The following is a 288,358-nucleotide window of genomic DNA, read 5'->3' on the forward strand; positions in this document are numbered from 1 at the left end:
GCACGATAGCATTTGCAGTGCTGGATTAACGAGCGACTCTGTGAAAGGATTCAAAAGGCATTTGTACCATTGGGCCACCAATATCCAAGGGAGATTTAGTAATTTTCTAATTCCAGCAGATAACCAATTCTGTGTGGAACTGAACTAATTAAAATGTGTCTAATTAAGTCATTGGGTTCTGCTGGGAAATGGCTAGTGAGCGAAGTCGCAGGCCTTTTTAGAACCCATATTGCACCAGCATTATTCAACCATCCATGTGTGATTAACACACAAATGCAGTTTCATATGTATTAGTGTGTGTGGGGGGAGGGGATATTCATCCTAGCTTGACTCCCACATCAAGAGCAACTGAACTCCAACTTGACCTTTAAAGGCCCCCTTCAAACACCTGCTTATTTAGTTTTTCATAACCTAACTTTGCTACTAAATGCTCTTCCCCTTCCAGGCATTTGTTATGGAATTCAGTGCTTGGGATATCAATCCAGCGGCACAAAGCCCTCTGCTGATCCACAGAACAGGCAAAGCACGGACAGCTGCAGTGCAAACCTCCCCACACAAACACAAGAGAATAATAGAATATCAGGGTTGAAAGGGACCTCAGGAGGTCATCTAGTCCAACCCCATGCTCAAAGCAGGACCAATCCCCAATTTTTGCCCCAGATCCCTAAATGGCCCTCTCAAGGATTGAGCTCACAACCATGGCCATACTGGGTCAGACCAATGGTCCATCTAGCCTAGTATTCTGTCTTCTGACAGTGGCCGGTGCCAGATGCTTCAGAGGGAATAAACAAAACAGGGCAATTATCAAGTGATCCACCAAGTCAAGCGTTGGCCAGTCCCAGCATCTGGCAGTCAGAGGTTGCTGGGACTGCTCACCAGTAGGCCAAATTCAGTGGACTCATATAAAGCCAAGGTTGGGGCTGTATGCAGATGGAGTGTCCTAACTCAGGTCCAGACTGCAGGGCTACCATGCTGCTGCCCCCACAGCCACTGTTGAAGCCTGCATTTGAGAGCTTCTCAAATACACTGTGCCTACACTGGGAGGCTGTGCCAGGATAGCTACACTGGCAAACCTTTTCTAGTGTAGACCTGGCCAAAGAGATTTTCTGGGGGCATTATCATGTACTGTAATTAGATGTGTAGGTGCTACGAATATGGTGCCCACAAATAATTGCACCTGCAAAAAAAATTTGAGGGACTTCTGAAGGTCAGGGACAGTGTGTTTATTTGTCAGACGCACTAGGTCATGTGTTCTCAACCTAGGGTTGTGAGCTCTTCCCATAGGAAGGGGTCCTATTTGGATCTTGGCTACATGGGACGGATCCCACTATGGAAAAGAAGTTGTGATCTGAGAAAGGTCAAGGGACCACTGTACTAGATAATCCCTCACCCTCTCTGAATGGTTAAGACATTGCATTTCTCACTCTGCTTGCAAATTAGTTTGGCACTTATGGATGATGGCACAATAAGGACTGCCAACGATGGACTTTCCGAGCCTGTGAAAGCCTACAGGGGATCCATGGAAAGCTGCACAACAAGTGTCCTGCTCCCAGGGACCCGTCTTAGCAGAAAGCTCTTAGAGACACTTAATGGGAAATGTTACACTTATTAACAATTCATTGATATCATGAACCTTATGGCTCACTCATGATTGCATATTACTCCGATGGTAATTCATGGCCATTTTTACAGAGTAAATGTCAAACCATTAATTTTATTTAAAAAATACCTTTATGTTCTTTCTATTTAAGACACATTCGATTTATTTTATTAAGCACATTACTATTCCAGCGCCCCAAATCCAAAACAAAGACTCTACCGACACCTATAGAATACCTCAATGTGAAGCAGGTCTGACCTAGAACACCTTATCAGTGAACCTCGTAGACAAGAGGCAGCCTGGTCTAGGCTACGGATAGGGACTCAGGAGATCTGGATTCTATTCCTTGCTCCGGCCCTGACCTGCTGCGTGAGTTGGGCAAGTCACTCACCCATTTCTTTGCATTCTTACAGAGTCTCCCTTGTAAATTTGGACTCTAAGAGCGTCAGGGCAGGGGCTGTTTGGGTCACCATTGGGCTAGGCACTGTACAATCTCAGTTGGGGTTTCTAGCAGCTAGTCAAATATAAGTGCTAACAATCAAATGGTATTAGCAGGTGTTACTAAGCCAGAGGACCTTGTACTTTACATTCTTTCTCTCGACTAGGGTTGCCAACTATCTAAGCACACAAACCCAAACACCCTTGCCCCACCCCTGCCCTTTCCCGAGGCCTCCCCTTGCCCCGCCCCTTCTCCAAGGCCGCACCCTGCTCACTCACTCCCCCCATCCTCACACACTTTCACCAGGCTGGGGCAGGGGTTTGGGGTGCAGGAGGGGGTGCGGACTCTGGGAGGGAGTTTTGGTGCAGGAGGGGGCTCGGGGCTGGGGCGGGGGGTTGGGGTGCAGGAAGGGGTGCGGGCACTGGGAGGGAGTTTGGGTGGGGGAGGGGGCTCAGGGCTGGGGCAGGGGGTTAGGGTGTGGGAGGAGGTGAGGGGTGCAGGCTCCAGTCGGGCGGCACTTACCTTGGGCAGCTCCTGGTTGGTGGCGGAGCAGGGCTAATGCAGGCTCCCTACCTGCCCTGGCCCTGTGCCACTCCTGGAAGCGGCCAGCACGTCCCTGCAGCCCCTGCAGGGGGCCGGGGTGCAGGGAGGCGCTGTGCCCTGCCCCGCCTGTAGAACCGCCCCCACAGCTCCCATTGGCACAGTTCCTGGCCAATGGGAACTGCAGAGTTGGCACTCAGGGCGGGGGCAGTGAGCAGAGACCCTCTGTCCCCACCCCATGAACTGCAGGGACATGCCGGCTGCTTCCGGGAGCGGCGCGGGGCCAGGTAGGGAGCCTGCCTTAGCCCCTCTGCGCCGCTGGACATTTAGTGGCCTAAAATCTCCCGGTTTGGCTTCAGTAGCCTCCAGGAGATAGAGCCCGATTCCGGGAGACTCCCAGCGAAACCGGGAGGGTTGGCAACCCTACCCGTGACTGAAGTGTGGGGGAAATGGAAGGAGGTCCTCTCAATACCCAGCCTTCTAACTGATCATGCACATCCGTATCAATACTCTGGGCCTGACCCAGCAGTCCTTTCTCACTTGCGTCATGCCAGTGGAGTGAACTGGACGGCTTGGATGAATAAGGGCTACGCAGGTTAGCTGCTTTAAAATGTGATCAAGGAGTTGGGCCAAACTTGGAACCCTTCTCACCTGTGCAGCTTGTGAGTGGATAGGCCACAAAACAGCCATCAGAAGGTAACAACTGTCGGTCACTAGGAACCAAATATAGGTTGGCAGCTGTTGGCATCTGATGGCTGTTTGGTGGCCTGTGTGAAACGAGCTTGGTGGTCTCACTCCAATTCCAGAGTCTTGGTACTCTTTGAGAGAGGCCAAGGACAGAATGGACTATGGAGACCGATCTACTCTCTCACGCCTAGAGCGGAGAGGGGAGACTCCTTGCAGAACAGGTTGGAGGCACATTGGCTAAGCAGATTGGGAAGTTTGCCTTTCCATTGCCCATGCAAGACCTGTTCTATGGAGTAAGAGAGGACTTGGTCTCGGAGGATCCTGATCTAGTGCAAAAGGCTAAATCCACAATACATTTTTTTTAAAACTGCAAAATAAACAGACCATGGAAATGAATGAGGAAAGAACGGCAGAAAGGGCATGGTATTTCATGATCAAAGTTAACCAGGGTAGTGGTGACAGCATTACACCACTGCTTACTGGGATCTATCAAGCTTCCCTTGATGTGGGCATCTCATCCCAGTGAAGCTGGTGGAAATGTTGTATGCACTTTGTGACGTGGCCGTGAAAAAAGCTAATGCGGTCCTGGGATGCATTAGGCGAGGTATTTCTAGTAGGGATAAGGAGGTGCTGGTTCCGTTGTACAAGGCACTGGTGAGACCTCATTTGGAGTACTGTGTGCAGTTCTGGTCTCCCATGTTTAAAAAGGATGAATACAAACTGGAACGGCTACAGAGAAGGGCCACTAGGATGATCCGAGGAATGGAAAACCTGTCGTATGAAAGGAGACTCGAGGAGCTCGGTTTGTTTACCTTAACCAAAAGAAGGCTGATGGGGGATATGATTGCTCTCTTTAAATATATCAGAGGAATAAATACCAGGGAGAGAGAGGAATTATTTCAGCTCAGTACTAATGTGGACCCGAGAACAAATGGATATAAACTGGCTGTCGGGAAGTTTAGGCTTGAAATTAGACGAAGGTTTCTAACCATCAGAGGGGTGAAGTTCTGGAACAGCCTTCCGAGGGAAACGGTGGGGGCGAAAGACCTCTCTGGCTTTAAGATTAAGCTTGATAAGTTTATGGAGGGGATGGTTTGATGGGATAATGTGATTTTAGTCAATAGGTCAATAACATGCCATCGCTGGTAATTAGTAACAATGGTCAATGATGGGATATTAAAAGTTACTACAGAGAACTTTTTTCTGGAGGGTATGGCTGGAGAATCTTGCCCGCATGCTCGGGGTTCAGCTGATCGCCATATTTGGGGTCAGGAAGGAATTTTCCTCCAGGGTAGCTTGGCAGAGGCCCTGGAGGTTTTTCGCCTCCCTCCGCAGCATGGGGCAGGGGTCGCTTGCTGGAGGATTCTCTGCGACTTGAAGTCTTTAAATCATGATTTGGGGACTTCAACAGCTGAGTCAAGGGAGAGAATTATTCCAGGAGTGGGTGGGTCAGCTTTTGTGGCCTGCATCATGCGGGAGGTCAGACTAGATGATTATAATGGTCCCTTCTGACCTTAAAGTCTATGAGTCTATGACTTTCTCTGGTCCATGGCAGGATGTCAATTTAGCACAAAACAAAGCCCACAAAGTGCCCAGGAATTAAGTACACAGCATATTGTCTTGGTCTCTACTCACTACCACAGGGATGGGGGAGGGGGGCAAATCAAGCCTGCAAACAATGAGGATAACGTATGAAACTGTGCATCTGTTATGGGACATACATCACTGCCCTAATCTCAACTCTAGGCCATTTGTGTAACTATGAGTAATTGCCTCTTCCGAACTGTGAAACAGGAGCAGTTACCAGATTAATGCATTTTTCAGGAACAGATTCCACTCACCCTGTAAAATTAGTCAAATTATTCATGTCATACAGAAGGGTTTGAGTCATAGAGGAAATAATTTATAGGTTACTTGGTAGGATCAGGGGTATTTCTTTGTGAGGTTAAAGGATTTGCCATATTGGAGCTGGCCATTGGTTCATACAGTCCAGTAGGCGACCTCTGCTAGTTGATGCTGCAGAGGAAGATTGAAACCTGCATGATACAAGCTGGTTAATGGACATATGGGGGCCCCATAATGCCACTGGAAAAGATAAATAGAGAAACAGGTAGAGCTGTGTGTGGAGAAAGGTAATTATGGCTTGTGAAGGATTTTGATATTTTGAAATTTAGTTTCATTTCGATTCGGAACAAAAAAATTTAAATAATCCGAATTCTCCACAAAAGGGGAATGGGTCCCCAGCTCCGGGGCCATTCTGCAGATGGGTTGGCCTGGAACTGCAGACCCTGGAAGCCCTGGGGTCCCTGGCTCTGAGGCAATCTGGCAGGTGGGCTGTTGAGCAGGAAACCAGGCACAGTTCTATTGGATCCCTGCCTATGTCTTCTCTCAGAAATAAATAGTCTCTGGGGAGCCTTCCAGTTTTGAAGAATCTGCAAAAGCCAATGAAAAAATGTTGTGTCGGAATAGCCAGCTCTAGTCACAACTCCTGTACACCACTACCTGGCGTGGTCTTTCTTGCCAGCCTGAATTTGTGTGCTCATTGGGACCAATATAGCTCTAAGCAACTGGACCCAGCAGAGTGTGTGTGTTGAGGGGGAGAGGGTGCAGGGGTAGAAGGAGATGTAGGAAATGCATTACCTCCCTGCCTGCAAGAGGCACAGTCAGGGACCTGCCTGCAGGAGAGGGCACCCTCTCTTCAGAACAGGACAGGGAGAAAAAGAATGGAAACTTTGTCCCTCTCAGCTACTGTCAGGGACAGAGAAGGGGACTTAGGTTTGGCTGAGGATTGAGGAAGGGGCATGCCAGAATTAAGATTGGGGCTAGGTCCTCTCTGTTTCATAAGCAATGGAAGAAACCCACATATTGCTAATTAATCTAATCAATCTAGTGATGTCTAACCCCTCATCTCTGTAACAGCTGGATGCAGTATGAAAAAAAGTGTTTTAAAATAGACTCATTTTTGTAAGAATCCCCATAAAGTTTTAAGTACTCAGATCTGATGGTGGTGATCCTGGTGGTACAAAGAACGTGGATGGATGAATAGCTAGAAAATAAATGGCAGATCCCCAAAAAATAAATGGACAATCCCTGCCCCAAAGAACAACTTAAGTATAAGACAAAAGACAACAGAGGTGGAGAGACAGACAGATGGTGGGGAGGAGGGAGTAGAAGGCAACAGAGAGACACTATTGGACCGCACAACAGGCAGCGGTCTCTGCACCAATACATTTCCAGTGGTATGATTATTACAATACGCAACCTATAACAATGCTGTCTCTTTACTCTTTGAACACTAACCCCTTCTCCTCATCTGCTCTGATCCTTTTTCAGTGAAACCAAGGAGAGTTTTGCCAGTGACTTCAACTGATGCAGGAACAAGACTTTAGGCCCTGATCCTGCACTGTCCTGTGCCTCGTGTCTTCATTCACACCTGTCTCGAGTGGGCAGAAAGAAGATGCCATTTGTGTGAGTGAGCAGAGAATTCTGGTAGCAGCTTACGCCGACTTCACACAGGCGTCAGCGACTAGGTTGAAGGAAGTGGAGAATCAAGCTCCAGGCCTTGAGCAGAGCAATGCCTGTTGACTTTCACTGGGGCCATGTGGTGAAAACCCTGCTCACCATTACAGATGGGGAAACTGAGGTACAGAGTGGCAATATTTTCAAGTGTCCACTAATTTTGGATGCCTAAATATTTTGGGTGCCAATCTTGAGCCACATTCAGCCTGGCTCTCTAAGGGGCTGCATGCCCGCAACTCAATCCGAAGCCAAGGGAGCTAGGAGTGCTCAGTGCCCCTGAGTATTGGGCTGTAGGTGTGTCGAGAGGGGAACCCAAACACCGAGGCACCCAAAATTAAGGGAGGCTTTTGGTTAAATGACTTGCCAAAGGTCAGCCAGGGAATCCATGACAGAGGGGGCAATAGGACCTGAGTCTCATGCCCATGAGAGTCTCTCCTTCCTCTCTACGTTTGACATTCACCAGCCCTCTTGGCAAATCTTCTGCCGAGCTCGTTAATCTATTGTACGCGAACTGGGGGACTTGGAGACAACCCTTAAAGTTCTGTCTTTTCTGCACAGTCATCAGCGATCCCCTGGCACTTTCTGCAGGAGTAAGAATTTACACCCAGGGGCTGTGCACTGCCTGTGTGACCAGTTGCTACTCTCCACCAGATAGATGGCTGGGTAACTGAGGGTGGCACTTGCCCACTGCACATAGGGGCAGAATGTGAACTTAATATCCAGGTATGTATGGGGAGGTGCTGTGGGGTTAGGGTGGGATTGTATCATGCTTGGCCATGATCCTTGAGGGGTTTTGGGGAACAACTCTCCTTGTGCCCATTTCCTCCCACCCCACACATGCACCAATCACAATCTGCCCCCCCAGAGAAGATGAATGCTTTGGCAGCTTTCACAGGAGAAGGGCACTTTAGAAAAGGGAGGGGTAATTTTTAATACCTAGGTAGCTAAACCGAACGCAGAATGACAACAGCGAGCAGTACCAGCGAGCCAGGAATAGCGCTGCACTCTGGGTTCTCTGCTGGGGAAGGCTCCCACAGCCATGCCTACGCTATGTCAGTTAGATGGAGCCGCGGAGCTGCAGTAACAGCAAGGGTTCTGAAGATGGGGGAGATGTTACAGCTTCAAGGCAATGCTTGCGGGAGAGAGGAGGCTAGAGATGCTGTAGCCTGGAGCAAACAAGAACAAAGCCTTTCTTTTGAAACCAGGCAGGGCACAAGAACAACCGGCAGCCCTGGGTTATGCTAGAGAGTTGCAGGCTTTGCCCATTGTGGTGGGTGCACTCCCCGCTCCAGGAAATGTGTTAATCTGGCTACCTAAGCAGAGAGAATCTAGAGATACATGAACCAACAAGGAAGCTATAGGCACCTTACATACACCAAGATAAGGGAGCATTTCTCCCTCCCCTTCCCCTGCCCTCCCATTTTGGTTTATATCAAATCTTTGATTCTCTTTCCCCTGGAATCTCAATCTCATTCTCTCGTGTCTGCAGAAAAGAGTGTCCACCTCTCCCCGACCGCCGCCAGACACTTAAAACGATGGGAGTTTACCAAACAGCATGAATTTGCGCCAGTGGCTCTTTACACTTCTGACATTATTAATAATCAGCAACCGCAGGGAGCTAGTTGGTAGCTCAAACATATTCACCAGGGTGAAAGAAATGAATACAAAAAACGAACAAATGAATTAGTAAATGTTTGATAGTGGCCAACAGCAGAACAGGGATTTCTTATCCAGCTGCCTGTTCAAGCAATGCATGTGTAATGTGAAGCCATGGAAAAAGCTCCCCTTTTCTTATCTGTTTCGATCCAAACAGAGCCAGTTGGAATATTATTATGCAAAAATTTGGCCTTCTTTTCAGTTTGTGAAGCATTCAGACCTCAATCCTGATTTGTTATTCATGAGTATTTGCTGAATAAGCTGCATGATCAAATTTCAGCCTAGCCGTTGTTTGCAACCTATTGCAAGATTGCAACCTGAAGGCTGCTCTAAATTATGCCAGCCGCCAACTGCTCCAAGGAGCTGTCCAACAGCCAAAATACAGATGTGCTTTGGCCACACCTCTTCATCCTGGTCCTTCCCCTCCGCTGGAGTCTGCACTGGCATCCTGAACTCTCACATATGGGAAATTCCCTGGTAGCCAGCTACACCAGCTTCCTGCCTGCTCTGAGCCATCAGAAAGGTGCAAAGTGACAGAACTTAACTGAGGATCCAACTTTGGGTTTAATAAATAAATAAATAAAGAAGCCAGTTCATTATTAATTAGCTCTAAAAGTGTCAATTCTTCAGAAAGATGCCTCTGGTGCTACCCAGGTGGCTTCCATCCAATGTAGCGCCTGCACCTTCCACCAGGTGTGGCATTAACTGGGAACAAACATGGGCAGCACTACGCCTTAGCAGAGAGTGAGGCATATGGTACAGAACACTGATAGCGGGCAGATTATTACCCTCCGACACCAGAATAATCAATGAGCAGTGCCATTTTTATACAAAGTTTTCTCTTTACCCTCCCCCACTACAAATAGATGTAGAAAAATCAGTACAAATTTGTCCAGGATGAGCCGTCAAGGATGAGAGTGATTTGTTCATTTGCATCATAATCAGCTTCTCTTCTTTTGCTACTGAATCTTCTTTGCTGACAACTTATTTTCAACACTGACATTCAGCTTAGGATCATTGAGCAATTTCCCTCAATGGATGCCTGCTGCTGCCGAGAGTGGGTTTGTGTTTTGGGAACATGCAATTGGGCAGTTATCTGATTTCCAAACCAGGAAGCAGAGGGGGTGTAATGTCATAAAAAGCGGTGCGTGATAACTGGGAGCTTAATGCTTCGCTCAGCCCATTCCTGCTTTTCAGCGGCAAGAAGAGCCCATCTCAGACGCTTCCCCAGCAGAAGCAAAGCATGAGCCAATGCGATCGTTTGCTTAGTGGAATAGGGTCTTGTGCAGGCGGCTTTATTGACTAACCAACACGGGTGCTGTGTGGCTTAACTAACTTTGGAGACCCACCAGTGAAATGTAAATGTACCATAAGAATGGCTATGAAATAGTGCTGTTCCTTTAAGATACTACATAGGCTGGAGGTCAACCCAAAGGGCGTGCCTCAGTTTTCATCCTAGGATATGAGACAGAAAGTTAAGACCGCTGACGCCACAGGGGTAAACACCTGGCTGAGAGCAGTATCAGAATCCAGGGCTGCTGGTCACACAAATCAGGGTTTGTGGGACTGGGGACATAGCGTCAAATCCTAAACCCACAGTAGGCCTGTCACTGGCTGAGGGCCGGGCAGAGATGTGCAAGCCTGCAGGGGCCTGGGCAGAGGAATTCTCCCCCAGGCCTCGTAGCAGCTGCTTGGCTGCTCCATAAAAGCACAGCAACCTAATTCCCACCCTCCCACACACACACGTGGCAAGGGAGAGGAGGATGGCAAGATCGCTCTGTGCTTCCTTAGTGGTGCATACTCAGCTCGCTGCTGCCCCCTGCAGGCTGCCATGAAGCACACATGGAGGAGAGCTCTTCAGGGAATGCAAAACCCTTTTATGGCCCTTCTCACATCCAGCTCCATTATTTGCAGCAGTTCCACAACCAAGCGATCCTCTGTGGCTTCAGGGCCTGGGACAGGCTATGTCCCTTGGAGAATAAGTTTCCCCTTTGCACAGATGGTGCACCTTGGTGAAGCTCTTGGTGCTATATATCATGGGCCAGAGCCTCCGCTGGTATAAATCACTGCAGCTCCATTGAAGTCAGTGAAAGTATACTGATTCACACCAGCTGGCCCACAAGATTGTATCATACAGATCTATCTACCTCCAGTTGAGCTTTGACAGCTGGAGATGGCTCTGAAGCTTAGACCAGCACGAGCCAGGATGTGCTATTGTGATTTTTGGAGGCCTGAATTCTACTCTGCATACACAGTGAAACATTGTTCACCAACGCACACTTCATAGAGCGCAGTTACTATACCGGCAAGCAATAATATCTGCATGCTGTTTAGTCAATTTGTGCCGGCATGAATAGTGTTAACAGACACTAAGTGCAGATACACTTCCCACAGTGAGAAATAAGCTGTGACATTTGGGCACTTATCTTGCATTACTTTAGGCAGCTTTTCAGGGAAATATTGGTTTTTTTAGCTTATTAAAAACTTTGACATCTTAGAAGAATGCACAGAAGGCGCCTACGGAGGCAAAGCTGATTAAGCAGAGTTTCTTCACTCTGGCCTTTGCACCTTATTCAAAAATATCCAACCACTCATTAATCCTTCCAGCCCATCTCCTTACTCCTTGCATTGGGAGCATTTTCAGTTACTCTCGTCATGACATAATAAGTTCTACTTTTCAGTGTGATTTATTGTTCCAGTTTCATTCACATGTATTGATTAGGCCATGCAAATCTAGCCCCTGGGATTTCTCTGTATGCAATAGGATGTACTTTGAGGCTGATCAAATGCATGAAGCCAGCCACTTGTTAGAGCCGATCTTCCCCTCTTTATCTTCCGCTCTGTAGTGGAAGGTAGTTCTGGTTTCTTGTTAAGTATTTCTCCTGAACTCTTTGTAAACCACCAGGCATATTAAAGGTTTTTTCCTCTGACTCATATCAAATTTACCAAAGGACTTCCTGGCTCATTTGTCATCATGCCAATCTTCCTTACTTCAGTAAGGTCACTGCAAGAGTGTTTGGCTGTTCCAACTCCAGGTCATTTGAACCATCATTAGATTCACAATCAACTCCAATCTAGCCTTAAGGTTTGTAATAGACTATATGTGTGTTGGCTGACACTTCTTTCCCCTCTGCTTCTGACAACTTGTGTCAGACCAGTGGCAGGCGTACACCACAGCAAGGCATTTTGATTTTCTTTAGGGCACCATTTTCTGGCAGGTGTTTTTATTTTTTTTTAAATCCTCCATTAATGAACAACCCAATAATTTTTCTATGGGCCTGATCCAAAGCCCATAGAAATCCACAAGAAAACTCCCATGACCTCAACTGGCTTTGGATCACATCCTGTACAAACTGACCTGTTGCTCTTCAATACTAGTGATTAGCAGTGGACGAAGCACACACAGATCTTGGTTCTTTCATAAACGCAGGGCGAGTCCTCTGTATTGTATACAGTCTCCAAAGATCAAGGGTCCTGATTCTTACACAGTTCACTGTGTGCTACCCTTCCTGTTCCCACCCTCTCCTTGCCACACCTCTCACTGGTATGAAAAAAGGGACCCCGAATGGCAACCATCATAGCAACTGAATACAACGCCACAGATTAAAATTTTGCTAACAGCTATTCCCATGAACCTCCATTGACTTCAGACAGCTAGGCAAGGGTACTCCTGATTGTTCTAGCCCGGTTTCTGACACTGAATCACTGTCATATAAAGGCTCTGTATTTCTATTAATCTGGATTTTCACTAGTGCGATTGAGCAGAATCTGGCCTTAACCATTATGTGCTTTACTTTAGTGGCCTGCATGGGCCAGCCAGGAGGTTTGTCAATCACTCGAGTTCACCTCAGGCCCTTGGCTCTGGGTACAATTTATTGTTTAACATCAACCTCTTCCCTGCAGCTCTCGGCTCCCCTTCCTGCTTGCAGCTTAGGCTCCACCGACCATCTACCAGGGAGTCACCTATGAACTGAGCTGTCTCAGGCCTCAGCACAGTCACTAAGGTGACTTACTTCTCTTACCACATGCTAGTTCAGGGGACTTGGCCTTCCAGCTAAGCCCCAAGAGTCCACCCCTTCTGGGGGAGCAAAGTTCAACAGACAACACCAGTCTTCCATATTGGAGGCACACCAGGCACACAACTATCCCTTCTTCCTCCCCTCAACACCAGGGTTGCTGCTTTACCTTGCCAGGTGGCAGTGTAGGGGGAACCTGCAGTCACTCGTTCCTATGGGTCCACAGCCCTGGGACCCCTAAAGAGTTGGACCATCTTCCCCAATAGCAAAACCAAAAAAGGCCTCACTCTTTCCCCCAGTCTCTTCCTACAGGACCAGCAGACCTGGTTGGCGTCTCATTCTTTGAAGAGCACCTAGGACTCCTCTCCCTGGAGCCAAGCTCTGCGTGGGCCTTTCCTTTCCAGAGACTCTTCCGGCTTTCAGCAGGCCCTCCTGCTGCCCCCACCCCTTTTCCTGCTGTTGTCTCTTCTGCTGGCTAGAGTGCCCCTTCCAGCCACAGCCTTCCTTCCAAAGCAGCATCCACTCAGCAGCACGCCTCCTTTCCTCTCCCAGCAGGCCCAGCTCTGAGGTGACTTGACTCTTTTCCTCCACCTGGGGAGGCAGGCCAAAGCTGGCACAAGTGCAGCTGAGTCACCCTCAACCATGTTAAAGGGCTAGCTCACCCTGTTACAGCCTGTGAAGGGGATGTAAGAATACCTACCTTCCATCGTGGATGTGAGAATAATAGGCCAAACCCTGCCTACCTTACTCATTGCCGGTTAGACAAACACCTGTCAGGGATGGTCTAGATCAGGGATCGGCAACCTTCGGCACGCAGCCCGTCAGGGTAATGCGCTGGCAGGCTGCGAGACATTTTGTTTACGTTGACTGTCCACAGGCACGGTCCCCCGCAGCTCCCAGTGGCTGCAGTTTGCTGTTCCCGGCCACTGGGAGCTGCAGGACGCGGCAGGCTGCAGGGACTTGCTGGCTGCTGCTTCCCGCAGCTCCCATTGGCCGGGAACGGTGAACCGCGCCCACTGGGAGCTGCGGGCGGCTGTGCCTGCGGTCGGTCAACATAAACAAAATGTCTCGCAGCCCGCCAGCGGATTACCCTGACGGGCCGTGTGCCGAAGGTTGCCTACCCCTAGTGTAGATAATACTTAGTCCTGCCATGAGTGCAGGGACTGGATTAGACGACCTCTCGAGGTCCCTTCCAGTCCTACAGTTCTGTGATTCTATGTCACCACCCCCGCTGAAAGAGCCATGCTTGTAAATCACTGAACTCCTCCGATGAAAGGCTCTTTCCTGTAAGTGCAAATGATTATTAATGAATTCCCATCCCGGCTCCCTGAAAGAAAACGTAACTCACAGCATATGCTATCTTTGCAGCCATACGCCCCTTGTACTTATAGAGTTCCTTGGCTGGTGAGCCAGGCGCGGTGCCAAGAGTAGCATTCGGAGCAGCAGTCCCCGCCCAATCCAAGCACCTTCGGAACGGCAGAGTGGCAAAGCTTCAGAAATGTAAATCGGGACATTTGACCCAATGTGAATTTCTCAGATAAATGATATTTCACAGCCTGGCAGTTTCCTACCTGCCGAGACGAGCATTTACGCTGCTCTGACAGAAATGGCTTTTCATGGAGTTTTTGCTCAGCGGAAGATAAATTGAAAAATTTCAGCATCTGCATCTGTCTCTAAAGCCTGATGTTCCACAGTGAGAGAAAAAACGGGATGTGATGGCAGGGCGGCTCTTTTGCGGTTTTATTCCCACCCCGGTCTTTAAATAAAGCTTCTCCTCATGACAGATACCACAGAGACTCTCTGATTCAGCCACAAGTTACTGGGCACAATGCAGGAAGCGCCGGGTCGAATTCTGTGATGCAGGAGGTCAGACTAGCTCATCAGACTAGTGGTCCCTTCTGGCCTTAAAAATCTACGGGCAGCCTTGACTGGCAAAGAGCTGGGTCCCTTAGGAAAGGGACAAAGCTCCCCAGAGACATCACAGCCTCTTTATTCTGGGATACGCTAATGGTCACGTCCTACGCCCCCTACTCATGTGAACAGCCCCTCGAATTTAATGGGACCGTACGGGTGAGTGAGGACTACTCAGAAGTCTAATCCTGCAAAGGGCTGGGTATCCTTAACTATCAGTGACTTTAATGAGAGCTCAGGGAACTCAGCAGCTCCCTTCAGGCTCCTCTGTGAGAAAGGGGTTTGCAGGGTTGGCTAATAAGCTTGAAAGCGTATGGCCTAATCCAAAGCCAATTGAAGTCAATGGATGGACTTCACTGAGCTTTGGATGGGGTCCTTGTTGAGTCTCCCCTCCCCACTGAAGTCCATGGCAAAGCTCCCACTGAGTAGAGTGGGAACAGGATTGGGCCCCTGAATCACATGCATTCACACTGCTATCTGGACTTGAAGTCGAGTGCTAAACTGGTGACGGCTGCTGCGAAGTGCAGTGTCTGGCTCTGGGGGTGAAGCCTCATCCCCAGGGGTTGACTCAGGCTCCACACAGGAGCGAGAAGGTCACAGCAAGACAGGAACGTGGTCCAGGGTTCCCTGATTGTTAGTAGCATTCTGGGCAGTGTCTCTACTGGCTGGGGGATTCGGAAAGGGGCAGCCCTATTGTGACTGTTTCCAACAGCAGCAGGACAGGGGCTTGCCCCATGCCTGCATTACACCAGTCACATGAATTTGACTCACACTCGCCTCACATTTTAACTCTTACGTTACCAGGACTCAGGCGCTGAGGTGCTTCTTCCCGGGAGCCTTCGTGACAGCAGAACTGGGCAGGGACACTGTGCCGATAAACCACAGGCCTGGGTCGATGGTGGCAGCTCCCAGCATTCATAGGGGCTGCCTGCCTTTTACTCACACGACTCCATATAGATTTATCAACAAAGGTCCAGCTCCTCGGCTGGTGTCGATCAACATGACGCCGTTGAGTAATTTCAAGGGAGCTACACTGATTGATGCCAACTGAGGATCAGGCCCCCAAATGCGCTATTGGTGACACTAAACAAACGGGTGAAGTGAATTTTATGCATTTCATTTACTGGCCCCCATTATGCTCCGGAAGCTAAAACAGTGGTTCTTAACCGTTTCCATGCTGTGACTCCCTATTAAAACAGAGGTGCTTTCAGGCCCCTTCCTCCTATGCTTTTAAGAGCCCTGCACAGCTAATCTGAGGAAAGGCCGTGACCCTCGGGTTGAGAGCCCATGAGCTAAGAGCAGCTAAGACAACTGCACGTGGTTGTCATAAAACATTCTGCTGCTGTTAGGATACTATTTTCCCACCCCCGTTTGCTTCAGGGGTGAGGCTGTGTTGCATCTCTTCCCCGTGCTGCTACTTTGTCACTCAGTCAAGCGGTAAATAAAGATGAGGATTAAGAAGACGGAAAAAAATAAAAGCTGGAAACATGTTGTTTATTTCAGCTCCCCTCAGCAGTGCCTCTGCCGCAGCCGGATTAGTGGGACCCGGTGACCTTTCATTGCAAAACTCCAAGCTTTAATTTAAAGCACACGTGTCATTCCCGCAATTGCCTTGTCCTGGTGCTTCTTGTCGTTGTGTGATGTCGTGCTCAGGGAGTGCTGCTTGTTCAGTCCTGAGTGGGAACAGCGGGGAGATCATTATGGCCTTGAAAAGCTAGTGAGGGGTAAACTGGCCGCGTGATGAGTTGTGCAGCCAGTGTCCGTTGTGATCTGCCGTGTAACGTGCCACTTCCCTCTGAATGGCAAATATATACGTTAGTGCAACACACTGGGGTTTTCAAAGGGGCTGTTTGGAGCCAGGTGTCTAATTCTCATTGACTCTCAATGGAATTTGGGAGTCTAACTCCCTTTGGAACGCTCAGCCTATCCGCCTGTCTACGCTGCAATCAGAGAGGTGACTGCAGCCCGTGTAGACATACCCAAGCTAGCTTTGATCTAAATTGTTGTGGGTACCAATAGTAGTGAAGACACAGCATCATAGTCGTCAGTAACGTCTCTACAAGCCCACTTGGGACCCTGGGTACTTACTCAGGTGCCTCGCTTATGCTGAAGTCCAACAAAAATTACTATACGGCCCCACGCGGGCTTTGGCTTCAGCCCCGGATGGTGGGGCTCAGGTTTTGACTTCATTCCCAGGCCCCAGCAAGTTTAATGCCGGCCCTGGTGATCCCATTAAAAAGGGGTCACAACCCACTGAGAACTGCTGCAATCTAGCTACATTAAAGCTTAGCTTGGATATTTCTATGGGCACTTCAATCACACCGCCAACTGCACTGCAGACAGACCCTTAGAGGTGCTGTAAAGAGACACAGTTTTGATTCAGGTATCATGGTGAATCAAAGACTGATAAAGGAAAGTGTGGTACACACATAGCTCACCATCACTGAAAGCCGCTTTCCAAGAGGGCAGTAACTTACATACTAGTCTGGTAGATGCCAGAAATATTGTCATTACTAAGGGAAAGTAAATCTTCCCAGACAGTTGTTAGTTCAAACCAACCAGCCAAATTCCAAATCTGTGGCACACAGAGAAATATGCATATCCTTATTAGGCCAATCCATTACACAAAACAAACTGTGAGATTCCTATTGCTTATAAAAGATCCATGTGTTTCTTAGGAATAAAAAAAAGAAGTGTCTCTGAAGTCAAAGCTAACTTGAGATGCACAGCAGTGCATGAACACATATCTCAATAAAAATCTACACTGTATGTGTTAGATCTGGTTCAGAAATATTGTTTTTCGTGAAATTTTTTTTTTAAATTTCCCTTGAAAAATGTTTCAGTTTTTTGATGAAAACTTGAACATTTTGAGGAATTGGAATTAATTTCTTTACTCTGACTGGAATCATTTTGTTAAGCCAAGCTGTTGCCTGCTAAAAATGGCTGGATTTGGCCCTAAAATAAATTCTGTCCCTGCCATTGTGAGCATATACTCTAAGCTGTATTTCCTCCAGCTGCTTGCTCTTGGTAGCCAAAAGTTTCGTATATGATTATCAATTGATGAAAAGTGCTATAGAAGAACTAGGTGTTATCTTTATTATTTGGAGATACCACCTCCTGCTCGGCTCCTGTCAAATCTTAGATGCCAAACTGCATCAGACTAACTCAGAAGCAACTAAGGCCAGGTCTACACTACCGTGGTAGTTCGACAGCTGGCAATCGAAGTTCCGGGTTCGATTTATCGCGTCTGGTCTGGACTCGATAAATCGATCCCGGAAGCGCTCGCCGTCGACTGCGGTACTCCAGCTCGGCGAGAGGAGTACCGTGGAGTCGACGGGGAGCCTGCCTGCCGCGTGTGGACCGCGTCTGAACCGCGGTAAGTTCGAACTAAGGTATGTCGACTTCAGCTACGTTATTCACGTAGCTGAAGTTGCGTACCTTAGTTCAAATTTGGGGGTTAGTGTAGACCAGGCCTGAGTGCTGCAGGGAGTGGTGCCAGTGACTGAGTAGGTGGCCCTCTTTTCTCAAGCCAGTACTGAACCAATTCCCTAGGAGATAACAGGGTGCATTGTGTTGCTGGAGGTGCCATCTTTCGTATGAGATGTAAATCAGTGTTCCTGCCTAGTTCAGATCATTAACAATCCTTTAGCACTTTTTGCAAATGTCCAAGGCCAAATTTATTTTTGGTAATAACATTCTGCCTACGTCCATTCTGCCAGGATTTCCAATTGGGTATTGTTCTTCCTGTCTTTACCTGTTGTGCTGTATGGTTCTGTGGTGTTTCATCCCAGAGGTGGCTGCATTTTGTGGGTAGGATGCAGTGAGTGCCCATGTATGGTTGATGTATCACTTTGCTTAGCTTGTAACATGCTTTGGGTTCCTTTGGGATAAAACGCGCTTTGTAAATGTCCGTTATGAATCAATGCAACATACCTACATCCAAGCTCGCGTATCAACCACAGAAGCAGCACAATGACTTATGACTGGCTGCAAAAAAGTTGCACACATCAGAAGCCAATTTTCTGGAGCTGGTCATGCTGATGATGAAGATGAGCATGATTAATAATGACACTGCCTCAAAACCTGTCGGCCGGCTGTCCTCTCCTGCCATCCATCATCATCACCATGGAGTGGGTGAGGTGAGGGGAATGGGTTACAACAAACGGATCAGAGGCAGAAGTAAAACGTCTACATTCTTCTATAATCTCTTCAAAAAGAAGTTTATACATTTTCTCAGCAATGAGGCCAGGGGAGGGTGGAGTGGTTTTTTTGTTTGTTTGCTTTTTTTGTTATTTTTTATTTAAAAAAAAAAAAAAAAAAAAGACAGAAACAGCCCCCCCCCAAAAAGAGATTAACTTGTCAAGCCATGTAAAGCATTTTAATTACAATTTATATATATCATGTATAAATAAATATTACATTCTTTCAGTCTACACTGCATACTAGGCATATCTTGTTAAAACCTCCTTCTATGTTATCAAGTGACAGGGTCCATGTCGTCCAAGTAAAGAAAAAAAATAAAAGAGAAACCTACTGAGTTTAGTAATTAAAAAAAAAAAAAAAAAAAGGATGTAGTGGAATCAATGGATAAACACAGGGCTGACAAACAATACATGTGCTCCCTGCTAGCAGTCAAGACGTAACACTGCTTTCCAAAAAAGATTTGACATGAGGACTTCTTTTGAATTATGAATAGGTTTTCCGAGTGTGGTTTTCCCCCATCATTTAGATTCTGAGCCATATCCTCATTTCGTATGAATTGACATTAAAGTCAGTGGAACAGCACCCATTTATCTGTGCCTTTATCTCCTATTTGTTCCTGATGCATTGCCAAATTCATATTTTGTTATTAAAAACAGCTGATTTTCAATGTAACAGATTTTCCAGTTTGTGCTAGTCCAACGGAAACAAATGAAAATAAAGTAGACCCAGATATCTCTTGATCCTTGGTCATTTGAATTTCTCTTTCTCCAAACTAATGTTATCCATCCAAAAACTCAGCTCCCCTAACTTGAGGAAATAAAATGGGCTTGGGACAACCTGCTTCTCTATTTGTGAGTACCACTCCCCACCCTCCCTCCCAATCCCCCATGAGAACTGGTGGCATTGAAAAGATGAACAGAGCAAAATACAGGACAAATTATGAATTCACTGACTTGGCAAAAAAAAAAAAAATTAGGCTGTGCACATATGTGGGCTTTGATGGTCTTGGTCTTATATTCGGTATGTATGCACCATCTGGTCATTCCTATTGTTTATTATTTTTAAATGCAAACATAGAACAGCACCTTCTTTCCTTGGTGAAACATGGGAACTTTGGTTGTGGAAACTTAACCATCCAACCCACACCCAAAAGCAAAATTAAATCTTCCTCCAAACAGAACAAGTTTCTAGCTAGCACAAAACAGCCGAGACTCATGGTTTCAGAAGAGACGCCATGCTGGAATTATTAGTTTTTGCTCGTCCTCTGAGTTCCTCAAATGACAAGGAAGATTCTTATTAGCTAATTAAGAAAAACTATTATTTCCTGGTCCATAAAGAACCTACTGGATTTTTTTTTTTTAGACTCATTTTAAAGAAAGCGACAAGGGGTGGAAAATAGACGGAAAAATAAAAATATATCAGATAATCTCTTTCTGCTCCATATTTAATGCCAGGGACATGTTTTCCCTTCAGATGAGGGAACAGAAAGCAACTGTTTGGGTAACACTCTAAACTGTCTCTTCCTGGGTCATACTTTCATATTATTACAAGCATTAAAAAGTGACTGTTTCGCTGTCTTTTCTATTAACTAACTTTCTCTCACTTTTTTTTTTTTTTTTAAAACAAAATTTTTTGGTACCTTGTCTGTAATATTGTTGTTATTATTTTGACCCATCAGATAAATTTTCACAACCTCACCGTGCCCAGTTCATCGTATTGGTTAATCTGTTTCCTTACTCCCTTCTGCGATTTGCATTCCATTGACTGCCCAAATCCACGAGCAGCTGTTGGAGAAAAACAAACAAACGAACAAACCCAAAGCCATGGTCAGTTTGACAAATTTCTTTCCCTGATTACAGAAACTGCCTTCTTCTTGTTGTTGATTTTTTCCCCCTACTGATCCCCTCCTTCTCCCCTTTTCAGTGCCTCCCAATATATACTGTAGAACTGAAGGCATCAAGGTGTGGTTAAACCCAGAAAACCAGACAGGAGCTACACTTTGTCTTTGAACTTCTCCATGTAGTTTTTTATCTCTTTGGAGTCCCCGAGGTCCATATCCTGGCACACCCATTTAATATCGTCATCATTGCTACTTAGGATAGAGTTGACGGTGGGACAACCATCATCGGGTGGGATGGTGGTGAAGGTTGTGAATTTTACCCGCTTTCGTTTGGATGTGGGGGAATGCAAAGGTTCTGTTTTCTGCTCTTTCCCTGGCTTCCCCCCTGAGTCAGCAGACCTATGGATCTGGCTCTGGATGTTCTTCTGAGTGCCACCGTTGAGGAGGTGGTTGCTTTCCTCATGGCCCATCCCTCGGTCTATAATAGTGGTGTGCTCGTCCTGCTGAGGTGACACGTCGGCTGTGTTCTCCAGCAACTCCGCCTCATTTCCGAGCCAGACCCAGTCGTGGGAGTGGGTCATGGTGGCTTGCCCTTCCACTGGAACCTGCTTGTGCCGGTATTTCAATGCAAACGTTGCACAGTTTATTAGGAAGACAAGAATTGCCAGGCAGAAGACCCCCAGCAGAGCGTACATCCCAATTTCCAAATCACTAAGGCCTCTGGGCGTCTGCACTAGGTCATTCTCCTCCATGCCCCCATTGCTTTTTGGGAGGTCTACTTGAGCAGGGAAGTTGGTGAAATCTATGGGAATGTTCTGCAGCTGGCCATCATCCGAGAGTTTGCCTCCATCCAGCCTATTGTTTTTCATGACTTTGTTTTTGAGCATTGACTTTGCAGTGGTGCTGACTTTTCTGACGGTACTTTCCTCTCGCTCCGCCGAAGAGCTCCCATAGTATCGCCCATCCTGCCCGTACCGCTCTTGATCTGACACCTTTTGCCGCCGGTCGCTCGCGTGGTTTTCAATCTCATCGGCATCATAATCTCCGCCGGTGTTGGAGTTGGCATCATTCTGGCCGAACTTCACTTTGATGTTGCTGTTGCCTGTGGCCAAGATGCTTTTCCTCTTGGACTTCTGGCAGGCTTCAGAGATCATCATGTCTACTTTGATCAATGTGCCCTGCCCTTCACCTTCTGCTGCCACGACCGGCCATTTCCAGGCAGTGCTCTGATGGGTTGAGACAACGGATTTGTCCAGCGACATGGCCAAAAGGGAGAAGTCCATGGGGTCATAAATGTCTAATGGAGTAACTGAGTTGTCACTGAACTGGATCCAGATGCTTACTATGGCTTCCTAAAAGAAGAGGGAAATGGTTAAAGACAGGGCCTTAAATAAAACAGCTCAGCTGATTGCAACTCATCAATCTTCCCAGCTCTGAAATGCAGCTGAACGAAGCAGGAGGCACTGGCTCCGTACTACACTGAAAACAAGCTGAGTCTTGACCGATGGGGCAGAAAATTGGTCACATTTTTCATTAAAGATCCCAGCGGTGTCTTTCATGGAAAGGTTTTGCCAATGGAAATGTGAAATAATTGATATGGGGAGATCGTAATAACAACACACCCATTAAAAAAAAAAACACCCATTCCTGTCGCATGAAAACTGGAAGAGACAAAACAGAAAAAGTACTGGAAGCACTTGACAAAACACTTATTTTCCTGTTGTTCCCGATGCAAATATGTCACACGGAGCAGTCAAATTAAACAGGGCATAAATATTGCGGCAGGGAAGAGGAGAGATGCCACAATGTCTTGAAAATGGGTCACCTGAAAGGAAACAAAAGACTTGCAAAACAGTTGTTACTTTGCATGAGAACTGTTTGTTTTTAGCTAAACACACTTTACCCTTGAAAATAATTGTAAACCCCATTACATTTCCATGTCAGCCAAGGCAGGATGTGGGGGTTCTGCTGTGATCTCCATGATAACGATATACAAATGGTTTGGATTTAATTGGACTGTGTTTGCTCCCTGCAGGTAGTACCATTAGAAGTCACCATTAGAAGCAAACAGAATGCTAGAGGTCAAGAGGCAAAGTTGTTTTCTATTTGAGTCTCATCCAGATGATATAGATATTTACTTCTCCACGTCTCAATAGCTTTCTTTGCAGGAGATTTCTTTATTTTTTCATTTGCTCTATGTCTAGTTTGTTTAGTTAGCATACGTGCAGGCAGACTGCTGAAATGCAGCTACACATGAAAGTGAAATTCTATTCTTCCCAAGACTTACACTGCAAATGTCCTTAATAACTTTACACGCAGGTACATCAAAACAATTGGGCTGAAAATCACCATGGGGAAAAGCATCGCCACCCTTTTAATGTCCAATCATAATACAAATTTACAACCCAATATTGTTTTCAATTGGTTACAATTTGTTACACTATGGTTATAAACAAAGGGAATTGCTACCCTTCTACTTAAATGTAAAGCTTTTCAATGAAAACAGCAAGGGGCATTTAGCTGTGCAGAAGGTTGGAATGCACTGAATATTTAATTTTCCAAGTGCTATCAGAAAGCTCTTTGGGGACCAAACAAGGGAAAAATATATTGTGGCACAACAGGAAAGAGGGCAAAGTACTTGGTGATTCAGACATGCTTTGCACACAGTGATGAAATAGAGCCAGGGTAACTCTGAAGCTGTAGCAATGCTGAAAAGTGCGAGGGCGGAAGGGACATTAAAACAACGGATCTTTCATGAAACAAACCTGAGATGGTTGAATAAATTAGTGCAAAACTGCAGAGCATCACTTTTAGGTACATCTGCACTGCCACTGGGGGGTGGGGAGAGGGATTGCAGCATGTGTAGACACCCAGGCTAATTTTAATGTAGCCATGAGTAACAATAGCAGCGAGTCTGCAGCACCACAGACTTCAGCATGGGCTGTTCCAGCCTGCCTGGGACCCTGGGTACATACTTGGGTGGCTAGCCCGTGCTGTCATGACTTCACTGCTATTGGTACTCGCACTAATTAGATCAAGGCTAGCTTTGGTAGGTCAATACGTGCTGTAATCAAACCCCCATCTGCAGCATGGTCACGGTAGGCTTTTGTCATTGTGGGTAAGTTTAACTTTCTGGAAAGTTCTAGCAGTAGCAAACCCAGCTCTGGGAAAGAAAGAACATTCTTCCCATGGAATCGTGTGTGTGTGTGTGTGGGGGAAACCCATCTCCATTCGTCTTTGGGTGATCTGGCACACTTGATATTTTGCTTCTCCATTACATCTGGAACAAACAGTGGTTTTCCCCCCGCTTTTTTTGCATTGAGTCATATGAAAGGCAAAATGACCATCTTTAGTGAGAAACGTACTAGTGAAAACTGCAGCAGGAACCCAAATGGCACTGAGATCATCTCTCAATGGCTCCTTTTTTGGAACCAGAGAGGACAGTAGAGACAGAATGACAAAAAAGTGGGAGGGGTGTTTTGTGGTTAAGACATTAGAGTGGGACTCAGGAGAGCTGGATTCGGCTCTGAACTTCGTCAATGGGAATCAGTGGGAGTTAGGTGCCTAAACACCTTTAAAAATCTGGCCCTCTGTAGCGGAGGCTGGGATAAAATCCAGTTCTGCCGGGCAGCATTCAACTGCCTTGATCATGAGACCATCCTTTCTCATCCTGCAATCTCCTGCCCCATTCGCTACACACCTTCCAACTTCTGCAACAGGTGAGGCAGGGGTACTACAGACAGTCTCCTTCACTTCACCAGTTCCAGGCTCCTTGCCCCGCCATTCTCTGTTCCCCCCTTTCCCAGCTCCTCACTTGATCTGTCTCTCTCCCCGACTCTAGCCTCTGGTCCCCTCCACATTCCCCATCCCCATTTTCCTCCCTGGGCCAATCCCCCCACCAGCTCCTTTTCCCAATCTCTTTACCCAGCCAGTACCAATACTCCCTCCGCACCTGGCTCCTGGTCAGATCTGTCTCTTTTCTCCCTCACCTCCTGCCCGCCACCCCACTCTCCTTGGCCAGCCAGTCCCAGTCTCCACCTCACTCCTCATCCTATCTCAGTTTCCCCACCACTTACGGGTCAGAGTCCCATCCCTGACCTCTCTCTCTCTAGCTTCCAGTTCCAGTTCCCTTGCCTGGACAGTCCCAGTTTTCCTCTCCCTCTCCCCGGGTCTAGTTGCAGCCCCCCTAGTTCCTGGTCCCAACCTACTTCTCTCCTCAGCCCCCTGGCTTTTGCCCCCTCTGCATTCAAATCAAGCAGCTTCTTTCTCAACATTGCCTGAGCCTGGGGGGGGGGGGGGGGCACTGAGAGCACAGGAGCGATAGGCTCCCCGCTCTCAGTTCAGGGGCCTGGACCCAGCACAACCCAGAGCAGCGCCCTCAGCTGCAATTGCAGAGAACATCCTGCTCAGCCCTGCCCTGCAGCATGCCCAGCCTGGATGGAATCTTCAGGGAAGTTGGCTGCTAAAATCTACAAAGTCTTCACTGAGCATGTGTGAACTGTGATCTTAAAACTTGGCCAAACTGGGACAGATTTTCATGTGGGAGGCAACAGACTTCTGACACAAAGGCCACCCTTCTTACGGAAAGTCCCTGCTCCAAAGCGTGGGGTGGCAGAGCGTTTTAAAGAAAAGGTCACCAGAAGTTTTTAGGATGAGCAAAACAATGTGGATTTCGCTAGCCTCTTTCTCAGAAATGGCTGAGCTGTTTTGGCTGTATATAAAAAAATCAGCCTGAGGCAGGCACCCAGCATGGGAAACTTCAGCTCAAGCTGTTAAAGTTTGGTAAAGTTGTAAGCCACTGACAACAAGGTCTCACAGTGGGAAGCGTCGTGGTAGGAGCTACTGGCTTTCTCTGTCCCCACAAAATCACAAGCCTGGTGTTTGGGAAGAAGAGTAAATGGGCAGCCATTTGAGGTTTAAGACCACAAATATGATTTACTCCAATTAACCAAGACTCCCTGCTATTCTTTTCAATCTGCACCGAATTTTTAAATTTTAAGGGATCCTCTCTATAAAGAGCCAATTAAATAGAAAACTGTCACACGTGGACAGCGGAGAATCTGAATTATAAGAAAGAAAAAAAAAAAAAAAAAAAAGAGAATTCCCCCAATCCTGCCAAAATACATTTCATCTGCTCAAATAAGCAATTTGGCACAAAATCCTCTTCTTGACTCTTTCACTTAAAGGCAAGCTGAATGCAAGGGAAGGAAGCAAATTTCCCAAATGATTAGAAATTCTGAAAGGCTTAAAAAAATAGAAATGATTTAGTGCCATGTCCTTCAAAGAGCTGTTTCTGCAAATCCTATGTACCGCATCAATAAATCCCCTCCAAATCTCTGACAAGGGCCTCCAATTACTATCAACAGATGAAGATGGATTGAAACCTTATTATCAGCAAAGCTGCTGCCCTGTCGGATGCCGAAGGTGACAAATCCCTGTGTTCATTAATTAATAAGCATAAACAAATAGCTTGTGGGGTTACCAGTTTTCATCCCCCTTTCTTTCAGTTGTGCTCTTTATAAACAAACAAACTACAAATTCCCGTTATTGTCAACATCCCTCAGAAGATGGGATTATTTAAACGGTGACTAGAGTGATTGGAGGTGAGTCAGATACCATACATCAGATCACTTTGAACCCGATTCAGAAGCGATGAAGAATTTGCTTCCCACAGCAGCTGTTGATTTCCAAACGACATGCTGGTTCCCTATGTACGTGAAGCACCGCCACACTCACCAAGACACTTTTTGGTCATGTTTTTCTTCATGTACTTCTCTAATCTCCTCTTCCACCCTAGCCAGACTAGCATGCTTTGACCTCTTCAGCACCACCACCTATCTCAGTGTGCAATCACACCTCTGCTTCCTCATAGCTGCTGATCGGTCTGGAGATGCCATCTGATAAATCTGCCTGAATTATAAAGCCAACCAGTATTTTCCCTTTTGTAAATGACTTTATCTCCCCTGTTTTCTTCATGTTATAGTTAGAGCCGGTGGAACAGTAGGGGGAAAATCTGTCCCTTACAGTTCACAAATCTGTCATGGAGCCTAAGGCCTTGATTCCATTCAGCCATACCCAGGGCCGCCGAGAGCGGGTTCGGGCCCCGGTGAAATTTTTTTTTCAGCCCCCCCAGCAAGGGTGGACCGGCTAAACAGGGCTGACGAGGGGGCGGGGAAGCCGGGCCCGGAATTTTTTCGGGCCCCCAGCAAGGGCGGACCGGCTAAACAGGGCCGACGAGAGGGGGGGGAAGCCGGGCCCCCTTCCAGACCGCCGGGCCCCAGTAATTTGTACCGGCTTCCCCCCCAACTCTTGTCGGCCCTGGCCATACCTCCGACCTTTCATAACTGCAGATTTGCAAAGCTTCAAAACTCTTCTGCACAGTCTGATCACAAATATAAGTATTCGGTTCTCAATGTGTATATCCCACCCAGCTGAACTGACCAGCTCTGAACGTTCAAACACCAAAAGGCAACTTGGATTCAGAAGCTAGAGCTGGCTGGTGAGTGGCATGTCATATACATACACCTCTACCCTGATAGAACACGACTCGATATAACACGAATTTGGATATAACGCGGTAAAGCAGCGCTCCGGGGGGGCGGGGCTGCACGCTCCAGTGGATCAAAGCAAGTTTGATATAATGCGGTTTCACCTATAACGCGGTAAGATTTTTTGGCTCCCGAGGACAGCGTTATATCGGGGTAGAGGTGTATAGCATATGACGACACCGGCACTCTGGGACATTGGTTGTCTGTGAACTGTCAGGCAGATTTTATGATGGTGGTTTTGACCTATAAAGCCCTAAATGGCCTATGACCATCCACTGAACACATCTGTAGCATTGTAGGCACTGATGCTGGATTCCCCTCACTACACTACAGAGTTCTCCATAAGGGCCATGGAGCTCTGGAAATGTCCTCTTGTCCCGGGTCCGAAAAGGCCCAGATTGGCTGACTTTCAGGGCATGTTACAGGATCGATTTGTTTCACCTGGCCTATGAAGAGCGGTCGCTGGATGGCAGCACAGACTGATGCGAGGGGGTGTTTGTATCTGATGACATTCTGGTGCCTGGTAGAAGGGGTGGAATGACTGGTCTGAGTATTTGGTTTGCTGGGGGCTCAAAGCCTGTGCCTGGGTCCTTTTTACTGTTCTAACTCAAAAGAAAAAAAAAAAAAGACAAATAAATGAAATGAATCCTTTGCAAATAATGTCCAGAGTGCCACTGGTTTCTTGTGCTGCTCTTTGGCTGTGTTAGGACATCGAACGCATTTGCAAATACTGGGACTGCTGGGCGACTGTGTTACAGAGCCAGAAGCTGAACTCCCACGAACAAAGTAAAAGGAAAAAAATCATAATGTATTCAGCAAATCCTGTCACCTCATACAGGAGACACGCCCAATCCTAGTCCCACTGAGGTCAGTGGGAGTTGTACATTGTCTTCAGTGGGAGCAGGATCAGATCTTAAAAGGCACCACAGAAAACTGATAGAAACTTAATGTTACTCCAAGCAAGGACTGAGTAAGAACAGAGTAAAGATTTGAAGGTGGAGTTTTTATCAGGACAATGAGAACAGATGAATGGATCATAAAGGTGGGGTTTAAGGTCTGGCTTATCGGCCTCAGCAGTGACCCATTAAATGAAGTCACCATAGGCAGGAGCGGTGCCAGGGTTTTTGCCGCCCTAGGTGGCAGCGCTCCTCCTCTGAGCATTCGGCGGCGGGGGTCCTTCCGCTCCGCGTCTTCGGGGCACTTTGGCAGCGGGTCCCGGAGCGAGTGAAGGACCCGCCACCTAATTTCCGCCGAAGACCCGGAGCAGAAGGACCCCCCGCCGCCAAATTTCCGCGGAGGGCAGCAAAATGCCGCCCCCCAAATCCTGCTGCCCTAGGCGACCGCCTAGGGTCGCCTAATGGAAGTGCCGGCCCTGACCATAGGCTGGATGAAACTCTCGATTCTTCTTATGGAGGAGAAAGTTGCTGGATTAGAAGCCTCAAACTAGAGCTGGTTGGGAATTTTTCAATTAAAACATTTTTTTGGTTGGAAAATGTCGATTCATTGAAACTAAAACCTTTTGCAGAAATGTGAGAGTTTTGATGAAAATTTCTCTGGTCCATGGTGGAATTTCAGGTCGAAAGGAAAGAGAACCAGAGCCCCCAGAACAGGCAAGAGCCCAGTGGTTAGGGCACTCAGCTGGGATGTAGACTTAGTTCAAGTCCCTACTCTGCCCGAGTTGGAGGAGGGACCTGGACCTGGACCTTCCACACCCCAGGTGAGGGCTTTCCTGTTAGTCTCACCTTCTGGTCCAATGAATATTTAATTATTCATAAAAAAAGTGGAACAGCTTCAACAGGAGAAATTGATTCTACAGCCAGCGGGTTAAAGCCATTCACATGGGAGACCCAGGTTCTAGTCCTGCTCTGACTCAGGCAGAATAGGGACCTGAACCCAGAGCTCCTACATCCCAGGTGACCACCCTAACCACTGCGCTATTGGTTATTCTGGAGTCTATCATGTTCTTTCATGAAAAATTTTGAAAGGCCTCAGGTTTGTCCTGCTAAGGAACGAAAACAAATGTCAAAAGGTTGAAATTTTTCATGAAACGGAATTCTTGTTTTCCGGCCAGTCCTACGTCAAACCCTTTCCATTGCGGGAGGGGAATAATGGCCAACTGTGCTAGCAATTCAGAAACCTGTACTTCTAGGGCCAGTCTTCTGGCAAGAGAGGGACCATTCAGTGATTCTCATTAAGAGCAAGGGGAAAATTCAATGGAATCAGCTCAGCCCTCTGCAGCAAGGACTCAGTGGCTGCCCTCACACCATGGCTGTGCGGGTACAGAATGCTCTCAGAGCCGCTGCAAAGGGCAGGCTGCGCTGGGCAGCAGAGGAGCTGCTGGTGATCAGGCAGCAGGGGAGAACTCGAGTGCATGAACTACACGGGTTGAGGGCAGCAATCAGCCCAACGGGGGAGCACTGAGGGAGGCACGCGGCTTGGAAGCATATAAAACACTCTGCCTCCTCACCCTTAGCTCGGGAGGTGGGGGTGGGGACGGGAAGAAAAGGCAGAGGCATGCACAGGCCCTCCAGCTTGGAGGGGCTGCATGGACAAAAACAGAAGCAGCAGATGGGGAACTGCATGGAAAAGGCAGCTGGGTTTACAGCAGCAGCAGCAGGTGGAAGCCCAGAGAGCAGGACAGTAGGGAGTGGGAGGGATAGGAAAGGCAGCCACTAACCCAGGTTGTTACTTGCAACCAGGTTACCTGGGGCTTTCCAGGCCCTGGTCTGAGAACTCTCTGGCCTCTCTTTCCTTGCTCCTTCCTGCTAGTAGCAATGAGGGCTGGAAGGGAATTAGCAGCTTCTATTCTTCCAGGCTGGGGAGGTGTGAGGGACTGTGGGAGATGGGGGGTGGAGCAGCCAGTCCTCGTTAAGGGAAGGGTGCGTGGCAGCCTCTTGCTTCTTGATGGGTGCACTCCCACAGCAGAATACAGTGGGGCTACACCGCAGAGCGGGGAAGAGGAGGCGCGTACAGCAGTACAGCAACATGAACACACTGTTCAGCTGAACAATATTCAGGAGGCATTGGTCAGAGCCTTCCCATGCTCATAAACTCACGCTGGTAAATATCTTTGCACACTGCATTGAGATATGCAACCCCTGCTGCCCCACAGGCTGTTTTATTCTCAAGCCAGCATGTGACACTCCCAGCCAAGCTGCAGGAGAAAAATCCCACCCTGCCCTACGCCCTCTAACTAGGTTTGATTTGTTTCTAGCTTTGGCTTCTTCAATTTCCGACTCGGCATCTGTCGAGAAGAGCGGTTTCCAAAAGGAAGCCCCGAAGAAGGGCACAAATGGGTTAATTACATAAGACTCAGATGATTACAGGATGCAGTAAATTAAACAGATGGGCAGCACTTCCTTCTTCGAGCTGGGATGTCATCCTGCCACTAACTACCGAGTTATAAAACAATCAACATTATTCTTGCGTTCCAGAAAATGATCTAGTGATCAGCGTGAAAATGGGCCATAAAACCTGAACCGAGCTCTTCCCTATTTACGAGGAATGAAACAGTGGTTTTGTGAGAGCAGTGGCTGCAGATGGCATTATACAGCCCTGAATAAGCGTATTCTACTCCGCTGAGTGAAATCAGGATTGAACAGGCCCTTGTCACTTCCATTGCTACTGACCCCCTTGTTTTTAATCTATTCTATGCCAACTATTTGCCTCGATTTGGTGCTGTTTTCCGCTCCTCGTATCCGTACAGATTATGTGACCTGAAATTCACCGCTTGAGACCCTTCCCTCGGCTGGTCTGAAAACGTGCCGGCTTTGAATTAAGCAGGATCGACACACCGGAGTCCCCTAATGAGCTGAACAACTAACCCATTTGAGTCAGCCTGAAGAATAAAAGAAGAGAGGGGAGCCAGGCTGCCTGCTGTTGCTCCAACAGGAAAATGAACGAGCTCGTCTTTCTCCCATGGCTGTTTTATGGCGCTCCCAAATATTAAATCACCCTGAAGCACGGGGCTCCCCCGCTCTCTGACACGGAGATCAAGGGCATTGCTCCTGGCAATCAGAGAGCATGGATGGCCTGTGAAACAAGTGTAAGAAAGGCTTAGGAGAGCTGCAAAGGTCACGGTTTTTCACGGGAGCCTTTGAAAAGATAGACAACGTGCAAGTCGGAACGTTTGGGTTTGGAACTTTTCCAAAGGGCTAAGCCCAAATTTGCAGGCGGGAAGAAAAAAGAAGCCACCGTCAGGGTGCCCTCTGCTGGAGAGGTATGGCTATAAAACTGTGTTATACCCGTAACTTAAAGTCTATGCTGTTTTCCCCTAAAAACTTGCTAAGGGGGAGGCAACTTCATCAGAGTTCTGCAGGGATGACCCACGGCCCCACCCAACATGCCAGCAGCGAGGAGAACCGGAGTGCACACTACCTGCTTAGGGGTATGAAGCAGCTCCTGAGCAATGGTGGTAGCCACAATAGCTCGGTTATTTGCCGGGCTTGGCTGAAGGAAGAGCGACAGCCCAGCCACCATCTGCACCCCGAGGTCTGTTATGGTCACTTTGTCATCTAGCACCGTCACCGTCTTCTCTGCCAGAATGGAGTCCGACAGAGGAGAAAAAACCTTTGGAGAAACAGAAAGGGAACAGCGTCAGGAAAGGGTTAAACAACTGCAGTGACCCTTCTCACCACTTCATCTGCTCCTGCCCCAAAAGCCTTGCTTCGGGCCCAGAAACTGGGTGCAGGAGTACCTGGAGGGGACAGACTGGTTTCATGCAGGAAGCAAAGAGAACCCATCCAATGGAGAGATTACAGCTCAAAGCCACTGTATCAAATACCTCTTTGGGAGCTATCTTATTTTACTCCCATTATTTCCACTACTTTCGCATAAGCCTGGAAATAATACAACCTTTCCCTCCTAATTTTGGTCCTGATCCTGCAAGGGGCTGAGCCTCCTCAACTCTCAATGGCTTCAAAGGGTGCTGGAGGCTCTCAGCACCTTCTAGGATTTGTCCTTCATTTTTCCATTTCCATTTCTCTGTCCCTGAAGTTTCTAATGGATCATGCAGCCCATTCTCAAGTGGGAAATTGTTCCCTTTGATGCAAATGGCTACTCCCTATCCACCTCCAAACGTTCTACAAGCTACTCAAACACACACAGTCTCTCCCACCCACAGTCTGTGGCTACATTTGCAGTTTGTGCACTAAACTCTGCTGAGACTCCAAACAGGACATTGAGGGCCAAATCCTCAGCCAGTGGAAATCAGCATAGCACTATGGTCTTCAGTTTACACCAGCTAAAAATCTGGCCCTAAGAGTAACTTTCACAGGCACTGAACACCCTCCACTCCAGTTGACACCCATTAGAGTTATGGGTGCTCAGTATCTCTGAAAATCAGGCCCTCTGTCTCCAAGCAGCAGTTCCGCTAGTTGAACTGTAGGGGGAGCCTCATGCTGTGTGGGAAAGCAGGATGTTTACTAAGATCTTCACAGGTGCAAGTTTTGCTTTATTTGTTCGAACTGAATGGAGATGGAATGTATGTGTGTGAAATTCTAGGAGGCCACAGCCTTGCTACAACAGATTATTACATTCCAAAGCAGTGCTGTTTTAGCAGAACACTCTGCTGGCTCTTCCAGGATCATGTAGGTGTTAATGCAGGAATGGTAGAACCCAGAACAGTTCAGTGTATGTACCTGGATTGTTGTCATTCCCACTTCTTGTCCAATCAAAATCCTTCCTTCTTGTAGCCTGGCAATGTGAGGCTCCTCCAACTTCATAAAATCCATCACCAGGTCTGTAATGTCAAACTGCCAGTCAGAACCCAGCAAGTAGTTCAGCTGACTCCAAGGGCTAGAGTCCTCCGCGACAAACTGAGTAAGGACTCGCACCATGGCATGCTGGTACTGGAGCGCACAGCCTCTTCCCTTCCGCTCATCTTCATCCTCATCATCACTGTCCCTTGTGGGTCTTGAAAAAAAGAAAAAGGAAGCATAAAAAAAAAAGATATGAGGACAAAACTCCTTCATAGTTTTCGCTGCAGGGAAAGAGACTAAGAGCAAAGTGCTAAGCAAGGAAAACACTTCCTGGAATAAAATCAATTAAGAGCAGAAAAACGATCAACTGAGCAGACTTGATCAGAGCAATTGAAAGAGCATACGGAGCCCGACAGTCATTATTGCATGCTATAGCACACAGGTACACGCCCTTAAGTGTCGTTGCTGATTCTTGGCATTACACAGGCAATCGTGATAGGTGTATGATATTGGTGTCTTATCTTTGAAGATCTCCACTGAAATACCAGAATGCAGAGATGGGTCAGAACCAAATCTCACTTCCAGTCTCCCTTGAACTATGGGTTGGATTCAAATCCGAACTCTGCCACAGGACCATCTAGGTGAGTAAATGACTTCGGAGCACATACACCATTGAAAACCACTGACTACCCTGGGGGGAAGCTGGGATCCAGATGCAACCTCTGTACTGTGAGCTGTTCTTCCTGGGCTTAAAATTAGCTCCATTCATTGCAAGAAAATGCCTGATATAAATTAAGCGACTAAACCCACCTCTTATTGGAGACAATGGGGACTCTCCAGCCTTTTATTTGGCTTAGCTCCATGTCCGAAATATCAATCTGAAGAGGCAGGCGTGGAACCCAGACTGTGATTTGCAGAGGGGCGCTCAGATACTGGTATGTGAAATTCACTACCGCATCCACCTGGCCTTTCATTTCTTTGCCATTGACAAACACATAGTCACATCTGTCAGAAACCTAAAGGAGAGGAAGGTAGGGAGGAAAAGAGAGAGAGAAAAGAAGGTAATCGCTGCGACAAAGCAGGCTCAAAGTGGAAACCTGGCATCTGAAAAACAAAAACAAACAAAAAAGGCTCCCTGCTCCTTACGCATGTTAATGATGGCGTTTTACAATGGAACCAGCTGAACACAAAAATCCTCCACCGGCTCAGGAGGCATAATTATGCTAGAGACGCCTAAAGACTGGATACGATTTCTGAAGCCGCTGGCTGGGTTTTCTGTTTGTTATTCAATGAGCCACTAGCTGATCACATCTCTATGGAATTTATAATGAGAGAGACTCCTTCACCGCATGGCCAAAAGAAAGCTAACAACCCCAAACTGGACTCGTTGGATGCAGGCAGCAAATATAAACTCTACCCCGACCAGAGTTTTCACCTTCAGTCTGGTGTGACAATGTTTAGTGTCACACATCAGTCCGAGGATGAAGCTGGCTCTGGAGTGGATTTCATATGGAGAATGGAAACAACAACACATTCATTTCCTCTGCAATAAACATTATCTGTTTATAAATGTTTACATTTTGATTAAAGCCATAAAGTAATTCTAAACACTGCAGTAGATTTATCATTAACATGTAAATACTGTCCTGAAATATAAGCAAGCATTAGCATAGTCATGTAAGAGTTATACCAGTAATCACTTCTTTAATCAATGTTGTAATTTACAGACCATTGAGTTTTCTCATTTATTACCTTACTGAGTACTAGTGGGATGGAATAGAATCCCTCCAGAATATATAAATCATTAAGAGGGATGCAGATAGTATGAAGTGGCTCGGTGTGATAAAGTCATTGTCAAATCTATTCCTAAAGGTGTCATAAACGTCTGGGGAAATCTTGCGGCACATTAATCATACATTAAGTGGCTAGCAATGGGAGCTGTTGCATTACTAAATGAGCTGGCATGTCTGCAGAAATTACAAGTAAACCCAACAGATATCTTCAATTCACATGCTTTCTCCCTCCCCTTCAGAAACCTATTTCATCTTCTGTAATGAATGTCATTAGCACCGGTAATGGCCCTCCCACCTGAACATCTATTTATACCATCATCTGCTCCCTTTGATTTTGTCTTTCCCCCATACCACTTTATTCAAATGATGCTTATCACATGGAATAGCTCAAGTCCCCAAGCTAATCAAATGGATGGGTGCCCTCTATGACCATGGATAAACATAAGGGCTAGATATGCTAAACTGTTCCTAGTTATACAGCACATGTCCAATCTGTATCCTCTGGTATCGTAGGCACTGCTCATTTTCTGGTATAGTAGTCAGGAGAAATATTTCAAGGGAAGACCTCAGAGAACATAATCTGAGCACAGTTTAATGAAATGATACACCACAACCATCTTGAACGATTGTAAGTGAGTTCTACTCACTGGATGCAATACTATCTAGTACAATACAGGACCCATCTGTTTGTTTAGCCTTTTTTCCTCATGTTATCCAAGTTATGTTTAACGGACATAAGGTGGGAAATGTTCCCTTTTTTCACATAGATGGACAGTGTGTCCTGTTTTAATATATGTTACATATGAGTGTGGCCTGTAATTTATAAAAGGGATTACATTTTCATAGTAGTTTGTATATGAGCTATATATTATCTCATATATCTCACATGTGCTGCAATGACATATGTGCTACTTATATATGATTCACATGTAAGCTATACAGATCTTTGTTCCAGATGGTTACTCTTGATTTTCATGGTGCGGTTAACAGTGACACTTTATCCCCTCTGTATAGAGTTATGACATCAGGAATCACAATCCACCATAAAAAGGAGGATTTATTAAAGAAAACAACTACAATTACAGATAGGCTTCTACACAGCTTCAGTTCCAGCTTTGTCATCTTTGTTTGCCCAGCACCCATTCTGCCTGGAGCTCTATATAGCACACAGAGAACATAGCTACTGAATAATATACTGCAAGTAAATAGATCATTGCATATGGTCTATTGTTCTGAACAAAAAACTGGGAGCAAAGAAGTCCTTGTTTCTAATCATGGCTCTCGTCTGGGTTCTAATCTCTGATGCCCTGTGTGGTCTCAGGCAAGTCACATCCTCAGAATGGGGATGGCAATATTTACGAACTTGTTGGGGTGCTGTGAGCCTCAGGGCTTGTCTATGTGTGGAGGCAATGTGCTTTACAGGAGTATAATACTAATGTATTGAGCATTTATTAGTCCATGTAGACCCTGCTGGGGCATTTAAACTTAGTGCTGTTTGAAGCAGTTCTACAGTAAAGCGTACAAGGGGACCTTAAGTGTGCACCAGCAGGGTCTACATGGACCCATTAATGTGCAACTCATTAGTGTGCTTTAGAAATCACCCCCCTAGAGCGCATGACCCCCCCGACTTTACACATTGTTCTGCTGCCACCGCTGTCACAGGCCCAAGGGGGCTCCCGTGGGGAGGCAGACCAGCACTGTATGTTGCTAACGCGGTTGCAAGCATCGCAAGGCATTGGGGGAGGGAAGGGGGAGGTCAAAGGTGTAAGTGTGGAATGGAAGATTCCCTTGCAGGGAGCGAGAGGCCTTCAGCAGTGACTGGCCCCCGTGCTGCGGCGAGGAACCTGAGGGGGATTTAGGCAGCTTGGTGCCGCAATAACTCCCACTCTGATATCTCTGGGCTAGCAGGGGGTGGTGATATCTGATGCCTTCCCCCTCCTTTCCCCCGCCTTCTCTCTCTCTTTCTAGCAGGTGGCTTGCATAGGTATATTCTGCTTCGGGACAGTAGATCCTCTGTGATATACTCACCGTGAGGGACATCTGTATGCGGCTCAAAGGTTTGCGATAAAATGTTCACCTTCAGGCTGACCCAGGTGTACTGGACCTAGAGCTATGATTTAATAGGAGCAGAAGCCAAACACTGTCGGGAACCGAACAAATGTGTCTATCAGGGAAAAACAACAACAATAGCAGCAAATCCTCAATTTGTAAATGCTTCTGGGCTGATGTCCAACCTCCAGCTTCCCTTGCAATGCTGTTGTAGATTTGCATAGGCCTGCTAGGAACAAATGGCTAAACGAATGTATCTAGCCTCGCATCTTAAGGAAGCACCTACCGTACCTACCAAGCTGCTATTAATAATTGATGCAGGTTAATATTTATTACTGGGTATGCGTCAACCAGAGTGGCAGGCCTTTTTGACTTGCATTGAGAAAACAAATAAAAAAGGTCTTTTCACCAAGTCCAAGCATCCTTACCGTCCCTTACACATGCTCCATCTTTGGCTCCTATATTCCCAATACAGTGCTAGCAATGGGAAGGGGGGGCAAGTCCCAAGCTATCAACTGTCAGTGAAAATATTTTTGACTATTTCACTTTCATGCAGCCATCCTTCTCGGGGCTGCCCGGATTGCTTTTGAAGTGCATTCTCACACAGGGAAGCACGGGGTGGTAGTGATGTTTCCCGAGCTAGTGTCTCAGAGCAGATGAAAGGGAGATGGTATCTCGGCACCCAATTCACAAGGCACACGTCGTCTGCACATGCATAAGAATAAGACACTGGCTCTCTGAAAATGCCCCATTAAAATCGTGCATAGTCTGCAGCTTTGATCATCACAAAATCCTGGGTCAGCTTAGTATGGAAGGGTAAGCAAAGTGAGATTGCTTCCTCCTTCCTTCTCTCACCTAACAATGGTTTAAAGAAATAAAAAGGTTTTCCCAGCTTCAGTGAGCAAACCCAGATCTAAACCCAAATGCACTGATTCCTGCCAGGATTTAGCATAGCCTAGAGTCTCCCTGTTTAACCAGCACCTAACCTCAAAACTGCTATTCACACCAACTGTGGGTTCCTTCCTGGAGGAACTAGGGGACCGCTAAGTGTGACTGAGTCACCTAGGAACGGACTACCTTAGATCACATCAGATTAGCTGGAAATCAGATCCCAGTCATCTTATTTTTTGGATGGGTTTAAACTGGTCTTCTGGTCATTGTTCTGCACAGACATTAGGTTAATTCAGTGTCTTCCCCATGAAGATATGCATGGCTATGTCTACACTAGGAGCTAGGGGTGTGATTCCCAGCTCATGTAGACATACTCGGGCTAGCTCTCATCGAGACAGCGGGCTAAAAATAGTAGCGTATCTGCAGCAGCAGGAGCAGCAGCAGCGGCATGTGCTAGCTGCCCTGCGGACAGGTTCAGGCAGGTTTTGTCAGAGACAGGGGCATGGGTGGTTAGGCATAGTGGTTAAAGCAGGAGTCATGCCTAGTGGTTTCAGCAGGAGTAGGAGCCAGGGTCAGAGGCCAGGTGCCAGAGCCAGGGGTTAGAACCGAAGACAGGAATTGGAGCCAAGGGTCAGATCTGGGTCACGGGGAGTGCGGCAGGGCAGGAGCAGGCCTGGGAGGTCTGGCCAATCGGGTGATTTTGCTGCAAGCCAAGTGTGATTCAGCTGTATGTCCTCTCTGGTGCTCACTAGGGAGCTAGCTAGTCGCAGGCTCAGCACTGGCAAACCCTAATTCCCGATAGGTTTGTACTCGGGATGGCTAGCTTTGACCTAGCTTGCTCGAGTTAGCAATAGAATTGAAGCCAGGGCAGCACGGACTTCAGCAGGGACTGGACAAGCCCGCCCCAGACTCTGGGTTTATTCTCAGGTGGCGAGCCCGTGCGGACGTCTGTGCTGCTGCACCTAGACAAGGTCAGGTATGTTTAAGCATGCTGCAGCCACTCTTCTAATCCCCCTATAGGCATAGCGATAGGGAAGTTCTAGTCAATTTCTTGTACTGTGGTATCTGAGCACCTTCCAGAAGTGCTTTAAGCAATGTGACTAGCGCCCGCCATCTGTGATTCTGGTCCACAATAATTCATTGAGCCCATGACAGAAGTTGAGATGCTGGAGACTTTGTCTGTGTGAACAGGTGATATCATTCTCTCTCCCCTCCCCCACCTTCCAGTGTTTACATTTTTCACCATGAAAACATTTTCCCTTTGAAACGTCTTTTTATCTCTTGCATCTAAAAAGGTGAGAGATGATGAAGAGAGCTCCTGCTTAGCCATCACCTTTATGCAAATGATCTGCTCCACTTGGTGTAGCGGATCAGCGAAAAGTTTTGAATTTTAAGGAGCTCTCTGATGCCATGTCAGCACTTTCCTTCCTTATTAAAGTTGGCATTACAGCTACTTTTCCCTAGTTATTTTTCTAACTTTAGACCAAAAAGAGAAAGGGAAAAAAAAAGGAGAGAGATGAAAAGCCAGGGCTAAGCAAAATTTCGCAGACGCTTCCTTTCTCTTTGCTTTATTTTTTGTGCTCCCTTCTAACAAAGGCCACTTAGGCTCCAAGTGGCGTGGATGGTTTCATCCTGTGATAAACCACATTTTAGCGAGCTGGCAGCCTGGAACAGAAACATCAAATCATCCCCCCAGAGCATGACCTGCGGCCGCTTTGAGAACTGTGCCGTAGTACACTGGAACTTTGTGATTTGGGAGGGAATGCGAGCTCCCAGCTAATAAAGCAGAAACAGAACTTGGTTGTAATGAATATAAAGGGGATTCTTTACTGAGGGCCCTGGACATAGACAAGACCCCATACTTCTCCCTTGCCTGCAGACTGAGGCTGTTATCCTGCAGTGAGCTCTGTCACTGGATGATGAAGGCCTTTCATAGCATATACTGCCTAGTGTCCTCAAGCAGAGTCTCACTACCTTCTGACCGAGACTCAGCAATCACGGAAGTGAATGCTGCCTCCACTACAAAGAAGGAGGTGCCAGAGAGGACTGTCTTGGGGCTTTGACCTCTGTTGCAGATTCCTAGAGCTCTGCAAATCTGCAGATATCCGCTTTATATACCTCTACCCCAATATAACGCGACCTGATATAACACAAATTTGGATATAACGCCGTAAAGCAGTGTCTGGGGTGGGGCGGGGCTGCGCACTCCAGCGGATCAAAGCAAGTTCGATATAACATGGTTTCACCTAATAACGCGGTAAGATTTTTTGGCTCCCGAAGACAGCGTTATATCGGAGTAGAGGTGTATCTGCGGATATCCGTGGGCCCTGTTTGCGGATCGCAGGTGGATGTGAATACAAATTTTGTATCCACGCAGGGCTCTACAGATTCCTGAGCAATTTATATTAAGACACAGTCGGGCACAGACATGTTGCAAGGCAAATTTTGTGTCAAATGGAAGCCAAGACTCTTAGGTTTTTGAAAGACGGTTGGAATCAAAAACTGATCTGCTCCATTTCAGATCTGTGTAACCCAGCTGTGGAAAGAATGACTTGTAAAAGGCATGGAAATTAATGAGATGGACAGACTCTTTTAGCCTAATGTAAGCTTCTTCACTCTCCCCAAGCTTCTTTCACCTCTGGAAACAGGCTCTAAATTTGGCCCACACTGGCAGGGCTCTAAAGGACAAGGAGTAAAAAAAGGAGAGAAGCTTTTAATATGGCATTTGTAAAAGTTTCTGAGCACCACCAGTTCGCAAGGTACCAGTCCAGTTCCTGGTGTACATCACAAAGTCTGTCTGGCTTAGCCTTAATTAAGCAGTCTGCAAGCTATAAAGCCCTGGAACTAAAAGTGTAAAGAACAGAAAGGTCTCATTATGATAGCTGTAGGTGTCCTGCCTGCGTCCATTAACCTACTGGACCTGGGAAGGCTTCCTGCTAGTGAAGATATATTAACACCCTCCCACCCCCCACAGGAGATATGTTTCAAACTCTAGTTCTTGTCAGTTGCCTTCCAGACAGTCTGGCTCTCATAACTAGAAAGTAGGATGTGCCAGTACTAGAATTCAGTAAGCACATATTAGAAGCTTAGCTGGTGACAGGCTGCTGCATGCACTAGGTCTTTTGCATCCAGAAAGCTAGGTGTGAACCCTGATTAGATCACAAATGAAAAGAGTTTGACAGATATCCAGAGAATTCATTACCAAGATCAAAGCAATCTGGTAATACATAATAATGCTTTCCATTTACAGCATGGTGTCCTTCAAACGATTTATAGCACCCTTGTGAAGCAGGATACTACTATTATCCCTATTCTATGGGTTGGTAAACTGAGGCAGGGAAACACAAATAACCAAAAGTCGCTTGTAATTTTGGAGGCCAAATTTTAGACATCATTGGCAGGAGTCTGTGTTTTGTGTGCTCAGCACCGCTCATCTGGTCTTAGGTGTCTAAAACTGGGCATCTAAACATGAGGCCCCTCATATTAGAAGCACTTCAGAAAAATGTCACCCAAGTGATTTAGCCAGGGCCACAGCGAATCAGTAGCAGAGCTGGAGATACACGTTGAAAGTCCTGAGTCCCAGTTCACTGCTCTAACAGGTAGACTATACTGCCTCATTATTTTCTATCTTATCTCCTCTCTCTATTGAACTTTAGACAAAGACACGAATTACATGGCCCTAACTTAACTCTGGTTTCAATGCTCCGTGCCTGATGAACTCTTTGATGTTCCGAATATCATTTGATGACAGCACAGGCCACCAGACAATCCGATTCACTTCAGGATAAGTCACAGAATAAAGCCCAGGCTATAACAGCAGCAATGTTGCATGACAGGACAGAGATGCATCAGCAGCCGTGTGAAATAGCCTGCAGAGTCCGAACCTGCATTCTATTCCTGACACCGGCTTCCCCCACTGTCACTCACACTTTTAATAGGAGAGAGAATAAGAAGCTTGTGTTTCTGACAGGAGACCATATGTCACAGAGAGTGGTTTTCTCCTATTCCTGCCTCTCACCCGATCTGTTCTTAGTGATGCAAAAACGCCTGTGACATTTTGGGTGATGGCCTCACAGAGTGAAGAAGCCACAGGTGCAGTGTTGAAGAACTTGAGCCCACAGACAAGTTTTTCTTAACAAGGCACAACTCAGACGGGTTCCTCCTTTCTAACGAGTTCCAAACCAGATTGTGCTGTCTTGTCAGGCTTCTGGCAAGGTGCTTGGGTATTTAAGGGAAGTTCTCCCATGAATGTCTCTCAAAGTTTCCACTATGGCTTCATGAAGCTTATATTTCCTCTGCTGTCTGTATAAACTAATTACCCATAAAACACGGTAAAAGGTTTTGAAATAAATGAATATACACCTTATTTATGATGATGGGTTCTGCAGTACTTGAATAGTACCCAGGGGCAGTTCCAGGCACCAGCGCACCAAGCGCGTGCCTGGTGCGGCAAGCCGTGGGGGGCGGCCTGCCGGTTGCTGTGAGGGCGGCCGTCAGGCTGCCTTCGGCGGCATGCCTGCGGGAGGTCTGCCGGTCCTGCGGCTTCGGCGGTAATTCGGCGGCGGGGATGCTGAAGGCGCGGCACCGGCGGACCTCCCACAGGCATGCCGCCGAAAGCCGCCTGACTGCCGTGCTTGGGGCGGCAAAAACCATAGAGCCGCCCCTGGTAGTACCTCTTCATGCAAGTAGCTGCATTATAGCCAATAAGACTACGCATGTGACTAAGCGCCACTCAAACTAAGGGTTGCAGAACCAGGCCCTAAGATTTTTAAGTGACCGACAGTCTTCCAGGCGCCTCAGAACTTACTACTTTGGAGTCTCTTCCACCCTTAATTCCACATGGAGTCAATTTTTCTCTTGGCCCAGGAAGACAGGTCACAGTTCCCTTCAGATGCCATCAAAACTGCTCCTGAGTCAGTCACTGAGCTCACTTCTGAGGATGCTGTATTCACATTGACCACAGTCTCTACCAGTGTGAAACCCAAACTCAGATCCCACACCTCAACCCTACATGGTAGAATGCTGCAGTGTCCAGTTGTCAGAGATTAAAATGTTCAATGGGATCTCCTATCAGACAGAGCCACTTTATTATTTTTCATGAACCCAATTCAACTATCAGTCAATGGAAAGTCTTTGACTTCAATGGGAGTTGGATCAGTCCTGGTATCACTACATCTAATCAGTCAAGTTTATATTTTTACATTCATCCGTCTGCTCTTGGGAAACTCCCTGTCAGGATGAAAAATGACCGCCTTGGCCCATTGTAAGATGAAAGGAGGCACATGAGCTTCCAAGATCCGTGTAGAAAAGGGGAACAAACTAAATACTTTCTGAGCACATCTGTGGTGCCATGGAGGGCAAGACTCAAGACACGTTTGCCCCATTTTTAGGCTCCATCCTACAAAGTGAAGCACACAGATGCAGGAGTTCTACCATACGCATCATTTTAGAGATCCTGGACCTTATGTTTTGGTGTTTAAAATAGGCATTTGCCTGTTACTGTCAGAACAATTTAAATGTTAAAAAGATTTTGTAAAAATATTGTAATGAAAAGAAATGTTTTTATATTTTTTAAAAATTTAGATATCATTGAAAACACTTGTAGTATAAAAAATAAAGGATAGCAACATTTAGCAATTATATAGCACACTTCATTTATAGATCTGATAGCTTTTACCAAAGTATCATAACCCTTATTTTCAGAAGGAGAAATTCAAGGAGGTTAAGTGATCTGATTGAAGTCACTCCTGGAAATATGGAACTGCAGTATCGAATATGGAAGACTCCAACCCTTATGGAAAAATCCTATACTAGTGGTTTTCAACGTGGGGTCCGCAGACTATGTCTAAGGGATCTGTGAAAGGTTATTACCATAGAATAGTGGTTTTCAACCTGTGGTCTGCAGACCCTGGGGTATCCACAGACTATGTCTAATATTTCCAAAGAGGTCCACACCTCCATCTGAAAAATTTTAGGCATCCACAAATGAAAAAAAGTTGAAAAGAACTTCCCTATAGAATTTAACAGACAATGGTAACCCTTCTATAGACTTTTTGAACTATCATTTAGAATTTAATAAAGTTTTATATCCTGCCACAGAATATTATAGGACTATTATTTTTTAAAATCATCTATCGGAAGGAGAGAATTCTCTACTACATTCTATAGGTTTTGAGAGTAATTTGTATGTGACTCTATAGGCTTCATCCCTATGAAAGTCTTAGGGATTTTCACATAAGGGTGGTTCTGCACCAAATCTACCTTACGTCCTACTAGCTGTCCCACGAAACCCCACCCCTAAGCAGGAATTCCAAGATTGGGCCCATGATTCTGAGGAGTAGATGACTCTTGGATTCTGACTCTTGGAAAGAGGGTGATGTCTGCTGAAGAACAGATCAGTTTATTTCTAGGCCTGTGTTGCATCTGGAACAAAGGAAAGGTTCAATACTGAGAATGGATACTGATCAGTGGAGACTTAAATAAGATTCATTTGAAAAATATGCTTTCATGCTAAAAAGAGTGCATCTGAGAAGAGCTAAAGCTTCAGCTTTGAGCTGTTCCATAATCCCCACAAATACATTCAGAGCCTTTTAATGCTGCATTCAAGGGGTCTTTAAAAATGAATCAACAAACAGAAGAGTTGATAATTGGCAGTGTGGCCCACTGACTTCAGTTGGAGTTGTGGGTGTTCATTGACTGTAAAAATGAGGCCACAAGCTCCTCCCATACAGAAGGCACGAAAGAGGTAAGGGCAATAACCGAGATTTAACATCCACAGGATCCTAGCTGTTGGAAAAGTCCTATTTGATCATTCTACAAACAAGAACGAGACTGAGAATGTTTGCCTTTAACTAGAACCCACCTATAAAACAGACTCAAAATAGTTAGAGACTATTCCTAACATAGAAAGGATAATTAGAGAATTGGGCAATGATTATATTTTAATGACTTATTTAAGCCAACATTCTGCCCTTCTTACAGTTTCCTTCTGTAGTTCTAAATGGGCAAAGGAGTCTATGCTGTAACGTTGCAGTTTGCCTGCACACAACTGCCATGCTCTACATCAGGGGTAGGCAACCTATGGCACGCGTGCCGAAGGCGGCACACGAGCTGATTTTCAGTGGCACTCACTCTGCCTGGGTCCTGGACACTGGTCCGGGGGGCTCTGCATTTTAATTTAATTTTAAATGAAGCTTCTTAAACATTTTAAAAACCTTATTTACTTTACATACAATAGTTTAGTTATATATTAAAGACTTCTAGAAAGAGACCTTCTAAAAACGTTAAAATGTATTACTGGCCCGCGAAACCTTAAATTACAGTGAATAAATGAAGACTCGGCACACCACTTCTGAAAGGTTGCCGACCCCTGCTCTACACGCAAAATGGCTTCCTTCCTTGGGATCGATCCTCGGGAAGCATTCCCAATGACCAGCACGAATGGCTTCAGGATTGGGCCTTTAGAACTGAAGGCACGGAGAATCTTTAGAGATCAGGGTCACTGTTTATGAAGCAATTTAGAACCCTTTAGTTTGGAAGGTTCTGCATATTCCACACTATGGTCAGAATAAACAAAACTACCTATAAACCTCTCAATGGTTTAAACTCGCAGAGAGTGTGTTTCTTATGGAAAGGGCTTGTACGTTCCCTAATCTCATTACAAAGACTGCTGGCAGATCTGCAGTGCAGCAGGGGAACATTTAACTCACCGTATCTCATTCGCTATGACAGACCGAAGAGAGCAGAGAGGTCACTGATGGCCAGCTGAGACTGTGGGGCATGTATTTACTCCCAAATGACCAGCATGTTGAAGCTGAACTGCAGACTCTCTAAGCCACATGAACTCTCCAAAGCCAGCATTAGCAAACAAACCCAAAATCTGTCTTGTGCTGTGCACTCTAGAGTCAAACCATTTCTGAAAAGGGTGCAAATGCAAAGCGATTGGTCCTGCTCGCTAGGGATCTGACAGACTATACGCACAAAGTGAATGCGAGTCTCTTGCATGGCAGCGCGGGGTCACCGAGGTGAGCACAGAGACTGTTCCTTTCTTTAAACTAAAGATTGGTCCAAATCACATCTGCTAACTTGAATGGGAACTGCTGCATTGTTTGCTGCTTTGTAACTTTACAAAAAGTAAGTCTTCAATGATTTACACCTTTCCCTTGGGTCACAAGTCTCATGCAAATGACAGATTCACAACCGTGCTGACAGCTTGTATGGCAGGTTTCCTCATAGTGTAATTTAAAAAGAGCATATGATTTTAACCCCACTGGGCTGGAAAGGGGGGAGAAATGAGGGTAAATATAAGGGATCCTTAACTGCAGCAGCATCAGTTGAGACTCAATGGCACAATACATAAAAGTTTGGAGAAAGTGGTGGAGCGTCCTAACAACGCTGTTATCCTTCCCTTGCTACAAAGGCTGGGGTCTGTGTAGGTCTTGATTTTGCAGCTTTGAAGTTGATTTTGGAGCACTTACTGTAGCTGTTGTTACTGTTACTGTTGTGGTAGGTGTTGTTACTGTCATTTCACTTTGATTGTTCACTTATGATGTACAGGTCTTCTATAATGACACACCATTAGTGAGCAGAACGAATCCACGAGATGACATGGAGAGAACTCCGCACTGATATGGTCCAATGTTTCTTTGGGTGTCCGGAAGGTCTTTGCATATTATGGGTTGCTGGTGTACTTACGCCTTTCACTATGGACTTCCAGGATCTCATATTAAACCAATTGTGAGTTTCAATTTAAACACAGGCTGATGCTTGGAGACTTGTGTTTATACATTAGGCTCCTGCTTTCTCAAATTCTTCTGTTCCCTTTCTCTCTGTGTCTCTAGTAATATAATTTCTTCTCTAAAAGCTCCACAGCCTGTTGGCATTTTTTTTGGGGGGGGGGATCTGCATCAGAAGAAAGTCCGCAGTAAAGCCTAGTTTTCTGACACTCTGCTGTGCTGATGTATATTGATTCAATTAAATTATGAGACACTTAAAAGTACGGGAGGAATTTTTTCTATTTGCAGTTCTGTTCTAAATACGACATGGCACATCACATTTACTTGGAGAAAAGCATGAGAGTAATGGGACTTTAGACCAGCAAATCAGAAGGATTCCCATGCTGCGTTATTCATTATCTGTTTTTAGAGTTTTTCATTTGCATCTGATTCACAAGAACACACCCTATTAGCAGAGGAGGGCAGAAGTATCCGAGAAGAAGGATGGTGTCATGGTCAAGGCACTGATTGGGGACTCAGAGAAATTTGGGTTCTATTCCTGAGACTGCCACAGATTCCCTTTGTGAACTTGGGAAAGTCACTTCACTTCTCTATGCCATAAGTAAAATGGGGATACTACTACTTCCTTTATTTGTCTTCTCTATTTAGACTACAGCAGGGATCATATCTTATTATGTGTCTGTGCAGTGGTCAGCACAATGGGCCCTGAGCACAGCTGATGAATCCAAATGCTACTGTAATGCAAATAATAAATACGAATTAAGAATGTGTACTGCAGTTCAACTGAAACCCTAACTTTTCCCTGTAAAAAGCTACACACACCCACCCACCCACCCAATATTAAAAATCAAGGAACAGACACAATCCACGCTGTACTTTGGGATGAAGCAGTTGGAAATATAGCCATCCCTGGTGAACAGTGGATTAGTAGCAACTAACAAATCATAACTCAGGAGGGCAGAAGAGTTTGAAGAGCTGGTAGTACCAGAAGTTTATCACTGATTTCCCCATAATTTCACTGAGCTTTGCAGCACTCTCGCCAGTTGAAGTGAGATTCACAAGCATTGCATTGAAGCAATTGTTCAAAATCCGGTCTGCCCACCACCACACCAGCTGTGTGGAAACCCCATTCATTGTCAAAGTTTCCCTAGTTTTATAGTCTTGAGTTAGAAAGACTATACATTTCATCCATTCGCTAATCAAAAGTTCATCTACCTGCTGTTCAGCTCTAAAGCAACTACATCCAGCTAACCAACTCCAGACAGAATTTTACTTGACCTAAGTAAAAGATGATTCATAAATCAATCGCATTATATTCACTGTAAGAGGTTTTTATTGGAACTTAGTGTTCTTCCTGGCTGAAAATAGCTGGTCAGAACAACCTGCTTCTTTCCAGCCAGTCACTTGTTTTTATTTTCTCCCATCTCCTGCACTAAAAATATAATGTGCAGCTTTAAATCCTCCCAGGCTTGAAGACTTTGCAGTAGAGTCCTGTACGAAGCCGGTGTCTCTATGCCGAGATGCAATGCCAGTTTGGATTCTTTTCCTTCCCTGAGCAGCAGGAGTTTAAAGGTCTGAGAGGAAAGTACTGTGCGTCCAAGATGTGCCAAGTCTTCTAAAGGGACCGGACTTTTTGAAACTCTTGAGATGACAGAGATGGCATCGTGCTTCATAGCAACCTGCCTCTGGATGCTGCTGACAAGTGGACAAAGAGCTCAAACCCTGAACACAGATTTTTCCTACCCCTGACCAGTACCTGAGGGGGTCCGTCTCTTTTTTTTATTTTTTTTACACTTTGGCATCACTTGCCTAGCTTGTCATGCCAATAAAGTCCCACTGAATTGAGATGAATTGTGTCCCAAGCTGTGTTCAAGGCCAGAAAACTGGCTCTTAGAGGAGTTTGATTCTGCTCTAATTTAAGTTAATAGCAAAACTCCCATTGACTTCGCTGGAAGCAGGAGCAGGCCCTGGCCCTACATTAACCCTGGGGCAGTTGGGGAGGGTGTATGCTAGCTACTGTGGCCTTTTCCTGATGATCTGGCTACCCCGAGCATTTCTATAGCACTGTAATGTGCCCACCGACGAGAGTCATACACTGACACCCATTTCTCTCTTCACACAGCACAATACTGTGTGTTTAACACATCACCACTTTCCTCTAAGGGATAGAATATCAGCCTTGCTCCAGCTTGTGTGACTCCATTGACCCTCTCAGAGGTAGCCCATAATGAGGTAATAAGGTAAGAAATCTTCTCCCTTAGCTCAAGTGATAGAGGTCTGGTTTTGGAACAGAAGGTGCTGGGGAACAAAAAGTGCTGGGGTCTAAACCCCATGCTTCAGGTATATAGTTTAAGTGGTGACTGTGCTGTCTGTAGGTACAGCCACAGATTCAGTACCGCGGAGGTAACTATCCACTTAGCAGCTGGACAATGAGGTGATGGGCCATCTATACATTTATTGCAGCATCACCGCGGTATCTGGTTGCCTGACAAGGCTCATGTGGAGACATTCAGGAACACAATATGGGCCTCATCCTGTAGGAGCTCTGCCATTGACTCCAGGTAAGATCTCAAGGCCCAGTGGTCTCCTACTTCCTGCAGTTTAGCCACTCAGCTGGGGAACTAGAATTTAATAGGTCAGCGAGGAGGAGCACTGTGCAACTCTTTCTGAAAATGCCTATGGATGGGGCTAACAGGAGTTTCCTTTGCAAATCAAAGGGGGAACATATTCCCAAATATATGCGTCTGTCTCTGGGATCCCCTTCTATAAAATTAATGGGACAAAATAAAGGAGGAGATTTAAAATGTATCTGACCTTTGAAAATACTGTGGAGCAGGGTAAAATGCTGGTAGTTAGCCAAAGAATGCAACTAAAGGCTTTCAAACAGTTCATCATTCCAGGGTGGATGTATTAAAGAAATGGCTAACCAAAAATCTTCCACAAAATGCACTACTGTTGATGGTTTTTCCCCCAGTGGCTGAGTCTGGCGATGTCTCAAGCCACAAAATTTTAAAAGTAAGCTTTCTCTAACAAAAACCCCCCCATGGTGCACAATTACTCACTGATCTGCTTAGGAAAACTGCTCCCTGTCTTACTGACAGACTGAGACTCTGCTGGGTTACACGGTATGTAGCATCCAGCCTGCTTTAATCTGAATGGATACACAATTGAGTAGCAGACATCTGAGCAAAGGGATCATGTCTCTTTTATCAGAATGGGTTTGATTTTGTAAAGCTGTGTTTCCATTACAACTAGCAAAAATCTGCAGAAGGTCCTTTCCTACACTTATGCATGCTGAGTCACTTTACTCTTGTGAGTGCTGACTTCAGTGGAACTAATGTTCCCAGAAAATTATACGGGTCTTTAGGCAATGGGCCTTTAGGCAAATACTGTGATCTTGGTGAGTGCCAATAATTCTCATGACTATCAGCTTGAAAACTTTAACACCAACAGTGTTATTAATACTTTTACTATTAGCAAAACAGTTAGCAATAAGGCTGGGCCTGAACCACCAAAATTCTGAGACAGATTTTCAACTCCCAACAGTTCAGAGATGTTTTGATCTTGGGGGTTATTTTAGCCCATTATAACAGAGGGACTGCTGGGAAATTTGGATTTTGAACCCAGATCCAGTTCCAAAAGTTCCTAAAAGTTCTTACATAACTGTGTAATACAATGGCCTTGTCCATGTGATTATGTCTCCCTCTAGTGGTTGGTCCCAGTATGACTAAGAGCCTGCTATTTACTAACAGCCACTAAAGTTACTCCCTTAGTTTAGGATCTTGTGCTTTTGGTGCTGAAGGCTCCGGTTCAACACACAGTGATGGCCATTGGTTCTGTATGTGTGAATCCATATTCATTACATTTGATCCATGGTTTTGGTTTGAAACCTTCTCCAATGTGTAAATGTAATTAAAAAGAAATCAGATTGTAAGCGCTTCAGGGCAGGGATCATGTGTAGTACAATGAAACACTGATCCTGAATGGGGCCTTTGGGCCCTACAGCCATACCAGTTATAAATAACAACAGCAATAGAGTGCACTAGTATGATCTTACCACCTCTTAGCTCATTTAGCAATGCTAAGAAAGCTAGTCAAAGAATGACAAAACCCCAAACCAAATGCTTAGACTAGCTTCTGGAACAAACAGAGCCCTTGCTGTACAACTAGAATACAAGGGCAGATGAACTCAGATTGGAGAAATATCCTCAGCTTGAGCCTCTTTAGTTCGGGACTGATACAAAGGGGTTACAAGCTCCCCAAACTCAGCTCTTCTTGGTGTGGACCTGCCCTTGTTCAGGCTGTGAGCAGACCCCCTCTGAAGCCAAGTCAGATTTGCTCCTAAATGAGCTGTGTGGAAGGATTCACAAGAGCAGCTAAATTCTTCCTGGGTTTCCAGGAGATTAAAAAATGCCTGGGATTGGGAAGCTGGAATCATTATTAATGGTTTCAGATACATAGATCAAAGTAGAACTTGACTGATTTATTTTAGTGCCATAATAAATTTCTTGTCCACCTTTAAAAGACCGGGACCATTGTGTGAAGGTCTGGAGCACTCGAGCACTTTTATAGCTCATGAAATCAACTGTACATTTGGGAGCAAAGGAGCTATAATGTTGGCAGAAGCTGAAACTGAAGGGGTAAAAAAAAGAAAGGCAGCAGATCAAGGCGGGACACTGAGCTGCCCAGAGACAAGTCTTATCGCTGGGGAAAGCATTACCTGCTACTCGCAGACGCATTCTATTTTTAGCTCACCATTGTGCCCTGTTACCTGGAATCATGTCACTGCAGTCGAACCTGGGGCATTGTAAAATGAACGCAAATGGGCTTGTCTCTGATGGCACTTCAAATCACAGGGAAGAAATATCACCTACTTGCTCTTTGCTTGAATCATACGAGGGGCCATTTAATTACCTGGTGACTAATTACCATGGGCCAAATCCTGACAAGTGCTGATCACCTGCAGCTTCCATTGTTAGGCTGTTTGAATGCAAAGCTTAATGCAAATTCCATACGGGCTGAAACCACATGAAAAATGTTTTGTATTAACTCAGAGAAATCTCTGAGTTTCATACAGCTCTTGTCAATCTCCTACTGCACCCGCATATTTTTTTTCTAGTCAAATAGTTCTTAGTTCGCTGTGTAGGCTCCACTATAGACTTACATACCTTTTTTATTGATCGTGTTTATTACAATAGTGCCAATGGGGCCAACTGAACATGTTCACCTTGTGCTAGATATTGTACAAACAGAGCAAGTGATGGGCCCTGCCCTGAAGAGCTTACCATCTAAACAGGCTAGTCAGACAAAGGGTAGAGGAAAGGGAAAGAACATACAAGCAGAGCAAACAACGTGATGGCTGCAAAAGTCATGTTAGTTCTATAGTTGTATTTTATTTTATCTTTGTTATTTAAATTCTTTCCTTGGGGTTATGTTAGGGTGATGAGCTGGAAAGACTAAGGAAGGGAGAGGGTGGGAGGGGTTGGAGCAAACAGAATCAGCATAGGGGGGTGGCCTTTCAATACCCATAGGGTTGATCTTCCCTCAATTCTCCCCCTCCCCCCGAATAGGATAGAATTTAAAACAATACAGAGTTCCTCAGAAAAACCAAGAAATTTCCGTTCAGTACGAACTGTGCACACAAGCACACCACCCTTATTGAAGATACCACTTTCCTTTACCAGTAACCACGGGAGTCTGTTATTTATTAGAGCCAAATTTTTCAATTCAAAGACTGTGCTTGATGAAAAAATCCAAAATGAAATTTTTCACAGGAAAACGACACTGTCAATGATTTATTTGGTAGAGAATGGATGGGAAATTTCAAAATATTTTTGTTCAGTTTTCAACTGCATTTTTCATTTTGGGTTGGCTTTTGAAAACTGAATCAAAGCGAAAAGTTTGATATAAAGTAGAACACAATTCTTCAGAATTTCCAATGAAAGCTGGAGCGTTTTAAAAGAAACATTTTAGATGAAAACTTTTTCTTCAGAATTTTTCACGGCAATTTTTTTAAAACTAGCTGTATTATTAAAGATGGAGATGATGGGGATTAGTACAGGAACTGTAAAATGGAGGAGGAACTGGTTAAAAGGGAGATGAGAATGTGTTAAGCTAAAAGGAGAACTATTAAGCTTAAGGGAGATTACTCTAGTCCGGCAACATCCGTGGTCCGGCATGATTTTATGTTTTTTATGCTTTATCTACTTATTTCCTTGTGCCAATACAATAAAATTGTGTACCAACACTAACACTTTGTTATGAAGAGAGCTGGTAAGCCTTGGCTAGGCGGCGTTGCAAGTGTCATTCAGTTTATTCGCCTCAGCGAGATAAAAATAAAAAGAGACCCACTCGCTATAATATTGACTCCCGGGTTCAGCAAATTCTCTGGTTCGGCACCGGTCAGGTCCCGAGGGTGATGGACTAGAGAGGTTCAACCTGTAGTAGAGTTCCTCAAGGATTGGTCTTGGAACCGACCTACCTTGCACAAAACTTAGACGTGCGCTAATGAAATTTGCTGATGACACAAAGTTGGGAGGTATCCTCCAGACATAGGGAAACAGAAAATTATGCAGGACCTTGAAGACGGGAGTAACAGAAATGGGCTGTATGAAGGGCAAGGTCATGCACTTAGGGACTAATAACACAAATTTCTGCTATAAACTGGGGGCTCATCAGTTGGAAATGACAGAGGAGGAGAATGACCAATTCAGCCAGGTCTATTGGAGAATGACTACGAGCCACCAATGTGGTGCTACCATGAAAAAGGCAAATGTGATCCTAGGATGCATCAGGCGAGATATTTCCAGTAGCGAGAGGGAAGCATTAATGTCATTATTCAAGGCACTGGTGAGATCTCATATGGAATACCCTGTATAATTCTGGTCACTCGTGTTCAAGAAATATGAATTCACACTGGAATAAGGTGCAGAGAAGAGCTCTAGAATGACCAGGGGAATGGAAGGCCTAGCTTACGAGAGTAGGTTAAAAGAGTCTAGCAAAATGAAGGCTGAGAAGGGATATAGTTGCTCTGAATAACCACATCAGAGAGAAGAGTTATTTGAACTAAGAGACAATGTTGGCACAAGAATAAACTGGCCGTGAATAAATTTAGGGTGAAAAGTGGAAGAAGGATTCTAACCATCAGAGGAGTGACGTTCTAGAACAGCCTTTAAGAGTAGTGGGAAAAAACAACCTAACTAGTTGTAAAATGGAGCTTGATAAATTTATGAATGGGATTATATAAGAGGGTTGCCTGTGATAGCAGGGACTGGACTCGATGACCCAGGCGGTCCCTGCCAGTCCTATGGTCCTATTATTTATAGAAGTTAACATTTGCATGTGATAGATACATCCCCTCGGGTGCACTGCATATTTGTCTGAAAGTAACAACAACAGCTTCTCTACTAATCTGAATCATTTCAGAACATTTTATCAGAGGAAGAAATTACATCTCTAAAATTCCTCCATTCAACTCCAACGAACATCTGAGCGCTAGTTTCCAGTTTTTTATTTCACTTTAACCTCAGAGTGGTTAGAAAGATGAGCTTTTAGAACCCACCTAAAAAACTGAACTAATGCAATGGAAAATCCTTGTGGTAGAGACAAAAGTCTTTGGGAAAAGGCCTGAGGGTATGTCTACACTACAAATGCTACTGCTGTGGCATAGACACTTAACTATAGAGACATAAGAGGTTTTTCCGACACCGTAGTAAATCCACACCCTTGAGAAGTGGTAGCTAGGTCCATCAACCTACGTCAGCTAATTTACGTCGCTCAGGGATGTGAATTTTTCACAGCCCTGAGTGACATAGCTAGGGTGACCCAAGTTTTAGATGCTGACCAGGCCTAACAGTAGAGCTCAAAATGCTAATAGGATATAACACTTCAAGACAACATTGTCCTTTTCAGATCATCAAATGCTTTGAGAATTGTAATAGCTCAAGAAACACTGATATTAAATAGTTTGAAGAGGGCTCTCTTTTGGTAGGAGGGTTTGTTTTTTCTTTCAATTTTTGATCAAATATTTTCTTCAACCCATCAAATAATTACTCTGGGTTTTTAATATATTTTTGGCCGTCACTCTACTGTCATTGCAAATGTGGACATCATCTGGTGAGGATGAATAACTTCTGTGTGATTCTGTTTCTTCTACAGGCAACAGCCTTCTTCCCCCAAGCCCATTGGTTCCCCTAGCTATACAGATCCCGGGGATCCATTGGAGACACAAGAACATCTGCATGAAGGCCCTGTGCACTGTCTCTGAGGCCTCCTGCTGCTGTCCTCAGTCCATTATTTCAAAGAGTGACTAAGTTTCTGAGCTCACCTGGTTTCTTTTCTCTCTGTCTCCTTGGTTGGAAGATGGCAAACGGTGTCAATGATTATTCATTAAAGAATTAACTCATTTCATACTCATTCTAATGAAGGTAATCACAATAAATTAATCGGGGGCAGCGTTTACGTGGCTGTAATAAAGACTTCTACACGAATCCCACCATAGTGCATTATTGTGAGCCCTTGAGTGCAGGATACTGCAAGCACACAGGGGTTCTTCTGCTTTAATAAGACACCAATGATCTGAATAAATCTGTTGCAAATCCCGGTGGCTGCACAGGTGCTGCAGGGGGGAGAGATAGCTCAGTGGTTTGAGCATTGGCCTGCTAAACCCAGGGTTGTGAGTTCAATCCTTGAGGAGGCCATTTAGGAAACTGGGGTAAAAATCTGTCTGGGGATTGGTCCTGCTTTGAGCAGGGGGTTGGACTAGATGACCTCCTGAGGTCCCTTCTAACCCTGATATTCTATGCATATCATAGGTCTAATGGGGTCAATGCCATATTATTATACAACATTTATATTGCAGTAGTGCTTAAAGGTTGGGCTTCTGGTGCTCGGTGCTAGACAATCATATAATACATGACAATCCCTGATCCAAGGAGTTTACAATTTATGCGCTAAGGATAAATTCACCCCTGCACAAGGACCATGCACTACTTAAGCCCTATTTTGAGGGCTTACATGGGACTTAAAAATGGTGCACAGTCATTGCGTTTGCTCTCTGCACAAGGGTAAAGGAGCTAACATACCAACCCAGGAATTCACATACCAACAAAGGGGTTCACATACCAACACAATTATGTGAGGCTGTTACTAAGATGTTACTATTGTATCTATTGCTATCCACAGCAGCGCGTCTCAGAGTCTGCGTCAGTTGACTGCCTCGCAGGGTTCACTGTATGGGGCTAACAATAGCATGTTGATGTTTGGGCTCAGGCTGGGGGAGAGGGTTTCAGACCCTGGGCTCCAGCCCAAGCCTGAACATCTACACTGCTATTTTTAGCCCAGTAGAGCGAGACTTGTGAGCTCAGTTGGTTGACCCAGGCTCTGAGACTTGGTGCAGTTGGTCGTTTTTTTGCAGTGTAGATGAACCCAAAAGGGAGAGATTTTCAAAGGCACAAATGGGAATTAGATGCTCAACTTCCACTAAAAGTCAACAATGTCTTCACTGAGGAACCTAGTTCCCTTTTGTGCCTTTACATACCACCTTCTTATCCATTTGAAGCCTGGGAACAACTAACTCACAGGGCCAGGTTTATTGGTCAGTTCAGGGCTCTGCTTCCCCTTCCCCATTTCTGTATAGAAAGGCAGAAGTACTGGGAAGCAAGCACATGAGGGGAACTTACTTTGACAACATCCTCATCAGAGGACTTGCACTCCACCGATTCAGAGATGTCCGTCACAACACTGTTCTCCTCAATGGAAACCACTTTGATGGGCACTGCAACCGTCTTCCCCGTGAGAATCGCGGTGTTCAGAATTTCTGTGTCCTGCACACAAAACCAAGCACAGCCCTGTTAAAGCATTTCTAGGATGAAACCACAGGGAGGTTAGAGAGATTCCTAAGAACCCAGAGCCCGCTCTTCAGCTGGTGTGAAGTCCACGGAGACAAGCCAGTTATCACCAGCTGAGGATCTGAGCTCATTCTCTCCAACTAGAAACAACCTATTCAAATGTAGTAAATCCAAACTTATATTCTCTGCATGAGACAAACTCTTGTATGCACATTGACAGCCCATTGACCTTAACTGTACACTCTAATATATAAAACAAAATCTTTGCAGTTTAATTCACCCCAGAAAGGCTCCGCTTCCAGGGCAGCTTCTGCTTTCTACCCATATTACAGGCAAGCTAATTAAGGGTCCAAATGCTTACTGCTAGACATGAGGCCCACTATTTACTAAAACTGGACGTCAGGGATGTTCATTGAGATGGGGCGGAGCCACAGTTCAGGATGGTGGTATTTGGATACAGGCCCTTTGCAGAGATGGGGTATACTATCTGAAGCTGAACTTTTCAGGACGATTTTGTTTCTTTTGATATGGCCGATGACACTACTAAGCTGTAAAACAATGTAAGGAATCCAGCAGGCCTTAGTGAACCATGGGGAAAATAAGAAGGAAACCTGAAAGCCTGAAATCAGATCTGAAAGGGTAAAAACCTTTTAATCCACCTTCAACACAGCTAACAGCGGTTTCACTTTTCAAGTGATTCCATCCCAAGTCTGACTTCTAGGTAGAATTTCAAGTCTTTATGCAGCCTTTTAACTTCCAGCCCTACAAAGTGAGCAAAAGTCAGCAAAAGCACCAGGGCCATTCTTGCAGCATGCAGGTCAACAGGATTTTTGCCATTGCTATCAAAAGCAGCAAGATTGGGCACTGATGCTCTAGCCAATGTTTTATTTTCAACTCAAGTTTAACTGGTTTAAATTCCATACTGTTTTTTTAAACGGTCTTACAATATTTTACGCTGAGGTTCACCTTTTCCTCTTTTTTTTTTCCCCAAAAGACAATGCATTTGTTTATAATATAAAAGAAGGAGGAATGTTGACACTTCTGGATAAGTAAGAAACCTACACAGATCCTAAGGCATTTATGTGCACACCTTTATCTCACATTATCAGAGGGGTAGCCGTGTTAGTCTGGATCTGTAAAAAGCAACAGAGTCCTGTGGCACCTTTAAGACTAACAGATGTATTGGAGCATAAGCTTTCATGGGTGAATACCCACTTCGTCAGATGCATGACGCATGTCTGACGAAGTGGGTATTCACCCACGAAAACTTATGCTCCAATACATCTGTTAGTCTTAAAGGTGCCACAGGACTCTCTGTTGTTTTATCTCACATTGTAAAGCAAGTCCAAAATTTCCCAAAATAGGGGCTTAAAGTTATGTCTCTCAGTCCCTACTTAGGCACCTAGATTTCTGAAGCCTGATTTCGCAGGGAGAGAGCACCCACCATATCCCACTGATTCTGACAGGTACTTGGCACTTTTGAAAATCAGGCCACTTTTGTTAAACACGCGGCCTTAAGACTCTAACTTTTGAAAATCTTGCGCCATAGTGTGTTCCATATATTGGCACTTTTGGACAGCCAGACATTTAAGCACACTCACAAACAAAAGAAGTGAAGTCCTCAAAAATTTCTCTAATAGTTTAATGAGCAATCATAATTAAAAAAACATCACCTTTCCTCCTGTGGGATTCCAACTCCATGTGCATAGAATAACACAGCCAGCCACTTCAAAACCCAAATGCACTACATCTTTTGCTGTCTCTTTTGATATTGCTAGCATCATATGTCCTTGGAAATGAGTCTTTTGCCTCAGTCTCTTAACGCCTTTACCTGTGCGAACGAAGGACTTGAGGGTGAAGGAGGAGTGAGAGACCTTGTGGAGGTGACAGAGCATCTTTTCAGGCTATCGCCAGTCTGCTTTGAAATGATTCTATTCTGATCAAGTTTGTCTTGAACTACTAGAGTGAATTACTGATGGAGAAATCTAATTTAAAGAGACAGGCTCAGAATAAGAGACCTCTCATAAACAGAAGCACAATTTCAAGCGTTAAACATACTGTGTGGCTTGGGATTTATCAATGTTTTCATCCAATGGTAGCCTACCAAATGCCAGGCCATTAGAACAAACGAACAAAACAAGAAAAGGTGTGAACATATGATGAGATGAAGCACGTGTAACATCATCCTGGTACTGCCTATAACTGAGCATAACTATAGGTGTAACTCACAATGATTTGAATGGGAATCATTAGAGCTTACTCCAGGGCTGAATGCAGTCCTGTTCAAGCATGCAGTAGTAGGCAATCAGTAGAATAAGATAAAATGAACAACAAGAATAGAAAGTTGGAGGTGAGGGTATCAATAGTGTTCAGTGGATAAGACCACAAGCTATTGATCTGACCATGGATGACAAATCTAAGATCCCCGAGCACTGGGACGCTATCCCTGTATCACAAGGAGGAGAAAGCCAGCAGCTCATCTAAATTGGTATCACAACAGGACAATGATGAAAATGCTGAAAGTGTGAGAGAACAGCATCAGCTTTACCAAGATCGGGGGCTTGCTTCACATTGCAGCTAAACTCTGAACCTGGACCAAAACAATGGATTTGCCATAACAGATGATACCATTACATCCCTCAAATCTGGTCTCCAGCCTTGACCAGACCCAAGCACATGGCTTAAATTCAGCTGGAGCAATCTGGAGCAGGGCACCAGTAAATATTTTTAAACCCACACGGCTGATGCCCCGAGCCCCAGGAAATACTCTTTGAGCATTTAAGCCCTGCCCAAGCCTCTTCTGGGTCACCCACCCGCAAATCAGATGCTTCCACTTTACTGGCCAAAAGAAAACGATCTGTGCCTGTAGAAGGCAAAAGCCTAGAGAGCCAATACAAATGATGGTCCTATTTTCTCTGTTATATAGCACAGAGTTGATGTGTCAGTTGTTTAACAATCCATCATTTCTGTTTATCTCTTTCCAGTGGATCATTATAGAGGGATATGATGCATCAGTGGGACTGATGTAGAGATACCATGACAAAGGTTATAAAACCTGCTGAAATTCCCCAAGACCTTTCTGGACAGAAGAGGCGCAAAATTTGACTACCGGCACATTATGAGCAATTATGATACCTCACTCTCCTGCCCTCCGCTAATGGTTTCATTAAGGGAAACTGAACGCATTTGAATGGATTTAGTTTGATTAATTACTTCAGGGGCTGCATCTGCAAGAAAAAATATCAAAAATCAAAGACGCAGTTTGTCATGATAAAGGCTCATTGAAGTTTTAAGATTTTTTTTTCCCACGGGCCAGCATCAGCTTCAGGAACACTCAGTGCATGATGTGCACAAAGGAAATAGAAATGTATTAGACGGATTCACTAATAGCTAATACCATTAGTCTGATTAGAGATCCTTGATATTAGCAGGGAATCAGGAGCTATGGTACCATGGCATCTGGTCCATCAAAACAAGGATGGAAACCCTTTGCACTTCATCTCCAATTAAATCAGTCACGACTCATCACTGCCATACAGTACAGGAACTGTTTAAGTATCATATGTGAATAAATTACCACATACTGTTTAAGGAAATTAAAAGCTGCCGTCACTCCCATCGTTCAGCCGCCAAGCGCAATATGCTATGCAGAGGTTGTTGTACGCACAAGTGTAGGCTTAAATAAAAACGGGGGCACGATTCTCACTTCTTTTGCCCATGTGCTTGGCGCTGGAGTGGAGGAGAAGGTGGCTTGAAGACACCTTTGAACTCCCTGTATTCTGAGGCAGCTAAGGGCTTGCCTCAGTATCAGTCAGATCACAGTTCTCCATGGGCCAGGGTAAGCAGAGAATAGTGGTAGCACTGCGCATTCTGGCCAGGCCTCCTCCCCACCTTTGTCCCACCTCCTGCTCTTCCTCACAACACACCTCCTGTGCTGGGGGCCAGGAGTAGGGCTGGTGCAGAGCTGTTAGCCAACCATATGCCAGGAGAGAAGACCCCTGCACAGGGAGTATTCCCAGGGGGATGTTTCCGTCCCCTTTATGGTCCCTTTATTCAATGAACGGCCTGGTAGTGTAACAGAAATGGGCCCACAATCCACACATCCAGGCACAAGCTGTCAGGCAGAAAAAGACAAAGAAGATGTGGATACAAAGGTCCCTCAATAAGCTGAACAAAACCTCAGAGAGAGAGAAACAAACATGGCTGAAATAAAAAGATTGGCCACTCAGCAGAGAAAAGTGTTTTATAATGGTCTAATTTAACAATGTGTTTAAAGAGCTCTCAGGGTCTGATTCAAAATCCATCAAAGCCTGGAAATTGAGTTTCCAAACTCCACCAGATTGCGTCTTGTTATTGCAGCAGCCTGAATTATTCATCAGTGATCAGTACAAGTTAATGGTGGAGCAGAAGTTGGACCTTTGAGATCACGTTGGGTGACATTAGAAACAACTGTCACTACGTTCGATATCTGCCGTAATAAGGCTACCTACTTACACTTTGAATAGGGATAGAGAACCTTTTATAAAAGCAATATGCTTTTAGTTTGCATGCTATGCTGTGGATACACACAGGTTACTAAGAAACCTTATGAAAGACTGAGAACCAATATAAGATGTAGGTAATTTGAACAATCACAATATCTTGGACCTTTCCCTTTTCTTTAATTTTTAAAATCCCCCAAGAACTAGTCTACTTTCTGTGCAAGCAGCCATTAAAGTTTTCAGTTTTAAATCAAATCTATTTTGAGTTGTGAAAGGACCAAAAACATTTAAGAACTGTGTTTGGACTTGCTTCCCGTTTATTTAAAAAATATGGACAAACTAATGCAAAGTAAAAAATAAGAAAAGAAAAGAAATAGGATGAATCCTGAACAGGCACCAATATTCAACCTGGAATGAGGTTGTTATAAATTTATTATGATCCCCTAAAAAAACAAAACACCACAAGTTGTGATTTCCAAAGTGAAGTAGGGGAGCTAGCTGTTCTGTTCCCACTGAAATTAACGGGAGTTGTTGTGACTAGTTCTTCTAGTTGGCTTTGCAGATCTGAAGCTGGCTTTGTAACTCTGCTAGCACCAGGGGGCATGATTCCAACAATGCAACCACAAAGCCAATCATTTGGTATGAAGAAGGAGAAAACCTACAGGCTTCTGACTGGGAGATGTCTTCCTGCCACACATGAACACAATGGGACTTTTCCAATATATGAGGGGGAACATAATTATCGTTTATACATATTTCAACAGACAGAAATATTAAGGAATGTTTTCATGTTTGTTTCTCTACTGGCTTGATAAGATTAATGCAGTTTTGTAGCTGAGTCAGTCCCAGGATGTTAGAAAGACAAGGTGGGTACCAACTTCTCTTTCACCAACAGAGGTTGGTCCAGTGAAATATATTACCTCACCCACTGCGTCTCTCTGGTAAGGTTAATGTCCTTACTGAGAGAAGCACATAAAACAGCTGATTTACTCTGGCACAGGATACATTATTTTAAAAATTAATTGTTATGTTTCAGCTGCAACCTAGTTTTTTATTACCCACAAAAGATCTGCCCATTCCCAGTCTGAAAAATATATCATACAACATTCTAGGTCAAACTACAGATGTTTTTTGCTCTCTGGATACCCAATACCTTTACAAAAGGACCAAACCATCCGACTCTGCCCCAAGAGGCAGAAAAGGCATAGAATGATATCTTCTTCTATATAATCCTAAAGTCACATCCATGACCTCAGCATACGGCCTGAGGTCATAGTGATGCAAGGAAATAGGGAAAAAAAGCACATCTACTGATAGTTACATACAAGTATGTTATGGAATCTTTAGGACTTGTGCAACATCCATTGTACTGCCCCCCCATAGAGACAGATGAAGCAGATAGGGGACCTAGACAGCTGTCTTAGCTCTTTTAGCCAAGAACTTAATTAGTTGTGACTCAAGTGCAACCAATCACGGTAGGGCAGAGAGAAGACTCAAGATTCGTTGGTCTCCTTTGTTTAGCTGAAAGATGAAGCAATTAAGAAGCCCAAAGACTGGAAATGGTACATTATACCACACACGACCAACTGGAAGGAAGGTTTACTCACCCTCCTGCCTTCTTTGCATAGACACAACTCCCTTGGAAGTCAATGAGCCCCTCCGAAATTCCTTTGTGTGTGCAAATAATGAAGAGGCAGGAATTTACATGCTAGGCACATGCACCCTGATCTCATGCCTAAATACCTCTGAGGATCTGGGCCCCAATTCAAATCTCACTTGCACAGGGGTAAATCAGGAGTTACTTTGTTGGCGTCACAATGGTATTAAAACAATGTGAGATCTGAATCAGGCCCCAACATTTACACTGGAGTATGCAGGAAGCGGAGTGCAGTAGGGCTGAATAAAGAATTGGATGTAAATATTACTGATAGTATGGCAAGTCCAAATTCTCTGCTTCTCAATAATGTGTGAGGTTTTTAGACTCCAAGCCAATGCTACCGAGAGAATACAGACTAGCAGAGACCTTTGGGCAGATCCTGATGAGAGTTACACCAGTGTAACTCTCAACTAACTGCATTTGAGGTAACTTAGATCAGAATTTTTCCTCCCACTCCTGGCCCTAGTGTTCAGTCTCATGGGAAATTCAGCAGAGCTGGTATTCAGGAAAAAGATGTGCTTTCTTAGAAAGGGAAAAAAACAAAACAAAACATGAAGCTGATGTGTTATAGCCAGAGTAGAGAGGTCTGCATGTGCTCACATTTGATTTGCTGCATATTCCTCAAAGGTAGGCACCAGTAAAGTAAACTCTCCAGGAATCTGGCACCTTTGTTCCAATCCTAGAAAGTCCGCTGATGCCTGTGGGACCTCTGTGCAAAGACCAGAGTAGAGAATATGGCCCTTAGTTGCTTGGATTTAGCTGAAGAGCAATCCCTATGTTCATCCAACCTCTCAATTGTAAGAAGGCAAGCATTCAAGCTTGACTAATTTAGGAACTAATTCAACATTAAATCGCGGCAGAATGAGGAAGCAAAGTGACAGCTGTTTAATTAAACTCTAAATCCGATTAGATGGTGTTATCAAGAGAAATCCACTGGAGCCTAAGGTCATGAGAATGGTCCTGTTTACAGTCTGAAAATTCTATAAGTGGAACTACATAGCATGATGTTAATCATAGCTTAGCAATTAAGGTTTCTCCCTGCACACAGACAGTCTTGAATTTGAAAACTGTGTGTTGCATGCTTGGGGAGGGTACACAGATGCACTGGTGGTGTTTTCATTTAGAAGGAAAGTTCCTTGCAAGACTTTGTGGGAGAAGGGCCTTCAAGTATAACGACCTTAGGACTAGGAAAGTATTTGCACTATGGTAAAAGGAAGAAAGAAACAAGCATCTCTGCATTGCTGAGAAGCACTTGAATGGGTGGAGATGCTGGAAATGTAGAGAAAATCTAGGGGCAGTGCTGTGCTTCCACTATTCCTTACACATGATACCCCGATTAGCACCACCACTCTGGCAATATACTGTAGTTACAAGGGAGGAAGATGGAGATAGGGGAGACACACGTGCTAGTTTCAAATACCATAAATATTGTTCTGATGAGTACTAAATTATGCATCACAAATTTCCATGGCATTGTAGTTAAAATGATGCACAGTATCTCACTGCACTGCAGACAATTGTTATGCTGACTTGTGAGCCTGCTTGACACGATGCTTGCAGATTTGCGTTATTAATGCTACTGAGATTACAACTGATTAACAAACTGACGCTGTTAGGTGGCAGATTCTGTTTATCTACATAATCCCGTGATTAAAAATAAATTATACATCTAGCTTTCAGCCAACTGGGTTCTTTGACACTCCACATTCACAGACCTTGTGTATATGAGGGGGTGGAGAGCTGATATTCAGGATTTGAATTCTTAGCTCGCACTTAAAAATGATCGAGGAAAGGTTTCTAAGGAAAGGAGTTTGTATCATCTCTGATGAGCACACTGACACAAGTTCAACCCAGGGGTAAGCGCGTGCAATGCTTGTTGGTTGGATTTTGGCCCATTGTTCTGTCTCACTTGATTACAGCGTTACATATTGAACAGATAACAGGCTCGCTATACTCTGCCTGTCAGTTTATAACCATTTGGGCTTTTCCTTCATATCTCAAAGTGACGACCGTAAAAGGGATGGGGAATTCAAGAAAGGTAGCCCCCTTGTTTAATACCGTCCAACACCAAATGTGGATTTAGAAAGAATAGAATCCAGCTCACTCTCCCATAGCTACACTAGATCTGTAGTGCCGAGAGGAGGAAAGAGTAATTAAAATCTTATTATAGGCAGAGGAGATTCAGAGTGAACCTAGAAAACGGATCTATTTGGAAAACATGCCATATTTACAATCACTTTTCTGACCGGAACAGCAGTACGGAAAAGATATTGCTGCAGCGCCTTTTCAGCAAAGGCTATCAACGTTTCTTATGGACATTAATCCATGTAGACACACAACCACCCAGTGAAGCATGTTCTAAATCTTTGCTAAGTGGTCAGCACTGCACAAGACACAAAAATTAAGGCCAGTACCTGCCCTGAAGAGTTTACCGTCCTTAAGACAAACACAGATAAGACAAATACCCATAGGAAGACCTAGAGGAGAGCATTAACATTGTTCAGTCCTGTAGCAGGGTGGACACCCACTCCTGCCTGGAAGGGCCTGAAATAGCCCTGGGAGAAGGCTGGGGCAGGGAAAGCTGGGCTGGTTGGGGAAACAGCCTCAGCTGTGGCCACACCCCAAACAGACCCAGCTGGCCCTATAAAGGCCAGGGCAGCCAGAAGCTCAGCAGTCTCTCTCTGCACTCAGAGAGAGAAGGGCCTGGCTGCAGGGCGCTGAGATAGAGTACCTGGGTGGAGCAGGGCTGGGGAGCTCCAGCCTGGAAAGCCCTAGTCTGTGGCCTAGTAGAAGGCAAAGGGGTACTGGGGGTTGCAGAGGGCAACCCAGGGGTAGGCCAAGGCAGCAGGTCCAAACCCAACCTTGCCAGTGATGAGTAGGCTGATACTGCAGTCTGCCCCTGGGCGTGGGGCTAGATGAAGACTGGCAGTAGCCTGATACTGAGGCAAGGTGGGGATAGTGGGTGGGGGTTCCCCTGGGAGGGGGAGACCCAGTTAAAGGGGCACCAGGGTCCTGGGAGGGACACGGGGGCCAGTAGCAGTAAGGTGGATCACCGGCCTGCAGGCGGTGCTCTGGGCTGGATTGAGCTAATTCCCAGGATAACCAGCAGGAGGCACCGCAGGGGTGAGTCCAACACTGTTACAAGTCCCCAACTCGCATTATGTTGGCTTGGACAGCTTGATCACTGTGGGTTAGTGTTTGTGGGTTTCAGTGAGTCTTTAGGAAGGATGAGAATGGAAGAAGGGTGTGAAATAAAGACAGTGAATTTTTATAAGATACCTGCAGTAAATAACATAAGCAGGAAACATTCAGCTTGGAAAAGAGGAGACTGGGGGGGAGGGGGGAGATATGATAGAGGTATATAAAATCATGAGTGGTGTGGAGAAAGTGAATAAGGAAAAGTTATTTACTTGTTCCCATAATGTAAGAACTAGGGGCCACCAAATGAAATTAATGGGCAGCAGGTTTAAAACAAATAAAAGGAAGTTCTTCTTCACACAGCGCAGTCAACCTGTGGAACTCCTTGCCGGAGGAGGTTGTGAAGGCTAGGACTATAACAGGGTTTAAAAGAGAACTAGATAAATTCATAGAGGTTAAGTCCATTAATGGCTATTAGCCAGGATGTGTAAGGAATGGTGTCCCTAGCCTCTGTTTGTCAGAGGGTGGAGATGGATGGCAGGAGAGAGATCACTTGATCATTACCTGTTAGGTTCACTTCCTCTGGGGCACCTGGCATTGGCCACTGTCGGTAGAGAGGATACTGGGCTGGATGGACCTTTGGTCTGACCCAGTATGGCCGTTCTTATGTTCAGTGTTGCCAATTCTTGCAATTTTATCAAGAGTCTTATGATTTTTCTTAAAACTCCAACCCCTGGAGTCATATGATTATGCAAGCATCTTTTTTTTGTTTTGTTTTGTTTTGTTAAGGAAAGCTAAGTGTCTAGCCCTCAGGAGGAAGGCTTGAAAATACAAACCCAAAAGCTCAAAAAACAGAAGGCAAATAAAAATATCCACTGGTATTTTACACACGCACACACGCCAGTTTTGTGATTTTTGGGTGGACTTGACGCATGGTTTTTGAACACTTGGGGCTGGCAATACTGTGGAAGGACAGATATTAAGCTAGAGTGTGGGCGGGACTATGCAAATGAGACAACGTAATGTTAGCACTGGAGTTGCTGTGTTAGGGCCTCGACCAACACAGAACATACGTATTTACATAACTTTACGCATGTGAGTAGAACCCTCAAGTTCTCTGCTGGATCTGGTACTTAATCCTCTGAGCATGCCCAGTGTGAACTAGCTATTTCCAGAGTCTTCAGCTAACTGGGGTACTCATGCAATTAATGAAAGCGCTGGGCCTTTTCTTTGCAAATTTAACTCTCAGGCACCTATGACACATTGCAGATAAAGATGTTATAATTATAGACACTTTGTAGGTGAGTGAACTGGGATACAGGCTGCACAAGGCCATATTGCAAGTCAGTGAGTGGCTCTGCTGCAAAGAGAACCCAGGAGTCCTGACACTTAATCTAACCACATTCCCTGCTAAAACCAATGTCCAGTTAGAAGTAGTTTCCCCCGAATCAGCCCACTGATTTCTGCAAAGCTCTCAGTGTATCATCAAACTTACATCTTTTAATTCTCTTTTCAATTGGTTTGAATTCAGTGCATAATTTTCCCTTTAGTTTTTTTGTGAACAATGTAACTCACAACCAAGAGCTGAGAACCTTTTGGGAAAGCAAACTCAGTGTTCTGAATCTACAATTCTCCCAGAATCAACGATCATTTCTCAGTTTACAGTCTTCTAGCAGAGGCAAATCTTAATTAGTGACCCCTCATTAGTGACAGATCATTTGCTTTTCCTCCCTTGTTGTGTATTTTTAAAAACACTTGATCAGTAGGATTCTGCAGCCCTGACAAACTGAACTGTACAGACAGCAGAAGGGAAAAGTGTGCTACACTATGAGATACAGACGCCTGCAGCTATCTTTAAAATCCTTGATGTCTAGCTCATGGCTTCTTTGAAGTGAAGCCACCCTATTAACATCTGAATCTGCAGAAAGGGAACACAACAAATGATTCCTTTGATGTACAATATCAAGACTGTATTGCTAAAATTCAATTATATGATGCATCAAAATTCGAAGTCTCCCTGTCTAACAATGGAATAGAAATAACTAAATAAAACCCTTCATGTACATCTTTAATTGGTTTTGACTTGGTTACAGTTTGCTACATAATTACAATTGCAGAGGTCTCAGCATGTGGCAAAGAATATGTTACAGGTAATATCACTCCTAAGGGCTAGATCCTGCAAGAAGTTCCGTGCGGCGGCCCGCTGACTTCTGTGCAGGAGAGCTCATTGCAGGATCAGGACTTCAATTATTTTTTTCATGTGACTTTAATTATAAAAATTGGTCTGATTGGTATGCACTATGCCACAACTGCACCTGTACTTCCCCTCTGGTCCAGCAAGGGCAGCTACTCTCAGGGTTTTGGCTCCCCAGCCATTGATTCTCTTGGGCAGAGACCCACGTCTCTCTCCCTCCTGACAAGGGTTTTTCCAGGCTGCATAGCTTCCTGCCTACACTGTGATATTCCCAGTAAGCCAGGCTGCCTGACCAGGCCAGCATCTGGGGTTTGTTTTCTTTTCTGCTCTCAGTTACAAGTCACATCACAGCTCTTTCTAACCAATCCATTTAGTCTGCAGGTGAAAGTATTACAGAGAAAACATCTAAAAAAAGAAGCTAAACAAACACTGATCATTTTACCAGAGATCACCCTTCCAACTCCAGCAGGGGCTCTGGTAGGAGTCAGTCCTTCAAACCCTACCAAGGGGTTTTTCTCTAGTTACAAGTTCATAACAGCTTTAGCATAGAACAAGCACCCCCATGAATGGGTTAGTCCTTCCTTTATGTAGCTTGGGCCTTTGATCTTCAGATTCTGGGACCAGGTAATCAGGCGCCCTCCTCACGGTGTAGCCTCAAAAGGCTGGACTTTTGCATAACCAGAGGTGGAAATTGGATTCACCTTCCCCTCTAGAGATTCCTCCAGCAAACCACTTGACGCCATTTGTCCAAAAGTCCATTCTTGTCCGGCCCATTGGTCAATACAGTCCTTTGACGTTCACAATGCTTCCCAGGACTCACAATAATACATAACCTTTGCATTTCGTACAATGGACTCCAAAGAGACAAACTTCATTCAATAAAGCCTTTTTCAGGGCTATTACAGGAAATGGCCAAATCAGTTACATACTGACCCCATGCATAAATTCTGTCAGTAACATACTTGCTGTTGGAGGACTAGGCAATAAACCGCCTGTATTACAACAAAGAACAAAATGCTGCAAAACAGAAACTAGGAAACATATTGCCTCAAACTGTAGTTGATCAAATACTTTCTCCCTAAGGTTTATGGATATAGCAATTATCCTAGCAGATAAGACAGCCTGTAGCAACGGATCAATTACCCGCAGATTCATTACAGGAAGGATATCCAACTCTCGCCCCATTTGTTTCCAATGCGTTTGAAACGTTGTGTGAAGCAACTAAACCTTACTAGTCATTACAGCTGAGTGAATAATTCACAAGGAAAAATTCATCCAATGGCTTTGTCTGTTTTTCTACTCATGGATATTCCATGATCAGGCTATGATTTATTTTAATTTAGCTGTTCTGGGAGTATTTATTTCTGCTTTACTTAACTTATTTTGCTCAATACATTTATTATAAGCAATTCACTGCATCAGTTCAAAACTCAGCATTCGGAATAGGAGCTGGATTATTTAGTCATTCACACGCAGATGAATCAAGAGATATTGTTTCCTTTCCCTTGTTGGACGAGTGTCCTAGTGCTTCCTGCGTGACACTAACTTTCCATGAACATTTGTGCCAGTAAAACTCCAATGCTTGAATACTAATTGTATTAGTATTTATTATTTGTATAATAATAGGGTCACAGTTCACGGCAACTGCACCTGTATTCCCTTCCCCAGGGCAAGGGCACAACTTTTAGGCTTCTGGCTCCCAGATGTCATCCCTCTTGGGCAGAGACCCACGTCTCATTCCCTCCTGACGGGTTTTTTTCCAGGCTGCACAGTTCCTTGCCTACACTGTATTATTCCCAACAAGCCACTAGGCCAATATCTGTCCTTTGCTTATTCTTTGAAGGCTGTGAACAATGTAATTGCCAGCACTTATAAATGACTACACAGCTCTTTCTGAGCAAGCACATTTATTCTTAAGGCAAAAGCATTACGAAAAAATAAAAATAATAAAAACCTCCACACATGGTAAAAGTCTTACTAGAGGTCACCTCAGGTCCAACTTCAGACTCTGGCAGGTGTCAATCCTTCCAATCCTTTCCTAAGACCGGGACCCCCTGAATACAGAAGATGCTGCCCATTTGCTGGATCGGAAAGAAGGCCCCAAGTCAATTTAAACTCAGGCTATTTACCCCAAAATCCTTTCTGTGTCTTTTAGACTCTGGAGAATCCAGTTTGAACCAGCCTCTCTCATTGGAGGGGTTACACCCTGAGTGAATTTGCCTAATTGACCTCCACTGTTCTTAGTTCCTGGAGGTCTGAGGTCACTCTCCGCCATGGAATTATATACAATCCCTGGCCCACAATGAAACATGAACTGAATACAGCAAGGTCTCCCAAAAATATGGCAGGAAATTGCCGTATCTGTCACAAGCAGCATCTATGGGTATGTCTCCACAGCTTCTGGGAGCAAGTCTCACAGTCCGGGTTGACAAACTCACGCTAGCGGGGCTCGGGCCAGTGTGCTAAGAATAGCGGCATAGACGTTGCTTTGACATTCGGGCTCGAGCAGGAGCTCAGGCTCTGAAGCCTGGAGAGAGGGGGTGGGCCCAAATAGCCACGTTGCTATTTTTAGTGCACCAGCGTGAGCCCCGCTAACTTCATTCCGTTGACCCGCTCCCAGCAGTTGGGTAGACATACATTACAGGCCCCATCGGAGTTCTGGATTTCATTGTGGGTAAGCAATGAACATAGTGAGAGACAGCCTCTATCCTAAAGAACTTAGAGTCTAAATAGACAAGCTGGGAATAGCACCCAGGTCACCCGATTCTCAGTCCATGCCATGTCTTGATGCTAAAAGAAAGAGAATGGAAAAAAAAAGTGGGTTGAGCAGCATCGAAGCCACACTCCTGAGCAAGAAAGCCATCACGCTACCGCCCCTTAAGCAGTCATTGCTGACGAGGAACACAAAGCAGCCAGCCCTTCCCCTTTGGAATTTGGTATACCACATCCACAGTTCTCTTCAGCTGAGCGGGCCCAAAGGGCACAGCAGGGAATCGTGCTTGTGTCTACCAGATGGCACTGCAGATAGACACAGACTCAAATCAGCACCATTTATCGAGTACCTCCTCTTATCCTCCAGAACGTTGGCGGCTCAGACAAAAGTGATGGCTGGAGCTGAACCAGCACTAAATTTGTTCTGGGAAAACAAACTCCCCTCCCCTCCAATTTTACTAGCCATCTGTAGCTACAAACCATGATCATTGTGCTAAGCTAGTCAGTCTGTTGTGACCTTAATAGCACAAAAAGTAGCTATGCTCTGTACAGCTGTTTAATTTTGACTTACAAGTAGGTCTCCCAAACTCCTCCCTCACACCTGTGTCTGAGTAATCGTTTGACTCTTTTCTATGAATCAGACATAAAAATCCACACTTATGCATGTGACATTGTATTACACTTGTGTTAAGTGCTTTTTTAAAAAAAATATGAATCACGTCCATAGGAAATAACTTACGACCTCCTTTTCTACCCTAAATTAAACTGACAAGATGATCTCATTAGATAATCTAACCCCTTAGGTGACGGGAAATGCAAATTAATAAGGACATGAAATGGAATCCACAGCACATTTTCATGCATGATTACTTCTTCCTTTGCTGTCTTAAAAGCTGGAAATGTGCACACTTTGTCTTTTATTTAAGTGCCCATCATAATAAATGTGTAGCAACAGTAACTGAACCTCAGATTGGGGGCTCTCTGGTTGGTAGGAGCTGTGACGCTAAATACAATTAAGTATAGTTCACTGGAAAGACAAGTATTATTCTAAAGCTGTCTATTTTCCATTGACTAAAATGGATGTCAGGATTCAGAGACCGTTGGATATTTTCTTCGTACAGAGAAGTTATTTCTTGTTGTGTGGAAGAAGAATCTGCAAATGAAAATAGTTCAAGGTAAACAATTCTGGAACTATTTAAAATAGATAAAATACTGAATATTCTGCCTTAAAAGACACCTTGCTTTGACTTCTTACGGATTATTGTTCTTCACACCGTAGCTTGGGTCACAACTGAGAATGACGTGAGCATGCCCCTAACCCCTCCTGGAGCTTTGTCCACATCACAAAACCACTGCATTACTACAGGTGGCAACCTCTGCTCAGGGAGGGTGTACGATGGATCAGGATTCAGGTGCAAGTGGCAGAGCTAGGTGGAAGTTTTAACAGTGTCCGCCAACAGTATATTTTGGCTTAAGACATTTGGCTACTGTTTCATGATCACTAGGATGTACCAAACTGAACAACGAGACCCCACCTTGGAGCAATATGTTTAACAGAGCTGTTCAGAAAATTACATAGATGGTGGGAATGCTGTGGAATGCTCAAGTGCAAACATGATATCCTGCAGTCTAACCAACTTTATGGAGAGTGTATACAGTGAATAAAATGATTCTCAACACCTGTCTTGGAATACATGATCCAGATACCCTGCCATAACAGATGCAAAACCTGAAGCCATATCTCCACTGCTACAATGATCCATATCCCCCCCAACACACCTTTCAAGATCCATGGGTCCTACACATGCCTATAACACCATGTGGTATACCTCATCCAGTGCATCAAAGGCCCCAACAATAAGTATGTGAGTGTAACTAGATAACTACACTCTTGAATGAACTCACACAGAAAAATGATGGAAGACAAAAAACATTATCACATGTGGGGGAACAGTTTTCACAAAATGGTCACTCCATAGCTGACCTCTCGATCCTCATCCTCAAAGGAAACCTGCACAACACTTCAAATGACGAGCCTGGGAGCTTAAATTCATAACTTTGCTAGACCCCAAATCTCATGGACTCAACAGACAAACCGATTTTATGTCTCATTACAACGGTCTGTAATACACTAACTGTCCTTTGTCCTATGACTGCAGAGGTGTTAATTGCCCTGTACATTTTGAATAGTTTCTTAAAATATGTGTTAACTCCTTGTATTTAGCTGTGACACTCTGATTACCTTTCCCAGATGTGAGGAAGAGCTCTGTATAGCTCAAAAGCTCATTTCTCTCACTAAGAGAAGTTGGTCCAATTAAAGATATTACCTCACCCACCTTGTCTCCTTTTGATCCAGATTAGAGAGATAATAAGTGTTGAAAATGTACATAAGGTAAATGGGTGCAATTCTAAGGTCAATGGGAGTTGCATCCAAGTAATTGAGAAAGGGATTTGGCCAACTATGTCAATTTCCAACTGCAGCAACACAGGGAGAATATTAAAATAAGCATAATGAAAAGAAACTATGGTGATTCAGAGACCATAATCTACTATTTAAGGCTTGATTGAACCAGCTCCTTAGAAGGCAAGAAAAGATGGATATGCTTGAAAACATCAGTATCACAGACTCACAGAAGATAGGGATGGAAAAGACTCTTAGCTCACATGATTCATCTCCCTTTCAAATATGGGACTGTTGATGAAACTGCAATGCCTAGCACAATAATGTCTTGTCCATGACTAGGACTCCTACATGCTATGATAATACAAATAATAAATAATAATAATGTGATGAAAAAGCAGATGAAATAGAGGGAAGAGAGAAACATCAAAAGACAACCAAGCCAATGAAGTGGGATTTATTTAGTGACCTATTCAATCTTTGTTATTTTAGATTTATCCACAGACACTTCCTGACCAAGGTTCAAGGGAACTCTTCCAAAATCTGCGCCCTAGTGCATGATGGACTGTAAACAGCCTGATTATCAATAATGGAAATTACGATTATCATTGGAAGAAATCATGACATATGATAGGGAATTTAAACCTTCAAAGGCACTTCCTGCACAATGGGGACATGGCTTTTTTTTTTTTTTTTTAAGACCTTTTCTGTGCAATGAGATCGTGGCCAAAGGGGGATCCAACACATGACACTTCCCTGGACATGTGTCACATTCAGTGGTGCATCTCCTGTAAAGGTAGCCACAAATATTCATGTGGAAAGCATTCTCTCTAATGGGGAATGGTCTTGGCTGTTCTCTTGCTGAAGATAAGCAATGTTACCCTCTTGGCCAATTAAGAGAGCTAGCTCAGTGGTTTTCACTGTTACTTATATTGACAGCAAGATTTGTATGAAAAAGATATGACTACACAATGTCTCAATCAGCTGAGAAACCCAGACGCTGGGTCATAGACTGATACAATGCACAATGCACAGTAAATTAAGGAAGGAAGAAATAACCATCAACCATTACAGTTAATGACTCAAATTAGAGAAAGAAGCATGCCTGAGATGGAGATCCCTTGCTATTAAGAAATAACAGAAGATGTAGCAAGGGTAATCAGAATCTACAACTGCTGGGTTCGTTGACAGGATGACGGTCTAGAAGGTTTGGTGTGACTCTTGAAGTGCTGAAAGATGTATTTGATCCATCTCATCTTGTTGCCATGGGAGATTTCCTGTGTAAAATCTGAAAGTGACTTTGGATTTGACACCCAGCATGAGAAATCCCAGAGTCTTCCATGTTTCTAATTCATTGGGTCTCTGGCAATGATCAGAAGCAGATGCACTGCAGGAGAGAAAGACACAGAGTGTAGCCAGAGGTGTTGAACATTGGTGTATTTTAGGGGTATGCAAACAACAGCTATTTTAGAGCCTACTCCTGATTCTGCACTTATTGAAGTCAATCCAAGTTTTATCGTCCATATCAATGGGAACACCACCAGCAAAGCGTTTCCTTTTTCCTTGCTTAGAGATAAGTACACGGAAAAGCTGCATTTATTTAGATGCAAATTTATAAAACAGCTGCCTGTTCCCCCCCACCTCATAGGGAGGCTATTACATCAACGCCTAGTTGCCAAACGGATCAAGAAATTAAAGCAGTTAGGTAGGAACTGCATTCTTAATGGAGAAAGGCTCAGGCTGTGGGTTTAAAAAAGAATGTTAAGATATTACATGAGATATTCTGACTCCAGTCTCACTGTTAATATGTTGACTATAGTAAGGAAACCAGAACAACCCAATCCTTTTGGGTCAGGACTTTCCCTATTCTAAGCTCGTAGTAGCTGTTGTTATTTCACACCCTTTTTGTTACTGCCATGCTAGTGGATGTGGACAATTAACTCCTTTAGGCTCCTTTGAAAATCCCAAACTATGTGTCTATTATACACATCTAGAGCAGGCATCGTATTTTTGTTCTGTGCTTGTATAGCGGGGTCCTGCTCCATGACAAGGGCTCCGAGGCGCTGTGGTAAAACACATATTACATATCAATTACTCATGTGATAGATAATGTATGTGTAATATATACACTCCCATCCATAATTAACTGTTTTCAAAAAGATGCTCTTATAAAAGAGGCCACTTGCTAGGAAAAGCAGAGCAGAGAAAGAAACATTAATGAACATGTTAGTTAGCCCAGTGGTGGGGGTTATTTCCAGCATTCTTGGAGAAAGATAAATATTTCTTACTGATACCTAAACACTGTGCCAATATAACGGCCTCAGAACCTGCAATGAATTCTATCCCCTTTAAACATACAGATCGCTTTACGTCTACTCAGATAGCGGAGGAATAATTATCTGAAAAAGCCCACATCCGTGATGTACACCTCTCATGTTTATCTCCATAGCTGAATAGCCCTATTAAGGCTATCACAGATGGGAAGACGAATATCAGTAAATACTGAATAGGGGAGACAGCTAAAGCCACCTGGTGATCCTCTTGTTCATATATGTTTAACTAGCCCTCAATGGGGTTGTAGAATATCTTCTTGATAACGTAATTTCATAGCTTGCAATTGTCTTTCTGTTGCAGAGATTAACATGTACAGTCTTACAATTAACGACAACATCTCAGCTTGTGATCTTTTTGTTTGATGTGCCAGCCATTGTGTCTCACAGCTTGGAGTGCCAGGTGAAGTCATTTGGAAGGGGACCTCAGTTTAAAATTGGGGCGGTTCCTTCATTAGCCAAAGCACCACAGTCTTGGTGATGTCTCCACTCCATATGGCATCACCGGGAACAATCTGATACTAAAAAGACCGTTTTCATTTGCAATTTGAAACTCTGCCCATTTTCATTTGGTTTAAAAGTGCAGTAGCATTACATAGCTGGCTACGTGTCAATGATAATAGTGTTACAATCGCTGTAATCAATAGATACTTGCAGAGAGAAATTACACAATCATACTATTTATGTCCACACACAAATACATAGGTATACCACACACTATGCACACACATATAGACACGTGATAGATACATTAATGATTGTGAGGCATTCAGATAGTACACTAATAGGTGCCATATAAGTACCTATTTTAGATACATGCAGTACTTTACATTTTATGTGTACATTTTTATTTTTATATATAGCATCAATATTTTGTGCTTTCATACTGAAAGCACTTTACAAATAGTAAGGATGAAATCTTGATTTCATGGAAATCAGTGGGAATTTTGCCATTGATTGCAGTAGAGACAGGATTTCACTCTAACAATCTACGTGGATCATATCCTGAGGGGTCCCTCCTTAAGCATTGATCCTGCAGTCAGATCCTTGCACCCCACACAAGGTCTCACTGATGTCAGATTGCAGGATTGGTTTTTTACTCATTTCTTAGGCAAAACTCCCAGTGACTTAGTTGGGCATTTTGCCCCAGTGCCGATCAAGGCTTAGGGACAGGATTTGGCTCCTCTTAGCAATGGTGTGGACTGCAATAACGTTTCTGGTGCTATGAGTTTACCCACTTACCCATTTGGCAGATGTATGTTGTAGCTCCTACGAAAACAATGTCATCACTGGTATGTGTGGAGGTTAGCGTAGGTGGACGTGTGCAGTACAAAGCCACTTTGGGCAAAGGGGTTTGAAAACCATGGGGATTAGACAGTAGTTGTCACGGGCAGTCATGTGGTTTACCTCATATTTATGGATGCAGTATTCATCTGTTTAAATTTCTTTTACTTCAGAGCAGCAAATGACCTGGCAGCATCCAAGATGGACGTCAGCCAGGAGGTAAATATAGTGAAAGTAAAACTGTGCTGTAAGAGAGCAATGAGGTTTCAGACCGGAAGAATGGCCTCGCGCAAAAGGCATGTGACTGAGACGCCGATTGGGGTTCAAGTCCCAGTTCTGCCACAGACGCCTCATGTAGCCTTGGGCAAGTCTCTCAGTCAACTTCTCTGTGCCCCCCATTGGTGAAAGGGGGATATAAAACCTCCTTTGTCCATCCGGGGTGTTTAGACTGTAAGCTCTTTGGAGCAGGGGCTATTACGAGGGGTGTGTACAATACCTAGCATAACTGGGCCCCTATCTCAGTTGGGGCGCCTAGGTTCTACTAGACTACGAATAATAAACACTAAAAATGTACATGATGTAAACACATCCCAAACAGGAACCATCTCAATGAGACTATTCAAAGATGAAGGTAGCACTCAACGTGAGGAAGGGAGGCAGAATCCGGCCCAGTGATAATATTTTCTGGCAGTGGCATAATACTGAGGGTAGACAGTAGCAGATGCGGGGGAGGTGGTAAGGTAACATCTGAATGGCTTGGGGGAAATGAATGATTCCTCCTGCAGTTCTAAAAGGTTTTATAGAAATAAGACTTGACTCTCCAGGGCAAACATGTTCACTAAATAAATATTTTGAAATAATCAGATAGTGTCTGACACATACATTATTTCTATGGTCACTCTGGAGATTTCTGAGCTTGTTTTATTTGGGTAGATTAACATGCTACAGATTATTAATGGGTTACGTTCTCCTTCTAATGGGGGTATCCATCTTCCGTAGGTTTCTTAAACTCTTCAATTTTTTAATAGGTATGGCCACTGAGTTGTGCAGGAGCGCTTGGCTTATGTTTGTGGATTTCAGAATCCCATTTTAAACAAAGTGGAAGTGAAATTGCCAGCCCCTGTCAAAATCTCTCCGTTTAATTTAGTCCATTTTCAAATCAGCAGGGAAAAATTTCTAGCTTCTCTTGCCTCATTTTGGCTGAATGTCATTAATTTTTGATAAGCACAAGCAATAACAAAGACACACAATCAAGTTTCTTAGGGGACTGCTAATAAAAACAAAGGAAAGAAAAAAATCATGCTCCTTGTTATTTCCTAGCTCTGTTCCTGGATTCCCCCTCCCACCCCTTAAATGGTTTATTGATTTAATGGACTTTATAGCAAATTCAAGAACGCAAAGCACATGGAGGGCAGAGGCAGGATGATTTCATTAATGAGAGGAGATACTGTACAGACATCAGAGATATAGGACAGGCAAGGGGCTGAGAGAGAGCGACACTCAGGAAAATTAAATTATTGACCGGACACATGTCTAACAGGCCAGTGGTATTTGAATGTATAATGGCTACCCGTAGCATGTGTGTAAAAGAGAGACATACTAAGTACATTAAATATATGCAGAATCAAGGATCCAATTCTTCACTCCTTACTCAAGCAAAAACGTCCTTTGACTTCATCAGGAGCTTTGCAAGATCAGGCCTGTGATGGTCCTAGCCATTAAACAGTCCTCAAGTGCAGCTAAGTTCCTAAGCCTATCATGCTAGTCAGTGACACTCAGGACTAAAGGATCCAAATCAATTTGTTTACCATTGGCTACGAAAGTGACGTGCCTGAATCACATCAGCCCAATGAGCCACTGACTCGGGAAAAATTTGAAATGGCCCAATAAGCCTCAAAGTATGTCTGGCAAGCATTTGAAAGATGGGTAAACTGAGGCACAGGGTTTGCCCAAGATCACATAGTGAGAATGGCAGAGACAGGAACTAAATCCAAAATCCTGGCTCCCAGTCCTATATTCCAACCACTAGACCACCCTTACTTACATCTGTGAATATGAGAGGGCGTCTCCCAGTACCTTAATGAGTAGTCACCTGTTTGGGTAAGGTGGGAGTGGTGAGGAGGCATTAGTTAGACTCAGATGAATTCCATTTATCATCTCCTGCCCCTGACTCCTGTAACTTCATGCATTCTTAAAACATATGGTGCAGGATACTTCACGCCAGCTGGCATCTCCAGTATTGGTCACTGCTTTTCAATGCCTGCAATTTGTCCAGGGTCCAGTATATAACGAACAGCATTTTCTGCTGGATCAGCCTAAGCTTTAAGCCCACCGAAAATGTCTTGATATTGGCACACACATGCACACTACCCCTATATATAAAGATCCAAAAGTGCATACAGGGCTTAGATGGATTGGTTTGGTTTCTGTTGTTGACATCATATATTCAGCAGGAGGCCCTCTACCTTCTGTTAGTTCCTCAAGTTGAGAATTCAAGATCACTAAGAGGTTATAAGCAAAACTTTTAGATTTGAGTTGCTTTTGCATTGTTTCCAAACACAAAGAGGAACAGAATTCATCTTAAATGATACAAGCTGTTTTCTTCTGCTGACTCCACCCTTTTCCTTTGGTCTGTTCTGGATAAACCAAAACTTAGTAACAAAAAGCCCTGCACCAACACCCCTTTTCTAACCCATTAGTACTCAGCGCCTGCCTTGTCTCAAATCAACTCTATATTTCTCTGGAGCCCGTCTAGAGCAATGGATCCATAACCACTCAGGCCTTTTCACTCATCACTATGCTACACAAGGTGGCTGTCCAGGACTCTGTGATCATAAGCAGGGAGAGAACTCAGGTCTTTCGGCTAAAAATAATCCCTAAAAGCCCAAACAAAAACAAAACATCATCTCCCCGGCCCCAACTAGCTGAGCTAATAGAGGGTATCTTTTAGATGTACCAGTATATCAGGGTTTTTGACCCACACTTGGGGACTGATCCAAAGCCCATAGGCATCTATTCATTGACTTCAGTGGGCCTTTGATCAAGTCTTATATCCCAGGTAATAGAGTCATGTTTCCTCTGAGTTTGATACTGTTTTAGAAAGAGGACCCCAACCCAGAGGCTGACATAAACTCTGACATGTTGACCAGGTAAAGCTCTCTCTCAAGCACTCCTCATTTCAGGGGACACTACTCATTTCAGACCCAAAGTTACCTATGTTGATGTCCCTTCTCTTTTACTGCTGAAAATTATTTACGAGAGAAATCATCATGCAACTGTAATTAGAAGGAGCGTTAATTACACTGAGGAGATGGAGCCCACAGCACACTGTCAGGTCCCTTCATTAATAATTTTTGTGTGTCCCTTGTTGTCATACATTGTGTTCCACATTTGCACCTTGGCAGGTTCATTTCCCATAATGCATCATGGGAACTCCTCTGAGTGAGGGGAAACTGAGCAACATGGAGTCCCTGGTCATGATGCATTATGGGAGATGTTATCCAGCTGGGGACATGAGCAAACTACAACTCCCATAAGGCACCACACCAAAAATTTCAGCCAAAAATGCAAAAATGTCCAGGGAAAATAAAAAAAATATAAAAATTTTTCTTTTTCATCACAATTTTCCACAGATTTTTTTGGGGGGGAGGGCCAGCCGTACCTCTAATTTTGGCCCAATGAGCTCTGCAACCGAGGTTTCCTCTGGTCACATACCAGTCCATGGGTCGTGTACGTATGGGCACAATGTGACTCCTCTACATAGATCTCTTTTGGCAACCTCTGCTCATGTCCTCCAGACTGTACAATGGGGCCTCATCCCATTCTTTAAACCCACCCCCTCCTTTCCAAGGGCTCTCTGTCAGACAGAGGTGGGGTACATGAGGGAAGCTCACTAGCAGTCTACTCCAAAACATGTACAATCCTTGGTTATTTACAAGAGGCTAGGAAGCCAGCAGTGCAGACTGTGACAGTCAAGATTCAATCTGCAGCAATTACTGAAAGTGTACTGTACCCGTTTTTTCACTAACAGAGAATTTCAAAAAGCTTACAAGGGTAATACACTGCATTGTTCTAGAATTTATTATTGTTCCGGGGGGTAATGAATCTTGCAGAAGGACAATCCACTTTGATAGAAAAAAAATACAGAACAGAGTCAGATGGCTCGGAATCGGATTAAAAATAATGTGGCTGTTGCTTCCATTTCATTTGCTGAAGCCCCCTTTCTCCTCAGGCGTGTTATTGCTGCTGCTGACAATGAGGCTGCTCTGAATGTCCTTTAAGCGTTCAGTCTGCTTTTTCTGAAGAGGAGGAAACATCCGTGTGCCCACACGGTGGGTTTCTTTGGCTTGATTCGGATCTCAGTTACACTGGTGTGAATTGAGAAAGTTGGTGGAGTTATACTGGGGTAAGCAAGATCAGAATCAGGCCCTCTCTTCTCCCTCTGAAGCACACTCATACTCACAGACTGATCCTGTCCCTGAAATTCATATTCAGATAAGCATTCCATTAGCGGGGCTACTGACAGGACAAAGGTATGCAGTCTTGGGCCCTTAATTTAAATCTAGCTACAGTACACACAGAATTTCATTGAAATGTTCATCTGTTCACTCACTCAGGAAACCTTTGCCTTTGACTATGAGCATTCTAGGATAGTCTCAGTATTTTTTCTGTATCCGTTGGCCAATATTTTGCTATACTTTCTCCCCAAACCACTCACTATTTCTCAGTTTAAATTAAATTATAACTTTAAAATTACTTAACCAATTTTCTTCAAGCCTTGCTTATCTCTTAGATCTCAATGAGATTTAAAAAACAAGCTAAGTTTGATGTTTCTTCCATCATCCATTGTGGAGTCTGTAAATTCATCAGTTATAAAGGCCAGAAAGGACCATGATGATCATCTAGTCTGGTCATCTACACAACACAGGCCATATAATTTCACCCAGTAGTTCATGTGAGAGGGAATTATTCTTCCTTACTCTACATATGTGAAGTATGTCATGCTATCCTCACAAATAACTTGAGGTTGAACTAGAGTACATCTTTAGTTGTCAGTACACAACTAGACTGTATCAGGAGAAAAGGCCCATTGGTACTTACTATAAGTTAAACTATCTTAACTAGTTCATGAAGATGCTTAGGGCCAATCTCCAAACTCTTACTCACGCGAGTGATCCCACTGACTTAACTGGGAATACTTACATGAGCATGGACTTGCAGGATCAGGCCGTTAGTTTGTATTCCTGATAGGTCCCATCAATATCAACTAGCAATCAATGCTTCATGTAGAGAAGTGTTCCTAGCAGTGCAAATCCTTCCTTATTCATGTATATAATCTTGTTGACTTCAATAGTCTGCTAATGTGACTCAGGTCCTCTCGCATGAGCAAGGGTTTGCAGACTCAGGCTGCTAATATGTGATAACTACAAATATACCGAGGAATGCTGACAGCAGTGATCTCCTGGGAAAAACCAGGGGGCCAGATGCAATACAAATGCTTGCCCCCTTCACAAGTGTTGAAGTGCTCCCCTTGCACTGCATCCCAGGCAGTGCAGAGACTAAAAAGGAATAAAAATCACATTTCAGAGGATTACATCTGCTTATGCAGATTTCAGCCACATGGCATACAGATGGAATTTTTATTGCATCTAGTCCTTTGACGGTATTGCATGGAGTGTTTTTCTCTTATTACTGCTACAAATATATAGTTGGCTGTGGGCAGTCACTGGTTGTTTGGCCTTTGGTTGTTTTTACATCTCCCTTGGACCAGTCAAATCACAGAGCAATGTTCTATAAGCAGGGTGCTAATTATACTCTGTCCATCAATATTAAGGTAACAAAAGAGGTCTTTTTACAACAGAAATCCATGGTTTTTTTCCCCCCTCAGCAGTATCGGGGTCTGGCTGGACCAGGAGATTGTTAAGGGAATGTAAAGCTCTTCCTTTCTGGATTATTCATTTGAATCAAGGCCAAGTTGCCAGTGATCATAAATTGTTATTAGCACCTTCTGACTGTCCAGTGGCCTCTGTGAAATGGATCAGTGGTCTCAGCCCACTTCCTAATGGAGAGGGGCTCACAATGTGAAAATCACTCTTGCATCCTTGGGGCCAGTCTTAGTAGAGGAGTGCGACCCAAGGACTTCTTGATGCCAACTTGTGGAAGGCACAGGGGTGCATAAGAGTTACAGGGATCTTGGGTCTTGTATTTATATTCTAGCTACCATGCAAGGTTCATGGAAGATCTCTACTGAAAGCCTGTGTCACACTGATCATCATATTCATTGCAAAATGTAAGTGCAGGCAATATGTAAAGAGATATGTATCTAGATGGGAAATTATATTCATTAAGGCAGGTCCCCCAGAGGTAGAATGCCTTAAGTCAGGTCCTCCCAGATAGGAGGAGGGAGATACTTGTTTCCCTGCCTGACCATGGTGTATTTCACACTGGAAGTCGAATTGCATATTGAGTTAAATGCTAATTAAGAGATTGCATGGACTTCAGGAGAAGAAATTAACAGGAAGAGGTGAACAGTGCAGGAGGAAACCCTGGTTATAGGCAAATAAAAAAGGACCGGTCCAATATATCGAGGGGTGTAGAAAGACACCCTGGCATCCTTCATCTAGGGGGACAGGGTACCAGTGAGCTTGATCTCATTAAAAAAGGGTCTCAGCCACCCTGGCTGAAAATGTTGCAAGAGAGACTTTGGGTGAGCAAAAACAACGAGGAGTCCAGTGGCACATTAAAGACTATCAGATTTATTTGGGCATGAGCTTTCGTGGGTAAAAAACCCATTTCTTCAGATGTATGGAGCTTAAGAAGAGGGCATCTTGTTACGTGTGTTTAGACTCTAGATTGAGCTGTTATGGCTTTATTTGATATGTAACCCTGTTTCCAGTATTTCTGTTTGCCAGCATTTGAATCTCTGTTCTTTGTTAAATCAACTGATTCTGGTTTGCCCTACAAACATATCTAAGCACCGTGTGTTAAGCAGAGCTATGGCCTAGGGTGTAACTGACAAGCTGTGGTGTATTCTTCCTTTGGGAACAGAGGATCTGGAAATTCTGTGAGTGTCTATTACATCGGGGCGGGATACCGCCAGGGAACACTCAGAGGGTATGTCTACACTGCAATAAAACACCCGCAGCTGGCCGGGTTAGCTGGCTTGAGCTGCAGGGCTATAAAATTGCAGCACAGATGTCCAGGACGTCCATATTGCAGTTTATCTGTGGGCTAGCCTGTGCCTGGCTCCGGCCCACCTGTAGGAGAAGGTGCAAGGTGCAGACTGGGTCAGTAATCACGCTGGGTCCCGGGTGTGTAAAAGAGATCACCCTTTTTCACTCTGTTCCAAAACTACCCCGCAGAACAGAACATACGCTTCTGCAGGGCCCCTCCCCCAGGCTGCCCGTCTGGGAAGCTAACCCATTTATGGGTGCAGTTCCCAATGCCGCACAAGCGGGCTGTCCCCCAGATGGATGCCAGATACAACCGTTATACTGGCTTATAGCAATCAAAGGCTTGATTGGAACACAGCAGGTAACAATGCCAAGATAACGATGCAGCACTACCTATTGGCAGTGGTGCTGTCTGCACAGATCCTTACACAACTGCGGGCACTTCAATCTCCAGAAGCAAGGACCAGCACCAAGCTCCATAGGGGGCAGACAGAGGTTTGGGCCATTGCTCCTCATGCCTTTGTCTTTAGCACCAGCTGCACGGGGGAGCATACTCTGCACCCTTGCCAAGGGCAGTGTTGCGGGAAGAGTCAGAAGCCCAGCACCTCCTGGAGCTCTCCCTCTGGCAATGCAGCTCTGTGCTGACCTATTATTTCCCCCCTCCCGCATCCCCAAGTGGAACTGCTGCATTTAAAGTAAATAGTCCCAGTGACAGGCCTGACAAATATCCTTGGTGATGAGAATGTGTCTGGATAATGAATTGTAAATGGAAAGCGTGGCAAGGCAAACACAAGTCTAACACCAAACTGAAGGTGAGAAGTTGTGATTTTTTTAATCCTTGGGGTAGCTCATTATATCACTAAGGCTTATAAAAGTCCAGGTGAATTTATTTCCCCAGGTTCACTCATTACCTTCCATTACAATAACGTGTCTCCTTGTTATCTAGGGTACGTCTTCACTTACATCCGGGTCCGGATGTAAGCAATCGATTTTCTGAGTTCGATTTATCGCGTCTGGTTAAGACGCGATAAATCGATCCCGGATCGATCCCGGAAGTGCCCCGGATCGATCCCGGAAGTGCTCGTCTTCGACGCTGGTACTCCAGCTCGGCGAGCGGAGTACGCAGCATCGACGGGGGAGCCTTCCTGCCGCGTCTGGACCGCGGTAACGTCGGACTAAGGTACTTCGAATTCAGCTACGTTATTAACGTAGCTGAATTTGCGTACCTTAGTCCGAAGTGGGGGGGTTAGTGTAGACCAGCCCCTAGTTAGTTTTGCTGCCTGTACAGAAGCACCTCAGACCCTCCTTAATTATATCCCAGCATAAACAATGTGCTGCTGTGGTAGGTGGATCTCACCTAACAGTTAATGACCGTGGGAACTGTTTCCCAGAAACATTAACCCTTTCTTTATAGATCAAAACCATCATTAAAAATTGGCCAATTAAAAGAACTTGCTCCTGTTTTTCAGTATGAATCAGAGTTAACCTACTTACTGCTGCCAAACACACCAATCACCTAAGCCAGCTGCATTTCCAAACATACCTTATCATTGTTCAGTGTGTCTATTTAAAGTGACAGCACCGGAATATGGAGGCGAGTCCTAGGGTAAACTGCAAACATTCACCTCCTGCAACAAACATGCTAAGTAACTTGAGTCAGTTGGTAATCAGTTAACTGGAGCTAAAAGAGGATCACAAAGTCTAGTCTGGATCACTATTAGTCCTGTGACTTTTTTTCTTTAGGGAAGAGGTGTAATCTAGTGGTCAGAGCAGCAGACATGTAGTCAGCGTTGCTGAGTTCTGTTTCCAATTCTGCCAGTGTCTGACTGTGAGACCTTGCACAAGTCACTTAAGTGCTCAGTGCCTCAGTTTCCCCAGTTGTAAAATAAGTATAACAGCGCAGGAATGTTATGAGACTCATTTAGTGAGCGCTGTTTACACAGTGCTTTGAGATCCTTGGGTAAAAGGTGCTATAGAGGTGCAATGTATTCAATAAACAGTTGCTACCACCAATGCCAAAACCATGAGTGACCTTTGGAGTCTGCGGTCTGTCATAATGCCAAAAGACCCCTTGGAAAAATCTTGGTTCTGCCTCTGCAACAGTCTCATGGGGAAGCTTACAGGCTGAGCTTTACCTCAGGGATTCTGAATTCCCCAGCAGGTGTGATAGCCTTATAGTTTAGTAATGTCTCTGCCTGTGAATTCCAGTTCTGTGTCAGCTGCAAACTTCAGCCATTGAAATCGGTCCCTCGCTCCTGCTGAGAAATGCTCCTTTGCTCTCCTCCACCCAATCTGGCAGAGGAGGCAGTAACTGTGGGTACATATGGCGAATACGGTACTTGGCAGCTACGGCATCAAAATACATAGCTCTGGAATGTCCTTTTCAAGCATTATCATATGGGTCCAGAGTAGACTTTTGAGCTGGCTTATTATGGGGCCTCTCCACCGTCTCTGCTCATGCACATGTGGCAGCTGCAAAGTTGTCCATGGGGCTGTATTGACTGGTCAGGCTTTTTAATCAGCTGTCTTTTCAGATATAAACCATGGCTTAAAAAATATTTTTTAAGGGGGGAGGGGAGGTTGTTGTGTCCCTAGGCCACTGCTTAGAGGGAGCCCCAAATTCTTGACTCTCATGGGACGTCAGTCAGCTGAAAGTGAGATCAAGATAACCTAATAGTGGCAAGGCAAAAATCAGATCGCCAAATAACAGGAACGTTGAACTTGCTACAACAACACATCATATTTCATCCCAGCCTGACACTGTAGATTTTGACCTCTCTGGGGCAGAGACGGTCTTTTTGGTTATCTGTCTGTACAGTGCCTAGCACAATGGGGCCCTGATCCTTGATTGGCATTCCTAGGCACTATTGTAATACAAACAATAAATAATAAAGTCACTGAAAATCTCAATGGACATTTTAGCTGCTTCATCGTTTGTTATTGGAGCTCCCACTTGTCAAGGCAGAGAAGCATATATCCTAAGTCTCTCATCAATCTCTCTCTAATACAGCAAGAAAAATTGGCAAGGAAAACCAAGAGTTCCTTAAATAGCACACTTTACACATAGAATACTTTACACATCTGGAAGCCTGCTGACCCCATTTCTCCTTGGCTCTTAGAAAATCCCAAAGTAATCCATTCAATAGAGGCTGTCAGGAGATGGGGAGGAAGAAAAAAGGAAAATCATATACTGTTGTGCAGCATGGAAAATGACACGCAACCTGATCCAATGGAAAAATGAAGCCCAACCATCTGGGTTAGCTTTATTGATCCATCCTTATTCCCCTCAAAAGGGGGAACTGAATATGACGGTACCAAAGAGAAAGAAAACACAGGCTAGAGGCAAAAGTTCAATGACTGGCTCTAATGGTCAGGATACATTAACAAAGACATAGTCAAATTGAGCCATTTTGAATTCTTTTCACTTCTGTCTGTGGCTTCTGATCAATTTGGGATCAATGCACACATCTTATCGTTTTGTTGCTTTTGTTTTCTGTAGGGTAGGTAACAAAGGACCCTGCTTTGAACAAATGGACCAAATCAACAGTGACTGACAGTGGACAGCTTCTTTAATTGAAACAGCTTTCAATGCTGTATTTGACATGGACAATTCACAAGCAGATCCTTTGGGTCAGAATCTGATCTCAGTTACTCTGGTATAAAATTAGAGCAATGCTACTGTCTTTAGCGGAAATTGTATCAGCGTAAATCTAGAGAGTAAGCAAGCAAATTCAGGCCACACTGAAACCAATGCAATGCCACTGTTTTCAATGGGGTAGCAGGTCTGTAAGTAGGGTGACCAGACAGCAAATGTGAAAAATCGGGAGGGGGTGGGGGGTTATAGGAACAGGGGCGGCTCCAGGCACCAGCGCACCAAGTGCGTGCCTGGGGCGGCAAGCCGCGGGGGGCGGCCTGCCGGTCGCTGTGAGGGCGGCAGGCAGGCAACTTTTGGCGGCGCGAATGCGGGAGGTCCACCGGTCCCACAGCTTCGGCGGCAATTCGGCGGCGGGGACGCTGATGGCGCGGCACCGGCGGACCTCCCGCAGGCATGCCGCCGAATCTGCGTGACCAGCGGACCGCCCGCAGGCGCGCTGCCGAAAGCCGCCTGCCTGCCGTGCTTGGGGCAGCAAAAAACAGAGCCGCCCCTGAATAGGAACCTATATAAGAAAAAGACCCAAAAATCAGGACTGTCCCTATAAAATCGGGACATCTGGTCACCCTATCTGCAAGTGATGTGGGTCTTAACCTCAATTTAGTCCCTGTCTGTTGGCAGGATCACATGATAGACTCTTAAACCTGTTACTGCTCTCTCCTAAAAGACTCACCTTTGTAGTTTAACTGGTAAAAAGCTCAGGCGTTTTTACTACTGGAGGTCCCAAGTTCAACCCACACTGTCAGAACAAAGGTGGGATGGGTAAGTTACAGAATTTGGCCCTTCATATTTAATTTACCCAGTTCCAGTTGCAACATAATTTTACTTTAAATATATATATCCTGTTACAAAATAGCCAAGATAATTTTTTACATCAACTATATTTCCTTCAAATTGAAATGCATGTTTTGCCTCATTTGTCATTCCACTCAACTGGGAAAATATTTGTTCAGTTGCAGAAAAGTTCAGCATGGCACATATTTGTTGGTTCATTTGTATGCAGCAAATTAGAAAACAAATTTGTTTAGATATCTTCAGATAGCCTGAAGAACTCCTGAACTGTGTGGCTCCGAATATCTTCTTCATTCATTTCTTTGTGGCTAATAGGAAGGAGACATCCTTCTGCATCTGTTACCTTGGCTTGGAGATCGATGAAAGGACCTCACAGTGTGAAGTCATAGGTTTGTAAGGTGACCAGATGTCCCTATTTTATAGGGACAGTCCCGATATTTGAGGCTTTTTCTTATATAGGCGCCTATTACCCCCCACCCCATGTCCCGATTTTTCACACTTGCTGTCTGATCACCCTATGTGTTTGTGTGGCTCCATTGTGATGAGACTGTTATCCACTAGAGACCAACTTGGGGATAAATTTGTTTAATTTGTGGGCTACTGATTCCTGATGACCTGTGCTTTCTGATGAAAAAAGTTAAACATGCATGAAAATGGCAAAGCATGTTTTTAGATTGGGCTAAGGTTCACAGCTCTGCATTCTGAATGTACGGCCACTCGCTCTCACGAGAGAACCTTCAATATAGAATCATAGAAATGTAGGGCTGGAAGAGAGCTCGAGAGCTCATCTAGCCCAGCCCCCTGTGCTGAGGCGGGACTAAGTAACCCCAGATCATCCCTGAAGGGCGTTTGTCCAACCTGTTCTTAAAAACCGCCACTGATGGGGATTCCACAACCTACCATATACTCAATTACAAAGGCAAATGCAGGTATTTCTCAATGAAACAATGTAGGATCATGGAACACTTACCGTCGGTATGGAGCTGTACTGAGTAACGCTAAGCAAAAAAGAACCTCAGCTATGCATTACTGCTGCTCAGAGGTTGGTTTGCCATGCACACATACCATCTACGTGACACAAAAGCATACTCCCCTGAGCTGGACTTAACCAGTGGCTTACAGGATGCTATTAAACAAAGGGAAGGATACACTGGGCATCAATGTCACTCAAATCCTACCCGAAGCAGCAAAAATAAATCAAAATAGAAAAATATAATGATTCTCCGCATGTGCATAGCACATCCCATCCCAGGTTACAAACACACATGGGCCCACTGTGTGTTTGGTGTCATCCCCATTTTACAGATGGAAATATGTAAAGGACAAGGAAGCTACACAACTGCCCAAGGTGACACAAGGAGCCTGGAGCAGAGCCAGCATAGAACCCAGTGCTTCTGACATCCAGCTGGTGCCTTCGCCACTTTGAATAGCTGGATTTTATGCAGGTGAAGTATAGAGAAGGATTTCATCTCCCTGACTCAAAGTCAGGGTGCTCCATTGCCACTATTCTATTTTATGGGCTGCTTTGCTAGCTGCAACCCTTCTGTGCCACTTGCATGGGGTTCAGAAAGTCTTGCACTGGCCTTTCTGTGACTTCAAGGTGAATTTTCTACAGGAACTGGTAAACTACCCTACAAGAAAGAGGTCTACTATAATGCTGATGTTGCTTTATTGGTTGGGTATCAAATGAGCAGTCAACAAGTGCATAGTTCTGCTGATGGACCAGTCCCTCAGTGACTTCTTAGTAGGAGAAATGCTTCTTAAATACAACTGTTTATCAATTGGAGTTGTCCCATGTCTAAAAGTCTCTTTTACAAGCTTCTATCTCTTGGCTTGATGTTGAACTGCACATAAATGTTGAGGCTTCATAATGAAATGGGAGTGTGTGTTTGTGTGTGTGTATGTGTGTGCGTGCACCACACAGGTGAATGAGTTGGAGGTTTTTTGTTTTTTATCTTATTAGGTGGCAAAAACCAATACAGCTGGCTGCATTTGCTCATGATAGGGTAGAAATTTGAGGAGGCTGTGGAAAGTAAGCTGTGCAACTCAGTACACCTTAATTGGCAAGCTCTAAGGTAAGTTGTGATTAATTGAAGAGGTTTTCAAAAGCAGCTTAGCAGACAATTAATCAAGCTCCTATGAAGGCACTTCTCTAATTGATCCAGGAATAAGTAATATCAAATCAGAACTGCTTAAACAGAACACAACTCTTCTCAGACATCAGTTCTATAGTAGAGAGTTAAATCTTTGCAAGATTGCTCTTTTCTGTAAATTGTGGTGCATATTTTTTATTTTGATAGGGGAAATCTTTTTCTCTTCTCTCTCTCTCTCTCACGCACCCTATTGTCTAATGAATTTTATAAGGCTTTCACTACCCTTCCAGCACCATGATGGAAACCTATCCCCACTGCTTCTTATCTTACACTTTGAGTGAGAGGCACATACATCCTCGTCAACATCAGATGTCCCAGAATGAAAAATGAAGGTCTTAGAGCGCACTGATACTGAAGCACAATGACAAGTTATTTTCCAGCTGGCAGATTTAAGCTTTTGGTAGTGCAAAGGCTAATTGGGGATGGCTTTTGATACAATGGCCCCAGTGGTAATCATTTAGTAAACATTCTTGATGAGTGAGGGTAAAAACCATGAAAAAAATACAGCTGGTTGGAAGGTGATAAGTACTTTCTGTGGGGAAAAAATAATTTATTTCTAATTTTTTAATACAGATTTCTGTTTTTCTATATTAAAAAAACAAAAAATTCATTTTTTGAAAATCAAAAGCCAAACTTTTTTGATTTTCAAAACCCAAGATTTTTTTCTGCTTTTGAATTTTTTATTGAAAAACCTAAGAGCTGCAACAGAAATGTAAAAAAAAAGTCCACTTTTCATCAACCTTTTTTTTTTTTTAAAAGAAAAATTCAACCAGATCTTTAAAAAACCATCAATTAGTGACCTATTTTTGTCTCCGTTATACCAGTGTTCATCTGGAGAAATCCCAATGAAATCAATGGTGATACCCATGGAACTGAAAGCAGAATTTCAGCGAGGAAGAGCTGTATCAAAAATGGGGACACTGAGTGGCTCAGAGTCACTTGTCAACATCCACTGGGTGATCTGGGGCAAGTCACTTCACCTCCCTGTGCTTCCATTTCCCCATCTGTACAATGGGGATAGTGGTACTGACTTCCTTTGTAAAGCACTTTGCGATCAATGGATGGCAAGTGCTATAGAAGAGCTGGGTCGTATTGTTTCCTTTTAGCAATGGGTCATTCTGGATTGTCCTCTGCTCTCCCAAGGTATGGAAAGAAATTTGGGGAGCGAGGTCTCCAGAGCTTCTGGCCTGTCTGCAGTTTGTCAGGAATGACTATTACCCTCCCACACCCTGTGCCTCATCCTAAATGGAATAACCATACGGTGGATTATGGTGGTGGCTAGAGGGAATCTCGGACTCACTAATTTTCTCTCTGAATAATTAACGGATAAAATGGCCTTCAAAACTGACCAGAGCTATTAACTCCCCAACTCTGGAGCATACATCATATAAAACTGGACAGCTCATTTCTCTGCTACTTTATAGACAGAACTGGGAACACTGGGACAGGTTTGTTTCACTGATGTCCAGCCTGACAGTTTTGACGTTTCTTTTGTTCATTACCACCACCAACTCCTTAGTGCTCGTATTTATTTGTCCATGCCACCTAGCTAGCTAGCCAGGCCCATGGTAGCGAGATGCTGCTACAAGCTTCCCTCTTGGCTCCTGGATGAAGTTAAATTGATTATTCAGTCACTGTGTCCTACCACCTGCTGCACTGAACCCTGACCTACATGGCTATGTTGATATTGTAGGTTCAGTTCTTTCTGACAATGTCAATTCTTTAATCTCTTCTGTTCCATTATAACAGAGCTGCAATTGCTCTAATCCCTAAAAAACCCAATTCTTCTTTTCCCCACTTCTCTCCTATTTTTAAGATAATTAGAAAGAGGGTAATAAGAATGTGTGATCTTTTCAGCTTTGTAAGTTTTAGTCTAGCATTTGAACAGCTCACATGAGAGACGCTCCACTTTTGTGATCCTGGGGTTATATTTAGCCCAACAAAAGATTTGTCGTTTCCAGCTTCCTGATATTTATTTTTCCTTCCGCCTTTCTTGCATCTGGTGTTTTTTATGTTGTTGTCCGTTATCTTATGCCAACATAATCCGCTTGCTGCTCTAGAGAGCTGGAACACAAGTTTTACCCAGCTAATGGATGGGACTGTCCTCATATTAAGTTTCTCTCTAGACATACATCTACAGATAGATATACGTTTTTTAACACCTCTTGTTAATCCATGTATATATTTTATATTATTTTACTCTACCTGGTAATCACCTTTACAAATAACGGTAACTGTTTGTATTATCTTTATTATTTGTATTATGGTTGTGCCTAGAGGCCTCAAATGAGATTGTGCTAGGCACTGTAGAAACACACATAGTAAGATACAGTCCCAGCCCTTATCATCTAAATAGACATGACAGAAAAAGGGTGGGAGGGGAAAACAGAGGTACCCTCTTTCCTAGCTCACACAGCAGGCCAGTCACAGAGTCAGGACTAGAACCCAGATGTCCTCAGTCCCACACTGCCTCTGTGTTTGTAACTGCAAAGATTCCTTCTTAAAGTTCCTTTCTCCAACGACATAATTCTGAAAGAAGCAGTTTTGCTCTCTGGGCACAATTCATGTTGAAATCAATCTGGTCTGTTTACTTGTAGTATTTTTTCCTACAAATTATTGAAGAAAAATACTTGCCATAAAACACCAGGACCTAGCTTTTATGCGGGAGATGGGCACTTGCTTTACAATTTGTAGCGGAGAGAGACACTGAAGTACAACTTCTCAGCAGACACAGCATCACACACACTCTTTTTGTGTCTCTCTTTACCTCTGAACAAGAGAATTGCCAGGTAATCAGCTCAGCTGGAGATTAACGTTTAAATGAAGAAAGTATCCTGGCTGGAGCTGCAGTGTTAGCTAACAGAAAACTGTGAAAATTCCCTTTATCTACTAATATCCCGCCAGCAAAGCCAATTTTGCATTGGCATCTCATCCAGCTAGATTCTATTAGCACAATGTGTTATGGCTGCTGCCAAGTGTTAGCACAAGGTACACCAGAGAAACGGACACACACAAGGAAGCAAAGTGAAGGGTTTTAAGGTATAATTTTGTCTTTTAAATCCCTTGCAAAAATCGTAATGCTTGACGGTACTGCCATTGGTACATCCAGGGCTTCATCCCATATTCCTTGTGCACCCCAGGTTTCACTAAATTGGGACTCAGGCCGCTAGAGAAACCAACATAAAAGGATGCATTTTAATCTCTCAGAGACATGTGCACGTCCATCTGTATCTTGCCTGCAAATGCAAAGGCATTAGTGACTATTTTAACATGTATAAAAATAGATCAGGCATGAAATACAGAGACGGAGCCAATGAATTCTTTACAAAATAGAAGGGGAAGGGGTGGTAAATTCTGCCAGAAGATAGACACATGTAGCTTCATTGGAAGCATTGAATGAATCTCCCTAAGGCCAGAATCTGACCTGAAGAAGCTGTCTTAAGTACGTGCTTAAATCTTTACAGGACTGAGGACGTAATATTTATTGCCATATTTAGCTCTACAGGTAATCGAAGGCAACATTTCTCTCCCAGCCCAGTTCTGAAGCACACAGCTCTCTACTGACTTCAATGAACTTTGGAGCAGGATCTATGGGAGTAAATCTCCAAAGGATATCGGCAGGAGTTCCACTGACATAGCATATAAGTCGAGGACTGCCGTACTGATCGCAAAAAATAATTCTTCCCCAGTTATCTAGCACATGACAATATTACCAGATAAAAGGAAAAACCATGTAACAATATAATAAATAAAAGAGGGCCAGAATTTCACTAATAAAAACCATCAACAGAAAGTATCTTTCAGTATTAAAATCTGCACTGGTCCTTTAATTCTGGCAAACATCTTGTTTTCACCTAAATATCATTAGGGCTGCTCCAGCTCGAGGAGTTTACACACACACTGACTTCAGTGGGAGCAGAACTTTTTTTTTTAAATTAACAAGAGGAAAAAATTCCCCAGAAAAGGTAGGATATTCAAGCAGAATTTGTTCAGAATAAAGCAACAAAAAGTCCTGTGGCACCTTATAGACTAACAGACGTATTGGAGCATAAGCTTTCGTGGGTGAATAACCACTTCGTCAGACGCATGTCATTCACCCACGAAAGCTTATGCTCCAATACGTCTGTTAGTCTATAAGGTGCCACAGGACTCTTTGTTGCTTTTTACAGATCCAGACTAACATGGCTACCCCTCAGATACTTGTTCAGAATAGACTCTTTCCCAGGGATTTTCCAAACAGACCAAGGGACTTTTCTTTCTTTTAAAGACACTTTCTGTTCTCTCCCTAAAACCAGAGTGCTTTATGGGGTTAGGGAACAGCCCGCTAATTAGTATAGGCTTCATTCTGCTAAATACTGAGCACTTTCAACTCCCATTTGTTAACAGGAGTTGCAGGTGGTAAGTACCCCCAAGGGTTGTCAGTGTCCCTAGCCTCTGTTTGCCAGAAGCTGGGAATGGGCGACAGGGGATGGATCACTTGATTACCTGTTCTATTCATTCCCTCCGGGGCACCTGGCATTGGCCACTGTCGGAAGACAGGATACTGGGTTAGATGGACCTTTGGTCTGACCCAGTACGGCCGTTCTTATGATCAAACCCTATAGCACTTAACGGAAAAATTAAAAAGCGACCAGCAAGTATATTTTGCCCTCTGTTACCAACTGGTAGTCCAGAGGGAACTGTGAAAGAACAGTTTAAAAGAGGGGAACTCAAGGTTTAAAGAGTAAGGGCCATATTTTTTTTAAAGGGACAGCATCTTTTGTGTGTGTGTGTGTGTGTGTGTGTGTGTGTGTGTGTGTGTGTGTGTGTGTGTGTGTGGGCAGTTAGTCTAAATTGCATGATTTGCCCCCACAATGAAATGCGTGTATGATTCTGGCAAGTGCTTACTGCTCCTATAAAAAAAAGGATATCCAACTGACATCAACAGAGATTCCATCACGTAGGGAGAGTATTATTATACCAAGGTGGAGTAGTGCCGTACTGATCTCAGAAAAGAATTCTTCCCTGATTATCTAGTGAGCAGAGACCACCTCTTTGCTGATCAGTCTCAAAGGCTGCTTTGTACCTTCCCAGAATGACAGTCATTTAAAGATGAGACAGAGCACCATGCTTTCCAGGGAATCTCTTACCATTGCTAGTGGAACTATTCCTACCAGGTCCTTCTGGCAGATGAAGATTTCAGAGAGGGCTATGTCCGTTGTCCCCTTCCGAGGGTATTCCACCTGCCACGTGATTGGCTGCGTTCCGGAAAGACTGCTGAAACTGGCTATTTCAAAGTTCATCTGCACGACTTCACTGAATAAACTGTTACTTCTGGAAAGATGAAAAGAGGGAAAGGGAAGAGATATTATAGTGATTTAGGAGGACAAATGAATCATATTAGCTACTGGAAAATGTACGTATTTATACAACAAACCTTTTGCAATACAAACAAGAATTATTCAAAATGTGCTTCTGTCATAACTATAAAGGGAAGGGTAACAGCTCTCCTGTGTACAGTACTATAAAATCCCTCCTGGCCAGAGACTCCAAAATCCTTTTACCTGTAAAGGGTTAAGAAGCTCGGGTAACCTGGCTGACACCTGACCCAAAGGACCAATAAGGGGACAAGATACTTTCAAATCTTGGCGGGGGGGAAAGGCTTTTGTTTGTGCTCTTTGTTTAAGGGGTTGTTCGCTCTTGGGACTGAGAGGGACCAGACATCAATCCAGGTTCTCCCCATCTTTCTAAACAAGTCTCTCATATTTCAAACTTGTAAGTAAAAAGCCAGGCAAGGCGTCTTAGTTTTACTTTGTTTTCTCAACTTGTAAATGTACCTTTTACTAGAGTGTTTATCTTTGTTTGCTGTACTTTGAACCTGAGACTAGAGGGGAGTCCTCTGAGCTCTTTAAGTTTGATTACCCTGTAAGGTTATTTTCCATACTGATTTTACAGAGATGATTTTTACCTTTTTCTTTAATTAAAAGCCTTCTTTTTAAGAACCTGATTGATTTTTCCTTGTTTTTAGATCCAAGGGAGTTGGATCTGTATTCACCAGGAGTTGGTGAAAGGAAGGAGGGGGGAAGGATCAATTTCTCCTTGTTTTAAGATCCAAGGGGTTTGGATCTGTATTCACCAGGGAATTGGTGAAAGGTTTCTCAAAGCTTCCCAGGGAAGGGAATTAGCTTGTGGGAAATGGTGGCAGCGGACCAGATCTAAGCTGATAGTTAAGCTTGGAAGTCTTCATGCAGGCCCCCACACTTGTACCCTAAAGTTCAAAGTGGGGATACAGCCTTGACAGCTTCCCACCAAAGTTAAGAATAGTGAGGTAGAGTTCCTTACTTACCTTGATCCAGGATGAGGTGTATGATATAAGCAAAGATATTTACTCAACTGTGTATTTTTATAATTTTGCAAATGTGATTCGATCCTAACAGTGAGTCTGATTCTCTTATTTTGTACATTAGTATAGCCAGAAGTATCAACAATGAAGTAGATGAAGATATTCCAGTCAAACTAGAGCAGGTGAGAACAGAGCCAAACCCAATGTTATCTATCTCAAAGTGAATCATTATAACTATATGAACTGTTCACATTGAAACTCAATTTAAAGTCCTTAACTGAGACATGGAGTCAACAGAAGACAAGAAAAGACCTAATATGGTTAAATAGGAAGATTCAAGAGGTTATTTAAGCCTTAGAAGTATCCTCCAGAAAATGGAAATAAAGTCTAAATGAAGCCATAGAAAGGAGCATAAACTATGGCAGATGAAATGTAATGCGGAAATCTGGAGGGCTAAGGGGATTTAAAGAGCAAATAGTCAAAGATATAAAAAAATCTCCAGAAATTCTTTATATACACATCAGGAAAAAAAAAAGAATGCAAGAAATGAATCTGCTAGACTACCAAGGAGTTAAGGGATCAGTTGAGGTGGCTAGGACATTGCAGAGAAGTGAAATTATTCATTTCCATCCATAACTATACATTAACTTGTATGGGGCTTGCATATAGTGCTTCCTGTGATGTTTCACAGTATGTTGCTTCAAATTACCCCTATTCCCTCTAACAAAGAACAAGCACCTGTACGCCAAGGGCGACTCAATCCGACTCTCATCAGATTCTTGTATGACTTCACCAAGATGGTAGCTTCAACCTTCCCTGCTTTTTTTTGTGTGTACCACAGGCAAAGGTCCACTTCTGAGGCTCAGCAACAGTCCATGATGGACTGATCAGTTGTCCAGGTTTTAGACTTCCCTAATTACCATCTTTCCTCCTAAACTGTTCAGAAAGCAACCACCATTTTTTATTCTTTAAGTTACACTTTGTGACAGTAGCTTGTATGATTATTTTAAAAGTAAAACCTTTCCCATCCGAATTATTGTTTCAATGGTGGACTTTCCTTTGGAAGGCTTAGTCAGAAAAGTCTTCATACTAGCTAATGTTTTAAATGCCTTTACTTATAAAGTATAAAGGCTTCCTCTCTTGAAAGAGAGAAACTCAGACACTTGTATGGCGTGGGTATACTTTCTTTCATGCATTTAAACAGTGATTTTGTGGGATAATGTGATAGATGTATAGGCGAAGCAATTCATAACTCAAGGTCAGCCCATTCCCATTTGAAGAGTTCCTACTAAATAAATCTTATTGCTTATAAGTATAAAGCAACTGTGATAACTCTGGTTTATGCACTTGTGGAACATCCCAAAAGGAATACACATTGGATTGAACTTGTAATTTATTTGAAGGCATGATTATATGCAAAGACACCTGGATCGTCTGAGCTACTGAGTTCATTTAGCTGTTAAAGATGCTATTATGCCTTAGATTAATGGTACCTGGGAAGATATTATTCTCACCATTTCTAGGTCTGATGCTTAGAAACTGACAAAGCTTGTACATATGATTGACAATCCCAGAGTTTTCAGGTGTGTTACATAGAGAACAAATTCTAGCACAACTTCAGAACTGCACTGAGTCACAATATATGACAGGAGAGCTGCCCTGATCAAGAAGGCTGAAGACCTCTTTAAATAGCCTGTGAGCAGATGTAAAATATGCAGTATTAAATACCACAGCAAAAAGGTCCAGCCAGCCCAATGGTGTAATGAGGGACTTCTGGACGGGGTGATCTAGAATCTAAGGTACTTAAATAGTCTCCATTCTGTAGTATCTGAGCACCTCACAATCTTTCATGTATTCATGCTCACATGGGAAGTGCAATTATCCCAATGTCACGGATGGGAAACTGAGGCATGGCGATGCTGACTGACTTGCCCAAGATCATATAGGAAGTCTGTGGTAGAGCAAGGGACTGAAACTAAACTTTCCCAAGTCCCTTGCTAACCACTGGGCCATCTTGTCCAGTGCAACTGGAAAGGGATGGGTCACGTGTTTCCAATGGAAATTACAGCACTTACTTCTAGTCTTAAATGGCCTCTAGATAATGAGCCTTAAAATCCAATACTAATCTGTTTATTAGAGATATTCTAGGTAACGTGTAGAGATTTCTAAGATACATCACTTACGGCTGAAATTTGCAAACACACCCCTGAGATTTGAACACCACTTCTCATTAAGGAGCTTTGAAAGTCTCAGATTATCATTTCCCTTTCCCTTGGAGTCACGCACAGGTGCCTGGCTTCAGTGGTGATAGGATATAAAAAACTGCATTTTTAGCAGCACTCTAAAACATTGCTAAAATATTTTTGTCTGTAAAATGTGTGGCATACTGTATCCTGGAATACATGTGGTACAGTAGAAAGGTTTTATTGGCACTTGCTCGGGTTGATCTGCATAATTCACGTATAGCTCCTCCACAGGTGAGCAACGGACCCATCTCAAACTCACGCCGATAAAACCTTCATACCGCATCATCATCATCGGTTTCCTTTTTCTCTTTCATATAGGAGAGACAGAGATGATCAACAGCTGGGAAAGTGGCCACTTGGAAAAGAAAAAAAAAAAGCCTTCCGAGATGTGTAATGGCTGGAAAAAAGAAAGAAAACCTTCTCGTGAAACACGTTTAATGGTCAGAGCTTGCTCACGGACTGAAACAGCAATTCCTTAATGTCTGGCATTTAGAACTGCTCCGCAGCCAGAAGAACAAGTAATTATAAACCTGTTCTAATGTACAGCATGATTGCAAATGCAGCTTGTTGCAGGGGGAGCTTCTAAAGAAGTGCTCAGGGGTTGGAGTAGGAGTCTGATTTGGTTGGAGTGAGAGCTCCCCTGGACCAGTTCACTCCATGCATTCATTCGGAGCTGTAAATACATCAATCATTCAGGGCTTGATTGTAACTTGGACAAGACAGTAAGAAATCCCTTTGCAGCACTGTGCAGCCTAGCTGGACCTTGGGTCTGGGTGCACAGAGTAAGCACCGAGTTATATTCTCTCTCTAGAGCGGATGGGTAATGTTTAGGCAGAGCGGGAGGAGAAGGGAATGGGTGGAGACGCAGTGCCACATCCAGTGCTTACTGGCCAGAGCAGCTGATCCACCTTGATGGTGGTGGGGTTAATAATTTACTACTGATCTAGTCTTAGTGCTAAGTTCCTATCCCCTGACAGCCAGGAGGAACTGTACCTCAGAGGCGGTATGTGCCACTGAGAAACAAGATTTTAGGAGCTGGAGAACTGATTTGTTTATATAAGAATAACTAAAAACATATAGATGGTGAAGAGAAGGAAAAGACTCAGGAGAAACTCTGCCATACAATTCAGCACATCATATTCATTATGGACCAAAAGCTGATTTTTGAGTCTCTGGGGATGTGAATTCAATTAGCAAGTGATGTAGGATAACTAGGATTCTTGGGTTTGAAATATTCTTTAGGCATCTCATTGACCATTCATTAGGAACCATATATTAATCAACCAAACCCCTGCTGCTTTGAGAAACATTCCCCCTTAGCTGGAGTCTATCTAGTGTAGATAAACAATACTGCTCAAATCAGTAGCTGTTTAGTTCTGATGGGCAGAAGAAATCCCTCTGCAGACCAGGGAGTTGAAAGCAACATGCTGTGTAAACCTGACCCAGAGACAACGCTGTTGCTGGCGGGGGTGGATCCATGTTCTGAATGACACCATTGGAGCGAGGAGTCCATAGCAGATTCAGCTTCGCTGGAAAGGTCAAGCAATAGATAAAACATCAAGTGTGGCCTGGTTTAACAGCCTGCTCCGGCCAAGCATCGCCAGGGTTCAACTGAAGACAGCAGCACTCGAGGCCAGCACACTGCTGGAGAGGCTGTTACAGAGCAGTGGGCCGGATAAGTCAGATAATAAGTAAGTAGGGCAAGAGAGGCAACACATTTGTCTGCCAGGGTAGAGAACTCAGCTGATGTAAGATCCATAAACAAACTGAAATCTTTGTTGAACGCCTGTCTACAAGCATGAACCGGCAGTCCCTGATGAGTGATTTTCAAAGTGTTGAGTTATTGCTTTGAGTAACGCAGGAATTTTGACTCTTAAATGAGTGATTCTAAGAACTGCTACCTGCTAAATCAATAGTCCCGATTTACTGCAGTGACCCTCAAAGATAAATGTAAAGAACCCTGGACTAAAAAAAAAAATATCCATCTTTAGCTCAAATATATTTTTACTGAAAATCCCAGAAGAACCAAAGGATTTTTTGAACTACTGAAAACCTAATTTAGTAATCCCTTTGCTCTCCAGTGCTATCTGGTTTGACAGTGACATCTTAATGCCGAGTCACACTTGCTAAATGATATAAGAAATCCAATGAATATCCTTCAGCAACATAAAAGACCTGATTTTTCCACCCTAACTCATGTTGAATAGCACCTTACTCTACACGATTTCAATGACACCACAATGTACTGAGTAATACAGTATAGCTCGCTAAGAGTGGCAGAACCAGTCCCAGAAATGATCAGGCAACAAAAAGTGCATGCTAATAGAACAGCCCCGTCAATTGGTTTCTGAAAATAATGCTCGGAAACCTCTGAAAGAGCCTCAAAAAGAGCAGAAGAAAACAGAGGGGAAAAAATTATGTACAATTAAACACTAAAGCCAACAATCGTGCCTCATTTGCATCTCCCATGCTGTTTATTTTGACTCTTTCATTAAAACAACACTGCTAGGGTCATCACTTAAATGGAAATATACCATCTAAAAGACATAAATCCTTTGTGTTACAAAGTGAAATCTCTTCTGCTCTTGAAGTGGAAAACTGAGGGAACTTTCTCAAAACTTGTTGTTTTCAGGTGTAGAGTTTGTTTTGAGCCTCAGAAATCATGCGTCAGGGGCTCCAGAAGCATGAGATTAGCTTAAAAATAAGGAAATGTAGAAAACAAAATAAATGTTGGGTCTTTTTTATTTGCCTTCTGCTTTTTGAACCTTTATGGTTACATTTTCCAGCTTTACTCTACAGACAAGATGATTTTTTTCCTTTAAATGAAAGCTGAGATTTTCATGTAATCACATGACTTCAAAAGCGAGGACTTTAAGAACAACAAATATTGCGACACTTTTGATCAGATTGTTCGAGTTGGCAATGCTGTAGTGTGAGAGACTCATGCTAAAATGTTAGATTATTCACTGCTCTGACACTCTGACTCTAAGCAAACTCCACAGGGCCAGAGTGCAGAGATTGCAGCTGACATGTATTCCCTCTACCAGACTGTCCGGCTTCACAGTGAAATGCCTCTTGGCAAACCAGCCAGCTAGACTCATTGTTTACATGGGGTTAGTACGTCTGTGGAAAATTCCTCAAAGTACCATTTTCCTCAAGAGATGAAGATGGAAGCTCCTTTGTTTAGTTCTATGTTCCTTATCCTGGACGTAAGAGACAACAATCTGTGCCTGAAATAAAACCTTCTCTTTCTTTAAGGAATGGAAGAGTGAGAAAACTTCTCTTCTCATAAATGAGTTGTTCTTAGAGGAATTTTCCATCAAAATGTTTTTTCATCAGAAATTGTCAATTTGTTGTAAGTGAAACAGTTCTCAGGAAAGGATTGGTATTGATGAATTTTCCCCCATTCAAAAAAGTTTTGAAAAAAGTTTCAAAATTGTCAAAACATCCTGTTTCAGCATTTTCAAAAGGAAAAATTTGGATTGTTTTTAACTCAAAATGACTTATTTGAAATTTGAGTTAATTTACACTAAAAAAAGTGTGTAGAAGGTCAGACCAAAAAACAAAACGCTTTGAAATTACCAAACCAAAATGTTTCAACTGACCTAATCCACAATTATTTTTTTGGATGGTCAGTTTGCAAAAATGTTTGAGATTGATTTTTCGTCCTGTTTTGGGATGGGAAAATGTCTGAAATCTCAAATTCTGGTGGGATGAGAAAACTGCTTCCCGCTCTGCTCTATTAGTTCTGTCCAGTGCTGGCACACTCTCAAAATAGGTTAGATTGTGGTAGTGTCTTGGTATGACTCCCCAGGAGCAGCTAGTTGCCCCAAGTACAAGCCTGCTTGGACCCTGGAGGTATATATTTGGGGCTGCTAGCTCGTGCTGCTGCATGCCTGTGCTACCATGACCTCACTGCTATGTTTAACAAGGCAGTGCGGGTACGTCTAATCAGGCTGGGAATCACATCCCCAGATCCAAGGGCAGATGTAGCCTGTAAGTCACAATGTAGTGCCTGGTCTGCTCCTGGGGCAGCACAGCCTCATCCTCATGTTGCCCTATCCTCATGTTGAACTGCAAAAATCCAGCTCCAAGCGAAGCTCATGAGAAGGGTGGTTAAGTGACTCGCCTCCTATTGCTCATTGAGATAACAAACACCTTCTATTGATCGGACCAACACTTGAACGGAGGTTTAATAGACTGGCACATTTAATAGATTTTTCCCATGACATTAAATATATTTGAGGTTAGACAACTAAAGCACAACCAGCTCAGAAAGAGGAGACCTGCCTTTCCCCTGAAAGGCCAAACACGATCTATCTGGGGGCCAAATTGTGCTCTCAATTACACCCATTTAAGGACAGTTACTCTACTGAAGTCAATAGCGCTACTCTGCATTTACACTGGGATATGAGGGCAGAGTTTGACCAATTAGAATCATAGAATCATAGAATATCAGGGTTGGAAGGGACCTCAGGAGGTCATCTAGTCCAACCCCCTGCTCAAAGCAGGGCCAATCCCAACTAAATCATCCCAGCCAGGGCTTTGTCAAGCCGGGCCTTAAAAACCTCCAAGGAAGGAGATTCCACCACCTCCCTAGGGAACCCATTCCAGTGCTTCACCACCCTCCTAGTGAAATAGTGTTTCCTAATATCCAACCTAGACCTCCCCCACTGCAACTTGAGACCATTGCTCCTTGTTCTGTCATCTGCCACCACTGAGAACAGCTGAGCTCCATCCTCTTTGGAACCCCCCCCCTCAGGTAGTTGAAAGCAGCTATCAAATCCCCCCTCATTCTTCTCTTCTGGAGACTAAACAATCCCAGTTCCCTCAGCTTCTCCTCATAAGTCATGTGCTCCAGACCCCTAATCATTTTTGTTGCCCTCCGCTGGACTCTTTCCAATATTTCCACATCCTTCTTGTAGTGTGGGGCCCAAAACTGGACACAGTACTCCAGATGAGGCCTCACCAATGTCGAATAAAGGGGAACGATCATGTCCCTTGATCTGCTGGCAATGCCCCTACTTATACAGCCCAAAATGCCATTAGCCTTCTTGGCAACAAGAGCACACTGTTGACTCGTATCCAGCTTCTCGTCCACTGTGACCCCTAGGTCCTTTTCTGCAGAACTGCTACCTAGCCATTCGGTCCCTAGTCTGTAGCAGTGCATGGGATTCTTCCATCCTAAGTGCAGGACTCTGCACTTGTTCTTGTTGAACCTCATCAGGTTTTTTTTTTGGCCCAATCCTCTAATTTGTCTAGGTCCCTCTGTATCTGATCCCTACCCTCCAGCGTATCTACCACGCCTCCCAGTTTAGTGTCATCTGCAAACTTGCTGAGAGTGCAGTCCACGCCATCCTCCAGATCATTAATAAAGATATTAAACAAAACTGGCCCCAGGACCGACCCTTGGGGCACTCCGCTTGAAACCGGCTCCCAATTACTGTTACAAATTCTCTAGCCAGTTACAAAAAGACCATGTAACAACACTGGATGTGGAAAAACTAATTGTTTTCTTCTATCGTCTGCTTTTCTTGGCCATATCAGATAGCTGAGTTCCATACAATGGACCCACCCTGACCTGACATCAGTGTAAATCATGAGCAATTACACTGCTATAAACTTTGATTTTGGTGGAAGTGAGATCAAGATCAGACGTTGTATGTTACCAGCCATGGGTTTAATGGTGAGGCAATATTTACGTGGACTGCTTTCCACTAGGAACTGGACTGAGACATATCAATTCGCTTTCACATAGGCCATCAAATAGTAACAAAGGTGTACCACTATCAACCCAGGTTGCCTTTGAAGCAGTGAAGGGCTCCATAAACCATTATCTATTCCCTGAGCCACCTAGTTCTTCTTTGCATGAGTATACCAGCAAAGGAAGTACAAGCACTTAATATCAATTTCTTTCAGAAGATATGCGAGAAAGGTAATCCCCATACAGAGCTATGGAGCGCATGTAATAATTAAAAGCATACCAGCTACTGGAGACAAGATGGGGTGTTAAGGTCTTACCTTGCAATATTAGGCTAACCTGTATCTGTTAAACCCTAAAATCCTGCATGACAGAAAGAAATGGATGAGCTAGTTGGACAATTAACAGATTTGGGAGGCCACAATTTCATGAGAAACTACAGCCTTAAGAACGTATGAAGCTCTTTAAAGGAAAATATCTAATGTAGGACTTGAGAAACACCTAACCGCATATGTATAAGTATATATTTTTAAACAGACAATATAGGCTTTTAATTAAATTCAGAGCACTGTTTAGATAAAGGTAAATTAGATTAGCTCATCAGGATCTGTTCCTTTAAATCTCAGACTGCAATATAAAACATGGCCTGGACTGGGACTCAGGAAATCTCAATTTCAGTTCCCAGAGCTACCAAAGACTCCTTGAGTGATCTTAGCCAAGTCACTTAAGGCTAGATTTTTAAAGGTATTTTGGTGCCTAAAGATGTAGATAGGCGCATAGTGGATTTTCACAAGCACCTAGGTGCTTAACTCCTATTGAAACCAATGGGAGTTAGATGCCTATGTGCTTCTGAAGTTCCCACTAGGCTGTCTGCATCTTTAAGAACTGAGACACCATTAAAAGTCTGTCCCTTAGCCCCGTGTTCTCTGCTGTGCTGAAATCTGCTCAGTGCAAGAGAGGGACGGAGGGCCAGCAGAGTGTAAGACACATCTTCCTGATTTTCATGGTTCATCTCCATCCGCTGGCAATGGCTCCTATGGAACCATGTGGCAGCTGAGAATTGGTAGAGTGCAGGTGAACTCTGCCCCATTCACCAAATGCCCCCTGTGCCAGAGTGGGGGAAGGGCAGTCAACATAGGAGTGGGGTGTGCTACATCATGCCAGCTGAGAGCTCCATTATGCCGTGAGACTTCTCAACTGGCCAGATTCAACCACTTTGTGCCACTCACAATGCACAGAGTGGCTAGCATAGAAGAGAGATTCTGGCCCTGAATCAATCAGGGCCAGATTTGTAAAAGGTATTTAGGTACCTAACTCTTATGGATTTCAACAGGTGTTCGGCACCTGAATACCTTTACAAATCTGGCCCTCTGTACCCCCTTCCCTCTCCATACAATGGGGATAATAATAAATCTTTTGTCCCACCTTTTGTCTGTTTTCACTATGCAGATTGTAAACTTTGTGGGGCAGGAGTTGTCTCTTACTCTGACTCACACGGTGCCTAGTTCAACCGGACCCTGATTTCCCACAGTGCCATCATGTGCTGCTGGAATACAAATAATATTTCTCAAGAAATAAACTCTCTCCGTGATTCATCATCTTCTCCTTCCTTTGAGAAGTGGGTTTACTATTTAGTATGCATTCAGAACTGAAATACCTCCATGGCTACGGTAAGCAAGCAATATTTTCCTTTTTAGGAGATAACTGTTTAAGTGGTAAAAATCTTCCCAGGGAGATCACTATAAAAGAGACCTCGATCAGGAGTTTTCAGAGGAGCTGCATTCCAAATGCCCTGCTTTCAAGAAACGTTGCATTTTCAAAATGTCATCAGAAAAAAGAAACTGGATGTATTCCAAACATCAGTACTAAATTATATGCCTGCTTCACCCTGCTAAAAGCAGCAAGAAGAGATTGTATTAAATATGCAAAATTATACTTTTCAGATCACTTTTAATTGCTTAGTTTAGTGGTTTGGGAGCAGCAGATAAAACGTTGTGCTCAGCGATAGGATAGTATATTTGAAAAGCAGTTTAAAGGTCTGCTCTTACTGACCCAAACTTCTGAGGTGTCTATTTTAAAGCATTCTTTTAGGGAAGATATTGACTGGAATGTACAGAATAATGCATCACGTGTTCTAACAGCTTCATGGAGTCCTGGCTTCTCTCTGAGTCTGTGTTCAAGTCTGAGGTAATAAGGCCCACAGGTGGGCCACTGATTTTAGATGGCAGTAGATGCCATATATCTTGACTTCAGAAAGGCTTTTGATACTGTCTCACATGACCTTCTCATAAACAAACTAGAGAAATATAGCCTAGACGAACCTACTACAAGGTGGGTGCACAACTGGCTGGAAAACCGTACTCAGAGTAATTATCAATGGTTCACAATCGAGGTGGAAGGGCATATTGAGTGGGGCCCGGCAGGGATCTGTCCTGAGTCTGGTTCTATTCAATATCTTTTTTAATTATTTGGATAATGGCATGGAGAGTCCACTTATAACGTTTGCAGATGATACCAAGCAGGCAGGGATTGCAAGTACTTTGGAGGACAGGATTAGAATTTAAAATGATCTTGACAAACCGGAGAAACGGTTTGAAGTAAATAGGATACAATTCAATAAGGATGAATACAAAATACTCCACTTAGGAAGGAACAATAAATTGCACAAATACAAAACGGGAAATGACTGCCTAGGAAGGAGTACGGCAGAAAAGGATCTGGGGGTTATAGTGGATCACAAACTAAATATGAGTCAACAGTGTAACACTGTTGCAAAAAAAGCAAACATCATTCTGGGATGTACTATTGGGAGTGTTATAAGCAAGAAACAAGAAGTAATTCTTCCACTTAGCTTTGATAAGGACTCAACTGGAGTATTGCATCCAGTTCTGGGCACCACACTTCATGAGAGATTTGGACAAATTGGAGAAAGTTCACAGGAGAACAACAAAAATGATTAAAGCTCTAGAAAACATGACCTCGGAGGAAAGATTGAAAAAACGGTGTTTGTTTAGTGTGGAGAAGAGAAGACTGAAAGGGGACATGAGAACAGTTTTTAAGTACATAAAAGGCAGTTATAAAGAGGAGGGTGATAAATTGTTCTTCTTAACCATCAAGGACAAGACACAATGGGCTTAAATTGCAGTTTAGACATTAGGAAAAACTTCCTAACTGTCAGGGTGGTTAAGCACTGGAACAAAATTACCTAGGGAGGTTGCAGAATCTCCACCATAGGAGGATCAGACAAACACCTGTCAGTGATGGTTTAGATAATACTCAGTCCTGCCTCAGTGCAGGGGACCAGACTAGGGCACCTATCGAGGTCCCTTCCAGTTCTACATTTCTATGATTCTGTGATTTCTTGGGTGCCCAACTTGAGATACCTTCAGTTTCCCCAGCAGGGCACCCAAAACTGGAGACACCCACAACTAATGGCCGCTTTCAAAAATTTGGCTGCACATCATTTTGAGGGATTCAAATGGCAGAGGGGGGGAATATACTCAAGTGTTTTGAGCTTGATCGTTCAATTAATCCTCAAATTTCTATCGCAGTAGTCTCAGTTGCTGTGGATATTAGCAGCCAGTTTCTCCAACTGCCAGTTGAGTAACATTGGGTTGATCAGACAATGGGGTAGCCCACTCCCAGTCTGCCACAATACCAATAAAAATAAGCTGATCTAGGGGCGGGGTTGTAGCCTTCTTGCACATTTCCTACCAGCCAGCCATCTGCCTGCATTATTGCTAGGATGTCAATCACTTTGTTATCTGTGCACAGAACCTGACTCCTATGGGCTTAAATCAAAGCAATTGGTGTCAAATTTTTAAACTAGTTAGACACACAATTGCATTAGAGACCAGGTAACTGCACAAATCACTTACGTGAGTTGCACTCCTAACGTTTAAAAATCAAGCTCCTACGTCTTTAGAGCCCAGTTTCTACAGGCTTTAATTTTTTCACGGCTGTTTTTCCATGACACCTGCTGTACAGCTGTTGGCCAGTCCATCCAAATCCATGGAATGCTTGGCTACCCCAGTCACATCCAGCAGCAGGGTGGCGGAATTGGTCGCTCGCGACATACCCAGAATGTTAAGCAGCTGTCAAGCAGTTAAGGTTGGTGAACCAGTTGTGTTTCATGGAGGCAACCAATATAAATAAAGTTTTGCCTCTAAGAGTATATTAAAAGACAAAAATACAAGACTGCTGAATATTCAGGAAAACGCAGAAGGGAAATAAAACCAGCACTGAACTAATGTTTTTGCTTGATTTTCTCTTGAGTAAAGTTATTTTTCAACCACACCGACCATCCTGTTAGAGGAGAAAAGTAATGCTTGCCTGTCACAGTCCCCTGCCTTCTCCTAGCGATGGTAAACCTCCAATGTGACTGCAGCGCCTTCTGCTTTTCTAATGCAGGTACACTTGGGAGGTAAAGGGATTTTTCAAATCAAAGGCACCGATGCCACATCTGTCTGGCTGCAGTTGTCCAGTGGGACCTCCAATTTAACAGAAGCACTTTTTTTAGGTGTCTCTGAAGCTGCCTGCATGGCGAGTAAAAGATCCTGAAATGAGCTGTATCCTTTGAGAAATCAGCTTAACTGCTGAAATTTCATCACCCAAGTTTGTGTTGACTCCCTCAGACTAAGGCTAAAGAGAATTAAATAATATTGTGCACAGCCCAGAGTTAGAATACATCTTCCCAGAAAAGAGGAAAAAAATAGTTTCAGTCCTCAAGCCATCAATATGCTACAAGCGTTCCCTAAGGAGGCAGCAGCAGCTGTGTTTTCACTTCCCCAATCACAGACCATGTCTTCAATTGTTATCCTCCTTACCAATACTTGTACAATATGTGACCTTACCAGACAGCCCTCGCGTAAGCTCTTTCCTTGCAAACACCGTACCGTAGCACGTAACCGTCAAATCATTAGGCAGCTACAGTAGTAGGTGACTGGGGTTAATTACTGTCCCATCAGGAGGTGGCTCAGCAGTGATAATGGGCCAAATACGGAACCCAGTTATGCTGGTGTAAATCAAGTGGAAGTCGTACTTTAGTGGATGGAGACTGGTATAAGATCTATAGGAGAGGAGAATTGGGTGCAGTGGGCCCAATTCCTCGTGCATCAGTTTTATGCAAGTGTAATTCCATTGACTTCATTGGCATCACCCTGAATTTATGCTGGTGTACCAGAGAGCAGAATCTGTCCCCCCATGAGTAACTGTGGCCAAAAGTCATCACTACCAATGGAAAACAACAACATCCAGTTCCTCCACAGCCCATCTGCAAGCTTCTGTAAGAAACCAGCATGATCTTGCAGGGACTAAATTAACTCCATATGCCCCTTAACATCAGCAAGTATGGGGCAGATGCCATTATTTATCATCCCCTCCTGGCAATAGCAGTGCTGCAGAGCGGGAGCTGAATTTACAATTCACATAGCACCTTTCATGCCAAAGTGCTCTACAACATAAATTGACAGACAACTCTACCCAGGAATCATATCGACCTCTGCTGAAATGCAGTCGCCTCCTGGGTGAAACTGCAGCAGATATTAACATCATGAAGCGTCCTTCATGATAGCGAAGACGTGAAGTTTGGTTGCAATTAGAGTTAGGTGAAATTTTTCACCCTAAATTACCTCCCCCTCCTCAAAATAAGCTGATTTGGAGAGAGAAAAACATTTCATGAATTCACGCTCATTTCACAACTGTTTTGGTTGAAAACAAACAAACAAACAAACCAACAACAACAACAACCCTAAAAAAAAAAAAAAAAAAAAAAAAATCCCACCAGGCCTGAAATGTTTTGTTCTAACATTCTCAAAATGAAATGTTTCAGTGTTTTTCCTATTCAAAATGATATTTTGTTTCAAAATTTTTTGTTTTTAATGAAAAATAACTGAAATGGAAACAAAATGTTTTGTTTAACGCAAACACATACACTGTCTCCTTTTTTGATTCACTGAACATTTGAAAAGTTTAATTTTTGATTTGATCTAAAATAATCCCTCTCCCCCGCAATTTTTAAGAATTGCCAGTGAATAAAAATAAATCTGTTATTCACCCAGTTGTAGGGTTTATAAAAGAGATTCTTTAGTGCTGCTGCTAGGGGTCTCTGTAGCTCCCAGATTAAAACAGCCTAAAGTCCTGGCCTGGATTAAGCAGACATGGAAGACTCTGCTGACTACACCACAAAGTACACAAAGCAGTTTAGAACAGGAAATGAAGAACAACATATCTGATCAAAACGACTCAGGGAATTTAAATGGGCAAAATGTAAGCACTCAAGTTGGAAACTGAACAGAATAGTTAACACCCCAAACAAAAGGTCAACAAGATTAAGGACCCCAAAAGGATAGAACTTGAGTTTTATATTTTGTATAACAAAACAGCACATCCAGCAGCACTCTGAACATCTAACACAACACCAGGGCGTTAGCTCGGTACAGACCCAAAGGGAACAGCACTATCAGTAACCACTGTAGGCGACCACACAAGATCTTGTGGTAGGATTGATAGGTGGCTCATGCAGTTGCCAGTTGCCGAGCACAGTAAAGTGAAAGCCGAGTAGCTTTTATCTGGAGCCCCTTCTCAATATCCCCTTGACATTCAATGGCACTACTGTCACTGCTGAAGTGCCTAACACATGCAATTAACATTTTTAAGGTGTCACTTAAAAGGATGCTGTCAAGACTGATAGGCTTGAAATGATCCCGACTAGCTGGAGTTTGCATTTGCGCATGTTACAGCATCCCCCGCTCCATCAGCCTTTGTATGCCTCATCTGAATAGTTTGTATTTTTCTTCCTTGTTATTTCCAGGTACATTGGCACGAAAGTAGTATCTTTGTTTGCTAAGGACTCCTCTGCCCTGCCATTAGGCTCTGATGTAACATCGATATTCTGGCTGGTCGAAAATTTCAGTCAAAACTTTTTTTTGGATAGAAAATCTAGGGTTTTTTTGGAAAATGTTTGTGGTAACTTTCCTAGAAAATTTTTGATTTTTCATCAGAAAATCGAATGCCTCCCCCCCTACAATTTTTGGATTTCAGCATAAAAAAATTCAGATTTTGTCTGAAAATTTTTGGTTTTCAAGTTTTCTTTTTTTGGTCAAAAGTAGAATTTTTTTTTTGTCTAAAACAAAAACAATTGTGTGTGTGTTCTGGTCTACGTTTTCTAAAAAGAATAACCCCACATTTTCTGGCCAGCCCTTGTCATCATTCTCTACTTTTGACATCACACTTGATTACCACAGAAACATTTACGTTGTCACTAGTGGAGGATGGAGACTTCCTGTTGGGAGTCAGCATTTTTGCATGCGAGATAAAAAAGACGTGGTCTCTTTTGGGGAGGGATAGCTCAGTGGTTTGAGCATTGGCCTGCTAAACCCAGGGTTGTGAGTTCAATCCTTGAGGGGGGCCACTTAGGGATCTGGGGCAAAAATCAGTACTTGGTCCTGCTAGTGAAGGCAGGGGGCTGGACTCAATGACCTTTCAAGGTCCCTTCCAGTTCTAGGAGATAGGATATCTCCATTCCTAGCAGTTCCATCTGCCATGCTGCTGAGCACAACGAACAAGGGAAGAGAAATACAGAAAATTTCTGCTCTAGCAGTGGAACTTTCTCTAAGCTGAATGTTTGTAAAAGTTTCCAGCTGCTCCTTAAAGATTTCATTGGGCTCCCACTGAACATTTGTGTCTGCAATTAAAACACAGCTTCTAAAAGCCGATAGTGGGCATCAGTTTTCAGAGCTCAGACGCTTCTGTCTGACTGTCAGACACCAGAAGAGCAATGTGTCCTCAATATTTCAAGAAGACAAATGAAGGAGACACCACTCTAATGTTAAATGGCTCCAAAAGAAAAGCGAGTGCCTACTCGAGTGACAAGAGTGTTTACTGATAAACTCTGAGTCAGGATGACTTTCGAATGATGCTTCTAAGCATTTTGGTTCATGCAAGTTTTGTCTTTGCAGAGTCACAATTAGAACATGTCTTTGCCTGGTTTGTCAGTGGGCCTGATTTTCAAATTTGCTCAAACAGGGTCTGATCCAAAGTACTGTAAACTCAATGGAAAGTTTTTCACTGGCTACAATGGCTTTGGATCAGACCACTGACAGGCGGCTGGATATGTGGATGGATGTATTCTGACTTTTCATTTTACAGCCCATAATTCTCATCTGAACCTGAATTCACAAAGTGGAGTGGAGAAGGATTGGGGAAGACATGACAAATATTCTGTGAGCTACTCAGAAAACTCCCTAGACAAAATGAGCTTATTGAGAAAAGGAATAAACAAATTAGTCTGAAATGCAAATTTCCCCACAACCCCCTCATTAGTCACTGCCATCTCACCGCCCAGAGCACATGAGCAAAATTTTTTAAAATCATATAGCACTTGTGATTTTTCCAAGCAACCATTATTACTACCTTCTTTGTGTCTTTTTTCTATCCTCTTTTGCTTTGCTTGATCTGAAACATGTTTCTATATTATGGTTTATATGAATTACATTTTAAGGGAACACAATCAAGATGAAGGGGAAATCGTATTAAAAATAATCCTTCCCTTTTTACTAACACGTTAGATCAAATTTAATAGTCATTACTCCTGCTGTTTACTTTCTGCACTTCACTCTAGTTGGAGAGTGAAATCAGATTAATCCAGTTTCACTTTTTTTTTTGGATCTTATGTGCTACCATGAGGCTGAGGGGCTGAATTCACCAGCATTTTTATACTGGTGTACACCTTCAGGTTAGACATGCAACAAAGGGTTAAGTTCTAGGCCCCAGCATATGGGGAAAAGCAATGAGAGATCAGAATTAGGTTCAATGGGCCTGGTGCCGATTTGACTTATAACCAGGAATAAATCAGGAACAACTACATAGAGTAATTGCAACCATACAGACACAACTTGCGAGCTCACCTCTGTAGTGTCTCCAACAGCACAGATAACAGCATGGTTTTTACATTAAGCTGTTTTAGGGCTGAAGTGATGGAGGAGATTCACTCTAGTGCAGGTGACCTACACAAGTCCATGCAACAAACGGTTAAGTTCTAGGCCCCCGCACAGAGAGACAGAGATTTTCTGTTGCATCACCTTGATGGCTGGGGCAGGCTTATTTCTACTGACTCACCTAGGCAGCCAGACCAGGTAGGTCCTATTAACTGCAATCCAAATTTAGCCTGAGTGAGAGGGTACAAGGGTAAGGACAGAGTGGGTCCTGCAGGGAAAAACGCTAATGACAGCCAAGTTTAGGCTCAGATTTATGCTTTGCTTCATTTTTGTTTAAACGACCCCCAGACAGGGATTAAGTTTGGCCAGCTAAGTATGGCATAAGGAGCAGGGTGGGAAAGCCACCTGCTTAAATTCTTATTCCAATCCTTAGGAGAAACCCATCTTTGTTCAAAGAACTCCCAGTAGGCACCCCGTCCCACTTGCACCCTGCACCACTGTGAATTTCAGCCATCAGGGTTTGCTTTATTTTTAAACAACATTTAATTTTGGGTCATTTACTCCTTGCTAGTGTTCTCTTAACAAAGTCTCCTGACCTCAGACGTGGAACTGAGCTGTCAGCCAGCAGAGATGCTGCGCCCGATCCGCCACTGCTCTAACGCCATCACAATCAAAATGCAGTGGAGACCACTGCCGGCAGTGGAGTTCCCCTAGGGCTAGTCCCTGGGCCCTGTGCAGCTTTGCAGCAGGGCTGCCCATAGCTGTTGTACTGACACCATTCTCATTTCATGTGGATACAGTAACTCTCCACTTAACGTCCTCTCGCTTAACGTTGTTTCGATCTTGCGTCCCTGTTCTGTAATTGAACATGCTCCATTTAAAGTTGTGCAATGCTTCGCTAGAACGTCGTTTGGCTGCCTGCTTTGTCCACAGCTGGCAGCCCCCCATCAGCTCCCCTAGCCCCCCCCACAGCACCTCCCGGCAAACCCGGCAGATCAGCGCCTGCGCGCCATGTCCTCGCTCCTCCCCCCTCCCTCCCCTGCCTCCCGAACGCCGCAAACCAGCTGATTGCCGCGGGCAGGAGGGAGGAGCGAGGACGTGTGGAGTAAAGGGGGAGGAGGGGGGGAAGAAGAGGCGGGTTAAGGGTGGGGGTTTGGGGGAAGAGGTGGCGTGGGCGGGCCGAGGGTTGAGCCCCCCCCCCCCCCCCCCCCGGTGCTTGCAGAGTAGGGGAAGCTGCCGCTGCTGCTGCGCAATGTGCTTCTCCTAGCCTACAGCACCTTCAGCCTCCTTGCCCGCCTCATTGTCTCCAGTGCCAGTGGGCTGTGCCTGTGTGGGGTAAGGCAGGGGCACCTGCCAACTATAGTACTGTACTGTATGGCAAAAAAAAAAATTTCCCTGGAACCTTACCCCCCCCGATTTACATTCATTCTTTTGAGGAAATTGGATTCACTTAACATCCTTTCACTTAAAGTCGCATTTTTCAGGAACGTAAGTACGTCGTTAAGTGAGGAGTTACTGTACTGCATCCCGCCTAAGTATGGCGAGGAAGAAAAAGCAAGCCCTGGACTTATTTAAACGTGTGGGGACAAATCCTTCACTAGCGTAAACAGGCATAGCTCCAATTTATTTCAGTGGAGCTGGTTGGATTTCCACCAGCCACGGATCTGGCACATGCTGCCCAGTTCTATAGCCATCCGCTCTTTGAACTTTTCACTCAGCGTTAAAACAACAGGGGTGCTAAATCACCAGAAACAGATCCTTGCAGAGGAAACAAAAACTTTCTCAAGTAGCAGGAAATGATTTGGAATCCTGGTTCCTACCATACACGCCCCCCTTTGATCCAAGCCATGGCTGAAATAAACAGCAGTCCAATTTACAGTATTTGTGTAAATGCTTCAGTGGCTTTAAATAGGATTTGCAGGAGGGGAGAAAGGGAATAGGCAGATTAGGTTACAAGAGGAGGCTGCTCGGCTTGGGGGAGGTGGTGGTTTCTAATCCATTTAGCATTATTTGGTTCTGGAATTTGCCTTTTTGATAGGGGGAATTTCTCCAAAGCCTCTGAGTGTTTCAGGGAGTTAAACCTCTTAGTGCACGTTTACTTGTCCAATATTTTCTTTTCATAAAAGGGGAAAAAAAATTCCCATAGAAATGGCAGTATTCAATATGCAGCAGGATGCCAACTCATTAAGGATTTAGATAGGAATAACTAGCCTTTTGCAGGTTAATGTATAATTATAATTCTTATCTCTTCTACAGCACTTTTCATTAGTAAATCTCAAAGGAGGTCAGAGTCATTATCCCCATTCTACAGATGGGGAAATTGAGGCATGGAGAAAGAGGAAGTGACTTGCCCAAGGTCTCCCAGCAGGCCAGTGGCAGAGCTAGGAATATAACCCAGGTCTTCCGAGTCCCAGTCCAGTGCTCTATTCCCTAGGCCATACTGCCTCTCCATTGCAATAGGCCCTCGTAGCCAACAAACACTAATTTATTCAGAGAAAAACTAACATTCTTTATCTTTGACTGGAATAAAATGCTCCACCAATGAGAAGGAACGTTTTAAACTCATTCAGTGTTGTAATGACCCAATTCCATTGCTTCAAAAGTGAACAGCATCCACTGCCTGGCATTTACATAGGGGCATCATGTCAAAACTATGTTCCAGAGCCAGAAAACCACCAGCATCACTGTGTGTTCCCATTCCTCGTATCTAAGGTGGACTTGCTACCCAGCTGTACTTGTTAATTGCCCTTATCACTGACCATGTACAAAATACTGATTCCACTACTATTTGTACTGTGGGTAAGAGAGAGTTCTTACTATTACCAGTAAGACTTTTGCCAGTGCGAACTGCATGCTACTCTAATTTGGATTGGCAGTGGGATACCACACACACACACAAGGTTGAACATGGTATAGACAGATCAGAGGCAAAGGAAACACAAGAACAATGATGCTGTTGCATACAGCAGACCTCACGTGCAGAGACAATGGAGATAGTAGGTTATAAAAGGGGAGAGATGGAGGCAATATGTCTTATGAAATTACCAGCACAAATGGAGAAGAAAACGAATTTGGATGTTCTAGTGGCATTCCTTGATTTTATATTAACTACAGCTGCTTAGACTCATTTAATTCTGCTGAGGTAAAGATCTGCAAGAAATGTCCCCTCCAGACTAAAGCTGAAAAAGAGACGGATCACGATCACATTATTATTCCCTCTGTGTGTGGCCTTTTTTTTTTTTTTTTTTTTTTAATTTAAGTGCAGAAATTGTGCTGTGTAGTACATGATCCATCTTCTAAAATTGGAGACAACATCTTGTGAAGCTTCCGGAGCTGTAGAGCTAATACTGCTAACTATTCCCATGCATCTGAAAAATCAGTACAGTGACAACCCCAAAAGATGTTGCATGTCCCGACCTTGCTCCTGCTTATGTCAACTGGAGTTTTGCCATCGATTTCGATGGGTGTAAGGCCACTGTTTCACTGCCACCTCTCCTCTATCCTCAGGCACTCTCTCTAGCATTAGTGTCTGGGCTATGGAAGCTAGGGCAAGCTCTATGGATTTTCGGACATCCTAGGCCAACCATCAAATATCCAACCCTGCCAGTACACATTGTTATTGAATGTTCTGCTGCCGCTAATGTTCTGCTCCCAGAGAGGCCCATCTCTTCTGCCTGTGTAGCAGAGAGCTCTGAAGCGGCAAATGTCAGGTCACCGGATAGGGCTTGAGGGCCTGTCGCATGCCCTTGTAGACATGTCCCAAGGGAGAGCATCCTGATTTGATAGTGCTTTGGAATCGCTTGGTATAGGTGTAAATCACTGCAAATCAGCAAGACGGGAAAATCAGGCAGCAACCTTTTTTTGGGTGGCTTCCCTGCTCCCATGTGAATTCCAGGAATTATTATTACGTGCGCTGTGGTAATGCCTAGATGCCCCAGTCCTGGACCAGGACCCTGCTGTGCTAGGAGCTGTACAAACACAGAACAAAAAGCTGGCTCCTGCACCAAAGGGTTTACAATCCAATTACCAAAGTCCAAATGCTCTTCGGTGTGAATAGACACTAAAGGTGGAATTTTCAAAAGCACACGATATTGGCCTGACTCTATCATTGACTTTAGTGGGAGCAGAGTAAGGCCAAGTTCCAACACCAAGTTCTTTTGAAAATCCCCCCATAAGGAACTCTAAACTGCAGGCCACCAGAAAGTGCAGGTATCTTATGATAAGCTAAATGCAGGACCATGGAGCAGATCATACTGATCTTCCATGAAACTATAGCACATTTACAGAGAAACAATGATGCTCTCTGACAGCCCTCCATGTAAATCCCTGGAAGACTATTTTGAAGACTGCTTAGATTTCAAACTCTTTGGAATGGGGCCCTTCTTTCTTGTCTGTAAACACCTAGCACACTATTTGTACTCTATAAGTAAATCAAAAGATAATTTTCTTGTATACCTACACTGTCAGGCAGGAAGGAAGGGGTTAACACAATCTCTTATTCAGAGGTTGTCTCTCCTGAGTCTAATACACATTCTAGACTCTGAAATCTATTTGGCATTCATTCTAAACCATTTGTTACCAGCCTTTGAAAGGACAAAGATTTTACTTAGGATTTTCATCAGCAACAATTACTGTTTCAAGAAAGTAAATTTCATAGTGAAAGTAGTTTTTATTTTTGCAGCAAGGTTGATTGTGCTATCCAGCTATTTCTGGAAAGACGTCTGGCCTTTATGAGAAATTTAAAGGGGCTCCTAAAGCCAACAGAGCATTTTAAATATGAAAATGGGAATTACAGGAACTCTGAATACAAAATGCTCAAAAATAGAAAGTTGTATCTAAGACACACTCGTAACCAGATCTCTGTATAGGCGCTTTGGGCTACAATCTACATTTTTCATTTGGGGCAGGCCTCAGCTAGTGTGAATTGTCAAAGCTCCACTGACATCACTGGAGTCAAAACACTAGCTGAGGATCCGGCCCAGAGCGTATAAGCTTTTTATACCAAAGATCTTGGTGACAAGGGGAAATATTTTCAAGGATTCCTAAGGCCCAGATTTTCAAAGACATTTAGGGGTTGTTCCACTCAGGGTTGCAACACTTAACCGACTCAGGAGCCAAAGTGTCTCATTTTCAAATAACTCCAATGGGAGTTCGGTGCCTAATGAGATTTTTAAAACCCTCTAGGCAACTATCTGCATCCTTAGGCTCCTAATTACCTTTGTAAGCCTAGCCCTTAGGCACCTATGTCTCCATTGAAAGTCAATGAGGTTTAGGCTCCTAAGTCATTTTAGTGCTTTACTTTTTGTTTGTTTGTTTGCTTTACCCAAGGCCATTTTATCTCATCTTTAGCCTTTTGTTAGTAAGCCTCTCATCAGCGATGCCTTGCTGCACTGACACTTTATAGTATCCCAGCTCACTCTTCAAGTGGCTATTCAAGTCCCTGCCCTGTCTGATTTGGAGTTGAGATTTGAACTTGGTTCTCCCACCACATCCCAGGTGAATGCCCTAACCACCGGGTTAGTGACTATTCTGGGATGGGTGGGTGTTTCTTTCCCTCTCCCTTCAGAAATTCCATCCTGGATCTGAGAAACCTTCCAGAGGAAAACTTAGTTGAAACAGATCAGTTTCCATGAAAAGTTTTGCCTTAGATGAATCAGCCTTTATTATTATTTTTTTGCCTAAAAATTGTTGAAAAAATTTCCCAACCAGCTCTACTTGTTATCTGTCTCTTTCCAAGAGAACCCCGAAGCAGTGGTTGTAATGGATATTATATTTGGCCATATATATTGTGAGAAATATAAGAGAAAAAGTATTTTGGTTATGCCTTCCACCACTTAAAAAAACAACAACTATCAAGTCATTAACACAATGCACAAATGGCCTGTGGAACTCATTACCACAATATGTTGCAATGTCATGCCAACATGAAAATGAGCAATCAAGCTTTTTCATGCCAGGTCACACTATATGTCCAATGCTGTGATCGTACCACCACTTCTCTCGCTTGCTCTCTTATGCAATTTTCACAACAGAAACAGCCGCGCAGGACCCAAGACCAAGATATAGCTTTTATGCTCACAGGGCGCCACTGGGAAACACGCAAGAAACAGAAAATTTTAGCAGCGAGTACTAAATTAATGCCCATTACTTTCATGTTCTTCCCAAGCCAGCAAAAAAAAAAAAAAAAACAGGTTTCCATAATTATTGATGCTCTTTACTGGTAAGTGCAAAAATACTTGTGACAAGTCGAAGAACTGAGAAAACTGAACTTGTGAATGGAATGCTGTCTCTGTATATACTCTTCAGGAAGTGAGTAGTAAAAGAGACACAGACAACAGGTTGGAAGGCAGAATTTGTTAAGCTTAAATTGCATCTATTTCCCTCCTCCCCTCCTCAATTCTGCCCTGTTTCAGTGTGTTAGATTCCTTTAACCCTTACATAGCCAAAATCTGCCATCTACCCCTTCCAGTATAAACCATGTAAACTGAACACTTTCCATGCAGGGGAGTCTTGCAGAAGAGAATTCTGTTAACACCTTCCTCCATTTATTAAGGTTTTTCTTTTCTTTCTCCCCTGTATAATTTCCCCTCTTTGTATCAGAGGCACAATCATCTGATCAGGAGAGCTGACCTCCTTTCAGAGTTCTGCTAATTCACTCCAGGACAGCCAGCAGATATCATGGCTGCTCTATGCTGCCGGATCCTAAAGGAACCGGGAGGCCTAGTGTAGCGAGCCTGCACTCATGGGTCATGGTCTTACTGAGGGATCCCATAAAGTAATTTGTTTTACTTGTTCTTCTGTCAAGCCCAGTAGAAAACTAGCTAAGAAAAAAAAGCAGAGCAGGAGCTTATTAAAAGCTTGTTGAGACCTATGAGCCATTGAGCTCTTCTGGGTAAAGGTGGTATAAATAAAATTACTTGGCAGTGAACTTCAACACATCACTGTTTTAAAGAGACAGTTATCTTTCTCTGACCAGCGATTTTCATTACTTGTCACACCCTGTACAGGGAAATCAATGTGTATTTTAGTTTCATTTTTGAAAGCGCTTATGGAGGAGGATGGTGCTAGATGGTGAAAAATAGCAGTTCCAAGAACCATCTGAGCTGCCCAAATACCAGCTCTCTAGAAAGTGCAAGCTACGGTTTGAATCCCGTCAATATATTTGTTGAGATTCTCATCCAAAGCTGCATTCATTTCATTCCCTGACATTTACACCTCTACCCCGATATAACGCGGTCCTTGGGAGACAAAAAAAATCTCACCGCGTTATAGGTGAGACCGTGTTATATCAAACGTACTCCCCCCCCTTTCCTTGTTCCCTGACCGCCCTCTCCAGAGACCCCCGTCCCTAATCATCCCCCGGAGCCCACCCCCTACCCAACCCCAGTCCCCTGACAGCTCCGACCCCTATCCACCCTCCCCCCCCGACAGGCACTCACTGGCAGCGGTGGAAGCGGAGCAGCCCGGCCCCAGCCCGCTCCACTCCGCCAGCTCCCAGCCGCGGCGCTGCGCTTCCCGCCGCAGGTGAGTGCGGGGCGGTTGGGGAAAGGACGCTCCCCCATACTCACCTGCAGCGGGAAGCGGAGTGCTGTGGCTGGGAGGTGGCAGAGTGGAGCAGGCTGGGGCTGGGCTGCTCCGCTTCCGCCGCTGCTGGTGAGTGCAGGGGGGGGGATCCCTTCCCCCAAGCCCCCTCCCCCGAGCGACACGGCTGGGGCCGGGGTGAGGGAAGCAGAGCAGGCTGCTCCCGGCCCCCCGCTGATCCCCTGGGCCACTCTGGGACTGCAGGGCCCCCAAAAGTGCCCTCCCATAGCTCCTGCCCCCCAGACCCTGGGGGGGGGGGGGAGAAGAGCCCCTGACCTCCCGCGAGACCCTCTGCCCCTTATCGAACCCCTCGGCCCCAGCCTGGCCCGGCACCCTTAACACGCTGCTCAGAGCAGCGTGTCAGAGCTTTACCGCGTTGTATGCGAACCCGCGTTATATTGGGGTAGAGGTGTATGTCAGAACAAAATTCTGGAAAAGGTTATAACAAACCCCCAAACAAGCAACCTGCACTCATATCTGGTGGCCTTTACACAGAGTGGAACCTCACCACTTTCCCAGAGTCACAGAAATATACACCTTGGGGGAAATTCATCATTCATACATAGAGAAAACAAACAGGATGACAGAAAAGAGGTACTATTATTCCCATTTCAGAGATGGGGAACTGAGGCTTAAAGAGATTAAAGTGACTTGCCCAAGGTCTTGCAGGGAGTCTACAGCAGAGCTGGAAATTTAACCGATATCTTTTGTGTCTCAACTACAAAACAGTCCTTGTCTTGTGCTTCATTCGTTAATATATGTAAAGGTCAAACATTTCATCGGCAGAGCTGGGAACTGAATCCAGATCTCCTGAATCCTTGTCTAGTAGTTTTTACCATCTTTGCACAAGGGTGAATTGCACTCTTTGTGAACATTTTTTCATTTCATTTCTCCCAAACTACTTCTCAAACTTTTGGGGACTTCCGCAACAGACACATGAAAAGCTCCAGCTTGCAGACGGGAATTGTTTTTATTGCTGTCTAAGAACGTATTGAATTTAAATGGCGTGTGCGTATGCTCCTTTCACACGCACTCACAAACTGCCGTACAGCAAAACTTTAATTTATCAAACTAAAATGCGCTATAGCAGGAATTTATTGTATCAATGCTCATAAATGTTTTTATGCATTTGATTTTTTCCCCTGTCTTTTATGATTTTGGCAATAGAGGGAAAGCAATCAAGCTTCCATTTGAGGCAGCTGTGTAAGCAACTCTCATTTAACGGAAGACAATGAAAAATTAATCTAAACTGAATGTAACTAAGTTTTCATAGAAACAACAAAACCACTCAGACATTATCATCTTCAACAGATGTTTGCTGACTGTCTTCATTTACGAAATTACCTGTCAACTTTTTACTATTTCCTCCAGGAAAGAAAAAAATAAAGCCAACCTCGGCTGTCTCTCTGAGTTAATAAGATGCTCCCTATAGAAGAGGGATATTAAAGATCCTTCCTTCACAATCACAGTACTTAGCTGGAATGAGTGAACTAAAGTAATGCTAGACATTCTGTTTCCTGTGGTTTCAATTCTCTATTTTTAACTACTGAAGAAAAGTTCAAACAAGGCTGGTTGCTAAAAGTCTGGATTCCCCCCCCCCCCACATGCCTCTTTCTTTCAGAACATCTGTCCCTCATATCATTTGAGGGGAGGCAACATTTGTTGTTCCTGGAAAGCTGTTTACTATGGAATGATCACAACTTTCTTACTATAAAATGAAAACACTTGAGTGAAGAGCATAGAGAATAACAGAGTGGAACCTATTCCAGTGGATAGCTCTATTGCTTGGAATATGTTTCCCAGCATCAGTTTGTCTCAGAGAGACACTAGGCCTAAGGAATTTGGATAGAATGGTACTGCATGGTACAGGGGAGATGCTGTCTTGCAATCTGATCTTGCTTCCACTGAAGTCGGTGGGGGTTTAAGCCAGTGGTCCAATAGGTGCAGGACTGGGTCCTTACATGGGAACTCAAAGGCAGAAGTTTAAGAGCAACAATGACAATGAACAGACAGAGACAAGCAGGAAGGAAGAAGCACCCAAATACAGAGTGACTGAATGAACTGTCCCTCACATGCAGAATGCCAAGGGGGGCTGTGGTTGCACCGGCCATGACACTTGCTGGCTTGCCTGGCTCCAGAACCAGAAGATGTTAAGGGGTTAACTATTGGAGAATAGCACTGGAGATTCAGCTGCATCGCACCTTCTTTAATGGCAGCGAGACACTCAAATCTCATGCAGTGTGGCTCAACTCAAATTCAGTTAATCTGGAACTTTAAGGTGAAAAATTGTCAAGGTGTAAAGGCCTAAAAAGGGACTTACGTGGGCACAGAGGCGAACTAGGGATATAGAAGTCTCCCAAGACCTAGATCAGGGGTCGGCAACCTTTCAGAAGTGGTGTGCCGAGTCTTCATTTATTCACTCTAATTTAAGGTTTTGTGTGCCAGTCATACATTTTAACGTTTTTAGAAGGTCTCTTTCTAGAAGTCTATAATATAGAACTAAACGATTGTTGTATGTAAAGTAAATAAGGTTTTAAAAATGTTTTAAACCGGTGGCCAGGACCCAGGCGGTGAGAGTGCCACTGAAAATCAGTTTGCGTGCCGCCTTCAGCACGCATGCCATACGTTGCCTACCCCTGACCTAGATTTTGCTCCCAAGCCAACTTGACTCGGTCCCTTTAATACCTTTAAATATTAATGTTATTTATATATATATTTATCCACATCCCCATCACTATAAAACTACAGGTCCCTACACTAAATGCTGAAGAGAATATCTACTGGTCGTGGGCTCCATCCTGCATTCTGGCCAGTAAAGCTCTTGAATCTTGTAAATAGTCCTGTTATCTTCACTCAGCATACTCATATGCTGCTTAAGAAATACACAATAATAATACCACCTACCTTCTAGACAGAGTTTTTATCCATAGAGCTCAGAACCCTTTACAAAGAAGTGAAGTATCATTATACCTATTTTACAAAAGGGGAAATTAAGGTACAGAGAGGTGAAATAACTTGCCCAACATCACTTAGTAGGCCAGTGACAGAGCAGGGAATAATACCAGTAAGTAGAAGCACGTAGGAAACATCCCATATACATAACTGAGCATTTTTTTCCTGTCTTGAATCATGATGAAAAGTTGAAATCTAAGCAGCTAGACTTTGTATTACACATTGCTGGAAAGATATGTGGAAAAATTCCTCCTGTGGAATTGTGAGAGAGATAAATTTGGACTTTTCTTGTAATGGGAAAGCTTTCACACTAAAGGGAGGGAGCAGGGTTAGCTCAGTAGTTTGAGCATTGGCCTGCTAAACCCAGGGTTGTGAGTTCAATCCTTGAGGGGGCCACGTTGGGATCTGGGGCAAAATCAGTTCTTGGTCCTGCTAGTGAAGGCAGGGGGCTGGATTCAATGACCTTTCAGGGTCCCTTCTAGCTCTCTGAGATAGGTCTCTCTCTCTCTCTCTAGAGAGAGAGACATGCCAAAAAGAGGATAGGTATTTTAAAATTTGGTAAGTCCTTTTCGTGTGCCCAGAGGAGAATGGGTTGCTAGCTGGCACACCAGAATCTTGGATATTAATCTGATCCTGAATAAGTAACATACAATGTGGTATGCTAACATTTTCTTGTAACTTTCCTTTAATCAAAAGTTTCTTTAAAAAAAAGAAGATGAAATCTCCAAACTATTGACAAATGGAAAAAAATCGATTTTTTTTTTTGGTTCAGGTCAATCAGAACATTTTGATTTGATAATTTCAAAGCATTTTGTTTCGGTGCTGACCTTTTTCTTTTCTTTTCTTTTTAGGCTAATTAGCTTAAATATTGAAATGAAAAGGCATTTTGGACAGGAAAACTGGATTTTTTTTTTAAATAGAAAGTGTCAGATCAAAACTTTTTTCTCAACATTGTTTTCGAGTCAGGCAAATCATTGAAAGCGACCCTGTTTCGCAAACAGTTTTGGTTTTGACAATTGGAATTTTTTGACCAAAAAAACCATTAAAAAAATTCCCAACCAGCTCTACCCATAATGCTTTGCCAGATCAAAGTACTTGGGATCTTGCAGGATTGACCCCTATATGCAGACAAGGCTTTAAATATTCTGAATTTGCTTGAAAAGATAACAATGAGCTGAAAACGCCAGGATCAAGTACTTTTGAATCTATTCATCATCCTTATCAGAGGAAGGCTAGACTACCGCAATCCTGTGCACAAAAAGTCATTTCTTATGTTAAAACCAAGGAAGCACAAATCGAAGTCTAATCTTAACTCACCCACAGGAACAAATTTAAACAGTCCCCATTGTTCCAACTTGCTTAACAACAATCAGTCAATTTACAGCTTAGAAATAATTGATATGACAATTTAGCATCCCATATAACGGTTAAGCAAAAACGAATAATAACCAAATCTTTTGTATAAGACTCTCTTGATGGGAAATCGTTTGTCTAGAGGTAGACACTCCAACGAATTGCATTAAGCTGTCAGAAGTCTGTACAAAATTATTTCAGTCAATAACCACGTCTGTGTGGATTTTAAATCCTTTTTCAACCCATATCTATCAATGGTTTCCTATGCTATCAGGTCAAACGATGCAGAAAATGTTTGTCAAAGTCTGGCTGTGAAGTTCTGTGCTCTTTTCTCCATGAAACAAAATGACTAGGGTGGGGGAGGTCCAGCTATATTTATATGAGCCCTATGACCACAGTACCTGAGCACCTCACAATATTTAATGTATTTATGTCCACAATGCCCCTCTGAGGTAGGGAAGTGCCATTGAGGCACTGAACAATGGAGTGATCTGCCCATGATCACACAGGAAGTATGTAGCAGAACAAGGAATTGAACCTTTGTCTCTCAAGTCCCAGTTTTAACACCGTAGCCACTGAACCACCAGTCAAATGCCTCATAAACATCTGTCTGCATCAGACAAATGACAGTCCCTGTCCGCATTAATGGGCATCTGTGTTTGATTTGTATAATTGGCCTATCATAAAACTCTAGGTGCTCAATCAATAGCTCAAACAAACGACACAATAATTCAACATTTACAAAACTCTATCCAAGTTGTGTGTGAGAGATCTTTATTTATATGTATATTTAACACAATTTATATAAAACCCTGAAGGCTGTCACATATGCTCATTGCAGATCTGTGCATCCCTGTGGTGGTATTACTCATCCTTGTTTTGCTTACTCATACCTTCCCCTTGTGTTATGTTTTCTCCTTATTTAGGCTAAGCTCTTTGCGGCAATGGCTTCCTCTTCTCCTGTGTTTGTACAGCACCTACCACAACGGGCCAGAATTCTGACTGACTCTTCTAGGTGCTGCTGTAATACATACATAACAATACTATCAACTATAATGTGGTTATAGTGACTCCACCACTGTCTGGAGTCAAGGAATGAGACATAGATAGAACTGGTTGAAATTTTTCATTTGACCATTTGTTTTTTGCTCAAATTGCATTTTCATTTAAATTGAACTATTTATGCAAAACATTACAATTTTGCTTTTTTTTTAAAAAAAAAGTCATTGATCACTCAAAAGGGAAATACATTTTCAAAAAATACCACATTTTCTGCAAAAAATTTCACAGTATTTGCAGGGGGGAAAAAAGGATTTTCCAACCCGTTCTGGACACAGAGCTGAGTGTGAACAGTGGAAGAGAGATCACACAACCCGCAGCTCCTCACAGCCTTCACTAACCTTTTCTTGAAACAGGAGCATTTGTAGACTCAACCCTGGAGGGACAGCCTTCATATTGAGTAGGAAAAGTCACTCAGACTCAGAGACACAGACGTTGAGAATTCCCGGGGGGTGCTAGACCCTCCCCCTTTGCCCCAGGCCCTACCCCCACAACCGTCCACCCCTGTCCCGCCCCCACTCCACCCCTTCCCCTGCCCTGCCTCTTCCCAACCCCGCTCTGCCTCTTCCTGCCCCATTCACCCCCTCCCCTGCCTCTTCCTGCCCCCGCTCCTCCTCCCCCCCAGCGCCTCCTGCACGCCACTGAACAGCTGATCACCAGCTGGCGGGAGGCGCTGGATGGGGGGAGGAGGAGCTGAGGGCACTAGGGGGGAAGAGAGGGCAGCTGGATGCTGGTGGGTGCTGAGCACCCACTATTAGTTTTCCATGGTTGCTCTAGCCCCAGAGCACCCACGGAGTTGTCGCCTATGCCCAGACTTACCCTTTGAGTTCTCTGGAAGGGGAGACAACACGGGTACACAGGCTGAATGGGACATTTGTGCTACCATCCATGCTCTATGGCTAAGCAGATGCCTACAGTCTCCAAGGCTGTCAATCAATCCACTTTTGACCAGCATCAAACTCACCATCAAATTAAAAGGAAAGGAGAGGCCATAATTTCAAAAATGCGTAGAGAACCTGACTGACCCAAATACAGGTGGATATTCCACCCTTGCCAGGATGAGCACTCTAATTACGATCCTCCCTCGATGTTAAAACAGCCTTGACGTTGATATTAAAATGATGCTGCTTTCCCAGACTGCTTATTTCCTCCAAGGAACAAAATTAAAGCAGTGATGGATGAGATGCCTCTGCTGTTTATCTGGCCCAGTTTCATAATGTGGCAGTGAGAGAATACTGAGCTCCAGCTAAAGCAAAGAAGGTGTAATAAGGAGCATGCACGGAGAACTATGTCACAGCTTGAAGGAAACGTTCCCAGTTGTTAAATCATGCAGGTGATGAATGAGGTGCAGGAGTAGGGACGGATCTGTCATCGGTTTATTCCAAGGCGGGGGGAGGAGGGAGGAAGTTTGAGAGCTTATTTAAAGTTATCTTTGCTCTCTACAGCATTGTCCTCACTGTGGTGTCTAGTCAGCTGGTTTCCCATCCAGATGTGGACAGTCCAGCCACCTGTCGTCAGCAGCCTGCATAGAAGAGCCAGAGGCTAAGGAAAGATTGTCCATGGTGCATGCCTGACCCAGGGCATCTAATGGCGGATACAGTGGGCTGCTTGGGAGGTATCTGGACCCGCAGATCAAAGTAACTCGATATGATTCCTTATCGCTGCTATTCTGATTACTCTCATTGCTCCTAACCTCCCTCTGCTGGCTCACATCTCTTCCAGTCTCTCTGATATCTTCTTACGGGCATCCCTGCCTTTCCTAAAACAAACATGGAAAACACTGACCTTCTCGCTGTTCCTCCTAATCCCTCTCTCTGCCCCACGGCTGCCTCCACTATCCTCCCTATCCCTCGAGCTCAAAATACATGGGTTATCTGACTCCGCCCTTTCCTTCTCCCCTCACTGCCAAGTATTGCTAAATCTTGCTGTCCCTCCCTGTAACACACCTTCCTCTCCACCCGCCAGCGGCCACAGCCCTGGTTCACAGCCTGGCTTTCTCTCCTGGACTGTTGTCACCTCTTCCTCTGCTGCACCTCTTCAATCCCACAGCTTCAATTCCTCACTTGCTGCTCTCAGCACATTACTCTTCCTGTCTGTTCACTGGCTTCTTCACCACATAAAATTCAAACCCTCCCTGGGATTTAGGATGCTCATCTTATCCCTGAGATCCCATCCATCCTGCCTCTGCATCCTATCGCCCATTCTTCATACCTTCTTGCTCCCTCTATCTCCTCTTTGCTGACTCAGACCTTTCGTCTCACTGCGTCCTTTGCCAGGAGCGACACCTCTCCTCTGCCGTCCTCACCCTCATCCTTCAACCGCTCCTCACAAGCCACCTCTGTTGTCTTCGCTTTGCTACCTACTGCTCCCCACTGCCTCATTCTCAGAACCTGTATGATTCAGTTTGCAATATAAACCAGATTCCTATTATCTTCATTTGCTTCAATTCTCCCTTCTCGGATCTCTTCTCATGCCTTAGTGTGGGGGCTTCATTGTCTACCTTGGCCTGACATAGATTTCCCGTTCTTTGGGGTGGGGCTCTGGGTAAAATTTTCAAGAACACCGAAGTCCCATTTTCAAAAGTGATTTAGGCACCGAGTGGGATTTTCAAAAGCATCTTTTTGCATCTTTAGGCACCTAAATACCTTTGAAAATCTAGGCACTAGGACCCATATTTTTAAAGGTGTCTAGGTGTCTCATTGAAAGTCAATGGGACTTGGACTCCTAAGTGCTCAAGTCCCTTTTGAAAATGGGACTTCGGCACCGAAGTCACTTAGCTGCTTTTCAAAGATTTACCCTGTGTCTTTTTTTAATCGCTGTGAACTGCCATGCTAGCTGTTAAAGGAACAGACAGATAATAATACCTGCCTACATCGGAATAAACACTAGTCCGAGGCCTTTGTACTAATACCCCAGACCCAACTCGTCTGGGCTTGTGCGCTCACAGGGCAAGTGCAGCCCCTACTGGCAAGTTAACAACAAACCAGCCAACTTCACAGCTGTGGATTTTGTCTTGTAAAGGGCAGGTGCAGGACAGAAATCCTACGGCTTTGCTATAGGTAGAGAGAGAGCTGAATAAATTTATTTAGAATGAGCAGCTCAGGCTTCCACGGCTTGCCATGGCTTCATTGGTAAAATTGCAGGGAATGAGCCATTCCAGCTAACAGAGCCCCCAGTGTTTGATTAATGTTTAACAGAGGCATAAACTGAATGAAACAGGGCCATGGGAGACAGAGGGCTGGCTAGGTGGCCTGATGACAAAGTGCTGTGCTGCCATGCAGGGAGATCGCAGCTCCCTGGCCCAGCAGGCCTCCTAGCGCTTCTCTCTCACACAAAACCAGGCTGATCCATACACGTGCCCTACATGAGACCTTCTTCAGTTGCAGGGACGGCCACTATTATATGACGAAGGAGGATGTGAAGTGGGGGGTGGGCGGAGAAGTTAAGAAGCTGGGGAAAAAGCAGCTCTCTGATAAATGCACCTCCCCCCCCAGGACTAGGTGCACGGGAGAAACTGCGTCAGCCCCTCTTGCTGCCTATCAGATATACAACGAGCTTTATGGCTGTGACAGGGTATCAGCAGCTTCACCGTTATGACACTACAGACCCGGACGCTCAGGCTCGTATTCCAAAACTCTGTTGTGTGACGCCAAAGAGCTCACATGCATTACCCAATACATACTCCAGAGGTCACTCTGACTACTTTCAATGCCTCCATGCTAGGCAAATAGGTCACTAATCAGATCAATTTCCTCCCAGAAATTGATTTGAAACTGAAGGGAAGGATGTGTTGAGGAGTATTTTTAAGCTAGAACATCAATCTGATGAATAATAGTCATTATACATTGTACATCTACCAGGAAGGAAGAAAAAGGGTGGTATTTTCTGCCCACACAATCGAATCTAACACCGGGGAGACACAAAGCCTGATAAGGGAAAGTGGAAACAGAGCATCTGTATGAATTAAAGGGGCTGGAAGATAGCTTAAGCACTGATCCTATAAAGACTTACACATGTGGTTAATTTTATGCACATTCCTTTTGGGGGTCAACGGGAAGTCAAGGGCTGAAAGTTTGAGATTTGCAAAAATAAGTGTCATCATGATTTATTTTGAATTAAAATGGAAACAGGTTTTGGTTTGCATTCAAACATTCCCCTGCATGAATGTCAAGAAAATGTAACCAGCTAGAAACAAAAGTGAAACTGACCTGCCTGTTTGCATTGCACAGTAAGGAGAAATACACGAAAACACGCAAACGGCATAAACGGTGCAGAGTAAATAATACGTTTAAACATATATTTCTATTTTAATAATTTAGACTTTGATCCTAGATTTAGAACTGTATTGTTCTCAATACAGAAATTCCTTTTATGAGATTATCTCTAATTAGTGAATAGAAAGTAACATTTGTTTACATTCCTTTTTTCTAACTGTAGAAATTGTTCTAATCTAATTTAATTCGATTTTGCCCCATAGTGTGTCACCACAATTATCTACAGTGTAAACTCAACCCTGTTTGTCTGGTAATAGTTGAAAGCTTTGCCACTGGAGTCAGCAGTCCTAAGGCGTAAGAGAGAGAATAACGCAGAGGCAAAGAAACCGACTGGACCAACACATGCTCCTGAGCTACACTTTACTGCTTCTCATTAGAGAGGGGAAACTTCAAAAGATTCATCAGAAATGTGGTCTGGAGAAGCATCCCTATATTTCTACCCGAACTGACCCTTTAGAGGTCTCTCTCCTTCATCCCATCCCACGAAGCCTGGTCGCTTCCTTGTGATCCAATTCTTTGGCCCTCCGGAATCTCGTCCTTGCTCAACTCCTGACTGTTACTCCTCTTGTCCCTGGCTCCTACTTTCTGAGACGAGGGCCCACCTGCCAATCTCCAGCTCCCTCAAGGACTGAAAACCCATGGGATGCAAAATCTCATGCCCCCAGTTCTGTGTGGCTGGTACACACTCTGCACAGAGAAGGGCAAGGAGGGGGGAAGCACAGACAAGGTGCCAGCAAACTTTCCGTGAGCTCTAGAGTGAGAGTTTCGGAGCCAGTCAAGGGAAAGCCGGCTCACATACATGAACTCCCTCTCCTTAGTCCATCACATGCTCTGTCTCATTCCACAGCCTGTGAGAGTGGTCCATCTCAGGACAGGAGTTACCCTTCTGCACTAAGCATGGAGCAGGGAGATGAAACCCCAAACAGTACACACTGGGAGAGTGATTTGATCATGCAATGATAGAAACGTGCTGTGGGAGATCACACTGTTTATCTGTCTTCGATTTCTCTAGAGCTGCTAACACTATAGCATCAATTACACTGAAGCCAATCTCTGGCCACCAACAGCCCATAGCTGAACCCCACATCTCTATCACTGGGGAAAGAGCCGGGATCTTCAATTACAGAGAAAACCACAAGCTTCTACTACCGGAGCGAAAGGGGAAAATCTGCTCTAGCAGCTGTACTATTGGGGGTGTAGGGGAAGGTGGTGGTGTGTCCTCTGTAGGTATGCTTACAGAACCTGCTTATAATAAATACACTTAGGTTAAATCTCAACAAATACTTTATTAGTTCATTACATTTATAGATGTCTAAACTGCATATTGGAAAAGGTTTATTTAAAAAGCCTAAAAAAGACCTCCCTAAAATCTCTGTTTAAACAAGTGATTTTCCCCTATAGTATTTGGCTGTATCCAGGAAAGACAAAGTTATCTGCTCCTATTGACTTGTGCAGGGAAATGGCTCCTACTAAATGAAATCCCCCTCCCCCCACCAATGAGCATTCTTAAGTCTAAGGAAAATCTCTCTAACAGAGCTGAGCAGCTCACCAGCCATTAATATTACAATGGGATGAAGTCTCCAATGATGAAAGAAGTCTGAATAGCAAGACAAGGCGGGTGAGGTAATACCTTTTATTGGACCAACTTCTGTTGCTGAGAGAGGCACAAGATTTCGAGCTTACACAGAGCTCGTCTGGTCTCATGACTTGAAGACCTGAAGAAGAGCTCCATGTAAGCTCGAATGCTTGTCTGTCTCACTGCAGAAATTGACCACACATCTTCCACTGAAATTAATAGAGAACAGGTACAACCAGACACGCGGTTGTGTACTACTCACCTTTGTCACTTGCTGAGTGGCCCATTACTCACAAGTCTTGTCGAGGAGGGATAACACTGGTATGATTGGCTGTGTAGCTTTAATGGCATTTAGGAAGTATGGGCCCACACTGAGGGAAGAATTAGATGCCTGGTATTTTTCTTTTTTTTTTTATCCTCAGCTGTATTTTCAGAGCTGTGTGCAGAACGGAGGAAATGCATTATAATGCACTAGGAAATGCCTCGAGAACGTGGCCCAGGACCAAACACCTTTATCAGCAAGATGACAGGGCAAAATTACACACCTTCTAAATATATTTTTGAAAGCACCAATGTGAAAGAGAGGCTGCTTTACCACCCATATTAGGGGAAGACACCACAAAACTATCCCCTGTCACAGGATGAGATGAAAAGGGGAAACAGTTTCCAAATATGACTTGTCCTATAGGAACCCAATATGTTACATCAATTCTCCCTGACAGCTGTGGAGGGAGGCAAAGCCATTCCTTGGGTACAGCAAATCGGGGCTTTGGGGGCCCCTGCGGGCCGGCGCGGTCGGTCCCGGAAGACACGGATTCGTCACTTCTGCCCCGGGCCCCGCACCCCTCTAAGGACGGCCCTGGAGGGAGGTACCATAACACAGTGAATCCAAAGGTTCCATTTCACACACAGTCATGAGCAGATTAAGGCAAGAGGCCTAAAGTCTGTGCCTGGTGGTTAAGGGAGGGTGCTGAGATGCCAAGGCCCAAATCCAGACCTGAAGTAAACAGGTGCATTCCTACCAGTTGCACTTATTCACACCAAGGATGAATTTTGCCCCAAACCTCTGTACGGTCCACAGAGCAGACACAGAAAGTCATGAGTCCTATTTTATGGTTGGTGGAGGTGGGAGGGAGGCTAAGAGGAAAAAAATCTGCGGGACACTTGTGCCTGCACTATGATAAGGCTGGGGTGGTGGGGGCCAAACGTAAGTGTGTGTGAGAAGAACTGAAGGGAGGATTGGGACTTGTTGAAGAGTGAAAGTCTCTGCTCCTCCAGACTTCTATTCACCTCTGTTCAGTAGTGTGAATTTCCAACAGTTCCATCCATAAAGGTGGCAGTGGAGCTACCTTGGTAAAATGTCTAGGTTAGAGTACTGGACCGGGACTCAAGAGAGCCAGGTTCTATTTGTAGCTCTGCCATTGATCCGCTGTGTGACCTTCGACAAGGTCATTATCCTGGTTTGACAGATGGGGAAACTGAGTCACCACCTGGGACAATGATATTGACCTCCTTTGTAGAGCACTTTGAGATCTACTACTGACAAGGGCTCTGTAACAGCTAGGTATTTATTATTAATAATTATTATCCCATCCATGCTAAAATTGTTCACAGAGGACCAAACCCACGTCTATGGAAGGCCTCCTGTAGACTTCAGTGGGCACTGAATCAGGCCCCATATGCTTAGGCTATTTTCCCCTGTCTGCTCTTTTTCAGTGTGTGCTTCATCACAAGAGTGAGATGCGAATAATGCATTTCTAGGAAATAATTACATGCTACAGCATCTACAATCCTGCTAGTAATGTATTCGCTCTTAATAAATAAATAACTAAATAAATAAAAGCCCACTCTCCTTTAGTGCCAGCTAAAAAGACATCAGATCTAAATCAGCTGTTGGGTTGCAACACTCAGAATGAACCCAGTGAAATCAGTGTTCATTTGAGAGAGAGAGAATATTGAAATGACTTGACAATTTCAAACATTTACAGAGTTGGAGCATATTTGTGAACAACCAGTTCAGCTGGGGCTGTACAAACATGTCCTTCCAGTGAGTGTCTAGGGTTTTGCTAGCTGGAAATGGGCCCTGGGGCACTCATTACCTCCTCGGGTTTTGTTTTAAATTCACATCGATGTCCAGATCCCCAACTGATAGAAATCAGCATCGCCCTATGGAGCAATGCCGATTTAGACCAGCTGAGGATCTGACCCTGCAATGTTTGCTTATAGGAATGACTGCAAGTTTGGTCACACCTCAGTAATTCTCTCAGCCCGGGGGATGCTGAAAAGTGCAAGAGAGGCTGCATGTCAGAATAATCCATACAGTCCGATTAACTGAACATGGCAACAATCCCCTTCCGGAGTGGTTCTGGGGGTAACATTTTCAAAAGCTGAGCTCCCAGCCCATTCTTAGAGATCACGTCCTCTGCACTTACTGTCATATTTCTAGGTTAACTCTAAGTTCATAATTGCTTTGATTTTCTATGGACTAAAACACTGTTCCTCTGCAGCATATAGAAAATTCAGTTAGCCAGATGCTGTATCTGTGCCTAACCATGTTTGTAAGGGAAGCCCTGACCTGATCAGACAGATTTCAACAGAAGCAGGGGGAGATGATTTTTCTATAAAGACTTGAACGGTCTACAATCCAACTGTTTTTCAGACCAGTTTCTCCCACCTCCATATGCCCTCATTGTGACTGGTGAGGATGATGTGAAGCCCTCTTGCTGTGCCTAGAGTTGAATCTATGAAGACCGTTCTCTGAGGAGGGTTCCCAGCTGTGGAATTTGCTGCCTCTAACAGCCCAACGCATCCTGGATTTGGTAACCCTCACGGCACAATGCAAAGCCTATTTTCTTGTACTTAGGCACATTCCCAACCTACAAACAGGGAGTATTCCGATGGCTGGCTAGTACAGGTGATCATAAGGTCCGGTGATTTTGTTTGTTTTTCCATTGTTTGGCAATCTTTGCATGATATAATTAGTAATATAGTTACAGTAGAACTGCAAAGAAGCAGCCTAAATTTTAGTTAGGTGCAGCCCAGTGCAATGCCAAAGGGCTTGTTTAACAAACAGAAATAGTTTGGTGGAACAGAAGAATTTTTTTTTTTAAACTTGTTTGCAAATGGTCGCCAGTTCTATTCCTACCTAATCCAGGGCAGAAGAGGCTGGGAGGCAGGAAACCTGGGTTCAGTTCCCTGCTCCTCCACAGACTCCGTGGGCCAGATGTTTATAGGTATTTCAGTGTCTAAAGATGCACAAAGGTGCCCAGGTTTTTTCTCAAGAGCATGTAGTTGCCTAACGGCACTGATTTCAATGGGAGTTAGGCAACTAGGTGCTTTTTGCAAATCTTATTAGGTGACTAAATACCTTTAAAAATCTGGCCCTTAGTCCATATGCACCTCAGTAAAATAAGGGGTAATAGCACTTCCCTTGGGGGATAAGTTTGAAAGCCAGAGGACAGAACTGGGAAAGCTGCCTCAGGGAGGATGCTACCTCAGTTGCCCCAGAGTACTCTATGTTAATAGTGATGGAATATTGTTCCCCTCAGTGTGGAAGAGGACTGGAATGTAGAGAACTGCAAGAACATTTTGTTCACAGAACTTCGCATGAAAATGTCCATTACCTCACTTCAGGCAATCTCATCCTCCTGAAATGTTGCTTTGGTGAAGATATTTCAAGACAATAAAGGTTTCCTTTGGGAAAGTCAGTCAAAATGGCTCCTGCTGACCAACCAGAGGCCAAGGGGTAACTTCTGCCAATCAGGGAACCAGAAGGAATACCATATGGCTTCCACCCTGTGACTGTTCCCAACTCCAAATGCACTGTGAAAAGCTGCCTTGAAGTTTTTGCAGAAAGCTGCTTTGTGCAAAAAAAAAACACTTCCTACTCAAATTTAACTCTCTCATTTATGCAAAACATTTCACATTACACACAACTCCTTACACTAGCAAACGGGTAGTTTTCAATTCTGGAGTCAAGTGTTTTGTACAACTCCAATAATGCAAGAGGAATCCCGAACACACTCTTGTCCATCACCCACCCACGCACACCCACGCATGCACTCTTGTGCTCTTTCTGCTTCCAAGGTCCATCTCTTACAGAGAAATCAAGAATATTTATTCTCAGAAAAAATCTAATTTATCCAGATGACCCTTGTAAGAGGTTTTAATTAAGAGAGTGAGATTCATGCATTTGTTTCTCCATCCGTCCAGCAATAGAGTACTATGTACAAAAGCATGCCTTTAACATGATTACTCTAACATCTCTTTGCATATAATTCATTCATTAAAGCTTAAGTACATTTGGCATTAACATTTGAAGACTACAGAAGTGTCCTTTCTTGCTCAAGAATACAGCTTGAAAGAATTTTTCAAACATGCCCATTGCCTGTTGTGCATTTGCACCATCCGACAAGGAGTTTTAACCTGGATAACGTGGCCTCCACTTATTCATCATGAAACGAGAGTCACAGGCATAACCTAACCAGGACATTCTACAAGCCTAACCAGCCAAGCAGATGTTATTTGGGAATGAACAAAATCCCGCTTGGAATATGCCTTCCCACTTTGTTTCATCAAGTTTCTGAACATTTTGCATGTAATGTATTCAAGACACATCTTGAGAAATAGCATTTTCCAGCATGGTGGCTCACCCAACTTCTTTAAGAGAGGAGGAAAAAAGCCATAGGGACCAATAACCATACACAATTAAAGAGCCCTAAGCTTAGCTAAATGATTATTAAGCTGGCCAGAGAAGTTACATTCCTTGAAGTGTGCCAATCGACTTCTATTCTGGCTGTAATCTAGTAGTTATAATGGAATATTTTATGCAGATTATGCACATTACCGATTTCTTATGTCTACTGCACAGCGATGAACATTGTGACACTACAGTTTTAAATTGGACACGAGGAAAGAAATAACCACTGTAATTCTTGTTGGCTGGTCTATCAGAAAAGCTTTGGTTGGCAGGGCACTTTGCTTTAACACAACAAAACGGGATTGCTAAATCTGCTATTCTCATTACAAATGGTTGAAATTGGAAAGGATTCAGTGGCTGAGGTCACTCGGATGCCGTGGCAGAGTCATTATTGAATTTCTACCGCTCTGATTACAAAGAGTGCACACTCAGTCCATTAATTTGTAGTGTGGAAACTAAAAATCAATGGGGTGGCTACTTAAAACCACTTTTGTAATAATTATAATCCTGCATGCTGATGTACACAAGCAAAGGGAGCATGTGAGCTGCTGAAGAGCCAAAAGAAGATGGGAAAATATCCAATTTGTTGAGCCGTATCTCAGAAAAGGGAAAATGGGAAAACTCAGCCTACACTAAAACATTTGGGGCAAAATCCTGGCCCCACTGAAGTCAATGAGAGTTTTGCCATTGACTTCAATGAAGCCAGGGTTTTGCCCCCAGAAACTTAACTGCAACCGGAGGCCCAGGACGAATGTGGGAAGGTCAAGGGTTTAGCAATGATCCATTCAAGAGAGGCATTTAAGTTTTCCTTAATAAACTCATTTCACGCTGGCACTACTAGAACGTTGGTGCAATAAGAATGGAAGAGAAGTGTATTAGTGGTCCAGGATGGAACCTGGGAGAAGTTATGTTTGATGGAGTAAGGTATTTCAGAGGCAATACTATGTGACCTATTTACACCATATGTTATGTACTAAATTGCACAGCTCGGCTAAAAATTGAACGCTGTGTCCTTCTTCTGGTGGCTGCAGAGGGGATCTTGAGGGCAGCCTGGTGGTGGAAGTCTGTGACGGGTTGGATCACAGAACTCCCCTTGGGAGCTGCCACCCGATGTGCCAAGACTACTTCTGCCCCCTGCTTTCCCTGCCAGCTCGGGACCCCAGCACCCTGTCTTGCTGAGCCAGACACCCCCGTCTGCTCCAACAAAGACCCAGGGTCTGAATTACTTGCCCCAAAGCTGCAGGTTTACCTGAAAGCAGCTAACAGAAGTGTTCCTGTCTTTAACACTCAGATGCCCAACTCCCAATGGGGTCTAAACCCAAATAAATCCATTTTACCCTGTATAAAGCTTATGCAGGGTAAACTCATAAATTGTTCGCCTTCTACAACACTGATCGAGAGATATGCACAGTTGTTTGCTCCCCAGGTATTAATACATACTCTGAGTTAATTAATAAGTAAAAAGTGATTTTATTAAATACAGAAAGTAGGATTTAAGTGGTTCCAAGTAGTAACAGACAGAACAAGGTAAGTCACCAAGCAAAATAAAATAAAATGCGCAAATCTATGTCTAATCAAACTGAATACAGATAATCTCACCCTCAGAGATGCTTCAGTAATTTTTTTCCTCAGACTGGACACCTTCCAGGCCTGGGCACAATTCTTTCCCCGGTACAGCTCTTGTTCCAGCTCAGGTGGTAGCTAGGGGATTCTTCATGATGGCTCCTCTCCTTCCTTTGTTCTCTTCCACCCCTTTATATAGCTTTTGCATAAGGCGGGAATTCTTTGCCCCTCTCTGGGTTCCCACCCCCTCCTTCTCAATGGAAAGACACCAGGTTAAAGATGGATTCCAGTTCAGGTGACATGATCACATGTCACTGCAAGACTTCATTGCCCACTTGCCAGAGCATAGGTATACAGGAAGACTTACAGGTAAAACACACCCATCTAAAGACAATTGTCCTGGTTAATGGGAGTCATCAAGATTCCAAACCACCATTAATGGCCCACACTTTGCATAATACAATAGGCCCTCAGAGTTATATTTCATATTTCTAGTTTCAGATACAAGAGTGGTACATTTATACAAATAGGATTATCACACTCAGTAGATTATAAGCTTTGTAATGATACCTTACAAGAGACCTTTTGCATGAAGCATATTCCAGTTACATTATATTCACTCATTAGTATATTTTTATAAATCCATATAGACCGCAGCGTCACAAAGTCTAGTTCCCTTGGGTCAGATTCCTGTGGTTTTTACTAGGAAAAAAGTATTGGGCTTTCTGGGAAAAGGCTCAGATAGGAGAGGATGTATTATACACTGCTGTGTGAAAATGCATTGTCAATATTTGCATATTCACTATTATCCAATTGCATTTTCTATTAAGAGGTCTGCAAATATTACAAGGGGATGCACTTGCCAATCTTAAATGCACCACACCCCATTGTGCCCTGGGTTACACAAAAACAGCCCACTGCAAACAATAGGATTGTATGGGTGTATCTCAGGACAGAATCTGAGTCATTATATATATATATATATATATATATATATATATATATATATATATATATATATATGTAAATGATGCATAATAAGTTGTTTTTCAAACCCACAAAGACCAACTTGATGACAAATGGAGCCGTCCGGCTCCACCATGCCCAGTCACCAGGAGATATATAGTATAATTAAAAACAGTTCAATTTAAACTCTTCCTTCCTCTCCTCATCCCCACCCCATTTATGTGACAGAAACCAACCAAAACCAGAAAATTCATACAAGCATGACATCAACTTCTGTTGGGGAGAGAGACGAGCTTTTGTACTTACGCAGAAGAGCTCTTGGTAAGCTCAAAAACTTGTCTCTCTCACCAACAGAAGTCGGCTCAATAACAGATATTACCTCACCCACCTTGTCTCCCTAATATCCTGGGACCAACACAGCTACAATAACACCGCATACAAATAACTGTGATATCTCTGATGCCTCTGCATGGTGGGTAGATGATGACTGTTTAATGCTGACCCCACATCGGCCAATGCAGTAAACACTCTTTCATCCATAGTCATTTATGTCAAGAGAACTACAGGGATCTCAGATCAGTATGAACTATTATGTAGGCTGTAGTAGTGCCGTGTCCATGATATGTTAGCACCCTTGCTTTTCAAATGAAACAACACAATCTCTGCCTTGATATGTAAAATATGTACTGCAACACACAGCGGGGAGAGTTAACTGGAACCTATTGACCTGAATGTTCAACATCTTTAGCTTTGTCAGTCTGTGACATAGATAGCATGATTTAGTCAAACGGTTTCACAAGCGCTCACATTGTTCTTGCGCTGAAAAGTGCTTCAACAAAACAATGACACCCTTCTGGTATTTGCTCCTTCCGCTTGTGCCATGGCTGAATAGTACAGCAGCATGTAAGATGGTAATGTACGCCCCACACCAGTCTGCAAAGCTTCACACAGGCCACAAACTAGCAAAGGTGTCCATTCTACTGTGTTTCCAGGCAGAGAGATATAACTAAGGGTATGTCTACACCCAGCCGCTAGTTCGGCGGCTGGGAATCAAAGTTCTGGGTTCGACTTATCGCGTCTTGTCTGGACGCGATAAGTCGAACCAGGAAGTGATCGCCGTCGACTGCGGTACTCCAGCTAGACGAGAGGAGTACCGCGGCGTTGACAGGGGAACCGCGGCATCGACGGGGGAGCCTGCCTGCCGCGTGTGGACCGAGGTAAGTTCGAACTAAGGTACTTCGAACTTCAGCTACGTGAATAATGTAGCTGAAGTTGCGTACCTTAGTTCGAATTGGGGGGTAAGTGTAGACCAAGCCTAAGCAATTAAAGAACAGAATTAACTTTTCACATGTAGGTTGGTGTGTACTGCAGTGGAGCCAACGTACAGTACAACATGCGAGTTACTCAGCTACCATTTGAGTGGAAGAGCAGACCCTCACATAGGGGCCTTTGCTCAAAACTACATGTTTGTAACCAGAGTTGAATATTAGCAATGAGGCGCTAAACAAACCTCTTTCAGATATATAGGGGATCCTTTTCCTTACCTGTGTGAAATCAGGAGTAATTCCATTCAGCTCAGTGGAGTTACACCTTTGTAAAACTTAGGGTTACCATATTCAAACATTTAAAAAAGAGGACACTCCATGGGGCCCTGGTCCCGCCCCCGGCCCTGCCCCAACTCCGCCCCTTCCCCGCCCCCGCCCCAACCCCACCCCTTCTCCGCCCCCATTCCAACCCCTTCCCCAAAGTCCCTGCCCCAACTCTGCCCCCTCCTCTGAGCACCCCGCATTCCCCCTCCTCCCTCCCGCTCTGATCTTGGTTGGGGGTTGCTAAGTGCTTCCCTGCTCCCCACTCGCCTCCCCGCCCCTGCAGCCTCTGCGCCCCCTGCTCCCCACTCGCCCTGCAGCCTCTGCGCCCCCTGCCTGCCCTGCCCCTGCACCCCCTGCCCCTGCCGCCTCTATGCCCCTGCAGCCTCTATGCCCCTGCCTGCCCTGCTCCTCCTCGCCCTGCAGCCTCTGCGCCCCCTGCCTGCCCTGCCCCTGCAGCCTCTGCACCCCCCCGCCCCTACAGCCTCTGTGCCCCCTGCTCCCCACTCGCCCTGCAGCCTCTGCGCCCCCTGCCTGCCCTGCTCCTCCTCGCCCTGCAGCCTCTGCACCCCCCCGCCCCTGCAGCCTCTGCGCCCCCTGCTCCCCACTCGCCCTGCAGCCTCTGCGCCCCCCCCCGCCGCCTGCCCTGCTCACCCGGCAGAGGGAGAGCTGCGGGCTCCACGTGGACTCTAACACTGCCGGCTGCTCTGTGGGGAAGGAGGGGGAGGGACTCTGGCTGCTAGAGGCCCTAGTGGCTGGGAGCGGCTTTCAATCAGGCCAGGCGTCCAATCAGCCGCACCGCACTCCGCAGGAGGGGAAATCCCGGACATTTCTTCTTGATTAGAAATCCCCCCCGGACGGCCATTTAACACTGAAAAACCTGGACATGTCCGGGGAAATCCGGACGGATGGTAACCCTATAAAACTGGTGTTAGGGAGAGAAGAATTAGGTCCATCAAGTGCATCCTGAGGGTCAGACTCCAACCTTAAACCCTAAAACCACCCTGAGAACCATGCTCTGATTGTGCCATTGAACATTTTTCTGTACTTATAAAATTACTTTCTCAGCCATTCCAGATATATTCTCCTTACAACTAACTGCAACTGGAATGGATTCCATGGGTGAAGTCAATGAAACGTGTTGATATTCAGCTGGAAGAAAAGAAAAGAAAAGAAAAGAAAAGAAAAGAAAAGAAAAGAAGAAATGTCGACTTTTCCCCTAGCTATTATTTTTGGCCCTATCATAGATGCATTAACAGAAAAGGCAGGCAATATGATCTATGAACGGTTGGGTTATTTGTAATGCACAACCATTACTAGCTGCATGTATGCAAATAGCATCACTTGGCTAACTCTGCACAAGAGCAGCTAGAGGTAGAACTTGCGATTCAAATCAAAATCATGGCTGTGCTTGGTGAGCTAAAGGAACAGCCCTACTAATAAAAGGAACCTATACACACACAAGCATAGGTGCCATGCCAGGGATGCACCTGCCCCTAGATTTGACCCTAACTGACCAGTTCTATTAGTCTATCATGACTAACTTGTAACTCTAAGAAATGCTTTGCACATATATAATCAATTTGTGCAGGGCTCATACAATGGTCACCATTACCATGTAGTTGTACAGGAGAGGGAGCGCCAAGGTTTTCCCTTATACTTCGAATATGAAATAACTGTGAAATCTCTGAGGCCTGTGAATGTGAAGCAAGTTACGACATTGTAATGGTGAGCTCTGTAAGTCAATACAGAATCCACCCACCTGTCTCCAGCTCAGCCCATAATGCCCAGGGAACGGCAGGGGTCTCAGACGAATATGTACTATTACTTAAACTATGGTCGGGCACTGTCCACAGTGTGCTAGTTGATACAGACTTGACAGAAGCTAGAGATGGAACAAAGCTTTAAGATCATCTCATTCAGTTCCCTGCCAGTGCAGTAAATTTCCTAGAGCTTTGTCCAGTCCAGTTATAAAAGTCTCAAGCAACCAGACTTCCACCAACTTCTCTTGGGGGCCTATTCCATCCTATGGCTTCCTGTGCTGCAGTCTAAGTCTAATCGGAATAGTTCAGGTGAGATTTATTATTATGGAATTCTTCACGTAGAGAAGTGGAGTGTGCTTCTGTCTATAAGATGCATAATTCAGATTGCTTTAGTGAGCACTAATGGGGATCTTATTCAATCTTTTAGAAAGAGTTGATTTGGGGATTTCCCCCCCACCCACCCAATTTTGCTTCATGCTTTATTGCCTGACTGATTTATTTCCTTTCACTGCTGTGTAAGTTAGAGAGGAAAGCAGAGCTGCTCAACAGCATGATGCCCTGTTGCTGAACTCAGCTGTTTATGGATTCTAGCAGATGTTTCTGCTTCTAAGATTGTAAAAAAAAAAAAACACACACACACCCTGTCTATGCATCGTTTTGTCCCTTATTTTCCACCTCTTCCAAATCACAAGGCAGCATTACCATAGCTGCGAAAATATCCCCAAATATGCCAAGTGACACGGATAAATAAGAGCTGACCTGAACTAAAATCAGAACTTGTGCTTTTATGTGCAAAGAGGAAAATAAACAGAAGTGTCAGTCCAGGAAAGTGCCGCACCACAGAGAGATTTTCCTAGATAACCTAGTTAACAAAGACAGCTTATTAGAGGCGAAGATGCAGGGGACTGCAGCATGCAAGTGGCAGTAATGGACTGGCCTTCCGCAGGACATGCAGGTGACAGTCAGACTGCTGCTCTATGCATGCCAAGAGCTCGGTAAAAAACACACCCACCAAACAGACGTCATTTGGGCCCCAGGTTGGAAAGCAGATAGAAAGTACATTTTCTAGTCACTCTGAAAGATGCTTATTTTGTTAAAAATCAAAAGCATCATCTCACCCTAGACTTTGTAATTTACAGTTATTATTGAGTCAGTCTCTCAATATGGAATGGATATAAAGTCATGCCATTCTTGTGTGATTGCACAATCCGATTCAATTTAGTATATTCTACTGTGTGCGCTATTTACATACTAATGAAACAAAACAACGATCAGAATACATACAGCCAGAATGGAATGCGAGGATGGTAGCCAGGAGGAACTGAGGTCTCTAAGCCGGGCCAGGATATTACATGCGATAGCCAAACCACAAAAGGTTTAAATCATTTGGTTTGGATAATCACCTAAAAAGCTTTTCCGAACTATCCAAAGCTGCTGAGCCAGCAAATCTAAGCAGAAAATCTCCTGAGAAGGGGCTTTTTTGTGAAGTTTCTAGGTGGGCCAGAAGTGCCCTAAGACCAACCTGCCTTGCGGTTCTTCAGCCCTTCTGCTTCCAGACAGAACCAGCAATTGCAGAGGAGGCAAATATAAAATATAAAGTGTGTATTGAACTTTTGGAACCTGCTAAGAGATCATGGATGGTTCTTATTGTATCCAGTCCAGTTTGCTCATCCCCAGTTATTATTTTCTTCTCTATGAACCCACACAGCACCAGCCCGGCCCTTTGACTAAGGCAAGGCACTCTCCCATATGCAGGCTGGGAGTGGTGTTTCCAACAGCACTCAGCATTGGGCCCACCTCTGCTCCAATGGGAGCTTGACTATTGACTTCAAGGCCAGCAACGATTGCTTTTGAAAATCCCATGCTGGTCTATGATGCCCTATTTTGACCTTTAAAGAGAAGGGAATGAATGGAATGCAGCAGCCAGAAGGAAGAAACCACTTTTCCTTTGGTATCCTCTGTACCAGCTAGGCCAGTGATCCTCAAACTTTTTACCTTGCGTCCCCCCCCGCCCCTTGCTTCACCTCCCCATTGAGCTGGGAGCGGGGCCGTGGCCCGGGAGGGGGGGGATGCAGACAGGGGCAACGAAGCCAAGAATGGGGCCACAGCTGGGAGCGGGAGTGGACTTTTGGGTAGGGGCTGAGGCCTGCAGCCGAGGCTGGGTGCAGAACCCTCGGGCGCAGGGCGGGCAGCTGGGACCATGGACATGGGGCCAGGGCCGGGGCCAGGAATGGAGCTGGGCGTTGCTCCCTCCCCACCCCCTGTGGGGGCTGGTCCAGGCCCCAGCCATGCCCCCCTCCAACATTACTCCGTGCCCCTCTAGGGGAGTGCACCCCACAGATTGAAGACCTCTGAGCTAGGCAGATCCTATTTGTCTTTTGCCTTGGCCTGAACCTTTTCTAATAACTCAGGCCATATAAATTTATGTCGGATTCCATGTGAAGACCAGGAGAAACTCCTGATAGTAAACAGCTGTTTAAAAGATAAGTCTGCTTGCTCACCCTCCCATCTACCTCGGAGGGTTGCAGCTTGTTGCCATGAGAGCTGCGGTGGTTATTATTACGCTGACGTTTGATACGTCCGGAGCCGAATCAGTCAAAGTATGGAACAGAAAGGGTAACGTAGCCTCAGCAAAACACTCATTTCACATGGACTCCCACAGAATTTACTTTTCCTTAACGCTCAAGAGAGCGCCCCTTGACACTGCTTTAGTCTTGCTTTGCTGGCCTGCTGCCCCGCCGCCCCACCACAAGCTCCAAAGAAGCCAGAGAATGAAAAACAGACCTTCTCCAGCAAGACAGCAGGTGCATGCACCTACTTAGCATCTATGGCGGGCATAAGGGCTGGGGCTACAGTCGCTGAACATACCCCTGATTTTCCTCGACCTTAGAAATAGATTGCTTCCTTCCCTGATACGGGAAGAGTTCAGGGGGCTTTATACCCCGCGATCCTGCCTAGATGAACACTCCAGACATTTACAGCAGCGAGAGAGCGTCCTCACGAAAGCTTCCTTGGGGAAGCAACCTTGTAACCCTAGACTTCTGTGACCTAGAAAACACGCTATTACAATGTGCATCTGGCTGCTCCTCCGCCGTCTGTGCAGATGTCCTGGCACTCACATGATTCATTGGAGGATTCTTTGCCGTGGTTTGCCCTGTATAAGGCACTGGGGGTGGGGGGAGGGGTTAACCCTAAATTGCAGAGAAAACAGGCAGAGAGAAATTCAATGAGGTAAGGAAATAAAAGGGGAAGGGAATACTTTTAAAGCCGCAGATAAGGATTTAGCTGTGTGATTTCTACTGATGTTAAGGACAGATACACAGGTACAATCCCATGTGTCACTCTGAGCAGACAGATTCACTTCACAGTACAACTCAGGGATGACCAACACTGGGAGCTCTGAGGGTCACACTGGTACCTTGCCAGTAGCCCAAGGGCTGCACCCAATTTGCACTTAAATGTGCATAATATTTAAAAGAAAATATTCAGCCAACCATGTTTGCTCATGCGCAACCTCCTGGATAAAGGAATGGAAATTGTTAGTCACGTGGGTTCATCAGCAGTAAAAACCTGAGGCCGCTCAGCTTTTTCCCATGGCTAACTAGCCAGTTTATGCATACAAATGTTTGCAGGCACAAATCCAGCATCTGTTGTAAATTTACCCCATGAAATCCTGTGGTCTTTTCCCATTGCCTAATATCACAGCAGTGGTACGTGCCATCCCGACTCAAGTACCCCACAGAAGAACAACTCCAGAGAGAAACCCTGATCCTTAAGCACCAAACATCTGGATACCCAGTGCAAGCAGCAGCGATCCCTGATCAAACCTCGGTGTTTTCAGGTCAGTGGGTGGCTTAATTCACTGCCACCAGGCCTCTGAGCTTTGTGAGATTCCTGGTTAATTGATCACAAACTGTGCAGGCTGGAGAGGATACAGGCTCTAAAATAATACCTTGGTATGTGAGAAGGTGAATGTTGGAGGGGACTGCTTATCTCCAGGTGAAATATAAAGCCAGAAACACAAACCATCACCCAATGTGTTACTACTTTGAAACACGCTGATCATATGCCCTATTTTTTTAATCACAAGAGCACTTTTGTTTCATGCTTGAGTCACTTGATCTATAGCATCATATGAGGCCAAGGACCTGCAGAGAATTCTAATGGCTTTTTTGGTTTCCTCTGCATCCTGATGATATGAAATGCAACTCAGTAACATCATCAGCTCATTCTGTACGACTGCAGAGATTCTCAGCCTGTTAAAACGATGTGTTATGTGTGTTGGGGGATGGGACTAAATGACTGTGACACAGTCTGATATGTGAGCGGGAAGCACTCTCCCCGAGTATGGCTCTTTATTAGGCAGATGGCTAGAGAGCGATAAATCCACAGGTCCCTCAAAGGTTCAGAGCCAAGGGGATGAAGCGTTACATTGTAGCAGTTTTCCATCAGGTCAGTTTTTCTAACAAGTTTCTTCATTCTCCCACACTCACTTCCTCTACCCAGTTAGATACACAACCAATGTTAGACAACAAAGCAGGATTCCCTTACAAGCACCAAGTGACTCCTTGCCACCACTGACTGCTCTGACTCTTACACACACACACACACAAAATGGAACAAATTCATCCTTGCACTGGCCCAGATACCAGCACAAGGATGGAAGGAAGGCAGTTTGTGACTGCCTCATTCAGGCACTTCGAGGGCTCTATCAGCTTCCATATCAAGCCAAAGTAGCCCTTAGTTGCATCCTGGCTGCAATGGTCCCTAGGGGGCCTTTTGAGAGGACAGAATCTCCAGAGCACAGGCTTTCCCAGTCAAGTCCCGTTCCACATTTTCTCAATGTCCTCTACTCTGATGCTGCTCCACCTTCCACTCCACCCCCTGATCTGTCCTGGAACACCTTGTGTCTGGGGTTGCTGTCCGTCCCCCTTCTGCACTGAGGCTATTCCCAGGGAGCATGGGGAAGGCCTTAAACTGGCCATATGTCCCTAGGCTGGTGCTAAGAACGGCAGGGAGATGATGCACCAGGATCAGGACATTTAAGTAGCTAAGACAGCAACCAAAATCTGCTCATCTATCTTTAGGACACATTTCAGTTCAGCCAACTGTCCCCTGGAAAAGAGAACCGACAAGGGACACGAACTGCAAAAGGAGTTGTTTATGTTCCACTCCCCCTAATCAATAGGTTGTTATCTTAATCACAAGTCAAATGGAGCTCAGAATAGGTTATCATAGAATCATAGAATCATAGAATATCAGGGTTGGAAGGGACCTCAAGAGGTCATCTAGTCCAACCCCCTGCTCAAAGCAGGACCAATTCCCAACTAAATCATCCCAGCCAGGGCTTTGTCAAGCCGGGCCTTAAAAACCTCCAAGGAAGGAGACTCCACCACCTCCCTAGGTAACGCATTCCAGTGCTTCACCACCCTCCTAGTGAAATAGTGTTTCCTAATATCCAACCTGGACCTCCCCCACTGCAACTTGAGACCATTGCTCCTTGTTCTGTCATCTGCCACCACTGAGAACAGCCGAACTCCATCCTCTTTGGAACCTCCCTTCAGGTAGTTGAAGGCTGCTATCAAATCCCCCCTCATTCTTCTCTTCTGGAGACTAAACAATCCCAGTTCCCTCAGCCTCTCCTCATAAGTCATGTGCTCCAGACCCCTAATCATTTTTGTTGCCCTCCGCTGGACTCTTTCCAATTTTTCCACATCCTTCTTGTAGTGTGGGGCCCAAAATTGGACACAGTATTCCAGATGAGGCCTCACCAATGTCGAATAAAGGGGAACGATCACGTTCCTCGATCTGCTGGCAATGCCCCTACTTATACAGCCCAAAATGTCGTTAGCCTTCTTGGCAACAAGAGCACACTGTTGACTCATATCCAGCTTCTCGTCCACTGTGACCCCTAGGTCCTTTTCTGCAGAACTGCTACCTAGCCATTCGGTCCCTAGTCTGTAGCAGTGCATGGGATTCTTCCGTCCTAAGTGCAGGACTCTGCACTTATCCTTGTTGAACCTCATCAGGTTTTTTTTGGCCCAATCCTCTAATTTGTCTAGGTCCCTCTGTATCCGATCCCTACCCTCTAGTGTATCTACCACGCCTCCTAGTTTAGTGTCATCTGCAAACTTGCTGAGAGTGCAGTCCACACCATCCTCCAGATCATTAATAAAGATATTAAACAAAACCGGCCCCAGGACCGACCCTTGGGGCACTCCGCTTGAAACCGGCTGCCAACTAGACATGGAGCCATTGATCACTACCCGTTGAGCCCGACGATCTAGCCAGCTTTCTATCCACCTTACAGTCCATTCATCCAGCCCATATTTCTTTAACTTGGCGGCAAGAATACTGTGGGAGACTGTGTCAAAAGCTTTGCTAAAGTCAAGGAATAACACATCCACTGCTTTCCCCTCATCCACAGAGCCAGTTATCTCATCATAGAAGGCAATTAGGTTAGTCAGGCACGACTTCCCTTTGGTGAATCCATGCTGACTGTTCCTGATCACTTTCCTCTCCTCTAAGTGTTTCATAATTGTTATGTTATTGGGCACCTAGGCACTGTTGGGTTCAAGCTGCTTCTGGCAACAAAAAGTCACTCTGTTTTAACGGTGGAATCTTTCTTGATGAGCAGAAGGTAATGTGCTATGGCCTTGGGGTTTCAGAATACAAGTTTATGGAGCCTGGGAACGTGTGGTTTACCTAAATTCTCAGGAGTTCATAGTACATCATTTTAAATAGGAATAAAATACACCCCCTCATGTTTTTTGTTATTGTGTATCAGGCACTAAGCTAACATGAATATGAATATACAGTCCTTGTCCCTGAAGAGCTTACAATATAAATACACAAACAACATACAAAAGGGTGGGGGGGGAGGATGCAAGAAAAAGCAAAGTGACTCAAGGGGGAAATTAACAGCATCTAGTCACTTCCACAATTGTTTAGGTTTTATCTGGTTTTTTTTTGTTTTTTGTTTTTTTATTTAAAATCCGTTTTGTTTCATCCATGCTTCTTTGAAGGACAGCAGTAGTGTTTACAGGCCCTTAGGAAGGTATTATCTCCTAGTTCAGCAAAGCACTTGAAATCAAGGGTGAGTTTGTGCTTGTGTGCTTTGCTGCATCAGGACCTTAGTTTTAAGGAATCTGAAAGAGCAAAGTGTGGTGGTGTAGCAAATAAGGGATTCCAGGTGATGGGGGCTGCCTGGAAGAAAGGCATAAAGGGCAGATTTTCCTATGTGTGTGCTCGACAAAGTCATTGCAGCACCAGCACTCTATCATCACATCATGATTTCGCAAAGAAACCCTGTGGATCCCAGTGAACAATGGGATGCAATCTCATTTTGCTGGCCCAGACTAATTTTCAGGAGACCGTATTTCGTAGTACACCGAGAATCAGGATGGTTCTACCAAACTGGGGCTGCGTAACTGCCCAAGGGGAGAACCAATTGTTCTTTAGGTAGGTTGCAAAGCCGGGGGAAGACTGTACAGCTTTCAAAGGCCTCTCCTCCTCTCTCCCTGCTAAACTGGTTCTCTGAGCTTTACTGGAACGGAGCTGATCGTGCTAGGAGGAAAAACACTATACTGTGCATCTGGCTATTATCTCCACGGCAAGCTGTGTGAACAGATCCCATTTTCGTAACACAGCTGAGAAATAAAAATCTTTATTTGCTTCGTTTTAACAGCCCTTTTGCACCGATCATGGAAAACATCTTTCTCTGCTCAAATAAGTTTACAAGTTCACTGAGTTTCAGCAGGAGAAGCTTAAACTACGTGGAAGCTGAAACTCCCAAGCAGAACCTCACATTTTCTAATCTGACCTTACCCACCAGAATGTTTTACATTGTACAGACAAGCTACATTGCTACGCTACTTTGAAAAAACTGGTGGCAATTCAGAAAGACTCCATTAGAGGCCTGAAATCCTCAGCCAAATTAAATTAGCTTAATAGAATATTTGTGCTTTGCACCGAGAGGGCTCCAAATGACACTCAATAACAATCATAATGTCCATCGCTCGGCATGCATCCCCCATGGAAAATCAGTACAGAGACACCTAACTGGCACTCATTGTGTTCAGTGAGGAAATCCCATTAATACAGCTTCATATAGTAAAAGCTGTATTTCAGTACATTAGCTGGCATATACTTCCACAGTGGTTGAAGAGCTAATGGCGTCAAGGTTTCGGTCTATCCAATTCTTCCTAATGCATTAATATTCCATTCAAACCTAGCCCAGTCATGCTTTTGAAAGAAAAGGGCTATTTACATACGCAAATGCAAGAGGTGTTAATTAACACATTCACTTTTATTTGCATAATCAGTGTTAAAAATATTTTTATAGGTTAATTAGACATGATGCAAATTGGATTAAGAAGATTTAATTTGGGTTTTGATAACCTGAGTATTATATTTCCACAGCTGTAAATACATTTGGCATTATACGCTGGTTCTAAAGCCCTGGTTTGCTTTTCAAACACCGTTATTTGGCCGGCTTAAATGATTTATTCTTCCTCTTTTCTCCTGCAAACTCTCTATTGCAAATCCCACTAACTGCAGTGATATCTAGCGGAGATGGATTGAGCCAGTAAGCCGCTCATGGCAACAGATGTTTCAACACTTTATGCAAGTCTACCATTTGCTATGCACTCTCGTTGTCCGGGCACAGAGTAAAAACATGATTACAACTTCCTCAAACTCCCCTGTGCCTGAAGGAATAGCGCACAAATCTTCAGACCAATTGCAGGGGATGTCACAAACCAAGCTAAGGTGGATTGAATTTTCATGACCCTCTGCAACAAGGTTGGGCTAAGACTTGAGGTAGTAATGAAACACCAACCCAAGCAAGCATCACATGGTTTTATATGGATCATACATTTGCACGGATCTAATACACAGGAGAGCAGTAAGCATTCGTTATGGTAATATGCAATGAGAGCCAAACTAGCTTCCATTGAAACATATGATATAATTCTTATTGTCTGAAATGGGAGAAGACTCGACCTGAGAAACAGTCACAAACGGGTATGTTACAGCTGGATTAACTCTTAACAAAAACATACAACACAGAAACATAGGAATTGCCATTCTGAACAAACCAGTGCTCCCTGGAGTCCAGTATTCTGTCTCTGACAGTGGTTAGTACCAGATGCGTCAATAAAAGGTACAAGAAACACTGCATTGGACACAGGGTGGATTTCTTCCTATGCCCAGGCAGTTAGTGGTTGGCTTATGCCCTAGAGCATCAGCATTTATACCTCATCTGGTTTTATCTTATCAAATGTACTCATTATCCATACAAGTTTCTACGCCTCATGGTGAGAAGGAAGGCAGACTCCTCCTCCTGGTATATCTCAGAGTGGCCCAACCAGGCACAGAGGACTTCAGGCTGGAAAAATTCTGGGAGAAAATAATTGTCCACATACGGCACAAAACCAAACCACACCACACCACCCAAACGTTTTTCTATTATACTGAACATTGTCAATACCGAAAGCTTTGCATGAGGATCCCACACTAATGCTTATAAGTTATCAAGGCTCATTATAGAAGAGTTCATTGGCGACTTGATGGACCAACCACGGACAAAACAAGGTCAAAGCTATCAAGCCAGACAAATCTATGCTCAGTAAAGACCTTTCAAAGACATTCATGCTGAAAAAAAAACAGCTCTATTCTATTCATTTCAGCTTAAACTGAGGAGTTTTATTGTCTGAAAAGTGAGATGCCCAGTTATAGATCAGCAGATGGTGCCGTAGTTAACATAAGTGTCTCCAGATTTCCAGGCTGTAAGTTTAATAGCTCTACTAAGTAGTGGTTAACATGAGCCCTCAGTCTTTCAAGCAATGGATGGCACCGGGGATATAAATGAGTGTAATGCTGAGCAGATGTGAGCGTTCTTACCTGTTCCTTGAATTTGGTGCTATCCTTTGACAGCTAACGGTCGTGGTTGAATGTTTTCCACCATTCCCCACCTCCTGCTTCACGTCCCATTGCCGGGGATCGCTTGTCTTCGCGCTCAGAATATTCACGCCCTTCTTCACCTTGGCCCTGTTGGGAGCAGCGATTGTGAAATATTTAGAAGAGGGTAATTCATGACTGTGGCCTTCCTAATGTAGCTCAAAAAAATTCAATAGATCAGCATTAAGGAAAGCATTGAAGGTGTTTTTAAATCCATTTGAACCTGGTAAAGATAGCAGGAGGGATAACATTAACGCAGACCAAAAAAAAAAAAACACGAGGAGTCCTTGTGGCAATGTTAGGTCAGTCTTGGTAAAGCACCCCCATCCTTTCACGTATTTATACCTGCTCCTGTATTTTCCACTTCATACATCTGACGAAGTGGGTTCTAGCCCACGAAAGCTTATGCCCAAATAAATGTGTTAGTCTCTAAAGTGCCACAAGGACTCCTAGTTTTTTTTGCTGATACAGACTAACACGGCTACCACTGAAACCTGTCATTAATGCAGACCTGAGCTTTGTCTACCAATGGCAACCTTTTAATTTTATTGAAAGGATAAATTAACTATATTTCCATAGTCTCAGACTTTAAGGCCAGAAGGGACCATCATGATCACACCATCTTCATGTTGTGAAGCTTTTTGAGAAAGCCAGGTTCTCTGGGGGTGGTTTATGACAGCAACTGTGAATGTAAGAAAATTTACACGCTGGATTTGTTCCCCCATTTCTGCAAAAATTCCCCACTTAGGGAGAAATTTGCGGAACACCCACACAAAGTCCTAGGAACCCAAACTTAGGCTATGGCTACTACAGGGCATACAGCGGCACGGCTGCATCGAAGCAGCTGTGCCACTATAGTGCTGCTAGTGCAGATGCTTGAAGCTGGTGGGAGAGAGCTCTCCTGTTGACTTACTTACTGCAGCCCCCGCGAGTGGGGGTAGATACGGCAGTGGGAGAAGCCCTCCCGCTGACATAGCGCTGTCCACACCAGCGCTTAGGTCGGTGTAACTTACATTGCTCAGGGGGTGGCTTATTCACACCCCTGAGTGACATAAGTTATACTAACATAAGAGGTAGTATGTACATAGGCTTAGATACATCATAGGAGTCTCATTTGGACTCTTTCCACTGGCATGGATTTCAGTAGCAGCTCTTTGAAGCAACCTTCTTCCTTCCTTCTGATATACTTGTAGTTCTGTGGCATTAATAGTGGATTGGTTCATACTCTTGCTTTTTGTCTTTTGGGTCCTCTCATTCTATAATGCCATTCTAAGGAGATTCTCTTTTGAAAACTTTACCATACAAAGAACGTAATCTATTGATTATAGCTGGGGTCTGTATTTTCATTTCTGCCATGGATTTGCTGTGTGACCCTGGACAAGTTAGTTAATCTCATTCTATGCCTCTAATAACATCAGCACTGGATGTTGTCAGGTTTAATTAAAGAGAGTTTATAAAGTGATTGAAGATTCTCTTAAGTGCAAAATTTATGACTCCAATTTCGGTGACAATCAATTTTCATTACAGGACATCAAGATTGAGAGAGACCTATCCATCTACATAGGCACTGATACAGTTCCCATCTCCAGAGCACTTGTGAGCTCACAAAAGTCAGAGTTGGATTCTCGTACATGTGTGCAGGGGATAGCAGTCAATTACAACAACTTGATTTTGCAACAGCCTGGCCCTAGCATTACTTATTGCAACCTAAGTCCTGTTCTAACTCATGCCACTGGTGTATTGTCCTTATGGGGCTTACCTCAGTGGAAGCCTGGAGGAAAGGGGATAGAGCACAATGGAAAATTAGGCTCTGAAGACCAGATTTTAAAAGGTTATTAGGCACCTAAGGATGCAGATACGTGGTTCTGAAAATCCCAGGAGGCACCTAAGGGCCTAACTCCCACTGAAATCAAATTTTCGTTTCACCAAAAAAATTGAAACATTTTCCATTTTGGGTCGACCTGAAACTATTTCCCCCCCAATTCTTCAGTTCGTCACAAACTGAAAAATCAGTTATTCTAACAGCTCTCCTTCGGGTATTTATTAAGGTTTTTTTTAATATTTGGTCAAATTCTTAATTAAAAAAATAAGCCGTCCTGGCACTGAAATTTGCCTGGCACTGAAATTTGATAAAACCTCTGAAATCCATATCTGAAGAACACCCACTGCTTAAGTGTTAATAACTCACCAAAGAAAGAGAGGTAAAGATCTTCAACCTAGACCTTTTGTGCCTCTTCCACTTGAAAACGGCTTTGAAATGGCACAGTGTCAGTTGAAATCGGATTCACGATGTTTGAATTTTGATTACGATTACAATTTCCTCAGGAGTTACAAATTGCTCTTTCAACCATGGAGCTCGAAATAGTCAATGGATGGACTCTTGTTTATTAGGGGGGACACTTTATCTGACCAAGGTTAGTAGTACAATCCAGTACCAGAGGACAAAAGGCCCTGGCTACAATACCGTTCTGTTAATTAACTACACTATTGGGCATTAGGATGAGTGGCCTTCGCATCTACCATTATGTAAAACCCATTTAAAGAAGCATTCTATTCAGGAATAAAGTAGGTTACATTTAGTAAGGAAAAAAATCAATGTTGTGATTGCACTTAGCACTGGAATTAGGGTATGAATACCCAGAAGACTAAGCTTCCTAAATAAATATGCAGATGTGTAATCTGTTACTCGCCCTCTAAAAAGGGCACTGAGTTTTATATAACAAGGTCAATGGATGAATCAGAATTAGGTCAGACCATACTGAGTACCATGTACTTTTAAGTAGGTCTCTACATACATGCTACAAATGTTTTCACTTAAATGTTAATTTACTTATGATATCTGACTGCTAGCAGAACAAAGTCTATTTAGTTCCTTTCCAAAGATTGGTTGACCTTGTTGTATGGCTGTAATTAAATATTCATTAAAAATAACCAATCGTACCAACTTTATATATAAAAACTTGTAAGTCTCAGCTCCCCAATAAACCCCTAGACTAAAGACTCCTTGGCCAAATTGCTTGCCAGTCTCCGGTATTTACCTCCCTAACCCCTGTAGCGTTTATACATATACCACATTCTTTAAACTGAGGCAAGTGTGGTGGGTGACAATAAGTGGAGATGACAAGCAGCTGGAGTACTCCAGGCTTCCTCAGAGCACACTTCCCCAATTGAACAATTTTCCTCTCTGCTGTGCCTATTCAATCCCATAGGATCACTCAGCCAGCCACTTCATTTTATCCCTCCCTTCTCCAAAACGCATCGTGCCAACCTATAGAAACCCATCGTGCCACTCATCCCGTCTGAAACATTTGGCTAATTATACCACATCATGCTTTTCAGTTGCTTTCCCCAACAGCAGGAGGGTCTAATCATCAGAAGCGAGCAGGACGTACTTGAGTTCATCGAACCCCAATGTCAAAACCGAGCAAATCAAATTTTGTCTTCCAGCTTTCATACTTTATTTCATGCTTCCTTTTCCATCTCCGTGGGCCACATTTTCCATCAGCCAACCGAGCAAGTAATCCCTCACCTACCACCACTGCTGCTCTCTGGAGAGTTAGAAGTGGTTATATTTGCTCCAGGCATTTGGTTGTCCAAACACCCAAAGAATTACATCTCAGAATACAGACTATCGGCATTTCTAAAGCATCCAATATAGCCTCTAGGTGTTGGTTTTGGACCTCTGTCCAAAGTAGGACCAAAATTCTCCTGTTTTGCCTTGCTATGGCCATAAGCTACATTCCACAGGAATACTGCTAGAACGCCTCAACCATTTTGACTACGTCCCTGGCAATAGTAACCCAACCAAGGCTTATGGCCTCCCTATCAAATCCAGTATTCAAAGATCTGAAATCCTACCCTTGTCCTTGAAGTTTCACTGAACTGCATTGCTCCTCTCATGGGGTCCCTGATCAGCTGAGAACTCACTCCAGCAGTTGAAACGGAGACAGGACCACCAGTCAGTCAGCAAGGTGAGACAAAAGGAAGAGTCCTGCTTCCTTTCAGCAGGCCATATGCTAAGAAAGGAGGAAGTGTGCACTCTCCCCTCCCCGTCCTCCACAGGTGAGCCACATGGATGGCGGAAGAAAGAATGAGGAAAGATCTAAACATAAGCCCCAATCCAGCAAAGCACCAAAGAATATGTTTAACTTTAAGCATGTGAGCAGAATCTTTGATATGCATAGGACTGTTCATATGCTGAAAGCTAAGCATGTGCTTAAGTGCTTTGCTGGATTGGGGCTGTAATTTTTGATCCTTTGGCAGAAATAAACCACATAGTAGAGAGATGAATCACCTTCAATTTACAATTGGACAGAGTAATGGTGAGGTCAGCTTCAGGTTCACACTGAATCAGGGTTTCTCTAAGGATGGGTTTGAAGCCCTTTTCCACGTAGTAGCCAGAATGTTGAGTGATGAAAGCTTGACTGTTTTGCCTGGATCTCTGTGGTTATTAATTTGCATTACAAAAAACTTATAGCTCAGATTTGTCTCAGACTGATTTGGGGGCTTCTCCCTCTTCTCCCCAACAGATAGCTAGAGCATTTTGTTGGCATGAAAAACAAGTAGCATCTTGACTTCACAGAAGACAGTCTCTGGCAATTTACATTTGAAAATCACTGGATAATTCTTGCCAAGACTAAAGAAAGGAATTTCAGAAAACCCCACAATAATAAACCAAATTGGTTTAATTTCACACTTTCCAATCAAAAACTGAAGTCCTCAATTTCATCGGCAAACTTTCATTTAAGCCTAAAATGTCTCAGGCTCCCTAGAGTGTAAAATTTAGAGACAAATAAACATAATTAATGTGTTCAAATCAACTACAGATACAAACCTTGTCATTCTTATTGCATTTTGGTGTCTCTTCTGCTGTTAGATTACAAGAAACCTCAAGTTTATCAGTAACTATACGTAATAAGCATCTGATAAATGCAGAACATCCAAATAGCAATTAAATCAGCAACAGCCACAGCGGAAGATGTGATTTATGACTCTTTGAAGCCTTCTCACATTAAAATTTTCCCTTTTAAATTAAAATCTTGGGTGCGTGTTTATGGTCATGATGGGTGAATACCACCTGCAACCGTAAGATATCGAGAGGGCAAGCTATGACCTCTGCAAATTTCTTCACCTGCCAATCCTAAATTCCAACACCTCCCTAGTTCAACTAGGAGCAGCTCCTAACAAGACACTCCCAGTCAGGGCCGTCCCTAGACATTGTGGTGCTCTACGCAGCCACCCCCACCCCCCGCGGGAGGGGAGGGGAGAGCTGGTCCCAGGCCTCCGTGGGGGGGGGGGGAGCTGCGCCCAAGGTCTGTGGAGGGCAGGAGCAGGCTTGGGGGGGCAGGAGGGAACCATCCCCCAAGACGAGCCAGCGGAGTGGAGTGGGTTGGGGCTGGGTTGCTCCACTTCCCGCTGCCCGGTGAGTGCAGGGTGTGCCCGCCCCCTGCTTCAGTCCCCTGGGATGGAGCTCAGGGGAAGGGGTGGAGTGGGGACGGGGCTGGGGCGGAGCAGGGGTGGGAAGAGGCAGGGTGGGGGCAGAGCGGGAGCAGGGGCAGCTCTCCTCGACGGCTCAGCCGGCCGGGGGATCAGGCTGGCCACCGGAGCAGCACGCAGCTGCGTAGTTTGCATATGGGCAAGGACGGCCCTGCTCCCAGTGGTGTTGTATTGTGTGGGATTGTTGTGATACTGACAAGAGATCTAACAGCGAAGGCCCTGCAATCATACGTGATTCCGCTGCAAAATCAAAGTCTGAGTTGAGATGACAACACTCAATTTCACCTGTGACCGACATTAGGTTTGAAACCGTTTTCTAGCGCTAAGCCCTCCATTCCCTGCCAGTGTGTTTTCTTTTCAGAAGGTTATAGCTAGCTCTGAATCTTGTGTGTGCCATTTAAACTCCATCCTTTCTCTGGCATGCTGTTCTTTGATCCCAGCACAGTCTACCCTCAGATCAACAACTGCTGCTTCATACAGAACAAACAAAACAATCCCACCTTCTCAGGTGCTGCACTGTATGACTTTTCAGTAAGAAGTTTTCTAAATTTTATATACTATAAATAAAATCTTCTGCTTTGACTTAGCAAACCCTGACCCCTTTTGGTTGCTCTTCTCCGGTGCCTCAAATCCTACCCTGCCTGTACTATTTGCTAACACTTGTATACGCCACTGATCTGCCCAGGCTATGGGAGAGCACCGAATGTTACTGCATTCTGAAGGTCACATTGTAAGAAATGATTTCATCTCAGGACCATTTTTTTTTTTTTAACCCAAAGAGCCTCTCCTGGTAGCTGAGACCTGTTCCTGGGCTGCACTTTCCAGCAAGTCTCTGACCTTCTCAAGTTCTGCCAAAAGAAATTTAACCTCTTTCTGCCATAATTTAAGTCAACCCCTTCTCTTCTTTGCTTCCATAGCAAATCAGCAGATTATAGCCATCTTGAGGCATCCATAAAACTCACGCAGGAGCCTAACTGCAACAATTAAACAGGGTTTGTGTTATTAAGAAAGTCTTTTCCTTTCGTCTTCCTGTGTGAAGTGAGGCCCGGGGTGTCACTCTAGCTCTCAGGGGACAGATGTCTACACTGCGAAATGGTAACAATTGAAAGCCTCATTGCCAGTCACAACAGACAAGCCAGAGACTGAATGGAACATGGAGTCTGACTTTAGTGGCATATAACCTCCAAATATACTCATTGAGTACGTGCAGAACCTCTAATGAGAAAGGATGATTGTGTGGTTAAGGCACCAGATTAGGACACAGGAGATCTGACTACAATGTCCAGCTCTGCCACAGGTTTCTTGTATGACCTAGGGCAAGTCACTTAATCCTTCTTTGCTTAAATTCTACATTAATAAATGGGTATAACGATACCTCCTCTCTCTCTCTCACCCTTTGTCTATTTAGCCTGCAAGTTCTTTGGAGCTGGGGCGGGCTCTTATTATGCACAGATACAGCGTTTCACACAATGGAGCCTCAGTCACAATTGGTAAATGTGATGGGTCACCTATAGATAGCTTTTGGTATCTAGGATTTCTAGATTGCAGGAAATTGCCTGTTAAACTAACCATTCTGTTAGGGAAAGTCTTGCCCACCAACCCGCCCCTTCTCTCCAGGAAGCTGCTTTCTCATGGGATAGTCAAGGGAAGGCCTCCAGTAGATGGTAATTGACAAGTGATATATACCACTCTCTATACACGCTATAAATCTGGGCATCTGGAATGGGCAAGTGCAGAGCAGAGCGAACGTGAACAATCATGAACAAAGTTATCAAACTTTTTACGCTGTGCCAGCAAACAGATTTGGTTCACGCTTTTATTGTTATTTGTGTTTGTGTTGTCGTAGCACTTGGGGTCCTGGTCTGTGTTGGGGCTCCTGTTATGCTAGGCACTGTACAAACACAGAACAAAAAGCCATTCCCTGCCCCAAAGAGCTGCCCATCTACGTACATCTGATGTCTCTTGTCGTGAATACAGACAGGTGGCTGGGGGAGCACATGGAACCAATGAGGCATTATTGGTCAGCATGATAGCGACGGTCAAGTTTTGGTTCTGTTTCACCCATCCCTATGAGTGACAGGTGAGCCTGGCTATCCAGAGAAATCACCTCCCTCCCTGTGACATATTGACACAATCAACTCAACGGAAGCCTCCAACTGGAGCCTCTTTGACATAAACAAGAAGAGGCTGCTGGCAGGGCGCTGTGTGTGAAGGATCCTTGGGTGTCGTCAAAGTTAGCTTCAGGACTCACAATTTGTTAGACCACTCTGTTTTTTAGCACAGCGCTCTGCTAATACATTCAGATAATGTGAGCACCATGCAAGACTCACACTACCTTATTTTATACAGATAAAAAGGGCGCAAACTTAACAAGAGGACAAAGAAAGCAGAACTGACAAGTTTACCTGAGGCTAGACATACATATTCAATTTCCTTACTAACTTTTACAGATCTCCGGCTAATGTTCCACCATTAGCTTAAGTGGACTCACTGTTTATGCCTTAATGTTCCTTTTCCTGGCACCTGTATTTCAACATTCCTTATTTCTGCTTAAAGGTACATACAGCATTTCTTTAATCCATTCTATTTTTACAATATAATTCATTCTACTTTCACAGTGTGGAACTCACTTTCCCAACTCCACCCTGCTTGGCTAGCCAGGGCTTCGATTCGTGAACATCCTGGGCATGCCGCGAAGGCCCGTTTTTTCTCTCGCTTCCCTCAGGCTCTCGGGGAGGCAGTGGGAGGCGTCTATGCTCTCGGGCAGTCCTTTGGCACGGTTTGTGAGATTTTCAAAAGGTGCCCCACGGATTTGGTCACCCTGGCCTAGTATTTAGGCACTAAACTCCCACTGAGGATCTGGGCCCCAGTTCCTATTCATTTCAATGGGAATTGGTGCATCATATCCCTTAGGTAGCTTTTAACAGCGTGCCCCCTACCCCCCAGCTACAGTTTTAACATTTAAAATAAAGAAACCGAAAGAACCAGAATCTGAACACTTTGGGGAACTTCCTGGGTCAGCTCAGGTCCATTTTGGCAATTAGCTGTTTGTTAACACTTGCGATCCCTTCAAATTCCCAGCCAATTATTATTATTATTCTGAGTCAGTGAACTAGTCATATAAGCTTCTAATACATCTCCCAGCAAAACTGCTTTCCCCAGCACTGAGAGCTAATACTTTCCCCACAGCATTTGTTAAGGGATTATAGGGAGGATATGAGAAAATATATATTCAGGAGTGATCTACAGTATGTAGAGACTCTAGGGCTGTCTTTCAGGCGGAGAGGAAACTCAGTCTGAATTTACAACCTGTTAACATTCTGCCTCTAGCAAAGATAAACATTGCAAACTCGGAGCATTCACGGAAGCTGTCATGGGGCCTCTACTGTGTTTAACTTGGATCAGCTGGATAGTAGAGATTTGAGGGGAAACAACAGTATTACAGAGCGCCTTGAGTGGTGCTGGGATTCTGCCTCATCCAGATCCTTCCCCTTCCTGGAATGTGTCAAGGCTATTTAACACTGAGACACTTCACAGAAGCGTTAACAAAAAAAGGCAAGGCAGCTCCTTAAATTGTCACAAAAACCCTGCTTGACCTGCGCCCTGGATGACTGGATTAGACGAAGCCAGCAAGGAGGTGACAGTGTCAGGCTTGAATCATCAGAGGAATAACAAGTTAGAAAAAAGGCAGAAGAGCTGGCCCAAATCTCTACCTATGCACCAATTATTCTCAGGGTCAGATAAATCCTTTCCTTCTCTCACTCCCTGCCCCCAACCCCGCAGGCTCAGGGCTTTATAGGATATCACAGCGCTGCCAACCCTCACAATTATAATCACAAGTCACATGATATTTGGTGTTTTTTCCTAAAGCTCCAGCTCCTGGAGTCATGTGAACACCTGAGAATCTCAGCTTTCATTAAAAAGAAAGAAGTCTCTAGCCCTCCCAGGTGCAGAGGAATGATTGGCAACATGAACCCAAGTGTTTTCAATAAAGAGAACCGCTCATTTATTATTAATTTTAACAACATCTCAGGATTTTTAAGCCGATCTCATGATTTTATGAAGTTTGACTCGTGATCTTTGAACGCTTGGGGCTGGCAATACTAATATTGTGGTCAGGCCTCACTGTGGCTCCTTTCAAATCTGACACCAGTTTAGCCCTTCCCCTCGAATTGCACCTCAAAGCACATGAATCATCTCCCCCAAAGTAAACGGGGAATTCTGGGTGCACAAGCAACGCAGGATGAAGACCAGAGCAGGAGCAACAATGTCTTTTGGTGCCTAGAGAATTTTCCCAGGAATTCTTGGCAGCCATTTTACACCTGACAGCAAACATTTCCTAGTCAGTGACAACACCTAAATAAGGAGGGGCGCATATATATATCACACCTTATTAACCTTGAATTCAAAAATAACTGGGACAACGCAAGCAGCAGTAGGCACATCAGACTTTGTATGGAAGGAACTTAAAAGAGCCGTTGCATAATCACACCAAGTAAAGGCCCCTGAAAGGTCCTCACTGCAGGATTGGGGCCCAAATTCATGTGAGTTAGCGCTACATGAGTGAGTAAGGGTTGCAGGATGGGGCCCTTGCCCAACTGGACAGGCTGCCCTCTGCCCTGGTTTACCGCTAAAGGAAACTGAAACAAGCAGCAGTCCAACACACATACCTGTGTGCTTTGTAAACAGGAAGCACAGCGTGGGTAAATCCCGAGGAGGGATTTTGCTGCGCGGGCTAAAGATGACCTCTCTAGATCTATATTATAGGATTGCAGACACTTTTGAGATAAACAAATGCACCGAGATTATGCTCGCCACTGCGTGCACTTTCCATTATTATGACAAGATCTCTAAACTGAGCGTGCATGGCATTCCCCTAGCTCACACGGCAGGAGCATTACTGAGAAAAATACTTACAGTTTGCAGCATTTATTAGGATTATTACTTAGACCCTAAGTGACTTTTTGAAGTAATCTTTCCCTGCAGTCCCTTTGTATTTTTAATCCTCTCCTCAGCCCCTTCTGGCAGCTGCTACTGCTACACGTTACCATCAGCTAGGCAGACTCAAGGCTGCTTTTCCCTCTTTCCTAAGAGGAATCCTACGCTGCTGAGCTTCACCTGTTAGAAAGAGGGACGGGTGCCCTGAAAATGTCCATAAATGAACGGTTATGTTGGGAGCTTCTACCGGTCAAATTCTAGGGGCGCTGCTTTACAATGCTCTCAGGGGGTTCACAGAATCACAGAAATTAGAAAGGGAAAAGAATGACTGCAGTCGATCAGCTAGTCCATCTTCCAAGAGCCCATGCAGGTCTGTCCCCTGCAGCACAGGTGCCGACTCCGTGGTGCTCAGGGGCTCAAGCACCCAGGGAAAAAAAATAGTGGGTGCTCAGCACCCACCAGCCACGGCTGTTTGGCTGCACTGCCGATCAGCTGTTTGGCAGGTGGCCAGAAGTGCTTGGGTAAGGGCAGAGAGCAGTGAGCGGCAGGCGGGTGGGCGGCCTCAGGGGAGGGGGCGGAGCGGGGGTGGAAGGAGGCGGCATGACGACGGGGTCTTAGGAGAGGGAGTGGAGCAGTGGGCAGAAAGAGGCGGAGCACAAGCGGGGCCTCAGGGGAAGGGGCAGGGCCTTGGGGTGGAGCGGTGGGTGGTGCACCCAGGGGGACAAATCCAATCCAGCACCTATGCCCTGCAGTATATTATATTGTGCTTTGATGAGTCTAGTTTAACATGGCTCCCTAAGGAGATCGGTCCAGAGATCTCAATACGCTTCCCAAAGCTCTCTGGCATGCAGCTGGGAGTTCATTGACTGGTACAACGCTCAAGGAGGTGTTACATGTGCACCAGTCAGTGGTCCGTTCAGCCCAGCCACCTCCATCTGCCCTTTTGGGGTAGCTAGTAGCGCTAGCCATGAACAATCCTTACGCTTAGGTGAGCACCAGGATTGCAGTCAACACAGAGTGCAGAGAATAGCAGCTGAGAATTATTGCTACAGGTTTCGTTTAATATTAGCACACAGACTCCAGTACTTGGTAACAGCCCATCGCTCTTCTTTCACCATAATCCTTGCATTTGTATGTAGTCACCTTAGCATATGCACCCTTATTCCTGTTCTTCTGTTTCAGAACAACTGCATCTTCCATCTAATTCTGCATGCTGACAGTATGCAGGAAATGCTGTGACGTTAGTCTAGTCGGATGCATTGAACAAAGCTGCCAGCTCTTTATGTTAGAATTGAATCTTAATCTATTTAAGGCTGCCAGTGATCTGTGATACAACCTCCCAAATGGGCTCGGAGTTTACCCAGTATTAGCTCAGATTCTCGTGCCTTGAGACTGCTGCTAGTAGCTTATGCTTTTAAAGCCCAATTAAATGAATAGTAAGACTCCACGGAGGTCGGGGGGGGGGGGGTCGGCTCAGATCCCTAATGTGCACTCTAATGCAGTGCAACGGGACCAACATGTGACCAGCTAGGCCCAGTATCCGATCTGAGCAAGGAGGCAGAGGGGACACGTGATGGGAGCTCAAGTGGCTAAGGAATGAGAAAGCAAAGAGGAAATCGGGGATGGGTGCCTCTCACAACGTTCAAGGATTGGGGGAACCACTGCAACTACTTTTTGGTTTTGTAACAGACAGTTTTTCTTTCTTTAAAGGGGGATTGAGTGGAAACAGCCACATCTTTTTTCTAAGCATGAAGAAACCAGTGCTTTGCATTAGGGACAAACCATCCTTCCAAGCCTGGTGGGTGCAAGTGGCCCTCAGGGTATATAATATACACTTTATTTTATTCCCCAGGATTCTCCCCTCCACCCTCTCTACTCCTTCCTCCTCCATTCCCAATCTCTCCATATTTCTTTGCCACTTGGCTTGCTCCCAGCTACATCTCCCCTGGCATCCCTATTTTTCCATCCGCCTCTTTTTTACCCAGGCCCCTCTCTACTCCTTAATACAAGATTTGCCTAAGCCAAACATGAACCCAATCATCCATCACTGGACCCAATCAGCCCATCCACCTTTACCCCTCATTGGTGGAAATGAAAGCAGACGCTGACTCCAGGCCTAACTCTTACGTTTCTTGTTTGTTTGAATTCCATTTGCAGTTGGGTCACATCACGGTGCAGAGGGTTTTATTTTATTTTGTTTTGTTCTCGGAAGGAAACGTCAAAAGTGACAGGGTGGTTTTCAATAAGCATGGGGTGGAGGCCCATTTCTTGAGGCTGCTGGACAAGAGGAACACAGGTAATTAGGGGACCTCTAGAAAATAGGTAATTCTGGCATCTGAAAGTATTTGCTCAGTTAAATGAAAAGGTTCTCGCAGCTACTATGTAATACATTAGTGAGAAGAAACACCCCTCTTCAGGATACATTCTTTCCGTTATAAATTTGCGATATCATGACCAGACCTGAAAAGCCTTGGCTATATACCTCCCAACCACAGAAGCCCACTTATATTCTCTGCATGTTACATAAGTGGGGCTAAATTCTCCTGTTTCAGGATACCAGGAACTACCATTAACTTTTACAGCAGTCACTCATATCCTACTGTGGGAGAGTTTGAACCAAGATGCGAGGTACCAAGATGGTTTACAATGACCCTCCTTCCAGGCATCTATAGCAAACCCAGCTCTCATCCCCAGCTTGTCTGAAGCAAATTAGTGCAGCCATCTAGGCTCTGTGCTTCAGTTTCCCATCTGTAAAACGGGGATAATAATCCTTCTTGTCTGCTTTGTCTATTCAGACTGCAAATGCTTTAGGGCCGGGACTGTCTCTTACTGCGTGTTTACACAACGCCTCACACAATGGGGCTCTGATCTCAGCTGGGGCCTTCTGATGTTATTGCAATGCAAAAAAAGAAGAACTTGCAGCCAGCTCCTTCTCCCGAAAGCCCCCTCTAAGCCATCATGTAGACCATTTCCTGTGGAAAGTTCAGTCTTGTGCTGGCCAGAGTGGATGGCGCTATTGGCCTCTATTGAATGGTAAGTCATGCACTAGGATTCTGTTGTCCTCCAGCTGTCAGCCCTCACAACCGATTCTCCTTTAGGGACCTGTTCTTTTGGAGCCTGAGTCCATGAGGGCTGTGGAAAGCTGGAGCCACGATGGAGAAAGGGAACTCCTGATAGGCCACTGAATTGTCCAATTCCTTTGAAGTGCTGTTGCAGGAATCAGTGGAAGGGCTGCGGGGTGTATCCAAAGACGACCAGCTGCTAGCGGCTGAGTGAGAGGCTATGGCAAATGGCCAGCACCCTAGTGTAAGTGCCCACCTGACATTAAACTGCTCAAATATTCCTAGTACTACAGTATTTAAACCCCCCTCTTCCCATATATTTATAATTGTCACTGAGTTTTTTTCCATTTCCTTTGAGAGGACTAAAAATAAACAAAATCACGCTGCCTCCCCACCTCCCAGGGAGCCTTCCCCCCCCCTCCGTGGCTCTCCCCGAAAGTCATTTCAATTCATCCAACTGCATCCGACGCCTAACTGCAGGGATGAAAATCATTTTGTTTCAGCTTGATGCAGCAGAAATGCACAAGACCTAAATAGCATGTGACAGGATATCAGGACACACAAGCACCTGATTTAGGGTTGCACAGGCTACAGCAGCAGCCAAATGATTTGGTTTCTGAAAATGCTGAAACAGCTATTAAGCAGCAGTATCTGTAATAGGTTAATAAAATTCAAAGTGAAACACGGAGTGTACACACACGCCCTCCCCAGGACTTCAGATACCCACCACAGAACCCCGCTTCATGCTCTCAGATCTCCCAACACCTGTTATCCAGTCTCTGTTTATAATCTTCTTTGACCACTCTGAGTTTCCCCACTATCTTATCACCTCTTTGACTCTGAGCCTTCAATCTTCAACCACCCTAAGATGATAATATTTTATGTTTCCTTATTTAAGTTTAATATAACTATCTTCCACCAAATATAAAGACATGGTTATGTTGTGATATTTAGTGGTAGTGAAAGATACTGGGTTGGCAGTTCTGGCAGCTGTGTTGCCAAGTCTCATGTTTTTAATCGCGAGTCTTATGCCATTGGGGGTGGGTGGGTTCTTAAAGCCCCAGCTCCTGGAGACAAGTGAATATGTGAGAATCTCTGTTTTAATTTTTTTTTTTTAAGTAAGTTTCTTGCGTTCATAGTTGTGGGGGGAAAGCCTGTAAACAAGGCATGAGCACACCCTAAAAGCTCAGAGACCAGAAGGCCAACACAAAGAACCCAAAAGCTAGTATTAAAAATCAATTTTTAATCCAATTTCATGATATTTGCACCTGATTCGTGACTTTCAATGCTTTTGAATTGCTGTAATATCCTCTGTCTATCCAAAATGAAGCAAGGCCACAGACGTACACATCCACAGCCCCTCGCCAATGTGGCACCGTGCTATTCTGGAGAGTCCACCTGTAAAGTGTATAAGGGAAGCTCAGTCGTACCTTATTGCCTCTGCTGGGAAAAGACAACAAGAGAGTCATCTGCGATGGGGATTTTGACATTGGCACCTGTCCACTAAGAACTTGACTGAGATCCCTCCTGTCATGCAGGCTGCCCAACAGCCATCATGTGACAATGCTACTGGACTTACACTCTACGTAAGCCAGGTAATGCAAAGTCCTGTACCAGTCCCCTGAGCCATTCACTCCCTTATTTGAGGAGCCTTAGATAAAAACCACTAAGAGTTATGGTCTATACAACAATCAAGGATATGGAGAAATGACAAGTACAAAGAGAGGAATGTGAATAATATACCGACGAGGCCATTACTCTGTGTACTGCAGGAAAGTCTTTCTGCTCCTTAGCAAAGAGGGAATTTATCTTTCTTTGATCAGAGGTGACAAGAGCAGAATGCAAATGCAATAAAACCAGGGGGAGGGAAATAAGAAAGCCGCGAGGAATTTCACTCTGGTTTTGTCAACTGATTGTGAGGTTATGAATTCATTCTTTGTATAAGGGGCAGGAAGAATTTCATACTTCGAGTAATCCACATTAATTACTAAGTTCTCATGTCATTTCAGCAAAGCTTGGTAACCATATTTCATTAGCGACACCTCTATGTTCGGCACCCCAGCAATCCCCCGTAAGCATGGCCCTGCTTATTATTAGCTTTAACGAGAGCAGGATTGGGTCCTTAAGTCCTGATTCAGCAATCCAGTACAGAAGTTTCACATGGGTGTAACTGCATGAATTCAATGGAGTTATTCCTGATTTACACCAGTGTTGGTGAGTGCCAAATCAGGCTTTTAGTTACCTAAATTTCCCATTTCACCCTAAGTTTCACATCAATTCTTCTATTTCCCTGCTCCCATCAGTTGCTATAGTCCATTTTATTTAAATGCCTTTGCTCTCTCCCATACCACCTTCTTTATTCCATTTGCCCCTAGCCACTTCATCTTCTCCTTTGGACTTTTGGATGCCACAGACCTCGCTTGTTTCATTCTTCTAGCTCCTGTTCTCTCTTGAGGACTTCACGGTTGCCTCCATGACTACAGATCTCCAAAGTAGTGAAAAAAATATACACACACAAAATTCCATGGATTGGATCAATTTCTCACAGATGCCCAAACTATTTTGATTTAAACACAATATCTAGACAATTAACAGCTCCATGCTGTAAAAGTTTCATTTACAAGATTTCTACAACTGCTTCACGACTGAAATAGATTTCTTGATGAAATTCTGTTAGAGGAAGCTGCTATTGCACATGTACAACCAGAACTACCTTCGCTTCTGTACAGCGAGCATCCTAGTTTCCCCCTTTACCTTGAAATTTAGTCCGTGAACATTCTTCAGCCCTAGAAAACTATCACAATTATCTACAAATGCTATTTAAGAGCCCGGGGTCTAGATTCCAATACCCTTAATCACACCAAATAGCTTCTTACTCCAGGGATAGTCCTAATAAAGCGTATTACTAGAGCATTGATCATACGAACGGAAAGTCACTGGGACTCTCAGTGGAGTAATGTGCTATTCAGCGTGAGTGCTGGCATCAGAATCTGGAACTCAGTGATGGAAAAGGATTTATGCGACTATCCACTCTCCCCACCCACCAATCTTATCAGCATGAGATGTTAAACTGGTATATAAAAACCAGGGATGAGGGAACTACTATTGCTTAAAAATCAAGAAGAAAGCTTCTCCCCTCAAACTTTGCCCATTTTTAGAACTGGACATTTCAAAAGATTCTGTAATACTGAAGTCTATTTCATTTCTGTGTGGCCCTGAATTTCCAAGATGCCAAAAATACAACAAGGGAAACTGTTCTGTTTCTAGGCAGCGCCGAAGCAGCAAGTTCCAGGAATCCGATGAGAATGCCTGTTCTCAATGGATTTCCAGCCAAGTTTCACAGGTAAGCTTCAGAGAAGCAGCTGGACGTTCTAGTGCTGAAATCAAACCTTAGCTCTGAATCTTATGGAGCTAATCCTGCCCTCTTTCCTCAGACAGTGCTTTCATTAAAGGCAACAAGAGTTTTGCCTGGGGTAGAGAGTGCAGATCCAGCCGCACTGCAAATCACGCAGTGACCTCCAATTCCTTTTACTTGTATCTCCCTGGGCAGACTGTAATGAGCTGGGAAGTTGTCTGTGATGTATTTGTATAGCCATTATTATAATGCATTAATCAGATTGTACCGCTATGGTACATACTCCTACTGAAGCAAGAGGCGTTTAGGCTATGCAATACAGAATAGATCTTGGATCAGATCTTATTATCAGCAGCAGTAGTAGTCTTACAATAGCACCTAGAAGCCCTATTGTGCACAGCACAATACAAACACACAGAGTCCCTGCCCCAAAGACTTTTCAATCTACACAGACGAAGGCTGGGAGAAGAAACAGAGACACAGAGGGAATGTGAGTGCCTTATATAAAGTTACACAACAGGTCAGTGGCATGGCCAGAACCCAGATCACCTGAGTTCCAGCCCAGTGCCCTATCCACTAGACTGCACTGCCTCAATGCAATCTTTTCCTCGTAAACACAAAGCAACACTCCGTGTTCTCGATCAGCATGTAGCGCTGAAAAGTCACCATAACCTCAGACCCCTGCTCACAAGGTCTGCTGCTTCTTTCATTGAAAGGGAAAGCAGTTATTAATTTTCAGCACAGAGAGCCACTAAGGTGAATAAACATGGATCAGACCCTTTTGCATTATACGAAGCCAAGCTGCCAAGTAATCAAACAGTTAATAAAGCCAGTTTGCATTTCATACTCAGAAAGTGTCCCAGACACCTTGCAATAAATCGATATTTTACTGTGCTGTAATATTGAACTGTCCAAAGCAGTATTCCAGTCCACAGAATGCTATTCTTCATATTATTTTACTCCACAAACTGTTATGCCCTCTGTTTATTAAATATGTGCCTCACCCCAAATACAAAGTCTGAATAATGACAAAACAGCAATAATGGAAGATGGAGTCACAATTATTTCACATTTATAATTATGGCTTCATATCCGCAAAGGTGTAGATAAAGTTTGTCAAAATTGCCATTATAAAATGTTTTCAGGGGGTTGTAACTTCCTATTATATATACACAGCATAGGATGACAGTGTTACCTAGTGATCAGAGCAGGGGACATGGAGCCAGGACCCCCGAGTTCTATTTTCAACTAAGCTGCTGTATAGCCAGGGGCAAGTTACTTAACTGCGCTGTGCCTCAGTTTACTTGTCTGACAAATGGAGATAATGCTTGCTTACCTACCTCATAAGGGAGCTGTGTGTCTTAAATGATGTTTTTGAAACATCTGGGGATGCTGGAGCAAGTGTACTGTGAACATTTAGAATATTACTACCTTTTAAAAGTCCAACATATATAGTGTGACTAAAAATAAAATAAATACTGAACCAGATTTCCAACACCAGCTGCCCTGCTTGTGCCACATTGCTGCAGGTTCAAAGAATTGCCAATTTTGCCCCGAGAGCAGGTGGCTTTTCTATCTGCCCTGATAGAAACTTGCCCCCTTTCGGAGTCAGACTATTAACAGACTCATTAACAATAGACACTAAAGACACTACAGTCTAAGCAGTCTCCGCAGGCTAAGCTGCTTCCCAACTTCCTACTACAGGGCTGCTAAACCCACCCTCTAGGTCCTTTTAGGCCAACACAATTAACAGCTGCAAGCACCGCACTGGTACAGGACTAGCCTCTTGAACACTCTGAAATAACAGACATGCCCATGTTTAAATGATCCAGAAATGAAGCTGTAAGAAGTGATTTTGTCCTTCACTCCCACACAAAGAACCTGTGTCAGGTCATTCTGTCTTTCTGGTTAGTGAGTGATACAAGCTGACCCACTTGGGGACCATTCAGTGCCACCACTGGGTCAACTGGGCAAGGTCAGTAGCGAATGACATGAGGCTGTTCTTGCTTGCAGGTAATTGCTCTCTCTGGCAATGTTGTTTTATTCCTACAAACCCTTCAGATCTTCTGTTTTGACGGTGGCATGGGTTTATCCACATTAAAAACACTAATTGCTTCAGCCCCGACCTGCCGTCCTCACGCCAGCTACACTCGACACAAATAAGTTTTGCCTGCATTAGCACTGCAGAATTAGCCTCTTCATCAGCCATCCCAAACCTAACTACTATCTATCATCTAGTTGTCTCTTTCAATATCACCCACGCTCTCTGAATCCAATTTAACTAATTTTCAAGGATCTTGACTCTTAATCCCACCATCCTGGGGATTTTCAAAAAGGTTTTGCTATAAGTCAATTTAAAAAAATCCCGAACTTTGCTTATTTTGAAATTTCTTTAGAAATGGGCATCTAATTTCTCTCTCTTAAGCTGAACATTCCGGCCAGGATTCCCCAGCCTCTATTTTCAAGCATGGCATTTAGAATACCAATGACCTACTTTTTTATTTTTATTTATACCTCTGCAGCTCACAAAGTTCAATGCCCTGGGATGAACATATTTTCCGAAATGTATGCTGGATCCTCTGCCAGCTAATGACATTTGTCTAAGGCTTCTGGTAAAAATGAGGTATGCTAGCTGAGCTGGACCGACGACAAGGGTAATGCTAGGTTCCCAGTTGCAATAAATCCACCAAGTGAATGGCAGTGGGGACCTGTATTCTACAGTGATAAAAGAGGGGTGATGTAGGAGTTGAGAATTAAATTATTACCATATTTACATGTTCATGTGAAAGAAATGTTCCAGAAAGATGAACTGAAATGGGAACAAGTGCAGAGAAGAACACAGAGGAGAAGGGGAATGGAGGGCCTATGAGGGGAGACTTGGAAGTCTTGTTTCGCCTAGCAAAAAGAAGGCTGAAAGCGGATATGATTGCTCTCTCTAAATACATCAGGGGGATAAACACCAAGGAAGGCAAAGAGCTATTTAAGCTAATGGACAGTGTTGGCACAAGAACAAAATGGGTATGAACTAGCCATGAACAAACTCAGGCTGGACCTGGGAAGAGGTTTCTAGCCATCAGAGAGGAGTGAGGTTCTGGAACAGCCTCCCACTACGAGTGGTGAGGGCAAACAACATAATTAGTTCTGAGAGCGAGCTGGACAAATTTATGAGTGTGTCTGTACGACAGGATTGCTTGTGGTGGCGGGGGGCAGGGGCTCAGCAGCCCAGGGGCTAACTACTGGTTTATGGTTTACATTCCTCAAAGTGCATGCTTCAGGGTTTCATCTGCCCACCTGCTCCTCTGAAGTATTAGAGATGGTCATGACTGGAGATGAGACACTGAATGGGGTGGGCCAGGGCTCTGAGGAGGCACCAAGGACTCCTTCTCTCAGGTGCTTGGCTGGCTAGGTCTTGCTCACATGCCCAGTGTCTAAGTGATCACCAGATGTGGGATGAGGAAGGAATTTTTCCCCAGGTCAGATTGGCAGTGACTTGGGTTTTTTTCGCCTTCCTCTGCAGGAAGGGTGAGGGTCACTTGCCAGGATTATTTGGCAATCATTTTCCTGCCATTGCAGGGAATTCGGTCACTGGTGCACTTCTGTTCCTCCTAGTCTCTGCCTGGAGTACGTAATAGTCTAGTCTCCTGTGGGCTGTAATACTTTGGTCTGATGTCGGTTGCTGGGTGTGGCATACGGGTGCTGGATGGTGTTGGTGGCCTGTGATATTCAAGAGGTCAGACTAGACTATCTGGTGGTCCCTTCTGGCCTTGAACTCAATGAGTCGGTGCCTCTAAATGGGTATATCCTGTAAACAGCAATGAGAAGAATTTTATTCCCTTGAAAACTGCATAATTTATTTTAATGGTTAGGATTTTTATATTTATGTGTTTAATCAGGGTCCGAACTAGGAGTGAATGACTTAGCTGTTTTATTTATTTAAGAGCCAACTACTTGTGACTGTCATTCTTTGAGGTGTGATGCAGACATGTATTCCACGTGGATGTGCACGCCCCATGCACCAGAGCCAGAAAACTTTGCCTAGCAGGGGTTGCACTCATGCCCTGTGCCGTAGCCCCTCCACTGGATGTATAAGAGCAGCGCTGCCCTGACCCCCTCACAGTTCCTTCGCACTAAATGTCAGAAGTGCAGACTCTGATTCAGAGGAGATGGGAGGGTGGGTTGTGGAAGACACATCTGAATCACTTCTTGAAGAAGAACAGTTACAGTAAGTAACCGTTTTTTCTTCTTTGAGTAGACGCAGCTGGGTATTCCATGGAGGTGACTCACAAGCAGTACTCACTGGAGGAGGGGCATGGAGTCTATTTAAAGGACTGCACGGCTGCCTTCCTGAAGTTTGCATCTGATCTGGATGCAGACATAACAACATAGTGGTTTGCAAAAGTAGGCTCAGAGGACCAAGTGGCTACCCTGCGAATGTCCAATATAGGAATGTCATTTAGAAATGCCACTGATGTCTCCTGAGCTCTTGTGGAATGAGCTTGCCACCAGGTAGACTCTCAATGAACTAAGTGCAAGACCAGAAGACAGAAGGCATTAAAAGGTAGATCAAGTTGTCCTGGATACACCAGCATTGGTTGAACTCCCTAGACTAACAACCTTACTGAGAATTGCTTCCACTTGGCCAAATAGGCTGCCCTGGTGGAGGGCTTCCTACTATTAAGCAAGACCAGCCAGACCACCTCTGACCATCATCCCTCCTCCTCATCTAACCACGGAGCAGCCACACCATAAGATGCAGGGAGCTCAGTGCTGGATGCAAAACCTGACTGTGGTCAGGATGAAGAGGAAGGAATATAGGAGGTCAAGCCGATAACATGAGGCAGTTGGAGAACCAACATTGTCTTGGCCACGCTGGTGCAATAAGAATGAGCTTGGCACTATCCAATTTCAGCTTGGGAATGACCTGTGGGATGATCATAATTGGAGGAAAGGCATACAGGAGTGCCAATGCCCTGCTCAGGTGAAAAGCATTGGTCGACGAGCCAAGACTGAGCCCCCTTGGGAGAAGAGCAGCTGGATTTTCTCGTTTTCTCTAGCGGCAAAACAGGCCAATCATTGGGATGCCCCAAACTGCAAAGGATGCTGGGCTTCAGAGACCAAATGTGATTCAGGGAGAAATTCCCGCAGAGGTGACCCATCAGGTGACTGTAGCTCCCAGGTGAATGATCAGCCACAGGGGTAATGTTTTCCCCAATGCAAAACTGCCAGAGCCTGACTGCCTGATGACAAAGCACTATGCTCCCCTCACCTGTTCACATAATACATTGCAGCGGTATTGCCAGTGAGTATGAGAACTGCCGAGCCCCTGATGTGATCTGAAATGCATTGTAGTCAGCACAAACTCCAGGACTTTGATATGTAGAGACGCTTCTCATTCCAACCACAGGCCCTGAACTTTCAGTGATTTCAGATGCACTCCCCAACCTAATAAATCAAAATCCAGTGCGTGTACACTCTCCCTTTGAGATATTTCACATTGGGTGCCCAAAAATAGAGGCACCCCAAATCATTAAGTCACTTTTGCAGTATTACCAAGCCCAACTGGTCAAAAATTAGGAGTGGGGCCTCCAACCATCATGAGATTTTGGGTTCTGTTAATTTTCCTTCTGAATGTTGAGGCTGTGCATTTGGATCATATTTCCAACTTTTTCTCTGAAACCATGGGGGCTGGAAACTTGCTCTGTAGTTAAATGAAAATTGAGATTCTCCTGTAATCCAGTGACTCCAGGAGCTGGGGCTTTAACAAAATCACCAAATATCACCAGGGGCCTTGCAATAAAATAATGGGATTTGCCAACTGCTTTTGAATAACTTGATTGTTGTCATTATAAAAAACTAAAACTAAAAATCTGTAACTGTTTCTATCCGGCCATGCCAAATGTTGAAAGACTCTGCAGGCTAGAGCACGGAGTATTATTATTACTGTACAAACAGGGAAGCAAACACAGACTTTGCCATCTAGTGTTTACCGCCTAATCAGATCTCAGGCTCCCCACAACCTATAGAGTCTAGAACTCCTGGGTTCCAATCACGGCTCTAGCTCTGCTAATGACTTACTGTTGTGCCTTAGGCAACTCTCAACTTTAATTTCCCTCATCTTTCAATGGGGATATTTCTATTTCCTGACCACAGAGAGGTGCTGTAAGCCTTCCGTCACTGTTTGCAAAGTGCTTTAAAGCTGGGAAGTGATACATATTACTAGCAACAAGCAATACAGAAGAGCCTAGGGCTTTGGGATTACCTTTGTTTTTGAATTCCATTGATGTAATGGCCTGGCAAAGCACTGTTAGCTTTCGTTTTGCTACATGTTTAAGATTCCTCTTCATTTCCCCCCCAATATATATATCTGATCCCTGAGACTGAACAAGCTGGGAAAATTGCTTCTGTTGAGCGGGTCACAACCATTTACCTTTCCCCTGGAGAACTCCAGCACCTAGGTCTGATTGTTTAAGAAATGCACAAGCAAATGGCTGAAGTTCCATGCAGTCTATTTTGATTCTGAGCCTGCAGTGTCACCTGTTCCAAAAAAATGTGCCTTCTAGTTTCCTCACTTTACACTTATAGAGTCACTGATTGAAAATCTAACCAGAGAGAGAATTGGGAGTCCCCGAGATGCTGCAGAGTGGGAGTGATTTGTGATGAGCATTCTAGTGCAACATGAAACCATTTTGAACCACATTACTCTCCAGCATCTCTCAGTTCAGCTCAGTTTTGTTAGAGAACAACAGACCCTAGAGGTAGAGCTTCCTTTTTTTTCCTGGAGGACAGGAAAAATTAAAATCAATACGTTTCCAAGTTCAGTTCCACTGGACAATAAAGAAACAAACAAGTCAACACAATTTTTACATGGAGTTGTCTTCTAATGAGCGAACACTATGTATTACAATAGGTGGAGAGGACCAGGAGTCTGAATGAGATTCATAGACGGCAGTATGAGGTCAAATTCCCAAGTGTTCATCACCCACCATCAGGGCAAGATTTAAGACTCTTAAAGACTCAGTTGCCATCTAATCACCTAAATAAGGGCCATGTAAGAGGTCGGACTCACCCCTGCGGCGCCTCCTGCTGGTTATCCTGGGAATTAGCTCAATCCAGCCCGGAGCGCCCTCTGCAGGCCAGTGATCCGCCTTGTCACTACTGGCTCCCGTGTCCCTCCCAGGACCCTGGTGCCCCTTTAACTGGGTCTTCCCCTCCCAGGGGAACCCCCACCCACTATCCCCACCTTGCCTCAGTATCAGGCTACTGCCAGTCTTCATCTAGCCCCACGCCCAGGGGCAGACTGCAGTATCAGCCTACTCATCACTGGCAAGGTTGGGTTTGGACCTGTTGCCTTAGCCTACCCCTGGGTTGCCCTCTGCAACCCCCAGTACCCCTTGGCCTTCTACTAGGCCGCAGCCTGGGGCTTTCCAGGCTGGAGCTCCCCAGCCCTGCTCCACCCAGGTACTCTATCTCAGCGCCCTGCAGCCAGGCCCTTCTCTCTCTGAGTGCAGAGAGAGACTTCTGAGCTTCTGGCTGCCCTGGCCTTTATAGGGCCAGCTGGGCTCTGATTGGGGCGTGGCCCAGCTGCAGCTGCTTCCCCCAATCAGCCCAGGTCTTTCCTTCCACAGCCCCAGCCCTCTGCAGGGCTGGCTTTAACCCTTCCCAGGCAGGAGCGGGTGATCACCCCGCTACAGGCCAGATGTTCCGAGGTGCTCAGCACCCAGCAGGTCCCACTTGTGGGCAGATTTTCAGAAGAGCTGAGCAGCACTCAGTGTTCTGAGCTCTTTGGAAAATCTGACCCTGCATGTCTGCGAGCCACCTTAACATTGCAACAAACTACAGGTCCGAGTGCTCGTGCTAGGAAGGTCCGACCTACAGGACTTCCACTGGCCCAAGGAGAACTTTTCTACAAGAATCTTCAAATCACAGAAATAAGGAGGTGTGTGTGTGTGTGTGTGTGTATAGAAAGTGTATCAGCCTAAAACTAGGGTGTCTGCGGTGCAGCTCTAGGGCCAAATGCAACATGGGCACCTCCAACATGTATCCCACAGTCACTCTTCTCCCAGAGGACAACAGTGGTCAGCTGGTGAGTTCCCGAGCACTGAAACCAAGCAAGGAGAGATTTCTATTCATCTGTCAAGGGCAACGTAAGGATATGCAGATACTAGTTGAGTGCATGCATTTTTATGTAAAACTATAAATGCATATGCAGATTAGAAGTGACCCTCTGGCTCCCAGCAAGTTGCCAATGAAGCGCTTGGAGTCAAGGCATTTGGGCCTGAACTGCTTCAGCATTTTAGTTCAGTGGCTAATTGGGAGGTCACGCCGAAGACCAAGAAAGAACTTTTACTGTTCATTTTGCCACTAGCGGATGATAAATTTTTTTCCATTTGCTAATATGTCACACATCAGCACTGTACCAAGGGACCCCAACGTCAGCTGGAAGAAGGTGGGGATTGTTTTACATGGCCTGAATGGAGACCAGAACGGGTGCAACAGATAATTTAATCTATTTAAATGCGTCTTGTGCATTTGGAGATATATACTGTACCCACTTCATAAGGGAAATCAGGCATCTTTGCAGAGGACGATACAAAACGCTGAACTAGAGTCTTACTTTTCTTTTAACTTAAATGAACAAGACCTTTCAGATATATTCCTTGTGCATTTAAGATTAATACGCTTCACTTTGGTCACTTTGGGTACGTCTATACTTACTTCCTGGTCCGGATGTGAGCGATCGATCTTCTGGGATCGATTTATCGTGTCTTGTCTAGACGCGATAAATCGATCCCGGAAGTGCTTGCCGTCGACGCCGGTACTCCAGCTCAGCGAGAGGAGTACGCGGCATCGACGGGGGAGCCTGCCTGCAGCATCTGGACCCGCGGTAAGTTCGGACTAAGGTACTTCGAATTCAGCTACGTTATTAACGTAGCTGAATTTGCGTACCTTAGTCCGAAGTGGGGGGTTAGTGTGGACCAGGCCTTTGAATGAAGACATGTAGAACAAAGAAATATTAACATTATTATACAGTGTCCTGTTTATGATAATTAAGAGACTCCCATTTGTTTTGATCTACATCCTGGTTTGATATCCATGAGGAAGAAAGAGCATTTTTCTCTGATGACAGAAAACCCATAGTCCGATGCCCTTATTTCCTCATTCTGGGTTTCAAAACTCCTGACTCCAGTTAGAGATGGAAGAATGATTTTTGCCCTATTTTCACGGTATACATCTGATTCCACAGCTAACATCCACTATGGAAACTGCTGGATGTCTTCCATAGCAGCATGAAATATCACAGGCCCTGATTATAGTATTGCATTTTATTGTTATTATTGGATCGTTATCAGAAGAAAATGTATTGCCCAATATAAAGTGAAAAGATTTTCTATTCTGTACATGATCTAGCAACAAAAACCCACTTTGGATAACCTTCAAATTCCTTGTCTGAATACGGTTCTATTAAAAGCTGCATGGAGCTCTTCTGGATCTGGAGCACAGATATAATTAATTAATTGGAAAAAAGAAATAAATAAGAAATGAGACGAACAGTTAACAGGACCAGCTCTGCTTAATATGCTGCGCTGTTCTGAGAATTGAGGTAATGAATCTGATTTTACACTTCATGTTTTCAACATTGTCTGCAGTGACAGTGTAATGGAATGTCCATTATCCTGGCATAAGACTGACATATTCTCATAAAATGCTCTATGACTGTATAAATGGGACCGAACAAAGAAAAATCAAGCGAGTTTAGCAGGTATAAAATGTCCATAGACACTTCATTTTTTCTATTCAATAGGAGGGAGGCAATGCAAGCAGAGAAAGGAAGGGCACATTAAGAGGCATCGGTGCATTTCAGCATTTCTCTCTGGGTTACCTGCAGGTGCTTGATAAATCCGACTTGAATAAATAGAGGAGGAGGAGGAAGAAGGAACCAGAGAGTGACTGGGGGCTCTTGGGAGTGGCACTGGACTAAGGAGTCTATCTCAGAGGCACAGGTTCAGATTTGATCCATGTTATTATTATTTATAGATCAACAGAGTGCTAGGCACTTGCACATAAGAAGTACTTGCTCTAAATTGCTTATGATCCAAGCTGTATTATTACTGTTCTATAGATACATAGACTGAGATACAGAGAGGTTAAGTGACTTGCCCAAAGTCAAACACCGAGCTAGTGGGAGAGCCAGAAGCAGAACCCAGGAAGGCCTGACTCTCAGGCTGCCGTCCCAACTCAACAAGCTTTAATATGGTCTCATGTACAATGAGGTCAAATGTTATCATTAGGGCCCTACCAAATGCACGGTCCATCCTGGTAAATTTCAAGGTCATAGGATTTTAAAAATCTGAAATTTCATGGTTTCAGATATTTAAATCTGAAATTTCACTCTGTTGTAACCATGGTGGTCCCAACCCAAAAGAGGGGTGTGTGGGGGGGAGAGGGGGTTGCAAAGCTATTGAGGGGATGGTTGTGGTATTGCCACCCTTACTTCTGCGCTGATGGTGGCGGCACTGCCTTCAGAGTGGGGCGGCCGGAGAGTGGCGGCTGCTGGCTGGGATCCCAGCTCTGAAGGCAGCGTCATCACCAGCAGCAACGCAGAAGTGAGGATGGCATGGTATGGTATTGCCACCCTGACTTCTGCGCCACTGATGGAAGTGGGTCTGACCTGGCCCTGGGAGCGGCCCATGCAGGGGAAGAGGAAGTCCCATCCTGCCACAGCCCAGCAGGACTAGCAGCTGGAGCCTGAGGCATCGTAGGAGCCCCTACTGGGGTGCCCCCAACCCTGCCCCTCCCCAGTGCTCAGGGGTTAAAGGGTCGTTGGGTTGCTTCTGTGTGTGGTGGGGGGGAAGGTGACCACAACACCCTGGGCGGTCACCCATGTGATCCACTCATAAGGCCAGCACTGTCCCCCCCAAAAGTGACAACCCCCCCACCCCCTGTATCATGCCACCCTCACTTCCACGCTGCTGCTGGCAGTAAGCGCTGCCTTCAGAGTTAGGTGCCCGGCCATCATCGACCACTCTCTGGCCACCCAGTTCTGAAGGCAGTGCTTACTGCCAGCAGCAGCATGGAAGTATGCATGGCTATACCGCTACGCCCCCTAGAATAGCCAGATTTCACGGTCTGGGATGCGTTTTTCACAGCCGTGAATTTGGTAGGGCCCTAGTTATCATTGAAAGACCTCTGTAAAATGAGTTGGTGGTCCGAATTCAGCTCCCAGTGAGAAATATCCCTATCACAAAACTATTTATTGGCTGTCTCTGAGCATAGGTCAAAGCTTAAACGAAGCACAAAGACCGAACTAACCACTTGTGGGCAGGCTGATGAGGCAGTGTGGAGAACGCCTGCACTGCCTTACCTCCGTGCTGTAAATCGAGGATTGCAGTCAAGGGGATTACCAAACCAGCACTACATTCACTGAAACAAATAATGAAAGTTGAGCTTGCTGATAGCTCTACAGTCAGAAATATTTATCTAGTTTCCTTGTTCTGACTGATATTGACAAGGCCATTTCCCCCCCTATTCTCCAAGTTATTCAATTTATGAAACTGTCAGTCCTTTGTGACACCTACTGACACATTTGTAAGATAGAGGGTTTTTTTAGCCTGTTGAAAACAAGTCATTTGTGAATGGAGTTGGACGATCCGACATTTCCAAACACACGTTTCTAAATCACGTAAACATTTTCCCTCCATTTCAGAGTGGGGGCATGTAAGGAATGGTGCATGAACCCTCTAAACTGGGCTACCAGTCCAACTTCTGTCTCATGCACCTTTAGCTCACAGTGTGAAACCCAGCCCTATGCAGAAGACTAGCCCCAGGCCTATGCACCATTTGCATCCACAAAATAGAGATTACGCAGGATTTCAGTGGTGCATAGGCCTTGTGCTCCACAAACCTGAGCACCGATGAAAGTGAGGACTTAGGGTATGTCTATCCACTAAAACAACAGCAGCAGCCAGTCTCAGAGCCCAGGTCTGCAACCTGGGGCTCCTACGGCAGTGCTAAAAATAGCCATGGAGACATTCCAGCTCAGGCTCTGAAACCCCCTCTCCCCGTCCCCCTCCCCGGGCTTCACAGCCCAAGCTGAAATGTCTACAAGACTATTTTTAGTGCCTTAGCACAAGCCCCAGGCAGCAGACCGGAGCTCTGAGACTTGCTAATGTGGGTTTTTTTTTTTGCTGTGTAGACATACCCTAAGAACAATGGCTGAGGTAGGACAGGTATTTACAGTCTTCCTCACATGGCTACATCAGACTTGGGCCATTCTGGAGCAGAGACTGCCAGTCATAGTGAATTGTGTAACCCCTGCACAAAAGTTGACTGGGAGCGGGAGGAGACCAACAAAATCATTTGCACATGTGCTAAACCAAGATTTGAACCCAGGCTCACAGGGGTGAAAGCCGAGCGAGCTGCCTTTTTTCTTTTCCTTGTCCTTCTTGAAGTGGAATTTCAAGCCCTGCTTTTGAATTGGTATTCAAAGCCCGTCCCACACAATGCTAGTGTGAATAAATGCTGTCTTCTAACTAGATGTAAGGTGGAAGTAGTTCCTATTTGTCTCACTGACCCAGACCACATAAAGCTATTAGGGAGAAAAAAAATCCCTCATTAATTAGTTCTTATTTCTTTCTTTAACTAAAGAGCTAGAAAGGAGAGGAAAAGCAAAAATTATCTCATCACCACAAGCCATTCTATTCTCCAACGCATTCTCCAGAAGGAAATTTACAAGCAATAATATTTCTTGGCATTTTTTGCATACATAGCGACTTTTACTTGAGTATCTCAACACACAGTACAAACGTGAATTAGATTTTCCACAACTACCAGGAGTCAGACATTACTACAGCCATTTAGGGGAGAGAGATAGTATTGTGTTAAAACACAGAATGAGGCATCGTGAGACCTGGGTTCATTTCCAAGCTGTACCACAGACTTCTTCTGTGACCGTCGACAAATAATTTAGCTTATCTGTGCATCAGCTTCTTGAACTGTACAGTAGGAATAAACACAGTCCTATTACCTTCCACACAAGGGATGCTGAGGTGTATTACTATTATCTGAGTAACTGTAGTGTCTAGAGGTCCCAACCATAGTCAAAGTATTGCACAAATACATAGGAAACAGTCCTTACCCTTAAGAGCTTATACTCCTAAGACAGTCATTCTCAGCCTATTTACCATTGTGGGCCGCATATGCAGCTCTCTGTGTGTGAGATGTGGACCGCATCCACGTAATATATATGTGGCATTACACCCCATATTCTTCACAGTAATATTATCATCATATAATGATGGCATTACTATGATGTATTTTGTGCAAGATAAGGCATGTGAGATATCATTGAAAAGGTTACTGAATATGATTATCTTATTTGTATGCATGTACCATTTCGGTATCTGAAGTTAGATGCATAGACAATATTCCTATTACAAATGTGTTTACACCTGGGGAACGTCCACTAGGCAGAATGCAATCAGTCTAGATAGCTGGCTGGGAAGTGCCATTAAGGAGAATAATAGGTCTTAGAAGATGCGAATCTGCCACCCAAGGATGCTACAAACAGCCTCTGAGTCATGGCTGCTTTGGCCCTACAGAGACATGTGACCAAGTCACCTGGTACTGGACTCTTAGAATACTAGTGTTTTTCCACTGTCCGGATGTGGGAATCAAACTGGGAGACAAAGGGTTCCCGCCATATGCAAAAGCTATTTAAGGCAGGGGAGTGACCTCATTGTGGTTTGTCTTCACTGACTCCCCACCCAAAGGAGACGCTTGTTGGTTCTTATTATTATTAGTTCTTTCTTTTTTTCTTTCTTTAACTAAAGAGATAGAAAGGAGAGGAAAAGCAAAAATTATCTCATCACCACAAGCCATTCTATTCTCCAACGCATTCTCACCTGAGAAACAAGGACTGAACTTGGGGAGAAGGGTTGAACCCAGGTTAGAGCGATTTCTAGTCTGTGAAAGGAATACCTGGAGTTTTAAATGGCAAACAAATGCAGCTTGCCCTCAAGAATCTCTGCAAACTGCCTAAACCAACGGTTAGGGTGAGAATCGCCTACTCCTATTCAATTTCTTTAGTATATTAAGCTTAGACTGTGTTTTTGTTTATTTACTAGGTAATCTGCTTTGATCTGTTTGCTATCCCTTATAATCACTTAAAATCTATCTTTTGTAGTTAATAAACTCGTTTTTGTTTGGTCTACAAACCAGTGTGTGGAAATCCTAAACTAGGGCAGAAAGCTATTGTATATCTTCCTCCACATTGAGGGAGGGGGCAAATTTCATGAGCTTACACTGTACAGTTCCCTCTGCAGTGCAAGATGGTATAATTTTGGGTTTATCCTCTGGGGGGGGGGGGGTGCCTGAGAAGCTGGTACGTGCCTTATCTGTATAGCCTTCCCATGCAATGAGTTCCACGGGCCATTTGTACCTTGTGTGAAAAAAAACACACAACAAAACAAAACATTTCCTATTATCAGTTTTAAATTTTCTCCCTCACCAGTAAATTCAAAGGATTATTCCTTGAGGTGATTAGCCAGTATCCATGAATTCTCCCCTGTTTGGTTTAATTCTAATACCTCAAAGTATTTCCCTACATCCTATTAAGCAAAATACAGTTTCAGATTTGTTTTTATCCTGAGAGCAGAATTAGACCAAAATTTTCCTATACTCTAGTCCAACGAATCCCTTGCTTAAATAAATGAATATAGAAATAGAAGAAACTAGCACCATCGCCATTTATATTTCCAAAGGGAGAAAGAAATATTGTGGGGGGCAACTGCCAGCTTCGAAGAGGGAACAGAGGATACTATAGGCGTATAACTTACAGCAGGTCTTTTACAGCATGTTTATTAGTGATAATGTAGTTGCCATGTTCACTTGTTTATGCTTCCTTTGAATTTTCTCATTTTACTGCTGAAAAGTGTTTAAGCCAAAAAGGTAATTACAATAACCAAGTCCTGTTCACAGTGAGTCTAAGAAACGGAGCAAACCGGGTAAATTATAGCAGCCTAAATCAAGCTCAGGTTGTAAAGAGTAGCCTATACTATAATTACATGCTTCAGCAAAATCACAATCAAGGGCAGATTGCGAGAGTCACCATATGTGAAATGGCCATTTACGTGCTGCAAAATAAGCGTGACGGTGCATCCATATTTTTGGTGCCCTTGCTCCCTACTACTGCCACTAAGAGCAAGAATAATCTGCACCGGGGGTGCTGTGTGTAGGAGCCATTGTCAACCCAGGGGATGTTTCCTATGAGCATCAACATGCAGTCCACATCCACTGAACTGTGCACCAGACTTCCCAGTCAAAGCTTCAGTCTTGGCTGCCCAGGCTACGGAACAGCCTGTCTGTGGGTTTTGCAGGAAACCTGAATAGAGGAAGAGAACTTCCAATCTGCTCTTCTGCTGCTGGGTGAGGCTTTTGTGGGCAGCAAATGCCAGAATTTGGCCCCAAGCCTTTAAACTCAGAAACACACAAAGAAGGGAAAAGATCCTGGGACTATTAAGCCTTTATATGGAGCTTAAAATTGTATTGATAAAGAAGAATAGAGAAAAATACAAATGGCAGCAATCAGGTATCCAAGGGCCATTATCTCAAAGTACAAATAGCAGGCACAGGTCAGAATCCTTTGCAAAAGCCTAGAATAACTTTTGGTGTCACTGAACTTTTCACACTAATTGGGGAAGGAAAAAGACAATGATGCATTAAGATAGATGAGGCTTAACTGACTTGCACTTTATTATGGATAACCTTGTGTGGTTATTGATTCTATACCTATATGTATATATTTCCCTTCAACTTCCACCCAATTTTACTTTCTTATTAGCATTCTTTTCAGCGCTCTTCAGAAACTATTTTGTTTTCTTGTAGGCTGCTGCTTTAATTCCTTTGGTGAGCAAAGAGCCTCAGCAATGCAGAAGAATCACAAAGCTTAAAAGGGGAGGGATAGCTCAGTGGTTTGAGCATTGGCCTGCTAAACCAAGGGTTGTGAGTTCAATCCTTGAGGGAGCCACTTAGGGATCTGGGGCAAAATCAGTACTTGGTCCTGCTAGTGAAGGCAGGGGGCTGGACTTGATGACCTGTCAAGGTCCCTTCCAGTTCTAGGAGATGGGATATCTCCATACAAAAACAAAAACTTGGTCACCTCGTATGTCAAATCTTGATGAGGACACAAGAGGCAAGGATCTTTAACACTGTGCCATGCTGGTTTGACAAACTTGGAAAGTCCAAATAGCAGCACTATATTTGCATTCCCCACCACCACCACAGCAGATCTGATCGCAGTCTGTGTGTTTGCAAAGGGAGCACTAAGATGGAGATCAGCTCTTTGACATTGTCTAGCTCAGGGGTTCTCAAACTGGGGGTCGGGACCCCTCAGGGGTTTGTGAGGTTATTATGTGAGGGGTCACAAGCTGTCAGCCTCCACCCCGCACCCCGCTTTGCCTCCAGCATTTATAATGGTGTTAAATATATAAACAAGTGTTTTTAATTTAGGGGGGGGGGGAGGTCGCACTCAGAAGATTCCTATGTGAGAGGGGTCACCAGTACAAAGGTTTGAGAATCACTGGTCTAGATGAATCACCGTATTGTCCATTTCTGAAATGAAATCAACTAATAGCACATTGATCCTGTCTTCTAAACATGAACTGAAATATTTGAGTATCCCAGGGAAAGCTTTTTTTTGACTCAATATTTTGCCATCTAGCCTTGAAATGTTAGATGCTGTAAATTTGAAATACTGTTGCTATAAAATGGGGAGGAGGGAAAGTGTCAAATTCAAAATTCAGAAGGCAGCACGAGGAGGGTTTTCTCCCACCCTAACGCTACATCATTCTGATGTCGTTTTCTGTGATGTACATTACTCCATTGCCTTGCATAATGTGCAATCATTTACACTTGTACAACAGTGAGTGCAAAGTCAGTGTAAAACGCAGTACAACTCATTCTTTGCACTTATCTAGCGCCTGCTCATCTGGTGGCGTTTTACACCCACTTTGCACAAGTCTAAGGCTCTGATCCAAAGCCCATTGAAGTCAACAGAAATGCTCCCATAGAATCATAGAATAGAATAGAATATCAGGGTTGGAAAGGACCTCAGAGGGTCATCTAGTCCAACCCCCTGCTCAAAGCAGGACAAAAAGGCCTTGCTCTCCCCGTCGGGGAATCAACCCAGGTCTCCCACGTGACAGGCGGGGATACTCACTATTACACGAACAAGGAAGAGACTGGACTTCACTAGACTTGGGATCAGCAAGGACATTTGCAAGGTGCAAGGCAATGGAGAATTAGGCCCATTGGGATTTACTATTGCCAGTAAACCTATGGAATTCAAAGGAGACTATTCCTAGTAGTAAGCACAAACCTCAGTAGCAAGTGCTGGCAGCACTAGGTCCCAAGATAGATAAGAGAATCAATAGCGCTGAGATTTGGGGTTCTTTAATTAGGATTCCATCAAGATGATGTTAAAGAATGATCAATAGTCCAGTCACTGGCTTGTTTTTCTTTCAGTTCACACTTCAGAACCACAGGCAATCTGTGTGGCTTCTATTGTTTCTTCGCTCACCTATGATTTGACGCTCTAATGAGATATGTATGAAATCAAAGAATTATTATAGGTGATGGCTTTTTGAAATCAGTCATTTCAGTTCTCCGAGGAGAACCCTAAAAGCTGCATCTCTACAAAAACCTTTTACTTTAATGCTCCTCTTGAAAACAAATTGCTGTTAGAAATTTGAACTCCTTTTGCTGAAACCTGCACAAAAGCCTAATAGGTCCTTAAAAAGACCCCGTGGATCATTTTGCTTTCTGCTGAGTGTCTAAACAGTGAGCAGCATTAGGAACATGGATAGAGTTTAGTCTCTAATTGCAGAAATAGGTAAGTGCCCCTTTGTGTATCTGTTACATGTCTTAAAGACGGGGTGTTAGCGAAGGATTGTTTGAACTGTACGCAAGTAAATAGCTCATGTCATGCATTCTGGGCATCAGAGTTCTCAATACTGAGTTTTACAGTAGAAGGAGAAGTCAGTGTCATGACAGTCTTTGATAGGGAACTAATTAATGTTGCTGTACCAGTATAAGATGCCACTCAACGTATTGCTGGCCTGGAAATTTTAGGAAGGACTCTGGAATGCAATGAAGGAGGATTTGTCTGTCCCAATTCAGGCTCTCTCTCTCTCTCTGCGCGATCTTAGTGAACCTCTGTGCAAGCCTTTTGTGCCTTAGTTTCCCCTCTGTGAAAAGAAAATGTTATTATACACCTTTGAGATCATCTAAGGAGAGACTCTAAATAAATGCACCAAGTTTGTTACGCTGTTACCCAGCACACTGCTGTCTTTGCTTCAGGTGGGTCAGCACAGATCAAGATTCTTCCATGCCCCCATACCTCCTCTGCCTAAAACCTGCTTCAAGCACAAGCACCAAAAACTTCCTTGTGGATGAAATTCACAAGGCCTGTGCGTCACTTAAGTCCTCGTTTGAAGGCTTATGTGGAGTCTCAGTGGTGCGTCGGCCTTGCACGGCTCTTCCACATAGGGGAGATTTTTGCCCACAGCGAAAGTTAAGTCCTAAATGCTTGTTCATCCTCACAAAGGACTTCACAGAAGCCTGTCACTAGCAAAGGCCAATGATAGATGCTGGTTCTCTAAATGATGAAGAGCGGATGGAGAACTTTCTTTCTGACATGGTCATCTTAAGGACTCATTTATAAAGTCCCCCTAGCACTTAACACTGGGGGTCCGGCAGTTAAAGTGTAACAATTCAAAGAGTATTTAATGGCATTAGTGCTAAAGCATTAAAAAAAAGGGGAGCAGCGAGGAACCGAGAAGAATTAAAGCAGAGAACACCTCTGATAAACCCATGTCTCTTCGACAGTGGAGAGGGATGAGGAAGTGGAGGAAATCCAGGTGGCACTACTTCCAAGCCCTAGAAGCTGCCACAATAATGGTTAAGAGTCCTGATGACCTATGGAGAAGGGAGCATCAGGATACGGAACAGGGCTCACAGGTTACATCTACACTAGAAGTGCTTCCCCTGGTGGTAGCAACAGTAGAAGCTCTAGTGTAGACAAGGCACTGGGCGCTATCGGCATTTTAACCACTAGGTTTTCTAACCCTGCTCCAAGATGACATTGTGGTAGGAGATCCTGTGTCTGGTTTACAAGAGAGCTCCCATTATTGCTGCCAATGGTGAATCTACTTTTTTTTGTTTGTTTTATTTTTAAGGGCAGGGGGGAGTCTAGTTTTCACAAGGCTAAAGAGATGGTCTTGATTATAGCCAGGCCTCTTCACATTAAGGACTTTGAAAACCAACAGGGCCAGCTGAAATCCAATCCACTACTTTACAGATCTTATGGCCTGAAGCATGAGGATTGATAGCCCTTGTAATTTCATCCTAGCGAGTATAACGGCAGAGCCAATACGTATTCACATAAATGTCATAAATACATTTTCCTATTGAATAATGCGGTTAATGCCTGAAAAGATCTCATTTCCCAACCCAGGGAGGCAGAACGTTTCCTCTGCCTTCGCTGGCCCGTGAAAAGTGGGATAATAAACACATTCAGGGCCCTTAATTTCTCACTCGAGGATACCTGAAGGCCACTTTTCTTTTTCTTAGGATTCATAGTAAGGCTGTTGCAGTAAGAGCCCTCTCCTTCAGCACAAATCAAATCCTCAGGCTGGGATTTGGATGCACAAACTCATCTTGCAATTCTATGGGATCTGGGCACCTAACTCCCCTAGCTTCCATCAACAATCCCAGCCAAAGTTTTCAAAAAAGTGGCCATTGAATTTGGGTGTCCAACCTGAGATGCCGTAAAGGGGCCCAACTGTCACAAATAACTGAGCACTTGCCCTCTGAACACCAGGCCTCTAAGATACCGCAGGTTGAGCGCCCAACAATGGAGGCCCCCCAAAATCACTAGAACCTTTCTAATTTAATCTCATATCTTCAACTGCCTCCTGTCAAACTGAGCACACCAGAGAAGTACAAATAACCATGTTTAGTGGCCCTCACATGTCAGTTAGCTGGAGAGAATTCATGGGATAGGAGGGGGAAAGAGACAAGCCATAAAGAAAAGGTAGAAGGAGAGGACAGGGAAAAGGGTTGCGGGGTGGGGCGGGGGAGGAAGGGGCATATACAGCTAATCCATCATCCTTTTAGGAATGGCAGAAGTTTCCATAAAATCAGCTCCACCTAATCCACTCACAGGACTCTCTTTTGGATTACAATGGTGCCATATTTTGGGGTTGCAATGGTAGATGATCAGTGTAGCGATCTGCCAGCCCTTACTCTCACTAACTAGTGATGCTGACTCTCACCATTTTAACGCAAGTCTCACTCTTGACATTTTTCTTAAAACCTGACATACCCAGAATTATGTGAATACTCCAGAATCTCAGCTTTCATTTAAAAAAACAGGTATGTTTTTAGCCCTGGAAGTGGTGGAGATAATGCTCGAAATGTGAAATCTACAGGTTCAAAAGCCAGAAGGCAAATAAAAAAAGAACCCATATGAATTTATTTATTTTTTAAACCTCAGGAATTTTATGCCAATCTCATGATGCAGAGGGGGGGGGAAGGGCAGAGACGGGACTGACACATTGTTTTTGAACATTTGAGGTTAGCAATACTGCAATATTCCTAGGGAAAGCAAGTGCAAATCAGTGGGATGAGTGGAGGAGTAAGAACCCAATGTCAGGATAGCAGAATCTGACCTTTAATGTGTCTACAAATTACCAACCAGGGCCGGCTCCAGGCACCAGCTTAACAAGCAGGTGCTTGGGGCGGCCAAGGGAGAGGGGCGGCACCTGCGGCAATTCGGGGGCAGCAGGTCCCTCACTCCCTCTAGGAGCGAAGGACCTGCCGCTGAACTGCCGCCGCCGATCGCTGCTTTTTCCCCCCCCCCCTCAATTGCCGCCGCCGATCGCAGCTTTTTTTTTTTTTTGCTTGGGGCGGCAGAAATGCTGGAGCTGGCCCTGTTACCAACTATAGCTACTGAACAAATTCAAGATTCAGAACTATGTAGTCTCAATGAGATTCAAATGTACAAGTTATTTTCCTAATATTCAGCTGTTCAATAACTAAAGACTGGCTCTCCCTCCCCCTCCGCCTTCAAATGAACAGCGGAATGCTGGAAGTGACTAACAGAAACCAACACAGAGAAGCTCTGAGGTTTTAAAATATGGTTTTATTTTATTTAAAGTGTTTGCTTTGGGGTAGCCTGAGAGATTCAAAAACCCATCTTTAAAAGGGCCCTTGGGGAAGGGAGCAGGCAGTGTGAATTTACACAAGTAGAGATTCAGTTAACCTCATTAATACAGAATTATCTCTGGGAAAACAGCAGAGGCAGAGACCTCTGGAAATGCAGATGAATTTTTTTTTAAAATAAAGTCTCTCTAAAAAAACAAACATAGTACAAAGCATAGGCAAACAATGGATGAAATTGGAGATTTTCCACAAATACCCATGGGATTTAGGAGCACAAATCAATTGACTTTCAATGAGACACGCGCTTCCAAATCTCCTAGGTGCTTTAGAAAATCACCCTTTAAGTTCTATCCTGACAAAGCACAGAGTATAAATCAAGGCAAAATGTGAAGACTGCAGATTCTTTTGCGTATGAACCATCTTTTTCTGTTTGGACAAAGCCTAACTCAATGAGGCCGTGATTTGTTTGGGACATCTAGGTGCTACTACAGGACAAATATTTTTAACACTTCTTGTATTTTTCATAACATGAAGTGTATTAAGGAAATGGTAAGGTTATGGTTATGCTTATGGTTTTCAAAGGGGATTCAAAATAACCTCCATTTGAGATTCCCCCAAATGTGTGACCCCAACCGAAAGATCATTTCTAGGAATAGTAAATCCAGCTTTGAACCTAGATTACAACGGCTGAGAAAAACTAGTTCACTTCAGTGCTGCCTAAGCTCCCCAGGACAAAACCTGGCTCCAGTGCTGCCCCATTGATTATAAATCAAATGCACTTCTAGCATGAACTACGGTAAGTTCTTTGGGGCAAGGAATGTCTTTGTTCTAGGTTTGTACAGCACCTAGCACAATGGGGTCCTAGGCACATCAGCAATAAAAAATAAATAATACCTCATAGCTACAGAAACACTAGCGTTGCAATGGAACATTTGCACTCTCCCCACAAAAAGTGCCACATTCCAAAGGACCAAGAAACTTCTGTGGAACCCAGCAGTGAAACAATTAATTGTGCTAAGTGGAATTATTGAGAATGAGATTCAGTGGTAAAGGTCTGGTTACACAACTGGTTTATTCCTAATCTTCATTCCTCTCTCGTCTCTTTTCCTCAATCCACTTTTCTTATGTTAGTCTATAGGTCAAGGCACACGCGATGCATAAAATAGCTGGAACCGTCCTTGGCCAACGGTACCAGGAGTGACTGACTGTATGAGAATTGCTTTACCCGAGTGATACAATCTTTGATCTCCCAGACAGAACAAGGAATCAGCTTCAGTCTCTCATCAAACTCATGAAGATCAACAAAGGAGCCCTTTGGATCATTCCTGAAGTATGATAAGCAGTCAATTACAATGCTTGGCTGTCAGGATGCCCGCCTGCATACCTTTGCAAAGCCTCCTAGAAATCAACTGGGTCACATGTCAGGTTGCTTGAAAACAAAGCAGAAAAGTCCATTTAAAGTACAGCGCTCCTTCTTTATACGTTTATCTTGCAAGCCTTGGATTTTGCATTATATAGCAAAGAATAAAGGAACTCGTGTTAATTTTGGGGGGGTCGTATGTTTCAATGTATGAGGTGGCCAGTCTCTCACCAGAGCATAGGTGGTAACAATAAGCCCTAAATCTTTGCTTAAATAGAGATCTCTCCCAGGCACCAAACCAGCCAGGCAACAGCAGCTCCATTCTGGGCTCTTTGGGCCACACCATGAAGAACATCAGATTCCACAACTGGCTACAATGTTAAGCCATTTTAGCTACTTAATATGCCCTCTATTACCATAGGATTGGACTGAGCATCTCATAGTCAGTAATAGATTTATCTTCACAATGCCTTTGTAAGATAGTACTTATACCCATATCTACATTTGGGGAACTGAAGCCCAGAAAGATACTGAATTGATACTAGACCCGAATGGAGCTGGAAGCAAGAACAAAGGAGCCTTTAAACCTGGCTGCCTTCAACATACACAAGAAGACATTTCGCACCCTCAAAGCACAGAATACAGCAAGATTTCTTACTGGGCCAGATCACCCACATGGGTTCATTCATTGACTTACGTGCTAGCGTTGGGAACCACAAAGGCAGAAAGAACTAATCGAATATGCTGTAGTATCGGTATCCAGCTCCTGAACTGAAATCCATGGTACCAGGTCCAAAATCAAAGTAAAACTCCTCACCCTCGTCATTTAACTACCCGGCCTTTAAAGCCAATAAAAGCATCCTTTTCTCTTCTCAGAAGCTTGCATAACATTTTTACTTCTCACTCAAGCCAGTCTGATAATTTGATTAACAGGCAATGTTGCTGGCTCAAACACAGCCAATATACAAGACAGCAGAAATTTGCCTTTCCAGTAAAAATTGCCATCAGCAACAACAACAAAACCCTGAAGTAAGATTTAAATAAATGAAACGGGCATTTTGGTGGAGACCCAAATAGAAAGATGGTTGGTTTTATAATGATTTTAAATGAATTTTCCCCAGCGCAACTGAGAATTGGAGTTGGTTCCTACTTAAATATCAGTAATGCTTCTCCAAGGTACTAATCTGCATGGTGCTACCCTTTATGTGATTTTTATACAGTGCTAATGTTTTTCTTGTTGACTTGTCTTAGGTGCACTCGTATTGTTACAAACGAGGGCATTAATGTTTTCAGGTACTCTGACTTGCACTTAATTAAAAGTGGGAAGTGGGGAGAGTAGAGGGGCTTAGCTTTGTAGCTAATAAATGAAAAGCAGGTGATTTTTCTAAGTGTGTAATTTGCAGATGAGCAGCATAGCCGCTAGCATGCTAAAGCAGGTGCCCCATTTTACTGCCTACCAGAGTGCTTTAGTGTGAAATTAATTTTGTAGAACGAGAGAGAGAAAGAGAGAGAAATATGGTAGAGTTTAGCCAAGTTGACAGGATATGCCTGAGATACTTTACTTTAACTAAAGGAAATGGTCACCCACCAGTCAACCCTGGACCCTACAAACATTCCCTCTGTGTGATTGAAACACACTAGCATAGTATGTGTTGCTTTACTTCTAGTGGCTGATTCTCAGAGGATAACAGCTTACTACTACTGTCATCTGCTAATGGAGTTACTCCTGTGACTGTAGCAGTAGAGGTCTGTGCTGTAGTGTTCAAGGTCCTACATTCAAATCACCCGGAGACTCTATAGGAAGAGGGAATAACTGTATTATCGCAGGACTAGCTTGGTTTGCAGTGCTCTACATCTTGGAGAGAAGACAGTACATGTGCATAAAGGGAGGCATTCTTCAGGACATGCTTACTCATGATCCAAAGGTTAGAAGCACATCGCTCCAGAGACATTTCCTGAAGATTTGATACAAACACCCCAAAGAGTATCAACATTACCCCCAGAGCTTTAGGAAAGAAGGAAGGTTTTCATCTGCAGTGGCCTGGATTCTGCATCATTGCAGTCAATGGGAGCGTTGCTTTTGACGTCAGTGGGTGGAGGATAAATCCCTAGGTGAAACACATTCAAATTGATGCAAGGTATGCACATAATGAATAAGTATAGCGAGCTGAGGTTCTGCATATGAAAGCCAATATATGGATAGCCCAACAAAAGTATACAAAGACTTAGGAGCCAGGAGCACACAGTGCTAATGCACTTTGGTGGCACACAAAGGCACATAGTCCTCAAACTTCGTACTGAATGGTGGAAAAGCTGCTGTTTCCCTATTAGCAACTGATGGGAAAACCTTCGCCTTTGAGGACAGAACAAGGAGCAATGGTCTCAAGTTGCAGTGGGGGAGGTCTAGGTTGGATATTAGGAAACACTATTTCACTAGGAGGGTGGTGAAGCACTGGAATGCGTTACCTAGGGAGGTGGTGGAATTTCCTTCCTTGGAGGTTTTTAAGGCCCGGCTTGACAAAGCCCTGGCTGGGATGATTTAGTTGGGAATTGGTCCTGCTTTGAGCAGGGGGTTGGACTAGATGACCTCCTGAGGTCCCTTCCAACCCTGATATTCTATGAGGAATGGTACAAGAGGAAGCCCAGGACTAGCTCCAGAGTGAAAAGGAAGAGCAATCCTACATGTCCACCAGATAAAGGGATTTAACTCTTGCAAGATAAGGATCTGCCACCAGATATACCTGGACAGCAACCCCAAGAAGGTTTGATTTATTTAACTGTTTCCACTTTCCAATTGAAAAGCCAAAGGTGATTATTTTTAAACAGAAAGCTGCGGTTTGAATAGAGTTCTAAGGCTCCAGTCCTATCAATCTAGCTATCTTAGCTATTTATCTGGGCCCTTCTACCACAGTAACAAGCAGATCATAATCTTTAATGTATTTTTCTCACAACACACCTATAAAGTAGGGAAGCACTTATAGGTGGGGAACTGAGGCACAGGGAAGCTAAGTGACTTGCCCAAGTTCACTCAGGAAATTAGTGACAGAACATGGACTTGAACCTCAGGTCTCCTAAGTTCTAGGTTAGTGCCCTAACCATTGGACCGTCCTTCTCAAATGCTTATGCCCCTATTTGACCTTAATACCCTATGGCAGTTCCACTGATTTCTAAGCCTGTAATCAGATTATATGAAACCAAAGGAAGGCGCTGAAGTGAGATGCGGCATTCTAGCCAGCTCTGCTGAGCTAGACACAGACATTTTCCTCCCTGCCCCACGACAGCAACGTGTCTTCCTAAGACACATGGATCCTTCTATCGAGAGAGGTGCAGTGGGAAGCAGAGTGACTGCTCTATATTATGTGATAGCACTTTCCTTCTGAAAGCACTAGAGGCACTCGATGTTTTAGTGCCCTTTGGTGTTTGTCTTTTTCCGCCCCAGCCTCAGCAAACTTGCTCTCATTGTAATTTCATGTCTATGCAAAGGGCTGTGTAAATTAGACTTGAACAGGGCATAGTCCTGCCATAGCCCTCTGCACAGGGATGAATTTCCCGTACTCTGAACTGGACTGGATACAGAGGTGGCTTGTCCACATAAGAGACCAGAGACAATAACTACCATAGTTCTCCTAAAATCCCATATCTGAGTCACCACTACCTCTGCCTTTTGGACGCTAACGCAGACTTCCAGCCACTGACTGTGGTTGGGAGCCCCAGAGTAAACTTCGATGTCCATCGGACTATATGTTGCCATTGTGTCTGAAGAGCAAGTCTAACTTTGCTGGAAGCAGGAATTCATTTGCCTGCACATACACCCTCTGCCATCTGTAGAACCCCTCAGAGAAATGTCTCATTTTAATATTCCTCTGCAGGGATCCCTGTGCCTAACCACAATAAGTTAACATTCATTAACATACAGGGCCCTCTATTTTGCTGGAAGGAGAATGTTTCAACAAGAAGATGTATGCAACATCTGTTGAGGTTTTGGTTAATACAAAAAACTGTCCCCTGCAGCCAATCTCATGCAACAGATTTTGTGCCACCTAGGGATATAAATCTTGATTTGCGGTTATGTAGGAGGTCACAAAGATCCAGGTTTATCATGGACTTCTTTCATCTTTCCTCTCTTTAGCTAGCTGTGCTCTAATGATCTCATTGCTGAATGCTCTTTGCAGCTACACACTGTACCATAGATGCACAGTAAGCTCCTCCCTATAGAGCAGCATTGTCACAGCATGGTGCAATGCATAGGAAGCCATCAATGTTATTCCTGGTTCTGACATCAACTTATTGTGCAGCCTTGGGCAAGGTCACTTAACCTCTCTGTGCTTTAGTATCCCCATACAGACTCCCCTTATTGCAAAGCACTTTGAGACCCAAGAATGGAAAGTTCTATGGAAGTGGAAGGCGTTCCTCTGTCCAAGTGCTACAGCTTTCTCAAGAATGAGCACATACATGACTTAGAAGCTCCTGCTCTCCATACCCATACACGCACTATCAAGCTGGTGTTTTCTTCCATCAACACTCTCTTCTGCCCTCACTCACAACCTCAGTTTCCCCCTACCTTTGAGAAAGTTTGGCTGTCCAATGGAACTTCATGATTGGCCCTAGCTTTCAGATTACAGCTCAGAGAAGTCCCTAGTTTCAGACAGATTCTACCAGGCTGAGTAGTAATTTATTACTTTCCTAAGGCGTGGGCCAAAGCTCCATCACGTTAATGGGAGTCTTTCCATTGACTTCGATGAACTTTGGGTCAGAGCCATTCTAGCTGTACAGTAAAATACATGAGTAAGCATGGCAGAAACTGGCCATTCAGGTTACAAGATTTGTCTACACCGCAGCTGGGAGGGTGCTTCCACATGGGGGTGGACAGACGCGCTAGCTCACTAACTTGCCAATGTAGCTGCAACAGCACAGGTGGCGGCTCGTGCTAGACACCCAAGTTCAAACCCACTGTACGTGCTCAGGCAGTTAGCTCAAGCGTGTCTGTCTACCTACACTAGGATACGCCTTCCCAGCTGCAGTATAGACATACCCTTAATGTTCATATAGGAAATCTCAGGATGGGTAAACTGTAGAGCCAGATTTACTGCTCCAGGGAACAGAAGAACTCCCACTTAGACCAGCAGTGAGTTTGACCCGTAGCTGCTGGATGACTTTTCTCCCTACCCTAAGAAAAAGCAGTCACATCTTAAATAGTCAACGATCTGAAGTGTTCAAAAGCCCAAGTGAAACCAAAGAGGCCTATCTGAATTGCGCCCATCATTTTAAAAAGTAAGCTCAGACAAAAGCGGAGCACTGCAAAGATTTACTGTTTTCACCAATTTGTACAGCTTACCCCTGTGCAGATTTCAACAAAGCAGCGCTCCAAGGACAGACAGCTGTAATTCAGGAATTCAAAATAATATTAAGGGATGACACTGAGTGTCACAAATGGGCTGTATTGTAATGTCTCCTCCCAGGATGTCAGAAGTTTCTCTACTTCAATGAACACGCTTGTTGGGCATTCTAATTACCACGACAAACATCAAAATATTACCTGATTCCACACTCATCTCACTTAAGAAAATGGGTGTGAATTTAAGAATCAGCGTTTTTCTATTTCATTTCAACATACTAAGCCTCCACTGGAAAAAAGTTTCCCTCCTTTCCTTATTATATCTAAATGTTTAGCAATTTAGGGGCAACCGTTTGTAATTCAGATAGCGTATTGCAGTATGAAACCGATATTACACTTAGGAAGCACGCACATTTCCAGAAGACTTCCGAGACTCTGTCTCTCTTGTCAGTGATCCAAGTTTTCCTCATCTGTAGACAATTATCCTTCTAAAGATGAAAATCAATACAGACATGGGGTCAGATCCTCAGCTGGTATAAATTGGTATAGCTCCATTGACGTTAACAGAGCTACACTGATTTATACCAGCTGAAGATCAAGCCATTGATCTAGTGGTTAGAGCAGGGATCAAAGCAGACTCCCGAGTTCTATTACTTGTCTGTCCCTGATTAGCTGTGTCTCATAGGGATTTACCCTGAGGGCCAGACTCTGATACTTTTCAATGTGACTAATGGTGTCTTACTCCACAAATAGTTCTATTAAAATTAACGAGGCTACTAGTGGAGTAAGATCTTAACCAAACATAAGGAAGGGGAAAAAAACCCATGAAGGACTCCTTGATGGCAAATATCCTCACAGGAGCATGGAAGTGAAACTAATCTAGGATTATTTAGGTAGCCACCTAAATTTATACAAATTCTTCTTCAAAAGGAACAGGAACACTGGACTGGGTCACACGCAATGCTCTTATCTGGCAGCCAGCCAGCTGGAGTATTTCAGCTGGCTGATTCCATCGACTATGCCTCACCTTCTTTCTTTTGAATTGCTTCTGCACGGAAAAGTTCCAGGTTGTCGCAAGCAAGTCTAGGAGGAGGGGCCGGGGAAGGAAAAGGCTGAGCTGGTCTTTCTCCCCCAGGATCCTTTTCAAATTTTGCTGCAGATCCTAAATGAAATGAGCTTTTTTATGTGTTTGGCTTAATCTGTACTGCACATTGCTAAGCCACCAGGCATAATATAGAGCAACTGACTGACTGTGCTTTAAACAAGTCCAGGATTAAGCTTGCTTGAAAGTTAAAGGGACTTTGTCAAAAGGGGGGGGGGAAATATCACATGTTTAAAGAGAAATATCTTACCTGTCCTCCGAGAATCACATTTGAATATTGGGCCTATGGGTTGCTTCCAAAAGGGGTTTTGAAGACAGGTTTAGAGAGGAAGGATGGTGCAGTGGTTACAGCAATAATCTAGGTCTTGGGAGAACTGGGTTCAAATCTCTGTTCTGCCAGAAATTTCCTGTGGGACCTTGGGCAAATCAACAGCCCTGCCCTACCTCGTGGGGTTGGTGAGGATACCGAAGAAGTGGGCTGTAGCCCATGAAAGCTTATGCTCAAATAAATTTGTTAGTCTCTAAGGTGCCACAAGTACTCCTGTTCTTTTTTCAGGATTGTGAGGTGCTCAGATAGCTGCTTGACCCTGCCCACTCCATCCCTTTTCCTGATACACTTGGAAGACCCTTTGTACCCTGAGGGCCATAGCAGAATAGGGGGCTGTAGGGACCCCAGAAAGTTAGATAATGGGGAGGGAAGAGGGGAGTAACAATGCAGTAACCCTGAAGATACAGGAAGGGAGCCCTCAGGGCAAAGGGACCCACATGCAGTTTTGCTGTGAATACGTTGTTTGAAGGATGCTTCTATGTGTAATTTTGCTATGGTGAGACCAGGTTACTGTGTTTTCCTACACATCTCGACCACATTATCGCTGGGGCCTACGCGATTTGTTTTCTGCTCCCCTTGTAAGCTGATCACAGTGCTGCTGTGGGTCGACTGTGGAATCCTGCCTTATCTGCTGCCACACCAGCACAAAAAAACCCAAACAATTGCCATTATGCCTTCGGCCACAAACTCCCCCTCCTTGTTCCAGCTGCCCAACAATTTTGATTTGAAGTTACATACCTCTTTCACTCGCTCCCCTCTTGGGAGACAGCTTCATTTCCATGGACTATAGGTCCTGGAGGGGGAAGAGGAAATTACAGCAGGAGGACCACTTCTAGGCTCAGAATAGAAGCCCATTATTGGTTATACAGAAGAGGAGGGAGCCATATTAACCAAGTCTGCCCCATGGGAACCCCATGCATCCATGTCACCAGATTCAGGACATCGACCTCTGATTGCATTGTGGGCCTGAGTTTTCCAAACTGCTTGTGCAAAACTGCACGTTATTTGCACAAGCAATCACTACAATTCCATATGTGAACTGTGTAGAACTCCAGATGTAAATAGCTAACAATGCATCTAACTGGCCACCTTTGAATGCAAATATCCTATAACCAAATTCCACATATAAATATCTAAATGTCACAGTAATCGCTTATGCAAAAATAGGTGGACAACTGCATGAGGATCCTTCTAAAAACACAAAACCAAAACCAAATGGGGTCTGTAAGTCAATATGTGCAGAAAGAACCAAATATTGTTTCTGGAATCATGATGGAAAGATATAGTGACCCATTCCAGACACAGTCAATAAGGACCTAACAGAGACACTCACTTCTGGCCACAAATATATGTCTGCTACATCATCCCTGCAAAGATGTCACTGATCTTGGTAATCAGTCTCCATCATAACCCGACAGTGGAGCAGACTCTCACAGTTGGCCCCTTCAGCATCTTGTTAATCTTTTCTTCCTTCTGGGCATGCAGGGAGGTTTGGTTTTAGCTTTGGAAAATTAACCATTTTCTGACATGCGCAAGTACACGGAAACCACAGTAAATCAGACTGCTCTGTGCAGAGAATGGCAGAAATACAGGCGCAAAGAAGAAACTGAGCTAAAAACCTATAAGCTTAGTATTTCAATAGCAACTTTCATCCAAACACCTCCAAGCACTTTTATGAACATTAATTAATTAAACCTCAAAACGTCCCTGAGATTTAGGCAAAGGCTGTAATACTATATAGGGAAAATTTGTACTCATCACTGAAGTTAGGCAGCTGTGTAAGACTGTATAGCAATAATGCAAGAGAATCCCACATCCAACGGAAACTGCAGAAAGGAATTTAAGACAGAGAATAATGACCTGAGCTGGAGTTTATCTAGGACACTCTGGTGATAACACACCGCATCTCGTATGAGAAGTGTCACAGTAGAATGACCACAGCTGCTCAGGACCTTGATTGTATGTCTCACCTGAAAAACAGCATCCATCAAACACCGGAACGAGGAATTTGTTTAGTATTGACTCAGAGGAAGAGCCACTTATTGTGTTACCAACAACAAACCCTGCATCGTCTATTGTACAACTCCTGCCCAACTACCTACCCAGTCCAACTCTACTTGACTATGAGCGCCACAAAGTGATTTGGTTTCAGTGGCCACCTGAAGATTGTAACATAGTTATCTATGGTCCTCCCATTAATCGTCTTCGATTAAACTTTCTCCACTCATCTCTTAGGTCAAGGCACATCTGCTGCTTCTACAGTAGATCATAGAGAATCCTAGGGTCTGTAGGGAATTTTTAAATGACTGCTACTGCAATAAAATAGGTACTTAAATATTGCATTGTTGCGCTTCGATATAAAACAGAATAGTTTCCTAGGACTGTGAAATACCATGATTGCAATCCAGCAGACACAGTAATTTGTTAATTTGGTTCAAAGCTTCCAACAGAATATTCATACTTACTTACTTGCCTTTTGTATTCTGTGTATTGATGGTTTCTGGCCCAATCTCATTTTTATTCTTTGTTTTCCACGTCACTTACAGGCAAAGCAAGAATCTGTGCACATGAGCTGTCAGGCAAGTTTTTTCCAATCTGCCTCTGTCAAATTCAAGGGTCAAACCCTGAAGTTTTTATTCAGTTTTCACAAAATACATCATTGATGACCAAGTTAAAACTAATTAAGGATTCAGGAATTGGCCCAGCATTCTTAGTGACAACAACAAAGTTGCAGAATCCTTCAGAAATGCAATATTGTCATATTCCTAATGATAATACCCAGGAGGATAAGATTCTTATTTAGATTACAGGTTTATATTGGCTTATATTATAACAAGCTGGCTGATTGTTATGAGCTGAACGTTGGTGAAATTCAGCTCAATTTCTTCCCCCGTCCTCTAATTATGAGAGCTGGAGTAAACTTGCAGGTCTGTTGGCACAACTATCTTCTTCTCTGTGAATTTCTGTTCATCGGTATTCGCTGACTTTTGGAACACAGCTTCACACCATTTTTCCGACTTGAAGGAAAATGGGGCCTTTTCAAACAACTTCTGAGTGACGGGAATATTAGGCCTTGCCCCAGCTGTTTAAGGCAAGGTGCAAAATTCTACTTGCTCACTCACCGGAGGGAAAGCCCCTTCTTGTGATGGTGAGTAAAAGAGACAGTTAATTTTCCCCTTATCATCATCATAGTAAAGATGGGCAAGTAGGTTTCATTTCGGAGCTGGTAAGATGGATTTGGCAACAATTTCCTAGTTATTTAGCGAAAGGCCAAGATTTTCAGCAATGACTAGTGATTTGGGGTGTCCGAGTTGAGGCTGGTTTTCAGAGGGTAGGTGCTCAGTGCTTCTTGAAAATCAGGCCCTTTTAAAAATCAGGTGTTTTCTATTGGGCACTAAAATAATAATAATAATAATAATAATAATAATAATGCAGACACCACAATCCCTAGTCAGTTTGGGCCACTTTTTGAAAGATATGTAGGCACCGAAAGATGCAGCAAGGAGCCTACTGCATCTAACTTGCATTGATTTCAAAACCTGGCCCAAACGGATCAGATACTAGGGTTTGGAACCGACACTTAGGTTTTTACAAGCAAAAGGCTTTCCTCAGCTTCCCATGAGCAGAACTCTTCTCACAATGTAAATGCAAATTCAGCAAAGACAGGTTTTGGGGAGGAGGAGCTTAGAAGGGGGAAGGCGCTTTAAACAAACCAACAGTCTCCCTGCAGCGCTGGAGGGGAGTCAAACCCGCAACCAGCAGAGTGGCACTGACCAGTCTGGTTTCACTGTGTGAGCTGAGCGAGAGGACGAGAGCATAACCGAGGAGAGGTACAATTCAAATTTCAAACCCCTTTAAACATGAAAGTCTGCCTGGACCATGCAATATGAAGGGACATGAAGGAGAGGGATGAAATCGGTCCTGACCTCAAAGCCAACCGCTTGTGGAGTCAGCAAAGTGCCTCCAAGCAGCCACTGCAGGGTTGGGTGGTGGAGGATGCTGCTCTGTATATCACACCACCTTAAACACTGGCCTGTTCTCAAGCAGAAATCAATGCATCCTTTAACTCTCCGTTGCAGCTTCTCCCCCATCAGCGAGCAGCATAGGGAGTGCCCACAGGAGATCTAGCCACCAGTGGCAGAGTTCCTTAGCTAATGTTCTACACTTACCGCACAGGGTGCTATTCTCCCTGCCACATAGTCTATCAGCAAGAAGAGCGTTGTCTCTGCTTCTATTCACCTGATGCCTTGGTGATTTGGACTGGGGGCAGGCGCTTCATAACCCAACAAAGTCCCTTTCCAGTGCTCAGCAGCCATTGGTCCAATCAAGGACGGCATTTCCTATGCTAGTCTTTCCTTTCCAATCCAGTCCTGTTCCTGGAAGGGGCTGACAGAGCTGCCAACCATCAGTTTCCACCTGCACGGCCCCTTTCTGCGGTTTGCATGCATAAGGGTGCATACACCCTTGTGGGAGAAGCAGGAAGTGGCATGCATCATTATATCAAGTGACTAGTGTGGGAAGACATGATCATTTGCCTTTTGTTATTATGGAAATCCTTTGCATGGAGAGCTTGTGCGTGAGAAGCCTATTAAAAATGCCAATAAAAATACATTAAAAAAAGGAGGTCATGTTTACTCATTATGCAAAGAGCAAAAAGCTTAAATTTATATCACGTCGATTAAATTGATATGATGATGGCAAATCATTTTGTTTCACCTGGAGCTGTAATTAAGTGACATCGCTTAATGAGAAGGAGCCAGCACTGATTGAACATACTTGTGTCGAAAAGTTCCTCTGACAGTGAAGGATGTTTCTGTTTACATCTCTCTCCACATTTCACGTTCCCTGATGCCTCTGCCTTTTCAATGAAGTATAAAAAACAAAAAAAACCCACAGCTTTTTTATAAACAATTACAAAAATACCTTTGCAATCCTAGCCAGCCACTTTGCAGTTTGAAGAAACCACTAAATGGTTTAAAATGTGTGTTACTTCTACAACCTGAGTTTCTAAATAAAAGGAAGGAAGAATAATCATAGAATATCAGGGTTGGAAGGGACCTCAGGAGGTCATCTAGTCCAACCCCCTGCTCAAAGCAGGACCAATCCCCAGACAGATTTTTGCCCCCGATCCCTAAGTGGCCCCCCTCAAGGATTGAACTCACAACGCTGGGTTTAGAAGGCCAATGCTCAAACCACTGAGCTATATAATGAAGTCAAAGCAATTGAATGGAGAAATTTTCAAAACATTTGAAATTCACAACAATATTCATTTTACTTGGATATATGGGCCAGAGATTTCAATGGAGTTACTCCACATTTACACCAGGATAAAGGAGAAAATAATCTGGCCCACGGACTTCCAGAGAAATAGGCATAATGTGAAAATCACAATCATATTAGATGCTCAGATACTATGGTGCTGAACAGTCTAGAAAGGAGACAGATAGATAGTTACGAACAAGGCTCACCTCCAGTAAGACATTCTACTCGGATCCTGCTGCACTCTTTCACCTGAATGCTGAGCACATACTAAGCTGACTTTAAGGTGCAATAAAAGCTTCTGCTGACATCTCCTGCCACTATCTGGAAGTGTGATGGATGGCAGGAGGTAGACCAATAAACGAGGCTTTGCAGGATTTTTGTCAGCAACAGCCCCACAAACCATATGTCGCTAATTTGCATGGCCAAACTTGGCAAGAACTTTTTTATTATGGCTCATTTTGTGGTCTTTGAAGACCCCGTAAATATTTTCCTACACAGAGAAGTCTTACCATATTAACATTAATGGGATCGTTTCACAAGGCAAATGGGGGCATTGCCAAGATCTAATAATTTGGGATCTTGAGGTTTAATCCAAAATACTCAAATTGGATGGTTAACAAGCCTTTCACTTAGCCCATCAGGTCTAGATCAGAAACTACACTGGTGTGTGTGTGTGTGTGTGTGTGTGTGTGTGTGTGTGTGTGTGTGTGTGTGTGTGTGTGTGTGTGTGTGTGTGTGTGTGTGTGTGTGTGCTCTCATATTTATAAGAGAAAATAGTGCTCATGAAACCAAAGGATAAACAGAAACACTTAGAGACTTAGAGCCAGGCATGCTATAGGCAAGATCTGTGCAAACTTCTTCACACCTGCTACACCCACTTGTACAACACACTTGCTATTCTTGTCCCAAGTCATTCTGAAAGAGAGTCTCAGTCAGGTTTGCATTGTGATGCACTCAAAAGACCAGGATTACAGTCCATCAAGGCATATTTTTACCTATGACTTGAACCTGCATTTTCGAAAAAGTCAGAGGCTAGACTGTAAACCTTGCTGGAAAGGGACTGTCTCTTAGCTATGTTTGTACAACTGCAAAGCCCATTGGAGTCTCAGTGCCAACTTCGGCCTTTTGTCACTACCATATTATAAATATTTATTACTAATTACACTAATAGCAATCAGTCACACCACCTGGCTCCTTAATATCACTTTGTTATCATGTGGATTGCATTTTCTGAAGTCTTCTATTAACTGCCATGGGGAAAGTACCAATGCCAGTCAAAATGCCAATGTCTATGGAAAACAGATTAGCCAATGCTGTAGTAGAGTATGTTCGTGGTCTACAATTAGTAGAAATAAGCCCTAACCTCCAAAGGACCTCCAAATATGAGCCCACCTGAAAGTTTTAATTCCAAGACAAATCCCAAATCAGAAAGGACATCTTCTGGGGCTGCTAGGCACAATGATCATACAAATCATAAATAATTATACTTTTCTGAATGCAACCCAAGATAGCAACCATCTAGTGAAAAGAAGCTGCTGCCCTGAGGTTTCCATCTTTCAGGTGATGAAAGTCTCTCACGTTCAGTCAATCTCATTATATTTCTGCCATTTGCGGGTACTGAACCCGTAAGGTTTTAGGACCATTGAAGCTAAACACTAGCCATGGTTTGGGTTCCATCGAATACTCCACACATGTGAAGTTTGCCACCTGGGCCCACCTCGGGAATCTCTGAGCTGCAGCCTAAAGTCATCTGAGAGGAAGTATTTAAAGAATATATGTTCCCCCAGCTGGGAAAGATATCCAGAAAAGGACTTGTCTTGGTAGGGGTTATACATTGTATGTGAGCTCTCAGTCTCTTCATGAGTGCCCCTCAAACATCTGATGCCCTTGTTGAAAACATATGGATACCTCCCAGATAAAAAACAAAACAAAAAAAGGTGCCCCAAATTCCACAGAGCAACACTCAGATGCACACCTGGGTTAGTCTGATTAGGAATCATTTACTATCGACACCTTCTTTGCGTTTTGTCAAATATGTTTGACACAGCAAGGCATCATCAGTGGACAAAAGAAGTAGATGCAGTTGCTTTATTAGGAAAAGTAAGTAACAAACGTTCTCCCACAAAAGAATGGCAGATGTCTGGAGATGTATCACTGGTACCACATATGAATAAATGTTTGCAAACATCCATCTTCATGGACATATTTGTCTACTGTCTGTAAGTTAGTAAATGAACTGGCAAATTGCCAAAGCTTTCTTCCCTTTCTCCGTCTCGGCAGCCTGATAGAAAACATGAAGCCAAAACAACATTGGCAATTCTCCCTTAACTACAACCTGAAAAGATACCATTTGTTGCTGTTGCCTCTCATTCCAGCCCTTAAACATATTGTTACCAATATGTACCTACATTTAAAGACAAAAGGGGAGGCAAATACATGGATATATTAGTGCTGCTCTGATCACCCAGCAGGAGTTACTATCGTTCTATCGAAAGCTCACCCTGATCCCCAGGTGATGAGTAATGCTCTGCAGCCACACTCAACCTAAGGACCAAGAGGTGGAGAGTCAAGCTGTGGACTCTAGCATGGGCTTATGTGAAGGGCCAGATCCTACTCCCACAAAGACAAACAGGAAAACCCTCTTTTTTTCTCTCCAGAGAAGTCAGGGTAAGAAGCATCTGCCTCATTCTCTGGGCATTCACAGGTGTATGTTTTAGGTGATTTACTCTCTTAGGTCCTTCTCTGACCCCCGTTAATAAGCACCTCACAAATCTTAAATGTATTTATTATTGTAATGTCCCATGAGGTAGCGCAGTGCCGTTATCCCCATTTTACAGATGAGGAACTGAGGCGGAGAGAGACCAACAGACTTGCCTAGGTCTGTGGTGGAGCAGGGGATTGAACCCAGGTTTCCTGTGTGATAGACTAGTGCCCTAACACTGGACCATCCTCCCTTTCATTACAAAACTTTGAGAGAATCTTCTCCCATGCATTGTGCACTTTATAACATCCATGACCAGTGTTTCACATTCACCTGACATGCTGACATCATCTGAAAAAGCAAACGATTCATTTAGACTGAACCAAGTTAAGAGGGGAAAGAACAGCTGGCCAGTCTTCAGCCATGCTTTCATTTAAGACTAGTTCTGTAGCCCTGACACAGGTAAAGCTCCCATTGACATCAAAGGGAGGTTTGCCTGCGAGAGGAAAGGGCTGCAGCTATCCTTTTTTAAATTATTAAATATACGAATTGGACTCAAAGAGGGGGTGTGTGTGTGTGTGTGGGAGGAGGGGGTGTGTGTGTGCTCAGCACCCATGAAAATGAGGTCACTTGTTTAGAGCCTGAAGTCAGGGCTAAAGCTAGGAGGAGCTTTGTGTTACGGTCTATCTAGAGACCCAGATTGCCTTAAACCAGCCCTGCCCTTCAAATACATCTCAGCGCAACTTGACTGCACGGACATTTGGCATGGAGGCTGCACTTTTCACGGAGAGGATTCATTAACATCTAAGTCAGTACTCCCAGAACATTCTTGGCAATTGTCAACCAGTTCTAATAATGACTTTCGGGAATTACCATCCTCTGATGGATTCAAAACTTGCAACCTGCTGTGGAAAGGCTAACTGAGAAATACAGACCTTTGCACTTTTATCCCAACCAGTAAAGAAAGTTATTTCTTTTAATTACCGTGTCCTATTTTTACTTTCTGCAAGAGTATAATCAAAATCTCTCTTTTAAAAAAACTGTCCCATTTTCAATTTAAAATGAAGCCAACGGAAGAGAAGAAAAACTGACTATTAAAGACGGAAGTTAAAAATCTTAGGGCTGAAACTACTATAGACCATATTTTATATTTATCTATATGGCTTTCTATAAACTTTTGCAACTGTTTCAAGTTTAGCTTAAGTTCCCCTTTGCCAAAAATGTGGCATCTACATTTGCTGATCTCCACGGGAAACATTATAAAGAATCAAAAGCAAACAAATCTTTCAAAAAACGTGACCCATATATTTTAGACACATTTCCCTTTGAAACCTCTTTGCAGGCGCTCTACATAATTTTCTCTTTAAGAGCAAACACTTTGTTGTCATAGCAATAGTTTCCCACGTCTCTACCATGCTGACCCCCCTTGGTTTTGGTAGGTAGCAATCAAAAGCCATCTCTCTGCTCCTATCCCCCAAATCTCCAGGCACCCACAGTGTTCCCCCGATCTCTATTTGTTTCCACATAAGCTTTAGCTGTTTTGCTTCCATCTTTAAAACTTCAGTCACACTTAATGACACTTTTCCTAAAATAGATGGAAACAAGATGCACTTCTGAATTATCTAGGACACCTGGCACTTTCATATTCCCTTTCCTTGCACTGTAGCTGATGCATTCACTCTATTATTCCCAAGCCCAGTTTGTGTGTGTGTGTGTGTGGGGGGGGGGATTAACTAAAGCCATTCTCCTTCAGTCAGTGCAAGGATTTTAAAACATCTGAAAGGAATCTTGAAATCAGTTGAGCTTATTAAAAATCTGGGGTTATTAAGGACATTCTCATTACTTTTCGTCCCTACCAGGTGGGTAAAAGACCATGTAACAGGACCTCTGGATCTAAAAGCAGGAGCCTCTGCCGCATGAGCTAAAACAGTGGTTTTCAACCGGGGGTCTGCAGACTATGTTTAAGGGGTTTGAGAAAGGTTGACATTACCACTGAACTGTGGTTTTCAACCTGTGGTCCATGGAGCCTGGAGGTCCACAGATCAGGTGTAAGATTTCCAAAGGCGTCCGCATCGTCATTTGACATTTTTTGAAAAAAGGTTGAAAGCCACTGAGCTATAAGACCCAACCTATTCGCTCGAGGGCAGTAGTGAACTCAAACCCCTTTATGCAGCCCAGTCATTAGAGGGAGACAAAATCTGATTTGATCACTGTGCTAGAACTCTTGATGACCGGTTAGGCCATGTATGTTCTGGGATAATGTATTTACTGGCAGTTTTGCTATTGTTTGAAATTGGTGTAGGATCAGACTTCAGATTAATTCACATCTGTACCAGCTTCCGCAACCTTAACATCGAGTAGCACTTACTTGCATGAATAGTCATGTGGAAGTCAACGATACTCTCATACTTGCCCCTCTGAATCCTACTCAAGGTGAGAACAGATCACAGAATCAGGTCCCTGAGTTGGCACATGATTCTGCTTTCACTGAAGTCAATAGCAAAATACCATTGAGTTCAACAGGAGTAAGATAGAGGCCTTTTGGAATGTGCTTTTACAGAGCACCAAGGTGATTATGTTTAATGAAAAGCCTTTTTTCCCCCCTATAGCTCTAACATTTTATCTGTGTAGAGAGAGCGAAGCTGGACTGGAAAAGCCCACATCTGGGAATCTCAGGGCTTCTAAAGTGAACATGCCATGTGAAAATCATTCCTGTATGAAAACTGTTGTATTCTAACAGGCATTTCAATACACCTCTGATGATAAATGTATTGTCCGATGAGGAAAAATACCATTGGTCTTGTGCAAATGCATTGAGCTGTGTAACTGTGGATCGGCATCATTGCTATTTAATAGAAATATTGTAATAGTGCCCAGAGGCCCCCGTCAGGATCAAGCCCCCACCATGGCAGGTACTGTACAAGCCTGCACACAGACACATTCCCCGCCCCCAAGGAGCTTATGATCTAAGAACCTGTGTATGGAAGGAAAAAGACGCTGCTTAGTCTGCTTTGCAGGATGAAGCAGAGAGCTCCCAGGAGATCTTTCCTTTGAGTAGAAAATATGAGCAAGCATAAGTAAAATCAGTTGCATGTGTCATCCAAAAGCCAAGCACATTCCATTTACCATTCCGGAGGCAGCAGGAGAAAGATACCTTCCCTTACTGCTACTCTTATCTCTTTCCCACTACATCCACCCCACACACACATCTGAGGCCAGATCGTACTCAGCCCTTGAACATGCATATGGGAAGGCTCAAGGAGATTCTTCCCACATGCACCATTCCCTTAAAGGCCAATGACACAACAGCAAGCCCTACAATGGGGGACCCAAAAGAGAGATAGGGCAGCAGCAGCATAGCCCTGCTTCCACTCCGTGAAGCAGGGCCAGAGACACCAGCACATCCTAATGCAGAGTGGACCGTGCAGAACTCACCTCCACACCTGTGTGCGCTGGGCAGCCCCAGAATCAATTCTGGTCTCATGAGACAGTATCTCCCCATGCTCGCTGCAAGATAGTGCAGCTCTGCAGCACCCCCTAGAGGACTTGGTGCAAACTGCACAATCCAGCCCTGCAGAAAGTAAAGTATGCTTGCTGCTCCCTCATGGTTCAGCATATCCTGCCCAGGGCCAGCTCCAGGCCCCAGCGAAGGAAGCAGGTGCCTGGGGCGGCCAATAGAAAGGGGTGGCAGTTCGTCTGTTGCTGGGGCAGCATGTCCGGGGCGGCGGCACTTCGGCAGCAGCTCAATCGGTCCACTTGAGTCTTCTGCGGCGATTCGGTGACAGGTCCTTCACTCCCTGGCTTCCTCTTCAGCGGCAGCTCAATTGGGTTTTTCTTCCCCCCCCCCCCCCCGCCCCCTTTTTTTTTTTTCGCCGCTTGGGGCAGCAAAAAAGCTGGAGCCAGCCCTGATCCTGCCTCCTCCCACACTTGAGAGAATACAAGAAGGATTTTTATTTCAGCTCAACGCACAGTTTAAGCCTGCCATGCTGTTGGATTTGTGGCTACAAAAAAAAAAAAAAAACAACAGTCAAAGTTTTGCTATCATGTATCGACTTCCTTAGCCATAGTAAACTGTGGTGAAATCAGGAGAAAAAACAAAACAAAAAACCATTCCTGCTATACGCGTCTGTTCAATGGGGCTTTCGCTGGCTGAGTTCAGAATGACAAATGAAAGACTTCGGATCCATTTTTTTGTTTTCAATAAAAATCTTGTCAAACAGTGTCATGAATATTCATGGTTTTGGCCCACCTCCAGATTAAACAAGGAGAGCCAACCCAAACCAGACAACAGCAGTCCTCGCGGCTCTGCAAAGGGCCCTGCCTTGCATTTTGTAAGCTAAGGTATGCACTTAAAAAAAACCCAAGTCACAAACAAATATTGCTGTGTTTACCATTGGACTATGATCAAAGGGAACCAGATTCCTCCCTCCGCCAAAGGAAACTTCGTCTTGTTTTAAAATAAGGCTTCACAGTACTTCGCGCCTGCCCCAAGCCCCGCTGGAGTCAGTAGGAATCTGTGCCGTGATGTCAGTGGGATTTGGTCCAGGCACTTACATCCCAGGAGTGCAAAGGCTGCTGTGCCTGTGGCTTTCAGCTGCTGCCCATGGTGCTGAGACGCACCCAGCGCAGTAGCTTCGGGAGGCCTTGTGTCTGAAACAGGTGCAGTGCCGCTGGCAGTGCTTTGAAAAGGTGCTGAGCACACACCCCCTGCACAGGGCAGCTCTGCTCCCTGGTGCGGAAGGAGGGCTAGAAACAGGCCTTTTAGGAGGCTAGAACAGCTGTCCATGCTAGCCTCAAGCAGTCCTTGTGCTTAGGTAGGTCAAGGACTCAGCTTGTAACTAACTCCTGGTGCAAGAATGGAAGAAAAGGGGATGATTCTTGCATCTTCTTTCCCCCGTCCCTTGGTACACCTGTGCAGGTGAGTCACAACTCTCCCTTAAGTCTCACTATGCCTGTGGCGAGTTGGTTCAGTATTATTCCTATTTTACACATGGATGCATCATGGCACAGAAAGGCAAAGCAAGTTGTCAGAGGTCGCAGACTGAGATCAGTGGCAGTCTTGGATTCCCCTGGATCTACCCCCAAGTCCCAGTCACGCTGCTCTAACCACTACCAACACTCCCTGCACACAGGGCACATAGTTTTATTTATTTGCCTGTAGGAACCAGATGCATTTTAATAAAGCTACATAGTCATGTTAACCATCCCAAAGAACTGTAGAAAGAATGGCTCTGTGCTGAAAGGCACTGGGTTCGGACTGGTTCCGCCACAGACACGCACTGCGCCCTTAACTCTCTGTGCCTCAGTTCCACGTAGGTAAAATGAGGATGACAATTCTTGACCAGCAGGTGCTGTGAGGCTTGGTACTAGATTGTGACTCGCTTGATACTTCCTTTCTCCCGTCCTTTCTCTTGTCTATTTATTGTTAGTAGTGTGGTAGCACCTGGCAGGGCTGAGCCCTGGACCAGGACCCCACCGTGCTAGGCATGGAACAAAGAAGCAAAAGACGGCGCCCTGCCCCAAAGAGCTTACAGTCAAGTTCTTCAGACCAGGAACAGTCTCCATGTTTGTACAGCGTCTAACACAAGGAGGCCCCGACCTTGGTTGGGACCCCGAGGTGCTACCAGACTACAACTTATTAATTACCGTATATACTCATTCATTAACCCGTTCGTTTATAAGCCGACCCCCCGCCAAGATGGTTAGGTAAAAATAGCAAAAACTGTATGATCCTTTCAGAAGCCGACCCTATATTTCAGGGGTTGGCAAACTTTGGCTCCTGGCCCATTAGGGTAAGCCACTAGCGGGCCTGGACATTTTGTTTACCTGGAGCATTCGCAGGCACGGAGCCCCTCAACTCCCAGTGTCCGCGGTTTGCTGTTCCCAGCCAATGAGAGCTCCAGGAAGTGGCGTGCCACTTCCCGCAGCTCCCATTGGCTGGGAACGGCAAACCGCGGACACTGGGAGCTGAGAGGCTCCGTGCCTGTGAACGCTCCAGGTAAACAAAACGACAATGTATTAGATATTCAATTCAATGATTCCATAGAGTTTAAAATCATCAAATTTTGGTGTAGACCCGTTTATAAGCCGACCCCTACTCTTTGATGCGTCACTTTTTTACCAAAAAATATTCGACTTATGAACGAGTATAGACGGTAATGAATTATGATGGAGGAGGAGGAATATAAATGGTAAACTGAAATCTCTCGGGGGGACATTGTTTCAAATTGTGGTTATTTCAGAGTAACTGGCCCTCCAGGAGTATTTCCAGGTTGTGACGCGTTTCGGCAGTCTTTTTTGATTCAGCAAGGTGACTGAGTATGTCCCTAACTTTCAACCCAGGAGTTGTCCCATTGAGATTAAAGTGGAGCATGTGTTTAAGCATCTTGCTGAACAAAGCCTTTAGCTGCTAACTGTAATTTGACTCTCATGCAAATGTGCATGTGTGTGTGAGTCAAATTACAGTGTTTGCTACACAGTCAGAAAGGCCCATGGCCTAAAGGCTATGATTTTGGAAAAGCAAGGGTCATTTCCAGCATTATTACAGTGAAGGCTGACCATTCAAACTTTAATATACAAGCGGTGGAGCTCTGATAAGATTCTCACACCGGGAGGATATTATTACTCCTGTATATCAGAGTCCTGACGATATCAGATCAAAGGCAAGTTTCGTATTGTGCTTAATCACACGAACGTAAGCACAGCCACAACCCCATCATATTCCCTCCACCCACCCACTAGGGTGACCAGATGTCCTGATTTTATAGGGACAGTCCCGATTTTTGGGTCTTTTTCTTATATAGGCTCCTATTACCCCCCCCCCCCCCTGTCCCAATTTTTCACATTTGCTGTCTGGTCACCCTACCACCCACACATTCGACCCGGAGGCAGAAGGTGCAGAGGGGGAAAATGGCTGCATAGGGTGCTCAGAAAAAGCTCTGGCCCAGAAGGCTGGGAGGAAGCAAGTACTCTGAGGCCCCCGAACTTGCTCACTCTTTGCACTGGCCTCGATTTTAGTCATGTGAATAAAATAATGCAAGTGCAGAAGTAACACAAGATCAGAGTCCAACTGAATTGCTCCTCTCAAGATCCACAGAAGAACCACAGAGTAGGTTAACCACAGAGATTAAGTGTAGCAGCAACCCCAAACCTCTGAAAGCATCACTATGTCCCAACAACATGGAGTTTTCCTGCAAGGCCTTGCACACACCACGGTTTGTGTTCACAGTTCTGTGGATACCCCGGTGGAAGGGTTACATGTGTGTTATGGTGTCATACTTGTGCCTGCAAAAAAAACCACAACCACTCCTAAAACAGATTTCTCAGTGTATGGAGAGTTCAATCACAATCCCAGCAAACTTCATTCAGAGAGCTGTGGTAACGATCTTTAATAAGCCTTCTTTTTTGAATCATTTGCCTCTAAAATGTTTCTGCCAATGGCCATGGTACTCTGAATTCCTTTCTGTCCTGATGAGGCATGCTCATGCAAGCCCTTTGGATTACTTGTGTGAGTAAACCAGATTCACATCAATAGCCCCATGAACTCCATTGGGTCTACCATGTGTATGCAATGCTTGTGTGAGTAAAGGTTTACAGGATCAAGCCTGCCTCCCTTCCAAAAAATTACCCAGTTCTAAGAATGGGTGAAAAATTGAGAGGTTCAGTTCAGATAAGCGCCCCAAAGTTTGGATACTCAGAGCTAGCTATTCCTCTTGCATCTTCAAAATTTGGCTAGGAATCTCATGAGAACAGTTTTTCTCAGGGTATTTTACACTTTTATTATGTTTCCCAGAAAGGACTAAGACATAGGTAAAGGTGGGCTCACAGACTGGATTTAGATTTTTGCACAACTTTCTCCATTAGGTTGAGGTTTTGCAAAACCAAAACCAAGGGCAGTTTAGGATCCAGGTTCTAATACAGCCAAATCATGCAGGTGGTTCAGATAAAGGGCTCCTATTTTCTATCCAAGCGTCCAAGTAGGCTCCAAAAGTGGGAAGGGGAGATTGGGAGGTAAAAGTTTTTACCAAACTTTTTCAAACCTTAATTGTCCAGTTTGGATCTGATTCTAGTTTTGTTCCACATTTTTCTTCTTTGGCTTCTCTCTTTCAGGAAAAAAACCAAGAGAGATTCCTTCAAAAAACAAGAAAAAGCTATCAGGCAGACATTGAACTCTGTATATTTTAAAGCGGTAGCTGTGATTCTGAATGTGACAGATTCATTTTCTTGTATTCATAATGACTCAATTACTGCAATCCTCTTATGGTTTTTTTGGCCTCTTCTTTCATGTTTCTGACTCTGTGAATTGATTGAGTGTTTGATGACAAGGCAAATCACGGAGCCAATGTAATTCACCCAGGGGGCCCCTTAAGCACCATTTAAACAATTATCAAAGCAACATTCCTTATCCATTGAGACGTTTTTAGCAGAGAAGGATGCAGGGATGTTAGCTCAGTCTCACCACTAATTTGCAAACCTCAGCCATTTGAGTAGATATTTAAAATAAAAAGACACAAAAAATGAACAGCAATATGAATATGCTGAAGCAAATATAATTAACCAATACAGGGCAAACATTGCTTTTCTGAGCAATCAGACTAGAACTAGTAGGTCTCAACCTTTTGCAGTACCAGGACCCCACTGCTCCTGGTCCCTCCCCCTCATATTCAGCTGAGATGTAGCCAGGACTCACTCTCATTTTGTATAATGGGACAGCCAGGAGGCAGTGTGACCTAATGGATAGAGCACTGGACTGGGACTCAGGAGATATAAGTCATATTCTTGGCTCTGCCACCTTAGACTTCCCTTGCTGTGCATCAGTTTCCCCATTTCCCGATCAAATGGGAACAATGACTCTGACCTCCTTGATAAATCACTTTGACATCTACTAATGACAAATGTTATATAAGAGCTAAATGGTATTATTATTTCTATATATAGGGTTGGATTTTTTACTCTACTGCAGGGTTATAATTATTAAAATTATACAGGATGATTAAAAAGTTAAACCCTATGGATAGGTTATTTTCTGTTCAATTCGATATATTCCTATTTCCAGGGCTAGTGTAAGAGCCAGACTCAATAGCAGGGTCCCTCCACTCGGGCGAGCCTGTTTGCTCACTCCTAGCACAAGGGTGCAAACTATCCCCAATCATGACTCTGCCCCCCTCCCCCTCCCCTCCTCCTCTCCACGTGCATTGGCCCACAGAGCTTCCTGGGTGCAGAGACTGTGGAAGGGTGCATGGTCCCTCCGTAGCCAAGGATCTCTGGAAGGGATTGTCGCTCCTGAGGCTCAGAGTTTCCCAGAGCGCCATATGGGGGTGGTTATTTCGTATTTTCTAATGCTTTTTGAACAGAAATGCTGACGATACCAGGGATCACTAACCCCAACACTGAAAGGAATTCTTACCACCACCAAAAACCACACCACATCAAAACAAAAACAAAACTGGTTAAAAACAGGCAATGCAAGTCAATGTCTATTGCGATTCTTTGCGTTGAGTAGCACCCGGAGGACCCCAATTCGAAGACTCACGGCAAGAGGCGATTCCCGCCCTGAGGCGCTTACATGCTAAACAGACAAGTGTGAACGGGGCAACAGAGGTGATACAGCTGATGTAAAGTTACACAGCAGTTCAATGGCAGAGTCAGAAATAGATCCCTGGTGGCCTAGCTCCTCGTCCAGGGCCCTAGCCATCTGATCTCAGCGTCAGTGTCACATCCATACAGCATGCAACACAAAAGGCCCCCAAATCCTGATTGAGGCTGCAGGGCACCACGGTAACATAAATGATGACAACTAATACATTTCTGTGGTTTTTACACCAATGTTTACTTTGGCAGTGAGAAGTCAAAAACGGTCGTTACCACAGCAATGGACACCGACCGCACTTGCTACCTGAGATGCTCCGAAAATTAAAGCTCACAAGCTACTAGGTGCCTGAACATTTGTAGTTTGGCTAGAGGAAGCAAGGAGGCATTTCCAACCTTTTCTGAAGAGCTCCTTGGCGTTTCTTTATTTCTCCATAGAGTTAATTCCAGCAATGTTATTTTCAGGCAGAAAAGAAGAGGCGAGTTCTTTAAACAATACCATGGGCTCCTAGAAATTGGAGATTAGCGCATCTACCCTCCCGTCAAGTGCTGGATTGTTCCTTACAATACACTTTGTTGGGCTTTGTGCAGTTTGGTGTAAGGCACTGATCTCGCACGACTGAATGCAATGGGAGATTTGCCACTGGCTTCAATGGGACCTGGACCAGGCCCTAAATGACCTAAGCAGCAGGATTCCTGCCACTTCCCCTTGAGGCTTAGTTGTGAAGTTGAGATCATTAGGTCACGGAATACCACACACATGCAGGAGCAGTGTAGTGTCCCCTTCCAGCAGTCAGAGTCCAGTGTCACGGACCCAGGCCGCCTATGTCAGTGCTTCTGTGATGCTACCCAGGAGGATGCGTGACCCCCTGACATTAAATCTTCTTTGTATAACATGGCTATTGATTTCGGTCCTTGATGCCTGTTGTGTGCTTCTCTGCTCAGCCCATCCCAATCCTTTTCACTGTGTGCTGAACTGTCAGAGAAAGCAGGACTGGCATGGTGCCCTTTTACTGATGGGACCCATACAGAGTCTCAGAAAACAGTGTGACGGATCACACACACCACACTTTTGAAATAGATACAGGCAGCACGTACTCCAGGTTTCATACAAAGTAAAAGGCCCAATCAGCCCATCCTATTGGAACCTGGAACCACACTGCTAGGGCCTTCATTGCCCTGGCTGCCTGTGAATCCTTGAGGGTTTTATGGGGGCTGGCGCTGGAACCACAGCTCGTTCTGCAAAAGGGGGTGAATCCCACATTGTTGTGTGATCTGGGGGAACTTCCATGAGGAAATGCCCAGGTTACTTTCCTCTTCCGAATCCCCTAGGCCCGAACTTTAAGCATGTGAGTAGCCCCACTGACTTCAGAGGGATTAATCCCAGGTTTAAATTTAGGTACCTGCTTAAGTGTTGGGGTCCTACTGTAGGCTGGGAGCGGAGGACTTATTTTCTCTACAGTCCAGGGCTTTTTCTAAGTCAGATTCCACTGTTATAATGCAGGGAAAGATTCCTGGTGGGAGTTTTTTGCTCCAGGACTGCAGAGTTGGGCTCTTTGTTATTAAGGGCCCTGCAGCCTCATCACACTTTAGAAACCAGTGCTAACATCTTAGAACCATAACTGGTGGGAAAGGGGAAAATAACTGGTTCGAAGAGTCTGAAACTGATCGCTCAGAGAGTTAAGGCTGAAGGTGCATTTTTTCCCCAAGATATGCCTTATTCCCCAAGTCTCCTGTCCTCTAGCCTTGCTGATCTAAGCAGCAATTTGAAAACCTAAAAAAAGGCTCCACTGGAGATGATTGGACTTCTAGTGCATATTAACCCCCCCGCCGACTTAGCTAATGGAGGCATTTTGCAACATAGGGCGAGCCTGACGAACAAAAATTAAAAGACAGATTCTTTAACTCCATCTGATCTAAAGATGAACCAGGGAGAATATATCTCATAAGTGTAACCATTTTTCCCACTGTGGTCAGGCCCATTTCAGCAGTTCTAATGGTGTCATGGAAAGGTGTAACCAGGAATTTATACACAAGCAGTGGTCCGCTATACCTCTTCCCACTATCCACAGTATATTCATAATCTGCCAAGACAGACGCGATAGTACATCCAACAGAATCATAACTAGCACAGTGGAGAGAGCAGTCTGTCTCCTGATTAAAATACCCCCAAGCCAGTGCTGCTATAAGAAATATTGCCTCCAGGTGGCATACCTGGCACACATTTGCTTACACTGATGACAACGTAGATCATACATTGAGGGGGAAGAGAGTAGCTGAAACAGGAGTCCACAGCTCTCAGAACTATTCAGAACCTGCTTTCATTTATCTCACTAGGCCAGACCATGCCCCTGGGGAGAAGGGTAGGGGGTGGCTCCCTGTTTTTTTGCAGAGCAGTTGCATGCCCGTGCATGCTGCTAGTAAAATGGTCTCATAAGGAAGAATTCTCTGGGACAGGATGACCAGAAATAGCCTCCTGCTTCCAATTGTTCACAGTGGAGCACACCTATGTGCCTACATACAGTGCCAGGGGAGAAAACAAAAATAAAATCACCAGGAAGCCAAGTTTAAAATCCCAACCAGCCTAGAGTCTCTGAGTTCTTAACTCAAAGCACTATGTCTGTGTCAAAACAGCTGGCAAGAATGTTCTCTCAATACTGTTTTTGGCTGGCTCTGTATCACCAGGTCTTTTCTGAAACTGTTTACAGTAATTCCCATTGATTACAGTGCTTAACTAACTGCTCCCCTGCTGCTGAGTTCAGGCAGCACACGCTTCTCCCTTGATTTTTCCCTTCTTGTTTGTGTTTGCTTGTAAAGCACTGTGGAACGAGAGGGATTTCTTTTTTTTTTTTTTGCCTTCTTACTTGCATCAGAGCAAATTATAGTATTAAAAAGGATATAGTTTCACAGACTTTACGTGTAAATGATTTAATGGTCCTTTTTAATCTGACCCCCCGTATAACAGGTCGTAGAAATTTCAACCAGTTACTTCTGTATTGAGCCCAGTAACTTGTATGTCTCTCTCTAGATATAAATAGAGATCCTGATATATAACTATATCTGACTATAGATTGGGAAAAAAGGCACAACATAACCCTGAAGACCCGAGGTTATGACAAAATGGGCTGTGGAAAACACTGTCACAAAATATCACTGAGGCCAAAAGTGTAGCAGATTCAAAAAAAGGACTGGACACTTTCAGGGATAATCAGAATATCCAGAATCAGAATAGCAAATACTAAAACAGGAAACAGAGTTCTGGAAGGGATTTAAACCCTCTTGCCTTGGATTAAACCAACTGCTGCATGGGATGAAACATTCCTTGGAGGTTTCAGAGTAGCAGCCGTGTTAGTCTGTATCCGCAAAAAGAACAGGAGTACTTGTGGCACCTTAGAGTCTAACAAATTTATTAGAGCATAAGCTTTTGGGTTGTAGCCCACGAAAGCTTATGCTCTAATAAATTTGTTAGTCTCTAAGGTGCCACAAGTACTCCTATTCCTTGGAGGGCAGTTATTCCACGATTGCCCACTACAAGGTTTCTCACACCTTCTTCTGAAGCTCCAGGTACTGACCACTTTCAGTGACCGTGCTCTGGACTAGATGGACTGACCCAATCTGGCAATTCCTATGCTCCTCCACAAGCCCCAGTAAAGACTGCCACATGAAAGATTCACACCACCAGATTTTAGAACTCCATCACACTCGATTTCGGCTCTTGGAGCTCTGAAAGAATCGGGAGTAGTTACTTGCCAATGCCCCTGCTGTCAGTAGCCACTTGGTAGCTATCCCGGGGTTGTGCATCTTTCACAGATAAGCTGGAATTTAAAGCCTTTTGACACCAGTTTTTCTCAGGATACTAATTTCCATTCAAACCTACAGGCTTGAACACCCGCCTGCTTACAGTAGTCCTGGAACCCAACAGCTTGTCAGATTATCACACTGAAGATTCCCATGGGGTTCTTTAATGCATCAGAGCACAAGCTTTTTAGACAGCCAGCAAGCTTCATCTTTGTTAAACTAAAATCTACTCCCAGCGGTATGAGGTTTCCCTCTCCACTGTTGGGGGATAAAGGGTTATAATGAATGGACCCTTAAACAGCCACGATTGTGTCTAATTAGGCAAATAATCACGAGTTCAATTAATGGTTGTAACTCAAGTTGTACGCGCAGCTAAAAGTCTAAACAGACAATAAGTTCAAGTGCCTTATCTCATCTTTAAGCAGCCTTGCATCTATGCCGGCTTTTGGAAAGGTCATGCAGAGCAGTAAGTAGCAGGAGGCATACTGTACCTCAGAGCCATGTCTCTAAACAGAATGGAAAAAGCCGAGGGCGCCGCTGTACATTTAACAACATGCGCAGCAACATATTTGGAAAAGAAGCCCCAAAAAAACAAAAACAAAACCCCCGACTTCAGCACTTCACTGAAATTAGAGGGGGCAAATGCTACTGAAGGAGGTGGTTCTAGGATGGTGCCACACAAACATAGCATTCCTGAAACTCTGCTGTCCACCCAGAAATGCTAAATACACCGCTACCTCGATATAACGCGCCCCGATATAACACGAATTCGGATATAACGCGGTAAAGCAGTGCTCCGGGGGGGTGGGGCTGTGCACTCCGGCGGATCAAAGCAAGTTCAATATAACGCGGTTTCACCTATAACGCGGTAAGATTTTTTGGCTCCCGAGGACAGCGTTATATCGAGGTAGAGGTGTATTAAACCAAATTTCAGATCCCAGCGAATCGTCCATCTGTGCTAAGCAGTTTTCTGGCTTAGCTCAAGAGAATTAAACTGTCACAGCAAAACTACTGTTTTTTCCCCTCCACCTTTCCCATTAATAGATGGTGGGGGTGGGGGAGGCTTTTCACATGGGAGCCCCAAGCTAAACGCATAAGCCACTAGTCCAGACTCCTTTATATTGTACTGAAGGCTTGTTTATACTCCATTTATGCAGGGATTTAAGCTTGATCAGAAACCCATTTAGTTAAATTGGAGAATGAATTATGGTATCAACTATTCTTTATTGTGTACAGAACTTTACAACTGACTGGCTAGGCCTCACATTGCTCCTGTGTAGCAGGTATTGTTATCCCCATTGTACAGGTGAACTAACTGAGGCACAGAATGGTTAAGGGCAACATTTTCAAAGCGAAGGGAGTCTAATTTTGGATTCTCAGCTTGGGGAACCAGGGTCTATTTTCCAAGGTGCTCAGCACTCACAGCTCCACCTGACTCCAGTGGTAGCTACAGGTGCTCAGCATCTCAGAAAATCAGGCCCCAGATGTGCTAGATCGAGGTCGCTGGTTGTAAAGTTGTGCTTCAGCAATTGGCCATGTTCACGCAGCAAGTTGGTGCTAGAGCTAGGAATAGAATCCAGGACTCCCAGCCTTGCATTCTAACAACAAGACTGTGCTTCGTTCTTAGTATTAACAGATTAGATTATAAACGGGGCTGGGAAGGATGAAAATAGCACTGATCAGAGTGCATCTCAGCCAGACTGCTTTTTAAAGATTCATGGAGGTGGGGAGAAGGGAACAGAGCAGTGGGAGAGACCCCTTGTGTTTTACTTTTCTAGAGGCCCTAATTTTTTTAATAGGAATCAGTCCCTTTTCGCTTATCATTGACTGCAGTAATAAGACAGGGCCAATTTAAACTCGAGCTCGTCACCTCTGTTCTTGCTCTGATGATATAATCCTTCTTGTCAGTCTAGGCCCATCTCCTCTTTCGCTCTGTCTAAAGATATAATACACTGTAAAGTCTATGTGAAGTATTTGCTAATGGCTAATGAAATTAAACTAATTGGAGTGTGATATTGTTCCTTTCAACGTGACATTAACATGCTCTCTTTGAAAATACTTTTTTTTGATGTTACAAACGCTTGGTTAAAAAAAAGATTATGAGATGCTTATTACATTGGGACTAAATGGATTTTTCTTTAATGTCCTTTAGTAAATGTTATAATTGACTAGAATTTCAATAGCTTGTATTCCTATTGTTTCTCAAACCAGCATATAAAAGATGAATGCACCTGGCTGCTATTAATTTTTAGCTACACGATCATCTTGGGGAAATCTTCCCATTTATGAAAAACAAAGCATTCGCAAGGTGGCTAATACAGCACTTTGCCACTCTTGCAAGTAGCAATCTCAAACCTTTAACAATGCTTGTGTGTTTGTTATTATATTATGGAAGTGCTTAGAAACGCAAGCCAAGACCCAGGCCTCGTTGGGCTGGGGATTGTATGCAGACTGAGAGACACTCCCTGTCCCAATAGACAAGGCAGACAAACACAGAGGGATGTGAAACACAGACACAGAGAGGTGAAGTGACTTGCTCAAGACCACACAGCAGGACAGCAGCAGAGCTGGGAATAGGACCCAGGATTCTTGACTCCAGGCCCATTATTCAGATCCCCCAATCATTGATCAGGGCCCAATTGTAGTGGACACTGAACAATGAAATATACACATACTTCTACATGACCCCAGGAGCAATAAATCATAGACCTGGCCAGGTTTTGCAAGGGACACAGGGAAAACGGACCTAACCCACTGACTCTGGCGCAGTGCATACTTTACGGGCCTGATCCAATGCCCCCGGAAGTCAATAAAAAGACTCTCTTGGACTTCACTTGGGACCAGCTCAGAGCCCACTTAGCTCCTAAGAGACTTTGATCACAGGCTCATACACACGAGATCCTCTCAGGGGACCATCTTGAACATTGACCGAACTATTATAATCTTCCAGCTTTGCTTAATAACTTTATTGCTTAAAGTTCTTCCAATATCTTCTCTTTGTACGCATAACCTCATTTTGAGTGGCTTAGGTAACTCCTGTTGAAAGTGCTACATTGCTTCATGGTATCTGTTTACAATGGAAGTTTGAATGGAGAGAGGATGCCCCCAAAATTGGAACAAACGGCAGCTCACACTATCCCTTTTCATTGCTCAGGGTGTATGTGATAGAGGGTCCCTCCCTACACGCAACACAAAGCATTTCTTACACAGTAAGGCCGTGTCTACACTACCACTTTGGTATAACTCACGTTGCTCAGTGTTATGAATAAGCCACTCCAAGTGATGAAAGTTACAGAGACCTAAGCACCGGTGTGGTACATCGGCGGGAGAGTTTCTCCTGCCAACATAGCTACGGCCTCTCATGGAGGTGAATTTATTATGCCGGTAGAACAGGGGCTGGAAAACTTTTTGGCCTGAGGGCCGCATCGGGTTTCTGAAATTATATGGAGGGCTGGTTAGGGGAGGCTGTGCCTCCACAAACAGCTAGGGGTGGCCCGCCCCCTGCCCGCATCGGTCCCCCCTTCCCCCCCCCGCTTCTCGCCTCCTGATAGCCCCCCAGACTCCTGCCCTATCCAACCGCCCCGTTCTCTGGGGACCCCTGCCCCTCCACCCCCCCCCCCACTCTCCGTCCCCTGCCTCTGGACCCCCTGCCCCATCCAAGCTGACCACCCCATCTCCCTGACCGCCCCCAGATCCCTGCCCCTAACTGCCCCCCGCCCCTAATTTTCCCCCACCCCTAATTTCCCCCCGCCACTCCACCCAACCCCCCCTCCTTCCTGACTGTGGGACCCCTGCCCCATCCAACCACCCCTTCTCCCTAACCGCCCCCAGACACCCCACCCCTGACTGCCTCCCGCAGCCCCATCCAACCCCTCCTCTCCTTCCTGACCGACCCCTGAGACCCCGTTCCCATTCAACTCCGTTCCCCGCCCTCTGACCGCCCCGACCCCTATCCACACCCCGAGCCTCTGCCCACCCCCCGAACTCCCCTGCCCAATATCCAACCTCCCCTGCTCCCTTACTGAGCTGCCTGGAGCACCGGTGGCTGGCAGTGCGGCTGCACCAAGACAGGCAGCCGCGTAGCACACAGCACTGGGTCAGGCCCCGGCTCTGCAGCTGCGCTGCCCCAGGAGCTCGCTGCTCCGCCACCCAAAGCATTGCGCCGGCGCCAGAGCAAGCTGAGGCTATGGAGGAGGGAGAACAGCAGGGGAAGGGCCAGGGGCGAGCCTCCCGGGCCAGGAGCTCAGGGGCCGGGCAGGACGGTCCCGCGGGCCGGATGTGGCCCGCAGGCTGTAGTTTGCCCACCACACGTGCTACAACTGTAGTGCTTCTAGCGTAGACTATCCCTAAGTGTTAGCCAGGCACCAGGGAAAGACGTCTCTTTGTTCCTCGGAACACAGAATGCAAATCTAAAGAGAAGGTCTAATTCCAGAGCAAAAAGGAAACTTCGTTTTCGGAGGTCATGTCAGTTTTCTTTTCACTTTTGCATAATAGCTAAAGCTGTGGGGCTGGAATATGGAAGTCAAGATCACCTTTACAAGTGAAAATGGAACATGAAATAATAAAGACGATGGAAACAAGTCCTAAGGCTTCAAGCTCTTTTCTCTCCAGATGTGGATTGAATTGCTTTTATGCTTCCATGTTTCATAACAATAGTGAAATCACTTTTAAATATTTAAGTGCTGTAGAGCTGCATGTGAACAGGAAAATGTTTTGATGTGATTCACATCTGAAAACACACATAGGCACACAAAAGAGAACTCTTTCCCCCGCCCTCCCATCCCTCTCTGTGCCTTGTTGTATTTCAAATGAAGAGAGATTAAAGTAGGGTGTGTATGGGGAAGCGGGAGGCTTTTGGTTTTAGATTCCAAAAGATTCCACTTCAGGAAACCAATTTTTGTTTAGTGGGTTCGGATAATTCACCCCAGAATTTCAAGTTACTTCAAAATATACAACAAATTCAACTCATACGGCATTTCTGATTACAGCCACACTTCAGTGCTCGTGTGTGTGTAGGTTTTTAGCTATTAATAACTCCAGCAGCATTCTCGATCGTGTGTGATACAGCAGTGCTGTCAATACTCATTAGGAACTGACATACAAAGCTGCCTCGGCTGATCTGTTTAATAGCTTTCCTCACTGCATTTATCCTTCATCCCTCTTCCAATCTGTAGATTTATTATCACTGCTAATTATCCATTGTCCTGTGTTGACTTGTTTGCTGGAAACAGGTAATTCAATAACACTGCAACCCTTCAGTGCAATTTTCTTTCCACCTGAAAGACCCGTAATTAACCATCTTGAGTGGGAAAGAACTAGTCAAGTTTTTCTAATCAGGGCAGATAACTTCATCTCCTTTCCATATACTTATCCTGCTCAGTGCTTTCTGTAAAGCGGGTTAGCCGGTCGTTCAGCACCTTCGACAGCAAGTTAGAGATTAGCTGCTGCCTAGCAAGGTAGCTCAAAACACTAATGTTCCTAGCTTTAATGCTTTGGCCCGCTGCTGTTTAGCCTCTGCCAGATCAAATGTGGCACCACACACGATGAAAAACAGATGGAAGGACCCTTTAATAGTGCAGTCATTGGAAGAGTATTTAGAGCTATAGAACAAAACCACCACCATACACAGGCTAAGATTATCAAAGCAACCTAACAGGGGATTGGTCCTGCTTTGAGCAGGGGGCTGGACTAGATGACCTCCTGAGGTCCCTTCCAACCCTGATATTCTATGATTCAGCTGCCCAAGTCCCAACACCACAGATAAAAATAGAGCGTCCAAATTCACTAGCCGGAGCACACACAAACACTTGTACATTTTTACAGTTAATCTCCTTAGAATAGCCTTCTTTTTGCTGGTATGATTTTTTTTCTGTTTGCAGAGTGCTGTAAATTTACAAGCACGTAGAAGAAAAGGTCCATGCTCTAAGGACTTCTCAATCTACTCCATGTATACAATCAGGGCTGGCTCCAGGTTTTTTGCCGCCCCAAGCAAACAAAAAACGGGGGGGGGGGGAAGAAAGGAGTGCCGCCCCTTGAAAAGTGCCGCCCGCAAAGGGCCCGAATGCCGCCCCTTGAAAAGGCTGCCCCAAGCACGTGCTTGGAACGCTGGTGCCTAGAGCCGGCCCTGCATGCAATACGCCCAGCGATAGCTCACACAAAGGCTTGCAGATCGAAAGATCAACACAAACCCTCCGTCGGTGTCAGTCGGGATAGCTGTGTGGGAGTCAACCCTGCTATGTCGATTTACACCAGCCCCAGAAAGCAAGTGGAAGAGCAATGAGATGCGGGTTAATGCTACACTCTGGCCTTTCTGGGGATAGCTTATGCTGTTACAGGTGGATTACTTATGTAAAGAGATACAACAGCTACTCTGCTTATCTCCCATGCCCACAATGTTATCTCAACAGCTAGAGGAACCAAGAATTTTCCTTACTAACAGTCAGCATTAGGTGTGACTCATTTCTCTTTTTGTGGCTCTGTCTCTCTTCCCTCTGCAGAAGTGCATGGACTGACAGGTGAGTCTATCTTTCATTCAATTATTTCTTCTGCTCCTCTCACCAAGTCTTTCCTGGTGGTATTATAACTGCAAATACTTTGCATTCTTGGAACAACTTTCCATCAGAGGAGCGCAAGTGTTTTGGGAACATAAATGAACTAAGCCTCACAACCGCCTGAAAGGTAAGGAAGCAATACAACCCCATTTTACAGACAGGGATATCGAGGCATGGAGCTAATAAGTGACTTGCCCAAGGTCATCCGACTGGTCAGTGGCAGAGCTGTGAATAGCACCTTGATCTGCTGTCTGTCAGTGATGCTCTTTAATGATTTCACAATGGGCTCGGTAAGTAAAAAAAGGGGCTTGTGCGGGAAGGGAAGCTCTCTGTATAGTTGAGCAGCATTCCAATCACGTTAATATACTTCACTCCATGCCACATTAGTCATTTTCTTTGACTGTATCGCCGTTCTTGGGTTGATACATTTACAAATACAGTAACAGGATTCTGAATTAAGATATAATTTAAGAACAGTTTCATTTCCAGTGATTTGTGGCGATTAGGTCATTTAGACCAATTTACTTTACTTTTGCCAGAGAAGATTTGTGGCTATTCCCCGCCCCCCCACCATCCAGCAATGATCACACACTGTTTGCCTCAGTGCTGGGTGTTTGAAAAACTCAGCGAATAACATACAAAAAAAAGCAGGAAATAAACAAATTCACCATGCCCGGGGACAACATGCAGCGTGTGTTTCTTTAGGATCATTGAATGTGAATGCATGTCATAGGATGTAGGGTTTGCTTTCGCAGGAACCCATGTACAGCCATCTACATCACCAGGCAAATGGCCACAGAGAAGGTTAAAGCAGCCTGTAGGCAGCCTTAACATACACACTGGCCATTTTCCGTGTTTCTTTTTTTAAAAGACATAGACAGCCCATAGAGGCATGGGCCAAACTCTCCTCTCAGATACATCCACGTACCACTACTGAAGTCAATGGATTTACACCCGCATAACAGAGTCGAACCTGGCCTCACCTGCCATTCAGTAAACAAAGGAGAGATAAATCTTAGCAGCTAACAGACTGGGCCACATCGTTTATGCCTCAGGAGATAGTGCCACATTATTTTCCGCCAGTGAATATCACCTGTCACTTCATATTCTGGTGTTCTATGAGGGGCTAAGACAAGGCCCTGAGCCCTTCCATAGGGCTACTCTCCTGTAGCTACCCCATGCTTCCACCTGACACCTGAACAAAAATAACTGTATGGAGCAATTCCTTCAGCCCCACCAGCCTCCAGTCTCCACTGAGTAGAAGAGTGGCTTGGACGGCTGTTTCTCCTCCCACCTGGATTTGGCGTCCTGCAGGCTGGAGAAAGAACACAGGGTAGCGTCGCTCCCCGGCTCCCAAGGTGCCACCCCTTGCGGATATCGGTCTGCCTCAACTCCCTCCACGTCACTGAGTCTGGGCCCAAGCTAGACAGGAGGTCTAACCAAGAGCTCTCTGGGCTGCCCTTCCCTTCCAGAGCAACTTAACTCTGCATTCCATAGGATGCTGCAGGACCTGAAACACCACAAGGACTTTCCCTGTTTTACCCTCGTCCACTGGCTCATCCTTTGAGCAGTCCAGCTCTAATGGCTCAGGCCACCCTGCCTCTGCCTTGTGCCCCAGAGCCAGTGAGCTCACCTGGGTCCCTCAGTTCCATCCATGGAGCCACTTCCTGAGGATACTGCTCACATGCCAGAACTCACAGGCACCTGGGCCAAGCAAATATACAGGTTATAAATTCTGATGGTGGGTGTGATGCTGGAAGACCAGGGGCCAGCTCTTGCCAAGGCTTTGAGCCTCAGCAGAGCACTGACAAATTCATTTCTGGGAACCAATCCAGCTCACCTGTGTGTTAGTACGGTTAAGATGGATATTGGACATATATGATTATTCACCTTATAAGAAAAAAACCCAGTATAACTAGAGCTGTGAAAATCACTGAGTTTTCAGTTCAGTGGCCAAAGATTTTTTTGAAATCCCCACCACCACCAATCAAAATAATTTGGCGAATTCGACCCAAATTTGCCAAATGTTTCAGTCAACCTGCATCTGCATTCTTCTGTGGGGGAAAAAGATGTATCTGAAAAAAATTTGCCAGCTTTAAGTACAACCTGTTCTGAAAATCATCATCAACAACCAGTTTTGTCCATTACAGCGGGTAGAACAGGCAACGTCTGATGTCTGCTCTTTCCATTTCTGGCTATTACGCCACTGAGCACATAAACAGCATCCACGCCCAGACAATCTGAATCCTTTCCGAGCTAAGAAGTATATCATCAGATTTCAATGAGGGCGTCTATCTCTAACTCACTTTTGAGGGAGATAAAAGGAAGCGACACACATATTTCAAAGGGATATCCCTGCCCACGCAAAAATAACACACCAGATTTGTCTCCTTTGGATTTCTTCTTTCATCACAGCTATGCTTGTTCTAAGGAACACATCTTGTCTTCACGGTTTGTGAATAATGATTTTAAATAAAAAAGCAGCAGAGACAGGAAGAAGCTTCTTCTAACTCAGAGGTTCCACTCAGTAAACAGGTAGCCTGCGGATTATCTCACCAACTAAACCAAAGCTGCAAATATCAGAACGCTTCCGGGATTCCTAAAATTCCCCTGTTTTAATAAGAGCCTTTTATCTTCCAAGCGACACTTCCTTCCCTACAGGCTATTCTTGTCAGCAGTTGTCAACTATGTATTCATCTAATTCATATGAGCCTTAGACATAAATACTTTCATGTGCAGAATTCTACGGGAAACCCTGGCTGCTTGAAGCTTTAAAAGAACAATTGTTGCTTATCACTATTGAAATTTCTCTTAAACGTAAAGCCTGGTAACAGGAAAGGGGATCCATCAAATATTTTGGGGATTAGTTAGTCTGTCGGTCTTTTTCACCCTCAAAAGATTGTCATCTGGTTGGTAGGAAAATTGCTAACATATCAAATAGGAAGGAAACACGTTGACTTTTGTTCTGATCCACTAGGGCAATGCTTATGTTCCTATGTACTGCCTTTGCCGATCCTTTCCCAAAGAATGAACTTAACGTCCCTCAAAATCAATAGCAACATCAAACATATTAAATTAAGACCAAACAAACAGGCAAGTGTGCAGCCCAAAAAAACTGCTGCTTAAACAAGTAAAAGATGGAGCCATTCCCTTGAAGTTCTCATGACAAAACCATTGTGTGGGAAGGCAAAGCTGTGCCATGTCATTTGCATCAAAGGCAAGTAAATGAAGTTTGCCATGCCAGATGTTTTGCTACATTTAAATGTTGTGCCTGAGGGGACGGAGGGGGGTGGGGAAGGGGCAGGGGGGAAAGAAAGGGGGTGGGGTGGGGGGGAGAAGACGGATTCTAAGGACTTGCCTAAATGCTGTCTTGCCACTCATTAAATCACCAATCTAATGTGCTGTAGAGTCACACTCTATGCCCCAACTGGCCATGTGGACCCTGCTACTACGCATTAAAAGTTCAGGAGTATACTTTTGACATGATGCTTGTTTCAGCTACTGTGATGCATGACTGTCCATCATTCCACAGCAATGCCCACAGTAGGCAGCACCCCTCTTGTGAATTGGGCACTCATTCTAGAACCTTGGTGTGTTTTAGGGGTGTGGAATGCCAGCGAGGATTTATTTAATGTCCTCTCTGTCTATGGGGTTGGGGGGTGAAGAGATGAGAAGCGGGTTGCAATTAGGGGTCAGTTGTAACTATGAGTCCACCCCACAAACTAGCTTAGGCTACTCCCCCTTTACATAAGCGTTCGCTACTGATGGAGAAACAGAGGCAAAACCAACCTACCGTACCTCAGTACGAACTGTTCCACCGTGGAATTGTTAGCGAGAGTCACAAAGACATTCACAACTTCTCCTTGCTTGACCGGTTTCGATGGCAGCCAGATGACAACATTACTGTCCAACCTCAGCTCTGTCAGCTGAGAACTCTCCGGGGCTCGATAGAGGCTCACAGAGCCAATCCTCTGCAAGTGGGACATGGTCTCGTCAGTACCATCCTTCCCTGGCCGGATGGCATTCCCCTTCCGCACATCCTCAGTGGTGCACTCCCCGGTCTCGTCCCCTGGCTGGATGGTGTAGTACAGTTCCACAGGGCTCCCTTCAGACTGATCCGTCGCTTTCTTGCGGCCGGCCACCACCGTGGGGGGGTTAAACCAGCTCAGCAGGAGTTCCAGCTCGGCCACGCACAATCCCAGATCCCCCTTCAGCCGGCAGCTGCCTCGGACTTCCCTCGTCTCGCGGAAGGCAAACACCCGCAGACAAGGCAGCCTCTCCGTGGTACTGTAGTCATCCCAGTCCCTGCCCACAACGTAGAACAGGATCTGGACTTTGGGCTTGCTCAGGTAAATTTTGTCACTCATGATGCAGGCTTTAAGTCTCCAGTTAAAAGTAAACTTGCTGGTGGAGCCAAAAAAGTTTGAGGTTAACAGTAGGTCATGGGGCACTGCTTGTTCAACGGAAAAAGGTCCATAGCTGGCATTTAATACAGGTGGCCTCTTGGCTTTATATGGAAAAAAGGACTCCACCCGGGATTGCAAACTAGAGTTTCTCATGAAATCCTGATTGGCTTCTTTAAGAAAAAAGGAAGTCTCAGCACTGAAGATCCGATAGCTCACAGGTAGATATGTTGGTAAAGAAGAAAATCTCTGTATATTGTCCAAGATCCCTCGACAATCTGTCACTATTAATAATAATAATACAAAAAGTTAGTAACCTGGAGCTTCATGGATTAGGCCAAAAGCAATGTATTGGTTCAAAATAAAAGGTTTCTCTTGACTCTAATGGAGCCACCTGCCACATTATTGTTCAATTAGTTGTGATAGAAAAATTATTACAGTTAAACGCTGGATTCTTCAGTATGTCACATGCATGGCAGAAAATATAGGCATTAATCCTGCCCTGTATTTATACATTATTTCAACATAAAATATATATACACACACACACACAGGGGTCTTCAGCATGATACATTTGTCTAGATTTAACTTAATTCAATGCTGTACATCAGGGTTGGCCAACCTGAGCCTGAGAAGGAGCCAGAATTTACCAATGTACATTGCCAAAGAGCCACAGTAATAAGTCAGCAGCCCACCACCACCACCAACTCCCCCCCCACCACCCGCTCCCAGCGACTCTCGCCTACCGGCAGCCCCGCCACCTCCCCCTCCCTCCCCACACCTCCCGATCAGCTGTTTCATGGCTTGCAGGAGGCTCTGGTAGGGAGGGGGAGGAGTGAGGGCACGGCAGGCTCAGGGGAGGGGGCGGGAAGGGGTGGAGTGGGGACAGGGCCTGTGGCAGAGCCAGGGGTTGAGCAGTGAGCACCCCCTGGCACATTGGAAAGTTGGCACCTGGAGCTCCAGCCCCAGAGTCGGTGCCTATACAAGGAGCCACATATTAACTTCTGAAGAGCCGCATGTGGCCACCCCTGCTGTACATCCACTAATTAATCCTCATAACACTCATCATTACCTCCAATTTACAGATGGGGAAACGGAAGCAGAACAGTTCAGTGACTTTTGCCCAGGGCCACCGATGAAGTCTGTGTTGGAGCCAGGATTAAAAAAACAACAACACACACATGAGTTCCTGAACTACACTGCTTCCCTGACTGATTGCAATGTTTGTCACCGATGTGCCTTGTAAGGTGGCCATCCATCCTGTTTTCTGGGACAACCTCAGTTTCCTTAAGGTGATCTCATATCCCAGACACACTGCTTCTCCCCAACCATTTTCAGGGTGCACCAAATGGCAGCACTGCACTACAAAAGTGCTTTTGACGCAATGTGATGAAGATGCATCAAAATATCATCAAGTTGAAATATGATACACTGACATCACAGGAGAGGAGTTTGCTTCACTGGAGAAACACACATTGACAACTCTACCCTGGCCTAGATGGAAAAAGGGTAGCTAATTCTCCATGGCTGTTTAATCCCTGACATGTCTGATGAGTCTCCAAACAAGGATGCGAATTCCAGTGCAGAAATAGATCTACTAGAAATCAGCCTGAAACCACCATTTCTTAAGAAAAAACTTCCAAAAAGTAATCAATGAGCTTTTGGTCACTACCTGCGGAACCAGTAGCTTAGAAGTGAACAGCATTGCATTCCACTATAGCCAAATCTCTGACATTCCTCATTCACGTGTCACAGACCCTGGAACTGCTGCTGTTACTGTATTTCTCAGGTATCTCCACTGCTGGTATGTTTTTGGTCATTGTAGCCAGGGTCACAGTTGGCAGCCAATAGTGACAAACGGGCCTTCTAAAAACAAAGATCTCACACCCACAAAATTCCTCCAGTAAGTAAAACATTTTTTCACTGCCTGAGCCCTTGGCACTGAAGTCATCTCCCGCAGCAGACTTCTGAGGGATGTCAGGACGTATTAGCACTACAGGGTAGTATTTGCTGGACATACCTGTCACACTCCCCAGGCAAAGACTTAAACTGGTCTAGTTAACTCACTTTGTGAAACATCAATAAAACTACTACAACTTTGCACAAGCCTTGAAGGCGACAACACAAAAAGTTCATTCATAAATTGGTAGAGTCCTTTTCTTTCCCATCTACTCTGCCTTCTTATAAACTTTCTTTCTGCCTTTTTAGTCTCTGTTTAATCACAGCATGCACAAAGCATTCAGTACATTGGTAAGTTCCACTCACCCATAGCTCTTGAAATCCTGCTAATCACTTTCACTGTAGGAACACTGGCTAGCAGATCAAAGTTAGTTTCTGCTCTACAGCCAAAGAGAGACTGCTCTGCAGATTGCTTTTCAAAAGAAATGACAAACATTTCTCCCGCCCCCCTTCTGCCATCCAGAAACCTTGTTTCTGGGTCACTAATTCTAGCAGCATGGTTTACAGCTCTATCGTTTAAGGTTGTGCTGGTATCTCCTATTTTCAGGGCTATAGAGGCATCATGCTACAGACACCCCTATGTGTGTAATATATGTAATATCTATAAAATCTCAAATCTGTAATGTATATGACAACCCTGTGTGTGCTAGATCTCACACACAGGAGTGTCATATCAATAAAATCAGTAATAAAAATGGGTGCCAAGGTTTTGGCAGGCAGGGCCTCGGCTGAGCAGATTTTTTCTTTTAATCAAAAATTGATTTGGCTGTTTTAATAATTGTCAATTAGATGTCTATTGAGGCAAATAGATAGGTGATATTTTTCTCACCAACAACCCTGCCTACTCACACTACTAAGACTGACCAAAACTGCAAATGAGAAGGTCATGCAAGACAGTATCAAAAGCCTTACTAAAGTCAAGATATACCATATCTACCGCTTCCCCCCATTCACAAGGCTTGTTACCCTATCAAAGAAAGCTATCAGGTTGGTTTGACATGATTTGTTCTTGGCAAATCCATGCTCTTATCACCTTATTATCTTCTAGGTGTTTGTAGAGCTGCATCAGCTTCAAGGGCATTATAGCACTATACCAGTTTACATCAGTTGAGGATCGGGCCCTAAAATCTTTACACTAGAATCTCTGAATGGTGAACAGTCACTCCCAGGGATTTTGATATCTGCTCAAGGTTCTCAGAGGTTCTTTGGTATAAGCCCTGATTCTGTAAAGAGATCATTCCTTGTAGATTCTTACTCCCTTGTGGAGTTCCATCAAAGTCAAGGCATAAGAGAGAATCAGAGACATAATCAGGACACCAGATATGGCCTGGAGTCGGCTGATGTGCAGAACCTCCCCCTCTCCCCACCCAATACTTATGGAAGTTCCAACTAGGAAGTGAAACCTGTAACCAAGGTCCATGTCTGGAGGATTTTTCCAAGCAGTAGGCTCACTGTCCTTTTAGCATGCCTGGCTGCTAGTATTTTAATTATCTAGTAAAACCTAATTAAATGTTTTCAAGTAATACATAATCAATATCAGTCATTGCAGCAAATGACTCCTGCTGACAAGTAGACAACTTCATTACAGTTTTTCTGAGTGAGCATAATGTGAGCACACTGGCACCAGCAACCCCTGCAGGAGTGAATAACTTTGAAGAATAAGAAAGAATCTCGCGTTGCCTGGGACTTACGGGGGGGAGGGGTGTATGGGAGGGAACACTGCACAGACAGACGAGGTGGGTGAGGTAATATCTTTTATTGGACCAACTTCTGCTAGTGAGAAAGACAAGCTTTCAAGCTACACAGAGCTCTTCTTCTCTGTATCAGGGGGTAGCCGTGTTAGTCTGTGTAGCTCATAAGCTTGTCTCTTTCACCAGCAGAAATTGGTTCAATAAAAGATATTACCTCACCCCACCTTGTCTCTCTAATATCCTGGGACCAACACAGCTAAAACAGACAGAAGACAAGGACCATAACTTTGAAACGATCATTTAAGGTGATGTGCATTCATATTTAATTCATACACCGGAATAGATGGTGGAATTAGTATCCTTGCAATTAAGCAAATTGCCATTAACAGTCAGAAAACACTAAAACTGGGGGTTGGAGGGGGAGTTTGGCAGGCCTAGGGCTGTGCCTATGGAAACCCCAGTGAGGTGTAAATTACCAATGCAAGACCCTCTCTGTCAGCTGGAGTCACCTTTAAAATAGGTCAGTTTAACATACTGTTGCAATGTTACAAGACTTAAATTCCTGGTGTGCATTGTAATTCTGCAGGAAAAGAATGCTACAGATGACACTTGCTGCACAGTTTTCCCCTTAGCTGCACCAAAATATTAGTCTATTAGGGTTAGACCACGGAGTTACCAAGAGCCCTGGAATAGCGAGCACCACGTAGAAGATGATCTGCTGCTGCAGCAGCAGAGCTGGGACTAAGTGGTGCCTGCTTCCCCTCTATGCTGGCTCAGCTGCATTGTGGGAGTGGAACCATAGTGCTGCATGCTCCCCACCCACTTGTGCAGAGTAAACATGTATTTACAGGGACCGTTACGACAGCTCTTGTGAAATGCTGCTGGTTTGCTACACAGCACGTGTGTTAAGTTACAGATCTATCCTTTTAGCAAGTCTTACTGGATTTTACTCGACGACGTACTGGAACGTTACAGGACACCTCATGAAGACGTCATATCTAAGAGCAGGAGCTTGTAAACATTACCTACCATTGACCCTGATTAAGGATATGCCTAATTGTATCCTGAAGTGTAAGCGTTGAGTGGCTTCAATGGGACTTGAGCACATACTTAGCGCTTTCCTGATTAGGGAAAGTTTCCTGAAGTGGGACTAGAGTACCTACTACAAGGGGCGTCCCACTGACTTCAGCAGGATTACACAGGGTAGGAAGCCCCAACAGCCTGACCCAAAGTCCAATGAAGTCAGTGAGAGTCTATCCATCAAATAATGTCAGCAGGGCCGGTGCTACCATTAAGGCAAACTAGGCGGTTGCCTAGGGCGCTAGGATTTGGGGGCGCCAAAAAGCAGTGCCCCCAATTTTTCTTTTTACAGCGTTCCTGGGCTGGGCTGCCGGCGGCACACTGACACGTGACACTCAGACTCCCTCTCCCAGCGCAGCGGCCGCTCCACTTCTCCCGCCTCCCAGGCTTGCGGCGCCAATCAGCTGTTTGGAACCCCAAGCCTGGGAGGGGAGGAGAATTAGAGCGGGGGCAGCGTGCTCGGGGAGGAAGCGGAGCAGAGGTGAGCTGGGGTGGGGAGCTGCCGCATGGCTCCCCGGAGAGGGGGAGCTGCCGCAGGGGGGGCGCCTCAGGGCAGGGGGGGGAGCTGCCGCAAGGCTGAGGGGGGAGGGAGGAGCGCAAGGTGGAAGTTTCGCCTAGGGTGCGAAACTTCCTTGCACCGGCGCTGAATGTCAGAGTAAACAGCAAAGCTATCTGAACAGACTGGCGCACAGAAAGAAAAGAAAAAGAAAAAGAAAATGCTTTGCTTTTATATTGTAATCTAACCTTTTCCACCTTCTGTTCTGCCATACGTAATGGAGTACTATAATTTTGTGCTGATAGCTTGACTGCCTTTTTATTTTAATACAAATTTCAAGCCTATAACTGATAAAAAGCGGTTATACACGTTCTCTTCACTTTGAATCCTAACCATGTGAAGTTGCCCGTATAGACCATTCTTTCAGAGATTTTTTTTATACTCTTCCATCTCTCCCCAATAACTTTCATGCCCTCTAACTCCCCTCTAGTATAACTAATTATCAACAGACTACATGTACTTTTTAGTGTGTCTGCTGATCAGCCGCACAGTCTCCTGTTTCTAAACTGATCAGAGAATCTATTCAGCACACTGGCTAGTTTTTCTGAATTTTATATTCTAATGCATGATTTAAATGAAGCATCCATTAAGTTCATGCTTTATTCTGTTTGAAAGAGTGGCCACATTTTCATTTATTTGTTAGAAGGAGATTAGCATGAATACCCTAAAAGGAAAATTACCTTTTAGAGAATAATTAGAAATCAAGCTCATAATGACGGTTGGATGGGGTGGTCAGATGTCAGGGATGAATTTCTCAATATTAAACCTACTCTTGCTCAATCATTAAAGAGGGGGAAAAAAAGAGTTCTCACAAAGAGCTAGGGAATAGAGGTCTGTCTTGAGAATTCAATAAGGCCTAGATACACAGTTTTCTGTACCCATATGCTATGTGGGTGGGGGTGCGGGAGGTGATTTACAGCCCCTAATGTGGACACAGTTACATCAGTATAAAGGTGCTCTATTTCCGTATGGAAATAAACTATACTGGCGTAAGCACATTATACTTGTATAAATGCATCCATATTAGGGAAGTTACTTATACTTGTGAAAGTGATGCAAAGCAGTACACCTTGTGTATACAAGGTCTAAATACTGGATATCTCATCTGAGAAACTCTTTGAGAAAGAGGCTAAACCACCATGTCATTGGGATCAAATAAGCTGAGGTCACATTTCAAACAGGCCTTGTGGAAGAGAGAAGAAAGTCTGGAAGTTGGAGTAAGGGAGGAAACAGGTAAGTATCAATCCTGTATCTTTCGTTAAAGCGTGGCTTCTCAAGCTGGGACTTGCAAACAGGTGTCAGCACTTTGTGTGAGCCCTTTGCCCTCCCATATTACTAACTGGAAAGGGGCTACAGCTAGGCAGAGAGGAGCCCCAGTATGGAAACAGGGATCCGAAAATGTTGGGGATTACTGAGCTCAACAATTAGACAAAAGCAAAAATTAAAACCTGCAAATCACTGCTCCCTCGTGTCTTTTTGTAACAGCCTAGTAACTTCTTTAATCCTGTGTCAGACAGTTTCCTCTTGTACCATACACTGCTGTAGTGTTTCATCTGAACACAAACATGCATGTTTTATGCACATCATCGGCATCAGCGGTACACCCAAGCTTAAATTCCCATATTCTATCAAGGCAGATGGCTGAAACTGGATATCAAACCATGAACCCTGATCTAGGTTATTCTCTCTCGGATACCAAGATGAGAACTGGGCCCCAGGCACTGGATTCAATGGAGTGGTCATGAAACCCTGATATTTTAAAGCCATCCTGCGCTGAGGTAATTTTGAAATAACTTTCCTTTGGACTGGAAGTTACGGATTTGGATGCTGGGTGCGAGGGGATCGGCCAACCGCCAAGCGCACTTGCTGGCTGATGTTTAAAGTGCCACTGAGCCTTCAAGGAAATCATCTGCCTCTTCCCTCAGCCAGAGGGCCTGGGCAGGAAGCAGCCAATGAGAAGGAATCCACCCTTGCAAAGGACTTCTCCTGAACCCTGTATGGCCCGTGCAACAGCGGATTTCATAATAATCCCCCCAGGGAGCAAATCACCTGGAATGGGGAGGAAAGGGGGAGAAATGGCCATCCTCTCTCTGCTTCCACACCAATCCGCAAGCTGGGCTGGGACCCTATGCCACCCCCATAGATGGTGCAGAGAGATTGTTTGCTCAGCTCTATTAAGAATCCTGATTTCAGGAAATTGAGAATCAAAGTCCTGTGATGAGGATTAGTAGTGTTTCCCTATCTGGTATCAAAATCACATACCCTTGGCAACTAATAGGACCTTTGATTTTAAAGCGGAGATGTAGCTTGAACCTTACTTAATCCTGTTTGCCTGGAGTTACTGATGCTACATCAAACAAGAGATGGCAGGAGACAGCACATGTAGGTATTTTCAACACGTTTCATATTTTATTAAAATAGTCTGGAAATTAATTAACTTTCTTTGTTCAATATGTGGCGTTTCACCTGCTTTGAAATGAAAACTGCAAGAACATTGATGAATGGGTTGTGTAATTTCACCAGACTTCCCCCCAAAATCCCTGCATCCTTTGGGGAAATTATCTTCTGCGACTTATTAAAGACAAACTCCACACTGAACATCAGCAGCTATCCATGGGCCTCTCCTGAACAACTGTACAAAGAGGAAGTACTTTTTCCTCTTCTCTTCTTTTCCAGCAGAGGAAGAACAGAGCAGTCACAGAATGGCGAGCAGATATGTCTAGGGGCATGAAAGAAGGTAGGTCAGAAGTTTCTGTTCTCCCTGTCTCTTAACAGAAGAACAAGGACTTTCAGTGAAATTAAAAAGTGGGAAATTCAAGACTGATAAAGGGAAATACTTATTTCACACAATGTGCAGTTAAACCGTGTCACTCATTGCCACCAGAAGTCATTGAGGCCAAGAATTTAACAAGATTTTTAAAAAGGGATTGGACATTGATATTGATATCAAGAATATCCAGAGTAGTTGTAAATAAAGACAACAACATTTTTGGAAGGGATATTAAATCTCATTTTGATGGTTAAACCAAGCTCTAGCTATGGGAGATCAGGATGAGACCTAACGTAGGGGGACAGATTATCCCACATCTGCTCTTGTGGAGTTCATACACCCTCCTTCAAAGCATCTTATACCAATCGTTGTCAGAGGGTCTGATACAGTAGGACTATTCCAGAGGCTAGTAGTACGGATTCCTGTGTGCTAAATCAGGACCACTGGCTTTACACACACACACGCACGCATATATATGTTATTAGATTACTTTACGTTTTTCCCTAGTGCAAAGGAGGGTCTTTAGTACCTAATCCAGAAACAAAGTCGAATACTTATAGAATTAGAAAAGTGAACACCATAAATTGATTTTGTGTCATTTCATGACAGACCACACACTGCAATTTATGTTTGGTTATATGGTTATATCTGCTTGTCCTTTTGACTATGGAAACTAGCAGTGCCCTTTCATTTGCAAACCTGTCTTTTCCTGCTCATTCTTGCAACTGATGCATATGTCAACCAAAGACTGCATCTGACATTCAGGAGTGAAATCTATAAACTGTTTCTCAGATTGGTTGATGACCTTAAAAGTGTATGCCCAATCGGGTATGTGCAAAGGTCAATGGAAGTTACAAAAAATTGCTCCCACTCTCAGTGCTGACATTACGGCATGTCTGCTTTGGTAAGGCCATCAGACATACATCGCCTAGTTCATGGTTTAAAGTCAAAGATTGTACCCGATATTGGAATTTCAGTTAACGAAGGGCTTTGTTACTGGATGAGCGTTGGAAAAGCTAAGTTCTATGTCAGGCATTGTTCACACAACTTCCTTCCTCCTGCCACTAGATGTAAAATGTTTTAAGAGCGATTTACAATAGGTAAATGTCATATGAAGTCATTTGGTTCCAGTGAGGTCTGCCTTGTTGTGGTATACTTCATGGCTCCTGCGGAAACCCAAAGCAATAACATGTAAACTGATTTGGTCTGATGCTTACCATAGGGGAGAGGGAGTTGGCACACCTCAGTTTTATTCTTTATTCTGACAATGACTCATTGTGACCACAAGCAACTTCTATGCAACTCAGTTTACCTGCCTAGAAAATAAGAATAGAAGCAGCTAGTCAGTGAAGCTTCACTGGTAACGTTTGTAAATAACTTTGAGCCCGATATTTAAAGAGGCAGATGAGTGCCCAGGGGGATTTTCACAAGCAGATAGGAACTTAACTCCCATTGAAACCAATAGATGTTAGGCTTCTATCTTCATCTTCAGGCACCTAAATACCTTTAAAAATCTGCCCCTTTGAGATCATCAGCTAAACATTTTCATATAAAAGGTAAAGCACTGTTATTTTTAAAAGCCTGCAAAAATGGCCTAGTGTGGGTCAGAAACTGGGAAGAAAGAAGGCTCTGGGATCAAGATTTCATAAAGTAATTAGTGATATGGGATGCCTCAAGCCCAGGGTGTCCCATTTGAGACATCTTGAAGGGGCCTGACTTTCAAAGAATGCCAGTTAGCCCTGTCTGAAAATCAGGCCAATCCAAAATGAAGACACAAAATCACTAGTCACATTTTAAAACCTTGGCCAAGATGTCATGCTTTGATCTAATATACAAAAAGCTCACAATTTGAATACATATTATGGTAAATGGGAACATACACGTTACAATCATGGGAACAAATAACTCTGCCCTGGACAATATGCCAATTCTTCTAGCCACATCCTTCTCTCTACCTCTCTCTGTAAATAGCACGGTCCTTTCTTCAGCTGCTCTAGTCACTCCTCTGTTCAGACACTGAATTGTTTTATACATAGTCCACGTTTAACATGAGATTGGAGCCTAGATCCTGAAGTGTGTGACTTTGCTGAGCACCCTCCACTGCCAGACTTCAATGGGAGTTGAGGGTGCTAAGAACATGGCAGGAGGCACTCAGAACCTCACGGGATTGAGCCCTAGAAGAACAGCTACCTAGGTGTAGGAAGACAAGAAACTATATCCAATGAATGAAATGCAATGTTTTCCCCTACTGTTCCCTATTCACACACACACACACTTTTTCAAAGAGCTACATTTTCCGAAGCCAATTTGTAATAATCTCTCCAGAATCTTCTACAAAAAGACCACAGACCCCTGCAATACTGAGCTAAGAAGAGCAGTAGTAGCAGATAATTAGTACAGTAGTTTCAGGACCCTAGTGCGTACAGACTGATGAGCTACTTTTAGGTCCTTAACATTCCAGTATTGCTACACTGATGCGATGGATTTTTGTTTACCCACTTGGGCATTTTTTCATGTTCTAATTGACTACATGTCAGCCCACCTTAAGTGCAAGCAGCAGAGCAAACCTCTTTCCAGGGTAACAGCTCCATTTCCTTGTCAGCACTTTCCCCAGGCCCATCATCAGAATGAAAAGTTTACAGAGATACCACATATCAGTTCTGTTGGTTATATGGTTTGGATTAGTGGCCGTTTTAAACAACCGCACTCAATAATCCTTTCGGCTTCCCATTGCTTTGTCTATGGTCTCATAGGAGGCATTCAGAATATCCGATCAAAAAAAGTTTGATCAGCAAAAAAGCAACCCTGCCACCCCTTCCAATATCTGTGATCGCATCACACATTTAACTATACCTTAATTTAGGCCCAGACTCTGTAAACATCACACCGGGTAGTAAATGTTTCCAGGAGTAGACCCTAAGGGTATGTCTACACTGGAATAAATAAAAACCTACGGCACCAAGACTCAGAGCCTGGGTCAACTGACTCAAGCTCACGGGGCTAAAAATTGCAAGGTAGACATTTGGGCTCTGGGACCCTGATCAATTTTTAGCCCCAGCCCTGTGAGCCTGAGTCAGCTGACCCAAGCCAGCCACAGCCATGCCATGGGTCTTTTATTGCCGTGTAGAAATACCCTTAGACTGTAAATGCTTAGGAGCAGGAACCAAAGGCTTGTTTCTCTGTTGCCCTTCTTATGCATCATTTACACCCATGCAATGCAAAGTTGGTGTAAATCCTGCCATTCTGATTCGGTAGAATCTATCACTCACTCTGATTGAGCTCAACGGCTTCTCAGTGCAACGGAGAATCGGGTTCTATTTCTTTTACTTCTCTATGAAGCATTGAGGGCCAAATCCTTTGCTGGTGTCAATGAGCACAACTCCACAGATTTCAATGGTGTTCCATCCATTTGCACTGGGAGCAAACCTGAGCCGACATCTATTTATGGGGGAGTATAGATAAGAATCTATATTTCTGAGATCTGATTCCGAATTCAAAGCTGCAATTCCACCAGTCTCATGACAGTAATAGATTACTGGAAATGCAATATTAACCAGTTCAAAACATGAACTCTTGAATAGATAGGAATAATAAGGGAATAAAAATATCATCATACATACAAGTGTTTTTCCCCAGGATGGATTGCAAACTGCTTTACAAAGTGAAATACAAACTGTGTGTCCAGGGTCCACTTCACCCACCACTTCACCCACCACTGAAGTGCAGCCACTTAAGTTGGCATGTGGCAATTATTTAACAACCTACCACAATACACAGCAGTTCAGGACAAGAGTGAAAGAATATTTTATTCAGTACAGCAGGGGAGGGCTTTTGGGGCTACAAATAGGAATTTGGCCAGGACACTAGGGACCTGGATCCCTACTCATGCAAATATACGACAGGATCTTTTGAAGACCATAAGTGCTCAGTATCTTGATTTTATATCTCCTGAAAGATGGCAGCTCCACCAGCACAGTGCCCCCTAGTACTATACTAGAGCACTGGTTCAGAAATACCTTAGATGGGAGAGTGCCACCTACTGTATCACAACACAACTTGCTGCAGCACACTGGTACACTTTGGAGGCCTTCCCTTCAATATTGTCTGAGGCTGCTTGGCTTGTAAGGGCTGGCAGGATAGCAGAACAAGTAGGTATGGCTGTTGGCCAAATACAGAGCACAGTGAGGAAGTCTGAAATAACCCTGACAAGCATCGAGGCCATTCGGAGTGAAGAATGGAGGCAGAAGAACCTTGGATCAGGGTGGTGGGTGACCTTATTCCTCCCTGGAATCACATCACTCCATGAATACATACACATACACAGTTTTGGGTCTGAGCCAGCAGGTTCATAAGTTCTTGGCAGTGTTGTTGTAGCCCTGTTAGTCCCAAGATATTAGCGAGACATGGTGGGTGAGGTAATATCTTTTATTAGACCAATTTCTGAGCATGGAAGGTACACGCTTTTGAACTTACATAGAGGCCCAGACCTGAAAAAGAGTTCTGTGTAAACTTGATAGCTTGTCTCTTTCACCAAGAGAGGCTGGTCCAATAAAATATATTACCTCACCCACTTTGTGTCTCTATCTTCTAAGTGACTGCTTGGGTTTCCTTACTACGTGGCGGGGGAGAGGGGAGGGGAGGATTCACACAGTGAGATTTAGAGACTGATGCTCAGCTGTTAACTTCAATGAACCTATATTGATTTATAAAAGGAGCAATGCTGATCTCCACCAGCTGAGGACCAGATATTCATATGGAAATTTCATTTGACAGTAAAGAGAGACAAATTGTTCTCCCTCTTCTCCCCAATCCTCCTCAGAGCCCTTTGGAACCTGAGGTGCCAAACACAGAGCATTTTAGTATCTACACATAAACTAGGCCTCTTAAATCCAAATTCCATGGATAGGTCCCCGTTTCTCACCTCGGACCCAAGACAATGGGATTTAGGAGGAGGTCAAGTAAGACACGAAGCTGGGGATGGCCTTGCCTGGAGGGGAAATGGCCTCAGCAACACAGGTAACCCCCAAATAACTCTTCATCATTGGGCAAGAGGTGGGATTTCCACACCAAGTTGGCGGCAGGAGAGCCTCATAAACAGACATCTGGAAATCAGTGTGGAAAAGCACCTGCTTTCTCAGGGTTAATTAACAGCGAAGGTTAAAGCACTGGGGCTGGTCCACCACAGCACAACTGAGAACTGCCTCCAAAGGGTGACCTCGTTGACGTGACCACACAGAACCGCTTTACCCGCAGCCGCTAAACAACCTTCTTTTTTTAATTGAAAAGGCCTCATCAGTGGGTGAATCACTGTTGAAACCTGCCGTGGTGCCAGGGAGACACCAGTGTAAGGATTAGAAATGAGCACAGCCTGGGCTGCAAAACTACTCAGCGGGGATCCCTAAAACACTCATCTCAGCAGCAGAGACCAGTACCTCAGGCATCTGAGCCAGCAACATTCAGAGATCTCACTGTGTGAGGGGCTACTGCTAATCACGGGATTTCCAGGAACAGCCCATCTCTACTGTGGAAACATTGCCCAGAAGTGATACTCCTGAGCGTGTCATCAGACCTGGCACTGTACGGCCAAATCTGTGACTTCACCATAGACCGGTAGGTGCCCGCCAAGCTCCAACATCCAACATGAAATGCTGTTGTTATTGGCAGAACACTGGGGGCTGGGAGGGCGTGATAGGAAAGATGCAGAGCTGTCCTGCATGCCTCCAAAAAGGCTGAAGCCACCGACTCTCTTGGGCAGGTGTAAAGCTGAAGCTCATACTTTATATTGGGGGGGGGGCGAGTTTTTCACCCTTTTCCTTGTAGAAATAGCCTTGGAAATGTCAGACCGATTGCTAGTGCTGAAAGGAATAAGCTACTGGACTCCATTTCTGCAGCAGGAGCCTTAAGTATGCGTGTGCGTTGGACGGTGGGGGTGGGGAACAAGACCTAAAAGTGCATGTGCGCGCACACACTTTCGATGTAAAAAGAGTCTGATGTGTGAGCTGCATCCCCAAGAATCATCTCAGTGCTCCTCTAGCACTCTTAAGCCCCCCTAGATGAAGGGGTGACACACTGATGGACAGGGGTCTGTTACACTGTGTGTTGGTAGTGACAACATTGGGCTGCTCAAAAAATGCTAGTGCCAACTCTGAAAGAGATCAAGTGCCCCAAACTTCCACAATACTGAAGAAAGAGAGACCGAGAGAGACCCACCAGCAGGCCCCTATGCAAGGCAGTGAAACTTAGCCCTACTATAAATTAATCAAGTGTTATATTGAGAAAGGACAAAAAACTTCCCCAATCTCCTCCCCCTTATGCCCCAGCAACAGGTCCTTTCCTGAACTCAGCCAGCTGTGGACGCGGGAGCTTAGCCGCCTGTGATGAAAATATGTTTTTCCAACAGGTGCAGCCCTTAAAGGTAGAATTAATTTTTCCCTTTCTTGGCGAGTGTTTCTGGATCCTCGGGGAAATTAATGAGCACACACCGAATACTTTTACATAATATCACCCCAGGATTTATCCTATTCAATGTCAGAAGTGCTTTTAATCTTTCCTCTGAGGGCGAGGGAAGCATGGGGGGCATGAAGGGAAGGGCATGTCAACACAACCTGATCTCCATACCGGCAGCATGACGGTCTCCACTGTATTGATGCCTTTAAAGCACCGGGTGAGCCTACTGGCTCAGGTGACAAAGGAAGCCGAAGAAGAGGAAGGGGTTACGGATGAGTAAGATCCATTGATCTGATTGGAAGTGTGGAAGGGCTCCATTGCCAGTGGGATTCCTGCAAGTACAAGGCATGCTAAGAGTCCTTGGGGCCCTAAAACCCCAGCTCTGAACTCCTCATTCCTCTCCCCATTGTCAGCCCCATTGTTCTTCATACTTATGGCTTGTCCATACTTACTGGAGGATCGACGCGTGCCGATCGATGCATTGGCGGTCGATTTAGCGGGTCTAGTGAAAACCCACTAAATCGACCGCAGATCGCTCTCCCATCGACTCCTGTACTCCACCTGACCGAGAAGCGCAAGAGGAGTCGATGGGAGAGCATCTCCCATCGACATAGTATAGTGTGGACCCTGCGGTAAGTAGATCTAAGGACATTGACGTCAATAATACATTGCATAACTTAAATTGATCTCCCCTCTTCCCCCCCGTAGTGTAGACAAGGCCTTAGTGAACTACAGTGCTAGTGAAATGGAAGAGGGGCTTGTTATAGTTCCATGGTTACACACAAACCACACTGTTGCATGCATTTAAGATTCCATCTAGGATTTCTCGGGTCACCTTTTGAGGTCTCCCATATATGGGACAATTTGCGGCTAAGCACCCCTGAAACCTCATTCCCAGGCATCTTCCTCAGATCGCTATCTGCCATAGGATTTTTCTATAGCACCAAATCACCCTAGGATCTAAGCTGTTCCTAGGTCAATTAAACCTCCAAGGTGAAGTCCCTAGCGGACTTCAGATCCATACTCTGCTCTCAGTTTCCTCTCTGCCCTAGGATCCCCTGAAGACTCAGGTTTGGCGAACGCTGTTTTGCAAGCTCTGATTCACTTATAACTCAAACCATGGTGAACTTCAGTGTGCACAACTGTCAGTGAAACATACTTGCTTGCATACACTCTTTATATGGAGTGTATTTTCATTGCAGAGCCAAGCCCTGAGCTAATTCCCAGCACTTTGGCCGCTCATCCTGTCTGAGTGAATAATGGGTCAAATACCTCCTCCCTGGTGTAACCCCAGAAGTCAATGAAGTTACGCCAGGCAGGAAATTGGTCCAAAGCGACTGTCCCTGGCAGTTGGGATCAAGACAATACCATGTCAGCTGCGATTAAGGATGCCAGTTGCTTCTGGGGGCAGGCAGAAACAATGAAAGCCCTTGTGCTGGAAGAGCGTTAAGATAACATTCACTGATGCCTCCACTTCTGCAGTTTTATCTCCTTCATTCGGTTAACAAAACAATTAGGTCAAATTATTAATAAAAGCAAATCTCTATTAATAGTTATGCTGGGCATAATTCAAACATTGCTCAGTGTACAATGCTTTTCGTGCATCTCCCAGTCACAGTGCTTCCCTCTGTTAGGCTAGCCAATTAAAGCAGAAGGGTGCAAGTCTCATTAAACAGGTCATGCACGCTCAAAATCCAAAAAACTTTTATGGGAATTATTTTTCCTTCCAGTACATGCGCTTATAAAACCCATACTGCCCTAACGGCCCAATGTCCTGGAGCACACTCCTGTAAACTAGTTTTGGTTTGTAGTTGCTTTTGGACTGTAGTACTGTCTATTTTTCTCCTGTTAGGAGGCTATTTAAACCTGGGTGAGCTTCAATTCAGGTACAGACACGTAGCCACCTAGGAGCTCCAATCATGGCCAGCTGCAATAAACATGACATGCTGTAACTTGAGCAGGTAATTTTGATAGCTGCTGGAGACACTCATTCAAAACAGAGGAGAGATCGGACCAGAGTACGTTTAGAGATACTATAAATACCGAGCTGCTCCCGGGGAAAACCAAGAACTGGCACATGTGCCCTACAACCAGAGATGGCATAAGGGTCTGTTTGCATTACACTGAGTCCCCTAAACGAATCCTGTATTTGTGCTGTTTTGCATTCGATGCAGTAGCATGGAATCACCCTGCCAATGGTGGATATGGCCCTTAAGAGAATGGACAATGTACAACTCCTGCCTGGGGGCTGTATCGGATGAGCAGTGACAGAGAGGAAGGTCATTACACGCTAGTCTTAAAGGGAAGACCTGCAATATGGGGCAATCCTCAAAGGCCAGCCAGGTTTCCAGTCCGATAGCTGTGCCAAGTATTCCTTTAATCCTTCATTTACCCGTAAATCTGCCACTCTGTTCGGCAGGCTTTTACTGGTATTGGGTTTCAGCTTTCGGGTTTCAGCTTAAAGCGTACACTGTGTAGCCCTAATGAGAAACTCAATCTGTTAATGGGCAGACCTTCTCCACAGGACCGAGTCTTGGCAACAGGAGTCAGTCCCTGAACTTTCACCTCCCACTTGGCAGCATACCAGACTAACTCAACATCTCTGGGCTGGCTTACATTATCAGCTCCTTATTAACATACATCATAGCCAGATCTCTTTTATATGCACCCAGCAAACAGGAAACACCATCAAGGGAGGGCTCCTCATTTTTGTCTGACTCTGGAGCTCATAAAAATGGACTAATTAGAACCAGCGACAGTGCAGTGGGGAATTGTGCAGATTTCCCTGTATGTTCACTGCCTAGTCCAGAGGTGGGCAAACTACGGCCCGCGGGCCACATCCGGCCTGCGGGACCGTCCTGCCCGCCCCCTGAGCTCCTGGCCAGGCAGCTAGCCCCCGGCCCCTCACCTGCTGTCCCCCATCTCCTGCAGTAACGCCACCGCGCGGCAGCGCTCTGCGTGGCGGGGCTGCGCGCTCATGCCGGGCAGCGCGGCAGTGTGTCTGGCTCCGGCCGGGAGGCACCGCTCCAGACATGCTGCTCCGAGTGGCATGGTAATGGGGCCGGGGGGGATGGATATGGGGCAGTGGGTCCTGGGGAGCAGTCAGGGGACAGGGAGCAGGGGGTGGTTGGATGGGGCAGAGGTTCGGGGGGGGCAGGGGAACAGGGGAGATTGGATAGGGGGTGGGGTCCTGGGGGGCGGTTAGGGGGTGGGGTCTTCTGAGGGGGGCAGAAAGTGGGAGGGATCGGAGAGGGGGTGGGGGCCAGGCTGTTTGGGGAGGCACAGCCTTCCCTACCCAGCCCTCCATACAGTTCCGCACCCCCATGTGGCCCTCAGGCCAAAAAGTTTGCCCACCCCTGGCCTAGTCACCTTAGTCCTGACTTGGAAGAACATGAGGGATTGTCAGCAGTATTGTACCTAATGCTGTGGTGGTTCTGTGGCTGTCTATGGTACTTAAATACAGTCATGGGGGCTGCATTAGAGCCTCACCATTTTTAAATGTGTTTATCTTCACCACACCTCTATGACCATTCTTACCCCAATGTGGATTCCTCTCAAGGGAAGTAGAGCTGTGGGAATGCTTACCAGTTGGCTTCAAAATGAATCCACCACAGTTCTGAGTTCAAACAAATCCCCTTTGCTCACTGCAACGTTGTAAGGTAAGTTCAGGTTTGATGGGGTTGTGCATGCTCACAAGAGTTTAGTGAGCTCAGTGGCCATATTGGACAAAAACCATGTGATTTATCCTAAAAAAGAGGGTTCAAGCTTGAAAGAAACTGAGGAACAGCAGCCACAAGTAACTTTTGGATGTTCAAACAAAATTCATAGCCAGCTTTGATGGAAATGTTGCCTCCCTGAACAGCATTCATGTGAACCAGATGTGGTCAGCAAATGCATGTCAAACAAACACTAATGAAGCCGGATTTGGAGGCATTTGAGGTTGAGCAAAAAGCATATCACACCTCTAGTAAGGTAAAACTAGGACATATTTTCACTCTTAACCTAAGGCAGGACTTGCATACAAGTTTCCAGAGCTAAGGAGTTTTTGCAGGAATCTACTGACACCAGAGTTCCTTGGAAGTTATCTGGATTACTTAACTTTGATTCTGTTTTCATCCATGTAATTAGAAGGTTTTTTGGTGAGTTACCTTTGCATGGACACTACAGATGGTTTTATAAAATAGCAATTCTTGCATGTATACAAGTGCGTCAGATATATATTCCTTTTAAAAGAATGAATGAATTTTCTCATTCCCACTAAGTACAGCTTCAGAAAACTCAAGCTAATTGACCCGATCTCCAGAAAGGAGTACAAGGTGCAAGAAATCAATGTAGGTTGTTTATTTGATAATCCCCAACCATGTGACTGAATGATGCAGTACCATTTGGTCCAATAAAAGCAGTTTTCATTGACTTGTAAAATGGCATGTTTAAAGATCTAACACTCAATAGTTAAAAGTAAAGATGGTAGCACTTGTTATGGTATAAGATCAAAGCCTGGTGGATGTTTCCCCTTTGTGGACAAACCGGCTCTGCAGACTACCAGTTTGTAAACCACTTACAAAGATTTGGGCCAGATCCTCAGCTCTACCCAAAGCAGCAATAATGCAGGATTAACCAGCCATTGCAGGAGTCTCCCAACATGGATGAGGTATTCTCCATCATTCATAACTCCCGGTATGTCCAGCAGGGAGGGAGTATTGCTGGGGCATTTCTATTCCCCAACAATTCTTGGAAACAGGAACTTTTTGCTCTACAAATGAGGACACTCTTGAAGAATGCGAGTTACTCATAATGATATGCCAACATTTGTCAAGAATAATCCTGTTTTGTTTTCACAAGATCAGTATTCGTTACATTTCCAGTTTATACACAGTTTCCCCCATTGCCAGTCCTCTCAATTTCTCAGGAGGTTGGCAATGGAAAAAAAGAACATCTTGCTTCCAGATTGCTGGTTCAAAACCGACCCAGCCAGGCAGTGGTTGAAAGTTGTTTCTACCTGATGGTTATTCTGCAGCTTGTGTTACATATATTTTTTTCCTCAATCTAGACCTCAGTGGACAGGTTTTTCACATCAACAGTCAGCAACCACTGCTGTAAGTCTCAGAGGGAAAGGACCAAATGGGCACGGAGGCTCCACTAAAGTCTCTATAGAATGCGGGGGAGGCATATTGGTGGGGTAAGATGGGTAAACTTGCGATGTCACAATCTGAAATGTACCTGTAATCTTCCTGGATTATGGGAGATTTCAGTTTTCAAGGCTGTCAAACTGGCCCCGTCACAATTATTAGATTTGCACACACACAAAAAGCAATACACAAACACTTAATGCAAAGAACACACCTGCTTTGAAGCAACCTTCTACCGTCAGGAAAATTAGCCAGAAAGCTGCACAAGATTAAATTTGCTAAAACCCGAGATCTTTATAATGTGGGAGCCCCACATTTGTTTGACTGCTTTGGAGGTAAAAATTTATATTCTTGTATTTTTTTAAAAATGGTTGTGCTTGGTATTATTTTTCAGAAGGTGATCTCATTTAATAACTTGGCTATTCAGACTGAATTTATGCACAGACGCTGAGAGCCAAAAATCTGTTCCTGTTTAATCTGCAGCAGAGCAGGTAAAAGTAAATATATTCAACATGGGCTCTGTTCTTGCTGTTTCAACCTCCTGTGACATAGCAGTAGGCACCAGGAACACAGTATCTGCCAAATGACCTGCTGTTCCAAGAGGTTTTCATTAGCTTCAGTCCTTAAAAAACAAACAAACAAAACTTTCCTGCTGGTAACTATAGAAGAAATTATACAGAATAGTCTTCTAGGACCAAGCTCTTCTAAATGCAAGAAGGTTGAGATTTGATTTTAAATATTTAAAATAAACCATATCAAAACCTATTGCATAGAAACCTGCACGGAGTATAAACCGAAGGCAACAATGGTATTGAGAAGTCTAGAATGCCTTGAGTCTGTTGGGCAGAAATGGGTAACACAGCTCTCCATTGTAATTACATTAACAGAAAAACTCCAGGAACTCAGATAATTGGACAAGTATTTACAGGTTAAGAGCTGAAGAAAATCTCAAGGAAGAGATGCTTGGGAATCAAGGCTCCTCAGTTGTATTCTCAGTTCTGTCAGTTTCTGGGTTAGAACCTCATTTACAGGTGGGCAAACAGAGGCACAGAGTAAAATGGATATACTAGGTACCTACCATACAGGTGTGGCTTGGGACTTAAACGTTTTCAAAATTCTTTGGGATCCTGGAATGAAAGGCGCTAGACAAGTACAGTGTGTTGTTATTAGCATTAGTAAAGTACAGTAACCTTTATGCTATTAAGCTCCCTCACACAATGTAATCAGATCTAACATATTAATAATCAGATCACATTTACATTTACTTTAAAAAAACATTATTCACTCATGATGATCCCATAAGAGACGTGCTAACATAGTAAGAGAGGAGGGAAGGAAAGACACTGCAAATTGCAATACCTACCAGTCCCAATAAACAGTGAGCAATTTCACCCCAAAAGGATACATTTTACACTATGTGAAGAGAATCTGAAGAGGTTAGAACGCAACATAAATAAGGGCCCAATCCAAAACCCAATTAAGTCAGTGGAAAAGCTCCCCTTTGCATCAATGGGGCTTTGGATCAGGCTCTAAAAGCCTATAAAACACATAAAGTTGCCCTTTATTTGTATAAAATGACAAAAAGGGATGATTTCAGTGGTATTACTACACAGTACAGTGCCCCCAAATCCTACACTGTGAAATTCACTCATAGTAGACACCCAACCCTATGAAATGGGGCCAACATTTTCAAATTTGGAAACCTAAATTCACGCACCTAAGTCTATGACCTATTTTCAGAGGCATACGGCACCCACAAATCCTAATGAAGTCATCCATTCTGAGAACCAGATCACACACTCAGGTGTCTAAATATGGATTTAGCTGCCTTAGTTTAGGCCACCAACTTAAAAACAAAAACTAGGCCAATATTTGTCTTTTTGTTTCACCTAAATGCATTTAAATTAATGGGGGGGAAAATTGTACATTTCACTACAGCAAAGGCTGAACCAAGATTGCTCCTTTCAACAATTTGCACACAATCTGCAGAGTATAATTTTCAATAGATGCAAAGTTAAGTAGAATGTAGTCTGTTCAACATCCAACAATCCAAAACCAAACATTAGCTTACATTTAAGCACTTTGGGGACACTGAGTGTACTTTTCATTAGCAAATAAGGTGATTTCAGTTTAAAAGCAGCGAAGACTGCTTTCTGCTAGGTAAGCTATTGAATAGCATTAAGAAAGTCTCTCTGCCTGGGCTCCAAAGCCAAATATGTCATAAGAGGTACTGACTCACTATTTTATTGTTATTGTTATCTCCTCTTTACTGTTAAATCCTCCCACTGCACATTTAATTTTGACACTTTGGATTGGCAAACAGGCAGATGCTTTTGCAGCCAAGATGCATTTCACTTTGGCTATCAGCCAGCAGAGGGAGCTCTCTGAGTAACTTAGTCAGTGACTTCCCTGCGAGTCCAATGTTGCCTCTCTAGCAGTCTACATAGTACAACATTTACGCCTGCTTTCAAACCTATATATCTGATATGTCGGGTTCTTAATAAATTACTTGTGGAACAAAGACTGGCAAAAAAATTTGACCCTTCCTCTCACTCACACCCCCCCCCCATCACCACCACCAAGGAGTTGAACATTTCTGCACCACTAATGCTGACTGTGGCATAATTGTTGGTCATCGCATCTTACAGACACAGGCAGCCATATGTCTATAAGCTCAAACACCTTGAAGAGATGATGTGCTGGGAAAATAGGGCAACATCTGTTTTGTACTTGAACACTTCCAACCAACCAATCCCTGGGAATCATTGGTATCACCTTCCAGGAGTAGGCCCAATGTCGTGGGCAGAGCTGCCCACCCTTTCTCCTAGCCAGAAGATGAGCACTAAGTCTGACTGTGTCCAGAAGGAAAAGCACCTGGCAGATCCAGGTGGGAGTACTGTACCCCAAAACAAAAGTGTGAGAGATCACCAAATACTGATTGAACACTTCTTCAGGAGGAAATCAAGTTAAGGAAAAATTAACTATTTATCATACAAGAAAGAAAAAGGACAACTGACATATCCCCTATGTAGTGTTCTTGTAGTGTTCTGGCTTAATTACTATTGGTTACAAATCGCAAACTGCTTAAAACAGCTATTTTGGTTAAGCCTTTGCTGTAGTGAAATGGACAATTACTGAAGGCTAATGCCGTTATTGGAGCTTCCTGAGAACTTCAAATACCTGAAGGCAAATTGGACATGTCCTTTTATTCTAAGGCTCTCTATGAGCCTAGTCCACATGCAGCACGGCCAACTCTTGTCTACAGACTCTTTTTACCCATTCCAGGTGTTCGTAAGTGCAAAAAGAAACCACTTCCGAGACTGCGTCCTCACACAGCAAACATGGTTGGGATGACAGGACTATACCTATTCAATATTCTGTGGCAGACATCTCCACTTCATGGCTACAATTACTAGACTATCTCAATAGCTGCCAGGTAAACTGGCGTTTGACTATACTGTGGATTTAGAGAAGCATTTCCTCAGCTCAGAAAGTTTTAGTCTCCTCTGCTGTAAGCATGCATGTAGAAAGAAAGAAAGGAACTCAAAAGAAAGAAAGGAACTCGAAAGAAAGAAAGGAAGAAACTCAATTGTCTTTTAGTTGATACATTTGGATTAGTATCCGTCCATAGGCAGCCATACATTGCTCATCTAGCTGTAAGAGATCCTTGTTCGGAAGTGTCGGTGGAGGCTTGGATTTAAATGCACAGTTTGCCAATAGTGTTTTAAGAGTTACTAGTATAACAGCATAAATAAGCCCCCATAATTCCTTCTTTGATGGAATATTAGCAGTATATGTTGGCAGGAATCCATGGCATTATGCACACAAACAGGTTGTCACAGTTCAGGGCAACTGCACCTCTACTTTCCCTCGGCTGTTGCCTTTCTTGGGTGGAGACCTGCACCTCTCCCCCTTCTGACCAGGGTATATCTAGACTGCATAGTTCCCAGCATTCACTGTGTTATTCCCATCACAGACAGGCTGCCTGTTTGCTTTCTCTTCAGAGATGGTTAATAGATTAATTGCTACAGCTGCAAGTTACCACACAGTTCTCCTATGCAAGCCTATTTTAGTCTTAAGGTAAAAAGCACTACAGAGAAAACATTAACAATAAAAGAACCTACATGCATGCTAATAGGCTTATCAGAGACCACCCCGACTCTAACATGGATTACAGTAGGCCCTCTGCAGACCTGGGGTCCTGTCCATTTCCCAGATCAGGAAGAAGGCCACAAGCCAGTTTAAAACCAGGCTATTTATCCAAAAACCCTTTCTTTGCCCGTTGGTCCCTGGTTGGGGAAGAGTCTGAACTAGTATATGCACACCTCTCCAGGGGCCTGGCTCCAAAGGGTTGATAACAGAGAAAGTACATGATCATCCTTCCTACCTATTAGGAAAGGTACACCCACAGTGCCCCAATACTACATACACAGTTGCATTTTTAATACAATTTACCCCAAAGGTATGAACTCTAATTCAATAAGCTTTTAACTTAATATCATAAAGTTTATCGAAGATATAACAGGATAATGTCACTCAACTAACTTCTTAAGCATATTTAATTTCTATCACTGGCAAATGACAACACGAACAACTTTGTCCTCTTCAGTCTCCTTCTGTTTCACATTTTCCATTCGTTTCCTCCCAAACTCTCCTCTGAAAAATTATCACGGACTTCATGAGCTTCTCTGCTGAACCATAACAAACCTCACAATCAAAACTCCATAAACGAAAAGGTTGCTGAATGCCCTTTGTGGGCTGTTTACTTCTGAAACTCGCATCAGATCTATCTGGCAGAGGAGACATCTATGTAAACACAAAGATGTGTAGGCTAATGGTTAGAGCAGTGAACAGAAAGTCAGGACATCTGATTTTATGCGTAACTTCCACTGTTCATTAATGTAACAGATCTGGATAACCTTTCATTCACATGGGTAGTAGCTTTCTCTGCAAGTACTTCCACTGATTCAATAGGACTAGTTGCACTATCCTGAACCTACTCATCATGAGTAGAAGTATCTTAATCTTGCCTTATCTGAGCTTATGCAAGCCCCAGGGGCTCTCTGCCTCAGTTTACCATGCTGTTAAATAGAGTACCTACTCTATTCGAGTGTTAATTGATTTTTAAAAGCATGTTCAGACACCTGGCTGAAAGATACTATAGAAATACAAAGCACTATTATTACTACTACTGCTTTTGTTTTTAAATGAGCCAGGATATGCAATGTTATACAGTTGTCAAGACAACCTACCTCTCCTTTCCAAATGAGCACGCACTTTCAGCAGGAAATCCTGAACATTTCACCCAATTAATCTTTCTTTCTAACCGCCTTCCTATCCCATTTTTTACATAAACTTTCTTATTTCCATCTCAGCCATCTACCGTGCGAGCATCTTGAAGCACTTTGCAAAACCAGTTAATCAAAACCAAGTTTAAACCAACATGTTTTCTGACTGGGTTTAGAACTATGTGAGACTAACTATGAACATGAGAGAATACTGGTATGTCAAACATCACCCTCTGTGGCAATCAAGAGCAATGAAATAAAGCTCAAGGAGTAGGAAGATCAAATTAAAGTCATTTAGTTACACAGGGACAAATGAGACCCAGCCTCATATGGAATGAGAATGATCTTATAACGTAACTGCTTTTTCAGTGTAAGCTTGTGAGGTTAGGATACAGAAGTCGCTTATAAAGGATGGCATTTCAGTTAAGAAATGTTTGCCAGCAAGTGTTTTCTTGCTTTAATTTCATTCTGAACACTTACACATCTGAAATGTAAATGAAATTAGGATCTGACCCCGATATCTTAAGAAATGAGTGACAGTTTAGCTGCTTGACTCCCACACAGCTCTCTGAAACATTAAATAATGAACATCTGTTTCTGGGTTCAAATCCAGACTAAAGGTCTTAGCTTGATCATTCAGAGAGTCACTTGTGAGCACCCTTACACCTGTAGGATGTTCTGACATCAATGGGGACATGAAAAGGAATGCTTGCAGACTACTTTGCAGGATAGGGGCCTCACTCAATAATTAGGGAAAATCCAGATCCATCCTAGAACAATTGAGAACCCGAGGACAGGCTTCTTTGGTGGATTTTTCTGTATTCACAAGATTTTGTCCATGAATCCCATCTCCAGCCTGTCTATGTACAGGCTTTCACAGTGTAAATGGAGAGGTCTTGGGGTAGGTCTACACTGCCATTAAAAACCCACAGCTGGTCCATGCCAGCTGACTCGGGATTGCGGGGCTCGGGCTAATGGGCTGTTTAACTGTGGTGTCGAAGTTCCATCTCGGGCTGGAGCCCGGGTTGTAGGACCTTGCAAAGCAGGAGGGTCCTAGAGCCTGAGCTTCAGCCCAAGCCTGAACATCTACACTGCAATTAAACAGCCCCTGAGCCAGCTGGCACAGGCGAGCCTGGGGTTGTCAACTGCAGCACAGACAAACCCTTAGTGTGTCTGCATCCTCACAGAGAGTGAAACACCGGTGAGGTAAAAAACTGCCTCTGTTGATCTCAATGGACTGTTAAGGCTGATGATTTGATTTCAGTTACTTAAAAGCTTCACTAATAAGTGACATACCAGCTATATTCAAGGAAGACATATGCTTGTCCAACCAGGGATACCTACTAATAATACCAAGCTCTTATATACAGATTGTTATCAGCAGATTTGAAAGCACTTCACAATGGAGATAAGTATCACCATCTCCATTTTGCAGATGGGGAAAACAGACACAGAGCAGTTAAGTGACTTGCCCAAAGCCATCCAGCAGGCTGGTGGTAGAACTGGGACTAGAACACAAGTCTCTTAAGTCCTAGTCCAATGTCTATCCACTAGGCCATATTATGTTGCGCCAATTTGAATGGATGTTCTAGAGGAACTTGGTGCTAGGATATGTGCATGTTGCAACATCCAGGAGACAATTAAAGAGCTAACTGAGACAAATGATATCATTTGGACAACTACATACACTGGGTAGAGCCTTGGATTTGATGTGATAAATCCACGTCCTCATAATTAAAACACAAATATACAAAGAGACAACACCTGCCCCACCCACATACAAACGGCACAGGGAACAAAACTCATATCCTTCAGCTCCATAAACAAAGGCCACTAGACAGTTGAGCTGAAGGCTGATCTCCACTATATGGAAGTGGGAATGGTAAGAGTAGTGATGGTTGCAGTCTCTCTCCAGACCAACCACTATTGGGCAAGAAAATTAGCAAACAGTAAGTGACTAAGTATGTCTAAAGTATTGTGTATCCTGCAAAGGATAGTTGCATTCATGTATCTATATGGCAGAAGCAGCAGCTCAGTCTACTAAACGTGGATCAGAAACCCCAGATCCAAATAGCCCCAAGCTTTAGGGAAGTTCAGATTCAGACTTTGTGGCTAAATCCCACTCCAGCTACTTACAGATTTCCCCCTTTTGTGCCTCCCCAAGACATATGGGGACTGCTCCTGTCTTCAGTTCTTTTCTCCTCCAGAAACTTTGCTAGAGTCATCCCCTAGATAGGCAATGATTGAGCCTTAATGTGTCAGGGAAACAGAAGGTTGTTCTGGTGTTAAATTCCCTAGTTACTCAGATAACTGCTTTCTCAGTTTCTTTGCGAGTTGCTAGGAATCTGAAAGTTCACTGGTAATTGCAGTGGTTAAGATTTCAATGTTATTGGAAATGAACCAAAGTCTCTGAAGCGAAGTAAGAGGTGCAGTCCGTCCTAGGGTATTCAGTGCCTGTGCTGATAGTTCCCTCCCATCATTAATCATGATTTTATGGAAAAGTATTTGCCTTGAAATCTTTATTTCAATGACCCCTAGAAACACCGATGGCCTCTTGCCTCAACAAGACATGTTCAGAAGATACCGAGAATGAATATCTTGGGGTTAGAAAGAGTCATCTTTGAACTCAAGGAGTTAGTATGATGAGGAGGAAAAGAGCATATTGTATCATTAATTTGATTCACCTCTTCCTGGTCTATTGAATTACATTACATTCAGATAAGCAAAATGTTCTCCTCCGAGCTTTCTAACAGAAAGCTGAACAGGCAAACAATGCACTTATCTCCAGGGGAGTTTGCTTTACAATTTTCTTGATTATTCCTAATTTTTTGACACAGATTTTCTCCAGAAGACAAAAAAGCAAAGATTACATCCCATTAAGGGCAGAATAAGAGCTGAATAAATATAACAAAATGCCTCCTGCTATTGCTATTACCTGCACACAACCTTGAAATTACAGTTCTCATGTATCACTGTAGAAGTATTACAAAATGCAGCGTTGCTAATATATATTCAATATTACAAATCAAAACAATGTTAAAAAGGATGCTAAGGTTGCAAAGTTAAGCACTCAAATGTTAAGAAATGTCAGAATTAAGGTTGACTGTGCAAACCTAATTCACAGTCTTTGTGCATATCAGGGCCAGCCCACAACATTTTGGCACCTGAGGCGGGGAGCTCAAATGACGCCCCCATACCCCCTCGCTTGGGCCAAAACTTTGAAAGGTCTCAATTCTGCCTTCTTCCTGTTCTACTCCTCTCATGGTACTGCTCTGCTACCTACCCCAATAAAGGAGAACTAACAACTTAAAATGCCTTGTTCAAAAATTTTAAGTAACACTTAACTTTCAAATGCCTGAACAGCAAATGTAACTTTTCTTGTCTGCATAGTAAACACTGGCATTTTTATCTGTTTGAATAATCAAAGTGGTGCTTTCCGTGCCTTCTTGGTTGCAAAGATTTGAACTGCTTCCTGAAGGTCCACAGTCTGGGCCAGCCTCTCCTGTGTCATTGTGGAGCATAAATGTGTTTTTATTAACTTCACCTTGCAGAAGCTGCGTTCTCCACTGGCAACTGTTACAGGAAGTGTTAGAAGTATGCACAGAGCAACAAAAGCATTTGGAAAGAGAGTGGTCATCTTATTTGTGCACATATATTCCAGAACACCCTTTGGAGTTGATCCTGCTGAAATGTATCTTGAAAGGGCTTTCAGTTCATTACCTAAATCACTCGCATCAATATTGCGCATGTCATCATGTGTCACTGTCTCTAGTGCCCTGCATTGCTGGTGTAGTCTTCTTCAGGTCTAGTGAGGAGTTATGGAATATCATACAACATCCCAAATATACTGCTGTGTTTCTTGAGCTGTACGAAACATTCAATTGACTGTATTGCACAATCTAGCACCTGGTTAAAGAATTCAACTTCTGTGCACTCTTCAGAATGTTTTGAAATCCCTCATCTGAGCAGTAAGACTATAGGTATGACTTTGCTTTGTCCAGTTGTTCCATTGCTCCAGATATATCAAGGTCAACACCTTGGAGTCTCTTGCTTACAACATTTATTTCAAAACAGTATGTCATGCCACAACACTAAGCCACACAGAAATTTGAAGTTATGTATGTTTCTGGTGATTCCATTTTTCTCTGCCACTGTTCTCCCATGAACAGTTTCTGTCATAGCATTATCCTCCATAATAGCAACTATGGCATCATCTATCTTCCCAATTTGGTGTTTGATAGGCTTTATCGCCTGCACTCGACTTTCCCATCATGTGGCACTCAGTGGTTTCAGTGTCAGAGAGGATGTTCCCAGATGTTGCTTCAAAATTTGCCATCGATGAGTTGATGCAGAGAAAAATACATAGATGCTTTGAATTACATTAAAAAATTCAGCAGCCTCACTAGAAGCTGATGCTGCATCACTGACCACCAAGTTCAATGAAGGAGAACTGCCTGGGACAAAAAAAAAAGAAAAATCTCGAGGGTTTAACTCTCGGATCCATGTCTGCACTCCTCTGTTCTTTCCTCTCATGTTGGCACCATTATCGTAGCTCTGACCTCTCATGTCAGCTATCGCAATTCCCATATCTTCCAGCTTTTTAAGAAGCACATTTGTCATACCAGCTCCTGTAGTACCATCAGTGTCAATAAATTCTAGAAAATGCTGTCTGACAGTCACCATTGCAGGGATATTTTCACTAGGTTCTGTTGTTGTTACAAAATGCACCATTAAAGTCATTTGTTCCATATGGCTGATGTCAGGTGTGCAGTCCAGAATAACAGAGTAATATCTTGCGGACTTCAGATCTGCCACAATCTTCAGTTTGATTTTTGTTGCCAGTAACTGTATGATCTCATTTTGAATGGTTTTTCCAAGGTAGTGGTGTGTGTATGTTTCTTGGGTGGTGACTCTTTTTAGATGCTCCTGGAGTACAGCATCAAATTCAGCCATCAGCTCCACAATTTTAAGGAAGTTTCCATTGTTTGGCACATACAGCTGATCTGAAGTGCCACACAGTGCTAGGTTTTGGGTAGCAAGCATCCTCACAATGGCAATGAGCCTTTTCAGAACATTTTGCCTTTAAAGAGACTCTGATGCAATCTTCTCTTGATGCTGATCATCTATGGTGACCTTTAACCTTGGTCTCATCTCAAGCTCTTTCCACCTATGGAACGCTCTCTGGTGATTTGCTGCCTTCTCATGGCATGCCAGATTTCTAGCCAGATTTTTCCAGTCCTTTGTTCCTGTAGAACCCAATGTGGCTGGAATATTAGACTGGAAGAGTTTGCAACAAAAATAGTATGCAGCATTCTGGGTTTTTGAGTACATAAGCCATGGCCTCTCCACTTTGTCACCATTGGGGATTTCATCAGTGTTGGATGGAAACTTCTATGTTCATTATCTTTGGGGAACATGAAGTTTTTCACTTGCTGTGGCCCATGTAGTACAAGGAAGTCCCTCAGGATACTGCTCAAATAGTCCACAGTCCTGGATCATCTAGACTTAAGGAACTACTCAGCAGCAGCTGTTTCTTGTGCCTCCACCACACTTTTCTTCAGGAATGTGCATGGTTGCATCCATTTGCGATGGAGATATGGATGCTGCAGTAGCTGCCAGGTCACCTGCACTCTGACTAACTGGAAGATCAGGCATCTCCTCACCACTCACATCCTCACTGGAGCCGGAAGGCTCACCATGAACATTTGTGTCTATGTATCTCAGGAGAGCTCCTTCCTGCTTAGATAGAAAAGCTTCCTTTGCTTTCTTTCTTTTTCTGAATGCTGCCCCAGAGGGGCGTTTTCTTCTTTCACTCATGACTGCTGTTCTGTGCCAGCTACAGTAGCTCTCAACACTCCGTTGAAGGGGACAAATAAGCAGGCTGATAGAAGGGCCTGAGTGAGGGAAGATATCAGCGTCTTAAGAGCCTAACTGGCTCCTACAACTTCAGTTGCCTGCCTGTTCTCCTCAAGTGGGTTCAGGGAAGCAGCAGGAAACAGGAAGCTCCCTGAGAAGCTGGTGTTAATTAGTCTAGGCTCCTGCGGGTCTTAGAGAGGTACACAAGAGGTTCCTCCTCCTCGCTCTCCCCTCAGCTCCTGCTACTTTCTGTTATTGCCTCTCACCTTTTCTCCTGCCTGCTATGTCTCTTGTGCCCTTCTTCCTCCACACAGCACTCCACCATCTCTGTGCATCTAGAGCACAGAGAATACATATGCACCAGCAGCAAACACAGTTTTCTACACTCTGGGTCCTAGTGGCGCCCCCCCACAGTCTGGCACCTAAGGCGGCAGCCTCAGTTCGCCTCATGGTAAGGCCAGCCCTGGTGCATATGCATTATGACCAGAGCTGGTTGGAAATTTTTCAGCAAAAGATGATGTTTACATCTACACTGAAACATTTTGAAAAAAAAAAAAAAGGGTGTTTATTTCACCAAATGTTTCCACAAAATTATTTTTCATTTAGAAATGTTTTGGAAAATTTTGCAATTTTGTTTCAAATTTCCAAGTTTTGGTTTGGAATTTTATTTTAATTTATGGGGTTATTTTTCATTTTTGTATTTTTACTATTTTTACATTACTACTTGATGTTCATAGTACTGACGTGTCATAAGGACAGTATAATAGCAGTAATTTTCCATTTTTAAAATTTTAAAATCATTAAGGGCAGCTCCTACTTAGAATTGATTGAAACATCTTATCTTCTGTTCTAGACCCAAGGGTCTCGTTTGTTTTGTTATGAAACAATTTGACAAATTTATAACAAATTTAAGTATTTCACCTTTTTGTGTGTGTGGTGAATTACTTACAAATCGATTGCAAAAGCCCAACATTTACTTGTTATTAGAAACTATTTGTGAATTTCTGTAGTGAATAATTCTTGGTCTACAAACACCACATAAATTGCGAATATTTGCAGTTCTTCATAGCTTTGACATTCATAAGTCACATGGTATTGCTTCTGTTCCCTGATTGGATGATTCATATACCTAATAATATGAACTGCTAATATTACAGTTGAATATCCCATTTGTACTTTGCACTATGTTGGTTAGTGAAGTCATCCAATCAGGAAAAAAAAAATCACATCTTTATGTAGTTAATCAACACAGCTGTGAACCCTAGACCTCATATCCATTATATACAGGTGTTGTACCGCCTCACAAATGTGTGAAATACGGTGTAGACCAAGTTCTGTCCTCAGTTATTACACCTAACCTGGCTCCTATTGGGCGTAACAGAATTTGGCCCATATATACAAACACGCATATGCAAAAGTAACCACAGATGGGATAAATGGAGACATCTTCAATAGTTTAAGATCTCTGCAATTTTTTCACCATTCGGATGTTAAACTGCAAGCAAGAACTCTGGCTATTTAACTTCTATGCCTCCTTTGGCAGGAAGCAGCCTAAGTGGATGCTGGGAACTGTAGTCTCTCTCTCTCTGCTACTTTCAGATATAGTCCACTCCTGGCAATGTCTCTACATTCAAAAGTTAGTGGGTCACTTGACTTCTTCCCATGAGAGCCTTGAGCTCCCAATATCCCTCAAGCCTTTGTACTCCTTACTACCAAAAAGGGCAGCAATAAATTACACAATATCTGGCCAGACACACAGTCGGCTGAATTAATTACTTCTCTTTGCAGTCCTTGACCATCAAAACATGTGGAAGAGTTACAAAGGGCGAGTGGGGAGGTTATATGAAAGAAACAAGATCCTGACTGGCTGGAAGCAAATTTAGTACCTCGGGTCAATTACTGCACATATGGAAATGACTGTGGAGCAAATATTTTTTTTCACCTAGATTTTTTTTTGATGTGCATTAACGAATGATAATTCTCCACCCTCCACCATAACACCCAGTAACTGCTCATAATATTTTATTTTATTATGTTCAAGTCAGATAATTGCACATGTAAACAGTGCATTGTATATAAGTAAAAAATATTGGGTATGTAAAGAGAGAAGTTTGCATATTTTTTCCATATTGCTCTATTAAAAAAAAAAACAAAAAAAACCCCACACACACCTTTTAGTTTCTGCTGAAGTTGATTTTTCTTCTTATTGTTCTGAATTAGATTCAGTAACATAAATAGCTCACATCCCCAGATATAATTTATACCATGCATGCTATGCACATGTTTCCAGGGAAGATACAAGGATGGATACAGCTGCCCTATAAATCTCTCACACGACATCTCTTTTGCCTCCTCCTTACCCATTTCTCATCCAGCAAAAGCTGGTAAATCCTGAATAGACAGTCAGACTGGCCCCAAACCCAGATGAATTCAACCAAGATCTGATGATCCTCTTTCCCAATCTATTTGTAGGACAGTTCTAAAAGCCTCTGGCCACCATGCAACAGTGCCCTTGATATCAGATTAAAATGCTGCTTAAACCCATTACTATGGCAACTCTTTCCCTGTAACCATTGGTTATGAAACCTAATAGCACCAATTCATTCTTGGATGTGGCTATCTTTGAAACGGCCTTCTACTGTAGAAAATTATGAGTGGCATTTTAATATGTTTGTTCTATTAAATGCAATCTCATCCCTGGGATAATTAGGTAGATGAACAGTGTTTGCATTTTATGAGCTATTTCCCTACCTCCAGGGACTAAAAAGGAGGATAACATTACATGTAAGGTAAGATTTTTCAACCACTCAGTACCCACAAGTGGGGCTAGATTTTCAATGGGGCTCATCACCCAGCAGCTCCCAATGAGCTGAGCTCTGAAAATCTGGCCAGTTGTTTACATGCCTAAATGGGAGCTGAGCTTTTTTAAAAATTTGGCCTCTGGTGTTTATGCAAAATTCTATCTGTGGATTCCATATTCTGCCCTCCCACTGCAGGTGGAGTTAAGTCCAACTGAGTTAATGAGTTTTCTGCATACTGAAAAAGCAACTGATATGCAACAAGGGTGATCAATATGAATAAGAGATCGAAGGCACTGATAGGAAATTAATTATATATATATATATATATATATATATATATATATATATATAAAAAATTGAAGTTATATCAGGATGGACAAACTGTACTCCAAAAAGTTCAAAATCCTTTCATAATAATAATAATAATAATAATAATAAAAAATCAAACCTGAACTAAACCTTTTTCTCGGAGGTTTTAAATGATTTGGTTTCTTGATGTTTTGGAAAAAAAGAAAGAATGTATTTCTTGCTTCTGAGCTGGATCTGAAGCATAAAAACACCCAGAGAAAAAAAGCTCTTTTTGCAATATGTGCTGCCCAATTGGAAGTAGGATGTATACAAACTGTTTTATCAAAGCCTATGCTTGTAAAATCTCCTGACCAGTTGTGCAGACTCCAGAGACTCTGGATAATCCAAACGTTTGAGGCTCGCTCCTTATTAATGCTAGTGGGTATAACACAAAATGAACTGATCGGAGAAGAGATACCCAAGAGACTTTCTATACTACTGAGATGTTCAGGATTCCATCAGGTGTGGGGGTTTTAGAGAAATTAAGAAAACTAATTATAGCTCTCATTGATTTGGGGCAAGTGAATACATTTTAACCAGTGCCTGATACACGATGAAGCTTTGTCTCTTGCAGCTGTGTTGAAAAGTTGCTATATAGCATCAAGGCTCTTGGTGACTGAACATATCTACTCCGTTTGAAGAGTAGGCAAAATTTTCTAAAGGTCTCGACGTGCTTAAGAAGTCCCTTGACCCATTTCAGCTTGCAAGCATGAAGTACAGGGAAATAATCCCAATTTTTCCCAGGTTTTTGCACTTCATCCCGTAGAAACATTTTCTTTTTAACAATGTTTTGTCATCAATGCCTTGTCCTATGAACATTTTTCATTGTGACAGTAGAAAAAAAAAAGTTTAATTCTCACAAAGGCCAGATCCTCAGCTTGGGGTAAATCAGTCTAGTTCTGTTGAAGCCAATGGAATTGTGGGGATTTCACTAGCTGGGGATCTGGCCCAACATCTTTGGTATGTTCCAGATTGCAGCCAATCAGAGAGAACAGCACTTCTGCCTGAACACTGTATTAGCACAGGTAACATCTACTGCATCTCATCCACTTGCTGTCACTTCCAGTGGAGTTTCTACATGACTACCCGCAGATAAACATACACGGCTACGTTCATTCACCTACTATCAGTTTTGCCTTTAAGAATCTCTCCGGAAGCCTGAAAAGAAAGAGAGGAAGCTGTTCAATTCATCCTTCGGATTTTAGCTCGCCACCTCTGCATGGTGTCTTTTTACTACTTGATTAGTATCTAAATTCTCACAGATTAAAGGCAGTTGTCTTTGTTTGCACTACATTATACATGCAGAGGAGAAATGTGAATCAAAGGGCAGGAGCTTCAGCTGGTGTCAATCAGCTCAGGTTCACTGGCTTCCAGGGAGCCATGGCACTTTGCATCAGCTAAGCATCTGGCTCAAACTATTTTTCAAGCTGCTATATAAAAGTTTTAAAGTGTACTATAAAGAGTGATGTGTGATTTTGGAGAAGGAACAACATAATAAATAGCGTCTTTTAAAGAGGTAAATATGCTTTCATCAGGTGAGGTTCTAGAATAAACTCTGCTGGATGTTTAGAATCCATTCCCTGGAGATCATTGACTATAAATTGGAAGAAGAGAAATGGTTTGCTCAATACATGAAGTAGCACTGAGCACAGGAAAATAATTAGAGAAAGCTACTGTTGTAGTTCTCTGGTTTATTTCTGTCTAAAAGTCCTTGAATAATGATCCCAAACACTCCGCTAGTGATTACTGTTTCCCGATGATTAATCAGCTGCAAAGTCGTCTTTTTTCTTCTTCTTGATCATTTCCCGGAGAACAGAGAAAGAAGCCATGCAGTGGCTTAGTGCAATGAGGCATTCTTGGCTTCAGCTGCTCTGTGTGAGCCCCACATGGGGACTACACATCTCAGCCTCCAACCCCCACCCTAGTGGATCAAACTCCTTAATCTGTAAATTATTTCTACAAAAGACAAGTAGAAAGAATTTGTTCTCCTTCTCTCTCGATCCCTTCAGAGGCTGCCTTTTCAAAGCTCTTCTTTTGTGAGCTGTAAAATGTATGCAGCAAAAACAACAAAACTAAGACACAGGAGGGAATTTTATATACCTAGGCTTTCCTAGACAAAATTCCAATTTCAGCTGCACAACTGCAACTGACATCAGAATCTAGCCCTTTGCCTCTTTTACAACTGTCCGGGGTGAGCGTTCCTCTGAGCAGTTGAGTGCCCTCAACTCCCACAGTTCAGTAAGAGCTGAAGATGCTCACCACTCTGCAGGATTGATTCAATAGGGCTGGATTCTCTTTTCACTTACAGCAGGAATATCAGGAGCAATTTCACTGAAGACAACGTACTCACACCAGTGTAAAACCAGTGTTAGCAAGGTCAGAAACAGACCCACTGTTCCTCCTACTCTTATTCCTCTCTCTACAACTGTAGTTTTATTAAACATTTTAACTCTGTAACAATGGACCAGGGAGATATATCGGAAGATCTGGCCCTGGATTTTTAAATACTATATTGTCAAGTTTGATTCTCAATCTACATTCTTATAAAAGTGAGTTAAGAAAAAAAAATTCCCTGGGCGCACGGTGGTGGTGGGTTCTTTTCCAATCTATAGGAAATGGTTTCCCCCCCCCACCCCCCACACCAGCAAAAATATTCCCCAGAATTTCTGAAGCTTTATAGGGGAAATCTAAGGGCAAGTCTACACTGAAAACACTGCATTGGTGCAGCTGTACCACTATAGCACTTTAATGAAGACACCCTATGCCAGGGGTTCTCAAACTGGGGGTCGGGACCCCTCAGGGGGTCGCGGGGTCATTATATGGGGGGGTCGCGCGCGGTCAACTTCCATCCCAAACCCCGCTTGCCTCCAGCATTTATAATGGTATTAAATATATTAAACAGTGTGTTTAGTTTATTAGGGGATCGCACTCAGAGGCTTGCAATCTGAAAGGGGTCACCAGTTAAAAAACAGTTTGAGACCCACTGCCCTATGCCAACGGGAGAGAGCTCTCCCATCCGTGGTCAATCCACCTCTCCAAGAGGCCATAGCTATGGAAACGGGAGAAGCTTTCCCGCCGACATAACCCTGTCTACACAGGGGTTAGGTTGATCTAACTATGTCGCTCTGGGGTATGGATTTTTCACAGCCCTGAGCGACATATTTATACCAATATAGGTCTGGTGTGTAGACCAGACCTTAGTGAAATGGATGAAAAATTGCCTATTATAAGCAAAACTGACTAGGCTGCATTGTCATTGTCCCAGATGACTAAAAAACAAACATGAATTCACAGTGAAGAGTAGGAATTTTTAAATTCCAATCAATTTTATTAATCTGAAAGGTTATTCGTAACACAGAATTTGCTTTTCAACTGGACAGTGTCCCTTTAACCTTGCAAAGCATTTAAGGATCTAGTTTGTGCAAGCACTCCTAGTCAGGAAAACTCTTAAGCATGTGGTTAAGTGCTTTCTTGAATCAAGGTCCTAGTTCTTATTAGCATGAGAATTCCCACTGAGCACAACAGGGCTTCTTCCAGCAGTGAGCACTACTCTCAGTACAGTAACTCCTCACTTAACATTGTAGTTATGTTCCTGAAAAATGCAACTTTAAGTGAAACGATGTTAAACGAATCCAATTTTCCCACAAGATTTAATGTAAATGCGGGGGGTTAGGTTCCAAGGCAATTTTTTGGGGGCAGACAAAAGGCATTATATACTGTACAGTACTGTACTGTGGTTTGGAAGTGCCCCTGGCTTACCGCACACAGGCACAGCCCGCTGCAGGCAAGGACGCTAGGAAGCACCTTCGCAGCAGCAGCAGCTTCCCCGGAGAAGAACAGGCGCCGACTTTGCCGGGGGATGCTCCAGGCCCGCCTCTTCCTGTCCCCGCTCCACTCCAGGCCCACCTCTTCCCACACCCACTCCACCTCCTCTCCGGAGCAGCCGCGTCCCCGCTCCTCCCCTCTCCCCCAAAAAAGTCCTAAGCGCTGCCAAAAAGCTGTTTGGCAGTGCTTAGGACTTTCTGGGAGGGAGGGAGAGGAGTGGAGACACAGCGCTTCCCCGCTCCTCCCTCTCCCTCCCAGAAAGTCCTAAGCGCCGCCAATCAGCTGTTTGGCGGTGGCGGGGGAAGTGCTGGGAGGGAGCGGGAGGAGGCAGAGAAGAGGAACTTGTGCAATGCTCCCTTGTAAAGTCACTGGTCTTCCACAGAATCTCACAAGCCGTGGACAGAGCAGGCAGCCAAACGACGTTATAAGGGAGCATTGCACAACTTTAAACGAGCATGTTCCCTAATTGAGCAGCGACGTAACTTTGAAACAACGTTAAGCGGGAGGACGTTAAGTGAGGAGTTACTGTAGTTTGCAGGACTGAGCCCTAACACCGTATTTGTGCTACAGTTTTTCAGATGTGTCAGGACTCAACTGTTTTTCAGCACCAGAGAGACCAGCGGAGCATGGAAATCATGCAGGTTGCAGAAGCACTAAGTGTGATCAAAAAAGCATGCCTCTGATGAAGAGTCTTCAAAAAGCGTTGGTACTTAGTTATCCGTGCCAGTATCTTCCCAGATGGTTAGAATCCTGGCAAGCAAACACTGGAATGCAAAAAAATCCAGAGCTGAACCGTAAGGGGACAAAATACAGCGTGTGAACTCAAGGAACATGGAATATAAGAGAACCCTGAAAAACATGGCTAGCTTTTCAATAGAATTTCACCTACTGTTTGCTGTTCTTAACTGTAATGGCCAAAGCGCTCCAATCTGGGAATTAGTAGTAGCATAATGTACAGAAACCCAGCCATTAATGCCCTGATGAGACAGAGCACAGATTTTTTGCACATTTGCAAACCAGCTTTACTGGTTAGACTGTTAGTTGCTGTAATCAGTCCGTCTTTCTGATTCATTCCCAGCTAGGGTTAGTGCTGTATGAACGCAGGATTACTTCTATCCATGAGATGGGGAAATATAAAAAAAATAATAATAATAAATGGAGGAATATTCTGTAAATGAAAATTAAAAGAAAAAGACAGGAGAATAAGCCTTTTAAGGAGTTTATGTAGCCACAAAATAATAACTGAATGTACAGTACAGCAGCTTAGCTTGTGCATTAAAATAGGTACTAATGTTTAGAGTGTATTATTTCATGGCAAAAACCACATTAAATCTGTAAGCTGTCAGTTTAAAATAGACACACATTAGTTTTGTCTCAAACAGAAAGAGGCAACAGCTGTAACAAATGAAGAGCTGGACCTTCCCTTTCAAACAAACAAAAATAGATGTATGCCCCCAAATCTGCACTGAAAATTTATGACACTGAAGTCTTTTGTTTTGCTGTCAACAGGGTTCAAGAGAGATCAGGTTTTACTTTATTTCAAAAGGTACAAACAAACCCTGGGGAACTTCAGAGCCCATGCCTCTTCCTAATGTAACTTGACCACAGCACTCAGTGAGGTAAAACCAACCAAAGTCCCTGGGTCAAGTTTGTCTGTGGTCTTTTGAAGTCAATGTAGTTACGCCACAGATGGACTTTAAATTTGGTCTGACATCATGTACAGATCAAACACAGTGGTCAAATTACACTAGATACATATGCTCCATTCATCGTGATAGATGAGTCCCTCATAATCTGTAATGTCGTTATTCTCACAACACCCCAGAAAGGTAGGGCAGTGCTGTTATCCTCATTTTAAGGGTGAGGAGCTGAGGCACAGAGAGATTAAGCAATTTGCACAAGGGCTCACCGACAGTCTGTGGCAGAACAGGGAATTAAACCTACATCTTCCGAGTTCAATCCAGCAATCCAACCACTGGGCAATCCTCCCTCCCAAGGAAGGGACCGGTGTTGAAGTTACATCTTCTTGTGCGATGTTCATCACATCATAAGCGCCGTTCTGCAGTAAAGCAAAATGCTCACAAATGTCATACTCATAGGGATTAGAGATGGAAAGGTCATGGAGTTTGACTGTACATCCCTTATTCATGATGGTGGGCCCTTACTCATAAGAGTAGCCCTATTGCCTTCAGTAGGACTACCTGGAGCTCACCAAGATGAATAAGTGTTCCCAAGCTAGCCCTCAGTTTGGTCCTGATTTAGCTAGGTAGTTATGCATGAGGCTACTCATGGCCTTGAAGTTAAGCATATGGTTACAAGGCATTTATTAGGTCTTCTAGCCCACCCTATACTTAGGCAAGATTGCTCCCCAAATCGGATACCAAAGTCTCAGAGCCTGATTATTATCTTACCCATGCTGGGGTAAATCAGGAAGAGTCCTACTATGGAGGAGAGTGGTGTTACACTAGTGCGACATAAGAATCCAGTCTCAGTGTGGAACTCAGTTGAAACGAAAGTTAAGTGATGAGAGACCAGAAGTCTAATGTTATTTCAATTCAAAGCCATACACTCGGCTCAGATTCGCTCAAACCTTAACAAGCCTAGCCTGAACTCTGAGGTGAGTTTGTCATGAAACCCAAAACCAAGCAAAACGTTGCTGCAATCTCAAGTTTTATTGCCAATGCAGCTCGAGAAGTTTAGTTACAAAAGGAATTGTGGTATATTTTTAAAGGGTAAGTAATATTTTCGGGCCCAAACTTTATCAGCATCCCTCTTTTGAGGATGGAAAGCCAGCATGAAAGATACCAGACTGAAGAGAAAATAAGAGAAGGGGTGGAGTAACCTTCAGAAAGAAAATAAATTTGATTATATTTTAAGGGCCAAAGCTGTGAATTTCAGTCTAGTACATAAGAGGACGGTCCCATTGACTTTCAATGGGAGTTGGGCATTTCATTCCTTAAGACCCCTTTGAAAAAATTCCACCACAACTTCTCAGCGGGCTCAGTTGCACTGACTCCAATACAATTACACCAGCAGAGAATTTGGCCTTAAGGCTTTGTTCATTAGGAAACTGGTTTTGCTAAAAAATTAACAGATTCACTTTCCTCCTTGAACTGCCCCCCATTTTCTGCTCCACTGGAAACAAGAAGAAAAAAAAGTTGGCTCTGTTCACCTTTTCCCCCCTCCCTTTTAAAGCACATATCTTTCCTCCCTGCACCCAGCAATGGGAAACAGATTCAAAACAGCCTTAAAACACTACCTCAGCAACAAAGCATGCAATGTGTTCCATCTCATCTCTCTGCCCCAACTGAGTTTACAGCAGTGGGTGGCTTTCAAACTTAACATTTGATCAAAATGAAAAACTGGGCATGCCTTTCACCCCATGACAAGCAGGCTGATATAACTCACAGTAAGGGTTCTTCCACAGACAATCAACTGTGGCAGTGTCTCAAAGGTTGGCCTCAGCCATTGTAAAAGAAACTCGCAGGTTTTTAAAAAGAGTCCCGGGCTTTTTTTTTTTTTTTTTTTACAACCACACTAAAACTGAAACCAGGAGAAAATTTATAGCAGAGTGGTTTGTGGGGGTGAAGAAGTAGGTATTTCCTCTTGTAGGTTACATTTTATTTTAGGCACATTATTTCTGGTGGTTTAATGGTAATTACGGCCCTATAATATTATTATGTGTATTTCAATAGTACCTATCAGCCCTCATCAGGGGCCCCCTGTGCTAAGCCTACATATAGAAAGGCTAAGTTCATTCACCGGATCTGCACTGGTTTTTCCAATAAACATCAGAAAACTGCTTCATTAAGTCAGAAACAGTTCTAAAGTCTGTTTTGCCAAGAGGGAGAAAAAGTTGCATGCTACATACAACCTCTGGTTTTGGTTTGGTCATACATGCACTGTAGGTGAGCATTAAGTAACAGCTATTGAACACATGTGCTGCACTAAAATCTCTAATCAAAACAAAGCGGATGCTAAACAGTCCCCTCGCTTTCAATCACTAACCAGGTAACTCATTAGAAATACCCTCCAGACACCAACAATTTTAAGCCTTGACTTCAAACAAACAAACAATCAGCTTATCCTTCAGGGCTAAGCTGATTGACAGGTGGGCTCAGGAAGAAATCCAGCCCCCTCCCTGCGACCTGATCATAGAGAATTGCACAATTGGCTAGACGCATGAAGAGGTTTCTTTTGCATTCCTCTGAAGCGTTCCAGAAAGGCCACCTCCAGACACCAGATTAGATGGACCATTGGTCTGTTCCACTATACCAGACCCTGTGTAACAATAGTTACTTTTACACACATGCTGTACCATGAAGAGGTAAGAAGAACTTGCGGCCATATTAAGAACGGGCTATTATGTTATGCACCAGCCCGGCTGCCTTTAGATCTCTACACATCTGCAGGAAGTAGAGGAGATGAACTAGATCTGCGGGTAACTGCTGCGTGTTGTTGAAACAGCTGCTGGGTTTTGTCCCAGAGATGGGCTCAAGGGGTTGTTTATATCCTTTACCTACCTCACGGGGATGTTAGAAGGCTTTACAAACATGAACCTTCCCATCATAGGGCACAACACGTTGCCAAAATACAAAAGCATTAACAATAGTGACACTCTAATGGCTATAATGAATGCAAAGTGCAATGGATGCACGTTTGGCGTGGTACAGAATTCTATTGATCAGAAGTTCTCAGTTGAAGAAATGTGCACCCCAAGTGGTACCAAAGCCACAAGACAGGGTGTGTAGAAAGAGGAAACAATCTCACCGTGGAGATGTATTACCGTATAGATTTCGGCAAACCCTGGGAGGAAGAGGGGTAACCAGCATGCTCAGAGGTGGTGAAACATGGGAAAGCAATAGCTCATACATCTATCCATTGATTCGTACTGATCAATTACTCAACAGCACTCAGCAGAATGAGTCACTGATCACAAGGGTCAGCTACCACATGAACTCATTAAAAAAAAAAGAAAGAAAGGAAAAGAAAGGAGACAGACATACTGTATGAACGTATACAGAAAAAGGGAGCATACAGTACACAGAGAGAATAGGGAAAGAAAGGGAAGGCACAAAAGCTCCGAGCTCATACAGCTTTTAAAAGGGCTGTCCACTGAGGTGTGCCTGGAGAGGCACTCAAAGATTTTCCTTTGGGTATATGTATCCTGGATCAAAAGGTCAAGAACCACTGCTATAGACACCATGGCGTAACTGTCTATCAGGCTCCCACCTGAGAGGAGAGAGTAGTGAGCTTTATATTCCACAGCATCTCAATGCAAACAACAAAAGAGACACACGGTTAATATTATTTTGAGACAGACAGAAGGACAGAAACCTGTTTTGTCAATCCCATTTTTAAAAAAAAGGTAAAGTGAAGACTGGGTAAGAATCTCAGAGTCAGAAGCTTCGCCCACTTCTGAAACAGTGCACTGGATTTGCAAGTCCAGACTGAAACACTTTTCCAAACCCTTTTCCACCTGTAATGTAAACCCATGATGATATTTTTACCCCCAAAAGGGGTTTCAAATAATGCAACATACTTTGCTAGCTCAGGGAAGCCTGTACTATATTCTAGTAATACAACCTCCCCCACCACACACCCCTACCTACCTCAAGCAGGCCCTTACACAGGTACATAAAAACATCTAACATACTCACTTGCATTGGACCAGATTTGACTTCAGTGGAGTGAAGCCAATTTACACCACATAAGGATCCATCTCTATTTTTTTTTACCCATTTCTCCCCTTTACATCAAGTAATAGGTTATCTCTTGATCTCAGTGGGGCTACTTGCCGAGTAAGGTGCTACTCAACATGAGTAACGGTGGCAGAAGTGGGCCCCAAATTTGTTTTACATTCGGGCTGCTCAGTGCTCCATTCCTCATAATTTTTCCCATTTTCTCTCTGTTCCCTCTGCTTTTTTCACATTTTCTCCCACTAGATGTTGGAATCTAAAATAATCAAGTTAGAGTTGATTTATTCAAAATCTACAGTATATGAGCAGGTTCAAAACTTTATGGAAAATTAGTTTGCCCAACACTAGGAAAGGAAATAGACATCTTCAGTACAAAAAGCCTTTTCTAGATTTCATTCATATGTTGGTATTTCCACTTCCTACTACTATCCAAACCAAATGACAACTCCATAGTCAATACGCCATTCATAGTCAATATGGATTTTGTCATTAGCCCTCCATTAGTTCTGCAAAATATATATATATATATATATATATATATATATATATATATATATATATATATATATATATATATATATATATATATATATATATATATATATATATATATATATATATATTTGCAGAAGTTTACATGGTCACCAATCAAGTTCCTGCCATGTGCTACACTGTTAATTAAATGACGCATATAAGGAACAGGCTCACCCTCTAAGAAAGTTATTCACTATGAACCTACGCTAAATTTTGTGATCATAAGTATTTCCAAACAGAAGAAACAAATATACCACATTCCCCAGCAGCTCAAAGCTTTAAAGAAAAAGCAAAGAAAGTATCTGGCCATGTTCAGGATGAAATGTGTTTAAAAGCAACCTTTTAATTTCAATATTAACTTCGAGCCAATGGGAGTGGTGTGTGCAGGCTGCTGGAAACATATGGGGCCAGATCCTCAGCCAATTTACACCAGTGGAGGAGCTGGCTTATGGATTTAAAATAACAATCGGAGAATGGACAAAGTGTCTGTTTCACAGCATTTTCTCTTCCAGCTTTTGCCTCGTCTCAATTTATTTCTCAGTGGCATGCTTTGTTCTCCAAAGAAGCCTTAACCACTCACAGATCAAAATATTTAATCAATGTTTCTTGGTCGGAAAATAATCCTGCTTTAGACTAATTCGGTGGGAGACACTGTGGTAGATTCAACATAAATGAAAAGGTCAGGACATATATCCGAGGGTGCTTTAGAAAAAAATCAACGCTGACATGTTTTTAATGAAAATCAATAACTGACATTAGATAATGAAAAACTTCTCAGGCAGGCCTTTCAGGCAGGCAGTTTGCAAGTGTCAATGAGGTCAACTGCTCAAACGCATGAGCATTAACTGGTTAAAAATGTACTACCATAAAAAAAATTTTTTTCTCAAAACCTGCTTCCTGTGAACAATGACCCAGGGGCCCACAATTTCCCCCTTCTCTTACCCCCCCCCCACCTAACTCCAAGTAAATCAGCCTTAGGAATCAGTGTCATGGTTCCTCTAACACGGTTGCTCCATTGGGAACCGCTGACCCATGGAGCCGCTGCGAATGCTTTGACAAGCTGTGGTGCAGCCTCAGCAGGAGAGAGAGATCTATTAAAAGCTGAAGTTGTGAAACTCTTTAGAAGAGCCCTGTCCCTTCTCAGAGTAATTAATTCTTTGACTGCCACGCTGAGACGCAATGAATGAAAACATACTCTCAGGAGTAACAATTATACTAACGGGGAGAAGCTGTGCAGACAAAGAATATAAGTGCTCGGTTGAATTGGGTTAGATTCTCTATAGGCACAACCAGAGGCGGTATATATTGTCTGAAAATCAACAACAAAACTGGAAGGAAACCTACCTCATAGACAAGGGCTTACCATGGGCAAAAACCTACATTCATACCACATATCCCTTATCATAGGTTTTACTCTCTATGAAGCTTAATATGCCTGAATGCAGTTACTGAGTGCCACCATTCCTTGCATAGACACTGTCTGCAAATCCCACAAGTGCCTGGCACATGCAAGAGCTGAAACAGCAATGAAGATGGCAGTTTCTGGGGGGTCAGGAACGTAGCCTCTGGATTTTCAAAACTACAGTATGTAGACCCACTAGTCGAGAGCCACATGTAGGTTACGTGTAGCCAGCCTGTCTGGTACTAGTGTCCACTGAGACATATTAGCAGCACCTACATTGGTGCATGGATGCTTTTCAGGTTGGGGGTGGACAGATTCCATTCAGTTGGGCTTTGTGCATGTGCTTAAATTTTTAATAAGTCACCCTGGACATTGATCCTTGAACCTGGTTAATATCTTCTTGGGCCCAACTACAACTGTTTCCTACACAGAGTATAAACACAGAAAATTCTATACATTGCTTTTGCACATTTAGAACTGCAAACATAACATATGCTTAATGCTGTCAGAACCTCAAAGAAAAAAAAACCCCAGAACCCCCCTGGTCCATTTAATTATTGTATATTAACATGCCTATCACTTTGGTATCTAAACACGAGAGAAATAAGTGCATTTCAGGGGGGGAATTAACAGCCAGCATATAGAAGCAAATGAAGAGCGGAAACTGGCAAAAAGGAGATGATTTACAGAAAGACAAGTGGCTGTAGAATACTTTGTTCTCCCTTAAACTAGAATAAAGCCCCATCCATGTGTTAACACCACAGCCACTCATGTTTTCTTATGAAAAACAAAAGAAGCTGTAAAGCCCTTGAAAAGAAGAGATTAAAACTGCATTTCAAAATATAAATAACTGGTCTTACTACTGCAATATCCATCCTTAAAGAAGAAACAAGGGTATTCAGGATCTATACTTTCCTGGTAAGTTAGCAAATTGAGGCGAAACAAGAGCTCAGTTCTATGACACGCTAAGTTTCACTGAAAAGTAGCTATATTTGAGGACGGGATCCTAACAAAAGCCTACCATGGAGTCAACAAGACGACTGCAAGATTCATTACAAAGTCAGACATGGTGTTTGGCTTCTAACTGGACAGAAGGCTGTAGCATTAACACATGGTTCATTACAACAGAATTAGAGCCTGGTTATTCAGTACTGCCGAAATTAGGGACGGTATACATCAAACTGATTTTCCCATGAAAATACAGGGCCTCTAGTTTAGCCCTAGGGAAAAAAAGATCACTAATTATGGTGCAGAACCTATTTACATGCACAGAATACAACTTCTGTTTGGCAATTCATTCTATTGTTTCTCACTGCAAAGGATTTCAAAGTTGTCTCCATCCAGAAGGTGACAATCTTCTTCCCCCACCCCCCCATGTCGCAGCAGCAATTTGATCAGAGTTAAGATATAAAAACTTCCATTACCACGTGACAATGGTTTCAATATTTTCTCTTAGCAACTGTACATGATATTTTGTTAGTGAGATAAATTACTTTTTCACCTCATAAGTAACGACTGCTACACTGAGTTACTGTTGCGATTGAGACAGCTCAGCGTGATCAAAGATTTTAGGTCGTTGCTGTTTAATGACTAATTCCTCAAACCTACTAAAAATGTGAGCTCAGACAATTAGTCTCTTTCTAAACAAAAGCAATGAAACTACTTCAAAATGAAGAAATATTTGGGGCAAAGCAGGGCATCCTAACAAACTGAAGGGGGGAAAAAAATGGGTATTTACTTGGGATAGACTGCAACACTCTACATCAGAAGCAGTACCTTACTCAGCAAGTGGTTCCAGTGATATCAGTGGGTTCATTGTGTAAGGTACCATTCAGCATGAAGACGGATATTTGCAGTCTGGCTTTTAATGTTCACTACTGCATTTTTTTATTTTATTTTTTTTGGGGGGGGGGGGGGAATCCTGCTGAAATTGGATTCAGATGACAAGGAGCAGATTTATGGTTCTCTCCAGCTTCCAACATTATTCATTAGGGCTGATTGGAAAATTCCAAATGTAACATTTTTCAGAAAAGGAACGAAAATTTTAGTGAACTTTTCATTAACTTTGTCCCCCTTTATAAAAAAAAAAAATGGAAAATATGAAGGCAAGGTATGGGAGGGGTGTGGAAAGACCAGCAGTGCAGGATGTCTGCTTGAAAGGAATGGGATTTTAAGGAAGGATTTGACTGAACAGGGAGGTGGTGGCTGGTTTACAAAAAGTGGGAGATTACTCCTGGTACAGAAGGCATCATGGAAGGAAGCACAAAGTCACAACTGGGAAGAGATGAATACATAAATCCAAACCCAATACATAAATCCCAACCCCACCAGATTCACCCAATCACAATAATGAACTCCAGCCACAATACACATTACACAGATTTATGTGAGCCCTGGAATAAATAAAACATGACAATGCGTTCATGAGATGAAATACCCCCCTTGTGAAAAATACATTTTATGCTGATTGATGTTATCTGTTAATACCCGGATGGCTACTTATCTGGTTTACCTACTGGACTAGTTGACCAGTTCTCTCCTTAACACCTGCTAGCTGATCTGGCTGACTAAATTTATCCCCCAAAGCAGCTGGCTCATTTCTTAAATGGCTGAGTAGTTGTAGGGTTTCTCCCTTGTAGTCACTGGAGAGCTGATTCAGCTAGAGTGCTGGCTGACTCTCCGGAGACAATGGCCAAATGAATAGCTTTTTAGCCCTCGCTCCTCCGGCAATCTCTGTCCGTGAGCTTAAAAGCAGTCTCCCCATTCCTTATCCTTATTGACTATATGTCCGTGCATCATTAAACAAAAAATAACTTCCCTGACACTTTACAGTATAAAAAACAGAAGTTCTGCCATAACTTATGCATGCCAAATACAATAGTCAGACAGAGGAGCCGTTCATCACTTTTATTATATTGTTATCAAAAGTACATAGAGCATTCCCAGAGGCAAGGTGGTGGGAGGAAAAGAAGAGAGAGGTCATGAACACAATTTGAATGCACACTTGCAGCATAAAAAGTGATGAAATTATCTGCTTAGTTTTTAGTTTCCCTGATTCAGACAGCATGGGAGGGTGAAGGGTTATGCTTTTATGCAGCGGGAAAATGGGGACTCCTTTAGCAGCTTTATCCACTTTGACTCTTTTACTACAGTGTGATCATTTTAGTTATTAATTTTTTAGTTAGGATAAACAGTAGTTTGACGGTATGAGTTATTTTCTTATAAAAACAAGATGAGGAGAGAAGGTGACAGAAAGGAAAGATAAGGACTTATAACCTATACGGCCTCCATTCTGCTATAAGTTAAAGTTTTCATACATATGGTTAGCATAAGAATTAGATCAATGAGGGATTTTTAAATCAGTTCATCCCATGTGGCTCATCTTTCCTCAAATAGCTCAGCAGTAAATCCAATGAAGGCAGTGACTTTACACCATTTTACATGGCTGTCGCTGGTATTTGGTTTTGCAATCATAGCTTGCACCCATTTTGTTTCACCAAACTGCTGTGTGAAAGTATTTCATTGCAATTTTCCACTGGTATTTTCTCCCAGAGAGAGGAAAATTGTATTGCTCATATGTCTAGTGTTATATCCTCCCACTGAAAGTCATTTTAACAGTCTAGAAATTCCCCTTTCCCTGAAAGATCCATTCTGACAGAGGTTTCTAAAGAAGCGAAAAGGTAAATACACAAGAGGTCCAGAAAGGTGGCCAGTAATTGGACCTGTCACTTCTTCCAGGACACATAACAAATGAATGCCCACAAACCCCATTCAGCCAGAACCTTTACCCGGGTCCAATGCCCATTGAAGTCAATGGAAAGACTATCATTGACGTCAGAGGTCACTGGATCAGGTAGCTCTTACTCATGGAAGCACCCCTTTCTTAGTGAGTGACCCCATTGAAGTCCATGGGGACTATTTACTCTGTCAACAGATTATTGTTTAACAAACTATTTTTTAACTAGCCTCAATGGTCACTTGAGTATTTGACATTTAAAATACATCTCTTTACCTTAAAAAGCGACAAAGAATCCTGTGGCACCTTATAGACTAACAGACGTATTGGAGCATAAGCTTTCGTGGGTGAATACCCACTTCGTCAGACGTCTCTTTACCTTACTAACTCTTTACAGGAGCCTAATTTCTCCTAGCCTCACCTTGCCAGAGAATTTTCAGGGCTGGTGACATTACAGCATTAAAACACTTATTGGACGGTGACTCACTGTCTTAATGTACATTTTTCCAAATACCATCTTACAGAGCCAGCCTCCCCACCAGCAGCACCAATCACATTATCAGTCTCCTTCTCCCATCTCCAGGGGAATAGCCAGCCCTCTGAGGAATGCTACCTTTCACTACCAACTCAGAGTCTTGGTATGCTCATTATCAGCTTTCTGAGCATCACCATTTGCCAGCTCAGTGGGCTTTCTACAGTGATTTCATTAAATATAAGCAAATATTGGGGAATACGGGAGAAAGCTAAAATTAAGTCCAAGTGTGATTGGGGGGGTGGGGGGGGGGGAGAAAGAGGGAGAAATCTGAGTTTCATTTTTTATGAGCAATGCTTTTCAATTTCATAAAAGATCAAAAGGGGCTTTATATGTCACTCTGTACCAGCAAGAGAGCAGAATGAAAAAGGCAGTCAGATCCATAGTTACTGTGAAGGAACAGGAACATAAATGAATTCCACAAAGAACTGAAAGTCACCAGACTCACCTTTTGTGCAGTAGCTGGCTAGAAAGGCCTATAAAAAAAAAAAGTGATAATTTTTTGAACTTATCAATTTGGTTTCTGGGATATCAGAGCCATCAAACCACTTGAATGACAAGGGCCCCACCTTTAAATTTCAAATTGGCAGCTGCAGTAAATCAGAGAAAATGCTGTGCCTTTCAAAGCTACTCTGAAATGTCTTCAGTTTTTCCCTAAGTAGATATCCTTCCTTATCTTCAGCAATAAACATGCTCCTTCATCTCCCATACATTAACATCATTACTTGTGGCACCTTAGAGACTAACAAATTTATTAGAGCATAAGCTTTCGTGGGCTACAACCCACTTCTTCGGATGCATATAGAGTGAACCATATATTGAAGAGATATATATACACACACATACAGAGAGCATGAACAGGTGGGAGTTGTCTTACCAACTCTGAGAGGCCAATTAAGTAAGAGAAAAAAAACTTTTGAAGTGATAATCAAGATGGTTCAGTACAGACAGTTTGATAAGAAGCAAGTGTGAAAATACTTACAAGGGGAGATAGATTCAATGTTTGTAATGGCTCAGCCATTCCCAATCCCTATTTAGCCCTGAGTTGATTGTGTCTAGTTTGCATATCAATTCCAGCTCAGCAGTCTCTCGTTGGAGTCTGTTTTTGAAGTTTTTCTGTTTTAAGATAGCCACCCGCAGGTCTGTCATAGAATGGCCAGACAGGTTAAAGTGTTCTCCCACTGGTTTTTGAGTATTATGATTCCTGATGTCAGATTTGTGTCCATTAATTCTTTTGCGTAGAGACTGTCCGGTTTGGCCAATGTACATGGCAGAGGGGCATTGCTGGCACATGATGGCATATATCACATTGGTAGATGTGCAGGTGAACGAGCCACTGATGGTATAGCTGATGTGATTAGGCCCTATGATGGTGTCACTTGAATAGATATGTGGACAGAGTTGGCATCGGGCTTTGTTACAAGGATAGGTTCCTGGGTCAGTGTTTTTGTTCAGTGATGTGTGGTTGCTGGTGAGTATTTGCTTTAGGTTGGGGGGTTGTCTGTAAGCGAGGACAGGTCTGTCTCCCAAGATCTGTGAGAGTAAAGGATCATCTTTCAGGATAGGTTGTAGATCTCTGATGATGCGCTGGAGAGGTTTTAGTTGGGGGCTGAAGGTGACAGCTAGTGGTGTTCTGTTATTTTCTTTGTTGGCCCTGTCTTGTAGGAGGTGACTTCTGGGTACTCGTCTGGCTCTGTCAATCTGTTTTTTCACTTCAGCAGGTGGGTATTGTAGTTTTAAGAATGCTTGATAGAGATCTTGTAGGTGCTTGTCTCTATCTGAGGGATTGGAGCAAATGCGGTTATATCTTAGAGCTTGGCTGTAGACAATGGATCGTGTGGTGTGTCCTGGATGGAAGCTGGAGGCATGTAGGTAAGTGTAGCGGTCAGTAGGTTTCCGGTACAGGGTGGTATTTATGTGACCATCGCTTATTAGCACAGTAGTGTCCAGGAAATGGACCGCTTGTGTGGATTGATCTAGGCTGAGGTTGATGGTGGGATGGAAATTATTGAAATCATGGTGGAATTCCTCAAGGGCTTCTTTTCCATGGGTCCAGATGATGAAGATGTCATCAATGTAGCGCAAGTAGAGTAGGGGCGTTAGGGGACGAGAGCTAAGGAAGCGTTGTTCTAAGTCAGCCATAAAAATGTTGGCATACTGCGGGGCCATGCGGGTACCCATAGCAGTGCCGCTGACTTGAAGGTATATATTGTCCCCAAATGTGAAATAGTTGTGGGTGAGGACAAAGTCACAGAGTTCAGCCACTAGGTTAGCTGTGACATTATCGGGGATACTGTTCCTGATAGCTTGTAGTCCATCTGTGTGTGGAATATTGGTGTAGAGGGCTTCTACGTCCATAGTGGCCAGGATGGTGTTTTCTGGAAGATCACCGATGGATTCTAGTTTCCTCAGGAAGTCAGTAGTATCTCGAAGATAGCTAGGAGTGCTGGTAGCGTAGGGTCTGAGGAGAGAGTCCACATAACCAGACAAGCCTGATGTTAGGGTGCCAATGCCTGAGATGATGGGGCGTCCAGGATTTCCAGGTTTATGGATCTTGGGTAGCAAATAGAATGTCCCTGGTCGGGGTTCTAGGCATGTGTCTGTACAGATTTGTTCCTGTGCTTTGTCAGGGAGTTTTTTTAGCAGATGGTGTAGTTTCTTTAGGTAATCCTCAGTGGGATCAGAGGATAATGGCCTGTAGAATGTGGTGTTAGAGAGCTGTCTAGCAGCCTCTTGGTCATATTCCAATTTATTCATGATGACGACAGCACCTCCTTTGTCAGCCTTTTTGATAATGATGTCAGGGTTGTTTCTGAGGCTGTAGATGGCGTTGTGTTCAGCATGGCTGAGGTTATGGGGCAAGTGATGTTGCTTATCCACAATTTCAGCCTTTGCACGTTGACGGAAGCAATCCATGTAGAAATCCAGTCTGTTGTTTCGACCGTCCGGAGGAGTCCACGCAGAAAAACTTTAAAACAGAAAAACTTCAAAAACAGACTCCAACGAGAGACTGCTGAGCTGGAATTGATATGCAAACTAGACACAATCAACTCAGGGCTAAATAGGGATTGGGAATGGCTGAGCCATTACAAACATTGAATCTATCTCCCCTTGTAAGTATTTTCACACTTGCTTCTTATCAAACTGTCTGTACTGAACCATCTTGATTATCACTTCAAAAGTTTTTTTTCTCTTACTTAATTGGCCTCTCAGAGTTGGTAAGACAACTCCCACCTGTTCATGCTCTCTGTATGTGTGTGTATATATATCTCTTCAATATATGGTTCACTCTATATGCATCCGAAGAAGTGGGTTGTAGCCCACGAAAGCTTATGCTCTAATAAATTTGTTAGTCTCTAAGGTGCCACAAGTACTCCTGTTATTTTTGCGGATACAGACTAACACGGCTGCTACTCTGAAACCTAAAATTAACATCATTGTTGTTTATCTACCATGGCTGGGTAAAGGATTTAATGAAACCTTCTTCACTACAAGCAAGCTGTTAGGTTTGTATCCTGTATTGGATATGAAGTTGCTAGATCAATTTTCCCTGCAAGTGACTTTTAAGAGTGCTCCTGCTCAACACCCTGTATAGTCAATACAGATATATCATGGTATAGGCCAAACCAAAGAGGACACAGCTCCTTAAATCCCATTGCATAATCAATGCAAAATGAAAGCACCTCCACACATTAATTAGCATGTATCCCTAATGAAGAAGGGCCACTGAACACAGTCTTCTTAAGGCCTTCAGGTTCCAGTAACTTCAGTGAGAGCTGGACACTCAGCACCTCACAGGACCCAACTTTAAAAACTTGAACACACATGTCTGTAGGGACTGACAGAAGGCTTGGGGATAACTAGTTCAAAGATCGCTTTGACTAATCCAACACAATTAGGATTGGGCATTTCATACAGCCGCCCCAGCTTTTGAATCGTCATGTGGAACAATCAAGAAGGAAGCAAAAAGCATCTGTTGACTGATCAAACAATCTTCACGGATGAGGACTGATACCTTGTCTGGGACATATCCTATATGCCACCTGTATAATCCAGCCATGCTGTCAAGATGACTGGGTACCTTGACTAATACCTTCATGAAGCAGAAGTTTGAAAAAAAAAAAAAAAAAAAAACAGGGGATGAAGACTTTCCTTAGAACTGCATCAAAGCATTCTCCTTGATGCATAAAGTTCTGAGAGAGAGAGAGGAGCTGAAGGTCAGGGGAATAACTAGAATCAACTTAGCATAGACAAAAGCCATAGCTTAGCTATGCCTGGGAGTGTGAAAAGCATTCACTAATGAAATATTTCAAGGGAACAGAGTAAGACAAGGGAGTCCTACCATACTGAGGTCACACTTTGTAAGCTAACACTTTACACCAGGGACTGTAACAAGTAAATTCCAGACTGAGTGAACATTGTATCACCTTCTCCTGGAGGTGGCAGACAGATGGGTGATGCAAAGCTGGCAAACTGCAGAGAAACCAGAGCAGCCAGGTACCAATGGTGCATCATCTCTCACTCTCTGCAATCAACCTGGAAATAATTTATCCACCCCCCCCCCCCACCCCGCCCCATTCTATCAGAAAGGTGCAACTGGCAAAGCAATAGAAACCAATGACAGAAGTTCAGGCAGAGACAAGGTAGGTGAGGTAATACCTTTGACTGGACCAACGTCTGGAACAGACAAGCTTTTAAGACGTTCAGGCACTCAGATACCATGGTGATGGGCCTAATAGATGGAGCTCCACAGGATGTCACTCTCATTCCACACCCACTCTTCATTATACATTGCACACACAAGTCACTATACAGCCTCTGTAGCAACCCCCCAACGTATTTTAAAGACCATACAGGCCTTGATCCTGCAACTCCTTGTAAGGTGTGCAAGACAATTCTGCTCCAGAGGAGACTCTGTGAGTGCAAGAAAGTTGCAAGTCCTCTACATATCCTCTCTCTTACTCTCCAAGGTGCAGAGGGACAATGGATGTGCCTGGCGAAGACATGGGGCTAGGCTCTCATTCATACTAAGGTCCCCTTAGACTGCCTTGGTAACGTGAAAGCCCTTCAAATGGATGTGAAAGGCGCATTATTGAACCTGAGAGTCAGGCCCATGGGCTGCAGCTCAGTCCGCATCCTGTTAAGGAGCTGCCTGGCTATATGCTCCTCTCTTTGGCTTCTCCAGCAGGTATTACTTGGCAGCAAAGGTCTCAGTAATAGAGGATCAGGTTCCAGCTCATCACTTTCCCCCCTGTGCGATGCTGCGCAACACCCCATGTCTACGCTGTGCAGGACCAACCCTGTGGGAGATGGAAGCATTTCAGAAAAGCTCCCTGGTAACACCTAGCATCTGGCCCAGAGGGAGGGCTTATAATTCTCATTATTTCATTTATTGGGACAGCCAGCTGAACACGCATCATGGTTTTTTATCTACAGTGAAAGGTTTAACAACTCTTTCCGGTCCCTGCATCTTACAATTCTGGTCAGGAAGCTTTAAGGGGGAGCAGGGATCCTCAACATCTCACTGTTGAGGCTGATGTTTTCCCTGCACTAACATACAGCACCTAGCCCAGCACCTTTCCTTGCACTTCCCCATCTCTGGTGCCGTTCTTCCACCATTGTGGTAGAGGAAGACTCCTCTTCCTCCTACCTGCCCTCTTCCCCCCATCCCGCCACCACATGATCACCTTTGGGATATCTGCATCCCTTACGCCCATCAAGGTTTTGTCTTCCTACTCTTCCCTCTGCCCCCTTCCCTTATGGTTCCACGGACTCTCTTGTTTCAGCCCCATGAGATTCTTGCCTGCTCTTTCTATGAAAGAGTGAGAATGCCTTCTATGGCCTGCAGCCCACATTCATGACTGCACCCTTACCCCTTGGGTGCTGGGTGTGTGTGTGTGTGTGAGATTTTGATGTGGTGTCAGGTAACTTCTGCTTTGTACCTAGGGTGACCAGATGTCCCGATTTTATAGGAACATTCCCGATTTTGGGGTCTTTTTCTTATATAGGCTCCTATTACCTCCCCCCCATCCCCTGTCCCAATTTTTCACATTTGCTGTCTGGTCACCCTACTTGTACCTCCTACCCCCACAGGGACACTCAGACAGGCAGCAGCGGGCAGAGACAGAGAAGAGGCAGCTGGCACATGCTAAAAGGAACATACACCACAAACACACACACACCTGCCCTGTGCGAAGACAGCGACTGTAAAATGATGCCAATACCTCTTCACTCCAAGGGGGCCTGGTGAAAATTCACTGGCTAAATAGAGAGCTTTGAGAATAGAAAGTGCTAATAATATTTAGCAAGGCTCACTTATTAGGATGCCAGGGTAAAGCAGGTCTGGATGGGACGACCTACGCCTGCCAACCACCACCAGCTCCTTCTCTGTTCTGTCCTGCATGCTACACTGATGGGTGCAGTATAAGAATGTGGGATGGATCACCCTGGGGGGGGGGGGAGGGGCATTGAGATGAACTGGCATGGAGGTGGCAGGATGGGAAGCAGGGCTGTGAATAGGAGACCCTCTGCTCACTCCTTCTGGCTCTGAGCAGCAGCGTTATACCAGGCACCATTCTATTTTTAGTACCATGGTGCTGCCAATCCTCAGTCCAGGAAGATACCAAGGTTACTCTAGGTGCATAGGACTATGAAGATCAGATTTTAATGGCACACAGTGCAGGAGGTGGAGGAGGAGGCAGAGGGGAGCGGGATGAGGCAGAACCAAGCAAGAGATAAATCTGTTGTGCAGGAGCAAAAGGAGCTGGGGTATTGAAGAATATGTTCACTCTCAGCCCCTTAAGAGTTAAAGCCGAGAACAGCTTTTAGTTACAGCCCCGAATTTGCTATGCTATCAGAACAGTGGCACTGAATAGGAGATTATGTGGAATTCGCTTGTTTGGACCCACTCCTCCCCTTTCTACACATCGCCTTCCCCTCTTTCCACGTACCTGGCAAGATTCCCTAGATGCTCACCAAATGCTGGGAGGGAGAATACCAACTTTGTGTGATTTGAATGAGAGACCAGAGAGAGAGAGAGAGAGAGAGAGAGAGAGAGAGAGAGACACACACACACACACACACACACAGAATCACTTTTTTATTCAAATGTGAAAATCCAAAAATATGCAGGGGCGTAAGTAAGGGCAAAATAGAGCCTTAAATATTTAAGTCTTCTCTAAGGCTCTCACGCTAATCATTTAAGCCAACCCAAGATCTTAAAAAAAAAAAAAAAAAAATCTAAGGAATTATCCAAAGCCTTTTTGTTAAGCTAGTTCTAAGGATACAATCAGTTCCTCTCCTCTCCTGACATCATGCAAAGCGACTCAGGCAGCGGTTAATAAATCTAAGTCCCTGTGATGGATTTCATCTTCCATGGAAAAAAAGCCAGAGAGGAAACAAAAAAGAGGATCTGAGGGAAATCTATTCACTGATCAGAGGAATCAGAGGACTGAGGTCAGCTGGCAAGCCGCAGCCTGGCAAAGCATTATGGGCAGACTCCCGAAGACTGCTACTGGTCTTACTGCCGCACATGCACAAAGCCTGCTCCTGTCTCGCAGCGACTTCAGTGCAGTCTGAGTATTTGGGAGACCCTCCCGCATTTCAGTCAGAGTTGCAAAATTTGGATACCAAACACCCCCGCTACATTCAGGGGCTTTTGGAGGCAAAACTTTGGTTGGCTCCATTAGAGAGTGAAGAGTGTGCTGTGAAGTCTGGATTTGGATTCCAGC

General features: G+C 44.1%; 1 protein-coding gene across 1 annotated transcript; it reads right to left on the bottom strand.

Annotated features, from left to right (window-relative positions):
• Positions 1-20,563: 20,563 nt before the first annotated feature.
• On the bottom strand, positions 20,564-233,822 carry TMEM132C (transmembrane protein 132C). The gene is made up of 9 exons (XM_065417982.1): positions 233,771-233,822; positions 230,371-231,259; positions 152,421-152,567; positions 95,070-95,253; positions 55,807-55,950; positions 33,469-33,674; positions 32,599-32,872; positions 31,337-31,528; positions 20,564-21,763 (listed from the first exon to the last, which is right to left on the bottom strand). The coding sequence occupies exons 1-9, from the start codon at positions 233,820-233,822 to the stop codon at positions 20,564-20,566; spliced, it is 3,288 nt and encodes a 1,095-aa protein (XP_065274054.1).
• Positions 233,823-288,358: the final 54,536 nt, after the last annotated feature.

The sequence above is a fragment of the Emys orbicularis genome, chromosome 16 (assembly GCF_028017835.1).
Source record: "Emys orbicularis isolate rEmyOrb1 chromosome 16, rEmyOrb1.hap1, whole genome shotgun sequence".
NCBI lineage: Eukaryota > Metazoa > Chordata > Testudines > Emydidae > Emys > Emys orbicularis.

Coding starts and splice junctions, on each gene's coding strand:
- TMEM132C (XM_065417982.1), bottom strand. CDS start 233,822: ATGACCTTCTCATTTGCAGTTTTGGTCAGTCTTAGTAGTGTGAGTAGG. Junction 33,675..55,806: donor CTGATGAGGATGTTGTCAAA/GTAAGTTCCCCT, acceptor CCTCTCCTTTAG/GTTTCTGACAGATGTGACTA. Junction 21,764..31,336: donor TGCTTCATACCCCTAAGCAG/GTAGTGTGCACT, acceptor CTCTTCTTTTAG/GAAGCCATAGTAAGCATCTG.